The sequence below is a fragment of the Staurois parvus genome, unplaced genomic scaffold (genome assembly GCF_062004578.1).
Source record: "Staurois parvus isolate SC_StPar_1 unplaced genomic scaffold, SC_StPar_1.0 ptg000394l, whole genome shotgun sequence".
Classification (NCBI taxonomy): domain Eukaryota; kingdom Metazoa; phylum Chordata; class Amphibia; order Anura; family Ranidae; genus Staurois; species Staurois parvus.
The window spans coordinates 3,547,961-3,798,141 of record NW_028318190.1 but is presented as its reverse complement, the minus strand read 5'-3'; the positions used below and the strand labels follow the sequence as shown (position 1 = coordinate 3,798,141).

Here is a 250,181-nt window from a genome sequence, read left to right as displayed (position 1 = left end):
TTGTTTCTGTTATAAAAGTTGGTAAATAAATAATTGTTTTTCATAAATTTAGGCCAAGATGTATTCTACTACATGTTTTTGGTGAAAATAACCCAAATTAGGATGTATTATTTAGTTTGTAGGAAAGTTATAGAGTTCACAAACTATGGGATATATCTAAATTATTGATCAATCCTGAAGTACTGACAGCCAATCTAATTTCTTGAGGTCCAAAGTAGATAGTCCGACATATTTCATAAGAGGCATGGCGAGTTTTTTGACGTTGTAATCTTTTTGTCAAAATTTTTCGGAAAATGAAAAAATAAAAAAAATTATTTTCACTATTTTTTTTTTTACATACTGTAACCAGTGCAGTACAGAATCATCATATACCTGGTGTGTCAGTGATCAGGGACACTGACTGGTGACAGTACGAAAAAAAAAATATATAATTTTTTTTAATTTAGTTTAATTTTTTTATTACATTTTTTTCTCTTTTTTTAAGATTGTTTTTCATATTTCACTATGACCAAAGTAGTATAATGTTACCATTGTACTACTTTGGGGAAGTGATCAGTATTTTTTTTTTACACAATTTGCTTTTAGCAAACAATTATTTTGCTATAAGCAAGCATTTACCTGAATGAATTCGATTCATTCGGGACTTTTTTTTTTGGTGCTTAGCTGTGATTTGGCCACGGCTAATCACATGACACAGCTAGGTTGTGATTAGCCCAGCTTGTGCTTGTGATCACTGTGACCATTCACAGCTAGACACACTAGTATACAATGGATGGCATGAAAGGAAGCCATCCATTGTATACAACTGTCATCTGACCTGCTGTGATTGGTCACAGCAGGTCACATGGTACTGGAAACAGGGCCGGTACACAGATCTGTCATCGGCCGTGTCTGAGGTACACAGTCGATGACAGATCGCGCCGCAGAGCAGCCCTGCGGGCAGGCAAATTATTCATGCCTGAAAGGACGCCATATGGCGTCTACCCAGAGGGATGAGCTGCTCGCCTGGCCACCTTTGTGCTATTGGCTGGGCAGGAACTGGTTAAGTTTCTTTTCCTCCATATGTAAAGAGTGCCCCCTTGTCCTCTGTGATGACCTCAGGGTGAATAACTCTACACTGAGTTCACTATATGAACCACTGATGTATTTATACATGTTGATCATATCCCCCCTTAATCTCCTCTTCTCAAGAGAGAATACATTCAGTTCCTCTAATCTTTCCTCATAGCTGAGCTCCTCCATGCCTCATATCAGTTTAGTTGCCCCTCTCTGCACTTTCTCCAGTACCCCAATGTTCTTTTTGTGAATTGGTGCCCAAAACTGAACTGCATATTCCAGATGAGGTCTTACTAATGATTTGTACAGGGGTAATATGATATCTCTCTCTCTCTCTCGTCTATACCTCTTTTAATACAAGAGAGGATTTTGCTAGCTTTAGAAACCGCAGCTTGGCATTGCATGCCATTATTAAGCTTGTGATCTACCAGAACTCCCAGATCCTTCTCCACCATTGATTCCCCCAGTTGTACCCCCCCTAGTATGTATGATGCATGCATATTCTTAGCCCCCAAGTGCATAATCTTACATTTATCAACATTAAACCTCATTTGCCACATAGTTGCCCAATTAAACAGTGCATTGAGGTTGGCTTGTAAGTTGAAGACATCCTGTAAGGACGTTATTCCACTGCACAGCTTGGTGTCATCTGCAAAGACTGAAATGGGATTTTTAATCTCAGACCCTATATTGTTTATAAATATATTAAAAAGTAAGAGTCCCAACACTGAACATTGGAGTACACCTCTGATGACCCTAGACCATTCAGAGTATGAATCATTAACCACTACTCTTTGAATACGATCTTTTAGCCAGTTTTCTATCCATTTACATACAGATTTTTCCGAGCCCATAGACTTTACCTTACACATTAGCGGTGTGTGGGGAACTGTGTCAAACGCTTTTGCAAATCCAAGTATACCACGTCCACCGCCACCCCTCTGTCCAAGGTTTTGCTCACCCCCTCATAAAAAGAAATCAGATTTGTTTGACAACTTCTGTCTTTCATGAATCCATGCTGTTGCTTAAAATATTTTTTTCCAGCAAGAATTCATCTATGTGGTCTTTTATTAAACTCTCCAGTATCTTTCCAACTATAGATGTTAAACTAACAGGTCTGTAATTACCTGAAAGGAGTCACAAGGCTCACTAGCATTTGAACCATGCAACCAACTATTTCAAATAGACTGGTGAACTATATGATCCAGTGGAAGCACTGTAAATAAAGCTGATGACATCAAAACCTCAACAGAACATTCTGGTTTACATTTTTCTTTAATAATCAATAAATGGTTGGGGACAAAGAGATGGGTCATGTACAAATGGCTAGATTGTCTGTTTAATATGAGCTGTTCACACCTCACTCTGTAAACAAACTTTCAGTGATCCACCTTAGGTATTCTTTATACTGTTGCCATTGTCACATATTAGGGCCCTTTTACACTGCTCCACTGAAAGAAACGCAGTAAAATTTTATATTCTGGTGCGTTTTTGCTGCATTTTCTAGATGCTTGACTGAAATCATGCACCTGTGAGACATGTGACTCAAACAGCGCACCAAAACACAACCGCAGTGCATTTTTTATGCGTTTTACATTTATTGCAATGAGGAGGTGTGTTTTTGGTGCACTTTTTAAACACATGCCAAAAATGCAGCATGCAGGACTTTGCAGCACATTGGTGTAAAGAATTTAAGGATTTAAAGAAATACATTTTGAATGCATTTTTGTTCGCTTTTTAAACACTAAAAAAGCGTCAAAGACAGATATGTGTGAAAGGACCCCTAAGGGTGTACTTAACAAAACAACAGTAATGACTGTCATCACACATCACCTGACATCAGGTCACAGCAGACACTTCATGGATCCATGTGCCTTACTAAGCAGGTGTGATGCAAAGCAGAAACTACTGATTTTCAAACAATCAATATTTTGTGATGTGCCTGTTTTTTTTTATTTTATTTTTATGGTTGTAATTCTGAAATAATTAGTGGTAGAAATTATGAAATCTAGCAGTGTAGGAATGCAAGTGACAGAATTTGTACGCTTGAATGGTCTAAATGTGGGGGGTCCTGGGATGGGGGAGTGGATGACATATAACAGGTACAGTATATTGTACTATATATAATATTTGATATAGTTAAGAAAATGTACTCATTAAAAGTATATATAGTGCTACCCTTTTAAGGCTGCTGGATTCGGGTCATTTAGCGTTGCATGGGCAGGTAACACACATTTTGCCACATATTCACACACACAGTCAGTAATACAATCCTTGAGCTGTTTTTTAGTTGTTTTTATTAAAGGGTTAAAAACTTGGATGGGGTCTAGGGGTATATGGGATGCCCAAGGAATTGCAAACTTGAGGACAAACTTCTTAGCAACCTGTACACTGTACAAAATATGTGAATCCAAAGAACAATATAGCACTGTCTTTTTTAAGGAGCACTGCAGTCCCTTGGTGCACCTTCTCTGACCCCGGATGAATCCTTCCTTTGCACCCAGCTACACTGAGAGTATCCCTGGGAAAGTGATTCCAAAAGCTAAAATTTAGGTAGTCCCGGATGAGAACTAGTTGGGTCTTACACCTGACCGCCCTCTCCCTTTATCTGACCCAGGGGGTGTAGAAGTACTCAAACTGTCCTGTCCTGTTAGCTTGGTGGGTTGGTGGCTGCCTTCAGGCCTTTTGCAGGGCTGGTTCATTCCCTGCTGCACAGGATGTCTTCCCTAGGAGACTTCGGGCAGTGGAGATCCTCCTTTCCAGCGTCCTCCCTGTAGGTAGGTTCTCCTCCCTGGCATCCCCTCCCAGGTTCCACACTCCAACCTTCTCTCAGTCCATTTCCTTCTTGACTCCCCTGCTGCACAGGCTCTGTTACATTTAACCAACTGGCGCAAGGTGGTTCTCTCGTTCTGGGAGGACATCATATGACGTCATCCCACTCTAACCGCGCGTGCGCGCCCCCGGTAGTGCACAGCGCGGCGATCGGTGGTGCACTGTGTCCCTGGGCCACAGCGGATCACCGATCAACGGAAAGAGCCGATGACGTCGGCTCTGTCATGTGATCAGCTGTGCCCAATCACAGCTGATCGCATGTAGATAAGGAAATGCCGGTTATCAACATTGCTCTCCTCACAAACTGTCACCAATACCATTACTCAGAGGGGACATGTACACTGATCATCAGGGCACTGATGATCAGTGTGCCCTGATGATCAGTGTAGCCCCACCAGTGCCACCTGTCAGTGTCCATCCGTGCCACCTGTCAGTGCCCATCAATGCCACCTGCCAGTGCCCATCAGTGCCACATCACTGCCACATATCAGTGCCTACCAGTGCACATCAATGCCACATATCAGTGCCCATCTGAGCTGCCTTTCAGTGCAGTGGTGTAGCTAGGGGGGGCAGGGGGGTACATAAGTACCCGGGCGCAAGGTACAGTGGTGCCAAAATGAGGTCACAAGATCATTGCAGCGGCTGCAGCAGACGTGTCATCTGATACGTCTGTCATCCACAGTGAGTTATGAGAGGAGCCAGCCAGGAGAGGAGTGGAGAGGAGGGCAGTGAGCCGGGCATGTGCCGGAGGGGACAAGGGGAGAGCCGAGCCGGGTGAGTAGTGCCATGGATGAAAGGGGGGGGGCAATGTGATTGGGATGGGGGGGTGTCTACAGGGACCATATGAAGCGGGGGGGTGTCATGAGGTGGCCGTTCGTCCCCGGGTGCAAAATATCCTAGCTGCGCCTCTGTATCTGTGCCAGTCAGTCCCACCTATCAGTGCCAGTCAGTGCCGCCTATCAGTGCTGCCAATCAGTGCCAGTCAGTGGCACCTATCAGCGTGCATCAGTGCCGCCTATCAATGCCCGTCAGTGCCACCTAACAGTGCCAGTCAGTGCCACCTATCAGTGCCACCAATCAGTGCTGCCAATCAGTGTGCATCAGTGTCGCCTATCAGTGCCCATCAGTGCCAACTAACAGTGCCAGTCAGTGCCACCTATCAGTGCTGCCTATTAGTGCCGCTTATCAGTGTGCATCAGTGCCGCCTGTCAGTGCCACCTAACAGTGCCAGTCAGTGCCACCTATCAATGCCACCTATCAGTGTCGCCTATCAGTGCCATATATGAGTGCTGCCTTTCAGTGCCCATCACTGATGCCTGTCAATGGCCATCAGTACCACCTACCAGTGCCTCCTCATCAGTGCCCATCAGTGCCGCCTAGCAGTGCCCACCAGTGCAGCCTATCAGTGCCCATCAGTGCAGCCTCATTAGCACACATCAGGGAAGGAGAAAAATCACTTATTTACAAAATTTTATAACAGAAAATAAGAAAAAAATTTTTTTTTTTTTACTTTCAGTTGTACCCAAATTTCATATGGGTACAGTGTTGCATGACCGCACAATTGTCATTCAAAGTGCAACAGCGCTGAAAACTGAAAATTGGCCTGGGCAGGAAGGGGGTATAAGTGCCCTGTAGGCAAGTGGATAAGGGTTGTCCTTGGTAATCATACCTGGCCTGCTGCCTCGGGATTGGCCAAGTTCGCTTAAACATGCAAATCTTGGCCTCCACCCCTCTTCCAGAAAGATCTCTCTGTTTCTGGAAGGGTAGGAGGGATCCAGAAGCCCTGACCTGTAGAGCCTCCCAGCCTGTCCTGAAGTGTACTCACTACCTCACTCCAAGGCTGACTCACCCCAAGCTGCTACCCAGCCTCTGACTAACAAAACAACAAAATCTAGCTACCTAGAGGGCACTACATACATATATATTGGGTTTTTTCTTCAAAAAATAGTATAGATCAGACTGACTTTTCTGCCTGATGTTTTTTTTTCATCAGTGAATAAACATTAAAGTTCATGTCAACACATGTGGATATATGTAGTTGTCGACTTATTAATGTGCTTACTAAAATATATAAATACTTATAAACATATGTTGGTATGTGTCAACACACATTTAAACACTATACGTGTTGATGTGCTTTTTGATGTATTTCCACTGATTTGCATTCATAGAAAATGCATCAGGCAGAAACACAAAGGTATAATGGAAATGGGCACACATTACTTCTTTTCAGAACTGGTACTATATAGATGATTGGACCCTGGGAGTATGTAATTACATAATTTGTTCCCATTGAGTTAGCATCAGAACTTGTACAAACCATTTGTCTCCTTTCACACTAGCAGTAGTGTTTGTTGCCCACCTAAAAAGTGATACGCAGTGGATCGCTTTTTAGGAGGTGGTGAAAGGTGGTGCACAGGCGTTCAGGGGGCTATACTGCTGCCTCCTGATGCTTGGCTTTTTTTTGGCTTTTTGCATGCGGTTGCAGTGCATTTCAGTTCATTTATGTGAAAGAATTTGACAGGCGGTGCCACCTGTCAAACTCTGCATTTAGTGTTAAAATTGCCATGCCACTATGCAAAACATTGCAGCTGCAGCAATCTGTACACACCCTAGAGACACCATGCTAAATTAAAGGGGATCTGAAGCTGTACCCATAAAAGACAGACTAGTTACAAGTATTACCAGTGGTATGACTGCACCTGATCTTTCCCCCTTGCTCATTTAACCATTTGAATACCAGGCACTTTTACCCCCTTCCCTCCCAGGCCATTTTTCAGGTTTCAGCGCTCTCACATTTTGAATGACAATTGCGCGGTCATACAACATTGTACCCAAACTAAAATTTTATCATTTTCTTCACACAACTAGAGCTTTCTTTTGGTGATATTTAATCACCACCAGGGTTTTTATTTTTTGCTAAATTATCAAAAAAAGACCGAAAATTTTGAAAAAAAACACGTTTTTCTTTGTTTCTGTTATAAAAGTTTGCAAATAAATAATTGTTCTTCATAAATTTAGGCCGAGATGTATTCTGCTACATGTCTTTGGTGAATATAACCCAAATTAGGATGTATTATTTAGTTTGTAGGAAAGTTATAGAGTTCACAAACTATGGTATAGATCTGATTATTGATCAATCCTGAAGTACTGACAGCCAGTCTAATTTCTTGAGGTCCAAGAATGTCAGAACAGTACAGATATCCCCCAAATGTCAGGACAGATATCCCCCAAATGTAAGGATGGAACAGATATCCCCCAAATGACCCCTTTTTGCAGAGTAGACAGTCTGACGTACTTCATAAGAGGCATGGCGAGTTTTTTGAAGTTGTATTTTTTTTGTCATAATTTTTCGGAAAATGAAAAAATGCAAAAAAATATTTTCATTGTTTTTTTTTTACATACTGTCACCAATGCAGTACAGCGTCTTCATATAACTGGCATGGCGGTGATCAGGGACACTGACTGGTGACAGTATGAAAAATATATATATATATATATTTTTTTAAATTATTTTTAATTTTTTATTAAATTTTTTTTCTTTTTTTTAAGATTTTGTTTTCATATTTCACTATGTCCAAAGTAGTACAATATTACCATAGTAACATTGTACTACTTTGGGGAAGTGATCAGTATTTTTTTTTTTTACACAATTTGCTTATAGCAAAGAATTACTTTGCTATAAGCAAGCATTTACCTGAATGACATCGATTCATTCAGGGTTTTTTTTTTGTTTTTTTTGTGCTTAGCTGTGATTTGGCCACAGCTAATCACATGACATGTGCATGTGATTAGCTGTGACCATTCACAGCTAGACACTAGTATACAATGGATGTCATGAATGAAGCCATCCATTGTATACAACTCTCATGTGACCTGCTGTGATTGGTCACAGCAGGTCACATGGTACCGGCAGCGGGGCCGATACTCAGATCTGTCATCAGCCGTGTCCGAGGTACGCGGCCGGTGACAGTTCGCACCGCTGCGCGGCTCTGCAAGTGCAAAAAGTGCGCATGTGTGGGAGGACGCCATTTGGCGTCCAACCCGGAAATCCAATACATTTTTCCAGCCGCCTTTTGGCTATTGGCCGGGCGTGTATTGGTTAATATATGTTGTTCTGCACTATATCTCTGATGTGAGGTACCATCTTACCCTAGGTTCACACCTAAGCATTTTCTGCAGCGTTTTGCAGAAACACAGTAAAGTCCATTTAACATGACTTCCTATGGAACAGGTTCACATCTCCGCATATTCACCCGCTGCGTTTTTTGGAAAGGGTCTTTCTTGAACGCAAAACGTTGCATTTTTGGTTCTATAGACTTCAATGGAAATGCTGCAGAAAAGCATGTATTGCGTTTTTGATGCGTTTTTCATTTAAAATCTGCCTAGCAACAAGAAAAATTAAAAAATAAAACGCATTAAAAACACAGCAAAAACGAGTCAAAAACGCAAGTGCAAAAACACAACGCAAAACACAATTCAGAAACGCCTCAAACGCAACCTGCGTAGGTGTGAACCTAGATTTAGTGAAGGCAGAGTTTTGCTTCCTTAAAGTAGTATTAATCCCAAAAATAAACATTGATTATGCTGCAGCTTATCATTTCTAAGATGTGGTGACTGCATTTTCTTTTTTAAGCTTTCTTCTATTTTCATCTGGTGATTTGGCCAGTAAGTCGGTTGTTTTTCAAAAGAACTAGCTCTCCAGCAGAATGTATCAGTTATGGAGATGAGACAAATAATCTAACACTAACAGGGGTGCTTACAATGATCAGTTTTTGTTTATATATGTAAAACGTTATCCCTAAAGGAAAAAAAAGTTTGCTGTAATTGCTTATAAAATGTTAGCTGGAGTTTGGCTTCAGTTTGTTAGTGTATTTAAAACTGCTGGTACATTTAACATTCCCCTTCCCCCAGACTAACAATGCGGCTGTCCAGAGGTGCCCCCTGTGCTACTTCATCCAGATTGGGGGCACTGTAATACAACAAGTGTGTTGCTAACCAGATCATCAGATAAAAACATAGTGAAAATGCCTAAGAAAAGAAAACTGATGCAGCTACCACTTCTAGTGATTTGTAAGTTGCAATATATTACATTTTGGGTTTTGGGTTTTTTTTGCTTTAAGTCAGAGCCTCCAGAAAGGAGAATAGTGAGCAGCACATTAGCGACATTACCAAATCTCACTAATTCTTCTGAGACTGGCAGTCAGAGGCAGCAGTGGCTTAGATTTCACTCTTCAGGTATACAGCTATGAGACCACAAAAGTGCCTAGGTATATTTATATACAATTTTAGTTTTTTTCAGATATTTACCAAAACATATTCAAGCTATAGTTATATAATGGATATGGGCTGAAAGTGCACTCTCAGGTTTAATTTGAGGGTATGTACATCCAAATTAGAGGAAGGGTTTAGGAATTACAGCTAAGAGTAGCCATCCCCCCTGTTTCAAGGGACCAAAAGGTGATTGGACGGTGCTTCACACTACAGATGGACAATGATCCAAAATACACTGCAAAAGCAACCCAGGAGATTTTGAAGGAAAAGAAGTGGAATATTCTGCAATGGCCGAATCAATCACCTGATCTCAACCCAATTGAGCATGCATTTCAATTGCTGAAGGCAAAACTAAAGGCAGAAAGACCCACAAAGAACAACTGAAAACTGAAGACAGCTGCATGGGTTCCAGACTTCAGGCAGTCATTGCCAGTACAGGATTCTCAACAAAATATTAAAAATGAACGTTTTATTTATGATTATATTCATTTGTCCCATTACTTTTGGTCCCTTGAAAAAGGGGGGATAGCTATTCTTAAGAGCTGTAATTCCTAAACCCTTCCTCCAATTTGGATGTACATACCTTCAAATTACACCTGAGAGTGCACTTTCAGCCCATATCCATTATATAACTATAGCTTGAATATATTTTGGTAAATACCGGGAAAAAACTAAAATTGTGCCTGTGTCCAAATATATATGGACCTAACTGTACCAGGAATTGTACTGCTCTTTTTTTCAGAGGGAATATAAGACTCAATCATTTTTTCTTTCAGCTCTCTGCTTAGGCACAATTAATATTTTAAGATATCCACAATAATGTAACAAATATTCACTTATAAATTCCATCTTGTGTAATCTGGAGAGCCCAAGACCACCAGCCAGGCACTTTAACAGTATTATTGAAATAAGCAAACAAGAGTAGCTTTCTTCAGAAAAAATTAATCTATTATCCTGGAATAATCAAAATAACATAACCGCTCACCTCCAATATACCAGTTCCACATTTGGGTTTAGGGTTCATGTCCGCTCTGGGGTTTAGGGAAGGCTGCAGGAGATCAGCAAACAGTCTCAGTCTCAAGATAGTCCATGATTTTTCCCAGGAGAGAACCACTCTACACTACCTCGTAGACCTCTGCTGATTTCTTCCTGCTGCTTTTGGGACTGAAGTCCCTGTACACAGGGTTTGAATGTTCTTTCACACCCAAAGTTTCTCTGAGCCTCTGAATTCCAGGTCCCAAGTGAGGACATACTAATCATGAGAGAATTGCTAGCCTGTTCTCTCCTCTCCAAGCGGAGTACCCCAGAACCCCTTACCCTTCAAAGGTGAGAACCCTTGAGTACTCAACAATGTCTTCAAACCATCCCCCTTAAAGGGATCACAGCCCAAATAGTGGGAATATACAGTATACGTGCCATCCAGGACTCCTTACTGATATCCTGTACACTTGGTAAATAACACCAAATCTGCCCATACACTGATTTTTTTCTATTCATTCTGCAGGTTGAATGGAATGTAATCAATTATTCCAACTATGCTACACAGACATTGCAATATATATATAATTTCAAGAATAATTCAGTAAACGACTCTTTGTAGAAACTGCTTTCAGATGAATCCTACAGGGCATTCCAGAGGTAAAAACAAAAAATATGTGTTTTTACAAACGTTACACATAGCTAGAAAATGTACATGGATGAATAGATGAGTCTTTACAGATGCATCTAAATGCCCTAGGCAACCTGATGCTCTATAGATGCGTGTCCATATGCTCTTGTGCTGCTGCTCTGACGTATCCAGTGTGTTCATTACTGGCAGCGATTATTACAAAGGTAGATGTAGGCTGCATGTATGACTGATCGACACTTGACCATACCAGGCAATAAAAGCAGATCTAAACCTAAATCAAAAGAATACATATATGAATATTTATCTTTTATAAAGTAATGTTGCATACCAGAAATATTTACCTTTTTTAGTTATAATCTTTGCAATCCTATCAGGTGTCACTGGCATGGCACTGGTCACGTGGGCTCTGCCAAGGCACAGAATCCTTGGTGGCTAATATCAGGAATGTCAGTCAAAGCTGCTGACTAGCCATCACTGCTTGAATATCAGTTCCCCAAGATCCTCTAGAACTGTCCATATGACCAATGCCTGGGCATTTATCAGTGGCCAGGCATTGATGGGGGGGGGGGGGGTAGCATTAACATTTTTACAGAAAAAAGCATTAGGGACAGTACATATTTTTAAGGCACCCGTAGATGTGTGATGGCAGATGCCCAATCCATCTGCATTTAAGAATCTTATGTCATTGAGCAGGCACCAGAAACACGTCAGCATGGTTCCTGACAGCAAGTTACCAGACAGGTTGGAAAACCTAAGAAACATTGTCAGTACATCTAATCTTGGAACATTCTAGCTCTAAACATCAACATTAATTTAAAGGAGAAGTGGAATTTTAAAAAAACAAATATGCTTTGGCCATACTTTTCTTTTAACACCGGTATTTATTTAGCATTGTCAATTTATGCAGCACTTTACATATTGTACATTCACTTCAGTCTTTGCCCTCAAGGAGCTTAACTATCTAAAGCTGGCTAAACTGATTGTGAATTTCGGCCTGGTTCCTGATGAACCAAATGACATTCACTATGTGGGTGGCCCTGTCACCACCCTACTGCCTGATGTGCTTTGAATGAAAAATCAAATGGAAACTTCTCATCTGATCCTCTGTTCACGTATTTTGGTGCTGGCTGTCAGAATACTTAAACAAAGGCTGCATATCCTGGTGCCGGCTGTCAGAATGCAATAGCAGCAGTTGGAGATTTGTCCATCCACGCTGTAATTTAGGGCAGCCCATACAATCGGTGGGTTAAACGAAAAAAAAAGTGCTGTAATTCCCCCATTCACACATTTGATGTGGATGGAGGAAATCTCCTGCTGTGCTAATACACTATATTGCCAAAGGTACTGGGTTGCCTGCCTTTACACGCAGTCCCAGTCTTCATCCATAGGGTTCAATATTGCGTTGGCCCACCCTTTTCAGCTATAACAGTTTCAACTCTTTTGGAAGGGCTGTCCACAGAGTGTGTCTAATGGATTGTTTGACCACTCTTCCAGAAGCACATTTGTGAGGTCAGGCATTGATGTCAAATGAGAAGGCCTGGCTAGCAGTCTCCGCTCTAAACCATCCCAAAGGTGTTCTACTGGGATGAAGTCAGGAAATTTCACAGATGGACTTATTGCATAGGTGGCAACCTATCACGGTACCACACTTGAATTCACTGAGCTCCAGAGAGCGAACCATTCTTTCACAAATGTTTTTAGAAGCAGTCTGAATGCCTAGGTGCTTGATTTTATACACCTATGGCCATGGAGGTGATTGGAACACCTAAATCCAATGATTTGGAGGGGTGTCCCAATACTTTTGGCAATATAGTGTACTGTATGTTCTGATGGTGGGGAGCCTTTCCTGCCATAACAATACAATGATCAGTGCTGCCAGCTATAGGGAAAAATTTTGTTTGTGCTGAAGACTGCGCTGGACTGACTGGATCAGTCACTGGTCTTAGGTGGGTGGTTGAGTGGGTGGGTAGGGAGATGTACCTCCAGTCAATTGTGCCTAATGGTGGATATTGGTGGTAAACCCTCTTCTGGAATGGCCTTGAGGTTGTTTCCACACTTATACTTGAAATAGTAGAACAGAAGGAGCACCCGATGTCCAAATGAATGCACTTTTGTTGGTAGATTAGGAGGCATTTATTGAAAGTAACTAAAAGTACATCAAGCCAAAGCGTTTTGGGAGAAAAGGCTCTCCCTTCTTCAGGGTTGTTGCTGCGCGCTATTAAATGGGATACATTCCCATGTTCCCAGCAATTGCTGCCCCTGGAAGGATAGCGGTCACTCTGTCATTTTTTTCCTCCGAAACTAGGAAATTATATAACCAACGTGGGAATTTTTCCCATTTAATAGCATGCAGTAACAGCCCTGAAGAAGGGAGAAGTCTTTTCTCTCGAAGCGCGTTGGCTTGTACTTGTTGTTACTCTCAATAAATGACTCTAAATCTACCATCAAGAGTGCATTCTTTTGAACATCTGGAACTCCTTTTTTATTATTCATAGTATACAAAGGGAAAATCTTGCAGGCTGGTTGTAAAGAGGTCAATCGGTAGATTGACTTCTGTACAACCAGGGTGGCCATACATGGATTGAAATTCGGCCAGTAGCTGTTGAACATTGATCCATCTATGGCTGGATTAACTGTGTATGGCCAACCTTAGTTACCTACCTCACATGCATAAAGATACTAGGGTCAATTTAGACAGAAGCAAACCTAATAGCATGTCTTTAGAATGTGGGGAAACTCACTCTAGCACAGGGAGAACATGCAAACTCCACCCAGGTAGTGTCCTGGTTGGGATTCAAACTCAAACAAAGAAGACCCTGGTGCTGTTTTGCAGGATTGCTAGCCACAAAGACACCTTGCTGCCCTTCAAAGTGTATGTAACAAAGTTCTCTTACTTGCTCCTTTTTAGTCTGTTAAATATACTGTTGAAAGCATTTTATTATCTGTTCAACAACTGCAAAAAAAGCCAAACATTTTGAGAGCTGATATCTTCTTTTTACACTCTGTCTCTGGACTGATATCAGTTAGTGTTGTTTCCTGCTACCTCTGTGGACTACAAAACACCTCCCATATACCATGGAGATATGAGTATTTGTCCCTACTAGAAGATCGATACTTATATAAGCACCATGTCACACAATGTGTAACTGACAAAGGAAAATAAGTGACTGTCTGAATACAACTGAGTACTAAAATAATTAAACAGATATATGGATAATAAAGAGAGTACAGGAAGAAAGGGGTGGGGGGGAGAATGGAGGTAGTATAAGGGTACCTGACGAGAAGCCACCACTCTTCAGATGGTAGCTGTAGTTAAGACAGCCAAAGATTCCAAACTTTGTCAAACAGTGATTGCTTATCTCAGAGTGTGCTGACAAATTTTTCATTAACCATAATCCAAATAAGTTTGCATTTCAACAAAGAAAAATCAACCACAGTGTTCTTCCAAGCTGTTGTAATCGCTATCTTGGCCACCAGAAATATAAAACAAATTAATGTTTGAGTATGTCTGGAGATATTATTGACTGTCTCACTAATCCACACTTCTGGAAGCACAGGGGAAAGGATCCAGGGCACATTTTTGACAGTCTCTCTCTGAGACCAGGTACCATCTAGAGTACATTTTGTATTCAGCCTCAACCAAGGCTATATATAATACCATTATGAAAACAAATGTCCAGGCCCTCCAGGACTCCTTGTCTATCTACTCTCCTAAATTCCTTTCTCACATCAATTTGTGGGACAATTTGGTTGGTGTGCCAAGGAATACCGTATACAGCAGTGAGATGCCCCCTTGCTATACTGTATCTTGAAAGCATCTATGTTCAAACAGCATTCTTGATGTGATATCAGAGGTATGTGTCTGGAGGGATTGCAAGTAATGTCAAACTTGAGGAGGAGGGCATCTCAAGCTGTTGAACAAAATAAGAGGAATGACGTACACCTTTGTGATCCAAAAAGTGTCCTATGCGATATAACCTCTTATTCATGCACCAAGAGAAGTGGGAGGACTGAATGCCAGATGTGAACATTGGGTTATTAATCAACTATGCCACTGGCGTGTGGGAGGAACAGAGAGGCCATTTGTTATACTTTCTGTCTGCTGAGAGATGAGGCCTTTGTTGCTGGATGCACCATACCTTTATTGCTGCACTCTTACTTTTTAATCAGGTTTATAAGTATCATCACAGGAATACAGCAGTGAACATCCTTTTCTATTACTGTCCATACACACACTCACTCAATACCCAAGATGGCTGCCATGCTCTCTGACTTGTGTGTCATTGCGGGGCAGAGCCACTAGTTAAGGTGACAGAGCATGTAACCACATTCAGCTATAACGCCTTCCTTCCTACCCAAAAAAAAGAAAAAATAAACAAGAACAACAATTAGAAAAGCCAAGAACAATAACCATTTGAAACACAGTTCATCCACTGGAACTGGGACAGTATCTCTGAAAGGTGAAGACTAGTTTTCTGAAGAAAGTTGTGGGGAAAAATCAGTATCAGAATGTTTCCAAGGCCTATACGAGGGGCGACTGAAATCTTGTATACTTTCCTGAAGCTGTAAGCGGTCAGGAGGGTGGAGGTGTCGTTGTAGATGGTCACTATGAGGCAAGACGTTGGAGGTGACAGGACTGGAAGAAAGGGAGACCGGTTGGTTTGAAGAGGGTACAACGGATTCAGGAGAAGCCTCCGATCCACAGCCACAGGCCCCAACAGGCAGTGAATCCAAGTTTTCAGAGTCAACCCAAACACCATTCCAGATGTCTTCTGCTGTGCTGGGTGTGGACACCAGAGGCCTTGGGGTCAAAGGAGTTGTGAAGGAGTCAGGTAACCGGAAATGAGACCGGAGTTGGTCTGCATGCTGTCTGGTAATAGAACCATCTTCCAGGCGAACTCTGTACATCTTAGGTCCCAAAGATTCTATAATGGTAGCGAGCAGCCACCAAGTGTCAGAACAACCATAAGATCCAGACCTCTAGGCGGGCTGTAAAAATGGGAGACTCTTTGTTAGTACCCATCTTCTCTTGAGATTGCAGTACATGTTCATGGAATGTCTGAGGGCAAAGCATGTCAAAAGCAGTCCATGGTTGTCTTCCCAACATAAACTCAGCTGGTGTTTTACCAGTGGTAGCATGTGGTATAGTTCTGTAAGCAAAAATAAATTAGTCCAACTGCTAAAACGACAAGGACTTCTGGCTAGTTGCAGCCACTGTGGCCTTAAAATAGTTCTTGAAAGTCTGTACAAACCGCTCTGCTTGACCATTCGTTGCTGGGTGATAAGGCACGGTTAACTTGTGCTTGATCTTATAAACAGTAAGAAAACTATGAAACTCTTGGCTCGTGAATTGGGCACCATTACCTGTGACAATCTCCCTGGGATATCCAAATGTAGCCATCAGGTGCAATAGGATGGAAATCGTTGCCTTCGCAGTTGGCTAGGTAATTGGAATGACCTCAGGCCATTTTATATGGGCGTCAATTACAATCAAGAAGGTCTGACCCTTTATAGGACCTGCAAAATCCAAGTGAAGGTGAAACCAGGGAACCATGGGCCAAGACCAGGGCTGAATACATCTTTGTGGAGGGTCTCTGGCAGTTTGTGCACATCCTACACAAGAATTATTGACATATGCTGTGTTATCTGCATCTAAGTTTGGCCACCACACATAACCTCATGCTTTCTGTTTCATTCGTGTGGTTCCTGGGTGACCAGTATGTAGCAAGTCCAAGATATGCCTCTGGAGCGACTTTGGAATAATCACTCAGTCTACCCATAGGACACAATTATCATTCACAGCCAATTCCATACATTTCCGGTAGTAAGGTTCGTAATCCTGTGTTACAGTCACTGGCCAACCGTTTTGTATAAAGGAGAGTACTGTTTTCAAGAAAGTATCTTTGGCTGTATGGGCTGTTTTCTCTCCAGAAGTCAGGAAGCTTGTGGTGGTGTACCGACAACTCTTGACAGATGGAGAAGAGGCTGGAGACATTTCCGTTAGCCGGGACATTGCAACCACATTAGCATTGGAATCAAGGCTTCGATACTTTATTCGGTAGCTGTATGCGCCCAAAAATAGGGCATAGCATTGGAGACATGCTGCAGTTGTCTGAGAGATGCCTTTGTCAGGACTAGAAATCTGAAGAAGCGGTTTATGATCTGTTAAAATGGTAAACTCTCTACCATACAGGTAAAGGTGAAACATCCGAATTGCCCATATTGACGCAAGTGCTTCTTTATCAATTTGGGAGTAGTTGCTTTCTGTCTTTGTCAAGGATCTGGAGGCGAAGGCCACTGGTTTCTCATACCCGTCTGGTAGGAGGTGGGACAGTACCACATCCAGACCATAAGGAGAGGCATCATAAACCAAGGTGACAGGCTCGTGGAGGTCATAATGTACAAGCATACGTGATGCCAACAGTTTACATTTAGAGATCTCAAAAGCTTGTTTATATTCAGCTGACCACTCCCATCTGGAGTGTTTCTCCAGGAGTTTATGCAGTGGGAACAAAGCACGAGCTAGGTCTGGAAGAAATTTATTACAGTAGTTAAGCAGGCCAAGGTACGATTGTAGTTGCTGGACATTTTTTGGGGCTGGAGCCTTGACTAAACCATCAACCTTGGCTTCAGTGGTGTGTATACCTTTAGCATCTACTAGGTGGCCACAAAACTCCAAGTTAGGTGACATGAATTTACATTTTGCTAAGTTCACCTTGAGACCCTGGTCTTCGAGTCTTTGCAAAACAAGCTCTATGTTCCGCTTGTGTTCTTGGTAAGTCCGACCAGTAATAAGCATATCATCTAACAGACACTGCGTGAAGGGAATGTCTGCTAAAATTTCATCCATCTTTCTCTGCCAGATGGCTGGCGCAGATGCTATGCCAAACACCATCTGATTGTATTCGCACAACCCCTTGTGGGTGTTAATGGTGAGGTATGGTCGACATGAGGGGTGGACCTCAAACTGTAAGTAAGCTTGTCTGAGATCGATCTTGGTGAACTTTTGTCTTCCAGCAAGTGAGGCGAAGATGTCATCAACTCTGGGTAGAGGATGCTGGTCTTCCTCCAGTTGGGTATTTAGTACCATGTGAAAATCCCCACAAATGCTCAAGTCCCCATTTCATTTCTTCACTGGCACAATGGGCAAGGCCCATTCACTGTGCTCTACTTTGGAAATTACACCCGCTTCTTCTAGCCAGAATAGTTCAGCTTCCACTCCTGCTCGAAGTGCAAATGGTACTGTGCGAGCTTTGAAGAATCTCAGATGAGCATTTGGTTTCAGCTTCTGCCTCACACAGTCATTTTGGATTTTCCCCAAACGTTCATCGAATACCTCAGGGAACCACTGTTTCAAGGACTCCACCCATCCATCATTTTCTCCTGATGGGACTGTAAGGGTGTTGCAAGGGTTCTGTTAACGGTTTGTTTGCTGGTTTCTCAGGGAACAGGAGATCTCTAAGAGTGTCGTATGTTTTAGCCCCAACAGCTGTCAGAAATACGGCTACTTGCCTATCAGGAGGTATAGCGTTTGCACTGAAGTACTGTTCCAGTCCTTCAGCCCAGGAACTCCAGGAGTTCTGCTCTTCATCAAACTCACTTACTGTGCCTATCAGTGCCATCTTCTTGCTGGTATCTGTGGATGTACTTTCTCCAGGTGCCAGTATCTTTTCTTGTTTGGTTTCCCCCTCTCTCTCTAGATCAGGATGGACAAGGCCTTTGTAAATCCCATCCTCGTTGCCACTGTTATACTTTCTGTCTGCTGAGAGATGAGGCCTTTGTTGCTGGAGGCGCCATTGCTTTATTGCTGCACTCTTACTTTATAATCAGGTTTTTAAGTATCATAACAGGAATACAGCAGTGTACATTCTCTTATATTACTGTCTATACACACACTCACTCACTACCCAAGATGGCTGCCATGCCTTCTGACTTGTGTGTCATTGTGGGGCAGAGCCACGAGTTAAGGTGACAGAGAAAGTAACCACATTCAGCTATAACGCCATTTCCTACAGGAGGTATCCTATAGACTATCGAGTGGGACAATGTGAGGCAAAGAATCACTTTGTGGAATTTCGAGGGATCCTACATAATTAGATCAATTGGGACAAGGTTACAAGCTTGAGCCTCTAAGGAGACCCAGTTTGGAATATAGTGAGCCGAGTGAAGCTGGGTCAACTGGGACACTTGGGCCACAATATAGCACATCCTAAGGTTGGGAACACCCAGGCCTCCTGATTCTTCAGGTGCATATTGCATGAATTGGGCCAGTGTGCATCCCTTGAGACCCCAGATAAATTAAATTATCTTAGCTTGAAATTTACCAAGTGCTTTTACTGGTATGGGAATAGGTAATGTCTGAAAGTAGCATGAAAGTTTCAGCAAAACTGGCATTTTGACTGACACTATTATTTATTATAGGTATTTATATAGTGCTGTCAATTTATGCAGCGCTTTACATATATATTGTACATTTACATCAATCCCTAACCCTCAATTGGTGTACAATCTAAGGTCCCTAACTTACATACACATACGAGGGCCAATTTAGACAGGATCCAATCGGGCAGACTGACCATTTGGAAACTCAGACACTGCCCGAGGTCCCGGGGTCAGTGGGGGGCCCCATGAGATGCCCCTGGTACCTTTTTTATAAGCTTTTTTGAGTTCGGGCAAGGACACAGGGGCCCCATGATCCCCTATTGCCCGGGAGCCCCATGAGTTGTCAGTCCGCCCCTGGATCCAATTAACCTACCAGCATGTTTTTGGAGCTTAGGAGGAAACCAGAGCACTTAGAGGAAACCCACACAGGCACAGGGTGAACATGCAAACTCTAGGCAGGTGGTGCTGTGGTTGGGATTCAAACCAACAACCCTAGTACTGCCAGGCGGAAGTGCTAACCATTTAGCCACTGTGCTGCCCATTACTCTACCCATCCAGGATAGTAATGTAATAGACTACCCCTTCACCTCCTCCAGCAATTTGTCAAACAACCTAGGAAAATTCACCAAATAGAATGATGACATGCGGGAGTCAAGTGAATTGCCTTTTTTTTTTTTTATTGATACGGGGTATAGTTATAGAAAGATTTGGTTTCTATTATTTATAATGGTCATTCATAATGAGTGATTTGAGAAGCACACGTGCCATGCAGTTTTCTATATTCTTGCTTGCAGAAGCTTTCAAAGGTTTGCTAAGATATAAAATACCAGTACAGTACCGATGTGTAGTAAATCTTAGCAATTAACGAGATGTCACATGAAAGGTACTTGGTTGCTACTGGATACTGCACTTTGTCTTTTTATGCTTTCTTTAATACTGCAGCATAGGTTATACCTTATGATTGAAGATGTGCAAATCTTTTTAGGACCAAGAATCATACGCTCCTACTCCTACAGTCTATATGATTGTTGTGTATATGTCATGAAGAAGCTATGACACAGACAGACACGTTCCCAGCTCTGTATTTGTGTCCCTTTTCTGTTTTTCTTTTCTTTTGTATCCTCCCCATGTCTGCCTTTTTCCCAATGAATTGTTTTTCCCTCTCTTCCCTATCTTTCCTTAGTATCTCTTTCTGTCCTCTTCTCCCTCTCTCGGGGTTATATTACAGACACCTCTCAGCTGATTCAGATGTTTTCACACCTCCCTTCTTGTGTAAAGTCCTCTCTCCCCCTCCCGTTAACTCCCAGACTGGATTTTTCTGCTGTGTGTGCAGAGACAGATTGGCATTAAACCAGCCCTTTCCCTTAACACAGTGCCAGCCCCATGCCGCCTTCTCCACCTCTGGGAGCTGTAAAAGCATTAAGAAGAGAGGATGGAAGAGGTAGTGAAGATGCAGCTGGCATAATCTGCATAAACAAGAACACAGGACAAGAATTAAAGGGTGGGGGAGGGGAGGAATAGGACCAATAAAGGATTATTTAGGAAGCAGGTAAAAAGAAGAGGGGTGGTGACCATATGTGGCCCAATCTTTGCCAGTACTGTGACCAACGGGAACATTGCTTATAGTGAATTTTAAGGATTGGGTCATGCAGGTTTCCCTGGGGGCAATAATGAGTCTTGAGACAGTGCTAAACTCTCATCATCAAACAGAGATTTTCCAGCTTCTTGGAAAACTCTGTACAAGTGTTCACTGGCTGAGAACAAGTAATTCATTCCATGTGCACCACATTTACTCGTCACATTGGGAAAAAAAAACAAGGCGGCCTGGTGATGCATTTAAGGCTGGGCAAACATCTCATTTCCCAACCTTAAAGGGATTGTAAAGTTACAGTTTGTTGTGAATTAAAATAACAATCATGTTAAACTTACCTGCTCTGTACAATAAGCATTGCACAGAGTGGTCCTAAGCTTCATTTTCTGGGGTCCCAAACTGGTGCTCTAGGCTACACCTCTTCTCTGAGTGCTCCCAAAGAAAACTGCTTGCTTTGGGGGTACTTGTGCAGGAGTGAGCCTGAGCCGAGCTGTGTGTGTCTATTGACACACACAGCAAGGCCCCACCCCCGACTCCCCACTCCCTGCTCACTGAATTTGACTGGCAGTAGTAGGTGTGGCCTCGAACCTCCTTCTCTGGGGTTCCCCACTGGCACTCTAGGCTACTCCTCTTCTCAAAATGCTTCCATAGCAAACTGCTGGCTTTGGGGGCACTCGTGCGGAATTGTCCATTGACTCACATAGCATGGCTTGGCCCCGCCTCCCCATTCCTTCATCATTGGATTTGACTGGCAGTAGCAGGAGACAAAGGCTCCCGCTGCTCTCAGCCAAGCCCATAAATGCTGGAAGAGAGAGTAGTGCAGGGCTGCCGGTGGGGAGCGCGCTGGATCGAGAGTGGTGTCAGGTAAGTGATTATAGAGGGACAGACACTGGAAGGTTTTTAGCTTAATGCACTAAGGTAAAAAAAACTTCTATATTTACAACCACTTTAAGATACCCACAATTGCAAAGTCAATTCACTTGACTCCCGCATGTCATCACTATTTGGTGAATTATCCTAGGTTGTTTGACAAATTGCTGGAGGAGGTGAAGGGGTGGTCTATTACATCACTATCCTGGATGGAGAGTAATGGGCAGCACAGTGACTAAATGGTTAGCAATTCTGCCTGGCAGTACTAGGGTTGTTGGTTTGAACCCCAACCACAGTGTTTTGGACTAGGTCACCTACAGACCATTTACCGTGATCTACCAGTGAGCCAAATTAATATAGAATTACGTGCACGTGGAAGCAAGACACTGACACTGTTGCAGTTTGCCAACTTCCTAAAATTCTGTTTTATTGAGGAACGAACAGTATCATTTATAGGGCTTATGATGCAGGCAAAGCATATACATTGATTGGGTGAAAAGTCCACTGGGTTTCTGCGTGTTCTTCCATCCATGTTGATATCTTCCAATCATTGTCCCCAAAAAGTCTCATTCCCTTTTATGGGGGTTGTTTACATTAAAAAATACTTTTCTCCTAATGAGTCACCTAGGGTGAGACTCCGGATGAAGGCGCCATCTTAATTATCATCATTGTTCTGTCAACCTATATCTGATTGTTTACTTAAGAGAGTAAGGAATTTTAAAGAGCAAGAAGCAGAAAGTAGCAAGACTATAAAATTGTCATTTTACTGATCATCTAATAGAACGTGGACTGTCTATCACAATCCACTACAACAGCACCACCTGCCTGGAGTTTGCATGTTCTCCCTGTGCCTGCGTGGGTTTCCTCTAAGTACTCCAGTTTCCTCCCACACTCCAAAAACATGCTGGTAGCTTAATTGGATTGTGTCTACATTGACCCTAGTATGTGTATGTATGAATGTAAGTTAGGTTTCTTAGATTGTACACCCCTTGAGGGTTAGGGACTGATGTGAATGCACAATATATATGTAAAGCGCTGCATAAATTGATGGCACTATATGAGTACCTATAATAAATAATAGTGTTAGTCAAAATAATAGGTTTGCTGAAACTTTCATGTGCTTACTGTCCAATATCTGTGCCTTTGAAAGGCCTAGATGACAAATGGGTCCTGCAGGGGGTATTTACCAATGAGACAGAATCATAGGGCACCTTCATGGAAAGAAAATTAAATCTGAAGTTTAATCTGCTAATATTTTCTCTACCAGGGTTCCTCCCTCCTTTAAATAATGCATTTGGGTCAAGCTGGCAGAAACAAACAATTTCCTTTACTGATCGATACAGCAGCTGTCAGCGCTGTATAAAATGTATGTAATATCAGCTACATACAGTGCAAAGCGCCATGTTTCAGCAGCAGTAGGGGACTTCCTGTCCTATTCCTGAAACAAAATTGAGTTGGGCTGAGCACTGCTCAACTATTCACAGGAGGCCTTGTTTTCTTTATAACTGGATACATCGCTTTCTCTGATTGGTGAAGGTGGAGCTTGCAACATTATCCACCTGCAAGGAAATCCCCCGAATGAAGGGAAGCAATATAAGAATGGGGAATGCCAATCCTGGACTTTGAGGATACACAAGTTTTGCTCGGAGCAGGGGCGGACTGACAACTCATGGGGCCCCAGGGCAATAGGGGATCATGGGGCCCCTGTGTACTTGCCCACACTCAAAGCACACCAAAAAAAGCCTATAAAAGGTACCAGGGGCATTTCATGGGGCCCCTACTGACCCCTGGCCCTCAGGCAGTGCCTGAGTGCTCAAATGGTCAGTCCACCCCTGGCTCAGAGATAGGCTTTAAGTAACATTAACATTGCAGGACTCTTCATGCAATCTGGGTAAATCTGCAATGGTTAGCTAAGACTTTCCAGGATCAAAAAGGTCTGGTGTGAATTTGCCAGCAGCTGCTTGAAGGAATGCATACATCTCAAAACAACAGCAGTGGAGAAGGTAGAAGTTCATCCTCCTAAGGACACTAGACTAATCTGTGACATGTCTGGTGTGGGGGAAGTAATGTACCTTAGGGCTGGTCTACAGCCTCTCTTTACACTAGTGTCTATTCTCCTGTATGCAGCACTATAAATCCCATGGTGAAACACTGTTCCTTTGTCCTTCAATGGGTGAGAGTAAACTCTTTAACCACCTTACTACTGCTAAATTGGAAAAAGAATGGGGTAGGTGAACTCTTATTCCTGGAGACCCGTTTATAAATAGTGCTCTGTTAATAGCTTGCGTGCTTTCCAGTGCCTGTGATCATGCTGTCATTAGACAGTAGACATTGTAGGCAAATGAAAAGAGCCAATCAGAGCAGATCTGTACCCAGTGAACCAATCACACCGATCATATGCCTATTCACAATAGGAGAAAAGAGGATTGCAGGAAGGAAGGGATCAGCAGCAGCAGATTCAAGGTGCTTTTAAAATGCCACTGACCACAAATGAATGCCGTATCCTTTTTTAAAAGTGGGGATCTTTAAAGGTAGACATTACAGTTACAATACAATTTGGTACAAGAGGAAACAGAGGGCCCTGCTCATTAGAGCTTAAAATATAGGAAACACGTCTTGTCTCCGCCACCTACCAACATCTGAGCAGAGTCCTTTGGTTCCAAGCCTACCAACCTTCCAGTACTGCTCAGGGCCGGATCTAGCTGGTCTTATATGGGGGTGCAGTAAAAAATGTCAGGGGGCAAAGGATAGGAGGTCAGCAGGACAGCATGCAAAAACAGGAATCAGTAGCAGAGTGTACTGGGGGTCAGCAGGGCAGAGGACAGGAATTATCAGAGCAAAAGGCAGAGATCAGCAGTTGTAGGGTAGTGTACAGGGGTTCAGCAGGGTAGAGGACAGTCAGTCAGCAAAGCAGAGGACAAGGGTCAGCATGGTAGTATATTGCAGGAGTCAGCAGTTTGTAGGGCAATGTACAGGGGGTCAGCAGGGCAGAGGACAGTCAGTCAGCAAAGCAGAGGACAAGGGTCAGTATGGTAGTATATTGCAGGAGTCAGCAGTTTGTAGGGCACTGTACAGGGGTTCAGCAGGGCAGAGGACGGGCGGTCAGCAGAGCGGAGGACAGGGGTCAGTTTGGTAGTGTATTGCAGGGTTCAGCAGTTTGTAGGTCAGTGTACAGGGGGTCACCAGGGCAGAGGACGGTTAGTCAGAAGGGGAGTGGACAGGGGTCAGTATGACAGTTTACAGGGGTCAGCAGAGTGCAGGACATATATGTTTTTAAAGGCAAATTTAGCCTCTAAACTGTATAAACAATATGTAAATGTTGACAATATAATACTCATAACAAGTAATCTGACTAGCTTTACATTTAAAAGGCAAAGCAGGATGACAAAATGTGAGCAAGACTGGGATCATGAAAGACATGGGTCACTCTGGGAAAGAACAGAGAAATAAATTCTGTGGCTGGCCAGTGGGAGGGCCTTAAGGGGGGATTGAACAGAATCTGTGCCTGCTGTATACAATGCACACCTATACCACAGTACTCTTGCCCACAAAATACTAAATAATGTGCCACAACCAACAGTCTCAAAGACACAAACCTCAAGACAAAGGAACTTTTTCTAATTAAATGTTTCCATTTCATATGTTTTATGCACACAAAAAGGATATTTTTTTCTTTGGTGGCCATACATGGATCAAAATTTCAGTAGGGAGTCACTGGGGATTGGTTGAATTTCGATCCATGTATGGGCATCTTGGTTCTACAGAAGTTGATGTACCAATCGACTTCTGTACAATCAGCCTCTAGGAAACTGTCTGCACGATCAGCACCGCCAACTATAGCTGGCAGCACTGATCAGTGAATTCTGGCGGTATGGAAATCTTCACTTTCAGAACACATTACCTCAGCGGGAGTGATTCCCCCATCCACGTCGAATTTTTGGATGAGAGAATCAAGTAATTCTTTTCTTGTTCAACCCAATTTTGAACAAAAAAAATGACTAATGAATAGGCTCCTGTATAGGTTGCTTTACTGAGCCTTTCTGTAAAGAAGAACTTAATTAAATTAAAACCAGTGCAGAGTACAGGGGTCAGGAGTAAGTAAAAAACAAAACATATGGAGTGTAGCAGTTAGGATGAGCATCACGTTGCGGTGTACACATACTGCCACTGTGTGGGATTCTAGGGGTTAAAGCAGGTGGTAAGGAGGCCTTACAGCATCTCCTCACTGCCAGCCAACTGCTTTCTGAAGAGTGATCTGAATTCAGATCACTCTTCAGAGACCAAAGCTCATGTGAACAAGCTCCTAAGAGGATACTGGGGCTGGGCAGGAAGGGGTTAACATAAGCAACACAGAAACCTCCATTAGTTTATCCAGCCAGCAGACTGTCAGCCATCTCCAATATTACTACATTTGTCCCTGAGTGTTAACTGGACAAGAACCTAGAGGGGGAGAGGGAGAGAAGAGAGGGAGATGGAGAGGGTGAGAGAAGGGATGGAGATGGAGGGGGGAATATAAGGGAGGGAGATGGAGGGAGAGAAGGAGGGGTAGATGGAGTGGGAGGGAAGGGAGGCAATGGAGGGGGGAGATGAAGGGGGGAGAGAAGGAGGGTGGATTTGGAGGGGGGAGAGAAGGAGGGGGGAGAGAAGGAGGGAGATAGGGAGGGGGTAGAGAAGGAGGGAGATGAAAGGGGAGAGAAGGAGGGAGATAGAGGGGAGAGAGAAGGAGAATGGATAGAGGGTGGAGAGAAGAAGGAATGAGATGGAGGGGGGAGAGAAGAAGGAAGGAGATGGAGGGGGGAGAGAGGAAGGAAGGAGATGGAAGGGGGAGAGAGGAAGGAGGGAGATGGAGAGGGGAGAGAATAAGGAGGGAGATGGAGGGTGAGAAGAAGGAGGGAGATGGAGGGTGGAGAGAAGAAGGATGGAGATGGAGGGTGAAGAGAAGGACGGAGATGGAGGGAGGACAGAAGAAGGAGAGATGGAGAAGAGAAGAAGGAGGGAGCTGGAGGGGGGAGAGATGAAGGAGGGAAATGGAGAGGGGAGAGAAGAAGGAGGGAGAGGGGAGAGAAGAAGGAGGGAAATGGAGGGGGGAAAGAAGAAGGAGGAAGATGGACAGAGAAAAGAAGGAGGGAGTTGGAGGGGGGAGAGAAGAAGGGGGGAAATGGAGGGGAGAGAGAAGGAGGGAAATGGAGGGGGAAGAGAAGAAAGAGGGAGATGGAGGGGGTAGAGAAGAAAGAGGGCGATGGAGGAGAAGACGGAGGGAGATGGAGGGGGGTAGAAGAAGGAGGGAGATGGAGGAGGGAGAGAAGGAGGAAGATGGGGAGAGTTCAGCTGTAGTGCAGAGCTCAGCTCACTCACCCAGGTTGGTCTGCAGGCTCAGGCAGAGGAATCTATCTTGCAGCCACGATGTAGTTGTCAGCTACAGTGCTTGCAATTTCCCACCCACACATCTTCCCAGGCTTAGCACTGGTGTTAGGGCTCTGTCCTCGGCAGAGGTGTTAGGAGACCTGGCACCCCTGCCAGTACCGTGCATGGCCGCAGAAGTTCACATCGGCTCAAATTTGGCGGCAAACTGCCCTTATAAGGAAGCCCTGCACTATTCTCAAGTGCTGGTTGATCTCTGGCTTCCCAGTACCTTGTTCCTGTTTCCTGTGCTATTGTGATCTGTGATTTCCTGATACCGACTCGGCTTGGTCTTGGACCTGTCTGCTCTGCTTAACCCCTGATCTGACCTCGGCTTTGCTAACGGATATTCCCTCTTTGCTCCTCTATGTATGACCTCGGCTATCCCATCTGACTACGTCTGCTCTGATTCCCACCTGGTACCTGACCTCGGCTTTGAACTGGTTATCCTGTGATCCTCTGTTTCCCGGAAGGCTTGCATAGCTCGCACAGGCACCACCTGTCTGCAGATCCCATCTCAGTGCATCAGCTGTGCTCCTGGGTGGACCACCAACCAGCACTCCTACAGGCAACCTGTGCCACTTTGGGACTGACTCCTGCTGTCCCACTCTCAGGGGAGTCTGGAACTTAGCCGCAAGGGAAGCCCTCTCTCCATTGGCCTCACACACCAGGTACGTGACAACTGGTTAGGAGTTGGAGTGTGGGCGGGGCAGACAGGAGGAGAGGGGTGAGAGGAGGCAGTGTACATTGATCTCTGTCCTCTCCTGTTCATGCAGGGAAGAGAAGGGAGGAGTGTGCTGTCTGGGCTATGTGAGCCGCTGCAGACAGCTTCTCTTGGATAAAGTCTGCCTGGGGGGGGCGCAGCTGAAATTTGGGGGGGCATAGCCCACCCCAGCACCCGCCTAGATTCGGCCATTGTACCGCTCCTTATATAGAAAACACAGTCAAGTATCATTTTGTAGTGCTATGTAATTTAGCAGCAATATACCTCCCAAGCAGCAAAATACCACCCAACAGTAGACCCCCAGCAGCAACAACAGATCTCCCAGCAGCAACCAGCATCTATAGACTCTTCAGCAGCCAACAACAACAGACCCATCCCTCAACAGCAGATCCCTTCCAGCTACAATAGACCTCCCCAGCAACAATAGACCACCATGCAAAAACAGATCCACTCCAGTGACAATAAATCCCCCAGCAGCCAGATTCAACACACCTTCCAGCACATCCCAGCACCCCTTGCCATTACATACATTCAGTGCTGGAGGTGCGGGAACTGCATTTCCCCGCATTCCCGTTGAAAAAAGCCATGAGTATATAACAAAACCCTTGTTTTAATGCTAGGCAAGGCAAGATCATGGATGGGACTTTGTATGTGCCACTAAGTAATTAAAGGCAAGTACAGTTCGTCTTGCAGTACTAAGGCACGTGGGACCAACACTTTTCACCAAGGGTTCGCTTCTTCAGGATTCATTCCTTAATTGCACATTCTATATCGTGAATTGTACATTCTACAAACATAAACTAAACTATAAACAATATGTACCGGATTTTCCAGCGTATAAGACGACTTTTTAACCCATGAAAATCTTCTCAAAAGTCGGGGGTCGTCTTATACGCCGGTATACGGCGTGCTGACACTTCCGAGCCGGTGTCAGGGCGGCACTTATTAGGGGGGCGGCGCGGTGCCGCTGCCCCCCCCTTCCAATGGAAGGGACACTAAGTACAGGAGCTGGCAGGGGGCTGCTATTTCTTACCTGGCTCCGGTCCCAGTCCCACAACGATCCAGTCCAGGAAGTGCGGCTGCTCCTTCATTCAGTTTGGCCGCTCCCTTACTCGATGTTCGCGCGGCCGCTCAGCTCCGCCTCCTCACCGGTGATTGGGTGCCAGGAAAGGCACACAGGCGGCCAATCACCTGCGAGCAGCCCCGCGAACATCGAGTGAGGGAGCTGACGGTAAGTGTGCCGTGCAGATGATGCTGCTGCAACCACGTATGCTGGCTGCAGCAGCACCATGCTGGAACAGGGGTCAGTCAAGTGTCATTGGTGTCAGTGGGAGGAATAGTGCCCCATCATTGGTGTCACTGATACTAATGATGGGGCACTATTCCTCCCCCCCACTGACACCAACGATGGGGCACTATTCCTCCCCCCCACTGACACCAACGATGGGGCACTATTCCTCCCCCCCCACTGACACCAACGATGGGGCACTATTCCTCCCCCCACTAACACCAACGATGGGGCACTATTCCTCCCCCCACTGACACCAACGATGGAACACTATTCCTTCCCCCACTGACACCAACGATGGGGTACTATTCCTCCCACTGACACCAATGTTGGGACACTATTCCTCCCGCTGACACCAATGATGTGGCACTATTCCTCCCACTGACACCAATGACTGGGCACGATTCCTTCTACTGACACCAATGATGGGGCACTGTTCCTCCCACTGACACCAATGATGGGGCACTATTCCTCCCACGGACACCAAAGATGGGGCACGATTCCTCCCACTGACACCAAAGATGGGGCACTATTCCCCCCACTGATACCAATGATGGGGCACTATTCCTCCCACTGATACCAATGATGGGGCACTGTTCCTCCCACTGACACCAATGATGGGGCACTATTCCTCCCACTGACACCAATGATGGGGCACGATTCCTCGCTCTGACACCAATCATGGGGCACTATTCCTCCCACTGACACCAATGATGGGGTGCTATTCCTCCCACTGACACCAATGATGGGGTGCTATTCCTCCCACTGACACCAATGATGGGGCACAATTCCTCACTCTGACGCCAATGATGGGGCGCTATTCCTCCCACTGACAACAATGATGGGGCACGATTCCTCGCTCTGACACCAATGATGGGGCACTATTCCTCCCACTGACACCAATGATGGGGCACTATTCCTCCCACTGACACCAATGATGGGGCATAATTCTTCCCACTGACACCAATGATGGGGCACTATTCCACCCACTGACACCAATGATGGGGCATAATTCTTCCCACTGACACCAATGATGGGGCACTATTTCTCCCACTGACACTGATGGAGTACTATTCCTCCCACTGACACTAATGATGGTACACTATTCCTCACACACTGACACTAATGATGGGGCAATAGTGTCCCATCATTGGTGTCAGTGGGAGGAATAGTGCCCCATCATTGGTGTTAGAGCGAGGAATCGTGCCCCATCATTGGTGTCAGTGGGAGGAATAGCACCCCATCATTGGAATACCATACTGAAATACCATACCATATTGAAATCAAATCTGATGTTTTTTAATTTTTATTTGGTGTGCGTTGGAAGAGGGGTAGTCTTATAGCCTAAACCCTATATTTTAACAGGAAAAGTAGGGGTCGTCTTATACGACCAGTCGTCTTATACGCCAGAAAATACGGTACATAAAATAAATGTAAAAAAAAACTAAATAAATATATATATATATCTCAAACAATGCATAAGCAACATTCAATACAATATGAAAAAAAAGACAATCTACAGCAATACCCTCTCATAAATCCCACATGTCCCTTCAAAACTGGGCCACCTATGAGGGGGATCAACATGGGGACAGAGAGACCCTCTCACATATCAAAAATTATAAAATACTGATAGCAGTATATTTACCTTCAAGCACCAATTGTATAGTAGATCTTATTCCTCAGAACATCATATACAGAAATGAATGTTCTTTCAGCGATATATATTATATATAAAAGAAAATGATACATAGAAGAAATATTGGTATCAAGCCCAGAACATAGCAGAGATGTTATGAAGCACCAAAACTGTATCTTCACTTACCATCAACTCTATGGGGTCACCAACAGGACTCAATCCAAAAGACTACAACTATATTGCCATATGCTACTACTGTGGTTTATATAGACATATAATTTTTATAGGATAAGAACAAAACATCCATTTGGATAGCTAGGTTCAAGATGGCCATCTTACTCCATATTCTATATGGATGCTCTTCTGTCCTATGTCAACTATCTCAATGTAAAACCACTTTCATGTAAGTGACTAAGAGAAAAAAAAAGACACAAAAAATATATATGACAAAACAAGATAGTAACCATTACCCCAGCTTTCATAGCTCACAGGCTAAAGTGACTGTAAACCCTCACCTTGTAAAACAACCAATTTGGTTTAAAAAATAAATAAATGGCAAAACATTTGTGTATAGATATCAATGACATTATCAATACCTTTTTTTCCCCCTCGTTTATAAGAGATCACATTCCCTATGTTCTCAGCTGCATAAGAGCTGGGGAGTAGAAACAGCAGTATACGAATCTTCCCAGTGAATGGCTCTGCAGGGGAGGTGTGTCAGAACAAGTCTGATCATTGGAGGAGAGCAACTGAGTTCCCAGCATAGCTAGAGAACTGACCACAATGTGTTCTCCTGATTAGTGTGGTCAATTTTAATAGAAAAAGCAAAGGGTTTACATATTCTTTAAAGATCTCACATACCATCCATTTCACCAAGAAAAGCACGTTTGATTCCAATATAGCACGCAAGCAGCATCTCCTTGCCACAAACCTCCATCTTTATATAGACCAATATTCACCGCTCCCCATGGTCACCGCCCACGGCCCTCTCCAAAATGGCATTGTGGTTGACCATTCCCTCCTACAAAATGGCATCACTTCTGGTTTTGACGAACAGAAAGTGATGTCACATCCTGTCTTTGTGAAATGCGTTGGTCCTGTACACCTAATACTGAAAGACAAACTGCATTTGTGAATTTATTGTTTTTAATTGGGGTCTTGTATCTTACTGTTTTTATTGTTATGGAATACAAATTGATTTGTTTATTATTTTTGTCTGATTTCTCAGTGGTACATACAAAGTCCCATCCACAGTGTCCCTGCCTTGTCTGGCTTTCAAATATATATATCTATATATATATATATCTACAAAAACAGAACTTCTAAACATATTTTCTACATATATACTGTATGTAGCCAGGTGTTGGCTACTGCAAAATGGACTCAAGGGGACATCATCAGACTGAACCTTAAGCTATTTAGTTCCCTCCTAATGACCCAGGACGTTACATTACTTCCTGCTTATATTCTTCCTGTAAAAGAGCAGATCTTGGAACCTGTAGTCCTATTGCCATTTCTCCCTGTATCTTAATTCCTTTGCGCCGATGGCACGTAAATATGCAGCCTCTCGGCAGCGGCTATTACCCAATGTAAACAAACATGAACCCTGCTCGCTCACGGCACATTTACCGGCGCCTCATGGAAAGGTAGCAAGTAGCGATCAGGAGCTTTCCGAACATGTGACTACTGTGACAGCCAATCATGGCAATCACATGACCCTAAACCCCATAGTCATAACTCCCTTAAAGGGTTGGGAGGCACCGGCGCCAAGGAGTTAAAGCCCCTTTTGAACTACAAATCCCAGACGAGCTAAATCAATAAGGGATTATGGGGAAGCCTACAGTATATATTTGACTGTATCTGGCAGGCTCACTTTCTTGGCCCAGGAAGAGCATAGAAGATGGTTGGATGCCACCATTCTGCATTCAGCCGCATCAGGACTCAGCAGCCCAGCCTGTGACACACAGCCTATTCATCTGCACAGCTGCACCACAAATGGCCTCGCTGAGTGCTCACAGTCACTTCCTGCTATTCAGCAATCCTCTCAGCCTTCACAGTGTCATCTGCCATGGCTGACAGTGCACTGACATCTTGCTGTAGGCCAGTGTTTCTCAACTCCAGTCCTCATGGACCCCCAACAGGTCATGTTTTCAGGATTTCCCTCAGATGAAACAGCTGTGGTAATTACTAAGGCAGTGAAACTGATCAAATCACCTGTGCAAAATAATGGAAATCCTGAAAACATGACCTGTTGGGGGTCCATGAGGACTGGAATTGAGAAACACTGCTGTAGGCCCATTACTTTTTCAGTGGAGAGAAAAAGGCTTGTTCAGCTCATCCTGTAGTGTCCAAGACCACATCTGTGCCAGGATTGGTGAAAGGGACGATGCCCACTTTTTTGCTTTACCCAGTTGTACAAAGACACTGCTAGCCGACACCTGTGAAGCCAAGTCAATTGAGGAATCCTAGCTTTGTCATCTCCCCAGTTCTCTGTGCTGACTTGTCCTTCTCCATCACTCTTCACCTTTAAAGGGCCCGAATTACTAGCAAAAGATACACCAATTAAAAAGCCATTCATTGTGTCCCATTGAGTTGCACCAGTGGTTGCAAGGGAGCTGGTGGTTTTCCTAAGCCTCTCCCCCACAACCAGATCTGCACTCTCACTAGGCACCATTGGTGCACAGGGGTAAATTACAGTCTGCTGACAGTATTAAAGCATTGCTATTCACCTTGTGTTACCATTACTTAGTTATTCAAACTGTGTATATTGCTGTAAACCATTTAAAAGTGGTAACTCCTACGGGGTAACTTTACACACACATACACACACACACACACACACACACACACATATATACACACACATTATATTGCCAAAAGTACTGGGACACCCCTCCAAATCATTGGATTCAGGTGATTCAATCACCTCCATGGCCACAGGTGTATAAAATCAAGCACATAGGCATGCAGACTGCTTCTACAAACATTTGTGAAAGAATGGGTCGCTCTCAGGAGCTCAGTGAACTCAAGCGTGGTACCGTGATAGGTTGCCACCTGTGCAATAAGTCCATCCATGACATTTCTTTACTACTAAATATTCCACGGTCAACTGTTAGTGATATTATAACAAAGTGGAAGCAACTGGGAACAACAGCAACTCAGCCACCAAGTGGTAGGCCACGTAGAATGACAGAGCAGGGTCAGTGCATGCTGAAGTGCAGAAGATGCCAACTGTCTGCAGAGTCAATAGCTAAAGACCTCCAAAATTCATGTGGCCTTCAGGTTAGCACAACAACAGTGCGTAGAGAGCTTCATGGAATGGGTTTCCATGGCAGAGCAGCTGCATCCAAGCCTTACATCACCAAGTGCAATGCAAAGCCCCATTCAGCAGCATTATCACCAGAAAACTAACCTTGCCTCCACAGCACACCACAGTTAACAGTCAGGAGGCTGAGAAGGAGGACAGGCACGCTACCCACACAACAGAACGATCATCTGCATTTGCGCTGCACCTCGCTCTCACACAGCAAGTTGACTGGCGCCAAAATGAGCTTCTAGTTGGTCTACAGAGAGAGGCTCCCAATCGCCTCCCACACTGTCTGCGGCAGAGGTGCCAGAATGCTGTTCTGCTAGAAAAAAATATATATATATACAGTATATACAGTTGTGTTCAAAATAATAGCAGTGTGTTGAAAAAAGTGAATAAAGCTCAAAATGCTTCTAATAGCTTTTATTTCCATACACATAAATGCATTGGGAACACTACACATTCTATTCCAAATCAAAACATGAAGAAAAATATATCAAATTTGTGTTGTTCCTCTAAAAAAATTGCAGAAAAGTGAATATTAGACTTCAAAAAAATAGCAGTTTTTGTATTCTTCTTTACAAACTCAAACATTCACTATATAAACTGAAAAATGTTTGAAGATTTTGCTTTCCTTTGAATCACTTAATGAATATTTAGTTGTATAAGCACTGTTTCTGAGAACTGCTGTACATCTGTGTTGCATGGAGTCAACCAACTTCTGGCACCTGTGAACAGGTATTCCAGCCCAGGATGATTGGACTACATTCCACAGTTCTTCTCTATTTCTTGGTTTTGCCTCAGAAACTGCATTTTTGATGTCACCCCACAAGTTTTCTATTGGATTAAGATCCGGGGATTTGGCTGGCCACTCCATAACATCAATCTGGTCTGGAACCAACATGTTGCATGTTTACTGGTGTGTTTGGGGTCGTTCTCTTGTTGGAACACCCATTTCAAGGGCATTTCCTCTTCAGCATAAGGCAGCATGACCTCTTCAAGTGTTATGATGTATTCAAACTGATCCATGATCCCTGGTATGCGATAAATAGGCCCAACACCGTTGTATGAGAAACATCCCCATATCATGATGCTTGCACAACCATGCTTCACTGTCTTCACAGTGTACTGTGGCTTGAATTCAGTGTTTGGGGGTCGTCTGACAAACTGTCTCCGGCCACTAGACCCAAAAAGAACAATCTTACTTTCATCAATCCACAAAATGTTGCGCCATTTCTCTTTAGGCCAGTCAATGTGCTCTGATGCAAATTGTAACCTCTTCAGCACGTCTTTTTTTCAACAGTGGGACTTTGCGGGGGCTTCTTGCAGATAGCTTGGCTTCACATAGGAGTCTTCTAATTGTAACAGTACTCACAGGTAACTTTAGACCTTCTTTGATCTTCCTGGAGCTGATTGTTGGCTGAGTCCTTGCCATTTTGGCTATTCTTCTATCCATTCGAATGGTAGTTTTTTGCTTTCTTCCACGCCTTTCAGGTTTTGGTTGCCATTTTAAAGCATTTGCGATCATTTTAGCTGAGCAGCCTATCATTTTCTGCACTTCTTTATATGTTTTCCCCTCTCCAATCAACTTTTTAATCAAGGTACGCTGTTCTTCTGAACAATGTCTGAAACGACCCATTTTCCTCAGAATTTCAGAGAGAAATGCACTGTAACCAGCATGTACAACATTTGCTGCCTTCCTTCCTTAAATAAGGGCAATAATTGCCACCTGTTTTTCAAAGAATGAATGACCTCACTAATAGAACTCCACACTGCTATTATTTTGAACATGCCCCATTCAATCAGTGATTCAATTACACAGAATCAGCAGCATGCATGTCATGACTGTTGGGTCTGTTGGATTTCTATTACTAGTGCTAGTAAATTATTTGCCATGTAGAAATATCATTTCTACCAAAAACAGTGATTGATCAGGTTAGTGATGTCTGACTGCTATTATTTTGAACATAACTGTGTATATGTATATATATATATATATATATATATATATATATAAATATACACACACAGGTGAAACTTGAAAAATTAGAATATCGTGCAAAAGTTCATTTATTTCAGTAATGCAACTTAAAAGGTGAAACTAATATATGAGATAGACTCATTACATGCAAAGGATTGTGGATTTGGGGTTTTCATGAGCTGTAAGCCATAATCATCACAAGTATGAGAAATCACGGCTTGAACTATCTTGCTTTGCATGTAATGAGTCTATCTCATATATTAGTTTCCCTTTCTAAGTTGCATTACTGAAATAAATGAACTTTTGCACGATATTCTAATTTTTTGAGTTTCACCTGTGTATATATATATATATATATATATATATATATATATATATATATATATATATGTCTTAGATTGCAAGCTCCAAGGAGCAGGGCCCTCCTAACCCTCTTGTATTGAACTGTATTGCTGCTGTATTGTCTCCCTTTGTATTGTAAAGCGCTGAGCAAACTGTTGGTGCTATATATATCCTGTATTATAATAATAATTATATATATATATATTCATTTGTGTACACTCTGCTGTGTAATTGTAACACTGGAAAAAATGCCTGGTAATGAAGAGGTTTCACAAGCTAGGTAATCGGCTGAATTGTCAGACAGGGAGTCACTGTAAGTTGCATTTTAGTAAACAGGTGCCAAGTTAGAAGCCATAATGCAAAGCAGGCTCAGGTTGGCAGAAACACATGCATACATTGCAGAACAATGAAAACTGAACTTATCCAGATACCTCTGCCTCATCAGGTGTGGCCTTTCAGCGCTGCTGAGGGAGGTAAGCTGAGAAACGTATCTGCCCTAGATTTGTCTAGGGACCTAGGGAGTTGTGGGAAAGTGGAGCTGAAGAGTCCTGTGCCTGCATCTGAGCATGGCGAATAATAGACATTCTGTAACAGAGCTATAAAAAGGTTAGTACTTACAGTAAGTGGTTACATTTTGTAGAAGTGGACACAAAACAAGATGTAATAAGGCAGTAAGAGGTCACAGTAAGTTTAGTGCACAAAGCAGACAGAAATTCTTTCAAAATGGAACATATTCTCTTGTCTCTTGAGGGAACAGTCTACAGGTAAAAATTGTTATGCAGACAAAAGAAAGCTTCGTATTGTAATTATTTTACTGTGTTCCATATGGCTCATCCAGCTTTTGAAAGTTCTGCATTAAGTTTACATGGCATTAGTATTAAAACTCTGCTTTTGTTTGCTGAATTGCAGTGTGCATTGCCAACTCACACCAGAGATGAATGAGTGCCTATGGTGATATAAAACACCTTGGTGTTTGCCAGAAATCTTTAGCTGAAGGTGAACCACCCTGAAAAGCGCAGTATGAAGCTACTGTACATGAAAATTAAAGCTAAACACACAATAAATGAGGTGCTAGCTTTTATTTAGTAAACTACATTCTAAATACAATATAAATGTATCCTAACCACTTGCCCTCCAGAGGATTTACCCCCCTTCCTGGCCAGGCCATGTTTTGTGTTACGGCACTGCGTTACTTATTTTTTGCGCTATAAAAACAAAAAAAGAAGACCAACAAATTTGAAAAAAAAACAATATTTGTGATTTTTTGCTAATAAACATGTCCAGTAAAAAAATTATAAAAATGAAATTTCATCATAAATTTAGGCCAAATTGTATTCTGCTACATGTATTTGCTAAAAAAAATCCCAATAGGTGTAAATTAATAGGTTTACGTGAAAGTTATAGCGTTTACAAATGGCAGTATATATACAGGGATTTTTTTAAATTGTATTTTTACTAGTAATGGCAGTGATCAGCAAATTATAGCAAGACTGTGGCAGGCATTCTGACACTGGGGGAACTGACTTGGTGTCACTGACATCCCCAGTGACACCAATACAGTAGTCAGTGCTAATAAAAAGCACTGACACTGTACTAATAGCACGTCGGAGATGCCTGGTAATCACCGAGTAATCACTGGTGATTGACAGCCATGGCCACGAATGTCAGCGCGGGCAGGGTGCACGCCCCCTACCTAGAAATGCAAAATCACGTGTATATATATGTGATTTTGCACTCCGTGCTGCCCTGTAGCAGTATATTTGTTATAGGGCTGATGGAAAGCGGTTAAAGGGCCACTATAGTAAAAAAATATTCTATTATAGTAACTTTAGGGAGCTAATATTTGTGAATATACACTGCTCAAAAAAATTAAAGGAACACTTTTTAATCAGAGTATAGAATCAAGTCAATTAAACTCCTGGGATATTGATCTGGTCAGCTAAATAGCAGAGGGGTTTGTAAATCAGTTTCAGCTGCTTTGGTGTTAATTAAATTAACAGGTGCACTAGATGGGTAACAATGAGACGATCCCCAAAACAGGAATGGTTTTACAGGTGGAGACCACTGACATTTTTTTCCTTAGTCATCTTTTCTGACTGTTTTTCACTAGTTTTGCATTTGGCTAGGGTTAATGTTACTACTGGTAGCATGAGGCAATACCTGGACCCTACAGAGGTTGCACAAGCAGTCCAATTCCTCCAGGATGGCACATCAACACGTGCCATTGCCTGAAGGTTTGCTGTGTCTCCCAGCACAGTCTCAAGAGCATGGATTCCAGGAGACTGAAAGTTACTCTATGAGAGCTGGACAGGGCCGTAGAAGTTCCTTAACCAGTCAGAAGGACTGGTATCTGCTCCTTTGTGCAAGGAGAAACAAGATGAGCACTGCCAGAGCCCTACAAAATGACCTCCAGCAAGCCACTGGTGTGAATGTCTCTGACCAATCAGAAACAGACTTCATGAGTGTGGCCTGAGGGCCCAACGTCCTCTAATGGGCCCTGTGCTCACTGCCTGACACCATAGAGCTCGATTGGCATTTACCATTGCACACCAGCATTGGCAGGTCCACCACTGGTGCCCTGTGCTTTTCACAGATGAGAGCAGGTTCACCCTGAGCACATTTGACAGAGGTGAAAGGGTCTGGAGAAGCCACGGAGAACGTTATGCTGCCTGTAACATCGTTCAGCATGAACATTTTGGTGGTGGGTCAGTGATGGTCTGGGGAGGCATATCCATTGGGCGATGCACAGACCTCTACAAGCTAGACAATGGCACCCTGACTGCCATTAGGTATCGGGATGAAATTCATGGACCCATTGTTAGACCCTACACTGTTGCAGTATGTCCTGGGTTCCTCCTGGTGCATGACAATGTCCGGCCTCATGTGGCGAGAGTATGCAGGCAGTTCCTGGAGGATTAAGGAATTTATACCATTGAATGGCCCCCCATGCTCGCCTGACCTAAATCCATTAGAACACCTCTGGGATATCATGTTTCAGTCCATCCGACACCTCCAAGTTGCACCTCAGACTGTCCAGGAACTCAGTGATACCCCAGGACACCATCCGTCGTCTCATTAAGAACATGCCCCGATGTTGTCAGGCATGCATACAAGCATGTGGGGGCCATACAACTTACTGGGTACCATTCTGAGTTACTGCAATGAAAATTCAGCAAAATGGACCAGCCTGCTGTATAATTTTTTCATTTTGATTTTCAGGGGTGTCTTTCAATTCACTCCTCTGTAGGTTGATAATTTTTGTTTCCATCAAACGAAGGGGCATCCTTGCGTTCCTACCACATTACCCAGTCCATATCAGTATAGATATCCAGCATGATATTTTTCCCCATTGAAATCTGATGTGTTTTTAAAGTGTTCCTTTTATTTTTTTTCACATAATGTTATTTATATTGTTTTCCACACTGAGATGCACACCAAGCTGTCCAGCAAATGTGACAGTTGTGACAAACCATACAGTGCATCCAGAAAGTATTCACCGCACTTAACTTTTGCCTCATTTTGTTATGTTACAGCCTTATTCCAAAACGGATTAAATTAATTTTTTTCCTCAACATTCTACAAACAATACCCCATAATGACAATGAGAAAGAAGTTGGTTTTAAAATCTATGCAATTTATTAAAAATAAAAAACAAAAAAACACATGTGCATACTGTAAGTATTCACAGCCTTTGCTCAATACTTTGCTGAAGCACCTTTAGCACCAATTACAGCCTCAAGTCGTTTTGAGTATGATGCTAGAAGCTTAGCACACCTATTTTTGGGCAATTTCTCCCATTCTTCTTTCAAGTACCTTTCAAAGGTCAGTGCACAGCCATTTCCAGATCTCTCCAGAGATGTTCAATCAGTTTTAAGTCTGAGCTCTGGCTGGGCGACTCCAGAATATTCATAGAGTTGGCCCGTAGCCACTCCTTTGTTATATTTTCTTTTGCTCGTTGTCCTGTTGAAAGATGAACTGTCTAAAGTCCAGAGTGCTCTGAAACAGGTTTTCATCAAGGATGCCTCTGTACATGGCTGCATTCATCATTCCTTCAATCCTGACTAGTCTCCCAGTTTGTGCCTCTGAAAAACATCCCCACATGCTGCCACCACCATGCTTCACTGTAAGGATGGTATTGTCCAGGTGGTGAGTGGTGCCTAGTTTCCTGCAGACATGACGGTTGGCATTCAGGCCAAAGAGTTCAATCTTTGTTTCATCAGACCAGAGAGTTTTGTTTCTCATGGTCTGAGACTCCTTCAGGTGCCTTTTGGCAAACTCCAGGTGGGCTGCCATATGCCTTTTACTGGCCACTCTACCATACAGGCCTGATTGGTGGAGTGCTGCAGAGATAGTTGTTCTTCTGGGAGGTTCTCTTCTCTCCACAGAGAAACGCTAGAGCTCTTTCAGGGTGCTTGGTTACCTCTCTAGCTAAGTCCGTTCTCCCTCGATCACACACTTTGGACGGGCGGCCCGCTCTAGGAAGATTCCTTGTGGTTCCAAACCACTTCCATTTACGGATGATGGAGGCCACTGGGACCTTCAATGCTGCACAAATTTTTCTGTACCCTTCCTCAGATCTGTGCCTTGATACAGTCCTGTCTCGGAGGTCTACAGACAATTCCTTGGACTTCATGGTTTGGTTTGTACTCTGACATGCACTGTTAACTGTGGGACCTTATATAGACAGATTTATGCCTTTCTTAATCATGTCTAATCAACTGAATTTTCCACAGGTGGACTTCAATCAAGTTGAGGAAACAACTCAAGGATAATAAGTGGGAACAGGATGCACCAGAGCTCAATTTTCAGTGTCATGGCAAAGGTTATGAATACTTATATACATGTGTTTTATTTCATTTTTTATTTGTAATAAATTGCAAAGATTTTATAACGAACTTCTTTTACGTTGTCATTATGGGGTATTGTTTGTAGAATGTTGAGGGAAAAAATGAATGTAATCCATTTTGGAAATGACTGCAGCGCTGATCAGTGTATTCTGAGGGAATCCCCACTGGCAGAATACAATAGTACAGCGGGGAAGATTTCTGCATCCATATTGCTATTGTGTATCCAGAAACCTGTGAGGCTTTTTTCGTTCAGCTTGCCGGTTGAACAAAAAAAAAAACCTCACAATGCTTACCCATTTAACCGCTTGCTGACCGCATCACTTACATGTGTGGAGGCAAGGTGGTTCTCCCACGCTGGATCACATACCTAGTATGTGTTTCAGCTCTTTCGGGTAGGGGGCGTGTGCACATGCAGCCGCCGCCCCTGCTGTGCTGTGATTAGACACAGCATAAGCCAATCAGCGAATCCCGGTCAATTATTGCAATCTAGGATCCGCTGATCAGCGAAGAGGTTGACAGGACAGAGCTCTGTGTATGGAAACAATGCAGAGCTCTGCCCTGTCAGTGTGCTAATTATTATTTCCCTGCAAAGCAGGGAATAAAAACCAACTCATCCGCTAGTAAAAGTACACACACAAAGCACTCTTAGGCAAACACTTAACCCTTTGATCACCCCTAGATGTTAACGTCTTCTCAACCAGTGTCATTAGCACAGTGTTATTGTATATTATTAGCACTGATCACTGTATTAGTGTCACTGGTTCCCACAAAGTGTCAAATAGTGTCAGATTGATCGCCGTACTATTACAGTCCCACTTTAAGTCGCTGATCAATGCCATGCTACTTATAAAAAAAATGTCAAAAATAAATTTAAAAAATTCCACTATACTGTATATCCCATAGTTTGTAGACACTACAGCTTTCGTGCAAACAAATCAAAATACACTTATTGGGATTTTTTACCGAAAATATATAGCAGAATACATTTTGGCTTAAATTTTTGAAGAAATTAGATTTTTTTAAATTTTTTTATTGGATATGTTTTATAGCAGAAAGTGAAAAATATTGTTTTTCTTTTCAAAATTGTCAGTCTTTTTTCATTTATAGCACAAAAAATAAAAACCCAGTGGTGATCAAATACCACCAAAAGAAAGCTCTATTTTTGTGAAAAAAAATATAAATTTCACAATTGTCAGTTAAAGTAACACAATGCGGTAAAATGGCCTGGTAAGGAAAGGAGTCAAATTTTCCGGAGGGCAAGTGGTTAAGGCTATCCTGTCCACAGGTCACAGTGCTGCTTATGTTATTTCACTGCAGATTGAACACATTACCACCCTTTTAAAGTATGTGAGAAAATAATGGATGCACTGGTAATAATTAATAAAACTAAGTTACTCAAAGAAACAAAAACTGCAGTGTAAGACTCCATTCACACCTGTGCATTTTGTAGCTCGAAGCACCAAAACACTCAGCATGCAAAATCCCATGTATTTTAATGGTGGTTGTTCACATACAGTATGAGGGCTCAGGGACACGTAGCTCGACACCTGGTTTTCTAAGTCCTCATGCACACTGGACATTTTGATAACACTGGTAAAGTTAGCTGTGCAAAGTCACGTTAAAAACATGAGTTTTTTTAGCGATTTTGCATTAGCGTTTAGCGGCATTTTGCCACAATTAGCGGCGTTCTCCCGTGTTTGCGTTTTTACCGGGTTTTTTGTCAAAAATCGTCCCAAAACGCTGGTTTGCAGCATTTTACCGTGTTAGAGCGTTTTTACAGCTAAAAAACTCCTATAAAAACCCACTAGTCCTGGGTTTTTTTTCCAGGCAAAAAATGTCCCAGCCAAAAAATGTTGATTACACTCTATGTGTGGATGGACACATAGGATAACATGCTGGGGAGTTTACTAGCTGTAGAAAAAAATGTCAAAAGCCAAAAACAGCAGCTGTAAAAACGTCAAGTGTGCATGAGGACTAAATTTGACATAAGCTATTTTTAAGGCAGAATTTTTGGCCCCATAGACTTGAATGGGAACGCCCAAACACACAGGACCTGAGAGTTTCCATATGTTTTTTCATACCTTTTTTTTAGCCTGTAAGAACTGCTTTCCATTGGCTAAAACGAAAAATGCCTGAAAATGGAATACACATGCAAAACGCTTGAAATACTCTTCTAAAATGCTCGTATATGTGCAAAAACACTAAATAAAAAATACATCTAAAAATCACACTTCTCAGATGTGAATGCAGCCTCAAGGCAACTAACATGCTGTGACATCTATGTCATTTTTTGTTTTTGCATGGTTGTATTTAAAGTAAAAATACACCAACTCAACTCCTCTGCTCATTTTGAACTACACTATACTACAAATCTCCCACTTGCTTAACAAGCCCTCATAGACTTCAGTAGTTCATTCTCCAGTCTTGAACATCATCTTATATAAGTCTGTGCCTGCTCAGAGGTAAAGAGGATTTCAGCTGTAGGACAAAAACAAATCCGTGGCTCAAAGTAAGCCACGGCTGTTTTCCTGAGCAGGCTAAGCAGCTGGGGTGGGAGGTTTCTATGGTTTATCTAGGGAGGGTGTGTTAATGTTTTTATATTTTAATATTTTTATTGAAAATCTGTAGAAACACTAAACAGAAATATAGAAAACATAACCCACCCACATGATGAGTTGTAGCAAAACAATCAAAGTCATGGAATATATAGTTACAGAATAATATATTGACCAATAATATATTGAACAATTAACTGGAAACCCCAATAGGGTATATTCGAGTTTAAGCAACTATTCCATCCATCAAAAGGTGTGAGTATTATCACATAACTAATTAACAAAAGTAGAGAGACCGAAAATTAAAGAAAGAATTGAAAAAGAGGGTAAAGAATAGATTTGAAAAGAGGAAAAAGAGAGAAGAAAGAGAAAAAGAAAAAGTGAGGGCCAGCCATAAGTCCATTAAATAACAGAGATATACCTAATCCATGGTTCCCAGGTGTGCTCAAAATTAGAAGTATTATTGTTAATTATACTAGTAAGTTTATCATTAATCATAATCCAATTAAGTTTCTGTTTGACCAAGTCCAGCGGAATTGTTGACTGTTTCCAACGTCTAGCTATAGTAATTCTTGCCGCCAACAAAAGATAAAGAATTAATTTAACTGACTTCTTAGGAATATCAGTGGGCAATAGATGAAATAAGGCTACTTCAGGTGATCTGTGTATATTAATTCCCGCTACCGAGTAAATTAAGTTAAATAAATGGATCCAAAATCTATTCACCACAGGACATTTCCACCATATGTTGAGCATAGTACCCTCTTGTCCGCAGTGTTGAAAACAGCTGGGTGACAGAGATGGTTACATTTTAGCAAGATGTGTAGGAACTAAATACCATTGCAGAAGTGTTTTATAGTTAGATTCAATAAGTGTGGTGTTAATTGAGATTTTAGATCAGCATTAGCAGTAGTCCGCCAAGTGTCCAAATCTAGAGAACTATTCAAATCCCTATCCCACTGTATCATATAAGAAAGCTTAATATGTGGATCAACAAGGAAAGCATAAATATTAGATAAGCGACCTTTCATCATCCGAGTAGCCCCATAGGAGATTTCTAGAGGGGTAAGTATACAAGGTTCTATTAATAATTTGAGTTTACTAGTGCTAAAAGATATAATTTGATGATAGCAAAACATTTCAAGGAGGGCATCTGACATTTTGTCTGAAAATATTCAAGAGAATGAGGACGGAGTCCATCTAAATAGTCTCCAATACGCAAAAAACCCTTATTGATCCACCATTGAAACACAAATGGCGTTAGACTAAGTGTTATATAGTTACATAGTTAGTCTGGCTAAAAAAGGACAAAAATCCATCCAGTTCAACCATAGAAAAAAAAAAGTTATAATCCTATACCCACAGTTGATCCAGAGGAAGGCAAAAAACCCCCCAGCAAAGCACGAAGGGTGTCTATTCCACATTTTCACAGCTCTCACTGTGAAGAAACCTGTTTGGAGATTAAATTTCTTTTCCTCCAGACGTAAAGAGTGCCCCCTTGTCCTCTGTGTTGACCTCAGGGTGAATAGCTCTACACCGAGTTCACTTTATGAACCACTGATGTATTTATACATGTATTTATACATGTTGATCATATCCTCCTTTAATATCCTCTTTTCAAGAGAGAATAATCTAATCTTTCCTCATAGCTGAGCTCCTCCATGCCTCTTATCAGTTTGGTTGCCCTTCTCTGTACTTTTTCCAGTTCCCCAATGTTCTTTTTGTGAATTGGTGCCCAAAACTGAACTGCATATTCCAGATGAGGTCTTAGTAATGATCTGTACAGGGGTAATATATCTCTCTCTCTCGTCTATACCTCTTTTAATACAAGAGAGGATTTTGCTCGCTTTAGAAACCGCAGCTTGGCATTGGATGCCATTATTAAACTTGTGAGCTACCAGAACTCCCAGATCCTTCTCTACCATTGATTCCCCCAGTTGTACTCCCCCTAGTATGTATGATGCATGCATATTCTTAGCCCCAAAGTGCATAACCTTACATTTATCAACATTAAACCTCATTTGCCACATAGTTGCCCAATTAAACAGTGCATTGAGGTCGGCTTGTAAGTTGAAGACATCCTATAAGGACATTATTCCACTGCACAGTTTGGTGTCATTTGCAAAGACTGAAATGGGATTTTTAATCACAGACCCTATATCATTTATAAATATATTAAAAAGTAAGGGTCCCAACACTGAACTTTGGGGTACACCACTGATGACCCCAGACCATTCAGAGTATGAATCATTAACCACTACTCTCTGAATACGATCTTTTAGTCTATCCATTTACATACAGATTTTTCCAATCCCCTAGACTTTACCTTACACATTAGCCGTGTGTGGGGAACTGTGTCAAACACTTTTGCAAAATCCAAGTATACCACGTCCACCACCACCCCTCTGTCCAAGGTTTTGCTTGCCCCTTCATAAAATGAAATCAGATTTGTTTGACAACTGTCTTTCATGCATCCATGCTGTTTGTTGCTTAAAATATTTTTTTCCAGCAAGAACTCATCTATGTGGTCTTTTATTAAACTCTCCAGTATCTTCCCAACTATAGAAGAAGTTAAACTAACAGGTCTATAATAATTATTATTATAATACAGGATTTATATAGTGCCAACAGCTTGCTCAGCGCTTTACAATATAACGGGAGACAATACAGCAACAATACAGTTCAATACAAGAGGGATAGGAGGGCCCTGCTCCTTGGAGCTTACAATCTAGGAGGGAGGGGCTAGTAGTTTTAGCTGTTAGTAGATCATTAGTGAGTTTTAGTAGGGCAGTTTCAGTGGAGTGTAGTGAGCGAAAGCCAGACTGTAAAGGGTCAAGAAGGTTGTTGTCAGTGAGGTAGGAGCTCAGGCTATTGTAGACTAAGCGTTCTAGGAGTTTAGAGGTAAATGGCAGCAGGGAGATGGGTCTTAAGTTGTTCAGGTTGGTGGGGTCCAGGGAGGGCTTTTTAAGTATGGGAGTGATGTGTGCATGCTTTAGAGGGGAGGGGAAGGCACCAGTAGAGAGGGAAAGATTGAAGATGTGAGTGAGGGAGCATAGGATGGAAGAAGAGGGTGACCGTAGTAGTTGTGAGGGGACAGGATCCAGGGGGCAGGTAGTGAGACGGGCTTCTGAGAAAACTTTAGTGACCTCTTCGGTAGTAGCAAGGTCAAAAGAAGAAAGTGTTGAGGGAGGTTTAGTATAAGGTATGCTAAGTGGGATGGATGTCTGTGCAGTGGCAATGCCCCTACAAATTGCGTCAGTCTTGTTTTTTAAATGTTTTGCAATCTCATGAGCAGTGAGTGAGGTACTGGGTGGAGGTGGAGAAAGTAGAGAGTTAAAAGTAGAGAAGAGACGACGAGGACTGGATGGCAAGGTATTAATAAGAGTGACAAAGTAGGCTTGTTTAGCAGCATGAAGGGAGGAATGGTATGTTAAGAAAGCAGATTTATATAATGTGAATGCTTGTTGAGATTTGGTTTTACACTACACTCGCTCCAGCGCACGACTATGTCGTTTAAGATTTCTGGTGTCGTCAGTCTGCCAAGGTTTTAATGGTTGGGGCCTGATGCTTCGTGTTGTTAGAGGACCAAGTGAGTCTAATGTGGATGAAAGCGAACTGTTGTAGACAGTAGTGGCCAGGTCAGGGCATTACAGGGGAGAGATTCTGTCATAGAGTTGGTCAGTTGCAGAGTGGAAAGGAGCAGGGTTCAAGTTGTGAAGGTTTCTGCGGGTAATTGTTTGCTGCTTAGAGGGATAGGTGTTTGAAGATGAAGACACTGTGTAGGTGATGTGATTGTGATCAGAGAGAGGAAAGGGGGTGCTTGTGAGGTTGTAGGGAGTGCAAATACGGGAGAAAACAAGGTCTAATGTATTCCCATCAGAGTAAGTGGAGGACTGTATACATTGTGCTAATGCAAAAAATGAGGTTAAGTTGAAGAGTTGGGATGTAGCCGGGTTGTTGACATTAATAGGGATGTAAAAATCTCTGAGAATGATAGTGGGTAGTTCAGAGGAGAGAAAGTAGGGTAGCCAGGCGGGGAAATCATCAAGAAAGCGGGATACCGGTCCAGGAGGCCGATAGATCACTGCAATCCTCAGAAAAATGGGAGAAAATGGATGCAGTGAGTTTTGAAAGAAGAGAAGGATAGAGAGGGAGGGTTAGGGAGGATTTGAAAGGTGCTCAGAGGGGATAGAAGCAAACCAACTCCACCACCTTTCCGACCACTGGGTCTGGGTGAGTGGGTCCAGTCAAGGCCTCCATAGGAAAGTGCTGCGGGAGAAGAAGAATCTGCTGCTTGAAGCCAGGTTCTGTAATTGCTAGTAGGTTAAGGGAGCGGGAGACAAAAAGGTCATGGATGGAGGTGAGCTTATTACAGACAGAGCGGGCATTCCAGAGCGCACATGAAAAAGGGAGGGTGGTTTTTGGGAGCACGGGGACTGATATTCAATTGAGGGGAATGTGGCTATTCCCGGAAGAAAGAGGATGCCTGGTGTGGGGGTGAGATACTGGAGGACCAGGGTTTGGGGAGCTATCCCCAGAGGTTAGGAGAAGAAGAAGGGTGAGGAAAGTAAGATGGGAGCGGGATGTACATGAGTGTACATGCCTGCCAGGCCTGGTGTTTGGGTCAGCAGGAGAGTGAAGTATCAGCAGGAGGTGATGAGAGCAGTAGTAGGGAGATGGTAGCAGTGAGGGTGAGATGTACAAGTTTTGGGGTGGAGCAGAGGGGTAAAGAAGTGAGATTTTGGGAACGCAGGATAGTAATATGAAAAGGAGGAGTAGAGATACATATTAAAAAGTACACGGAGTGGGGCTCAGACTTGTAAGAGATGTTTCCCAGGGTGTTTGCTTGTAGTCTGTCCAGCGTGCAGTAGAGTTTATTGCTGTTGTTGTATCTTCCTGCTGCTTGAGTTATCCTGCTTTAGTTCAACTGCTGTGTTCAACTGCTTCTTAGCACTCATGAAAAACCAGCACCCCATCTGTGACTATGCCCCAGATCTGTGACCACCCCCCATAAGCTGATCTAAATTTATAGGGAGATGGTCAAATGAGCACTCTTCCCCGCCCTAATTAGGAACTGGTAAGGATCACATGAATAGGGGGGGATGTTTCTCAAACACAGACCAGACACAGGCCACAGTCATAAAAAGAGTGCAACAAGTGGTGAGAACTAATGAACATAGACAAAAATATATATATACACTATTTGTTCTGAAATTAACAGGAGTCCATGCGTTGTTGCAGTTTAGAGTGGAAAGAGCAGATAGCAGCAATTTACCCAGAGATAGCAGGAATCTATGCATTGTTGCAGTTTAGAGTGGAAAGAGCAGATGGCAGTAATTTACCCAGAGATAGCAGGAGTCTATGCGTTGTTGCAGTTTAGAGTGAAGAGAGCAGAATCTTCCCAGAAGTTATCTTCCCAACTATAGAAGTTAAACTAACAGGTCTATAATTACTTGGTAAATATTTTGATCCCTTTTTAAATATCGGCACCACATTGGCCTTACGCCAATCCAGTGGTACTATGCCAGTCATTAAAGAGTCCCTAAAAATTAGAAACAATGGCTTTGAAATGACAGAGCTCAATTCTTTAAAGACGCGTGGGTGTATGCCATCCGGTCCAGGTGCTTTATTCACCTTTATACTGTCTAAATATTTTTGGATCATATCAATTGTGAGCCATTGTGGAACATCTGAAGCTGTGTCAATACTATGCTCACTATGGACAAGAGCTCCTCCATACTCCTTTGTATACACAGAGCTGAAGAAGGTATTAAATAAATGTGCCTTCTCTTTGTCCCCAGTCACCCACTCTAGATTATTTTGTAAAGGGCCTACATGCTCGGACCAAACCTTTTTACTATTAATATATTTGAAGAATTTTTGGGGGTTGGTCCTGCTATCTTATGCAATCTGTAGTTCGTTTTCAATTTTTGCGGTCTTTATTTCCTTTTTGCATATTCTGTTATATTCTTTGTAATGTTTAAACGATGATAGTGTTCCTTCATTTTTATATTGAATAAAAGCTCTTTTCTTATTATCTGTAGCCTTTTTAACTTTGGCTGTAAGCCACATAGATTTGATTTTTAGCCTTTTAAAATTGTTGCCTGTGGGAATATATTTTGTTCACATACAGTCTTTTTGAAGAACTCCCATTTCTGTGTTGTGTTCATCAATGCCAATATTCCCTCCCAGTCTAAGTCTTGGAGAGCAGCTCTCAGCCCTGGAAAATTAGCTCTCTTGAAATTGAGCGTTTTTATTTTTCCCGTATGTGCTTGCTATTTACAGCTAACAATTAATGAAATCATGTTATGGTCACTGCTACCCAGATGTTCTTTTATATGGACATTCATAATAAGCTTTGCATGGTTTGAGATAAACAGGTCCTGTAGAGCATCATTCCTAGTAGGGGCCTCTCTAAACTGTACCATAAAATTGTCCTGTAGTAAGTTTAAAAAATGTTGCCCTTTAACTGTTCCTGCAGTACCATTACTCCAGTCAATTTCTGGGTAGTTAAAATCCCCCATTATTATCACTGTCCCAGCTGTTGCAGCTCTTTCGATCTGTGCAAGGAGCAGAGTTTCAACCTCCTCATTAACACTGGGAGGCCTATAACAAACTCCAATGATTACCTTTGTAGTATGCCCCCCATGTGCAGTTCCACCCATAATACTTCAGCCTCATCACACTCTCCATCAATTAGGTCCTCTTTCACACTCGCTCTGAGATCACTTCTCACATAGAGACAGACACCACCACCTTTCCTATTTACTCTGTCTCTTCAAAAGAGAACATAGCCAGGAATATTAATGGCCCAGTCATGCAAAGAATGAAGCTAAGATTTAGCAATACCAATTAAATCATAATTCTCTTCATGCAACAAAGCTTCCAACTTACCTGTTTTGCTTGGCAGACTTCTGGTATGGTGAACAAACACTTTAATTGATTTACCCCTTGTTCACACGTATTTTGCATATTTTTTATTTTCAAACAAATGGTACCAATTCCACTGGTTGTTTGTAACATGGAAACCTTCTTATCATCTGCCATAGCCTTTCCCCCATCTTTCCCCTTTCCACCCACCGATAGGTACTGACCCCTGTCTGATCTGTCTACCCCATTATAATCTAATTCTCCCTTCCCCCTCGATCCCAGGTGTAAATTCAGGGTTACAAAAAACTAGGGCTAGAGGGGTATGTAGGGAAAATAAAGGTTTGTGGGCCCGCCATCTATCCCAGACCGTTAAACAGTAGGACAACGTAAGGCAAAGAATAGGAGGACGCAACCGACTGGGAAGCCACATTAGGGAGCCAACAGTAAATGGGCGGCAAGATAGGGCCTCAGTGCCAACCCACTGTGGTACATAGCCTTTAGCGGCATTACAGGAAAGCTGTGCTATGTGAGCCGCCTGAAAATACGTCATAAGATTAGGAAGTCCCGTGTTAATGTTTTTAACCCAAATTTTTAGACAGGGTCAATTTGATTTTTTGCAGGCTACCTGGTAAGCGTGCTGGCAAATTTTTGTTTTGTAATGTCAATCGCTCTTCCTTACTGCAAAGGTTCATTATAAATTGGGGTGGTTGCTATCTTTTTGTTTAGCTTGTTTATTGGATTTGACATGGGGACACATTGGATGCCTCCAGCTGCCATTGTGCTCTTGCAGGGTATGGGCAGCACAGTGGCTAAATGGTTAGCACTTCCGCCTGGCAGCACTAGGGTTGTTGGTTCAAATCCCAGCCACTGCACCACCTGCCTGGAGTTTGCATGTTCTCCCTGTGCCTGCATGGGTTTCCTCCGGGTACTCCAGTTTCCTCCCACACTCCAAAGACATGCTGGTAGGTTAATTGGATCCTGTCTAAATTGGCCCTAGTATGTGTATGTATGAATGTGAATTAGGAACCTTAGATTGTACACCCCTTGAGGGTTAGGGACTGATGTGAATGTACAATATATATGTGTAAAGTGCTGCGTAAATTGACGGCGCTATATAAATACCTGAAATAAATAATAAATAAATGTCCAATGTGTCCCTGTGCCTGTAAGGAGGAGTGGGCTACCTTCAGGCAAACCTATCCTTAATTTTTCCACTGATATAAATGCTCCAGCTTGGAGATAATCAAATATAGAGTTAGGACTGCAGTATACAGAGGAGCCTTGGCAAGGCACTGCAGCTTCCACATATACAGTATTTGTAAATGTGGGCCTAAACCCTCTGTTTTTAATTGTGTTGATGCAGGAGAAAATTTGAACAAATTTGAGGACTGCAGGAAATGCAGGATTTTTGGTGCGCTTTCAGAAAACAGACCACCATTACCCAATCTAATAGAATTCTATGGCAAAGTGACGGTAACGTGCATAAAATCCATAGGTACACTGCACTGCACCTGCGCAGCGGGCAAACCGTAGCGGATCAGTGTGAAAGAGGCCTTTATCAGAGACCCCAGATTATTCCAGAATTCATAGAGCAACCTGAGAGTGTCTTGTGATATTACAATATTTGTTCAAATGTCATGAAAGCAGAAGTTCACTCTCAGTCAACATTGACTATTTTTAAAGCTTATTCTGATAGCATTAGTAAACAGGAATGTACTGTATATTATATCAAAGGAGTCATCAGGAGGGGAGGAGGCATAAAACTGCAGGTGAAGCACATGCTTCTGCCTGCATGCCTAAGCTAAGGGCAGATGTATTCCAGGAGCTACATGAATCATCTGCCCTTACTTAAGATGGCCATGGCCAGAAATGCTAGGGGGGTGTTTTTCAAAATGATTTTTCAGCAAAATAAAGAACAGAGACACAGATGGATTTTGGTTTTGCTTTGAATATTAAGCATTTTTGGTTTTTGGTGATCATGTGCAGTGTTGTTCCACTTTAAATAATACTACATGGTGTTCAGGTAGGGTGAATGTGTAAGGAATAATGTGTATGGCCATACTACAGTACTTTCAAGCAGACCTGACTGCCAAGGGTGAAGGTAAATCTTCCTAGTAGACTGGGAATTATCATCAGATAGTGTATCTAAATTTACTGTTTATTCCTGTTATTTTTGTATTGAATGCTAAGAAAGCATTTTATCATATTAACTGAGCATTTCTGAATTCAAACTGATTAATTAGAGGTTTTCTGGGCCATCAATGAATATCATAAAATTAATTTATCAATTTATAGTAAAATCTAACAGATTTTAGGGGTAATAGACATGTCTACACCTGACATGTCTTCTTTTTTTTTTTTTTTACTGAAATCCTTATAGGCAGAAGAGAATGATGATATGCTATTTATGTAAGTATACCTGTACAAAGATAAAAAAAGTTCGAATTTATAAAAATTGTTGGACAGTAGGCACCAAAATGTGCAAGATCACACCCTACTTATTTCAATAACTTGTCCAAAACCACTGTGGATGTTCAGGGTCCCTATTTGCGTAGATATAGACACACCTGTCGCATAGTAATGCTAAAGCCTGGGGAGATGTGGCTCAGGTACTAAGCACTGTGCTAGCTGAAGATGATAGTTACTTACTCTTTCCTCATCACCTCCTCATAGCTTCCTCTGGGTACTTGTGCAAGGATAAAGCAGCCATGGAAGGTTGGATCTATGTCCAGGCAGTGGTATTGATTGGCTGCCTGTGCCTGAGAAACTAATTAGTAGCACGATCCACACAGAAATCCTTCCTCGCGCTGTGGCTCTATGCCTGCATTGCAGAAGGAGACTGAACTTACCCAAAGATAATTATTATACAGGGCTTTTTATTAGCTTAAGCTACAGGCCAGCAGGGACTGTTGCATAGGAAAAATTTTATTGGCGTTTAGGTCCACTCCAGGCAGACAGTAAAAGACAACAATGAATGCATTCAAAAATTTTTTTTATCTATTTTTAAAAAGAAATAAGTGCCTGAATTAGACTTGTATGAGCCTCGTGTCATCCTTTAGAAGAAATCAGACTGGGATAAAAAGGGCAGCATTGGAGGCACATTCACATGTGCCTTTTGAACTGTCTTGGACGGAATATGCTGACAGAGGAGAGGAAAGGAAAGATGCTGCTCCTTTACTGTCTAATCACAGATGAGAGGCGGAAAGTGAGCTAGCCCTATTTATTATTTCAGATACTTGTATAGCGCCATCAATTTACGCAGCGCTTTACATATATATATATTGTACATTCACATCAGTCCCAAACCCTCAAGGGGCGTACAATCTAAGGTCCCTAACTTACATTCATACATACACATACTAGGCAGGAGCCAATTGCTTAACACACTTGTGTGGACGTTTACGCTTGTGCAGGGAACTGCATTTTTGCACAGAAAAAAACACAGATCCCCCACAAAGGCACACAGAAAACAATGGTTTTCTATGTGTTCAGTTCACACTTCAACACGGCTGTCCGCGGAGGGGCAGAATGGTGCAGGAAACTGCATCATGTCTGCATTTTTTTAATACATAAAAGTTGTTGAGCACAGCAAAAACGCACAGTAAACCAAATCAACAGGATGTAAAGAACAACAAAAAATTATGTCTGGCCTATACAGTGATTGGCCTATACAGTGGCTTCCTGAAACTCACATGAAAAAAATGCAGCTAAACGCGATATGCAAAAAACAAACGTGCATAAAACTGCAGGTGAATGCACATAAGACTAGGGTTGCCACCTCATCCCTTTAAAACCGAACACATATACAGCTTCTGAGGCAAATTTATTGCAGATAAGGCATCAAGTGAGTTTAATTACCACCTTAATCAACCACAGAACCTGTGTAGTCAATATGTGTTCGGTTTTAATGGGATGAGGTGGCAACCCTACATAACACAAGTTAAAGTAAGTGAATGCATATGAATTTTTACCATCCTTGTTTTATCCACACAAGTTTGAACCTGCTCCTAGGCTCCATGCACACTAGCTTAAATACCGCTCCTAGCAGCAGCTTTTCAGCATTTTTTTTCTGCCTCTAGAAGCAAATAGTGTTATTCTATGTGCAGGACTGCTGTTAGAAACCACAGGGCCCCATACAGCCATCCTGGCAGGGTCACCTTAAAAAAAACAAAAAACAAACCACAGTTTGCTATGCTTCAGTCATGAATGGACACAGTGAGTGATCAGTATCGATCAATCATTATGCTCATTCAGGAACTGAAGGGGCTGGTTAATGTGATACATTTTAGGACCCTTCCCCCAATCTCCATTCTGAAGGATCCTATTGTGAGCTTACAGCTGCCGATGGGAAGGAGAGGAGGGAAGCTGGCACTGTGGGGGCCCAGGCAGCTGGGTGACTCAGATGTGCATAGGCAGGGTGATCGGCATGGTGGGCGAGGGGGGGCAATTACTGGAACTGATCCCCTGTATTTGCTTTCTCTGCAGCAGCTGAAAACCAGCGGGTGGAAGAGGAGAAAAATCCAGCTTTCAAATGCTGCAGAGAGAGCCATACAGGGCATTGGTTCCAGTAATTGCCTCCCTACCATGCCGATCACCCTCCCTGCCCACATCTGATTCACCCAGCTGCCTGAGCCCCTCTGCTGGCCTAGGCCCTGTACAGAAGGACTGGTGGTACTCCCTTATCCACGGCCCTGCCTATGTGTACACTGTTTAAGTCTAGAAGCACTCTTGAACCTTCAGCTTCTAGAAGCAGAAAAACCCCCCTCTTTTTTTGCATTTTCTGGGAGTGATATGCTGGCAGAGAAAAACACTGAGGGTTCCCAAAGCACTGCAAACTGCTGCTAACCATAGGTTTCCAGCGTTTTTTTCCCCTTAGCAGATGGCCGCCAGTGTCCTTAACCAGTGAATAGCTGGTTGTTAGCAATAGCAAGTTGGCCACCACATCCTTGACCATTAATGACTCACCAGCTGTCAGCAGGGTTCCCGGCTGTCAGCTAAATATAAACAAAAGAATGGCCAGTAATTAAAAATTGAGAAAAAAAACAGCATGGGTTTTTTTTTTTAAATGGCATGGGGTCTCCTCCAAATCCATACCAGACCCTTATCTGAGCATGCAGCCTGGCAGGCCAGGAAAGGGGGGGCAAGTGAGCACCCCACCCTCTGAACCATACCAGGTCACATGCCCTCAACATGGGGGGGTGTTTTGGGGTAGGGGGGCTTCCCCCCAAAGCAAGCACCTTGTCCCCATGTTGTGCCCCTACTCATTCATCAAAAAAAGTATCAAAAATAAATAAAAACACAGAGACAGTTACTGACAAGTCCTTTATAAAGAAAATATGAACAATGTCCCCCAAAGTAAATCCAGTGGCAATCATGATGAATGCCACTGCCCCCCCCCCCCCAAAAAAAAGAGCTCCCGCCATCTGACAGTTCCCCTGCCTTCTGAAGCTAAATAAACTCTGGGTCACTGGGTGACCATGCCCCTTGTGATGTCATCGACCAGGACATGCTGTCACAAGGGGGTAGGGTCACCCATACAATACAAAAGGGTGCAGCGCTCCTGGAATCTATAATACATGAAACTAATAAATACTATGTTAAAGTGATCATGTGCAAATAAATATATACGCTACTAATTAATAGTGCTGGAAATCGTCAAATATAAAAGTTCATAGAAGAGGTGATGGTGGGATCCCAAGTGATGTAAGGATGTCCTATGACGGAGACCGTAGGTCAGGTGATATAGGATAATATGATTGCGCACTCATCAGATACGCAAATCAAATGCGCATAAACTGTAGAGATCACAGGTCATCCAATATCATCAGAAGGATCTGGTCAGATCTGGTCACTGTATACCACACTCCCTGACGACACTGCCACACCTGAGGATCACCTTGCAATGGATGTAGCTTGCTCTGTGTAGTCAGCTCCCAAAGGAGCTCAAAAGAACAAAGGCGCCCACATAGTGCAGTATTTTAGGATGTTTATTCCGTTCACAGGTAAGTGGTACAGATAGGAGTAAAATAAAGGATTACTGACCATAAACGTAACAAGATGGCCACCGGGGCCCCTTGTGGCGCCGGCAGCGTGGCGGCACACCTGCTGTAGCTCTGACTGACGCGTTTCGAGCTACTGCTCGTAGTCATAGGGGTTCAGCTTACCGCGGGTGGACGCTACTTCCTTATATATGTAGGGTCACCCGGGGACATCGGTGGCCTCTTAGTTTATTTAGTGGCGGGAGGCGGCGGAGCTGTCAAATGGCGGGAGCCAGCAGTTGGGTGCACAGCTCTTTTTCTGGGGGGGTCGTGAATGATGATGGATTTACTTCGGGGGACAATGGTTTTGTTTTCTTAATAAAGGACTTGTAAAAATTGTCTCTGTGCTTTTTATTATTTTTGACACTTTTTTGGGTGAATGAGTAGGGGTACAATATACCCCATACTCAATCACATCAAATTTGGCATAAACCAGCCATAGATGGTTCTAATGTTCTCCTAGCGGGGGGGGGGGGGGATTTTGAGTGATTATTGCCAGTGGATCACATGAAAATACGAAAGGCTGGTTGAACCCAAATTGTACAACAATCGAATTGGGTGCAATCAGCCTGTCCATCTTGGCAGGTCCCTGCTGAACCAGCAAATACGTTTCATGGACAGTACTCAGTAAAGTATTTGTGTTGCAAGTGCACTAATATAGCTACAATCATCTTAAAGCGGACCTCCGGTCGACCCACTCCCCGTTTTTTTCTTTTACCCTTACTCACCTTTAGGTGGCATCTGCACATTTCAGATACCCATCCAGCGGATCCAGCGTTGTCCCGGCCTCAGCTCTGCCTGGCTTCAGCTATGTCTCATGCCGCCATCTTCTTTCTGACTGCAGCCTGCTGGCTCTTCCTGATTCAGTGGGTGGGCCTCCCGATGACACAATGATAGGCCCAAGATAAATAAATATATGGTGCCGCGCCCTCTGTGTAAACAGGTGTCTAAATATTGGTAGCAGTATTGGTCAAACAATAAAAAGACATATATCAAATTGCAATAATAAATATGGGATATTCAAATATATCAGCAGATATTCAGCTAATAGGAGTAAGTCCAGCCAAGTTTAGAGTCTTTTCATGAAATTAACATACTTAAAGTGAAAGTACTCACACTTTTGCAATTAGCCTGTAAACACCAGTGTTAATTAAAAGAGCAAAGGGTTACCCTGATGTACCACTCTGCAAGGAGCTGAGTGGGTTATTCGCCTCTTCACTCTTAGATGTATCACTGTGAGTAAGTCTGAGGTGTGGATTCTTCCTTCTTTGGGGCTTTCCTTTCCTGGATGTACTGCTGTAAGCGAGCATGGGGTATGGATCCTCCCCTCCCTATGCCATACACTCCATCTCCGCATACATGCCGGGGATAAAGGAAAAGGAATAGTGCCTTATCCTCAATAAAACCATATATCTTTATTTGTGCCTTGATATGCACTCACATTGTATAAGACTTAGTAGCGCTTGTATAAAAATGCCAGTGAAATATCGGTGTGACCAGCCTGAGCGGCGTGTGGACACACACTGCCTATACTCGGTGTTCGAAGGAGTCAGGTATGTGATGACGTCGGTGCCCCTCCCCAACGCGTTGCGCCACAGGGTCCCCCGGGGGAAGTCACGTGACCCTGTGGTGCAACGCGTTGGGGAGGGGCACCGACGTCATCACGTACCTGACTCCTTCGAATGGCGAGTATAGGCAGTGTGTGTCCACACGCCGCTCAGGCTGGTCACACCGATATTTCACTGGCATTTTTATATAAGCGCTACTAAGTCTTATACAATGTAAGTGCATATCAAGGCACAAATAAAGATATATGGTTTTATTGAGGATAAGACACTATTCCTTTTTCTTTATCCCCGGCATGTATGCGGAGATGGAGTGTATGGCAAAGGGAGGGGAGGATCCATGCCCCATGCTCGCTTACAGCAGTACACTCAGGAAAGGAAAGCCCCAAAGAAGGAAGAATCCACACCTCAGACTTACTCACAGTGATACATCTAAGAGTGAAGAGGCGAATAACCCACCCAGCTCCTTACAGAGTGGTACCTCAGGGTAACCCTTTGCTCTTTTAATTAACACTGGCGTTTACAGGCTAATTGCAAAAGTGTGAGTACTTTCACTTTAAGTATGTTAATTTCATGAAGATACTCTAAACTTGGCTGGACTTACTCCTATTACCTGAATATCCGCTGATATATTTGAATATCCCATATTTATTATTGCAATTTGATATATGTCTTTTATTGTTTGACCAATACTGCTACCGATATTTAGACACCTGTTTACACAGAGGGCGCGGCACCATATATTTATCTTGTTCCAATATACTTATATGAGAATGTAAAGAGGAGCCAGCGAACTCACTTTCTAGTAATATATAGCCTTCACATTCTATACATATAATATATTTTTAGTGGCTCACAGGCAATTTCACTTTTTTTGTTTTATACAATGATAGGCCCACTCCCTCCTCCTTTCCTCTATGGAAAGCTATGCCTCCTGGGATATGTGACGTATATTTCATTGGAGGCACAGCAGGCTGTGCCCACGTCATTCACCTAAGGTGAATGAAGTGCCTTGGGAGGTGGGGACAGACATTTTTCTCAAAAAAAAGAAAAGAAAAAAAAACCCTCTCCAATCTGTGAGAGAGGGGTCAAATGGAGGGAAGTTGTGGAAGAGGCTGAAGGTCCACTTTAAAGTGTTACTAAACCCATAACAGTAAAATCAGTCTGTATAAGCAGTAAAGCATGCTTGTTATACTCACTGTGGAATCCTCTGCATTGTGTAAAAAGGCTGTTTGATCCTTTCTTCTCTGCCCCTCCTCTTGTTGAAATGACCACCTGATACAGACTGAATCAGTGGTCACATGCACATGCTCAGTTTGGTGTGTATTGTTAGAGGGGTTTTTTTTTTTCTTGGGAGGGTGCATGTGATCAGCACAGGGCCAATCAGCACTGTCCAGGCAGAGGGTCAGAGGTTTCACATCTTCCTAGAGCAGAAAGGAAACTCATCCTACAAGCTTTAACTAGTGCTCTACTGAAGTCACAAGACTGCTCTAACTGCTGATGAGAAAAGGTATTTAGCAGTTTATATTTACTAAAATAATTGCATTTCCATGTTCTGTGTAATGTGGGAGACCAGATATAGTGAATGCAGGGTCCTGGGTTTAGTATGACTTTAAGCATTTACAGCAACAGTTTTTTTTCCTTTTAGGGTAAAGATTTAATATAAATAAATAAAAGCTGACCATTTTAAGCACTCATGTCAAAATACTTATTGTCTCAACCATCTAACTGCTACAACTGCAGGACAGCTTGTTCTGTTGAAAAACAGACTTCCAGACTTCACCATGTGAAAATAAAAAAAGAAAGCCTAAAAGAGAACCATTGCAGTCATCACATCTAAAAACTGGTAAGCTGCAATATAATAAATGTTTGCTTTTGGGTTTAATAACTCTGTATTTCCACTTCTGCCGTCAATTTTGGATAAAACCTGCTTCATATTTGTTACATGTTATTATTCACATAGCATAACGTAAAAAATATATTTTAAAACTGCAGCTTTTTTAAAATGCTCTCTCCTGGAAACTGCAGCAAATCCCATCTTTGCTTATGAGATGGATGGGAGATTATTATTATTATATAGTATTTATATATAGCGCCAAAGGGTTTGCTCAGCGCTGTACAATAGCAGGGGGACAGAACATGAGACAGGACAGAAACAATACAATACACGAGGGGTTCGAGGGCCCTGCTCTTTCGAGCTTACAATCTAGGAGGTGTGTTTTTCCATAATTAAAGGACTTCTGTGATCACACTTAAATTTTTTTTAACATCAACATTGTAATAGAAATACAAACAATAGCTATAGTTGACAATCTGATAAAAGCTTACTTAAAAACTTCCCGTTGTGATAGCTGCCTGTCTGCTAGCCATCTCTTGTCACAACGTCCGGGATTCCCTACAAGCTTTGCAGCTTCTGCTCTGCTTTTTACTTTTGATCTCTAAGGACTACATAACCCATGGTACCTTACTACCTACAAGCAGTGTTTCCTTCTTTAACTCCACCTTCTGAAACTCCTCCTCTCAGCACCTCTAGATCAGAAGGTCAGCTATGTGAATTCTGTGACACAGGAGTGCCTACTCACAGGACATAGTGAAGTAAAAGTGGGCATTCTCCACAAAGTCAGTTTACAAACTTGAAATCATTCAGATTAACAGGAGTAAGCTTAATAGTGACACTGTACTGCTTGGCAGGGGTGCTCACTACTGACCCAATGCTGATCGCTGTGAGAGGAAATGGCTCAAAGGCTGCACCATACAGCCTTTGTTTACAGGTGTGATTGCTGTGATTGGTCACAGTGATCACATGGTACAGGGCCAGTGCTGCCAGCCCCTGATGACTTTTTTTTACCGAAAAAAACATGGACACGTTACTGTACAGAGAACATATTTACTGACAACCTGAAATATGACAGAAACTAATATAAGCTAAGACCAGCAATATTTCAAAGGTTGAATTCACCTTTAAGGAAAAAAATAATAAATGCACATATTTTTCCAGGAAAAAAATTATGCATTTATTGTTGTTTTCCCACAGAAACAGATCATAAAACTGCTGGGCCTGGACTCATAACTGGCAGCGGGGTGTGTGAATAGAAGCCACTCCCGATGTGCCACTATACGGGCATGCATCAGCCCACTGCCTGATATTAGGCCAAGCTGAGTAACTGACCCTTTGGCTGGCTCTGGAGCTGCTCATGCTCAAGAGGATTTTTTATGGACATTTTTCTCCTCTCTATGGACATTTACAAACAGGAGAAAAGTGCCTAATTTTTACACACTGTAATTTCACGGACAGTTAGATACACTGTGTCAGGGCTCCAGGGTATGACCAGAGGTATGTGAACTGACGCAGGGAAACGCAGGCTTCAGATAAGTTATAAACAATATAATTTATTAAAGACTAACAATACTAACATAAACGCAGTGCAATACTAAAACATAAGACAGTGCAAACGAACCAAACCAAACCACCCACAGATAACAGTACATACAATGCAAGCGTCGTCAGGCAGGCCGGGTCAATAACAATCGGACAGGTAGGTACAGGGGGTCAGGCAGAGAATGGTCGGGGTCACAAGCCAGGGATAAAACAGGAGAAGTCAGCAGAGGTCCGGATCAGGCAGGGTCAGCAACGAATCAGACAGAGACAGGGACAGGAACAGGAACAGGGATGCAGGAACAAGATACAGGGCCCAGGAAAAACACACACCAAGGCAGAGACTGCAGGTCTGGCCATCCCTTAAATACACCTGCATAATCAACTTCAGGTGTTTGGCTGGCTGCAGGGTTGAGTCTCTGATTGCTGGGAGCACCCGCTGGCCAGCCCTGGTACTGCAGCCCACAAGGCAGGTGAGTCCCACCATTACTGGCAAGTCCATTCCTGACAGTACCCCCCCCCTCAAGGAGCGGCCTCAGGACGCTCCAAACAGTCCTAGCTGGGCAAAATGTTCCACCGCCCGGGTCTGGTAACTGGCGGGATATCAAAGACTGGCACATCGGGCAGGACTCCGAGCAGCGGCACACCGGGCAGGACTCCGGGCAGCGGCACACCGGGCAGGACTCCGGGCAGAGGCACATCGAGCAGGACTCCGGGCAGAGGCACACCGGGCAGGACTCCGGGCAGAGGCACACCGGGCAGGACTCCGGGCAGCGGCACACCGGGCAGAGGCACATCGGGCTGGACTCCGGGCAGAGGCACATCGGGCTGGACACCGGGCAGAGGCACATCGGGCTGGACACCGGGCAGAGGCACATCGGGCTGGACTCCGGGCAGAGGCACATCGGGCTGGACTCCGGGCAGAGGCACATCGGACTGGACTCCGGGCAGAGGCACATCGGGCAGGACTCCGGGCAGAGGCACATCGGGCAGGACTCCGGGCAGAGGCACATCGGGCAGGACTCCGGGCAGAGGCACATCGGGCAGGACTCCGGGCAGAGGCACATCGGGCAGGACTCCGGGCAGCGGCACATCGGGCAGGACTCCGGGCAGAGGCACATCGAGCTGGACACCGGATCACCAGGCGGAGCAGCAGGCACCGGGCCACCAGGCGGAGCAGCAGGCACCGGGCCCCCAGGAGGGGCGATAGGCATCGGGCCCCCAGGAGGGGCGACAGGCATCGGGCCCCCAGGAGGGGCGACAGGCATCGGGCCCCCAGGCGGGGCAGCGGGCACCGGGCCCCCAGGCGGAGCGGCGGGCGCCGGGCCCCCAGGAGGGGCGACAGGCATCAGGCCCCCAGCAGGGGCGACAGGCATCGGGCCCCCAGGCGGAGCGACAGGCATCGGGCCCCCAGGCGGAGCGACAGGCATCGGGCCCCCAGGCGGGGCGACAGGCATCGGGCCCCCAGGCGGAGCGGCGGGCGCCGGGCCCTCCTGCGGAGCGGCAGGCACCGGGCCCCCAGGAGGGGCAGCAGGCACCGGGCCCCCAGGAGGAGCGACGGGCGCTGGGCCCCCAGGCGGAGCGGCGGGCGCCGGGCCCCCAGGCGGAGCGGCGGGCACCGGGTCATCAGGCACGACAACGGGCATCGGGTCACCAGGCATCAGGTCATTTGGCTCGCCAGCGGGCACCGCGTCATCTGGCAAGGCAGTGGGCACCGAGTCACCAGGCACGACAGTGGGTTCCGAGTCAACTGGCATGACCACGGGCACTGGGTCAGACATTGGATTGTCTGGCTTGACAGCGGGCATCGGGTCACCAGGCATCAGGTCATTTGGCTCGCCAGCGGGCACCGCGTCATCTGGCAAGGCAGTGGGCACCGAGTCACCAGGCACTACAGTGGGCTCTGAGTCAATTGGCACGACAGCGGGCACCGGGTCATCAGGTACCGGATCGTCTGGATCGACAGCGGGCACCGGGTCATCTGGCGTGGATCGTCTGGCTCGACAGCAGGCATCGGGTCACCAGGCATGACAGCGGGCACTGGGTCACCAGGCATCAGGTCATTTGGCTTGCCAGCGTGTACCGCGTCATCTGGCAAGGCAGTGGGCACTGAGTCACCAGGCACGACAGTGGGCTCCGAGTCAACTGGCATGACCGCGGGCACTGGGTCAGACATTGGATCGTCTGGCCCGACAGCGGGCATCGGGTCACCAGGCATGACAGCGGGCACTGGGTCATCAGGCATGGGATTGTCTGGCTCGACAGCGGGCATCAGGTCACCAGGTATGACAGCGGGCACTGGGTCACCAGGCATCAGGTCATTTGGCTCGCCAGCGGGCACCGCGTCATCTGGCAAGGCAGTGGGCACCGAGTCACCAGGCACGACAGTGGGCTCCGAGTCAACTGGCATGACCGTGGGCACTGGGTCAGACATTGGATCGTCTGGCCCGACAGCGGGCATCGGGTCACCAGGCATGACAGCGGGCACTGGGTCATCAGGCATTGGATCATCTGGCTCGACAGCGGGCATCGGGTCACCAGGCATGACAGTGGGTACTGGGTCATCAGGTACCGGATCGTCTGGATCGACAGCGGGCATCGAGTCAACTGGCCTAATGGAATCATCAGGCTGGATCAGTTCATCAGGCTAGGTAGAAACATCATGCTGGGTAGAGGCATCAGGCTGAATGGAGGCATCAGGCTGGGTAGAGGCATCAGGCTGGGTGGAGGCATCAGGCTGGGTGGAGGCATCAGGCTGGGTGGAGGCATCAGGCTGGGTAGAGGCATCAGGCTGGGTAGAGGCATCAGGCTGAATTGTGGGCGCCGAGGCACCAGGCTGCACCACGGAAGGCAGGTTCTCAGATGGGAGGCTGACCGGTTTGGATACTGGCAGGATGGTATTGGTTGGAAAGAACTTTCGCCTTTTCCTGGTTTTAGTTACCGGAGCACCGTAAGTAAGCGCAGGTTTGTAAACGGATGGAGCAGCTGGAGACAGAGAAGAGCTGGAGGATGGAACAGGGGAGGGAACAGTTGCTACAGAGGGCTTCTTTACAGGGTTAAAGGCAGGATAGGTGCAGCGAGTGGGAACAGGGTACTGACATGTGGTAGATAGCAGGGTATACTGGGCTGTAACTGCAGGTGCTGTTGGGAATGCAGGAATAGAGCTTTGAAGAAATAGATTAGAAGCAGGACTGGATATTTGCAAGCTGACTGAGGTTGGGTGCAACATGTCTGACCATGTCTGCAGTATGGGTTGAACAAAGCTCAGCTTAAACAAAGCCTGTCTGACCAAAGACTGCACTGCGTTTATACAATCTCTTAGTACCTGTTGTGAACATGCAGAATAACGCTCCAGAAAGTAATCCACATCATCCTCTAATAACCATACCAGGGACTCATTCATCCCTGCATTCGGGGGTACCAGATGAAACCAACTCAACACAAACCTGAATCAATGGCTGCACCTCAGAGAACTCTGTGCCCTGATCTACTAGGCAATAAGCGATCCGTATACATTCTAGCAGTTCATCCCTGGGATACTCCTTCAGAGTTTGATAAGCATACTCTCTGTCATCAAACACTAGCAGAGATAAATACACAACCTCATCAAGATCCATCCTTCCCAGCAACAAGCCAAGATGGCTTCCCTGTGCAGCCACTTCTGGTCAGGATTGGCCTTGGTGTAATGTCAGGGCTCCAGGGTATGACCAGAGGTGTGTGCACTGACGCAGGGAAACGCAGGCTTCAGATAAGTTATAAACAATATAATTTATTAAAGACTAACAATACTAACAGAAACGCAGTGCAATACTAAAACATAACACAGTGCAAACGAACCAAACCAAACCACCCACAGATAACAGTACATACAATGCAAGCGTCGTCAGGCAGGCCGGGTCAATAACAATCGGGCAGGTAGGTACAGGGGGTCAGGCAGAGAATGGTCGGGGTCACAAGCCAGGGATAAAACAGGAGAATTCAGCAGAGGTCCGGATCAGGCAGGGTCAGCAACGAATCAGACAGGAACAGGAACAGGGATGCAGGAACAAGATACAGGGCCCAGGAAAAACACACACCAAGGCAGAGACTGCAGGTCTGGCCATCCCTTAAATACACCTGCATAATCAACTTCAGGTGTTTGGCTGGCTGCAGGGTTGAGTCTCTGATTGCTGGGAGCACCCGCTGGCCAGCCCTGGTACTGCAGCCCACAAGGCAGGTGAGTCCCACCATTACTGGCAAGAACATTCCTGACACACTGTACAAGGGCAATTTTCATGGCGATCTAGAAGTCACACGCAAGTGGCCGATGCAGGAGGATATACCCACATTGATGAAGCTCCTGTTCAACCGTATATGTACAATGGCTGGACAGGAAACCGTTAAAATTTATGTATACTGTATGAGTGGGAACACAGAACAACATACACTCACCAGCCACTTTAGTAGGTACACCTGTTCAATTGCTTGGTAACACAAATTGCTAATCAACCAATCATATGGCAGCAACTCAATGCATTTAGGCACCTAGAAGTGGTGAAGATGACTTGCTGAAGTTCAAACTGTGCATCAGAATGGGAAAGAAGGGGGATTTAAGTGACTTTGAACGTGGCATGGTGGTTGGTGCCAGACGGGCTGGTTTCAGTATTTCAAAAACTGCTGATCTACTGGGATTTTCATGCACAACCATCTCTAGGGTTTACAGAGAATGGTCCATTACAACCAAGGTATGCAGAATACCATCTCTGAACACACAACACGTCGAACCTTAAAGCAGATGGGATGCAGCAGCAGACAACACTCCTGTCAGCTAAGAACAGGAAACAGGCTACAATTTGCATAGGATCACCAAAATTGTACAATAGAAGACTGGAAAAACTTTGCCTGGTCTGATTAGCCTCAGATGGCAGGGTCAGAATTTGGCGTAAACGTGAAAGCATGGATCCAATCAGCCTTGTATCAACGGTCCATGGATGTCCAGCAGACAAATCTGCAGCAACTGTGTAATGCTATTGTTAATATGGACCAAAATCTCTAAAGAATGTTGAATCTATGACATGAAGAATTAAGGCAGTTCTGAAGGTAAAAGGGGGTCCAACCCGGTAATAGTAAGGTGTACCTAATAAAGTGGCAGGTGGGTGTATACTGGTATCAAATTTGATTGCAAAAGTAGAAATATACTTTAAAGTGGCTGCAAAAACAAACTCTTTTGGTTTAAATAGAGTAGGGAATGGTTAAAACCCATCAGCTTTTTTTTTGTTTGCTTTTCTGACTGAATCCCATTGGAGATATTTTCCTTCACCTTTTGTCCCAGTGGGATGTGAGTGGCAATATTCCCTCTTAGGCACTGGTCCCCAGAACCAGAAGTATTCTGAAGTATTCATTTAAGGTACTGAACACAGCGGTCCCCAGGACTAATAGTGGGGTTGAATCTCCCAGAGGGTGATGTCACGATTGGGCTACTCAGCATTTCCCTTGATCTCCAACTCACATTACCCTCTGCAACAAAGAAGACCAGGGAAAGGTAAGGGTATTTATTAACTACCTTTTTTTCTTTATAGCAGCTTTTTTGCATGGGGATTGAAAAAGTAAATGAACACCCCTTGTTTGTAGTCCAAGGTCTGCTTTACATCACACCTATTTGGATTTCTAAAAAATTGAACCATTCTTGCTTTAATGTTTCTTTCAAGAACTCATCTTTTTAGTGTGATATAAATTCTCTTATTTTTGCATTTCAAAAACGTAACTGCTTATTTATTTTGTTCCCATAGCTAATTATTCTGGGTATCTCATTGAAAAAGAATTTGGAAATTCTTAAGATTGTCACAAAACAACATCCGATTGTTAATTATACATTGGCAGCTGCTATGAAATTAATATTGTAAAGTTGCATTGAGAACCCCCAAACATTGGACTGTAATTATGCCTTTACAATCCTATTGTGTATTTGAAACGCTAGATAATATATTTAGTAACTTTATAGAAAAACATGGTGTGGCAGTTGTGAAGAATGTGAGTTGATAAAAGGGACACATAAGTTAGGTACTTTTGTATTGATTTTATTTTTATTGTAAATTGTTGTTTATTGTGTCTTCATCAATGAAAGACTATGAGACCATATCATATTTGGTTTGATATTGATGTAATAAAACAAAAAAAAAAAATTATTTCATCTATAAACTAAGCTTTCTTTGAGTCTTCATTGGGGAAATATTGGTATTATTTTGGCACATGCTTAATGCTTACATTTATTTTGTTGCAGAAGTGTTTTGGAAATTGGTACTCTCCCATGAAGGCTGCAGCTGCCAATCATATATTGACTGTACTTTTACAGACTTGGATAGCATGTTCTTTGTTCAGCTGGCTCTGAATCTTGGATGCAGATGCTGCTCTGTTTCATACTTAAATTAGCTTGATATACAGATCTTTAGATGCTGTGGCTACTTTAGATCTGCTTGATCTCGCTCTGGATAAAACAGTCCCCTTAGAAACTTGCAGCTTATTTGTGGTATGTCCCTGGAATAGTTTGTAGCAATCGGCACAGTTTTACTTCAAACTGCTTCATTAGGCTTTTGACATTATTATTATAAATAGTGGGAAAATATCTTTCAATATTTTCAGGGCTCAATCACACCAGCCCCCACACTAAAACACATGTGGTGCAGTGATTTGCGCTGCATAAAAATGCAGCATGTCTACATTTTTAAACAATGAACCCCCACCCATCTCAACCCAGCTTTATGATGTGAACAGCATGTAAGGTCTGTTGGGGGTAGGCCAGTGACACTCTCTCCATGTTCCCCTCCTTGTTGGGCACCAAGTCTGGATCACATGAGAGGTCTACCCTGAGGTGAGTTCTTCTGGGCTACGCTAGGCACAGGGTCACTCACCTTGCACATGGGGTACCTTTACTTGTGCTGTACTCCGTGTACACTTAAACAATAAAACTGGACTCCAGTTAACTCTCTTGTCCCTGGGTCAACGTACACCTTCACTGTCACTTGTAGCATTTAGGAGGGACATGATGAGCCAATGCCCACTCTACCTATCCAGCGTATCTCCACGACCTCACTACCAGTAACGGAATGGGGCCCCACCAAGTATCTAGGGGGATCCATACCTGCTCTGTATTAACTCTTCCTCTTCTATACCTGTGCACAGGCAGGGGACCTACAGTGCTGATCTGCCCCCGTTGGTATGGGAGACAAGCCACTCATGGAGAGAGTGCCAACAACAACTCCCTCACTGCAAGATGCTATCCCACCTGTCACAGGCACATGCTTTACAACGGGCTACTTGGTAAACCTCTGTTACCCTTGGTAACCACAACCACTTGTTGTCTTTATACCCCAGTGTGATTTACTGACAGGCTGTAGACTATGTGTGGTGCCTTTTACTTGCGTTACACCTCTTTAGTAACTTCAGACCAGACAAATACAACGTTTAAAAAGCCTTACTGAAAAACTTGGTCAGTACAGATAACATTGGTAACAGTCTTCCCCCAACATCCCTAGTCTCTAACTCGCTACCTCAGCATACCTGCACAGGATAAGAGTCCCTTCATGGCAGAGTCCATAGGGGCAGAATCCAGATGTTGGTGTCTTCAGTGTGGTCTGCAAGTCCCAGAAATCCCCTTACATGGTGGATGTGACAGCAGTCAGGCTTGCTCTCCGAGGTGGAACTGCTCCCCCTTCTCTCTTCTCTGTAAGAAGCTGGAGATTACATGCTGTGGCTAGTCTGTGTTTTTCCTTCCCATGCAGAATGTGTGTCTGGGCAGAGCCCTCCCCCCTTTTATTAACAGCACAAGGAGAGAGGCAGAGTTCAGCAAAATGTGCAGGAAACAGGGTTAACTCTTTCCCTCCTGGCTGGGACAGCAGCTGTCTCAGTAACCAGAATTTAACCTTGCTTACACGCACACATAAGAAACAATTGTTTTCTATGTGCCCTTGCCTTGAGCCTACTTTGATCTATGCAGATCAGTGCAGCTCAATAGAGAGAAAGTTTGAAAAAGTCCTTACTTGCAACAATAAAGTTTAAAGGATCATATTCATTTAGTAATTTTACAGTATTGGTTGTTTAAAATGACACAATTCACATTGTTTATAAGGAGTACATACTGTATAATACCATTTGAATTAGTAAAGTCAACATAAATTTGTAAAAATGTACATATATATTGTGTAGTTTAATTTCATATAAAAAAATCCTAAAAGACATCCGTACTATAAGCAAAGTGTAGGCTGCCATTGCTAATCTTGCTAGTTGCCAGGTGATCGTCCTGATACAATGTGTTTGATTTATACAAGGAAATATTCTGTTTACTTTGCAAGAAAGTTTCCGCAAAGCTTAGTGAATATGGCAAAAATTTACTTTTCAAATTTTTTTTTTTGGTCAAAAAAGGTCCAGAAATGCCAGTTTGCAGTGTTTTACTGCGTTTTTCAGCATTAGAGCGTTTTTACAGCTAAAACAAACTCTAGAAACCCACTAGTTCTGTTTTTTTTCCAGCCAAAAAATGTCCCAGCCAAAAAACGTTGATTACAGTCTATGTGTGCATGGACACATAGGATAACATGCTGCAGGGTTTACTAGCTGTAGAAAAAAATGTCAAAAGCCAAAAACAGCAGCTGTAAAAATGTCAAGTGTGCATGAGGGCTTATTGTCTTTTAGTAAAACAACCTCAATGGCTTCAACACTTTCTGAATCTTTGACTCACAACAAACTCCGTACTTCAGTCTAACCTTACTTCCAGCATACTTGTCTGGGGTACAGAAAGGACTGAATGTAGGAACACCCGAACAATAAGAATTTTCAAAAAGAGATCAAATTTAACAGCTGCACATCTACATTCTTTCATGACAGATTTCCTTATAAAGTGTGAAAGCTATTGATGTCCATCATCTAGTCATAATGCGTTGATGGAGGAGGAGGAAGCAAGAATGTCTTTGCTAGATCTGATCATATACTACAGGGGTGTCCAACCAGTGGCCCATGGGCCGCATGTGGCTCAAGACAGCTGTGAATGGGGCCCAACACAAAATCGTAAACTTGCTTAATAATGTTGATTTTTAAGAAAAATATATTTTGTAAAAATGCGTTTATGCTTAGTGAACACATGCGACCAAAGAAAAAATTTACAGTGTCTTTTTACTGGACTTTTATAGGTTTTTTTTCTTCCCAAAGAAAAATATCCCACTCTTCACAATCACACCTTATTCATGTCATCTGTTTTGGCAGCAGTAGCATTAACAGAAGCTGTGGTACACAAAACTATGATTGGTTTGTAAGGAGATTCGCTCCAAGATCTTGAGGAAATAGCAACTCATGATTCAGTGCAAAGGACTCAGGTATATCTATAGAACCATGCTCCAGACCATGTTAGACCAGGTATGCTTCTATCAAGCCTATCTCCAACACATTCCCACAGTTTCCTGACTTGACATACCGACATCCCTCTCTAGATATAACTATACTGTCCCCCACTTTCCACATTAACTCTGGAGCTGTCTCAGCAGCAAAGGTACATATTCAAAAAAACAAAGACAATGTTAACCCCCAGCATCCATCACGTGACATGGGTTATCATGTATCCTGCTTCAGAAATGGCCCGTTAAGATCCTCAGGGACAACTGATCTAGCAAAGCACCTAATTCGATGAAAATTAGTGAGCACCAGGTTACTAACATTTGATGATGATTGCTCCGAGAACTATTGGGCATGGAAGACATCTATTAAAGGCAACTTCAGAGATCTCGGTCTTATGTTTAGAGAGGAGCTAGATCTGATAACAAAGTGGCTCAGACCAGTCATCTCCACAGGCCAAGAGAATCAGGTCTGTACACATTCATGATTCAGCTGCTGGGATTAAAATGGTATGGCAGAGATTAGAGGACTGTTATGGCAGCCCTGAAGAGAACTTGGTGACACGTTGTTGGAGGTCGATGCAGCCAAGACCGAAGGCCACTTACCAGGATTGGGATACCTAGACACAGCACGTGGGAATAAACCAATAATTGAAAAGCTCCCATACAGTCTACAAGATAAGTGGATTTCTCAAGGCTCTAAGTACAAGGAAGGTCATCATGGCTCCATCCCACCATCCAGTTTCTTCAGTTTATTGTCAACCAAGCAAATACTAGAAATGACAGAAGCTTCATATTCTCAACGTGCAGTAACCAGATGTCAGCAAACACAGAGACAATAGGCGTTAAGCATGGTAACAGAACATCAATGTCAGTCAGAAAGACAGAGGTGATAGCCACTGATACAGCTTTACATCTCATCAACTTTGAAAAGAAGTCCTTGGACCCAGACAGTTCATGCCTAATCCATGAAAAAACCACACCCACTGTCAAAGTGCTGTGTGTTCAGAAGCAAGCACATTGATGAATGTAAAGCTTCTCTGAAGGAAAAGCTAACTGCTTCAGGTATTGTGCATCCACCAAACACATTGCTAAAGACTGAAAGGACAATATAAGATGCAGAGAGTGCAGTAGTGACCAGCATACCTCGGCACTGCATCCAGGTCCAGCCCCTTGGGAAACAGAGACTCTGGTAAACAACAAAGAGCAAGAAGGGGAGAAGGAAGAACCTACCTCATAGACTGTTGTCTCCAAGTTAATGGAGGTATGTGCAAAAGGGATGAGGCCCAGATCATGTTCCAATATTTGTTAAGTGACTGTATACCCCTCTAACAAACCTGACTCTTCTGTGAAAATGTATGCAGTGTTCGGTGATCAAAGTAATTGCTCATTAGCCAAGTCAGAGTTCTTTAATGTGTTTAACATTAGTGGTGAAACATTTTCTTACTCACTAAAAACATGCTCAGGTACTATGGTAAAAACAGGGCATAGGGCATCTAACTTCACTGTTCATTCTGTAGATGAGAAAACACACATAAAACTTCCCACTCTCATTGAATGTGACATGATGCTAGATGACAGGTCAGAAATACCAACCCCTGAGATTACACAGCATTTCCCTCATTGGAAATCCTTAACAGATAAAATCCTCACAATTGACCCTAATGCCTAAATACTCAGCTGCTAGAGAGAGATATTCTCATGATGCACAAAGTTTAGATTTAGATTGGGTCATAGTTGGAGAAGTATGTTTCGGTGGAGTTCACACATCAGCAGACGTGAACTCATTTAAGACAAACATGCTGCCTAATGGGTGCCCTTTGCATCAGCCCAGCTATATGAGAGTAAAGTAGACCTTTAATGATTGCGAAATACAGCCATGCACTCCCTCAGTATGCCATTCAGGGACCACAGCTGGTATTAGGGACAGTTTAAGTGACAATGTGTTCACTAGAAGTCCAAATGATGAAAGACCTGCCATGTTCATCGAAGATCATATGTTTCTTGATGAAGTTGAAAAGGAGATACAAACCACTGGGTAACACCCCTATCATTTTGCTCACCACGCCCTAGACTACCAAAAAACGGGGAGCAAGTACAGATAAGATTCCTTGTTCTACAGCGCTCCTTTGCAAGAAAACCTGAAATGAAAGAACATTTTGTTAACTTTATGCAAAAGATCTTTGACCATGACCAAACAGAACCTGCCCCACTGCTTAAACTGGGTGAAGAGGGTTGGTACCTACCAATTTTTGGCGTCTATTACCCTAAAAAAACAGGGCAGATCAGAGTAGCTTTTGATTCTAGTGCTCAGAATGACAGCATCTTATTGAATGACGTACTTCTTAGTGGCCCTGATTTGAATAATGCGCTGCTAGGTGTGCTTATACATTTCCACAAAGAGCAAGTTGCAATTACTACTGATGTGCAGCAAATTTTTTACTGTTTCATGGTTAGAAAAGGTCACTGCAACTACTTGAGGCTCCTTTGGTTTCAAGACAATGACCTCAACAAAAAAATTACAGTTCAGGATGAAATGTCTTTGAAAATAGTCATTCGCCTTCCATAGCCATTTATGGACTATGACAAATAGCTTAGCAGGGTGAGTCTGGAGAAGATATAAAACAGTTAATCTTAGGAAAGTTCTGCGTAGATGATGGACTTACATGTGTGCCTACTGAAGCTGAAGCGGTCAGTCTCCTGTAGAGAGCTATGGAGATGCTTTCAGCATCTAATCTTAAGCTACACAAGGTGGCATCCACTAGAAGATCAGTAATGGAAGCATTTCCTGCAGCTGACAGAGCTAAAGAGTTAAAAGACCTAGTTCTACGTGTTGATCCTCTGCCCCTTCCACAGAGTTTAGGAGCAAGTTGGAATCTCCAGACAGACAGTTTTACCTTTCAGTTGTTCAGAGAGGTGAAGCCATACACACGGAGAGGTATCCTAGCCACAGTAAACAGTCTTTGTGACCCACTGGGGTTTGCAGCCCAGATCACTATGCAAAGCAAAGCCTTAACTAGAGAGCTCTCAATAGATCAGTGTGACTGGGACTCCCCACTCTTGCCAGAAAGAGAAACTCAGTGGAGAACATAGGCAGAAAACGTGATTCATCTTGAAGATCCCAGTATTCCCAGACCCTATGTGTTAATGTTGCTAACATCTACAGTGCGAAGAGAAGTATATGTCTTTTCTGATGCTTCTATTGTGGCGATAGCAGCTGTAGCTTATCTCAAAGTCATAGACAGTAATGGTCAATGTCATATAGGCTTTATTATGGGCAAATCTAAACTAACTCCGAAACCAGCCCACACAGTGCCACCTTTAGAATTATGTGCAGCCATTTTGTCAGTTGAGCTAGTAGAACTGATTCTTGAAGAAATATACTTTTGAGCCTGACACCGTTGAATACTACACTGACAGCAGAACTGTGTTAGGTTATATTCACAATACCTTCAGAAGATTTTATGTGTATGTCTCAAACAGGATAACACGCATTAGAAAATCCACTAATCCAGATCAGTGGCATTACGCTTCCAGTAGTCAGAACCCATCAGATCATGGTACCAGACTAATTCAAGCAGCTCACCTGAAACATACCAACTGGTTCTCAGGTCCATATTTTTGATGTCATGCAGATACAAGCAAGCCACCTGAAGGGAAGGTATTTGACCTTATTGAAACAACTTCTGACTGTAAGCTCAGACCAGAATTGACAACCTTGGCAAATAAAGTGCATGTTAGATTAGGCTCACATAGATTTTTGAGATTCTCAAGTTGGAAGTCTTTGGTGACTGGCATAGTTAGATGTTGATGCAAAACAAAAACACTCTATTGTTGCATGAGGTCCTTACTACATTTTTGGTCAAATTGCAGTCATAATGAATGCTAGGCCATTGATTTCCATTTACACACACCCCAAGAGACCAAACATTCTTACACGAGCAATGCTGTTGACTCAGAAGGCTTGTGCATATTGGCACCACCCGGTGAGTCCACCTTAAAAGATCTTTACAAGTGCCAGCAGAAGCAGGTTCAGAACCTTGCTGATACCTTTTAGAAACATTGGAGGCAAGAATATTTGTCATTCTCCAAACAAGGAGAAATTGGAAAGAGGAGAAACCAAATGTTCAAGTAAGAGACCTTGTTCTGTTGAAAGACCCTCTAGCAAAGCGCAACGTATGGCCAGTGGGTCTCATTATGAAAGCTATTCCCAGTGGTAATGGTAAAGTTTGCAAAGTAGAGGTTAAAATCATTAATCAGGGGACTGCTAAAGTATACCTCCGACCTGTCTCAGATTTAGTAGTCCTTTTCCAGGATAAAGTGTTACCAAGTTAAAAGTTATAGTCTCTTGTGCAATTTCACAACATGTTATGCGTCGATTATCCAGGAACAGCCGTTCCAGTTGCTGAATGTTCACAGGAATGACCGCTGTGGGCTGGGAACCACCACAGGCAGGATCATCACTGACGGATGCACAGCCATCTTTGAAACGTTTACACCATTCAATTGTCTTCCTGCGGCTGAGTGCCTCATCACAGTACTGAGAAAGAAACTTTATCACCACACGCTGTTCCATGCACACACTAACACTGTTGTCTGCCATCTTGATTAACGGTCTCTGGACTGGCCCATGACACGTGCACCACCTATCAGTAATAGGACACACTTGCCACTTACTACTGTGTGTAGTACCACCGTGTTAGCATCCCATTTTATACTTGTAAAATTAAAAGTCCTGGTTTGACTTGAACGCCCCTCATTTATCATATTTACTTGTTATACATTTTTTTTACATTTCTTCAGTTACTTCCTGGTTTCCATGCCTAGGCAAATGATGTCATACATCTCAAGAGTCTTTAGGAGGGAAGGAGGGGTTTGCTAAGCTAAGCACACCCTCCTGCATGTATGCCTGAGCTAAAGACAGATGGATTCCATGAAGTAAATGCTACATGAATCATCTGTACTTACTCAAGATGGCTGCAACCAGAAGTGCTAGGGGGGTGTTTTTCAAAGTGGTTTCTGAGCAAAATAAAGCATGGGAGCATGGATGGATTTGCTTTGAATAACAAAAATAAATTAAATAGCATTTTTTGTTTGTGATGCTAAGGTACAGTGCAGTTCTGCTTGAAGTCAAACCCTTGGTCTCCTTTTAGGATCCTACAGATTGCCTGTCCTTATACAATAACCCTATTTCAGAATAACTTTGTACAGTTCCTGATACTGCTCTATGGCAATCCCATGGCAATGTTTGTCAGGAGGGGGCTATGTACCCGTCTACATAATTACAAGAAAACATGAATTACCTCACAATTTTTTCTATAGATTTTTACAATTCTACCATGGTTTTGAAACACAATTTAGAGACCACAACAAGCCGATCTCTAACTACCCACTAATAGGAGTCTTAATTTACAAAGTCCCAAAGGGTTAATTTCCAGTCTTTACATCCATTTGGCACACACTAACCCCTGGTTCACATATATACGGCCGTGTGGGCCATGTTTTGCGAGGGCATGAGAGCTTATTCATTTGAATGGACTCCCATGCCCCGTGACACGCAGGGAAGAAGTCCCTGAACTTCTTCTGAAAAACGCAGCCCTCAGTTCCCAGTACGGTTGCGTTTTCCAGTGCGGGTGGCGTGCCATTAGAACTAATAGCACCCGCCCGCGGGTCCGCATTCCTCTGTGCGTGTGGTGTGGCTGCATGGATTTTCATGCGGATCCGCAGCTGCATCACCCACACATACAGTATGTGAACTTAGCATTTAGATAGATAAAATCCCACTTGCTTTTAATGCTAAATGGCAAACCCTTATCCCAACTATGGGTTTGATTTATTGATTTAAAGTCAAATAAACTGGTTACTTTCCAAGGAATTAACTACAGCGCTTAGTGAATGACATTTTTTTCCAATTCCATGTGAGTGTGTATCCTTTGTAAAGTAAAATTTCACCACATTTACTAAACTCTGGGGAAAATTCACTTGCAAAATGCAACTTCACTTGCAAAGTGAACAGACCACTTCTCTTTAGTAAATTAATCCCTATGTCTACAGAAGATTGCGGTATAGACTGCACACTAAGGCTAGGGTTACACTTGTAGCTGGCAGTGGAAAAACATGCCACAGAGCTGCAACGCTCCTCCTTAAGCTGCAAAGGTAGTGAACAAGGGACTACACATGCCACAACTGCAAACATTACTTTGCAGGACTATAACAATTTTCCCCTAAACTGAATGGGACCACACACCGGAACCACATGCAATACATACCGCCTGCTTACCATCAGCCATTCGCCATGTGAGAAGTGATTAACTGCAGATCACTCTTCAGAGGGCACGGCCAATGTAAACAGTTCCATATACTACAGTCCTGGGGCCCACAAAGTACTTCTTAATTACTATGACACATTTTGCAGGCATCAGTCCTGTATAAGCTTCCGAACTGGTGACATATATGTATGTAAGCCAGTCCAGAAGTATTTAAATAAGAACTTGAATAAAATGGTTGCTTACTACTTAGAAACCAACAACTATTGAGACAATAAACAGCAATGTCAAGAGTAATGTAATTTTTAGTGCATTTTACAAAGTGCAACAATTAGAACTATATAACACACAACACAGTGTACAAAGTGAAATGCTCAGCATTATGTAATGCACAGCACAGAGTAGAAAGTGCAGGAGTTAGGAGTGTGTAAAGATATACATAACGTATGGTGTGCAGGGGTCAATACTAAGTAATGTACAACATGCGGGGTGTGACAATTTAAATCATGGAAGGCCTGCAGCATAGCACTAAGGTGGTGAGTCACACAGCCATTCACACTCGAGCGTGTTCTGACATGTACTAACTTGCACTCGCCCGAGTCGAAGATTAGTTGACTCAGACTTTACAGAGTAGTAGAAGAAATAACACGTGTGTGCATTGCGCTGTTGCCAGAAAATGAATGACAGGAATCTGGAACATCGGATTAACATCACATTTTGCATGAAAATTGGCAAAAGTGCGAGTGAAACTTTAGCTCTGTTACAACAGGCTTATGGTGAACATTCCATGAAGAAATCAACTGCTTTTGAATGGCATAGGCGGTTTTAGGAGGGGCAGGAAGATGTCCATGAAAAAGTAGGCAGCCAAAAAGGCAAAAGATGGATGCAATTGTGGACAAAGTGTGAACCCTCGTACGCTCAGATCGAAGATTGCAGAAGAAATTAACAGGGAAATTGTGTGGCAGATTATGAGGATTTGGGAATGAGAAAGATTTCTTTAAAGATGGTGCTTCGAATCTTGACAGAAGATCAGAAAGAACATCGTCTTCAAATTTCATCTGATCTTTTGAAGAATGCAGAGGTGTTTGATATTTTTTAAGTGAATTCCGGGATGTAAATTGTCACATCTTATAGTGTATAGCACAGGTGTCAAACTGGCGGCCCTCCAGCTGTTGCCAAACTACAAGTCCCATGAGGCATTGCAAGATTGACAGTTACAAACATGACTCCCAAAGGTAGAGGCATGATGGGAGTTTGCAACAGCTGGAGGGCCACCAGTTTGACACCCCTGGTGTATAGGGTGCAAGGCTTAGAGAATGTAATATACAAACAATATATAGTGCAGGGATCTGGTGATGTGCAACATACACTCACCGACCACTTTGTTAGATACATCTTGTTAGTGCCAAGAAAATATCCCCCACACCATTACACCACCACCACCAGTTAATAAACCATTAATACAAGGCAGGATGGATCTATGCTTTCATGTTATTTTTGCCAAATTCTGACCCTACCATCTGAATGTCAAAGGAACCAATCTGTCCATTCTCCTCTGACCTCTGACATCAACAAGGTATTTCATCCACACAACAGTCGTTCACTGGATATTTTCTTTTTTTCGGATAATTCTTTGTAAACCCTAGAAATGGTTGTACTTGAAAATCCCAGTAGATCAGCAGTTTTTAAAATACTCAGACCAGCCCGTCTGACACCAATAACCATGCCATGTTCAAAGTCACTTAAAGCCCCTTTCTTCCCCATTCTGATGCTTGGCTTGAGCTTCAGCAAGTCGTCTTCAGCATGCCTAAATGCACTGAGCTTCCACGTGATTGGCTAATCAGCAATTAATGTTATCAAGCAATTGAACAGGTGTACCTAATAAAGTGGCTGGTGAGTGTAGTACTTAGAGTGTGGTGGTCAGAACTACATAATTTACAGTACAGAGTGCAAAGGTCAGGGATATGTGGCATACAACAAAGTGTACATGGGTGTGCAGGGATCAGGACTACATGAACTACAGCACAGTACAGCAGTCGAAAAGTATGTAACAAAGTGCCCCAGGCATTGCTGGTTATTGAGAGGAAAAAATGACCAGGCATAGGTAATCACTGAGAAAAAGAATGTCCCATCATTGGTGTCAGTGGGAGAAACAATGCCCCATTGCTGGAGTTACTGGGATGAACAATGCCCCATCACTGAAGTCAGTGGAAGTAATAGTGCATGATCCATGTGAATGGGCAGAGTGCCAGGCCAAAAGAACCCAGTTAGAATGGCGGAGGGGGCAAATTTCACCCTGGCCCAGTCCGTCTCTACAGTTAAGCAGTCCTAAGGATAGGACTTTGTAGCTGTCTTTCAGTGAACTTTCTCAACAACTAGAGCTTTGGTGAAAATTGGTCAGTCCTTGGATTTTGGGTCTAGATCTACCGATGACCAAGGATTTCCATATACTACAACATTTTACTGGATTTTTATATAAAGCAAACATTCCCTGACACAAAACGTTAGTTACAGGGTGGGGAACGTGTAAATCCTTTGACCTGGACTGCCAAAGATCTAGCTTGTGGTTTGTGAGTCTGACTTATTCCCTTAAATTATTTCTTTTACATCAAACGTTAGCCTTTTAGGAAAGCAGTTGCTGCCCTCTTTCAAATCACTCTAGCTTATTTTTTTTCTTTTCAATAGTGTTTATTCGTTTTTTCATAAGAAAGAAGTTACAAACCAATACAGAAAAATATACATCCATTCCCCCCCCCCCCATATAAACTGCAACCCTGATACAGGCAATGCGCAAAATACAATGTTTCAAACCAATTATCTGTTGATGGTGACCAAAGGAGTCCCTTAAGGACCTGTAGATGGAAGATCTGCAATAATAAGATAACATATAAACGAAATCTAATGTAAAACTGTTTGTCAGGTCTGGTGTCTCAGACCACCCTGACCTGGATAAAGTGGGTAATTGCCCTCAAATGTTAAACAGGCCATAAGGGGATATGCCCCTCATGGCCCTTGGTTAGTTAGTGTCCAAAACCAGAGGAGGGACTTAGGAAAAAAAAAGAAAAAAGAGAAAAAGAGAAGGTGAAATGAAATAGAGAGAGGAGTGAGAATAGAGATAGGGGAAGAAAAGGAAAGCAAAAAGGAAGAAGTACAGGACACTTGAAGAAGGATTCGGCTAGCAGTCAGGTGCAGGGAGTAAGACAATTAATGTTTATCGACATCCCATGTCGACCACCATCAATCCTAGGACAATTCTGAATGATAATGCATCTAAGGATCCCAGGTTTTTTCAAAATATGCCATCCTGTCCTGAAGAATAGCGGTCAAACATTTGTTGACCATTATCCAGGTCAGCTTAGCCTTCAGGAGATCAAGGCAGACCAAGGGGGACCTCCAAGAGCGTGCAATGGATATTCTGACCGCAGTAAATATAAATGCAATCAGGCATCTCACATATCCAGGTACCTCCTCTACCGGCTTCCCTAGGCGAGCCTGGAGGGGTGATTTGATAAGATTAACCTGAGTCAGTGAGTATATAAAATTATACGTGCGAATCCAAAATCACTTTACTTTGCTACAGGTCCACCATGTATGGAGAACTGTGCCCTCCTGTCCATAACAGCAGAAACAGCCAGAGGAGGCCCCCTAAACAAACGAAGCCAAGTGGGAGGGCCCCAAATACCACCGCATGAAGATATAATTAGTTTCAATCAATGAAGTATTGATGACATTTTTAGAGTTAAGCTGCGCCTGTTTATTCCACTCAGCCGCCTCCATAACTTCCCCCAGGTCTCATTCCCACCTCTCCATATAGGGCAACTTGGAAGAGTCTGTTTGCAGGATAGCGTAGATCATGGAAATATGACCTGTGTGTTTATCTAGAGTTCTACAAAAAACGTTCCATTGTGGTCAGAGAGGACAAGTCATTAGTCTGAGGGTTGAAAGAAAATTAGTAATTTAAGAAAAGCGATAGAATTCCCTAGTGGGGAGATGATGCTGCTCCTGAAATACTACCCTAGGTATGAGGTCTATATGATTAGTCCACCATGCAAAGGTAGAGGGGCTGAGGCCCGGGGGAAATGCCGGGTTACCCAGCAAAGGAGCCAAACGAGTATGGGGGTATTTAAAACCATGTTTGTTAGCCAATCTATCCCATAAGGACAGAGAGAACGATAATGTCGGACACAATATCTTTAGCTTTTAACCACAACATATGGCTGATCGGGGTATTAAGGATAAGGGATGACTCCAACTGCATCCACAGGGGGCGGATGCGTTTGGAGTGGAAGTGTAATAATGGGGCCAATTGAGCCGCATAAAAGTATTTAGATAGGTCCGGGGCCCCCAGTCCTCCAATAGATCTTGGAGCAAAAAGTGTACGTCTGTTCACCCTGGGTCTCTTGTTTTCCCCATATGAACCTTAACACCTACTGTTGGAAGATTCTTAAGTCCGACATGTTTAGCATTATCGGCAAGGTATGACACAAATACAGAATTTTAGGTAAAGTGTTCATTTTTACAGAGTACAACCTACTGAACCATGATGGGGAATGAACCGCCCATTTGGAAAGATCATCTCTCCATTTTTTATATAGGAGGGAGAATTTTGTTGACTCAAGGTGTCAACCGATGAAGTGAGATCAATACCTAGATAAGGTAATGTATCCACTTGCCATTTAAAAGGGAAACATTGTTGTAGAGAATGAACCGTAGAAGCATCCAGAGTTAAATTGAGGGCCAGGGACTTACAGTGATTGACCCTTAGGCCAGAGAGCGCTGTAAAATATGATAGGTCACTATACAGATTAGGTATAAACGTGATCGGAGATGTTAAGAGCATTAAGAGACCATCTGCAAAGAGAGCACACTTATGTGCCCAGTTACCACATGGAATGCCCAATACATCCGGATTATTCCTGATTTTAATGGCTAGAGGCTCCAACACCAGGAAAAATTAAATAGGGGAAAATGGGCAACCCTGCCAAGTGCCTCTGTGTATGGAAAGGTAATCCGACCCATATCCCTTGACCCTCAATCTGCCTATTGGTCCACTATACAACATATGGCGTATGGTAAGAAAATTCTTGCCGAATCCATAACGATCTAACGTATAGAATAAATATTCCCAAGATAGGGAGCCGAATACCTTATGGAGGTCAACAGACAGAACAACGGCCTTCCGCTCCCCTCGGCTGTCCCAGTTAGATTTGAGTGAAGATATTATATCTATCAGTCGCCTCGTTTGGTCAGGTGCTTGTCTATGGGGAATGAATCCCACTTATTCCAGATGGATATAGCCCACCAAAAAGGAATTCAGTCTACACGCCAGTATTTTTGATATAGTCTTAAGATCTACGTTAATGAGGGAAATTGGCCGATAATTCACACAGTCACCATGATCCTTACCCGGTTTAGTTATTACATGGATAAATGCATTATTTTCAAAATATGGAAGCGGCGTACCCCGGCAAATATCACTGAAAAAAGAACATAGGTGGGGGATTAAGACGTCGGAATATTTTTGTAATAATATCCCGAAAAGCCGTCCGGTCCCGGCGCTTTAGAGGAATTCAGGCATTTTATTATTATTATTAATATTATACAGAATTTATATATCGACAACAGTTTGCTCAGCGCTTTACAATATAACGGGAGACAATACAGCAACAATACAGTTCAATACAAGAGGGATAGGAGGGCCCTGTTTCTTGAAGCTTACAATCTAGGAGGGAGGGGCTAGTGGTACAAAAGGTAGTAACTGTGGGGGACGGACTGGTTGAAAGAGTAGAAGATTCCATTATTAGCTGAGGGCAGGATAGGCTTCCATGAAGAGATAGGTTTTCAGAGATCGCCTAAAAGTGAGCAGAGTAGGTGATAGTCTGATAAATTGGGGTAGAGAGTTCCAGAGGATGGGAGAAGCTCTGGAGAAGTCCTGGAGACGAGCATGGGAGGAGGAGGAGACAAGGGAGCTAGAGATTAGGAGGTCTTGCAAGGAGAGGAGAGTGCGGTTTGGGTGAAATTTAGAGACAAGATCGGTGATGTAATTTGGGGCAGAGTTATAAATGGCTTTATACGTTATTGTTAATGTTTTGAATTTTATCCGTTGGGCAATGGGAAGCCAGTGGAGGGACTGGCAGAGAGGGGTGGCAGATACAGAGCAGTTAGTAAGGTGGATAAGTATGGCAGCAGCATTCATGATAGACTGAAGAGGGGATAGCCTGCCATTAGGTAGGCCAATGAGGAGGGAGTTACAATAGTCAAGGCGAGATATAACAAGGGAGTGAATAAGTTGCTTAGTGGTTTCCGAGGTTAGGAATGGCGTATCTTGGAGATGTTACGGAGGTGAAGTCTACAAGATTTGGACAGTGAATGGATTTGGAACTGAAAGGACAGATGGGAGTCTAGGATTACACCTAGCACCCTGGCATGAGGGGAGGGACTGATGATTGTGTTATTGATCTTGATGGAGAAGTCAGGGGAGGGAGCACGGGCTGGGGGGAATACTAAGAGCTCAGTTTTGGAAAGATTGAGTTTGAGGAAGTGGAGTGACATCCATGCCGATATGTCAGTTAGTAGGTTAGTAATGCGAGAGGAGACTGAAGAAGTGAGGTGAGGGGTAGAAAGATAGATTTGTATGTCATCAGCATAGAGATGGTACTTAAAGCCATGGGAGTTTATCAAGTGGCCAAGGGAGGATGGTGTAGATGGAGAAGAAAAGGGGTCCAAGGACAGAACCTTGAGGGACCCCTACGAAAAGTGAAGAGGAAGAGGCAGCGTTATAGGTAACGCTGAAGGAGCACTGCGATAGGTAGGAGGAGAACCGGGAGAGAGTAGAGTCTCTGAGGCCAAGAGAGTGGAGTTTTTTGAGGAGGAGGGGATGGTCAACCATATCAAAAGCCACAGAGAGGTCAAGAAGTAAGAGTATGGAGCAGTGGCCATTGGTTTTAGCTGTTAGTAGATCATTAGTGAGTTTAAGTGGGCAGTTTCAGTGGAGTGGAGTGAGCGAAAGCCAGACTGTAGAGGGTCAAGAAGGTTGTTGTCAGTGAGGTAGGAGCTCAGGTGATTGTAGACTAAGCGTTCTAGGAGTTTAGAGGTAAATGGCAGCAGGGAGATGGGTCTTACGTTTTTCAGGTTGGTGGGGTCCAGGGAGGGCTTTTTAAGTATGTTTATTGCCTTCACGATCTCCTCAGCTTGAAATTCCCGTTCCATGAGTTCCATATGAGCTGGAATGATACCCGGTAAGGGGAAGGTTATTTTTTTTATATGAAATTTTAGACTCTTAGGAAAGCAGTTGTTGCCTTCTTTCAAATCACTCTAAGTAATTTTCTACATTGTACATTTTTACTTACCAAGCGGGTTAGTTATCCTAACAGAAAAAAACGATACGGTGTCAATTACATTGTTGCTGTGTGTTTCTGAATGCGCTTTATGTCATGCATTAACATGTGTCATGTTAGGGCAGCCTGTTCTTTTAAAATATAGCCAACACACTGAAATTTTGACCTGTATCACTGATTCCTACACAGCGCACCACAATGTAAGGTGGTGTGTCGCTGTGTGGTGCTTCAATGTAGTCATTCTTAACTAAGGTTCCATGGAACCCTAGGGTTTCTCCAGAAGTTGCTAGAGGTTTCTTGAGCTGTGACTGATTGACTTCTCATTTGATGGAGTCTGCGTAGTTCTGGGGCCATTGCCACTTGGCAAAGTCAGCTACATGACACCAATGATCTTTTTGCTGTCTGATAAGGGTGGTATTCTGACCACCACTGTAGGATGCATTCTTCCCACTGGCTACTTAATTTGTTTTAGCAGGATTCCTCAAGATCTGAAAATTACTACAAGGCTTCCTCTGGGACATAATATAAAGACTACTTTAGTACGTTGTGGTGCTGGGAACATATGTGTTTCAAGTCTGTAGTATGATACCTGTCAACATTGGAAGTCAACACAGAAAATTTAAAACATAAACTCTGACAGGACCAGGACAGCTTTGTTAGGAATTTGCAACTAAAAAAATAATTGGAATGATAGCTCTTGCAAGACTTTGTCCAAAGAGGGGGCATACACACCAACGATAGCTGCCACCAAACTTTTTTATTGGAAACCTCTACCACTAAGTCCAATCAGGGTGAAACGCATCAAAAGGGCATGGACAACAGTTGGGGACTGTGCCTGAAGTCGGCATTATCACTTTTTGACTTTGTTAACACACAGAAGTACAGCTTGAACTTGTTTATTTGTCTGGAGGATTGGAGTGGGAGGGGTATGGTGGAGAAGTTGACAAGACATCACACAGGAGGCTTATGAGTGACAAAATTCATGTATATGCAACAAAACAAAAAATATCTTAATTCTTCCACAACTGCATAATATCAGTATTATTAGTATGCTGTACCTGTTTTATCCTATATCAAAGTATTAGGTGACAATTATGTTATCTCAACTGTAACTTTGTTAACCACCTCAATACCAGGGCAATTCTGAAACTTCTTCCATTCCTCCTTTATCTCTTTGGTCAGCCGGCGGAACTGCTGGCTTCAGTCCCAGGCTCGGAACAGGAGAGCCTGGAAGGTGGCGGGATTGGGGGCTATTACACCACATGTAAAATCAATCCAGGGGCTCTACAGCTTCTCGGATCACTTTTACATGATTCAGCATTGCCATCTAAAAACAATGATACCGGGGTCATGACCGCAGCTGCAGCCATTGCTCTAGTATAACCACTTTAACACGAGGACGTATGGGTACATCCTACATTTTTTGATCCAAACAACTTTTATTGTCAAGATAATAGAGAAAATGGAACAGTACTTACAGAATCCACAATGACATTACTGCAACAGCAGGGTTACACATAAACAGAACAAAGTGGATAAGCAGATCCCGTAATAAACAGAATAACAGAAATGGTAATCAAACAAAACAGAGACCACAAAGATCCAAAACTTTCTTGACAATATCTTGCTTTTTCCTTTTACGTCTTATTCCTTCCCGACCAGATGTAAACAAAAATGGGGGAAAGGAACAAAGCCCAAAACATGTCTTCAAACAATTAAAAAAACCCACATCAACAATAACCTATGGTTGGTTACATCCTACATTTGGGAAGTGGTTAAACAGAATCAATATAGCAATATAGCCTAATACATGTATTAAATCAGGGGTCCTCAAACTTTTTAAACAGGGTGCCAGTTTACTGTCCCTCAGACTGTTGGAGGGCCGGACTATAGTTAAAAAAAAAAACTATGAACAAATGCGGACACAGTACAGGAGATGACCAGAGACTGCGGACATAGTACATGAGATGACCAGAGACTGCGGACATACAACGGCGGTGGGAATACTGGGCCGGCCGCTCCATAAGACACACAGACATTTCCCCCCAAGTGTGTCTTATGGAGCGAAATATACGGTAAATGCAGGACACCTTGTTGGGTCAGATCTGTGTACAATGTATATAGAGAGAGGGAGGGGAGAGATAAGGAGGGGAGAGACAGAGAGAAAGGAGGGGGAGAGAAAGAGAGGAGGGGGGAGAGAGAGAGAGGAGGGGGGGAGAGCAAGGGGGGAGGGGGAGAGCGAGAGGGGAGGGGGAGAGAGAGGGGGAGAGAAAGATGAGGGAGAGAAAGAGAGAGAGAGGGGGTGAGAGGTTAGAGAGAGGAGGGGGAGAGAGAGGGGAGAGAGAGAGAGAGGGGGGGGTAGAGAGAGAGGAGGGGAGAGAGAGGGGGAGAGAGAGGAGGGGGGAGGGAGAGGGAGAGAGGGGGGAAAGAGAGAGGGAGGAGATCGATCATCTATTGCACTTATCTAGGGTCCGTGGCCGTGATACCTGACATGCAGCGATGGAGTCTCCTCTCTTGCTCCCTCTCTTCATGGTCAGCTCTAGGCTCCGCCCTCCGGCCGTGACGGTTACATGCACTGATCAGAATAGATGGCCGGCTGGCTGCAGAGAGGCCAGGTGAGTGGTGCGGGTTCATAAGCTGAGCTCACCTTCCCCTGTTCCAGAATTGCTGATTTCGCCCTCCTGCCTCCCGCCCGAGCCCTGCCAAGCTCTCCCGTCCTGCCAAACCCTAGTCCCTTGCCTCGCGGCAGATACGCTCCTGCTTGGCGGGCCGGATTAATGTCCTCAGCAGGCCTCATGTGGCCCGCGGGCCGTAGTTTGAGGACCCCTGTATTAAATAATATAAACACAATACCTTTTTTCCACATAAAGCAAGATTTTGCCATGGTATGACTGAACTGATGCTGAAATTAACCAAAATGGTGGCTCACATCATTACTGAGCATCTGGGCTCCTGTGGAGGAAAGAGTACTATTTTGTGTTCTACAAGTTCCAGAAGCAGCATTACACCAAGGAAAAGAGCATTTTCAGACAGAGAGGTCAGCAATGGCAGCCTATATATTTCTCTTTTGACTAGTTGCCTTTCAGGAGGAGTGGTCTATCATGCAAAGCGCAAGGTTTAAGAATATGACTGGTTGATCTTACAAACTAAAGTGAAAAAGTGATTAGTATGGGCCACTGAACTTGGTGAAGGAATACTGGCAACTGACAAGGTGCACCTCATAAAGCAGCCTTTTATAGCTATTTGTTTTCACTTCAGAAGGCTTAAGACCACCACAGGGACACTTAATTGAGTGCAAGGTGTTTCTAAAGTCCAGCTTAATACTGTTTACACAGCAAATGTTGCAGGAGCATCAGAGGATAACATGTCTGTTTCAGGGAGTTCCTCACATGGAGAGCATCTCTATCTACGCTCTACTTTGGTCTGTCAATTCCATTCTATAGGGTGTTTTTTTCTCTGCACCCATTTACCCGTTGTGGACTAGATAGCTAGAAACATACAGATTCCTTATCTGGACTTCCACAGAACTATCAAGAGTTTTGTATTTAGTTATAAAGTCACTTTTTAATACAATCCTACAATTGTTAGCATTAAGCTGCTGCCTCCCTCAATACAGAAGAGGCATATCCTCTCTCTCTGCAGAAACCACAGACTTTTTAATTAACAATGAACCTAATAGAACCAAAATCTATTCTTAAATTCTCCATAAATCCTGATTTACATTAATAAAAAGCCATCTAAAAGAACTGGGGAGGTACTTTTAAACTTGCTCAGTGCAATTGAATATTGGAGTCTTGTTCCTGTAGCCTCTGTTCCAGTTTCTTATACCCATTAGTGCCTTTTTCCTGTGTTATCTACATGTCCTGACCTCTTTTGTCCCAGTTTGACCACAACTTTGCCTAATTATTCTGTTTCTGCCAACTATTGCCAGAGTGGGTGTATTGGGATGCGCCACCTCTTGTGGGGAGGGTCTGGTGAACACCATGTGGTTCTTTAGACTGTGCACCTTGGCCCTCTTAAGGGTCTACATTCGCCTGACAAGGCAGAAGGTCTGCTATTTTCATGACAATATGTCACACCCAGCGTAGTATACAGAGTGGAACTGTTCAGAGGTTGATACATAAACTATAGCTAGAATTAGGCACACTTTTGATAATATCATAGTAGACGTAAAGCTTCCTCTCTGCAGCACACGTGACAGTAAACTATGTAACTGGAGAGGGATTGGTACACATCTCTTGCTTTCTGGGCTTTTCCTGCATTATAACTGTAGGAATACATAGAGTTGAAGGATAAAGTGGCTGAATTATTATAAATATATTCCCATATTTCTATATTTTGTAAATAAGGAACTGCTACTTATTAGCTACTTTAGTAACTTGACTAATCTTGTAATTACTTTAGAGATACTCCTTAGGGCTAATGTACTATTGCTTCAAAATGTGGCATTTGACACACTTTTTTTAAAGCACTCTGAATACCAATTAAAACACCTGTCACTAAATATAATGTTTACCTTACAGTCCTGTTCACACTGTTGTGTTTTCTTTGCTTCAAAAATGTTACCCCATGTCGCTTTCTTGGTGCTTCAAAGCATCTCCGAAGCCTCCATAAAAGTTTATGACAAAGCTCGCTAACGGTACCTGCAGCTTTTGAGTTCAGAGTTATCTTTGCTTTTTTGGAGGATTTGCAGGTACGAGAAATCCCAGGATGCACTGGAAAATCAACAAATGAACCGTAAAGACATCATCAGCAGTCACTTTTGGCTCATGTGTATATATTCTGGAAGTGTCTGGTGCAGACGTCAAATCTGGTGTGTAGCACGGAGCAGCAGGAAGGTGAGCGGGGTCTGCACTGGAGCAGGGCAACAAGCAAACGGCACACATGGTGCCGGAGAGACAGGGTTGAGCAACAGAAGATCAGCAGAGCTGGGGGATCGGAGCAGGAGAAACTAGCAGATGTCACACATGGTACACAGGATGGAAGCAATATAGTGGGAGGTAAGCGGGGACTGGAGAGAGAGAACTGAATGTCCAAGAATCAGCAGAGCCAGGGGATCAGAGCTGGAGAAACTAGCAAATGTTACACACGGTGTGCAGCATGGGAGCTATATAGTGGGAGGTGAGTGGGGACTGGAGGGAGAGGAGAATCAGAAAGCCAGAGGATCACCAGAGCTAGGGGTTACTAAAGAGTGGGGGATCAGCAGAGCTGGGGGTTACTACTGAGTGGGGCATTAGCAGAGCCTCCCTAGGGATTGGCTGCAGCACAATAAATATTCATGCTTCCAATTTGACTTTCCCCACCCCCTATGTTCTATAAACCTCTAGAAGGCAGGGAAGAGCAATCAAACAAAACAATCAAACAACCAGAACAACACCACAACACATTCCATCCAACATATGCCATTGTGTTTTGTGTTCTACCATGTTATAATAACATGATGGGGTAAATGGTCCAGAGGGTTTAGTTATACTGGTCAGACTATGGAAACAACTCGTACACTCCCTCATCATCTCACGCCTGGACTATTGCAATTCCCTTCTCACTGGCCTACTCAAACAAACGCTATCCCCACTCCAGTCGATCCTAAACTCAGCGGCTAGACTCATCCACCTCACCAACCGCTCCACATCTGCCTCCCCCCTCTGCCAATCCCTTCACTGGCTCCCGATTGCCCAATGCATCAAATTCAAACTGCTAACCCTGACCTACAAAGCCACTCACAACGCCGCCCCAAACTACATAATTAACCTGATACCCAAATACTACCCTACCCGTGCCCTCCGCTCCTCACAGGACCTCCTACTCTCTAGCTCCCTGGTCTCCTCCTCCCACGCCCGATTGCAGGACTTCTCTAGGACCTCCCCCATCCTCTGGAACTCCCTACCCCAATCCATCAGACTGTCACCCATCCTCCTCACCTTCAGGCGCACCCTGAAAACCCTCCTCTTCAGGGAAGCCTACCCCAACCTCACCTAACACCTGACCTCACCTAACAACCTCCTCCATTCCTCCCACCACTCCATCCCCCACAGCCATCTCCTCCTGTATCACCTTCCCCTCCCTCCTAGATTGTAAGCTTGAAAGAGCAGGGCCCTTGAACCCCTCGTGTACTGTTTTGCTACTGTCTTGTCTCATGTTCTGTCCCCCTTGCTACTGTACAGCGCTGAGCATACCCTTTGGCGCTATATAAATACTGTATAATAATAATATCAACTTGTTTGCATATTCTTAACATGGAGTAAAAGAGCTTTAACCTCCCTAGCGGTATGATTATTTCAGATTTTTGGTGCTGCAAGCAGTACATTTTTTTGCATGGAAATATGTAATTTTTTTTATTGTAGGCCTGTAATTTAGGAATAACTCGCTGAAATCTGTCCGAACAAGAGTCTAGTAAACATCCCGGGTATGATAAAACTTGAAACACAAAATCATAAATTATAATTTAATAAATAATCATAAAAAATAATAATATAATAATAATAAATTTAATTAAATAATATAATCAAACCAAAAACACTGAAATTTGAAATATAGCACTAAGTTCGCACATCACTGAGCAAAGTCACAAAATCGTTTTCAGTGTCTGATGACGAATTTCCCCACAAATCATTATCACTCAATTCTGCAAGTGGTTCTGATTTACTATCGCTGTTCTCTAGCTGGTCTAAAACCGCTTTTGACATAAAGGGACGCTTTTTGGATGCCATGGACGTTTCTCAGTTTCCAGGCAGAAAGAAGTCAAAATGCAGGCAGGGGACAGGACAAAGCACTAGGGACAAAATGTATGTGAAATGTTTTCAAACAGCAATGTTTTACTATGTAATAATAATTTTTTAAAAAATGACTTTTAAAAAATTTTTAAATTTGCCACCGGTTCCGGCGCCCGTACGTCCTGACGTCACAGGGACCGTAACACGGAAGCCGGATGCCGGCATCGGCCAGAGGAGATGGCCGGGGACGCTGCAGGGGACGCATCGCGGGAGCGAAGGACAAGGTAAGCGCTGCAGGGACTCCCTATGCAACGCTGAATGGTAAGCCTGAGTGTAGCTCGGGGTTACCGCTTTTGGTACTGAAACTTTACCCCGAGCTACACTCGGGTATACTGCTAGGGAGGTTAAAACAAACCATCTCTGACTGATCTAGCTTCTTGAAATGTAAAGCAATTTATTCTCAGACATCATAACAAATACTGTAAAGTTGGGTTTAAGTTTATTTCTAACAGCCTATAGGCACCTGCTGCATGTTTACATTGGAGAACTGACAGAGCTTGGCAGCAACAGGAAGTAAACTGAAAGAAAACAAGATTTAAGTGCATCTATTGTGAACTTTAAAGATGCATTCATCCACAATGCCTATAGCTACAGAGGGGTTGTTTTAAATTTTGTTTACTGTTTGTTCAGGATATGTAAATATTTTAGTGTACATAGCCTGGGCACAGGTTCACTTTACCTGCATACCTGTTCCAGGCCAATGACTGAAAGTTCCACCGCTAGAATCAGCACTATGATGTTATCTGTTTAGTTGTGTCTGATTTACAGTGATTCTGTAGGTGTGCTCTCTTCACATTTTCCAATCCTTGTGCTGCTTCTTTTATTCGTTTCATTCTTTGACTCGTGTTGGCTTTGTAGGGTCTATGCACACAAGGTGGCTGAAAAAATGCCAGAATCTCTACCAGAAAAATCAGTATAAAAATTGCTTATCGTGGCCTGTATTGCACAAGCATTTATGGGCATTTGCTTTTAAAAGTGTGTAGCCAAGTGCCAGCTATGCCACTAGGCATTTCAAGGACACTTACAGATGGGATTATAATTACCTCTTTTCCCCCTAGTGCCCAGTACTGGGACAGCTACATCACTTCCTGTTAGCAGAGTGGATCCAATTCTTCTACAGCAGAAGATCTTGGGACCTGTTGTCCTATAGTTAATGCATACTGTATTCCTCAGTGCTGACTGAACTACGTATACCAGAGAGCTGGCGAACCAGAAGGATTCTGGGAGAGGAGATATATTCTTCTGCAAGGGGCAAGCTCCCTCTCTTGGTACAGGATTCAGAGCTGGAAGCAGGGAGACTGCCATTCTCCTCAAGAGAAAAATTGCAGGTCCGTGGTTGAGGGACTCTGGGCAGCAGTTCAGCATAGCTGTGACGCCGATCGCCACACTGGGATCGCATCAGCACCGGGACTCTCATTGTATGGCTCCCACACAGACATCACTGCTTGCCATGCTCACAGGCTGTCAGGTGGTAACTCTACACATTTCTGCAGATAGTCAAGAGCCTATTAAAGAACTCCTGTTCCTAGGAGGCCAAGCTATCTATAGGATTGGGGAGCAGGCAGATGCCCAAACCTCTGTTTATCATCACTCTAGAGACACTGCATGCAGATATCTTTACACCTCAGTCACCAGAGGACCTTTGCTTTCTGTTTAACCTAATCGAATTACCAGTATGAATTAATGTTTATGGGCCCCACCATTGCTAGCGGATACCACATTATTAGGATTTTTTTAACATCACAGGACTCAAGCTGCAATCTCTAGTTAAAGGGACCTCTTCCTTTCTAAGGTCATTGTTACTCAAACCAGGGTACCTACATATAGTATGTGGGAGTGTATATTTGTATAATTCTCTGCATACCCCTTGTATCGCCAGTGGCACACAGGGAGCTGATAAGCCAACAAGTCTTTTCTGCCCCCTCTTACTGCTGGTGTTGCATTTAAATAGTTGAACATTACTTCTCATAACTGTATAATCTGTTAAACGCTGCTATTTGATTTTTATAGAACCAGTGTTTCTGTTATGTGTTAACTGGGGTTGTGCACCCTAAACCCACTATTCCTTTGGTAGAGATGTTACTAAAGAATTGTGTCTCTTGAATTATTATTCTCTACTATTGACATATGTCTGAACCCAGAGTATCAGAGGTGTCGGGATGCTTGCAAGGTCAGGGCAACCACTGGTGACAAGCATCACTGAGTGGCCCCTAGGTGGGTAGCGCTACAAGTGTTTATCCAAAACGTTCCCCTTGGCTCATTTTTCACTATAATCGAGGAACACTTGAAAATGCTGCATACTCCTAAAACACAGAATGCTCCTAAAATGCAGGATGCTCCTAAATGCCACATTTTTTCTGCCTGAAAGATCCTTTCAAAAACGCACTTTTGGTGGTTTGGAATTGGCACTAGACCTGCAAGCACTGGTGTGAACTATGCCATTGAAAACCATGTAACCTACTTTCTATGCATTTTGGATGTAGAAAAAAAACCACTGGAACACATATGGTAGGAATGAGCCCTTAGGTGAAAAAGTACATTTTGAAGCTACCCAGAAAAAAAATAGGTTATATCAAAAAGTCTTGGAAACAAAGCTGTTGATTAAATAATACTGGAGAGTGCAATATCTGGTGCAGCTGTGCATGGTAGCCAATCAGCTTCTAAGGCTATGTTCACACTAGCCTTGTTTTCAAGCAGCAGCAAGGCGTTTGGGAAGTGTTTTTACCGCTTCCCAAATGCCTCGGACAATTCTGCCCATTGCAGCACATGGCGCTGTTCTAACGGGAGCGGTAGCGGCGGAAGCCTCTGGTCGAGTCAGGAGGCGTTGAAGCCTCCTATTCTAGTCTATGGTGATGCGTTTGCGGGGCGTTTGCGGAGCGGTAACACCATCCAAACTTCATTATAGGCATTTGTGGGGCGTTTTTAACGCTCGGCAAACGCTAGCAACCGCCGCTGAACCGTGCATGCAGCGTTTGCCGAGCGTTTGCCGAGCGTTAAAAACCGCTCTGCAAACGCCAGACCAACGCTTGCCAAATGCTATAGGGGTGTTTGGCAAGAGTTGGTAAAACAGCCAAGTGTGAACGAGCCCTTAGGCCTCTTTCACATGGACGTTCCGATTAGGTCCACCTGCCTGTTTTTCAGGTGGACCAAATCGGAACCTCCATTCTCCTCAATGGAGCAGCGGGTGTAAACAGACATGTGTCCGTTTACACCTGCCGACATCCAATCCAACCCGCAAAAAAGGGACGGATGGGGATCCAATTCCCCTTCCGTCCGTCGGATCAGATGGAAACGGACAGGAGGTCCGTTTTCATCCAACCGCCCATTGAGGAGAGTGAGCTGCTCTGTGTCTGCTCTGCAAGAGCATAGCAGACATAGACCTGACATCCACTTGCTCAGCGGGTGTCAGCAGAAAGATCCCCTGCTGAGCAAGCGGATCCACTAAACAGGTCTGTCCCTTGTGAAAGGACCCTAACTTCAGCTTGTTCAATTCAGCTTTTAAAAAAAAGCTATCTGTGCAGAGCTGCACCAGATTTTGCACTCTCCAGTTTTAGTAAATCAACCCCATAGCAGGATTGCCAACCTCCCACTGCATTTGTTACTGACACAACATGGAAAATGTACTGACAACCTCAAAAATGACAGAGCTCCTATTAAAAACTAAAGGAGGCCATAGACGATGTGAAAATCAAACAAAAATTTTGAATAGTTTGTTTTTTGCATCATTAGTATGCCAGCTGTGACATGTGATTTTTGTGCTGCAATTGAGAGTGGCTGATCCAATATTATGGATTTTTATTAGAAAAACGAAACAATTGATGGCACAATCGTATGAGCTATTTTCGCTTGCCAGAACTTTCAGAGTTCGACTTGTTTATGGCCTGCCTTAGACAATTGATGTTTAACCGCTTCCCGACCACCCTATAGCAGATCTTCTGCTACAGGGTGGCAGGGCTGCACAAAATCACGTATATATAGGTGATTTTGCATTTCTGGGTATGAGGCGTGCGTGCACCGTCCTACCCGCTCCACCAATGGCAGCTACAGCTGTCGATCACCAGATCCCAGGTACAGATTTCCAACCGGCACCTGGCGATCGCCAAGGAACACTGACGGGAGAAGTCTGTATGTAAACAACACAGATCTCTGCCCTGTCAGCACCAGCATGCTGCTTTGTATTGCTCTGCATAGCAGAGCAATATAAAGCACCATCCTTGCATAGTAAAACAAACAGTAAAACAGCACACAATTAACCCTTTGATCACCCCAGATGTTAACCTCTTCCTGCCCAGTGTCATTAGTACAGTGTCAGTGCTTTTTATTAGCACTGATCACTATATTAGTGTCACAGGGGATGCCAGTGGCAGTTAGTCAGTTCCTCCCCAGTGTCAGAATGCCTGCTGCAGTTCCGCTATAGGTTGCTGATCACCGCCATTACTAGTATTAAAAAAATAATAAAAAAAAAATTCCAGTACATATACCGCCATTTGTAAATGCTATAACTTTCATGTAAATCAATTAATTTGCATGTATTGGGATTTTTGTATTTTAGCAAAAACATGGAGCAGAATACATTTTGGCCTAAATTTATGAAAAAATTTCATTTTTTAAAATTTTTTTACTGGATATATTTTACAGCAAAAACTCAAAAATATTGTTTTTTTTTTATTATAGCGCAAAAAAATAAAAAAGGTGATCAAATACCAGTGCAAGAAATCTCCAAAAAGGACATAAATTTAATTTGGGTGCAGCATTGCATGACTGCACAATTGTCAGTTAAAGAAATGCAGCACCAAATCGCAACAAAAATGGCCTGGTCAGGAAGGAGGGTAAATCTTCTGGAGGGCAAGTGGTTAAACAGTATAAACATGATATTGAAATACTGACAATACCCATAACTAGTTATTTTACATGTAAAAAGTCAACACACCATGACAATTATTAGCCCCTGACATTTATGGACAGTTGTAAAAATCACTGGCTGTTACAAACTGTTTGTAAATTTACTGACGTTTGGCAACCCTGTGCCATAGTGTCAGCAGTTAAAGTGTTACTAAACCCACAACAGTAAAATCAGTCTGTATATGCAGTAAAGCGTGCTTGTTATACTCACTGTGGAACCTAAAGGCTTAGTCCTCTGCATTGTGTAAAAAAAAGCTGTTTGACCCTGTCCTCTCTGATCCTCCCCTTCTTCTACTGTCCCCAATCCATCTGCTGATAGCACAGAGCTCTAGGAGACACTCTGCACATGCTCAGTTTGGTGTGTATTGCTAGTTTTTTTTTTCTTTGGGAGAGTGCATGGCATCAGCACAGGGCCAATCAACACTGTCCTGACAGGGTCAGGGGTTATGCAACCTCATAGGGCAGTCAAAGGAGAATGAAAACTGATAGAAGTTACAAGACTGCTCCAACTGCTGATGAGAAAAGGTATTTAGCAGTTTATATTTACTAAAATAATTGCACTTCCATCTTGTGTGTACCGTGGGAGACCAGATATAGTGAGGTTTAGTAACACTTTAATCTCAAAGCTAGCATCCTTCCTGTTCTCTCTATACTGCACACACTACAACTTCCACCGTGCACCGCTTTCCAGTTACACAAACTACACAGACCAGCATGCACCGCGCCACCAAAAGACTACAACTCCCGTCATCCCTCAGACAAATTAAAATAAACGATTTCAAGTCAATGCGTTAAACTATATCGCTCTCCCGGCACGTCATTAGCTCACATTTTGGCATCAGCAGTTTCTTCTGTTTTTCTTACGCCGCATACGCCAACCCTCGCTAAGACTACATTTCCCAGCATCCTCCTAGCCACCCACAGGCTCCCTAGGGAAAAGAGACCGCCGCATGCTCAGTACGACGAGATGGCGAATACGAACTACGAATCCCGTCATGCAGCGCTCCCCCTGTGAGAGGCCCAGTGGGGAGGACTTCATGTCCCGGCATGCTCGACGGCTGAGAGCGGGGGGCGGTGCCAGCGGCGGGCGGAGGCGGCTCAGAGACTCTGAGCGCAGAGACACGGAGGAGGAGAAGGGGAGAGCGGCACTGAGACCGGGGAAATACCGGGGGGCTGACACGACGGTGGTCACACGTCCACGGGGTGGGGAGAGAGAGCGCGAACAACGCACACAGGCCGGGCCGCTGAGAGCGAGTCGCCCGGGACGTCTCTGGAGACGGAAGCGGCGCACCGGGGGCTGTCAGCAGCTCAGCCAGCCGCCTGTGGAGAGAAGCCTGAGGGGGAAGCGGAGAGTCTAAGCGCCTCTTTCCACACACCGCCCCCCGCGGGGAGTCAGCGCCGAGCCCCGGGCCCGGGAGATGATGTGACCATGCTGAGCGTGCCCGGACCTGGAGCAGCCATGAGCGGCCGAGAACAGCCGGAGCCGGCGGGGAACGGTCAGTGTGGGCACCCGAGGGGAGGGCTGGGGGGGGGGTTATCCCGGGGCATTGGCCATGACAGCACGGTGCTGGCGGTAGGGAAATCTCTCCTTCAGCCATGCATGGAGGATGAATTCTCAGGGGGGCCAATTTGAGACAGTCTCCTGTACTCCTCTATATACCCGGGGGGGTCTCCTCCGTACACACACATACACCAGCCGCCTCTGATTTCCGTCCACTCCTGTCTCATCGGTGTGATGGGGATTAGCTGCCTGTGCGCCTGTCCTCCGCACATCGATCTCCTCTTCCTGCTGCTGCTGACAATGGCTAAGAAAGTGTCTGCTGTTACTGCTAACTCTGGGGAGCTGTGATAGGGTGTGTGTGTATGACATGTGTCTGTCACTTTCCACATCTCCCTGCACCTCCATCATACAATCACCAGGCCTCTCTGGGACTGCTGCCCACTGCCCAGCCATTTTACAACGTTCTCTACATTATTTGGGGGAAATACAGTGCTGACAATCGTGGTGACATCATGGTGTGCCTCTTTCCCATACATATAATAGATATAAATCTATCTCCGCTGCTGTCATAAGTCATCTAAAGAAAACAGCTGGTGATCACCTTTCCAGCGTCTCATCATTGTTTTACTGTAGTTTTATCCCTGTACCATAAATAAGGTCTGATAGCATGTCATCTTCCCCTTCAGCTCCCCTCCCCCCCCCCTTTGGTTCTAATTAAAAGGTGCCATTATACCCTCACAGGGGTGGAGGAGGGGCAGAGGGTCAGGGGACATGTGTCTCAGCTCAGGTGACATTCATTGTCTGAGTGCCTTTCCTTTCTCCTTTTTTTTTTTTTTTTCCCTTTAACCCTTCTGGCTATAAAAAAAAAAAAAAAAATAGGGCAGGGGAAAAATGGTCAGTTTTGTAGGTGAGTGTTTTTCACATCGCTGTCAAAAAAAAAAAAAAAAGCACGTTGGCAAAATTTGTACTGATGGCTCGTCTTTGAAATTCCCCGGCGTTGTTAAAATCCTGCAGCTATGACTATGCTTTTTGTTAAGGGAATGTGTGGTCTGAAAGAAGCATGCAGATTCCCTTTTCCTGTGTTATACTGTTTATATTTTGTGTGTATTATATAAAATGTGTCTGTGTCCCAGGCAAAACAATGACACAGAGGGCTTTGCAGCCAATCATTGGGAAGGGGAGGTGCCTGGAAAAAATATCACACTCATATATATACATATTTACATTTACACAGTCTGCAGGAGCTGGAGGTGGCAGAAGGAAAAGGGGCAAGTCAGAAGTAAGTGTATGTTCAGATCATAGTTATTTATTGAAGGGAATCTCTCCTTGTTCCTTTTTTTGTACTGGTGGTTTTTTACGCAGTGTGGATTTTTGTGAACTTGTATCACTGTTTTGTTGTAGTGTATGGCAAGGGGTTTTTTTTTAGCTGGTAGTATAGATTACTGCTTTGTCTAGCCTGGCTTTATCTATCCTATCTGTATTGAACTATTCATATATATATTGCAGAGATTTTATCTAGGTGTCATTCCCTGGTTGCTGCATGTAGTAGGATGAGTGTATATTTGGTGGTGATATACTCAGAAGGGAACAAATAGCTGCTGGATGCAATGGTGGTCTCTCTGTGTTCTGCACTATAGCCACAGCAGTATACAGTAATAACTTGTATTGTGTTATATACATGATTTACTTATCTGACTTACAAGCCTCCTCCTTTTTTCCCTTTAAAATGTTTTGTAGCTCTATTGGCTTAATAAGGCAACAGCCTCACAAGCATTCTGAAACACAGGGTTTTTTTTTTTTATACATTGGTAGCCTCCTTTTTTCCTTTCACAGTGAGCCTTCGTATCTGTGTTGTAGTTTCACTGGCTGTGCAGAAGGGTGTCTGTGAATTCATTTTCATGATACTGTTAGAGAATTTGATTTTAGATTTATCATTGGAGGTAGTGCTTCTTAAAGCCATTGTTGAGATTAGGAATTGTGCTTTGACCACCATTCAGCTCTTACCCTCTATCTAGCCATATGTAATTCAGAGTTAAGGGTTTGTACATGCTAATGTGTGTAGTGTTCTGCTGATGGCTGTGCAGTCATCAGACCCTATATGTTAAGCAGTGATTGTGGTTGTCTTCACATTGTATTTGCATTTCAGCTGTTGGTGTCTCTTACTAGTTAAGGGTACCCACAGATATGACATAGCTGATTCTGAACTAATTCTTGTATCTGTAGGAAGCTTTAATTAACCCCAGCCAGTCATTGGGGGGGGGGGGGGGGGTAGTGAAGTAGTCATCTGCCACTTTGGATAAATAAGGTAAGTGGCGGTTCCCCTAAGATAACGCTGGTAAAAGGGGTCCCTGGTTTTACTCTTCCATATTACTCTGTATTGGGTAAGCCAATCATACATGTTTATGGGTAAAAAAAAAATCAATTATTATTTGGCTCATGAATGGCCATCCTCCATCTGAAGTAAGTCAGCTGTACTTCTGTTGTATTCTAATTGGTTGAGTTGTTGTGACTGAATTATTCATTTAGTGGTTTTGGGTAAATGGCTTAAAGAGTTTATTAACCTGGTCTGTAGACTTACCCATATTGGTCTAGCATGCTGTTTAATGAACCCCCATTTGAAGACAAACATGCTGACTTATGAACTGAAGCTGTTTCCTCTAGCAACCAACAACAAATCATTTTGCATTCTGCACTATTAACCATGAAGACCTGGAAATCTGGTATCCATTGACCGTTCCTCTTGTTTTGTTTTTTTTTTCTTTTGCTACAGCTTCTAAACATAGCTATTTGTCCACAAATATGGATAAGCACATGGTCATTTTGTCCCTAAAAGCTGTTTACACTCATTTCTTGAGTTGGTGATACATTTAAAACCATAGCAACCAATCAAGTCCTTTCTTTCCATTCACATAAGAACACTTGATACAATGTATTGTTTGGTTGCCATTGGTCAACTTGTACATTTATTTGTCTGCAGCGTTAATATTCAGTTTTTTCTTCTTTAGAGGAAAATGAATGACTCACACAACTGCAAGCTTTCTTTATAGTTTAGACCTTAAGTTATGCATATTTTACAGCATGTTGCAAAGTCTCTGCAAGTGACTTGTTGTATTCAGAGTGAATTGAAGTTCTCCCACAATATAGGATTTTCATTAAAGTAAGAGCTTAACATTTATTTAGCGTATATTGTAGAACACCAGAATATGGAATACTTGCATTTCCTAATAGAAAGTATCATCTAGTCAGCTTTGCTTTATTTTGAGAAAGGTAAATGGCCTTACATAATTGTAACCTCAACACATCTGATATTTTATTGTAATCATTTTTTTTTTTTTAAATAAAGAAAATTGTGAAAATGTTACGGCACTAGTTCAATAAATATTGAAATACATTACTATCTGTTTGTCCGTGCCAAATTGCCTGTTGTTCATATTATTTGTTTTATGCTTTATTGACAAATTCAGGTATGAACAGGTGTCTACCAGGATTTCCTAGCTACACGTTTTTGTGGCATGAATTGTGGAATGCAAAAAACAGTTCCAAATAAACAGATCCCAGATAAGCTTCAATCTATCTACAGAATGAACTTGTATTTTTCTCTGTAAAGAAACTTTAGTTTAGTGGACTCCAAACTGCGGCCCCTTGCTTGCCTTTATCTGGCCCAGGGGCGGACTGACAACTCATGGGGCCCCTGGGCAATAGGGGATCATGGGGCCCCTGTGTCCTTGCCCAAACTCAAGCCTATGAAAAAGGTACCAAGGGCATCTCGTGGGGCCCCCCACTGACCCCGGGCCCTCGGGCAGTGCCCGAGTTTCCAAATGGTCAGTCCACCCCTGATCTGGCCCTTGAGGCATTATTCCGGCCACTGACACCAGCAATGGGGCATAATTCCTACCACTGACACCAACATTGGGGCTACATTATTTTCACTCCCACCAATGATGGGGCATAATTCCTTCCATTGATAACTAAAATGAGACACTATTCCTCCCACTGACACAAACTATTTATCCCCATAATACCAAAGATTGAGCATTGCTTACTCCCACTGGGCACAGTCCGGCCCCCCTAAAGTCTGAAGGACAGTAAACTGGCCCTTTCTTTAGAAAGTTTGGAGACCCCTGCTCTAGATCATAGGTTTTGTGTAAAGGAAGGAGCAATAACTTTTTGAATGATTATATTTTCAGGCTTTCCAAAGGGTGAGTACACCTCTTAAGCTGGCCGTACATGGTTGGAAATTTGTCTGGTCCAGCAGGGACTGATTAAAATTCAATCCATATATGGGCAGGGAGGTCTGTACAACTGCCCTGTTAGTTTTTCTCCTCTTGATCAGCACCACTGGCTATAGCCATCAGCACTGATCATTGTGTTCTGACAGTGGGTCTCCTTGCTGTCATAATACAAAGACACAGTGGTGACGATTCCCCTGTCTACTTCCAATGTATTGATGAGGAAATTGCGTCAGGTTTTTTTTTTTGTTCAACCCATTGGTTGGAAAAAAAAAAACTTTGAAATGCTTTACCCTCTCAGTGGGTCAGGGTGTCACAACTGTAGGTACAAGTGTACAATCCCAATGCACATGTTCCTGAATTAAAAATGGCTGTGTGTATAAGTGGGTGCTGCATCGACCATCAGCTGGAACTGAATGGAATCGGCAAGGAAGAATGTCACCAGCAAACCAAGGATCACCAATATGGGTCCAAAAGTTTTAATGAATGATCACATAATTACAGCAAGGCAACATTTCAGAGTCTCACATGACCCCTTCATCAGGCACATCACATGCCGTTCATTAAAACTTTTGGACCCATATTGGTGATCCTCGGTGTGCTGGTGACATTCTCCCTTGCTACAACTGTAGGTACAACTGAAATTGGTTTAGGTGGATTGTCTTTATGCTTAAAGGCTGTCAGAACACAATAGCTCAACTGGAAGGATACTCCCAACCACATCTAGTGTGGTGATGGGGGTATCAAGTAATTTTTGTTTTTTTTTATTCAACTTGCTGTTTGAAGAAAAAAACTGACTCATCTTTGGGCTGCTTTACTGTATGTAAGCTGTTAAAGGATCAGTCCATTTGAACTATATCTGTGTTTCTCAGCTCCTGTATAGCTAAATTACCCAAGATCCTTTTGTCCTTCATGGGCTGTGGTTGAGGAAATTTTGCTTGGGATCCCAAGCGTGCACATCTAATGCAACCATTAAAAAGGGCCTCACACTCTGCCCGTTAAATTACAATATCATTTTGCCTTAAAATGCTAAGTTGGCCAAAAACTGTTTAAAATTAGCTCGTTGAGTGGCCCTGTTGGTGCCCTCTCACCTGACATGGCACCTCAAAGGAGCCAAGTAGAAAAATTGTTGGATATTCAGAGGTGGCATGCAGCCGCTGTTAAGGAATTATGATACCTGGGTGCGGCCTGCTGTCAAAATACAATAGCCATAGTGGGAGATCTGTCCATCTGTGTTGTATAGCATGGATGGTCGAATCTGTCAGATTTTTTGTTCAGCCCACAGTCTGGACAAAAAAAAAATTGCGTATTGCCAGCTTTACAGGAGGAGTTGTAATTTGGTTGCCAATGTACTTAAGAGGGCTGTTGATTGACTTCCTTAAAACCACCCTGCTGGGAAAGTTCCTCTTAGTCAGTGCTGCAGGCATTTTTTTTAGTTTTTTTTTCAGTCCAACCCACTGGCTGCAAAGAAAAGACCAATAAAATGCTAATAAAGGTAATCTTTTCCTTTAAAATTTTCTGCTGGTAGAATAAATGAAATGAAGAGTGGACTGCACAGTACAATTCAGTTTGTATTGAATTAATAGTGTAGATCCATATTACAAACTCATTTGTTACATGTTGAAATTTCTTTTCTTGGACATAAGTTGTTTTTATTTATCATATTGAAATGACAGAAAAAGAAATAATGTGTGTTATACCCCTACGTAGTAGGTTTGGGAATGCCATGCACATGTGAGTTATCTTGCTTTACTTTGACTTGTGCTTCAGCTACTTTCTATATATAGAAGCCACCTAGGGACAGCTGCATGGTTGACGAATAGTGCTCACCCGTTTCCATTCCACTATGCACACACCTAAAACCTGTCCTGGTAATCAGAAAATCAAAAAGATAGTACCCATAATTGTAACCCAGCTGCTGTAAGATAATCGCTTGGTTTTTTGTGTGTGTGTGTGTGTGTTTTTTTTTTTTTTTTTTTCCCGTATTCAGAAAATAAAAATTACCCATTTCCATGATTCCTAGTTATAATTAATTTAAAGCTATTTTTCACTTTTTGCCTTCAACATTTTCTGTTTCTAGGAGTATATTAAAGTGAATGTGCTTCGAGATCCTTCTTTGTTGGTGAGAAAGCATGATGTCTGTCATTCCTGACCTTTCTTTCTGCATTTACTTGTTCCCTGGCTGTCATGCTGATCAGTGGCTTCAGTACTTTCTAAGGGTTGATGAGCTTCAAAAACGCTACTTCTACAGGAGTTTTGCCTACAGAAGCAGCTCAATGTTATCCTGTGTGTCTATGCACATTAAGTCGTTTAGTGGCATATTTTAAGCTCCACATTTAGTGGCAGAACAAAAAACCCTTCTGGTTTGTGTTTTTGAGAGCAGTTTTCTGGTGGAAAAAAACACTAAACGCCTGTAGAAAAATTGTTCTATATCAGCAATTTTTTTTCCTGCCAAAAGAACTGGCATACCCGGTGTGCATGAACCCTTAATCACTGAACAAGTACGCAGGAGTTCTGACTCTTCTGATCGGCATGCTTATTTCCAGATAGCTATTGAAGTTAGAGGCAAGCAGGTATTTTCAGAAGTTCAGCAATGGCAGCCTGTGTATTATTCTCTACAGGTTTCATCTACAGGCTTATTTGTATAGAGCAGGGGTGGGCAACCTGCGGCTCTCCCGCTGTTGCTGGACTACAAGTTCCAGCATGCCTCTGCAAGTCATAGCTGTAACTCAGTTTTGCAATGTCTCATGGGACCTGTAGAGTCATGCTTGTAATTTCCGAAGAAGAGTCGCAGATTGCCCACCCCTGGTAAAGAGCATGAAAAACTGCTTTCTACAGTAGGCAAGCAACCCATAGCAATTTCCTTTAGGTTTTGAACAGTTACAATGAAATAAGGTTGCTGTTGATATCTGGTTGTCATATAGAATATGCATACACATCTAAAGTCTTGCAGAAAAAAAGAAAAATGAGGAAAAAGGAAAAAAAAGCATACACGCCACAAATCCATGGAAATCATGTTTATCTTTGCTTTAACTGGTCAAATGTCTGTTAAGCAAATACATCTAAGTAGGAAATCAGAGCTTGACAAATCCCAGGAGCCTGGTCGACATGGCGACTAGAATTTGCATTCTGGTGCCTGGGTTCACACACTGCATCCCATGGACTTCAATGCAGAATTGCTTCCCATTGACTTCAATGCTAAAACTCTTCCCATTGACTTCAATGCTAAAATTCCTGTCAATAGCAATCCTGTGTGTGCACTTATCTCCACAAGGCACTCTACTCAATCACTTGCGACTCTAGAATGCACTGCTACAAACTCGCACAGGCCCCTTTTGGTAATGGCACTCAAAACACAATGTATGTGGATTGCATCTGTGTGAACCTCCCCAATAGGAACACATAATATCTAGCCTGTCATGCGAATCTTTGGGTTTGAAAATGCATCCAGATTCGCATAGGTGTGAACCAGGGATGCTCCATTCACACCTAAGTGTTTTGGATTGGGGCAGATTCACTGTAATCACTAAATGACGGTTCACGTGCCAAACCACACAGTTGCGTGGCAAATCACACCGCGTGAAGCTTGTTCCCCAAAAGTTGCCTCAACCTGGGTGCTGACAACCCACGCTATGCTAAAAAAAAAACTGGCTCCTAACTTTTTTAGCTGGCTCCTAGATTCAAAGCAAATTTGTCAAGCCCTGCAGAAATACTACATGCTTTGGGGGCACATGAAAGTAGGTCATAGTGTTATTGAGAATGGACCATTGTCCAGGGAAATCATACCTCCAATATGGTGGGTCTATTCACATCAGTGTGCAAAATTGCTTTCATGTTTATATCGTAGGTGAGTTGCTGTGCCACTCGTTCTTAATGTCATACCAACACAAAGCCTATTTGATATATTAAACATAAAATTAGTATTAGTAATGTTCATTTTATTGTGCGTTGTGTCTGCGTATTTGTCATTCTTTTGGTCTATAGGAAAATCATTTGAAATGTGTTGGCTCTAGTACTTGCATGCCCAGTTATGTTTGCTTCACAACACTGAGGTTATTGTATTGGGTTTTTTATTTTCTATGGATAGAACACCCAGGGATGTCACGTGAACACAGAGGCTGGTGGCAGTGGTGCTTAAACACTTTCCTGCATCATTCAGGTGGTTTCCATGGCAACAAATGTATAAACAGAGTTGGAACAGGAACTAGAATATGCGCTATAGTTGTTGATGCAAACTGACCAATGAAACATTGCAGAATAAAAACAAGCCTTTTTGTTGAGTTGTATGTTTATACATATGCCCTTTGCAGCAGTACTGTGCGTTTTGCTAAATGAATTTGAGTACCTACATGAGAGAGTAATTTCTGCTGTGGAGTGCTGTAGTTGTTCGTTGAAGCTTCCTGTCAGAATACCTGCTTGCTCATACACCCATATGGCAAGCAGATATTCTGACAGGTCTGCAGGAGACCTGCATGGCATCAGCGATCTAGTGCAATGCTTTCCAGGCACCTTTGGACAAAAATAATAAATGCACATTTTTTTACCTGCACAAAATGTGCATTTATTATTATTGTCCAAAAGGTGATCTTATCCTTTTAACATATGTATCCTAACAAACAGATTTTTTTCTTTTTATTGTGAGAATGCAGTTGACAAGAATAATGGCTGCAACAGTTGACCAGCAAGTGAGATCGAGAGAGACAATATGCAGTATTAGTATAAGTTGAGAAAGACCTATTAGTGGTGTACATTGAGAAACATTTGAATGGATGGCGGTCGGACTAGTAAGTAGCATGCAAAGGGAAGAGGGGGATTCCTCAATTTTTAGATTAACACGTGCAATTGAATTTAGGAGAGGTGTGGGATGTCAATTGGAGGATCATTGGCTAGGAGTCTGAGTGGATACTACGGAGTATGTTGGAAACATTGCATTATAGATTGAGTTTCTATGGGCAAAGTTTGAATGAAAGATTCTCAAATCCATCATACATGCAAAGGACATCAACTTAACCACAATACAAGCTTGCTAACTGCACAAGCATTAGGTGTACATGTTATATTGGACATTGTAGACCTGAACAGATTTTTTTAAAATACATGTACTGTACAGGCCAGTAGCACCTTTGTTCAGTGGAATTGTGCACTCTGTTGTAGAGCTAGAATTGCCAGTTGAACCTTTAAAGCAGAACTAAACTCTCCTATTCTTTACAGCCAGGGAAGCTGCCATCATTGCCTCTGATCTGCAGTTGCCATGGTGCTGCATGTCATCAGCAATTTGATGGTTTGACAGTTTGCTTGAGAGCACAAGCAACTGTAACAATTCAACGGTAACATTCAGGGCATGCATTAAATAGAATTATTTTCAGAAACTGTTAAATTGATGTATTTAGTTCCACTTTACCATCTGTACACTGATTTCCTTCCACCAGCTTCTATCAATAGTGCGTTCCTACAGAGCTGCAGGCATCTAACTCATGCAGTGGTGTGGTGGAGAAATGCAGGCATCTGACACACACACCCAGAGTTGTCGGATGCTAAAGATTTCAGTGGCACATCTAACTGTGCAAGAGAGCTTAAGTTCATTCATTAGAGGCGGTACTGGTAAGTGTATAACATGTATTTTAATGAGAAATGGTCATGCAGACACCGTTGTCTTATAGCAGAAGTGAATTCTAAAGTGTTTGTAAATCCAAAATTTATCTTCGGTATATTTGCTATAAAATTTTACTGTGTACAGTTTTCTTAAGAAAACTATTTTGGTAATCCCTTACAGAGTTTCGTATCTGAAGATCCTTACAGTAGCAGCACTTCCTGTTGCAGGCTGACAATGCTTAGCCGCTGCCTTAGTGTTGTAAGCTTGCTATTTGCACTCCTTTCGTTGGCTATCGCATCTATCAGCCAGGGTGCCCTGCTGTGAACTGAATGAGCTTACACAGCTGGCTGATGGTGCTGCTGCCTAATTAAAAGGCAGTAGCTGTCAACCTGCAACAGGAAGTGCTGTTACTGCTGGCAGGATCTCCAAGAAGCAATTGTTGCAACTGATTAGTAAAAAAAACAATTTCCTACTGTGTACATTGAAACATGATCTCAAACATACTGAAATATAGATGTAGGCAGAATTCCAGGTTTAATTGCACTTTAAATAGTTTGGGCTCAAAGAGACTATTTTCATTGTAGAATGATGCAGTTGCTGTTTTTGCTGTATGAACTGTAGCAGCATTTGCCACATACAGTAAGTGGTGTGTTTTAGCAGCAGTATGGACCATTTCCAGTCAGCTGACAGAATAAAGATTTGGGCTGAATGCTTCTCTGTCTATTCTTGTCAATGATTTCAAGGTTTACTTTGATTGGCTGAGGTGGAAAGGCACGCAGATGACAGCGTGTCGGCATTTCCGCCTTGGCCTATCAGAGGTAGCCCCATATTTATTGGTAAAAATAAAGGCTTCTCCTGATTTTTGGAAAAGCATTCAACCCAACTCTTTAACTCCGGCAGCAGACCAGAAGTCACCCATACTGCTGCTGGAACACAATTTTTATTATTATTATTGCACAGGATTTATATAGCGCCAGCAGTTTGCTCAGTGCTTTACACAAAACCCCCTTATTTTATGTAGCTCATGTTCATTATAGCACAGGCAGTGACTGCATTCTTCTGTGATGGGAATAGTTTGTTTGGACCAACTTAGCCCAAACTAAATCTTTTAAAGTGTGATTTAAATCTTGAATTCTACTTTAACCGCTGAAAGCAATGGTAGGCAGCCGGCTCTCGCAGCTAACCGTGCCCACTTGAATGTAACTATTCATGCTACAATCACATGCAAGTGATCGGCCTTAGACACAGGTCGTTGCATGTGATTACAGCATGAATGAATAATGCAAGTGGGCACGATTATGTGCAGCAGCCTCCCATTGGTTTCAGTGGGGCTGCCTACTCGCAGCTAATTGCTGGAACCTTTGCATGTAATTGCCGGCAGGGTGCATTCGCAATTGTGAATGCACCCTTGAAATATTGAAGCCAGGCAAATAGGGTTGTCAAAACAAGACTTACAATGGCAGTCCCATACTTGTGTAGCAGAACGCCTATAACACATGACATTTGGAGCAATAATTGTATTCCTGTGGTGCAGCTATGTCTGGTAAGATAGTTTAACCACAAGCCTACAGAGCACTTATACCCCCTTCCTGCCCAGGCCAATTTCCAGCTTTCAGCGCTGTTGCACTTTGAACGACAATTGCGCGGTCATGCAAAACTGTACCCATATGAAATTTTTATCATTTTTTTGTGACAGAGCTTTATTTTGGTGGTATTTAATCACCTCTGGGTTTTTTTATTTTTTCTTAAACCAAAAAACCACTGAAAATTTTGAAGAAAAAAATGTTTTTTCTTAGTTTTTGTTATAAAATTTTGTAAATAAGTGATTTTTCTCCTTCACTGATGTGCACTAATGAGGCTGCAGTGATGGGCACTGGTAGGTGGCACTGATGGGCATTGACAGGCATCACTGATGGGCACTGAAAGGCAGCACTCATATATGGCACTGATAGATGGCACTGATTGGCAGCACTGACGGGCGGCACTGATTGGCAGCACTGACTGGCACTGGGTGACAGTGAAAGGCAGCTCAGATGGGCACTGATATGTGGCATTGATGGGCACTGAAATGTGGCACTGATGGGCACTGGCAGGTGGCATGGATGAGCACTGAGAGCTGGCACTGATGGACACTGACAGGTGGCGCTGCTGGGGCTACACAGATCATCAGGGCACACTGATCATCAAAGCAATGTCCTCTCCGAGAAATGCCGATTACCGGCTCTCCTCTCGAGCTGTCAGCATGACAGCTCGTGGGGAGAGAAATGCCGATAACCGGAATTTCCCTATTTACATGTGATGAGCTGTGATTGGACACAGCTGATCACATGACCGGGCTGACATCTTCTGCTCTTTCCGTGGATCGGTGATCCCCTGTGTCCGAGGGACACAGCACACCGGCGATCTGCACGTTTAGAATTGGAGGACGTCATATGACGTCCTCCCAAAACGAGAGAACCACCTTGCGTCCGTCATATTACTATAGGGTGGGCGGGAGGTGGTTAAAGACACAGCTTTATCAATTGTATCACTTATATTGCACATGAATCCTCTTTGATAGAGGTATGAGAACGTTGTGAAAAGTCATGCAAAAAGATGAAAGTATATTTGTTTACTAATACTTATGTTTGACTGTGCTGTGGAAACTAAAAATTTAACCAGTCAGTTGAGATCCCTTTGTTTTGGATATTACATGTCAAATCCTTTGAGGTTTACAACCACTTTAAGTAAATCAGCTGTTTTATTCACAGACATGAAATGTGAACAAAGCATATCCCTCTATAGTGTGTACTTGTCTCAATTAAGAGCACTAAGTTTAATTTCTTACTGCTGCTTCGTTCCTCCATCAGCTTGAGTCACTTCTGACAAGTTTTCCTGATAACAAGATAAAAATGGTGACATGGGAGGGACCTCCAGCAGAGTGACAGCCTCAGCTCTGTTCCTATGAAAGAGGGGCAGTTTCTTCCCTCCAATCAGCTCTCAGATCTTTCCTCATTAAGCTCTGCAGAGTGTAGTTTAATTTTCTTTTTTAAGGGAAAATTTCAAGATTTTTTTTTTTTTTGGCGTTTTTAGATGTATTGAATGGGTCTATTTGTTATTAAAGTGCCCTCAACCCATGTCTTTGACCATAAAACACACTTGATTTGTATTTCTCCAGTGGACTGTAAGGAATTGCATGCATTTTTTATTTCACACATTTTCATGCACTGAGGGTCAGGTGTGTTTTGAGCAGGAGTGTGTGTTGGGGTGTTATAGAAAATGGAAAATATACACCTCCATGACATATTGCCTCCTCACTGCCTTTCAGACACCTGAAAAGCAATCTGTTGCGAATTGTTTTACAAAGGGGTAGCTAGCACTGCTACTAGTGTAATCCTAGCCTCAGTGAGGTCTCCAGAACTGAGAACAGTATTCTACGTGAGGTTCATCTAAAGAATCATATAGGGAAATCAGGATTGCCTTTCTTCAGTTGGTGATCCTGTCTTCCATAAAGGCTTCAAGGTGAAGAGTGTTTTACTGCATTGTAAAACGCCTAACACTGCTAGGACACACAGAAAACTGTTTTCTGTGTGTCCCGTTTGCACTGCAACGCAGCCTGGAGCTATGCTAAAATGCAGACCTGCTGGATTTTATAGCAGTACACTGTACACCAGCGCAGCACATTGCTCTGCCACTGCAGTGCCTCCTACCTCAGTCGGAATTCAGCCTCAAAAACAGATAAATGGACAAAATTACTATTTTTCTTTGAAATGTATGAAAATCCTAACTGTAAACTTGTCGTATTTGCTCCTTTTTGGTCTGTGAAATATACCATCGAAAGCACTTTATTATATCAGTTCAAGAAACGCAAAAAGAAAACCTGTTGATCATGCCAGAAATTCAGATCTGTCTTGTGCACCCTTCTGTGTTATCCCAAGGAGCCATTGCTTTGGAGGTATTCTATAGTTAATTAAAATAACTGGGAGAGACTGATCTATTCCTTCAGTTTCATTTCAGTAAATGTGTTGTCAGGCTACAACAGGAAATTGGAAGCTGAGTGAACTTCTGCAAGGATTGAAAGGCCTTTTAATGCACTGGTAAAACACGGAAATGTACAGAGATGTACTGCATGTTTTTTTTTACTTCATTCTTTCTTTTTGTCACATACTGTGGTTAGCCGTAAGCTAAACTAGTAGGATCACCTAATAGCCATCCCTCTGTCGTGAATACTATATCTGTGGAACCTTGCTGCCCTGTTTGCCAGCTGGAAATATCCAGTACTTTGTACATGGGGAAATTTTTGACACTCACTCCTTCCTTTCATGAGACACTGCTTGGCGCCTGAGAAGCCATCATCAAGGGCTGAACAGTGTCACATGGTAAAGAAGGAAGGCCCTTAGGTTTGTGAATGCTGAAACAGGTTGCTGAGAGGAGGGGCTTGAATATTGTAAGTATAAGTGGAAGATATTTTTGTAAGAGACCTTGCTATTATCGCATTATTTGTCATGAGACATTTTTTATTGTGCTGGGCAACGGACAGTAATTCTTTTACAGTTATGCCAACTTGCATGCACATTTAACCCTCCATAGACTTAAGAAGGTGATTCATTGTGATCTTGCTGATCTCTGCTCTCTTGGGGGTGTTCAGAGCAGGTAGCAGGGAGGCCCTGTAAGGTCTTCTTAAGGGGGAGTCTTTGGAACAGATTTTAAAGTTTTACTAAACCCATAATCCTGCATTTACTATATCTGGTCTCCCACAGTACACAGAACATGGAAATGCAATTATTTTAGTAAATATAAATGGCTAAATACCTTTTCTCATTAGCAGTATATAGACCTCTGTCAGTGTCCAGCAGAGCACTGGTTAAAGCTTGTAGGAAGAGTTTTCATTTTCCCCTGATTGTCCTATGAGATGGCATAACCCCTGGTCCTCTGTCTAGACAGTGCTGATTAGCTCTGTGCTAATCACATGCACTCACCCAAGAACCAAAAAACTATTTTCTAGCAATACACACCAAACTGAGCATGTGTAGCTTGTCTCAAAGGCTCTGTTCTATCAGCAGATGGATTGGGGATAGTAGAAGGGGAGGATCAGAGAAGACAGGATCAAACATAATTTTTACATATGCGGAGGATTAACCCGTTAGATTCCACAGTGAGTAGAACAAACATGCTTTACTGCATATACAGACTAATTTTACTGTTGTGGGTTTAGTAATACTTTAACCACTTTCCCTCCAGAGGACTTATCACTTTTCCCGACAGATCATTTTTTGCAATATTGCACGAACATGAAATTTGTCCTTTTTTTTTCCCCCCACAAATAGAGCTTTCTTTCGGTGGTATTTAATCACCTTTGCGGTTTTTCTTTTTTGCGCCTATAAACAAAAAAAGACTGACAATTTTGAAAAAAAAAAACCTCTGTTTTTTTACTTTTTGCTATAAAACATATCCAGTAAAAAAATTTAAAAAATCTAATTTCTGCATAAATTTCGGCCAAAATGTATTCTGCTACATGTCCTTGCTAAAATAATCTCAATCCATGTAAATAATTGGTTTACCTGAAAGTTATAGCGTCTACAAATTTTCTTTTTTTTTAATACTAGTAATGACCGCTAACAGTGACTTGTAGCGGGATTGCGGCAGGCATTCTGACACGGGTGAAACTAACTGCCACTGACATCCCAATGACACTAATACAATGATCAGTGCTAATAAAAAGCACTGACACTGTTCTAATGGGTTAACTGTGTGTTTTGCTGTGTGTGTTTTACTATGCAGAGCAATACAAAGCAGCATGTCGTACTGACAGGGGAGAGATCTGTGTTGTTTACATGAAGACCTCTCCCCTTTCACTGTTCCTCAGCGATCGCTGGGTGCCGGCCGGGAATCTCCGGCCAGAACTCGGTGATCAAAAGCTGTAGCCGCCAACGGCGGCGCATGCGCCCGCTACCCGGAAATGCAAAGTCATGTGTATATATTGATGATTTTGCGCAGCCTTGTAGCAGTAGTTTTGCTATAGGGTGTCGGGGAACCGGTTAAGATATCTCAATTACTAGTTCCTCAAAGAGAGCATCTGTGCAGGCTCAGAGGACCATCCGCACATGAAAACTAGATTAGATGACCCTCATAACTTTGGGTACACCATTACATGCTCTTTATTTTATTCTCATATCAGTTTAATAAAAACATTCTAGTCCATAGGACTTGGGAATGGTTTGCAATGGTAATGCTTAAGGCTCCATGCACACTAGTTTTATTTTTAAGCACCTAGCAGCTAGTTATGAGCGTTTTTTTTTTTTTTTTTTTTTTTCTGCCCCTAGAAGCAAATAGTGTTATCCTATGTGTCTATGCAGATTATTGTAGGCTACAAATGTTTTTTCAGCTTCTAGGAGCAGAAGAAAAAACGCAAAACGCTCATAAAAGCTCCCCCCCCCCCCCCCATATGTACTGTAAAACGCTCCTAAAATGCTACTAAATGCTATTATGGGCGTTTTTCCCAGAATTTTTTTACCTTAAAATAAAGCCTCTAGTGTGCGTGGCGTGGCGCCTTATGGTGATTATGTATTTGTTAGCATGTGTAGTTAGATATGTGACATGTTATGTTATTATACAAAATGGAAATCTGTCCCTAGGTTTGAGATAGATAGATAGATATATATATATATATATATACATATATACACATATATACATATATATATATATATATATATATACAGAAGAAAGGAAAAAAAATATATATAAAAAATTTATTACTGCTGAAAGTGTTCCCTGGCGCTAACTATTCCACACACTGGGCCAAGCCAAGCTACTGAAGCTGGGCCAATAAAAGTATAATAAAATAGTGGGTAATATTTTCTTTGCTAAAATAATTTTTTCTTCTCTTTTTGGGCCTATATGTTTCCATAAAGGTAGAACTGCAGTTCAATTATTAATGGATTGGTAACATCTCTGCATCATATATGTACAGTGACTGTGCAGTTACAAATGTAACTTACTCCCTTTGTCACAAATGAAAACTTGAGCATACAGAAGTGCTGAAATTCTGTGTATAGGACCTGTATCTTTGTGCAGTTCACATCACAGGCTAGCATGGTCTTATGCAATGGATACTTATTACTACTTTTTGTGTGTTATCTGCACAGGAAGGGAGAGGTGCCAGCTTAAGCTCAGTTATCAGATCGATGGTAGAGCCCTGTTGGATTTCTCCCCCCTCCTCTTCTCTTGTGCCCTGGAGCCTGTGCTGGCGCTCTTTCCCCCCTCCCTCCCACTCTGCTGCAGCAAGGAGCGGTTGGGGGTCAGCGGAAAATATGTGGCAAGGACCTGACAGACAGCAGGCATCAGAGAGTAGGCCGCATCCCAGAGGAGAGGGGGAGGAGAGAGAGAGACAGGACTGATATTCCTGAATAAGGCAGAAAGCTTGAAAAGGAGGGGGGATGGGGGATAGCAGAAAGTAATATCACAAAAGTGGGGAGTTAGAGGTAGATGTTGGCATACATGGAGAGAATAGGCAGTAAAAATGATATCGTATTAAATGCAATTTCACAACCTTGGATTTGCGTTCTGTAAATAGTATTGTACTGACAGAAATGATGTATGTCCAATCAACCTTAAACAATCAGGGCCCATTCAGACTAGTGTTGTGGTAATGCATAGTAAAATGCATCTTTTAAACACTGTCAATGCACGTGACCTACTAAAGTGTGTTTTGGAGTCCTTTATTATGAATGGCACCCCAGCACACTATACAGTAGTGGCCAACGCATACTACATAGCAGTCCACTACAAAGCAAATACTGTATGTTGTGGTATGCTGCAAGTGGAGAGAGGCGCTCTGTTATGCGATGATTGCATCTGTATGTCCTCAGTATTAATCTCTTCTTGATAATATTGTATTTTGTTGGATCCAGTAGCTCAGCAGGTGCTTCTGCTGGCAAGATCTTACAGTTATGGACAAATCTATATATAAACATTTATGGATTTTTTTTTTTTTTTAAGGAAATCTATCAGACTAGTGTTTGGTAGGATGTTCAATCATAGTATATGGTTTACTTATATTTTTACACTTGATTTGCATGAACAGGCCAGGCCAAAGCAATTGTATCCTACAGGACATGCCTCACTCTTTTCTGGTCGGTGGGAAAAATTTTAATTTCATGCTGGCTATTTCTGCAGGTATAGCCATGCAAAAAATTAAAGATAATTGCCTATACTGTTTAAAATCCAGTAATACACTGTCTCTCCTTGGTCTGAACATTTGCTCTCTATTTTTTGGCACTGCCGAAAATGTAGATGCCTATCTGCTGACAGCCTAAAGATTTACTGCTGTTTAGGGGCTCTGGGCTTTTGCAAAATGGCAGCAAAACCGGAGCAATTGCGGAGGATATTTACAGCACACACTAATCGTTGTGTGTGACTATGGATGCACACAGCATAATCATGAACGCATGTGCATGGGTTCCTTTATAACTCACTACTTGCTAAGGAGGCATCTGAAGGAAGGAGGAGCAGAGGACAACCAAGTAACAGGTAAGGGACTGCTCTGTAAATATCATTGCACAAAGAAGATAAGTATAACATTTTTTATTTTAAAACAAAAAAAGGGTACCCAGTATCACTTTAATTGTAGAGTGTTTTAGTCTGTCTAATTATGCAGTTACCTTGAAGACTAAAAGTACCCAGAAATGTGAGATCCAACAAATTATTCTCATGTCGTAATGTGCCATCGGACAGAAGGAGACATCTCTGGCCATCCATGGTTCTTGAGAGCACACAAAAAAATTGTCGGGTTAAATGTTTTTAGATTGCCATTATTACTCCTGGAAAGCCTGTTTGTATACCGAACATTCTGTTAAAACCTTCCACACCATGGTACTTTTTTTTTTTTCCCTCTTCAGAAACCTGTTCTTCACAGTACTCCCATCACTTGGAGTTCTGTTGCAGTGACTGGGGTGAGTGTCTTTCAGATTGCCTGATGGTGAATTTTGGCTGCCCTGACAGAGACACCACTCTGTCCTCCATTGTAGAATATGCTTCTGCCTCATACCACTACAGCAGTGCTTCTTGATGTTAATACTGTTCTGGCCGCTTGCAGCCTTGGCAGTTGGGGAAGTGGTTTTTCCGAAATTGACAGTAACTGTCTATAGTTTTCTGGCTGTACATCAGCTGCTGTGTGGGGGAGGAAGGGTGACATTGTTGCTGAAACTGCAGGTTCCATTTAAAGGTATACTGTCATATATATGCGGTGAGTACACATTTTGAGTTATTGTAAAGTTTACCTAAAAGTAATTTTCATTGTGACCTGTGTATTTTTCTTTTTTGCCTGCTGTTCAATATTTTCATGATGGTATATTTTTCATAGGATTGTAAATTCTCCCTCTAGTGGCTATCTGTATGTTAGACAGTGCTAGCATTGTTGCTGAGTGACTGCTCATATAAGTGGTTTTCAGTAAGAAATTATTTGATTTCAATAATATGGCCAGACTGATAGACTTGCATTAACAAAAACATGTCATGAGAATATCCTGAAGTTTTTAATTGTTGTTTCCTCTTCCTTGTTTCTTGGGACCTAATGATTTTAATGTGACTTTCCTGATTTTCTTCTTCCAGGCCAATCATTCAAATTATTGAAGCTATTGGGTCAGCATGTCTGCCAGTCATCTAGCATTTTCAGAAGCAGGTCAGCAATGGCAGCTCCCATATCTATCTCAGGACAGTTTACTTTTAAGGCTGGCTTTACACTATGATATTGTGATAATGCAAGGTAGATGCTGGTTGGATGCTGGTTTTCCAGCATGACTGTTAGACCGAAGCCCATGTGCACCCAGCTTTAGGGTTTATCATTTTACTCTGTTGGCAATGGAAGGCCTTGTATGACTTAAAATATTCTGGTGCCTGGAAGATTAGGTGGTTCATCTCCTGAAGTCCAGATTAATTTAACAGTGTTTGGGTTGTTTGAAAGTTTGTGAATATGTTGGAACTAAAACAATCTCTGCTTTTTATTTATACTGAAAGTCACACATTGTTTGAATGAGAATATTCAAGCCACAGTAACAGTCCTCATTGTTAATCCATATTGAATCCAATAAAATGTCAAGGGTCCATTCACATCAGATCCATAGCTGCGCATTTAACAGTGCATATCATTTGAACAGGCTGCCTAGTACATCGCAATGAACCTACAATTTTTTTTTTCAGTTCTCCATGCTGCTTAGTAGTGTGTTGCTTTGCAACACAGGTGCATCATACTGCCATTTGCAGTGAATGGCACCACAGTTCACCAACACATATTATTATTATTATTATTTATTATTATTCAGTATTTATAAAGCGCCAATAGTTCGCTCAGCGCTGTACATTACAGAGGGGGACAGAACATGTGACAGAACAATACCAATACAATGCAAAACATGAGGGGATTGAGGGCCCTGCTCTTTCGAGCTTACAATCTAGGAGGGAGGGGATGGTGGCACAGGAGGAGATAGCTGTGGGGGATGGAGTGGTAAGAAGAGTGGAGGAGGTCGGCAAGTTAGCAGGGGGTGGGGTAGGCTTCCCTGAAGAGATGGGTTTTCAGGGTGCGCCTAAAGGAGAGGAGAGTAGGTGATCTGATGGGTTGGGGCAGGGAGTTTCAGAGGATGGGTGACACCCTGGAGAAGTCCTGGAGGCGGGCATGGGAGGAGGAGACCAGGGAACTAGAGAGAAGGAGGTCTTGTGAGGAGCGGAGTGTGCGTGCTGGGCGGTACTTGGATATTAGGTCAGTGATGTAGTTCGGGGCAGTATGGTGGACAGCTTTGTACGTCAGTGTTAGGATTTTGAATTTGATCCGTTGCGCAATCGGAAGCCAGTGGAGGGATTGGCAGAGGGGGGTGGCGGAAACGGAGCGGTTGGTAAGGTGAATGAGTCTGGCAGCCGTATTCAGGATCGACTGAAGCGGGGATAGCCAGCGGCGAGGCAGGCCAGTGAAGAGGGAGTTGCAGTAGTCTGTATTACCATAGCACACTGGTGTGAATGGCCCCTTAATGTAGTCATGTAATATGGTACAACCCCAATGCCAAAAAAAGTTGGGACATTGTGTTAAATCTTCATAAAAACAGAATGTGATCATTTGCAAATCTCATAAACCAATATTTTATTTACAATAGGAAACATATCAAATGTTCAGACTGAGAAATTGTACAATCTTAGAAAAAAAATAGGTAATTGATGGCAGCAACATGTCTCAAAGTTGAGACCGGGTAACAAGAAGCTGGAAAAGTAAGTGGTATTAACAAGGCAGAGCTGGAAGAATATTTTGTAACTAATTGGGTTAATGGGCAACAGGTTAGTAACATGATTGGTTGTAAAAAGAGCATCTTAGAGAGCCAGAGTGTCTGAGAAGTAAAGATGGGCAGAGGTTCACAAATCTGTATCAAACAAATTCAGAATAATGTTCCTCAACATAAAATTGGCAAAGACTTTAAATATATCCTCATCTACAGTACATATCAAGAATCTGGAGACATTTTTGCGCAAGGGACAACGATGAAATGCAATACTGGATGCCCATGATCTTCGGCCCTCAGACAGCTCTACGTTAAAACCAGGCATGGACATCACTGCATGGGCTCAGGGATGCTTCCAAAAACCACTCTCTGTTGATTCAGTTTGCCGTGCCATTCAAAAATGCAAGTTAAAGCTCTATCATGCAAAGAAGCTATACCTGAACATGATCTAGAAACAGAGCCTTTTTCTCTGGGCTCAAAGCTCATTTAAATTAATCTGTTGCAAAATCGAAAACTATTCTGTGGTATGACAAATCAAAACTTGACATTTTTTATGACAACTGTGGGCGCCGCGTCCTGCTGACTAAAGAGGAGAGGGACCTTCTGACCTATCTGCTCTCCATTCAAAAACCTGCATCTCTGATGGTATGGGAGTGCATTATTGTGTATGGAATGAGCATCATCAACACTGAAAGATATATCCATGTTTTAGAGCCACATATGCTCTCATTCAGATGACAACTTTTTCAGGGAAGGCTTTGCATATTTTAGCAGGACAATGCCAAACAGCATTACTTTATAGTAGAGGTGTCTGGGTGCTTAACTGGCCTGCCTGCAGTCCAGACCTTTCACCAATTGAGAATATTTGGCACACCTTTAATCAAAAACTACAGCAGAGATCCCTGGACTGTTGAGCAGTTAGAGCTCTATATCAAGCAAGAATGAGACAACATTCCTCTTCAAAACTCTAGCAGCTGGTCTCCTCATTTCCCACTGAGGAGTACTACACTGTGCTAAACATGGCCATGTCCCAACTTTTTTTTTGAGACGAATGGTACCTTTTCCTCAGTTTAATAATTTGACACACTTTCTATTTTCAGTTGTGAATAAAATATAGATATACAGTTAGGTCCATATATATTTAGACACAGGCACAATTTTAGTTTTTTTCAAGTATTTACCAAAACCTATTCAAGCTATAGTTATATAATGGATATGGGGATGAATTTCACTTGCTGAAGGCAAAACTAAAGGCAGAAAGACCCACAAACAAAGAACAACTGAAGACAGCTGCAGTTAGAGCCTGGCAAAGCATCAGAAAGGAGGAAACCCATGGGTTCCAGACTTCAGGCAGTCATTGCCAGTAAAGGATTCTCAACAAAATATTAAAAATGAACATTTTATTTTTGATTATATTCAATTGTCCAATTACTTTTGGTCCCTTGAAAATGGGGGATGGCTACTCTTAAGAGCTGTAATTCCTAAACCCTTCCTCCAATTTGGATGTACATACCCTCAAATTAAACCTGAGAGTGTGCACTTTCAGCCCATATCTGTTATATAACTATAGCTTGAATATGTTTTGGTCAATACCTGAAAAAATCTAAAATTTATGCATGTGTCCAAATATATATGGACCTAACTGTATAAGATTTGCATATTATTACATTATGTTTTTATGTAGATCTTACCCCATTTTCCAATTTTTTGGAATTTGGGTTGTACTATTTAGTGATCATTTTCAGAACATTGAGAAGCGGTTTGCTGTGCAGGTTGGTAGGGACTTAAAGTTTAAAAAGAAAAAAAAAAAAAAAAGACATTAGGTTTGCAGATTCTCTGTGCTGCTTAATTTTGCAAAATAGAATATAGTGACATGAACACCTCCTGGAGGTAGGGTCCTTTTGAGCAGTCAATCAGTGCCTCTACCCAAACACAATCATGGCAAAGGTATAGAAGTAAATATAGTGGCTGGACCCTGTGGGACCTTGCTGCAGAAGATAAATAGTAATTTGCATGGTCTAGCTGCTTTTTTGTTAATGTAACATAGGGAAGTTTCAAAGACACAAATGCTTTTTGTTAAAATGTTAATTTTTAAATATACCTTTTACCTCCCTGAGCGCTAAAACATGCTTTTGTGATGCTGTGCTGTAGTGCTTTTCATTTTGATTTGCACCCTAACATGCTTAGGCAGCACCAATGCACCTGCCTTGTAGCACACCAGAACGCACAGTAAAGCACTTTTGTGTGTTTGCCGTGTGCTGTATTGGATAACTTGCTGCATGCATGTTTTTTTTTTTTCTTGAGCCTTCCTAGTGTATTTGCAGCCCAATCAAAATGAATGCGCTGCTCTAATGCAGCACACACAAATGCGTGATGCAATAATGCAATGGGCAAGACAAGCAGAGTGGGATTGGGCCCTGGAACTTGACTGGGTGTTTGTAGCATCCAGTAACATATATACATAAATATTTTCTGCATTTATGACATTAAACAAAGTGTATCTATAGTCATAATATAATTATATACCTATATAACCTTCCATTATTACTGTAGATTAAGTGCCTTCTGTTGATTAAAAAAAAAAAGATATTTATCTCTAACATTATTTTTTCTTTTTATTTCTTTTATTTTTATCACAGGTATTTGTATAGCTCCATCAATTTACGCAGCGCTTTACATATATATTGTACATTCACATCAGACCCTAACCCTCAAGGGGTGTAAAATCTAAGGTCCCTAACTTACATTCATACACATACTAGGGACAATTTAGACAGGAGCCAGTTAATCTCCCAGCATGTCTTTGGAGTGTGGGAGGAAACCGGAGTACCTGGAGAAAACCCACGCAGGCACAGGGAGAACATGCAAACTCCAGACAGGCGGTACTTTGGTTGGGATTTGAACCAATGACCCTAGTACAGCCAGGCGGAAGTGCTAACCATTTAGCCACTGTGCTGCCCTGACTAAATATCATTTGTTCTTAACTTGAGAGATTAAGCTTGCTCAGTAACAGAAACACTCATTTTCTCTTGGAAGAAATGATTGAATGTTTTACTGCTATATGTTCCCAGCATACTGGCTGATTTACATGACTTACACTGCATTTATTCACACTTGTGCTTTCATTCATACATGTCATTGATCACTTGATAACTACTGTTCCACTTCGCTATGTGCAATTCTCAAGTATCTTATGTCTTGTAGAAATTGGGGAGTACGTGTTTCTTGGTGCTTTAAGTGTGTTCATCACAGGCCCAGACAGTGTATTGCTTTGTTTGCATTTATCCTGCCTACAGTCTGCATTATACAGTGTAGAGAGACACAAATGAACATAACTTAAAGGAAAGGTGAGGAAATAAACACATACGTGCTCCTCTATGGTTGCAGCATCTCTGCAGTGCCACAGCTGAACCTGCCAGCTCTAAGCCAGAGAACTGAGTGATCACATGGCTGCTGATTGCTCAGTTCTCAGTCCACTCAGAGCAGAGAGCAGTGACTGTCAGTCACTACATTCTTCTTTGCCCCTCCCAGTGCTCACTGGGACAGAAGCAGCTGGTTCGGGCTCTCAGTGGCGTGTTGAGAGGCTGAGCCAGCTGCCAATCCTTCCAGGGCCTGAAGCAGCTCTGTAATGGTTTCCTCCCACACTCCAATGACATACTGGTAGGTTAATTGGCTCCTGTCTAAATTGGCCCTGATATGTGTATGTATGAATATATATATAAATAAAATGTGTGTGTAACGCGCTGCATAAATTGGCGGCGTTAAATAATTACCTATAATAAGGAAATAAAAATACTATGTCTTAGGAACTGACCTAGGACAAGTATGCAAATTGGGAATTCTGACTTCACTCTAATTTTTTTTAATCTGTTTGTACCAGTCCAGAGATGGCCAGGAAGCTAGTACTCTTAAGCTGGCCAAAGACTGATTGAAATTCCTTCAGTTCAGCAAGGACCAGAAGAATGTTGATTCATCTATGGCCATTCCCGCTTGACAGAAGTCACTCTGATGATTGACTTCTGTTGAATGGAAATTTTGAATTTAATCAGTGGCTGCAGCTCTGATCAGTGTATTCTGACAACAGCGGATTCCTCCATCCACTGGCTGATGGGGGGGGGGGGGGGAAGATCCATCTATGGCCAATCTTAATACGCATGTATATGGGTAGCCTAGCGAGCGCACTTCAAAGCGGCTAAATGCACAAAAATTAACCACAAAACCTTTCTAATGAACAAATGAAAAATAAAGTGCAGCACTAAGATGAATAATGATAATAGAATCAAAATCTTATGCAGGAATAACTAAGAAATACATAGAAAGTCCAGTGTGGTGAGTTGAAATAGGTGAACAGTCCAAAGAAATGTGTGAAGACTTTGGTAAATATGAGTATTAATCCAGCATCCCGATGTAAGGTATGTAAAAATTGCTCACTCACCGGAAGTGCAATCTTAATGCGCATATAAAATCCTCAATAGGCCAAGGGTCCTATGTAGGTACTGCCTGGTACTAAGACGATCCTCAGGTGGTCCCTCAGTATGGGTGGTGGATAGCAGAAATAATGGTCTGGTCTTAGGATTTGCTTCCTAGGCCTGAACAGGTCACATGGAATCCTGGGCTGAGGTGTGGAAGCTCACTGCAAGGCAATAGAGATATAGGTGCTCATAGTGCAGTATTTCCAAAGGATATATTAATAATTCATCAAATGCAAGCATATATGGATAAAATGAATAAATAAACGCACAAGGTGACTGTGAGTAGTGGTAGCATGAATAGCTGAATACACTGACCAGTGTGAACCATAAGGTGGCCGCCGGACCTCCTGATCCGGCGGCGTGACGTCAAGGCGTGCAAGGGCTCCTCCTAGATGCGTTTCGTGTAAAGACACGTCTGCTGTAGGGGTGATGCCATTGGCATCAGCCCAGGATTCCATGTGACCTGTCCAGGCCTAGGAAGCAAGTCCTAAGACCAGACCAATATTTCCACTATCCACCACCCATACTGAGGGACCACCTGTGGATCATCTTAGTACCAGGCAGTATCTGCATAGGACCCTCGGCCTATTAAGGATTTTATATGCGCATTAAGATTGCGCTTCTGGTGAGTGGGCAGTCTTTACATACCTTACATCGGGATGCTAGATTAATACTCATATTTACCAAAGTCTTCACACATTTCTTTGGACTGTTCACCTATTTCAGCTCACCACACTGGACTTATTATGTATTTCTTAGTTATTCCTGCATAAGATTTTGATTCTATTATCATTATTCATCTTAGCGCTGCACTTTATTTTTCATATGGCCAGTCTTAGGTAACCAATTGCAGGCTCCATGTTTCTCGTGGATTTCCCCTAACTGGGACACCAGATGCCAGCAAAAACCCAACAAGGCTTCTAAACAGCGCTGAGCGAACTATTGGCGCTTTATAAATACTGTATAATAATAATAAACCTTTCTTGTTGTGTTTCTTGTTACATACTTTGCTGTAACCAGTCTCTATGGTAGCTATCATCAGTATGTTCTAAAAAAAAAAAAAACATTTTTGGCTTCATTCACATGGTATTACAGATTTGATCTTGAATCTCCAAGTGCATCCTGGAGTGTACATCCATGCCAATCCGGTGCACAGATAGCAGCGCAGACTGTACGCTCCAGGATGTGCTTGGAGATCCATGCAGCTGGCTGCCTGTCTTTTATTTGAGCAGACCGCCTGCACAGGGCTGCAAGGAACACCTATGCATCTCATGATGGTGAAAATACCCCTTCGCAGGGGTGTACAATTTGGTACTCATGTGAATGAGACCCTAAAGTGATTTTAATATGTCATTGTAGTAAACACTTGTTTGATCATCATTAGCAGCAGATTGATTTCCTTGTTCTGTAAATAAAATGAATACCAACAAGTGGCTACATTTTATCACCAAGAGATGAAAATCACCTGTTTGTTTATTTATTACAGGCATATTTATAGTGGTGACAGTCTATGCTGCGCTTTAGGTATTGTACATGCACTGCATTCCCTGTTCTCAAAGATCTTACAATCGAAAATTCTAATCTCGCTTACATGCATGCATACATACATACATACATTCACACACACACTTTGGGCCGATTTGGACTGGAGTCAGGTGACCTAACAGCATGTTTTTGGAGTGCGAAAGGAAACCCATGCCAACTCAATGCAGATAGTGTCCTGACTGAGATTGGAACAGGGAACCCCAGTGATGCAGAAGTACTAACCATTCTACAGGCTTGGAAAAATCCTTATGTAAATGGATAGAAAACTGGCTAAAAGATCGCATTCAGTGGATTTCTTCAAAAAAGGCCTGGATTCTTTCCTAGATACACAGAATATAACTGGATACTAACATTTATAGGTAAAGTTGATCCAGGGAATATCCGATTGCCTCTCGGGGGATCAGAAAGTAATTTCTTTCCCAGCAGGTGCAAATTGGATCATGCTTTGTTGGGTTTTTTGTTGCCTTCCTCTGGATCAACTGTGGGTATAGGATTATAATTTTTTTTTTTTTTCCCCTATGGGTGAACTGGATGGACTTTTGTCTTTTTTCAGCCAGACTAACTGTAACATTCAGCCATGGTGCTGCTCCTTCTATGGAATTGGTACTCTGCTGAAAACACTAAAGATGCTGCAAGCAGAATTATTTTTAAAGCACTACTCCAAAACAGCATGTACTTGAATGTATCCTTACACTGCAATATTAAATCCCTGCAGCTAAATAAGACTTTAGTTCATAAATAGGTATGTTTTGTATTTACTCTTTGCTTTACCTTTCCTCCTCCGTTTTGGTTTTATTTAGAATCTTGATAGTTCTATGAAATGAAATAATGTGCTGTCTACAGATGGAAATAATGGAGTCTCAGCCCCTATTTACACCGGGAGTGACTTGTATACACTACTTTGATCTGACAAGTTGCATGCCAAGTCACTCCCTGTTCTCCGCAATGGAACTGTTCAAATCGGTGCAGCACTGAAAAGGTTCTTGCACTATTTTTGTGCGATTTTCATGTGCGGCTTGAATTGACATCTCTGTATGAAGCTGCACAGATGTCGGCAAGTTGCACTGATTGGCAGCTTTGAGATTGCGCTGAAGTAGTGCGACTTCAAAGCCGCACCCGATGTGAACCAAGGCTTAAAGTGAGATATTGAGAGTGACCCTTGCTCCTCCCTGAGTACAGAGCTTTAAATTTGCATCGTACATGCTTTTGTAACAGTTCGTACTGACTTTTCAATGAATGCCATTGATTCCTGGGTAGTTGATTATGTAGCCAGAGAGTAGTCCTAAAAACATTTTTATTTTCAGACAGAGGAATTCCCCCCCCCCCCCCCCCCTTATTCAGTGTACCACGTTAGCAATTTGTGTACCAGAAACTAACAGGCATACTGTGATTAGCTTGAGCATGTGGACACCATAAGGCAGGACAGGACCAATCTCAGTCGCCATGGAGACTAAAATATGCTGTCTTGCGACCTGGTCATTGAAGTCTCTATTTGCAGTCCCATTGACTGCAATTTCATAAGCCACCCTTATGCGGCCTCTGGATGAAAATTGTCCGACAACACTTAGTGTCTGAGTTTTTTTTGTGTCTGGATATAGGTTTGTGCTAGGTGCTCCCACTATGTGTGTATATATAGGACTAGCGTGTCTGTAGTCCAGTGTGATTTTTGTAAATATGGATCAGGGATGTAGTTGGGGGGGGGGTGGTGAGTCCCTGCTGTCAGAATACAGTACCTCAGCGGGAGACATTCCTGCACCACACACGGTTTGTGGTGATGAACATGTACACCGAGCTTTACTCAGTATGTGTGTGCTTGCAAGGGACACTGCATCAGTTACGTGTTTGCACACAGAGGCACTATGCATGAGATGTGTGTGCACACGATACAGTATGTACTACATATCTAGGGGAGACGAGCGTATGGACCTGTAACATGCATGTACCACAGTATGCATTAGTAAGATATGTCTAGTGTGTTTGTTCTTTAATATGCATGTGAATGTTCAAAATCAAAGACGGTGGCGACAAGAATTCATCTGGGTCTGTTTTCCTAATATATTTACACACACGCTGTACGAAGTGGTTTCAAGTCTGTGTAAATATGTCAGCTAAGTAACAATACCGAAATATACTGATTGCTGTGGTGACTGACTGTATTTTGCAAGCTCCCAACTTTTTCAGCTGGTTCCTAAATCTTGGTGAGATATGTCCAGCCCTGCCATAAGGGAAGTGTAGTGTGAGACTGCAGAGACTTAAAGTGACACTAAAGCTTGTTTTTTTTTTTTTTTTTTTTTAAATGTCTATTCTTACCTGCTCTGTACAGTGGTTTTGCACAGAGCAGCTCTAATCCCCATCTTTCTGGGGTCCCCACCGGTGCTCATGGCTCCTCCCTCTGGAGCAGTGCCCCCAGTGTAAGCCACTTGCCCTGGGGGCACCGCTGCGTGCTTGTCCCAGAGCTGCTGCTCTATGTGTCCTCATTGGCTCATTAGCTGGGATTGACAGCAAATGAGGAAGATTCCCCAGATAGCAGAGGCTGTTGAACGTCACTGGATTGGAGGGGGGCTCAGGTAAAGATTGGGGGGGGCTGCTGCACACAAGTTTTTTTTTTTTTTTACCTTTTCAGCCTTTAGAACCACTTCAAGCTGGCCCTAGATGGATTGAAATTTGTCCGGTTCAGCAGGAAACTGTGACTGAATTTTGATCCATGTATGGACAGGCTGGTTGTATTGAAGTTGATCTATCAATCCGCTTCTGTTTTTTTTTTTTTTTTTTTTTTTTTTTTTGATCACTACCGGCGGCTATAGCTGCAAGCAGTGATCATTGTATTCTGTCAAAAAAGACAAAAGTCCATCCAGTTCAACCATTAAATAAAAAAAAGTTATCCTACACCCACAGTTGATCCAGAGGAAGGCAAAAATAAAACCCAGCAAAGCATGATCCAGTTTGCTCCTGCTGGGAAAAAAATTCCTTCCTGATCCCCCGAGAGGCAATCGGATATTCCTTGGATCAACTTTACCTATAAATGCTAGTATCCAGTTATATTCAGTTGGGAAACCTCCCAACAGAATAAAATAGCAACATGGGAAGGATGCCCCTATCAACACTGCATTGATGAGGGAATCGAGCAATTTTCTTCCCTTCAGCCCCTGGTTAAAAGAAAGAAAATTGGTTCATGTATGGCCTGCCTTAGTAAATGTACAGTTAAAACATAAATACAAGGCAATATCTTCCATCCAGCAACAATGCAACTGCTGTTTCTTAGCCTTTGTAGGTAGAAGGGGCCCGCCACTACATTTAGGCTGACAATGGCTGAGTGTAAACATTTGGTAGACATGAACCCACTTGTATAGACTGCTGATGGATGGTTGGGTGGTTGCTAGGAAGTGTAGCATAGAGATAGAAGACTTTGCTGGCCTATAATGGGCTTGTAATCAATATCTGTTGAAAGCATTTTACCTGTCAGGCTGCATGGCAGCTTTGCATTTGTAATTGGTTAGGTTTGCATAGCAAGCAGCAGGGGGGCCACCTAGTTCAACTTGGTATCCAGTGTGGATGTATGTTTTGTGGGGTTTACCAGGTAAATGTACTGTACAAAGGAACAGTATGTATGTTGGGTGGCTGCGCTGCTACCCAGAATCAGCAATTTAATTTCTAAAGCACATTCTCCCTATTCTCCTGGAGGGTCTTAATAGTGGTTTTAGATCTCTCGAATGCTGTCCCCTTGTCCTTGTTATGCAATTCGTAATGGTTTTCTTCTATAAACTCCACTTGTTACATTCAGCACTGTCCAGCTGAGAGAGAGAGCCTTTCTAACAGTTGCCCTCTTCTGAACAATGTCTGCCACCATGGAATGACTTGTTCCTGTCACTTTAAATATTGGATCCTAGTAATGGCTGGACAAGTCTTGGTTACAAGAAAGTCAAAGATGTGTTGCAGTCCAGTTGCATACCACTTTGATAGATGAGGCTCATTAATAATGGCCAGCAGAGTTTACAGATTACATGGCATGGTAACTTAGAAATGTGGCTGGAAAAAAGTTTTCTTTTGGGTTGTGATATTTTTCTGCTTCAGTATTTGCCGTACATGGGATACTGAACTATATTCTTTTGCAGTGGGCCCTATTGGCGAGTACTTTTCTTTTCTTTTTTTTTCACACCAGAGAGCAACCACTATCTTGGCCCACAAAATACTGCCTATATGCGTGTGTACAGTAAATGTGGAAACCACTTTTTCTTAGTTATTCGTTTGAATAGGTTGTTGCCAATGACGTGCTGAAAGAGGTTGAGAGGAATAGTATAAACACATTTTATGTATAATAGTAAACATAGGTTAATTTAATGAGCTTTGCCATTGAGTCGGTTCCAGCTCTTTGGTTCAGAAGGCTGAATGCCTTCTGAAAATGTAGATTGCCTGGATCTCTGGTTGCTGAATCACTGAACTTAACAAGTATGCACCGCAGATAGTTAAGTTAGTCAGGTCTGTGACTCAAAGTACTGAAGCCAGAGGGTCAGGTTGACAGCCAGATAGCATTTTTAGGTGTTCAGTAGCACCTTCCATGTTTGTTAGATTAGGCTAGCACATTTTGGTGGAAATGCATTGGACCACAGAAGCTGTTGTATGATGAGCAGAAAGCAAAATATGGCTGGGCTATGTCTGTCTACCACCCCTGTTCTATATCTGAGTTTATATATGTTGGCCCCCCAAGTCATTATTTGTTTTATAGATGTTGTTATCTGCAGGCTCTGCTTCCCAATAAATGAACCGTTTTTCTTTTCGGTTTCTGAAATGATATACTGTATATCAAGAGTCTCCAAACTTTCTAAGCAAAGGTCCAGTTTACTGTTCTTCAGGTTTTTAGGAGGCCAGACTGTGGCCAGAGGCAGTAGAAAATGCCCCATTATCAGTGTCCCATCATTGGTTTTAATTGGAGGATTATTGCCCCATTGGTTTCATTTGGGGGAATGGTACTCCATCATTGGTGTCAGTTGGTAGAATAGTGTCCCAAGGGCCACAGTTTAGAGACCACTGCTGTATATGATGAAATTTCTTGATCAAACATCGTGCTGTCTGCCATTTTGTAAACTGTTCATGAATGCTGATATTCCTCTGTACATCTGTAAGTAGGATTTTATTTGTGCAATAAAGGCACATTGATTTTACTGCACTATGAGAGGAATGTTTTATTTTCCATTATACTTTCCCAACAACGCTAAGGGAATGGCTTACTGATCGAAGTGGAATCTGGACCCTGATATGGTGTAGAAGTCTGGATGGTATTACATCGATACAAAGCTTATAATGACCGCCTATAGTTAAGGGGTCTCTTTACACCATGTTCCAAATTATTATGCAAATGATATTTTTCTCTTTTTACCTAAATAATTGATGTAAATAAGTCAGCATAATTCTCATGTTAACTATTGAGTACAATTCAAATTTTATTGAACAAACCTCCTAATGATAACAGTATTTTTGTTAAACATAAAACACTTACAATGCACTGTTCCAAATTATTATGCACAGTACGTTTCAAAACACTTTATAGGTTGTAAAGAACTGAAAATTGTCATTTGTTGTGTTTGCAGCATATTTACTGAAATCAAAAGCTATTTCAATCAAACTTTTAACAACATTTTAACTTTTTAAACATTTTAACATCGGACCCCTTATTTGATAGCAGCTTCACAAGTCTTGCATCCATTGAACTTGTGAGTTTTTGGACAGTTTCTGCTTGAATTGGTTTGCAAGATGTCAGAATAGCCTCCCAGAGCTGCTGTTTGGATGTAAACTTCCTCCCACCCTCATAGATCTTTTGCTTGAGGATGCTCCAAAGGTTCTCAATAGGATTGAGGTCAGGGGAGGATGGAGGCCACACCATGACTTTCTCTCCTTTTATCCCCATAACAGCCATTGATGCAGAGGTATTATTTGCAGCATGAGATGGTGCATTGTCATGCATGAAGATGATATTATTACGGAAAGCATAGTTCTTCCCTCTGTACCAGGGAAGAAAGTGGTCAGTCATAAACTCCACATACTTTGCAGGGGTCATCTTTACACCTTCGGGGCCCCTAAAGGGGCCGACCAGCTCTGTTCCCATGATTCCGGCCCAAAACACGACTCCACCACTGCCTTCCTGACGTCGCAGCCTTGTTGGAACAGGGTAGCCGTCCACCAACCATCCACTACTCTATCCATCTGGACCACCCAGGGTTGCACGGCACTCATCAGTGAACAGGACTGTTTGAAAATTAGTCTTTATGGATTTTTCTGCCCAATGCAGCCATTTCTGCTTGTGAGCATTGGTTAGTGGTGGCCGAATAGAAGGTTTATGCACAGTTGCAAGACTCTGGAGGACTCTACACCTTGATGTCTGTGGGACTCCAGAGGCACCAGCAGCTTCAAATATCTGTTTGCTGCTATGTAATGGTATTTTAGCAGCTGCTCTCTTGATCCGATCCATGGATCTGGCAGAAATCTTCCTCAATGTGCCTTTATCTGCACGAACCTGTCTGTGCTCTGAATCAAAAGAGCCCTGAAACACAATGCCATCCATGAGTTAAACTGAAAAAGAAAATATTTCATCTTTGTGACACTTAAATAGAATTTGCATAATAATTTGGAACACGGTGTATTTGGTAAGCCTCCATTTTATCCACATGGTGGTGGTTTGTTCACGTTGGTGATTAGTTGGATGGTAAGAAGATTTATATATATATATATATCATCGCACGTAAGGAACGCAAGTTCTTTTCATCAATCACTTTGTTGAAATATTATTCACGTGGACTTTAAATATTATATTGTCCTTTTTATATGGACCGTATATATAGCTTTTTACACTATTTTGTTTGTACTATGTTTACAGTTGTTTTCATGATTTATATGTATATTTTTCACACATGGTGCAACATTTAATTGCCATTTATTATATAAAAGCAGAGTTCCACCTGAAAAAAATAAATAAGTCAGCAGCTACAAAAACTGTAGCTGCTGACTTTTAAAATAGACACTTGCCTGTTCCTCGGTCCAACGGTGTCCTCAACACTGCTGGTTTCACCGGCCGTCTTCTCTCCCTGGCACCGGCATCTTCAGTGTGGGCACCCGGCTGTGACCGCTTTCGGCTTCACAGCTGGGTGCCCACTTCGCATGTGCAAGAAGCGCTGCAGTTTGTGAATGACCCTGTAGTCTTCTGGGACCTGTCGCGTATCCCAGAAGACTACGGGGAGGGAGGACAACTTCCGCTTCCGATCACTAGGCGATCCCAGCGGACGTGGGAGCAGGTACGTGTCAAATTCGAGTACCCGCTCCCCAAAGGTGCCAATCCTTAATGGGGAGCGGAGGACAAAGGCTTAAATCAGAACTTCCCTTTTGGGAGGTGCTCCGCTTTGAGAGGATGTCCTCTTATAGTGCTTGCAGCTTTGTACACTGTGAGGCTGGGTTCACATATATGCGGGACAGTATATCGTGTGCGGTGCAATTGGAGCCATACACGTTGCATGGCTCAACTCGTACCGCACCCGCACGAAAAAGGTGCAGGACCCTGTTTTTGGTCCGGACTACAATCGGATCGCATGGGTATTCACACCTATGCGATCCAATTCTGCACATAGCACCGTGTTTTGCGGACCGATTTCGGGGTGTTGTTAACATACACACCCGCTGCAGTTTGCATGAACAGAGTGCGATTATGATACAGTGCAGAATTCACACAGAAAACACTGCAAATTCTGCATCGCATCAGTGTGAACCCAGCCAGTGAGGAATTTGCGCAGTTAAATTCATTTTTTGATCAAACATCCCCTGTAACTTTTCACTACCAATGTTTTTGTCTAGTAAGGTATAAGTCACTTAGTTCTTTGTAAGTGTATGTAAACCCTAACAATGAACATCTCTTCTTTGCTCCCATTTGGTCTGTTTTAATATGCCATTGGATGCATTAAATGTCAGAAATTCGGAGCTGACCTATGTTCTCCTCATACGTCTGCTTGATTTCATGAGCCCTCCTAGTTCCTGGACTACAGAGAGTGGTAGCGGTTGAGACTTTTAGCAACTGGGCAGGTCTGACACCACTCGGTTCACAAAAAGCTGCGTGTTGTCAGCCCACAACAGGAAATTAGGAGATGAGTACATTTCTGACAGATTGTAATCAATTTTCCTGTACCTGTAGGGACTTTTAAAGGGATAAAATATGGGTTAATTTGTATGTATTCAAGAGATTTGATTATTTAGCCTTATACACTTTAAATGAGACCATTTTGACTTACCTCCCTAAAGAAACTCTACACAAGCTGCCTTTGAAAGCTAATGAATATTAGTTGATTTCTTCTGTATGGGACTGGTTTTTATTCACATGTACGTGGATTGTATTTCTATAGCAGCAATTAGACAAGTTTTCAGCTGAATATGTAAGGACTATAACAAAGTTAACACCGTTCTTAACAATTAGAACATACAGTATACCTTTAAAAAAAAAAGCAACATTATTTTTATGTATATATTAGAGATGTATAGGGGCATGGGGACACCCATATTTGCACTTTAGATACAATGTTTGCTCTCTATGGAACCGCCAGCTCACTGAAAACAAAGCCTCGTTCACAGAGTGTTGCTTTGTGCTTGTGCTGCCATTAATTATTGGCACCCAATTGTGGCTAGCAGATAAAATGTGCCAAGTTCTGCACTCAAAAAAAGCAGGAGCTTCTTTGGCGTGTTTGTCAGACATAGGGCAACTGACATGCAAAAAATAGTAAACTCAACAAAAATTGAACTGCAAATTATGAGTAAAATCAAATTAAACACTATATTGTCAAAAGTATTGAGACACCCCTCCAAATAATTGGATTCAGGTGCTCCAATCACTTCCATGGCCACAGGTGTATAAAATCAAGCACCTAGGCATGCAGACTGCTTCTACAAATATTTGTGAAAGAATGGGTCACTCTCAGGAGCTCAGGGGATTCAAGTGTGGTAACATGATAGGTTGCCACCTGTGCAATAAGTCCATCCGTGAAATTTCCTTGTTACTAAATATTACATGGTCAACTGTTAGTGGTGGTGTAACAAAGTGGAAGCAACTGGAAACAACAGCCAATCGGCCACGAAGTGATAGGCCAAGTAAAATGAAGTCAGCACATGCTGAAGTGCACTGTGCGCAGAAGTCGCCAACTGTCTGAAGAGTCAATAGCTAAATACTTCCAAATTTCGTGTTGCCCTCAGATTAGCACAACTGTGCGTGGAAAGCTTCATGGAATGGGTTTCCATGGCCGAGCAGCTGCATCCAAACCTTACTTAACCAAGTGCAATGCAAAGCGTTAGGTACAATGGTGTAAAGCACGCCACCACTTGACTAAAGCAGTGGAGACGTGTTCTTTGCAGTGGCGAATCACGCTTCTCTGGCAGTCTGATGGATATGTCTGGCTTTGGCGGTTGCCAGGAGACCAGTACTTGCCTAACTGCATTGTGCCCAGTGTAAGGTTTGGTGAAGGGGGGATTATGGTGTGGGGTTTTTCAGGGGTTGGGCTCGGCCCCTTCCAGTGAAGGTAACACTTAAGGTGTCAGTATACCAAACCATTTTGGACAATTTCATGCTCCCAACTTTGTGGGAACAGTGTAGGGACGGCCCGTTCTTGTTCCAAAATAACTGTGCATCAGTGCACAAAGCAAGGTCCATAAAGACATGGATGAGCGAGTTTGGGGTGGAGAAACTTGACTGGCCTGCACAGTGTCCTGACCTAAACACTATAGAGCACCTTTGGGATGAATTAAGAGCGTAGACTGCAAGCCAGGCCTTCTCATCCGACATCAGTGTCTGACCTCACAAATGCGCATCTGGAAGAATGGTCGCATTCCCATGGACACATTCCTAAACTTTGTGGACAAACTTACCAGAAGAGTTGGAGCTGTTATAGCTGCAAAGGGTGGGCCACCTCAAAATTAGACTGGGATGCCTTTAAAGTTCATGTGCGTGTAAAGGCAGGTGTCCCAGTACTTTTGGCAATATAGTGTATTTCAGTCTGTCAATAGCATTAGCACAGCAGAATTAGTTTCTGTAACAGTGCTATTCCCTTTGATCCTACCAGTAGATCCATTTTTTTCCAACTTCCTCTTGCAGGCTGAAAAGCCCAGTAAAAGCATCAGTTACAGAGCTTGGGAAAAAAATATAGCAGTGGCAGGATTGCTGATAACGGTTTTATTCATATTGCATAAACCTTTTTATCGAAAAGCAGAAAATACTGTTGCTACATTGTATATGTGTAGTTCCAGAGTGAGTTCACACTAAGGTGGGCTCCATAGAGATGCGGCTAGTGATGGAAGCTACTAGTGAAATGAATGTAGTGCTGTGCAAAAAAAAGAGTTCTGAGCTGAAAAAAAGATTCTGTCAAGAAAAAGAATGGACAAGGAGACATGTCAATCCGGCAATAGACTGTTTGAATCTCGGCCATTTCAGCAGGAGCTGGCTGAGATTCAAACCATCTATGGGCAGGCTGAATGTACTCCATTCGATTGTTGTACGACTTTTTTACAACCAGCCAGTTGGATTTTTCAGGCGATTATTGCCAGCCGCTCTAGCGGCTAACAATAGCCACTGTGTTCTTCTGGCAGGGATGGGGCTATGGTGAATAAGGTTTAATAACCGTTGTTTTGGACCTTTACCCTGAAAAATTGCACCCTTTTTTTTGTCTGGAATTCCTTTTGAAAAATAGAATTCCATTTCTTGGTATATGAGGGTGCCTAATCACTTTTGTGCTTACATCCTCATAGCTGTATACGGCACTGTTGCCTCTCTATGTATCAAGAGATTTGGTGATGTCACTACTGTGACTGTTGCTGGAAGCTCTGACGTGAGAAAACAAAAGCCCTGTCCCTACCAAGATTGCTAACTCTTCCAAGATGGACCCCCATCCGAGATCTGCCACTTAAAAATTCTGAGCAAGTTCCAGCTTTCTGGAAGTTGGTATTTCCATTGTGCTAAGTATTCCCCCAGGGGGCATGCTTGTATTTGTTGATTGGCTGCTCAGGGACTGCGTATCAGTGTGGAAGGTGGGGGGAGTTTCACATATGCCCCCATTGACCTGTACAGGGTTTTTAAAGGGGTGCAGACAACAGATTGGGTCCTGCTATATGGACTGCATTTTGATTGCACTTTAATGTGACTATCAACATAAAATTAAAGAGTCCACACTCTGTGACAGCTGATTCAGAGAAAATTGTAAGTACCTAATATATTATTAAAGGATGAGCAGAATATTCTGTGAATCAGGTCTTTTTTTTTTTTTCTTCTTGTGAATTGATACTCTGCTGAATATGGGAATGCTGATATCACCCTGTCCATAAAGTCATGCCATTTGGGGGTTCTGTGTGCCTGGATTCATAAATGACAACTTTCTCCGCTGATGGCAGGAATGGCATAGTTTGCATTATGGGTGCACTGAATTTTATCCTGGGGTTGTGTTTGAAAGGTGGTTGTCTGAGAGTATCAGTTATGTCTGCTCTTAGTGGCCCGCATATGAGGTCAGTGTGATCTGACGCATGCATAGTAGAGCTGATGTCTGACTCACAGCTTACACACAACAGACTTCATTGCTGAGATTTCAGTGGTGTTCTCTGCCACAGGTCCTAGCGCTAGTATGCTTTTCATTCTTATAGCATGATTCTATATGTTGAATACTTTGTCATGCAAGGATCTGTACGTAAGCCTACCTTACCAAGCATTATTTAGGATCAAGATTGTCAATCAGTGCATATACTTCAATACATTTGAGTAACACACTCAGTATCCTTTTTTTTTGGAGCCGTTGTGTTAAATAAAAATGCGTATCTGCTAAGGTTTCCAACTTGGTTGTGGCTTCAGGCTCTGAGGCTATTTATGGGGGCTGTTTAAGAAAAGCACATGTGTTAAGCAGTCAGAGCTTCCTTTCTAGGGGGCTGGCCAGCTGTGTCCTGCCACCTCCTCTCCTCCACCCCCTTACAGCCGCTGGTGTCCTGGCCTCCTCTCCCCTGGTTGTGCATGAAGGGAGAAGTAGCCAGCCGCATTCCTGGAGGCTGAGGGATGTGCAAAAAACCAGTGGAAAATTCCAGCCCTGCAGCCGGGGAGAGAGGGAGCGAGAGAGTGAGGAGAGAAGGAGGGGGGAGTAGGATTTGGACGCTGAAAGGAGATTGAACAACATGCTATTCCTCTCTCTCCTCTCTCTCTCCCCCCATCTGTGCTCTGTTACATGCTGAGGGCTGGCAATGCCAGGTCCCCTGCCTGCTGCTGACTGCTGCCTCTCTAACTCTTTTCTGTGTCTCCCTCCCTTGCTTTTTTTTTTCTAACTCATCTGTTTGCTTCATTATGTTTCTCTGTCCTTCTGCGTTCTGCTCCTACCTCTTTCACTTACCTCACCTCCCATGCTGTCTCTGCTTCCTTCACTCCTCTGATTTTCCACCCCTTCCTCTCCCCCTTCTGTCCATGTTTCCCACACCTTTCCCTGTCTCATTTTCACTGCCCCCCTCCCCCCTGTGCCTCTTTCTGCTTGGATCACCAAATCTGTGCTTCAGCATATCTCCTGTTCCATTTCTGCCGCTCGCTCTGCTTGAATTCTTTTCTTTTTTTTTTCCTTCTTTCCTTTTAGTCCCCTCTCTGGTGTCTGCACTTTTTTTTTTTTTTTTCCTCACTCCTAACCCTTTCCTTCATTTTTTTTTTTTTTTTTCCTCTGCTCTCCCCCTGTTCAATTTGCTTTTCTTGCTCTTTTCCTCTTTGTGCTCTCTCTGCACTTTTCTCATTTTGATTTCATCGCACTCAGCTTTTCTCTACTGTGCTTACTCTGATGGGTTTCTTCCCCTCACACTTTCGAAAATCTACCATCTGTGCTTCTTAATTCTTACATGCTCCTTTAATTCTATGAAGGGTTAACTCATTTCTTCAGTCAGGGGGGAAAGCTTGCTATTTTCTCTTTATCTTCCACTTAAATCCACTTGGTTTGTCTGAGTCACACCTATTGGCCCTGTCCTTGGTCTACCCTTTTTTTTTTTTTCTCTTCTCCCAAATCTAGTCCTTCCTGTTCCATAGCTTTCTATTTGACATCTTGTTTTTGACATACTATTGGTGCCCTGCATCATCTCAGTGATCATATTTGTACTACAGTTGAAACTTGTATGGGTTTCTTGTTACATTATGAGTGACTCCATGGGGTTATGCAGATGGTTACCATGTGGCTTTTGTACCCCCTTGAGGCAGAGTGTACTGGGGGGAAGTGTTTATTTGGAACTCCGACCCTGTAAATAGTACCAGGAAATGAAGGAATGGTTTATTTTTGTCATTAAGGTCTCCTTGTTTCAGATGTTGTTGTTTTTCCTATCAGAAGCCTACCTTTCTACCTGATTGATCTGTCCTTTGCCCAAAATTCTGAGCAAAGCTGTCTACTAAATCTTGCCTGTTAGCAGCAATAATTCATATTCTTTTGGTCCTTTTTTTTTTTTTTTTTAATAATTCTGTACATTTTAATGGGATGTGGGCACATTAGCCATTTACAAAGCATAACTTCTCTTTTTCTGTGAATCTGCTTAGTATTGTTCATGCACAGATGAGCCTACCATCGTGACAGTTTCATTCAGCACAATGTGGGCTTTTTGCAGTAACTTTGTACCTGGTGTGCATTTTCATATTGGATTGGACACAGGCCTTTCTGTGTCCCCTTATCCTCTCCCTCTTCCCATGTCCGGTCCCACACAATGCAGCTCCTGTGAGCTAAGAACTGCATTGTCAGACCAAGCACTCTTCTGCCAGGTGTGTGCTGATAGGAGTGTAGAGCAGCCATGTTTGCAGCTGGGAAGGTATTCAGTACCCCACCAATACACACCCGCCATTGTCACTTAACTCCTAGCTGTCTCAGTTTTATTTCAGTGAGTTGCTTATATTTGCAAGAATACTACAGTTTTTACTGGAGATTCTGTTTTAAGAATGCTGCGCTTTAAATATGTTTTTTTCCTAGAGATTGTATATAGAACAAAGTAATTGTTGAAGCAGTTATGAAGTATTTTCATTGAACAGATTTATGTAATTGGGTAACTCTAATGTGGACCAGCCACCATAATTTAGAAAATGCATACATGCCAGGATTACAGCAGTTTAATATAGATGCACGATATATGATTTTTGGCTAAGGCAAAGCTGATGTCACTTGTTGTGACCTTGCTGGAGCCTAGGGGTTATAGGAAGGTGAGCAGGTGGGGGTACACCGCATGCCCAGCACAGTAAACTATGCACACAGCATTGGTCACTAAATCCAGCACAGGGACTACAACAAGACTTCATTTAATGAACATGCCAAGGACAGCACAGGGAACATGGCAGCACCAGTAGCATGTACCTTGAGCATCACAGGTGACATGGCAGCAGAGAAATGCCATGGGTATCCCAGGCAACACAGCATGTCTTGTGACAAATAAAGGTAGCCGAGGGTTTTGCCACATGGTAGAACTATTATTTATGCCATTAGTGGAGATGTGACTTAATACTTCTAATTGAGTGAAGTGGGCATATGGGAGTTTGCTATATTCCATGTTTGTGGGGTGTCTGGATATGGACATTGCCATTTTTAGTTGGGCATCTGGATGAAAGGAATCCCAGTGTAATGCTCTCTATATATAGAAAAGTGAGCACACTATTATGTCATTTTGCATCTTGCACATAAAGATTCATATTTATGAATTTTACAATATTCATAATTATGAATTTTACAGTGTTGTAATATAGTCACTTGCTTACTTTGCTCTGTTATAATCTTATTCAGAATATGGAGATTTAGATGTTCTGAATATGGCCACCCTTACTTCAGATCAAACTATACATTAAAGTATATGTAAAAGCTAGTATGCATTGCATATTGGCACATTGTGGAAAATCTTGCCTTAAAACAGATCCTTCCAGCAGCACACTGTCACTGCTGACAGGGCTTCCATCTTCACCCAGACTTGCTTCCAAATTTACAGGCACCAGCCATTTGAATGGCTGAGCTGCGATTACATCACTCCTGCACATGGGAGCCATGATCACGGCACAGCTCTCCGAATGTAGGGCACCCATCCATTCAGATCGCAGTGCGCAGGCACTGTTAACGTCACGGCTGCTGCAAATGGGAATATCTCCTAAATATTCCTTGTTCCTACAGGTAAGTTTTATTATAAGCTTACCTGTAGGTACTAGTGATCAAGCGGTATTTGCTATCGATTTTTTTTTTCTTAATGTCACAGTATGGTTCTAAAAGGTTATGATCATAGATATTCAGAGTACTGATGGTGCTATAATTCTGTAGTATGCTGTCAATATTTAAACTTTGCAAATATGGCTGTACAATATGCAGTCTTGAACTGGTTATTCAGCCATATATGTTGAAAGGAGTTGTCTCACAATGCAGTGTAAGCTTTGTTTTAAAGGAGAAGTATTGCCAAAGCTCATTTTTTCATAAATCTTTTGTGGGAGAACTAATTGCACTCTTGTGACCCAGATTCTGTGACATCACAGAGCGGGTCCAGGCTCTGGAGGGATCCCAACAATAATGTCGGGATCTGACCAAATGCCTGACCTGCAGTTGGCTCAGCCTCTCGGGGTGCTGCGGAGTGTCTGAGCCAGCCTCTTCCACCCCCTCCACAGGCCGGCACTCCAGTGAGCCCTGGAGAGTCAGAACACAGTGATAATCGACAGTCACTGCTCTGTCCTCAGAACGGACCCGAAAACTGGAAGCTAGGGGGGACAGCTGCAGCATTCGATTGATGTTGCAGTCACATAGGCGCATTTGAATTAGTTTTTTTTTTTTTTTGTAACATGTACTTTTAGGCTAGGTTTACAATATTATGGATATGGGATTTGCAGTTGTTCCCCCACCTGCAGCAAAAGCGTGCTGCCAACGTGCTGCGACCCACAGTGGTGTGAACCTAGCTTAAATGCATATGTTTTTATAAGTGACATTTCACTTGGCATTGTGGTAATACAATAGCATGGTCCTTTTTGTATGTGCACAGTGGACACATTGCTATGGTCACCATTTCAGCAGGTTCCTGGTTTTTTTTTTTTTTTTGTAATGGTTTGCATTTATTGATCATAGGCTATCCTTACAGATCTAAACTGCAGCATTGGTGCTGTTATTCCACTATCCCCTGATTCGTGTGTGTGTGTCAGATTCCTCTGTCTTTGGCATTGTTCTCCACTACCTTTCCAAGTGCCTGACTTTTTACCTGCACCAATTGCTTCATGTATTTGAATTACAATTTACCTTTGTTTCATATAACTTTTTTTTTTCCATACTGTTAAATCGCACGTGCAATGAAACATCCTTTTTCTGAATTGGCCATTAAATAAACATTGCCTGCCTAATCTATTTTTCTGTGTGCTGTCTGGATTAATTAGAATGGAATCAACATAAAGCTCAGGCTGCAGTGGACAATGTGCATAAACACAGCAGCATGATAACCACACTTCTGCATTTGTCTTCATGAAGTTTATAGGTTTACCTGTATGATGCTTGTTGCCTGCAATTTTCTATTGTTTTGGATGCTTAGCAGGTTGTACAACTGATTACAACAAACTGTCTTCGTACTTCAGTAAGACTATGATGGAAATAGCTGTGGTGGCCAATTTTGTAAATTTAGAAGGCCTCAAGTGCAGGCCCCGACATGTCCTGGGGGGCCACAAAACAGTGTAGCTTTTAATAAATTTGTGTGGCATTAAAGTATTCTAAAACTTGGTCTTCGGGCTTGTTCACAATTGACTTTATTTCTTACTCTAGCCAAACGCCCCTATAGCGTTTGACGTTTGGGAAGCGTTTTTAACACTCCCCAAACGCCCTATGCGCGGTTTTCAGGCAGTTGATAGGCATTTACCAAGCGTTTAAAACCGCACCACAAACGCCTGTAATGGCGTTAAATGTTATTAACGCTCCGCAAACACCTTGCAACCGCGTCGCAAACGCCTGCCAGGCATTTGAGGAGCGGCACCATAAACTTGAATGGGAGGCTTCAGCTCCTGACTCAACAAGAGGCATCAGTTTTGCCGCGACACTAACACTCCAGTGCGAACAGCACTGTGTGCTGCCATGTGCAGAATTTTCATAGCCATTGAGAAGCGTAAAAACACTTCCCAAACACCTGTTTGACAAAGCTAGTGTGAACTAAGCCTTAGTCTTAAAACTCAGGGAGATGGTATGGGTAGGGCTTGTCCAGGGTTAAGAAATGTTCTGCACATTGCCTGCTGCCAGAGCTGCTATAGAGTGCTCAAAGCAGAAGCCTAGGGACTGATTGATTCAGCTTCTAGGCTAGTGCGGGACTTCGGCTGTCGTTGACAGCCAATGGCTCCAATGCTACAGCCCACTGGAGCAGCTGTCATTTGCACGCCAAAATGGAGCAAAATGAACCGCATACTGACAGCCAGTGGGATGCTCGATTGACGCCAAAGATGTAGACGTTATCAGTTCAATAACATGAGAGCAGTCATTTGAGCACGGGTATGTGTGCTGAATAACCTACAAAATTAATATCTTGCAGAATAGAATATTTCGCAAATACATACCACAATTTATTTTCCTGAAAGGATCATTATGAAAAGGCTATTTTGAGATAATATCAATTTACCTTTATCTTATGTCAAGTGATTAAGGTGGTATTAAACCCAAAAGCAAACCGTTATTATGTTTTAGCTTACCATTTCTTAGGTGTGATGGCTGCATTCAATTTCTTTTAGGCTTCTTTAGGATTTCTTATTTGCCAAATCACCAGATGAAAATGGAAGAAAGTCTGTGAGAGAGACTACTCTAAGGGCTTGTTCACACTTGACTGTTTTACCAACGCTTGCCAAACGCCCCTATAGCGTTTGGCAAGCATTGGTCCGGTGTTTGCGGAGCGTTTTTTAACGCTCGGAAAACGCTCTGCAAACTCCGCATGCGTGGTTTAGCGGCAGTTGCTAGGCGTTTGCCGAGCATTAAAAACGCCCCACAAACGCCTATGATTAAGTTTGAATGGTGTTACCGCTCCGCAAACGCCCCACAACCGCGCCACAACCGCACCGCAAAGGACGGCCGGGCGTTTGCAGAGCGGCACCATAGACTAGAATAGGAGGCTTCAATGCCTCCTGACTCGACCCGAGGCGTCCGTTTTGCCGCGACGCAATGCTAACACTCCCGTTATAACAACACCATGTGCTGCAATGTCCGAGGCGTTTCGGACGCGGTAAAAATGCCTCTCTGCCGCCTGCACACAACGCTAGCGTGAACGTAGCCTAATACAGGAGGTGTGGTACTGTCCAGATCACCAGGTGAAAGCTAGGGTGGCACAGTGGCTAAATGGTTAGCACTTCCACCTGACAGTACTAGGTTGTTGGTTCAAATCTCAACCACGGCACCACCTGCCTGGAGTTTGCATGTTCTCCTTGTGCCTGCATGGGTTTCCTCTGGGTACTCTGATTTCCTCCTACACTCCAAAGACATGCTGGTAGGTTATTAGTCTCCTGTCTAAATTGGCCCTAGTATGTGTATGTATGAATGAAAATTGGGAACCTTAGATTGTACACCCCTTGAGGGTTAGGGCCTGATGTGAATGTACTATATATATATATATATATATATATATATATATATATATATATATATATATATATATGTGTGTGTGTGTGTATAGCGCTGTGTAAATTGACAGCGCTATACAAGTACCTGAAGTAAATAAGCAAATGGAAAGAAACCCTAAAAAAAAAAAAAAATGAATGCAGCCACATCTGATTGAGAAGTTGCAATATACAGTATTACCTATTTAGTTTTGGGTTTAATACTACTTTAAGTTTACTGACAAATACAAGTGAATTTTATTCCCTGTACAACATTCACAATATCTTGTGATGATAACATATTTATCATTTTTTTTAGTTTAGATGTAATTGTTATTACAATTTCAACTGAAATTATGAATGTTTGCAAATAGTTTCCTTCAGTATTTTTTTTTTTTTGTATTCTTTAAACTATATCCTAAGAAAAAAAAAAAGAATTCTAGCACACATGTTGCAAAATCATCAAACTATTGGACACTTTCCAAGCTGTCCAATTGCTTTCTTTTTGATTCAGTCGCACTGAAGTTACAATCTGAGCTCTTCAGCTTTGTACTTGGTTTAAAGAAAGTGATATTTTAAGAATATCTGGAGTTCAGCTTTAAGATGTTCGTTGAATTTTGTTTTCCTTCCGCCTCCCCAGTTGTCTTTTTTTTCTTTTCTTCTGTTTCCGCTTCTGTCTTGATCCTAAACTAGCCATGCAATAGTTGATTTTCAACCAAATATTCGTATGAAAAGTCGTGGTACGTTCAGTGACTTGATACATGTCATTAGAAAGTACTTTGATTTTAACATTCAAATTTGGACTATATCCAGGTGTATGGACTTTCTAGAAGAAAAAGCACATTCACCGTTTTCTTTCCTGCTCCTTCAAATTTCCTCGTCACTGGTTGAAAACAGCCATCAGCTTGACTCCACTAACCATTAGAAAATCATGAGTGAAATCCTACTAGCAGATGGCCAGCTTAAAGAATATGTAAACCCAACGTTTCATATTCCTGATATATACCTGCTGCGCCATGTACTTGTTTGACAAAGGGGTCAATTCACTAAGCGTTAAATAACGACTGAATAAATATGGTAAAATAATGCATGCGGTAAATCTTTTACAAATGTGCAGTTCACTAAGAATTGTGCGCCGTTAACAGATTACTCATCAGCTGTCAGCGGGTTTCCTGATGACAGCTGAATGTAAAAAACAAGAATTGCTGGCAATTATAAATTAATAAAAAAGCACCAATTTATTTTATTTTTTTTTAAATGGTGTGGGGTTCCCCCCCCCCCAAATCCATACGAAACCAGGAAAGGGAGAGGGACAAGCGAATTGGACATTTTGTTACCACATACGATCATTTTTGTAAATTAATCATGTGACCGTGTATCGCAATCGGTAACCTTCAGTGAATTGACTCCAATGTATCCTGTTAAATTTGTATTGATTCCTTTGTGCGAAATACCTGGTGTTCCCTCTGCTTTTCTAATAAAAACTGACCACACTAAGCAGGAGAACACACTGTGATCAGTTCTCTAGCTGTGCTGGGAGCTTAGCCTGCATTCTTGCAATGATGAGACTTGTCCTGACAAAACACAGGTGCTCCTAGATATGCTCTCAGTGGGGTTTTTTCTATCTCTGCCTCTAAATGCCTGTCTGTGCGTGGGCACATAGGGTAACATGTATGGGTTGTTTAGAGGAAGAGGAAAAAAAAAATGCCAGCCGCCCCTAATATCAGTATTAAAAACGTTGTGTGCATGAGGCCTTAATACCACTTTAAAGGAGTTTCTAGTTTTAATGAAAGATGAATTTAAAGCAGGAGCTTGTCATTAAAGCATATCTAAATCCGAAAGAAAACATTTTGGATTTTGCAGCTTACAGTCCCTTAGATTTGATGGCTGTAATAGTTTTTGAGGATTTTCCTCCTTTGTTTTCTCCTGATAATCCTGCAGTTAAAATACTTATTTTTGGGTGTTTTGGGTCATTGTTAAGCTGGAAGACCCATCCACTACCCATCTTCAGTGCTCCGGCTGAGGGAAGAAGGTTCTCATCCAAGATTTTACAATACATGGTTCCGTCCATTGGCCCCTCTATGCAGCAAACTCAGCCTGTGCCTTTTAGCAGAGAAATGGCCCCAAAACATAATGTTTCCACTTCTGTGCTTGACTGTAGGGATGGTGGTGTTAATGTCATAGTCAACATTTTTCTTCCTCCAAACACTGCGAGCTGAGTTAATGCCAAAGAGCTCAATTTTGGTCTCATCTGACCACAGCACTTTCTCCTAATCCTTCTCTGAAGTTTGCAAATGAACATCTAAATGATTCAGATTGGCCTGTACATGTGCTTTTTTGAGGATGGGGATCTTGAGGGCGCTCCAGGATGCAGTCCATGGCGGCATATTGTGTTACCAATGGTTTGTTTGCCGACTGTGGTCCCAATTGCCTTGAGATCATTCACAAGCTCCTACAGTGTAGTTCTGGGCTGATCCCTCACTTTTCTCGTGACCATCCTTACCCCATCAGGCAAAATATTGCAGGAAGCTCCAGTCCGAGGGCGATTGATAGTTATTTTGTATTTCTTCCATTTGCAAATCGCTCCAACAGTTGTCTTTCTCACCAAGCATCTTACTGATGGTCTTGTAGCCCATTCCAGTCTTGTGCAGCTCTACAGTCTTGTCCCTGATGTCCTTTGACAGCTCTTTGGTCTTGCTCAAGAAAGAGATTCTGTGGACAGGTGTCTTTTATATACATAATGAGTTGTTATTAGGAGCACCTTCTCAAATTGTCAGGACTAATATGTACACCACATGAGCACATAGCCAGTCTGTGGGAGCCAGAATTATTGTTGCTTGGTGGGGATCAAATACTTATTTTACTCAGTGAACTGTAACTCAATTTATATTTGTATTGTGTTGGTTTCTGGATTTTTGTTTTATATTCTGTCTCTATCATTTAAAATACACCTATGATAACAATTATAGACCCTTCATTTCTTTGTAAGTGGGCAAACTTACAAAATCTGCAGGGGATCAAATAGTTATTTTCCCCACTGTATATTACATAGACAGAAGTGGTTGTGTGGATAGCTGGGAAAGCTGATAGCATTTTTTGAGATTTCACTTTGGTGCACAGGACGTAACAAAAACACATGATTAACGAGTGTTTTTCTGTACTGCAGAAAATAGTTTTGACCTAAAAAAGAAAACTAATGCAGCCATCACATTCAGAGATTGGTAAGTTACAATATATTTAAAGCAGAGCTCCAGTCATAGTATAAAAAAATAAAAGCAGCTACCAAAACTGTAGCTGCTAAATTTAAAAAACAAACACCTGTTCCTTGATCCCACGGTGTGCTCGCCGCAGTCGGTTTCATCGGCCGTCCTCTGTCCTTGGTGCCGGCATCTTCATTGTTGGCATACCCATGTAGCGCAGTGCTTTCTGGTCCCATAGTCTTCTTGGACTTGTAACGTGTCCCAGAAGACTACGGGAAGGCGCGGAGGGGAGCAACTTCCACTTCCAATCGCCTCGGTCAGGGGTAGGCAACCTGCGGCTCTCTAACTGTTGTGGAACTACATTTCCCATGAGGCATTGCAACATTACAAAATTGACAGTTACAGCTATGACTTGCAGAGGCATGATGGAACTTGTAGTCCTGCAACAGCAGGAGAGCCGCAGGTTGCCTACCCCTGGCCTAGGTGATCGCAGCAGTAGAGGGAGCAGGTACTTGTCAGGGTGGAGCTCCGCTTTAAGTTTTGTTCTTGGGTTTAGATTTACTTTAAAACTCCTTAAACAAAAAATGGTGTAAAAGCAACTATAAGAGAAAACTAAGCCTAAAACTTATTAGAGGACTATAGGGCAAAGTAATGGATGATAAAATGTGTCAGTATGTCTGGAACATAAGCTCAACAGTTTGGCCTTAAGGTGTATATATATATATATATGTATATAAGCCCAATCACAAAAATATCATCTCTTGAACATGAACAGTCATTTTCAATATTTGAATATATGGAGCTTTGAATAAAATACCTGGAAATGTTGCCACCAAGATCCTTGTTCAGACACTTTCTGTAATATTGACAATATTATTTCACTGTTTGTCACACACTGTCACTTGGGCATTTGATGAAGACCACATGCATACATTGGTCCACTGTTGTCACCATTAGAAACCCACCTTGAGAGATGGCATACAACTTTCACTGTTGTATATGTATGTAGGCAAGAAGTGGCTGCAGTTTAGGAGCGTTAGCATTTTTACAGTACATGTAGAGGGGAAAAACAGTTGTTAGGAGCGTTTTAGCGGTTTTTTTTCTTTTCTGCTGGAAAAAGTCGAAAAAAAAAACCTGTACAAAACCATTTTTTTTTCTTCTAGATGCTGAAGCTAATAGCCTAAAGTAGTGTGTGCATTGACACATATGATAGTAGTATGCATGGACTCATAGGATTACATTATTTAGCTTCTAGGAACAGAAAAAAATGCTAATAGCTTCCAGGAGCTTAAAAATAATGATAGTGTGCATGCAGCCTAAGGCTCCATGCACACTGGGCATTTAATAACGCTGGTAACGTTAGCGGTGTAAAGTCACTTTAAAAACATGAGGTTTTCAGTGTTTTTTTAGTGTTTTTGTATTAGCGTTTTGCCGTGTTTTTTCGTGTTTGCATTTCTTAGCGTTTTTAGAGGGGTTTTTTTTATCAAAAAAAGTTAGGTTTTTTTTTGTCAAAGTAAAAAAATGCTGGTTTGCCGCAATCTACCATATTTTTCAGCGTTAAAGTGTTTTTACAGCTAAAAAGCTCCTCTAGGAACACACTAGTTCTGGGTTTTTTTCCAGCCAAAAAACCGCCCCTGCCAAAAAACGATTAGTTTACTGGCTGTAGAAAAAAATCGTCAAAAGCAGCAGCTGTAAAAACGGCCAGTGTGCATGAGGACTTGAACACTGGTTCTCCAACAGGATTGACAATTTTTGTTTTTGTTTTTTTTTTATTAATAGTCTAGCAATGGAAATATGTCCATGTATTGGAAATTTTGCACCTTTTCATTCTGCCCTGCGCTATACTTTAAAATGTTTGTCAACTTACTAGATATAGAAGACCTCAAGAAATAACCTGAAATCACCAAAGGAACGCAAAATATATATTGGATGCAAGCACTATTTGGCTTACTATTTTCTGTTGGGCTCCTTCAACAAAAGTCGACTTGTTGAATTGAGTGGTGCCAGCAGGGGCCATACACTGCTCAAATTTTGAGCTAGGTAGTATTCAGCTAAAATTTGAGCAGTGTATGGCCTACTTTATCATGAGCATCTCAGGCTGCCGATAGAGTTCTGTGTATAATGCTGCTGAAACAAGTAAAAAGGTAAGACGCATTTTAAAAATATATTTTTTAGGCTTGCTACGTGGAAGGCGCTCAAATTTGGCTGCAAAGGTGGAAATACACTTTAAGGTGTGATTTCTGGTGAAAGAGATGTTTCTAGGGATGCTTCGAAATTTCGGTGGCTGAAACGTTTCGGCGAAAAATGCCCCTATCGGCCTTTGGCCGATATGAAAATAAGCACCAATACGGGTGCCGAAAATAACCCCGCCCCTCGCCGCCATCTGGTGGTTCTCAGCCTTACATGAGACCACATCCAATGATCCCAGCACTGGGCTGCGAGATCAGTGAAGAAAAGATGGCCTCCACTCATCTCTATGCTCTTGGAGGACCGGAGCGAAGTCATTACGTCACTTCCGATTCCAGCCTTTTTTTTTTTTTAATCTAATGCTTTACATTATAGAGGAGAGATGTGGGTTCTTATCCCCATATCTCTCCATATCTCTCCATAACAAGGACTTGTCACGAATATTTCTCTCACAAGGGATGCTTGCATTCCTTGTGATAGGAATAAAAGTGATTTACAAAAAAAAAAGACAGTAATAGAATGAAAAAAAAAAAAAAAAAAAGTTGTCATCCCACCCCCCTGTGCTTGCGTTTAGTGGTGAACCCATACGTAGGCCACACCCACATGTGTAAACGGTGTTTAAACCACACATGAGGTATCGCAATGAACGTCAGAACAGGAGCAATAATTCTACCACTAGTTTCATTTTCGGCACCAGAATTTCCTTTTCGGTGCACCACTAGATAGTTCATTTAGGGTCTATGTACACTGGGCTTAAAAAAACACTGGTGTTTAGGAGTGTTTTTAGTGGTTTTTGTTTTTTTTCTGCCAGAAAACTGCTCTCAAATGCAAACCAGAAGGGTTTTAACCTGCCTCTAAACACTGAGATTAAAATATGCATCTAAACGTCCTAATGTGCATTGACACATAGGATAACATTGAGCAGCTTCTACAGGCAAAACACAAAAGTCCTGTAGAAGCAGAGTTTTTTTTATCCCTGTGTGCATGGATCCTTATAGCTAGATTCTGTTTGAGCTTAGCAGGCCATAGATGGGCCGTTTATCGGCCGATTTGTCGGCCAATAAACGAAAAATCGGTTGGTGCCGATGCTGCCACCACTGTCCACAAAAAACGGGCGTTTTCCGTGGATATTCCAGCATGACCGATAAAAATAAATGAGAAGATCCTCGAAAAACGGCCAATGGGCTGGCCCCACTAACAGCGTGAATATCGGCCGATTTTTCGTGTGGACGAAAATTCAGCCGATAAACGACCTGTCTATGGCCTGCATTAAGCTGTAAGCTTTTTGTATCTCTTTAGTGGCATCAAATTAGGAGATTTTATTCCACGTTTTTCACTGCTTTGAAACCTGGGTGTCCTCACATCTAAATACCCCTTAATATGAAACAAATACTGAATTCATGAACTCGAACAGAATTCCCTCATAATAATCTTGGGACATATGCAGGCTGGGAATTCAAGCATGCACTTGTCACCAGAGTGTCTCAGATTTTTGAAACAAGTGGTTTAACTATTCAAGATATTTCCAAAACCAGTATTAATTTTTGTTGAATTGATCCTATAATAGTAATAAATGTTCTTTCAAGTAGGTCTGAAATGCAATTTGCCTTAAAGAAATAAAACCATTAATATCCTAGTAGTTTTGGATGTAAAGTTTCTGTATCAAGTTTTCTATGCAGCTGAATGACTCTTGTTACTTTTATTTAACCATTTCAGACTGACCTGGGCTAGAGAGACGTAAAGGAGAGCTCCATGAATTATGTCAGTGGGGAAAAGGATAATAACCAGTCATGTTGTTACTGCTTTCTGGGTCTATGTTAGAGATTTCCCCTTGAATCCTTTTCTGGTGAAAACAGTTCCATCTGGTCCAACAGCAAAACAGAACCAATTGTTTATTGTTTTTGTAGGATAGACTGGAACCGCTGTCAGCCTTTTATTGCTGTCCCTATTGCAGATTTTTACCTCACTTTTTATCTAGAAAATATTGTCCTCAGGACTGTAAGTGATGCAAAATCTCTCAAAGGGCTCCTGTCTGAGTTTTCCTGCACATTCATAGCCCAAGTTCACCTTTTACAGACAATAACCTATGCAGTATAGAGGCCCCCAGTAGGTATTAAAAAAACACTGCTTCTGTAAAATGGTCATTCTTTTGTATTGTCATATCTGTTGTCCATTTGTTGTGGCTGGACATATACTTCTGCAATGTTCCCTCAGAGACACTGCTGTCTTAGAACTGACGGGGTACAGCGGTACCTTTTGGCTAAACGGTCAACTTAAAGTGGAGTTCCACCCAAAAGGGGAAGTTCTGCTTTAAAGATAGCCACCTGTGGGGAGCGGGTACCCGAAATTGACAGGTACCTGCTCCCTCTTCCGCTGCGATCGCCTAGGCGATCGGAAGCGGAAGTTGTCCCCCTACCCTCCCCATAGTCTTGTGGGACACGTGACAGGTCCCAGAAGATGACGGGGGCCATTCAGAAGCTACTCATGCATGCGCAGTGGGCACCCGACTGTGAAGGCGCAAGCTGTCACAGCCTGGTACCCACACTGAAGATGCCGGCACCTGGAATACAGGATGGCCAGTGAAACAGGCTGGCGGCAGGGGCACCGTGGGATCGTGGGAAAGGTGAGTGGCTGTTTTTTAAAAGTCGGCAGCTAGTTTTTGTAGCTGCTGACTTTTATTTATTTTTTTGTTATAGAGTGATTGGAACTCCGCTTTAAAGCAGAACTACACTGCATCATAGCGCCACAAACTAAAAACACTAATCATTTTTAATATTCAAAACAAACTCCCCCATGCATCCATGCTTTTTGTTGAGAAATCACTTGAGAAAAACACCCCCTAGCATTTCCTTCCGTAACCATCTTGAGTAAGGGCAAATGATTCATGTAGCATTTACTTCCTGGAATTCATCTGCCCTTAGCTCAGGCATGCAGACAGGCGGCGGTATTTAGCTCAGAAAACCTTCTCTCCTCCTGAAGACTCCTGGGATGTATTACTTCATTTGCTTAGGCCTGGAAAGTAGAAAGTAAGTAAAGAAATGTAAAAAGTTTAAAATAAGTAAATATACCTTCCTATGTATCTGCTAATGCTAGCAGTGTAAGGATTAAAAGTAGTCAATGCTGAGAGAGTGAAGTTCCACTTTAAGGAATGCAGTACTCCTGTATTTAGGGTATAACATATTCCTACTCCTAACCCTCTTCTCCAGTGAGAGCCGGTGAGGATCCTCTTCCCACAGCTTTTGACACATTTAGGCCTCATGCACACAGGGCGTTTTTGCAGCCACTTTTAGGGGCGTCAGGTATTTTTTTTTTTTTCACTGCTTCCAAATGGCCCTTCATGTTATGCTATTTGTCCATGGAAACAGACTTTTAGAAGTGTTTTTTTTTTTTTTTTTTTTTTTTTTTTTTAATCAAATAATTTATTCAAAAACCAAGCAGTTTCCATTTTCGTAAAACTATTTTACAACATCTTGTGATCCACAAAAGGGAAAAAAAAAACAAACTGGTTGACAAAAACAGCTACCAACACAAACACTAACAGTATCCATACTCTGACGTGGTATGGTCTCATCAATGACTCTCGCAGGACAGGAACAATAATATGTAAATATAGCCAATCCTACAGGTACCTCAGTCAGCTGTACAATAAATGCAGTAAAGGAATTCATGGATACCTAGTAAAAAGTAGCCAACAAAAAAAACATGAAAAATACATAGCAAAAAAAGGAAAAAAGTAAACCAAACTATTTATGGTGTTGTCTCTGCGTGCAATAACCCTAGACATTTCCTAAAGTTACCAGATATTCGAATTAGCACTTAAGAAGTAGCGTGCGGTCAGAAGCAGTTAACAGGGCGTCATGTCAAGTTAGCATGGCAAATAAGATCATACAATTCCAGAAGGCACATCTCCGCTCAGTAATCTGTCTAACCAAGTGAAAGGGAGCCAAGCCAGGGGTACCCAACCTGGCCTCCCAAAGTTTCAGACATTTACAGGGACTACCTCTGTGTTGAAAAACTATTTTCTCCCTTGATAGTGTGTCATTAACTGCCTTAATCCAATGAGTTTTTAACCCCTTGGCGCCGGAGCCTCCCACCCCTTTAAGAGTTTCAGAAGCTGGGGGGCGGGGTTTAGGGTCATGTGACCACCGTCACAGCGGTCACATGATCGGAAAAGATCCCTATCGAAAGAGGAGATCGGGACCTTTCCGTGAGTACCGGACACGTGTGCTGGGAGCGCGCAGGATGCGTGCTCTCAGCACATTTTTTTAATAGGACGCAAATGTGCGGCTGCTCGACATCTAGGCCCAGGCGCTGGGAGGCTGCTCATTTGCGTTTGGCCGGTGCCAAGAGGTTAATGGGGGAGAGGGGGATAACCATTGTTGTGCTATAATTTTCTTAGCTATAAATAGAAAGCGGAGGATGGTGCATTTAGTAGCAGTAGCGTTTATCAGGAAATAAAACCCAAGGCCAATCTGTCCAAGAGCAGCATCGTTTTGGCAGAAAAACCGTTTGATATGTGTAAACGCATATAAACGCATGTTATCCCTAGGCGCGTTTAGCACTTGGGCATTAATTCATTTCAGTGACCAGATACATTATTATTCTGGCCAAATAAATGAATTGCCGCCCAAGCGCTTGATGCTTGTAAGCACGCCTGAACACGTGTAAAAGTGTAACAAGCATCAGGCATTTTTTTTTTCTGCCGAAACACTGTTGCCAAGTGGAGGAGCATTTTTAAAACCTCCTGTGTGCATGAGGCCTTAAAATCGATGTGGCTGTGTGGGGCTCCACCTGCACAGCCCCACCATTCAATCACAGTAATCTGTGAATTAATAAATTACATGATGGTGGCAGACGAGCTTGTAGTCCATTCACACTTCCTCCAGCTTTCTATACGAAAGCTTGTACGGTGGCACAGGCAGAAGGCTCAAGGGTGAGTGTGGCGTCTTACATTGCACCCACAATTCATTAGTCGTGGGTACAATGCTTCGCATGCTACTGTGGAATAAAATAAATGCACTTTTTTTTTTTTAACCCGCAAAAATGTTTTTATTTTTTTTTCAGCAAATGTGAGCTTAGGCTTTATTGCTTGTGATCTGTACGTTTTTTTTTTCCCCAGTCCTGTTAATTTCTTTATGCAAATAATCCTGGTGATAAAAGGCTACGGGGCCAATATTTGCAGCAGAAGTTCCATTCAAAAAATAGTCTCACTTGAAAGTAGAAAGCATGCCACCTGAAGCATTGCACTTATGGTACCACTGCACTCCTGTTAAAACGTTGGGATAGGACAGCACAAAGGTACTACATTTTACCATTGGATGTTATTATTATTATTATTATTATACAGGATTCATATAGCGCCAACAGTTTGCTCAGTGCCTTACACTATAAATTGTTGCTTCCAGAGATTTCTAAAAGTTCATCTTGAAGCAAATCTACATTCAGGGCTCATTCACACATGGCAACACATTCTATGCATTTATGTCCTGCAGTGCCTTTTGTTGTGAATATTGCCTATATAACTCCATAAAACGTGCACTGCAGCCTAGCACAATGAATGGTGTCCTATGCATTGCCCTATGCTGTGATTACATACAGCCTGCCCTAATTTTGCATGCATCCTTGTGTTTCTCAGCCTATGTATTTTGAATGGGCTCACCAACTGATCACTTACAGGAAAGAATAGTTGAATTGGATTTTAAAGCTTTTGTTTGCCATGAAATTAGCTGGCAGAATTCCCTCCTTCACTCCACAGACATAAACATGCACGCTCAGACAACTTACATGCTGTCAATTTTTACATTTTCTGTCTTATACATCACCTTATTGTTGGATCAATGCTTTCACATTCCTCCATCCTATGTGGTCTGTGCACCCCTTCATATTTTTTTTTTTTTTTTTAATGAAAGTAAATTAAGAATGTTTTACATTGTTCCAGAGAATTTCAGTGTAATTGAAACTTTCTGCGTTCTTTTTCAGTACAGGTATGAATGTGACTAATTGCTTTATTGCAAGAAGACCCTGATAAAGTCCACTAATATTTAGGGTGACCATATAGATCTGTTAGTATTTGACCATGCATGTTCAGTTGCCTTGGGGCAATAGTACTGCCTGGCGGGTGCTCAAGCAAAGACGTGTCGTGCTTGTTTCTATGGAGAAGCGAAGGGGGAGATGACGACCATGAATGCTGCTTGTGTCAGTGGCGATTGGGTCAGGTTTTCTAAGCTGACTTAATGATTCCCAACAAAATCTGTTGTGTGACTGTTAGGAGTGCAGAAATGAAGGGGGTGCTGGCAACATAGACTTGAGATCCTTCTCGAATCTGGCCACAATTTACTCATGACCATTTTAAGATTTTCAGTTACTCATGAAAATAGCCCGTCCCTGTCCCTAGGCTCAACAAGAGAGTGGACTGCCCTTTTTCACTCAGCTGGTCTTGGTAACAGTCTTATCACTTGTGCATGTTTACTTGACTTAACCCTCCCCAGCCCCCAGTAAGATCACCTAGGGCATATGGTGTGGAATGTAAATCTGTACTGGGAGCCCAGCAGTGTGACCCTTTCCTAGCCACCTCTAAAGGAAGCGCTACAGCATAACCCTTACTGTGTAGATGTGAATAGTGTGTCAGTGTGGCTTGTTTTCTCCTCCTCCCTGTTTCCCTCCTGTGTGCCTGTGTGGTTATTCCTGGTCTGTCTCAGATGTTGGAAAGAGGTGATAATGTCTTGGCGGATCTGTCTCCCTCCCTCTGCTCTTCCTCTCCCACACTCCCCCCTTCCCCAAACCCCCCTCCTTCTCGCTCTGTTTATTCTCTCCTGTCTGTCTTGAATTCCACCCCAAGCTCTCCCCGTTTTTTTTTTTATCTTCTCACTTATTTCTTACCCCTTTCTTCGGCTTTAATCTCTCCCAAGTTTGTTTCATTCAGTCCCTTTTTATCTCTTTGCTAACCTCTTTTATACTTTTTCTCCTTCACTTCTACAAAGTCTGGCGGTCTATTCATGTCTTCCAATTTATTTTGTCCTTTCTGTCAGTGTTTTCTGTGCCTGCACCTTTTTCTTGGTCCCCCCCTCCCTCTCCCTTCCTCTCTCTGGACATTGCTTCACATGTGCTGGAGAAGACAGTATTCTCTGTGCTCCCCCCTCTCCCCAGGGCTGGAGGCCTGGAATCCCTGCTCTGCCCTCTTCTGCTCCAGGCCGGATTAGAAGGGGGTGGAGTGATGGCCATGTGGTGTTAGGGCAGAACAAGCAGGGTGTGAGATTACAGAGGCTTGTTTATCCGTTACAGGTCTCTTTTACATGACCACAGCTTTTTTGTCCCAGCTCCCTACACACATACAAAACACTTTACAAATGGTATTAAATGCATAACTGCTGCTTATTTAGACCTGTACCCTGTATTTGTCATGCAGTAAACGAGCTTGTTATTTTATAATGAGCTGTTACTTGGGGTCTCTGTACTTTGTAACGGAGGTGTATAGTGCCATTAGTTCCCATAGCGCAGTACAAAAGAGTGCTTCAAACAAAGGTAAATATGGGTTAACTAAAAAAAAAAGTGGAATCAAAATAAATTCATAAAAAAAATAGTATGTGGCAAAAAAGAAAGCCGGTGCTAAACATGCCCATATAAGCTTGCAATCCAGAGGCATAAGGGGCAGAGGTGTGTGGTATGCATATTAAGCAGCAGCTCTATACTGTGTAACAGTAGGAGGTGAATAGACTGCAGGTGAGGTTGGAATTCTGCAGGGGCAATAATGGGATTTTTGTGTCATTCCAGCTGTAAAATGTGTGTGAGGTGTATCTGGTGTAGCAGAATTGCTGAGGGCACACTCTGTCTCTCCCTCTCTCCTCCTTCTCTCCTTGGCCTTATCTTCCTGCCTCCTAATCTCTCTTTCCCTCTGTCTCTCTCCCTCTTGGCTCTCCATAATTACAGGGTGGAACAGATGTCCCTGGATCAGTTTCAGATCCAACATCCATTAGAATAACCTTCAGCACCATGCCTGGAGGGGAGGACCTTATTCTCCGTGCATTACATACTGGTACCGAGCACAGTAATCTGCTTTACTCTACTGCCGTTTTTAGCCCATACATTGCATAGTATTCCCCTTTTTTTACTGGATTCCTCAGTATAATTTGACTCCGTGTACAGATGACCAGCATAGTATATAGCCATGTGCACACAAACAGCCTGCTGATTTTTTTTTTTTTTTACACTCCCAACATACTAGAAACCTACAGATCCTGCATACTGGAATTTTTTTTTTCAGAGAAGAGTGACATGCTTATTGAGTGTTACATTTAGTTCAACTTGTTTATGGAGTTAAGAAAATAGTTTTCTTTGCAGTACACAAGCTGCTTTTTACATTTTTCCTTTTGATAGTTACAGTAGAGCTGCTTGTTCCTGCACCTGCACATTTTTCATTTGGTCAGTCATCAAAGTATCAGTGCAGCTGTGAGTTTTACATGATCCACCTAGAACTAATTTCTAGATTTGATACATGCTGGAGAGAGAAACTGCCTAAGGTTACGTTCACACTAGTGTTGTGTGCTAGCAGCAGAGAGGCGCTTGGGAAGCGTTTTTACCGCTTCCCAAACGCCTCGGACAATTCTGCACATTGCAGCACATGGTGCTGTTCTAACGGGAGCGTTAGTGTCGCGGCAAAACAGGCACCACTGGTCGAGTCAGGAGGCGTTGAAGCCTCCTATTCTAGTCTATGGTGCCGCTCCGCAAACGGCCGGCGTTTGCAGCGCCGGTTCCGGGTGTTTGCGGAGTGGTGACACCATTTAAACGTCATATTATAGGCGTTTGTGGGGCGTTTTTAACGCTCGACAAACGCCTAGCAACCGCCGCTAAACTGCGCCTGTGGCCAACGCTTGCCAAACGCTATAGGGGTATTTGGCAAGCGTTGGTAAAACAGTCAAGTGTAAACGAGCCCTAATGGTTTCTTAAACCTCTTGGTAAGTTCTGTAGCCAGATCTAAGTGATAGAGTTCTCAGGGATGCATAACTGCTGCAGCAGTTAAAAGGGAGTTCTGCTCTCCCTCTCTATATAATGGTAAATGCACAAGGAGGAGGAACACCTCTTACTACTAAAGTTAAAGAAGAAAAAAAAAACCCAGCAAGGGACTCGGCCCACCATATTCCATCGAAAACATTTCACTTTTAGGTGCATTGACCCTTTACCTTTCAGGTTTGCTTTCATGCTTTGCAATTCTTCGGACTGCAACATTTTTGAAAGTGCAGATGTCACTTTGTGGACTGCTGTAATTTTAACATGAAGCATCTGGGTGCATTAAGTAAGATTCTGATGCTTTCTTGTTTAGCAAGAAAACATTACACCCCAGTTCACACTAGAATGCGGTGCCCTTGCGATCTGCAGCTGGTGTCAGTGCAATGATAACGACTCCCCAAATGCAGGTCGTAAACACAGGTCGTTTGCCTGCATTAGATCACATGTTACAAAATTAACGTGATCCGGTTGCAGTGTTTTTCCAAAAGTAGTGCATGTACTACTTTGGTGTAATGGGGTGCAATTTTGAGCCCATTCAAAATGTATGGGTTCAAATCACACTGCACTAAATTGCTTGTGAGTTGCACAGAAATGTGGTGCACTTCCTTTGTGATACATAGTGTAAACCTAGACTAAAGTAGTATTAAACTGTGTTTTTATTGTTTAACACATTGAGCACAGTAAAGTAAACATTCCCCAATAAACTATTTGTTAATTTTTAGCCCAGGACTTGCAATTTACAACTTTCAAAGCTGCTTTCTCCTGTTCTTAGTTCTGCTTCCCTGAACTTCCATTCGTCACAGGAAAGGCTTAAAAGAGAAGTGTGGGAATTTTAAATTTTTTTTCCCCTAGGTGGAAACAGCATTAGTCCCCCGCCAGCTAAGTGTTAGAACTCAGAGATCATATGACTACTGGTCACTGAATTCTCACTGCTGCTGTGAGCAGACAGCGGTGACTGTCAGTCGCCACTGTCTGCTCTACCCCCCTACAATGTTCTCTGGATCGCTGGTCCTTGCAGGGGAGGCAGCGGCTGGCTCAGGCTCTCAGCAAATTTTTGAGGCTGAGCCAAGTGCCGCTGCAGACTCTGGGGTGGATCACGACTTCAAAGTCGGGATCTTTCCCAGCCTGGACCAGCCGAGTGATGTCAGCCAACAGCAGGTTTCAGCCCGTTGTCAGCTGAAAATGGATCGCAGGAGTGCAGAACGAACTGCACTCCTGTGTTCCACAGAAGTACAGCCTAAAGAGCTTTGTCTGTACTCCTTTAACAGTGGATATTGCAGTCTCCGGTTAATCTATTTGGAGAAGGCAGTAGCAGAGGCGTGCCTTGCCATCCTAGGCCATGGGGCAGTGTGTTGATGCATGCAGTATAGGGAGACACAACTCTAGTTCCTACATGCAAAAGTGGCTCCATGGGACACTGTGAGAGAGAGGAGCCAACCAGAGAACCTGGGACAGCAGTCATGGCACCAACTTAATCTGTTTGTGAGGGGAGATTACAGTGCATGTGACCTTAAATATTTATATGTGTATTTTTTAAATCGTAATCTCTATCATTTTAATTTTCCATCTGAAGTACCTGGTTGATCCTGTCAATCACCTTTCTTTCTTGTTCTAAACTGACCACATAAAATACAGAAGCTGATTTGTGTTAGTGTGGTCAGTTTTCATCCTTTTTTCTTTGAGGTGCAGGACACTGTGCAGAGACTGTATTAGGTAGTTTGTAAAGCTACCACACCCCCCTCCCAATCACAACCTGCCTCTGGCACACACCCCTTCCCAATCGGTCTGCCTTTTGAACACAGCCCCTGCTTAAAGTGGTAGTAAAATCTCATTTTATTTTTACCTACAGGTAAGCTTATTATAAAGCTTACCTGAGCGTAAAATGAATATCTCCTAAATATGCACCGTTTAGGAGATAATCTAGTGAGCAGCAGTTGGTGACATCACTGGCGAATGCTTTTTGAAGGAACGGCATACCCATGTGCTGAAGTGACATCATCGCGGCTCAGCCAATCAAGCGGCCACAGTCTGGGAACCTGGAAGGAAGAGCGGGTGAGGATGGAAGCCTCTGCAGCAGTGACAGCGTACCACTGGAGGGCTTCGTTTTAAGGCAAGTCCTTCATAATATGCTAGTATGCGATGCATACTATGCCTTTGCCTTGCAGGGGGAAATTTTTTCTTCTAGCGTTTACTACTGCTTTAAGCACAGCCTGCATGTTGCCTCAGGCTGAATAGACTATGGAATACAGGCACATTGTGTGTCTGTACAGTGTCCTGTAACTCTTCCCCGCCCCCCCCCCCCCGTCGGGTAGAAGAGGTGCATGGTCACATGACACAACATTTTAACTGTAAAAATGGAAAGACAAATGTTTAGAAAGTGTTTACAATATTGTACATTCCCAACTATTAACCACAAGCCTACTTATACCCCCTTCCTGCCCAGGCCAATTTCCAGCTTTCAGCGCTGTCACACTTTGAATGACAATTGCGCGGTCATGCAATACTGTACCCATATGAAATTTTTATAATTTCTTTTGTGACAGAGCTTTATTTTGGTGGTATTTAATCACCTCTGTGTTTTAATTTTTTTCCTAAACAAACCAAAAACCACAGAAAATTTTGAGAAAAAAAATAGTTTTTTTCTTCGTTTTTGTTATAAAATTTTGTAAATAAGTGATTTTTCTCCTTCACTGATGTGCGCTAATGAGGCTGTAGTGATGGGCACTGATAGGTGGCACTGATGGGCATTGACAGGCATCACTGATGGGCACTAAAAGGCAGCACTGATACATGGCACTGTTGGTGGCACTGACTGGCACTGTTAGGTGGCACTGATGGGTGACACTGAAAGGCAGCTCAGATGGGCACTGATATGTGGCATTGATGTGCACTGGTAGGCACTGATATGTGGCACTGATGAGCAGGCGGGCGGGAGGTGGTTAAGTAACCTTCAGACCTAAATTTTTTTAAATGTGTGAGGGTTTTTTTTTTTTTGGCAAACAGGTAAAGCCCAATCTATGACAAAGTTAAATGTGATGTAGTAACCACATGCCCATGAAAGCGTTTATTGCAAAAATCCTTTGCTGTATTTCTCTTTACTGGATATATGGTATCCATTGAGCAGGAGGGAAACATGGTATCCACTAGACATGTTTCAGTTGTGGTGGATCTATGCCTTTCCTTGCTGCCTCTGTAAGTGTGCTGTTTGTACTTTATGATGCAGGTGAGACACAAGCTCTTCCTCTAGAGATGTAATCTGGGATCTGTATTTTTTATTTTTTTTTCTTTAACTATAACTGGGGAGAGAGTACTGGGGAGTGGTGCACAGTACGGTTATGGGCCACCTAATTTTTTTTAAAGTCTGTTTTTACAAGGTATCACTGATACCCAATATCAAATTGAGATAGTTACATTTTTTTTCAATTGCAAATCTGTGTTTTTTAACTTCTAGTTGGTTTGGGCAATGCTGGGCTTTAGGAACTTCAGTGTTTTGCCACACTTCAGCAATATTAACTAACAAAGTTTTCTCCACTTAACGCTAGTCCCAGGGCACTTCTGGCTCACTGTGAATTACATTACAATTTTGTTAAGTGCAATGCAAACTACCTCATCAAGTATATAAATTTGCTTACTTGATCAAGAGATTCTTTCTTTGTAGAAATGCATAAAGTGCTGAGAGCATCAGGGAACTGTGAATGTGCAGAACAGACTATTGTCTTGTGACTGTTGCTGAGGGATCCCGAAACACACAAAGCTTCTTTTTTGCACATTTGTTTTGTCAGTAATGCAGATCTTGCAGTTGTCTACCAAATCTGCTTACATATGACTAACCTTATTCGGGGATCTAATTGTGTAGTTGAATGGAGTAAGTAGGGGATAACCTTCCTTATAAAACTTCTAAAGCTACCCAGTTCAACTTGCCAGCCAGCTAACTAACAGTGGTCAGCTGCCCCAATCTAAAAATGGCTTTTATCAGAAAGGAACATGGATAGGTATCACTTATCAAAAAGGGGGATAAGATAGCCAGTTCAGCTTGCCAGCCAGCTAGCCAACAACCAAATTAACCTGCCTAACAATATGCGTTTTAAAACAATTAGCACACATTTGCAAATACATACGTGAGCCACATCACGGCACCCCGACATTCTGTGATCCTAGCTCTACAAATTTTGGGAGTCCTCATAGTAGAGGCACATGTATTTAATGGATAGACCAAGGGCAGGTGATCCTGAGGGAGCCCACCCCTCCTTAAAGGTACAGGAGCGCACTGGACACTCAGCATATAGCACAATGGCAGCCAGGGTATCCTGTGCACCCACTAACCTCCATTGCAGCATACAAAAGAGTGGCCAGCTAACCATCAACAGTGGTCAGCAGCCCCAATCTAAAAATGGCTTTTATCAGCAAGGAACATGGATAGGTATCACTTATCAAAAAGGGCTACTAACCACTGTTGTTGGTTAGCTGGCTGGCAAGTTGATCTGGGTAGCATTAGTAGTTTGATATGCGATGCCTGTCCATGTTCACTGCTGTAAAAGCCAGTTATAGACCGGGACGGTGACCACTCTTTAAATAACTGACACAGACTAAGGAAAGTTATAAAAAGTAGAAGTTTCAAATCTATTCTTTGCTGGAAGCCATCTTGAATCAAGGAGCTGTATGTCTATAGGAGTGCATGTATCTGAATCACTAATCAATAAGACTCAACTGTCAGGTGCATACTGCTGTAATCGCAAGCATTTGTGATCTAGATAATTTGGCCACACAAGCAACTGTGGAGAAGCATAGACAATCTCAATGTTACAAGTCCATCTCCAGAGATCTCAATGTTTTTGTGTCCACTGTGCACAACATTGTCAAGAAGTTTACAGCCCATGGCACTTTAGCTAATCTCCTTGGATGTGGAGGAAAAAGAAAACTTGATCAAAGATTGCAACGAAAGATTGTTTGAATGGTGGATAAAGAACCTCGATCAACTTTTAGACAAATATAAGCTGACCTTCAGGCACAGGATACAACTGTGTCAGCACACACTATACATCACCATCTGAATGAAAAGGGATGCTATGGTAGGAGACCCAGGAGGACCCCACTGCTGACACAGAAACATAAAAATGCCAGATTGGAGTTTGCCAAAACTTACGTGAGGAAGCCAAAATCCTATTGGAAGAATGTGTTGTGGGCAGAAGGAACAAAATTCCTACTTTTTGGCTAAGCTTATCATTCTACTGTTTTCAGAAAAATAAATGAGGCTTTTACAGAAAAGAAAACCATCCCCTTAGTCAAACATGGTGGCGGTTCACTGATGTTTTAGGGTTGCTTTGCTGCTTCAAGCACTGGATGTCTTGACCATGTGCATGGCTTTATGAAATCTGAAGACTACCATAGAATTCTGGCGTGCAATGTGTAGGGCCCAGTGTCAGAAAGATGAGCCTCCATCAGTGGTCATGGGTCTTAAAACAGGACAATGACCCAAAGCACACAGCACAAAGCACCCAGAAATGGTTTAAGATAAAGTGCTGGAGAGTACTGAACTGGCCAGCAATGAGTCCTGATCTCAAAACAGCAGTATCCTTCAAATCTGAGAGACCTGGAGCAGTTGGCTAAAGAAGAGTGGTCCAAAATTCCAGCAGCGAGGTGTAAGAAACTCATTGATGGTTACAGGAAGCCATTGGTTTGTTTTTTACAAGGGGTGTGCTACCAAATATTACATTGAGGGTGCCAATAATTTTGTGCAGTCCATTTTTGGGGTTTTGCGAGGAATATATCAGGGTTGTCTTTTTCTTTCTCCACTTTTTGTGTCATACCAATACAAACAGAAATAAACATTTGTAATTGCAACAATTTTCTGGGAAAAGTGGTGCATTATCTGACAGAAATGCCAATATTTTTAGCCATAACTATATATATATATATATATATATATATATATATATACACTGTGTGTGTGTATACACTAAGCCTGTGCATGTCAGTGAATACCCAGTTATCTATCTTCATCACGTCTTGGTTTAGAATTACCTAAAAACAGAACATTTCCTACCATTTAGATCAATTTTACTACTTCTTTTAGGTATTACATGGGAGGTTGTGGCATATGTACAGTCATGGCCGAAATTGTTGGCACCCTTGATATTTTTCCTGAAAATCAAGTATTTCACACAAAAAAGGTATTGCATTAACACATGTTTTGCTATACACATGTTTATTCCCTTTGTATGTATTGGAACAAATATAAAACAGAGGCAGAAAAGCAAATATGACATAATGTCACACAAAACCCCAAAAATGGGCTGGACAAAAGTATTGGCACCCTTAACTTAATATTTGGTTGCACACCCTTTGGAAAACATAACTGAAATCAGTCGCTTCCTATAACCATCAATAAGCTTCTGACACCTCTCACCCGGAATTTTGGACCACTCTTCCTTTGCAAACAGCTCCAGGTCTCTCTTATTGGAAGGACACCTTTTCCCAACAGCAATTTTAAGATCTCTCCACAGGTGTTCAATGGGATTTAGATCTGGGCTCATTGCTGGCCACTTCAGAACTCTCCAGCGCTTCTTTGCCATCCATTTCTGAGTGCTTTTTGACGTATGTTTGGGGTCATTGTCCTGCTGGAAGACCCAGGATCTTGGACGCAAACCCAGCTTTCTGACACTGGGCCCTACAGTGCGACCCAAAATCCTTTGGTAATCCTCAGATTTCATGATGCCTTGCACACAGTCAAGGCACCCAGTGCCAGAGGCAGCAAAACAACCCCAAAACATCATTGAACCTCCACCATATTTTACCGTAGGTACTGTGTTTTGTTCTTTGTAGGCCTCATTCCGTTTTCGGTAAACAGTAGAATGATGTGCTTTACCGAAAAGCTCTATCTTGGTCTCATCTGTCCACAAGACGTTTTCCCAGAAGGCTTTTGGCTTACTCAAGTACATTTTGGCAAACTGTAGTCTTGCTTTTTTATGTCTCTGTGTCAGCAGTGGGGTCCTCCTGGGTCTCCTGCCATAGCGTTTCATTTCATTTAAATGTCGACGGATAGTTCGCGCTGACACTGATGCTCCCTGAGCCTGCAGGACAGCTTGAATGTCTTTGGAACATGTTTGGGGCTGCTTATCCACCATCCGGACTATTCTGCGTTGCAATCTTTCATCAATTTTCCTCATCCGTCCACGACCAGGGAGATTAGCTACAGTGCCATGGGTTGCAAACTTCTTGATAATGTTGCGCACTGTGGACAAAGGCAAATCTAGTTCTCTGGAGATGGACTTGTAACCTTGAGATTGTTGATATTTTGCCACAATTTTGGTTCTCAGGTCCTCAGACAGTTCTCGTCTCCTCTTTCTGTTGTCCATGCTTAGTGTGGCACAGACAGACACACAATGCAAAGGTTAAGTGAACGTCTCTCCTTTTTATCTGCTTTCAGGTGTGATTTCTATATTGCCCACACCTGTTACTTGCCCCAGGTGAGTTTACAGGAGCATCACATGCTTGTAACATTCTTATTTATCCGCAGTTGTGAAAGGGTGCCAATACTTTTGTCCAGCCCATTTTTGGAGGTTTGTGTGACATTATGTCGAATTTGCTTTCTTTCCTCCCTTTTTTTGTTTTGTCCCAATACACACAAAGGGAATAAACATGTGTATAGCAAAACATGTGTTAATGCAATACGTTTCGTGAGAAATACATGATTTCCTGGAGAAATATCAAGGGTGCCAACAATTTCGGCCATGACTGTAGCTCCTAGTAGGAAAACTGTACAAAGATGGAAGTGTTTGCGTTCTTTTTTTGTTTTGTTTCAGACGTATCGTAGTAATAAAACTTTTTTTCTTTTGGTAGCACGTGCAAATTCTGTATGGTAGGATGTCAAAACCTGAAGTTGTTGCACCTCATGATTACAGTTGAGGTCTAGTTTTCATACTGCATGAAGGTGAGATTGCACTTCAAGTTATTGTGATAAATTTTATGCCATACTTCTCTTATCATTTTTGTCAAGATAGTTTGATTGGACAGGAATGTTGATACCACTTGATTAGTATTTAGTGACTCACAAAGACATGCAGGTGTATGTTGACAGTGGGTTGCATTATTAGCAGTAGTAAATTTCATCTCTGTGTTTGAAGTAGAATCTTGCTCTTAGTTGTACATAACATAGCAAGTGTGACAGTCAACGGCTAGCCATACACTTTAAAGCGGAGTTCCACTCAAAAGTGGAAGCTCCGTTTTTTTTGCCTCCCCCCTACTGCCATATTTTGCACCTTTTGGAGGGGAGGGGTGAGCGGGTACCTGGTTTTGACAGGTACCCTCTCCCACTTCCGACTCAGTTTGCCACGGCAAAACGAGCCCAAAGTTCGGCCCCCTCCTCCCGCCCGCCGTCTCCTGGGAAATTTCACCAAAATGGGGGACCAATAAGGAGGTGTAGTGCATGTGCAGTGGGCACCAGGCTGTGAAGCCACAAGCTGTCACAGCCTAGTGCCCACAGTAGAGATGCCGGTGCTGTGGAGGGGAGAAGCGGAGAAGGGACGGCGCATTTGAGAACATCGTTGGGCTCCGAGACAGGTAAGTGTGTGTTTATTAAAAGTCAGCTAGACTTTTGTTGTTTTTTTTTTTTTTTTAATTGTAAATTTTTTATTACGGGCCAAAACCCAATTTTTCAAACATTACACATTTTCAACAGAAACACACTGTGTATAAAGGTTACAGTGACAGAAATCTATCAATTCAAAAATAAGCAATGTCAAGAAAAGCATTAACATATTTGAACAGCATGTCAATCAGCACTATTTGAGATCATGAATCATTGTAAACCTGCATATCTTCAGACTACAGTGGTTTGCAATGTTTGTCAAAGGCATTTTTTTTTTATACTATAGAGTCCAGATTATATACAAGGGGATGTTAGAGAAGGGGAAGGAGAGAATCTACCAAAAGGAGAATAAATCCATGCCCCCCAAATAGAGTGAAAAATACCAGAATGCTCACCTATTAGGGCCATGAGATACTCCATTTCCCTTATTTCAGAGATTGCTCCTAAGAAATGGTTTTGCGATGGTGTGTCTACCGACTTCCAAAAACGTGGTATCGCCCTTCTAGCAGCTGTCAAAATGTGCAGTCCAACCGTTTAGATGGTTTGGGAATATCCCTAAAGGATAGGCTTAGAAGATAATGAAGTGGATCTAGGGGGAGAGCAACATTGAGTACTTGTTCCAAAACCCTTTGGAGCATAACCCAATATCCCACAATCTGCGGGCAGAACCAAAAGATGTGCGACAATGTACCCGCTCCATCCACGCATCTCCAACATTTATCAGAGCTAGATTTTTAATAAACACAAAAACAGCTGGAACTACCCTTTCAGATTTCTCTTGTTCAGCCCACAACAGATTCCTCTTTCCACATCAAACAGTGTGGATGCAAGAATTTTCCCCACCAGCTCAATGTTTGACTAAGATTTTTTTGACCAATTACAGATCAGGTCATCGAGCTGGGCACCACCCAGGGCCACGCATGGCTTGAATGATGGCTGATTCAGCAGAATTTGGAACACAGAGCAGAAATTCTCCAGTGGGGCAAAGGGGAATACAAATCTGTTTACTGAAGGCAAAAAAAAATGTTATTCTGATTCATTAAAGTGTTACTAAACTCATTCTATCTGGTCTCCCACAGTACACAGAACATGGAAGTGTAATTGTTTTAGTAAATATAAACTGCTAAATGCCTTTTCTCATCAGCAGTATATAGCAGTCTTGTGCCTTCTATCAGTGTCCAGCAGAGCACACGTTCAAGCTTGTAGGAGTTTTCATTCTGCTCTAGGAAGATGCAGGACCCCTGACCTATTTCTGAACAGTGCTGATTAGCCCTGTGCTAATCCCAAGAAGGGAAAAAAAAAAACCCTCTAGCAATACACACCAAACTGAGCATGTGCAGAGTGACTTCAAATGACATGTCTTATCAGGAGATAAGAGGGGGACACTGGAAGAAGGGGAAGATCAGGCTCAAACTGCGTTTTTAACACAACGCAGAGAATTAACCCCTTCGGTTCCACAGTGAGTATGACAAGCATGCTTTACTGCATATACAGACTGGTTTTACTGTTGTGGGTTTAGGAACACTTTTAAGTGAGCAGGCTGGAAGTGTAGATTTAAAAAAAGACCAGAAAGTGGGTAACTCATCTGTCTGGTTATGCATGTAGTGAGTTGAATGAATCACAAAAATGGTTGATCAGAATTTCAAATTCTTCTGCAAGTAAAGTCATATACAGCATATGTGTATCAGGTGCCTATTTAGCTGTATTACATTGAGGTTCATTTTAAAAGGAACCTGTCAGGATCGTGGCCCGCTCCCATACTGGAAGAGCAGTCCAGCATTTTTTTTTTAATGCATTCAGTCCAGTGTGAATGGAGCGTTGCAGCTGATAGTTGTGGATGTGTATGGGCTGGACAGATTTCTGTATACTTTTTTCCCTCTTAAATTAAACACCAGAAAATTAGATCTGCTTTTAGCTAAGGCAGTAAACAATTGGTAAAGTATGAGATATTGGAGCAAGCAGTCTTGTAAAGTTCAGAGTTGTAACTCTGTATATAATACTGATTTGCAAAGATCTATGCTTTATACCAAATATACATTGTTTATTGCAATAAATATTTAGGTGTTCATTCTTACCTGTGCTGTAAGCAAGCAGTGTTGACAAGGCATATGTGTATAAAGCTGGCCATACATGGATTGAAATTTGTCCGGTTCAGCAGTGACTGGCTGTATTTCGATCCATGTATGGGCACTGTGGGTAAACTGAAGGGTCTCTACTAGGGGTGTACCGATAACCTTTTTTTATCAGTGAGTACGAGTAACGATATGTTGCGATTTGCGTCCATACAAAATAAACAGACGCAAATCAAACTGCAAAAAATATCATTAAACTTGAACAGGAATGCGGTGCGATTCCTGTCCAAATCACATGCGGTTTCCCCACTGTTCCTGTGTGAACACAGGCTTGTCATAGCGTTCACACAGGAGCGGTGCGACAAACCTCCCTGCATCATCCCATGCTGTCACACAACCAAAAGCCACTTCACGGGTCTGGGAATTTGAAATCCCCGCAGCTTTCTCTCCTCTTCTTGCAGGGATGACCAATGCGGGCTAGACGGCTTCTAGTTAGTCAGCACTGTGAAGGTGCTGACCAATTGGAAGTTGTCTAGCCTGCTTTCTCACCTCTCCTTGCAGGGATGACAGTACAGACTAGACAGCTTCTGATTGGCCAACACCTTGACGGTACTGACCAATCAGAAGCCCTCTAGCACGGAGAGGAGAGAAAGCCACAGGGATATCAAATCCCCAGACCTGTGAAGTGGCTTTTTGTTGTGTGACAGCATGGGATCGGTGCAGGGAGGTTTCCTGTACCGCTCCTGTGTGAACTATGACAAGAACTGCATGCACATTGGACAGGAATTGCCCTGCAATCCTGTTCAAATCACATGCTGTTCTTTGGGGTGTGATTTGCGCCCATTCATTTTGTATGCACACAAATTGCATTGCAAAGTATCTGTTTCGGATATCGGGAGCATTTTCATGAGTACTTGTGAAAATACTCTGTATTGGTCCTTCTGTACTATCCACTGATCGACTTCTGTACAACCACGCTGTCTGCAGCACTGATCAGTGTATTCTGATGGCAGGGAAGTCTCCCTGCTGTCGAAATACAATAACACGGGGAGGATTCCTCTATCCACCTTAAATGTGTAGATGGGGGAATTGGGTCAGTTTTTCCTTCAGTCTGCTGGTTGAAGGGGGAAAACTGACTCATCTATGTCTAACCTAAAGGTCTTTGGTTACACATCTAGTATGGTCACTGAAGCCTCTTTCAAGTATTGTTTTTTGTAGATAGCAGTAGGTAAAATAGCTACAATATTGATTAAATCCCGGTGATGACAAATTACAAGTTTCTTTTCTCTATTTTATGAATAAAGTAGTTGTAAACTCTTACATATTCCCCAGTGAAATGACTGGCCTCAGGTAATATACAGAGATGAAACAAATCCTCCTACATAAGTTGTACCTGTTTATCTGCAGTGTTCTATACATCTGTTGAAAGTGCAGAATTTATAAAGCTCGTCTGAGCTGTCAGAAAAGAGAGCTGAAATTACACTTCAGAGGGCAATGGGGATAGCTCTGAGAGCTGATTGGAGGAAAGGGACACACCCCCCTCCTCACAGCACACAGGAACAGACTTGAGGCTGTCAATCTGCAGGATTATTTTTATATTGGTTTTTGTAAACAGAAGGTGTTTTAAACAATGTTCACCTTCTGTGCCAGTATCAAGAATACATTCAAGCATTAATGCAATAACATACTAGAAAACTCTCTGCCTGAGCCATTCTAGTCTATATTGAATTTCGACCACCACTTAATTTTCATCCTACAGGACTGGGTACAGCTATAGATAACAATGGTGGACTTTCCCCTGTATGAAGCACAATCTTCATCATAAGACTTGTTTTACAGAGGGAGAGGAGGTGTATCAGTACCGGTCTGTTATAGAGTGCTGATTTACGGATGGCACTGGGTCTAACTATGATGCCTATTGGTCTTATTTGTATACGCCTCACAGCTGCTCTAACAGGAAAGTGGAGGCAAGACAAATAAAATTGACTTTGCTACTACAATGCCTGCCTGTAACATTGCTTTCAATGGTACAGCATGCAATATTTTTTTAATCCTTCTTGCTGCAGTGTTGTCCTCAAATGCTTGATCTGCAGGAATGAGTGTTTCCACATGTAAAACACTGCTAATGCATTTTAATGCACACAGAAATTGGGTATCCCCAAGTTGCAGTCTGACGTTTGTGCTTTTTAAATGAACCTGAGACTAGTAGGCAGCCAATGAAATGGGAATTGCTAATCTGCATACAGCTGCATGGTAGGAAAGCAATATGCATTGTCCCTAGCACAGTATATCTCTATATGGGTTTTTTTTTTTTTAAGGTTCCTGCACGTGGGGCATTTACAGGCATTTTTTATGCATTGCTTTGTATGGCCATTTGAGATACAGCAAAGGAACAGACATTCTGTGAACTGTGGTCTGAACAGACCACACAGATCTTTTCTGGTAAACCCTGAGTAATGCCAAGTCTCAAAGCTAAGACATTTTTTTTCAAGTGGATTTAAAGGTATTTCTCCTTTAAATGACAGACTTGTTACACTTACCTTCCCTGTGCAATGATTTTACACAGATTGGCCCCTGAACGGGTACCATCATCGCCCTCCCCCACCCGACAGCACTTTTCATTGTGTGCGCACACCTGCTGGCTCGATCCCAAGCTGGGTTGTGTGCATATATTGATGCAGCGCAGCCCAACCCCCCACTCTCTGATCACAGGGTTTGATTGACAGCAGCAGGAGCTAATGGCTCCCTCTGCTGCCTATGTGAGCAGAGAGAGAGGGAAGAGTTGCTGCAGACTGGTGAAGTGCTGGTTCAAGATTGGGCTGCGTTAAGTATACAGGGGGCTGAGGGGTTAATACAAATACAGAGACATTGTTTTGCTTTAATGCAGAGAATGCATTAAGGTAACAATTGTTTAGCCTTAAGAACCAATTTAAGTTTGAATGTGGTGGTGAGTACCTGCAGTATTTCTTTCAGTCAGTTCCCAGTGCCTTTTATTGATTTTGCATTTAAAGATGAACTCCAGAAAAAGTAAATATTGCCTGATACAATAGGCATGTGTATTCTTACCTGAATCTTGGTATGCCTTGTGTGTTTCTTCCAGATCTGTGCAGTAATTCAGTGTCAATGCCTGTATAGAGAAGCTTTCCTGTAATAGACTAGTCACTGCTACTCTCTCTCCATGTACAGGGTGACTGGTCTTGTGTCTGCCCCCTCCTGCAATCTTCTGCATTAACCTGCTGGGTCACTCATCTGTTTGCATAGGCTAGGTACAACACAGTGATGGCGTAGCTTCTACTTTTACCATACTTTTATCTTGGTTTGAAGAGGCATTTGGTGCACACAGAGTTGATTAATATCCTTTGTGGCTATTGACAAATATTTTTGAATGAAAGTTTTTGTGCCCAGAGTTTAGCTTTAACAGCATGTTGGTGAATCCAGTTCAGTCTGTAATTGTTACTTCGGTCTGCAGTGCAGAAAAACCTTTGTTCTACTGGCAAGCCTTTGACTGTGTTGTAAGAATATCACATGGAAGGCTTCATTATTGTGTGTATGTGTCTTTACAGCCTATTATAACTTTTGTGCTTTGTCCAGGGTTTCTTTTTTATAGTGTGATCTTGTGGTGTTCAGAAAGAGAGATCCTATTCAGTTTAGATTTGGTTTGCACAGCTCAGTACAGGTGAGGTCTCGATGAAGCCTTTGCTTTGCCTTGTACTGCATAATGTTCGATTTGACCACGAGCTACTACACCTGTGGGCAATGACACTGCAGTCCTTATTCATTTATATTGCTCATCCCAGCAGGCCTACTTATGAAAGAGAGAGCAGAAATATCAGTAGACGCAGCATGCTTGCGACATGTGCATCTTCATCCATCTTTCATTCATATTTAGCCCTGCTATATTTTGTCCTTTCAATTTCTCATCCTTTGGATATTGGTAATGTGTTCTCTTTTGAAACTACTTGAAAAAAAAAAAAAAATTATACACTTCTCTTAGACTTGCAAATTCCAGTATTGGAGGTGTATTGTAGATACCAGTCACAGGATATAAAATATTGAGAGCAACAGACCACATTCACTAGTTGACTAGCTGCAACATTGAGCACATTTTAGGTAACTTGAATACGACTCCTAATAGTGAATTAGTGGTGTGCTTTTCTCAGTGAGCACTCTTAGCTGCTGAAAAAAAGCTCATACTTGGTGAGCCCAGCCATGGTGTGTACAGCTGTGTTCTTTTTCACACCTAAGAGAATATCGCACGTAGTTGGAAATGTTGTGAGATGCGCAAATGTGTATATCTGTGAGCCTCTAAATCACCTGCAAAGGGATAGAGATCTCCTAAAAATAGATTTGCATAACGTTATTGGTATGTTATGTGCAGTATAGAAAAGGATTTTTGATTTAAAAAAAAAAAAATCTAGTCTGGGTAGTAACCCTTACAGGACTTGATAGGATTTGATTGTGGTAGAGCATACTGGTTGAAGAAAAAAAGTGACTATAAGCAATGGTATATATTATTATAATACATGATTTATATAGCGCCAACAGTTTGCTCAGCGCTTTACAATATAAAGGGAGACAATATAGCAACAATACAGTTCAATACAAGAGGGTTAGGAGGGCCCTGCTCCTTGGAGCTTACAATCTAAGAGGAAGGGGGATATATGTCTTTACCTGCTTATAAAAGCATGGTCCTGCTCTGAGCAATCAAACCATATTCACTTTGTACAAATGTATCTATAAGTAATATATAGATTGGTAGTTCATGATATGCTAATACACTGAATGTGGTTTCACATGCACCTATACACGTGGAATATTGTGCCCCCTACTGTAATCTTTAAGAATAATAGAAGTCACCGAGGATTGTTGTGTATGTCATAGCTTGAAGCGCAGCGGCAAGCATCCAAGCTCTAGCATAACTCTTTGCAATTCACTGTTACACTGCACTCAGATTTTTAAGTACATTTTAAAATTTTGTATTAAGCTTGTATAGGATACATGTTTCATGTGTATGGCATTGACACATCTTGCATAACTGTGTTTATAAAACCATACTCTATGTAAAGTCAACCCAACAACATTAATTTAAAGAAGGATTTGCGAAAAGATATACTATGAGAGCCCTGCTTAAAATCTGAATTTTACATCATTACTTTAAAAATAGTGACAATTGACCCCTAGACAAGTCTCTTTGAAAGGGTATCCTTCACTACAGGCTTTGGATTGCACGGCAACTGTTTTCAGTGCTTAAAAAAAAACTATAAACTTCACCATTAACTGTATTGCACTCACAGGTTTTTGTGTATACATTGCACTGTAAGTGCACAATACATAACTGTAGCTTACTATGTATAGAGACTATATAAATATATACACTGCTAGATTAATCATTGTATGTAGGGTGAGATTCATTGATCATTAAATTGTAAAGCCAAAGCCTTTTATTTTTCAGTTTTGAGTAGCGTAAGGGAGGTTTGAAATCCCTGTCAGTCTATTTTTTTCCATCTGTGTGCCATTGAGTAGATTTCTATCCACTTGTCTTGGACATGCGACAGGAAGTGAGGAAATTTTGCACGTGTTCAAGGAGCAACTCTAATGTTTTGACTTTTGCATTACTTTCTGTCTAGTTGAAAGATGGTCACCAAGACAAACAGGAGGATGAATCTTCCCAGCAGGGACACAGACTGCATAAAAAAACTTAAAGGATAAGTTCACCTTTAGTAACATGTTACATCCATATTCAGGTTGTAACATGCTACTAAAGCAACTGCTGGAACCCTGACCCGATCCCCCATTGTAACAGTGTGGGATATTCTCTCCGCACCTGTTGTCACAATTCTATTACAGCGTGGTCATTTGGGGCTCCGCCCACACAGTTCATACAGCATTCATGTGAATGAATGGACTAGAAGTACCGTCTTCCATTGCATTTGGGTTGTAGTTCTCAATGAACTGCAAGGACGCTGGTGAGCGCTCTTATAGTTCATTGATCTTTCTGGACTTCAGTGGCCTGCCCCATATGAGAGGTATGGGCAAACAGTGTACTGAGAGTCTACAGGAGCCTGACATTGCACCCGCTATCTGCCGTTCACTGGTGCAATGCTTTACAGGCACCTAAGAAAAAAAAAAAATTGACCTAAAAAAAAAAAAGTTAAATTTATTATTTTAAAGTGAGCAGCTAACCCATGGTTTTCATGTTGCTTAACTGTGTTTTCTCATAGACTCTGATTATGTCCCATGGTTTTGGTGCACTTTTAGAAATCTGACCAACACCTCTCGACATAATTGAAGTAAAAGGGAAAGTGCAGCTAACCCGCAAAAAAACAGGGCTGTGTGAAGCATCCCTTGGGGCTTTGATCCTTTCCCCACTCTACTCACCACGTAAAAAATGGATATGGCTATACATAAAATTTTAATTTTCAAAATACAATTGTATATCAGTTCATCTTGGTGTACTGTCCCTTGTAGGATTGATATTAATATGCAAGTTAGTCGTTTTGATTCTTGACACTGATATAATAAGGCCCCATACACCTCTGTGCGTTTTAGGTACTTGACCTTAAAGTTATGTTAGCAGCATCTTTCATGTGCTTTAGTGAAAACCCATGTCATATAAAGTCCTATTCACGCCTGAGCATTTTGTGCATCTCTGTGGTGGTGGTTTACATCTCCTCTCCAAAACACCTGAAGCTTAAGAAGCTTTTGGAGTTATGATTTTGTAGCTTGATTTAGGCGTTTTGTCCCATAGAATTACATTGGTGCGTGCTAGAATGCCCAATACTCCTATTTTGTTCCATGTTTTTAAGCAAAAAGTGATGTCACTGTTTTTTATAAGCTAATACAAAAATGCCTGAAGCGCAAAGAAGCATGAAAAATGAACAAAAAATGCAACCTTAAGTTCAATGGTAACACACTTGTATAGAAAAAGTTTGTAAAACTAGTCTAAAACTCAACACACTTAAACGTACTGTACAGCTGTGAAATTAACCTAAATGTCTGTGCTGTTCTGTTCATTTGTTTGAATGGCATACAAAAGAGTGCAAGAAGGCCTAGGTGTCTAAAATTTGGTATCGCCAATTACGTGGAATGCATCTGCCATTATCTGAAATAAAGCTTACAACTGTAAAGCTGGACATACACTAGTAGATTTTCGAATGAACATTCCTGTAAACATTCGTACGAAAATTCACTTGTTCATTCGATCTGTCATTCAAAAAAATTCCACAAAATTTGACCCCACCAGGGAGTAGAAAATAGAAAGAATGTTCTTAAAGTTAAAATTCTCCAACAAAATTTTGCTAGTGTACTAAAGTGGCTGTAAAGGCTAAAGGTTTTTTTTTTTTTTTTACCTTAATGCATCCCCCCTCCCCTTCCCCATCCAGTGCTGGGCCTAAGAACAGCAGTGCTACTCTCTCTCCTTACAGGAATCTGGCAACAGCCGAAACGATTGGGAAGGAGCAGGGGGCGGAGCCGAGTTACGCTCTGTGTGTCAATAGTTGCACACATGCTGGCGTGGCATCGAGCCCGCACTAGTGCCCCATAGCAAGCCGCTTTTGAGGAGTGAGGATGAGCCGAGAGTGGCAGTGGGGGACCCCAGAAGAGGAGAATCAGGGCTGCTCTGTGCTAAACCATTGCACAGAGCAGGTAAGTATAACATGTTTTATATGTAAAAACAAATCTTTGAAAACGCTTTAAGGAAGTCGGTGAGTGCTGAGCATGCTGTATTTCCTAAAACTTCAGTGGTCTGATGCTGTTATCTTTTACAACACATCAACCTTGCACAGCCACAAAGAACTGTTGAGCTGAGTCAGAAATGCAAACTTTAATTGACACCAAACCCTCTTGAGAAAATGTTTTTACTCAAAATGACACAGTACTGTGTTTGTGTTTAGCAAAAGATTTTGTAATAAGGTGAAGCTATTCAGTCAGGTGGGATGAATATTTGTAATTTTGAAATTACTTTCTCCAGAAAAAATTGAACACATTAGTCATTAATGTCATTGTCCTGTCATGCTGAAAAAAATTCTGCAGCAAGGAGCCAAGCAGAGAAAGTTATTGAAATGTTGTGATTTTCAAGTGTACAAGGTGTGACCATTTAATTCCTGGAATCCATGTGGCTTAGCACTATGGTGGTAAGTCACAAAGTCATTGATGCTGGAGTGTGTTCATATATGTTCTAACTTGCACTAGCCAGATGACACAGTCTTTATGGAGTAGTAGAAGAAATAACCTCTATCTGTGCATTGCGCTGTTGGTGGAAAATGAGTGACCACAATCTGGAGCAACGGATTAACCTCAAATTTTGGATGGAAATTGGCAAAAGTGCAAATGAAATTTTAGCTCTATTACCACAGGCTTATGATGAACATTCCATGAAGAAATCAAGTGTCATTGGTGGTTTAAGGTGGGACAGAAAGATGTCCACGATGATGCAAGAAGTGGGCAGCCAAAAACGCAACAAACAGATACAAATGCAAAGTGCAAACCCCCCCTACGCTCAGATCAAAGATTGAGTGTGCAAACAATGGCAGAGGAATTGAACATGAACAGGGAAACAGTACGGCAGATTCTAAAAAGATTTGTAGATGAGAGATTTCCACAAAGATGGTGCCTCTAATCTTCACAGAAGAATGTAGAAGTGTTTAATAGGGTTATTACTGGTCCTTTCCGGGAATTGTCACACCTCGTATAGTATTTAAAATAATCAAAATGCATTTATCAACTGAAATCTTAAAATTAGGCACATGTACAAATATCCAGGTTTCTATCAAATGTGAAAAGCTAGTATGCTAACATACAATGGTAGCTGATGGCAAAGACCAACCACTGAAGTACATATCCTGGACCCAGAAAGGTATCAGATTTAGAGACTGCTATATTGTATATACAGTTGTACTCAAAAGTTTACATACCCTGGCAGAAATTGTGAAATTTTGGCATTGATCTTGAAAATATGACTGATCATGCCAAAAAATGCTCTTTTATTGAAGGATGATGATCATATGAAGCCATTTATTATCAAATAGTTGTTTGGCTCCTTTTTAAATCATAATGATAACAGAAATCACCCAAATGGCCATGATCAAAAGTTTACATACTCTGGAATGTTTGGCCTTGGTACAGACACACAAGGTGACACAGACGGGTTAAAATGCCAATTAGAGGTTAATGTCCCACATCTGTGGCTTTTTAAATTGCAATTAGTGTCAGTGTATAAATAGTCAATGAGTTTGTTAGCTCTTACGAGGAAGCACTGACTAGGCTAGATACTGAGTCATGGGGATCAAAAAAGAACTATCAAAGGTCCTGCGTAACAAGGTAATGGAACTTTATAAAGACGGAAAAGGACATATACAGATGTCCAAAGCCTTGAATATGCCAATCTTCCAGTACTGTTAAATCACCTATTAAGAAGTGGAAAGTTCAGGGATCTCTTGATAACAAGCTAAGGTCAGGTAGCCCAAGAAAGATTGCAGCCATAACTGACAGAAGAATTGTCCGGGATTCAAAGAGAAACCCACAGACAACCTCAAAAGAAATACAGGCTGCTCTGGAAAAAGATGGTGTGGTTGTTTTTAAGGAGTACAATTTGGTGATACTTGAACAAAAATGAGCTGTTTGGTCAGGGTGCCAGAAAGAAGCTTTTACTGCACCAATGCCACAATAAAGCCCAGTTACAATATGCCTGACATGCCTAACCAGGCCTTTTTGTGTCACAAGAAAAATACACAATTTCTGCCAGGGTATGTAAACGTTTGAGTACAACTGTAACACATCTATGCTTTGGTAGTAGGCATTTTTACAACTTTATAGCTTTGATATTTCGAGCCTTCTTGAATGGTGCCTCCCCACTAACTTTATGTGTAAATTGGGTAAAGATCAGGCCGTGTAATGCTTCCTTTTAGGGTAATTGTGTAATTTTAACTATTCAAAGTCTTAAACTTGTTGGAAAATTCCTTTGTGGTCCAAGCTAGATTGCCTCATGTTAAAAAGGGACGTTAATGGTTAGTTGTATGCACACTGGTAATGGTTATGGTTGTTTGAGAATGGTATTGCCTCCATTGTCAATACCGTGCATGAATGTACTTGGTGGCAAATGTGGAAATAGCCATCCATCCAGAGCTTCTGCCTCTGGTGAAGAGGATTTAGTGATGTCCCTGTTGCAGCAATGTGTAAGTGCCAGACCATGAATTTTCCAATTCCCATGCTTGGTATGTTTGTATTTGTGAATATTCAAAAGCTGTGTGCAATATTCCCACCATTCATTATTGCAAACTGCAGTTTGCACAAAAACACATGGGTACCAATGCCTGTTGCCCCCCCCCCCCTTTTTTTGGTCTTTTTAAAGAGGTAATATGCCTAATGCAAAAATAGAATGCCATCTCTAGTTTGAAAATGTTTGTCTATGCTGTATGTACACACATCATATGAACCCAGAGGCATTAGATTTGCAGTACACCTTTTGAGCACGGCATGGATAGGTGGAGTGCAAATGCCGATTTCTTTATACCCCAGCGTTGTGATTGGATACCAAAAAATGACTAAAAATCCTGTGCTTCACTCACAGCGCAATACCTTAAAGTACCTTGTTGTATGTTCATCTATGTGTTTTGCATACTTGCATAGCAGAGTTCAAAGATCATTTGTGTGGCCATTTTGGTGTGTCATGATTAAAATGAACATTTTAGCCATCGAAATGCTGTAAAAGTCTTTAGAAAAATCTGCTTCTGTGGCTTTGTTCTCTGTATCAGAGCTATGACTGGCCATTCCAGCTATGCTGGGGCCCATCTGCTCTCTATTTAGAAATCTCCAGCAAGCATAGCCATCTCTAGCTGACAAGAGTCCGAATCAGTGAACTGATTACACTGAGAGAGGTCAGACTGTGAGAGACCATTCACTGCAGTGTGGCAATGTGTAACCCTTTCCTGTCAGTTCTTTCCCTGCAATCAGTTTCCTGCCACAGAGAGCTCAGTAGAGCTTTGCATCATAAAGCACCCTGCAGAGCATAGCAACGTAACCCTTCCCTTGCCGAGCTCTGAACATTGCAGTTATGTACCTATGGTAACACAATACCTTGTCAGCAACACCCCTCCCCTGTCAAATGATGTCACTGTCAGCTCTGGGGAGAATGTGACCTTGTCACCTTCTAGCCAGAGACAGCTTGGAATAAAAGCTTCCTGCACACATAATGTGTCTATAGATGTACAGCATCTGAGAAAGAAAAAATCTAGAGCTGAGCAGATATTGGAAAGGAAAATCAATCCTCTTAAATTCTCCACACACCTGGTATATTCATGTCTTTGTGCGATGGTTCCTACAGTAAAACCAAGATGGATTACAGCAAGTGAGTCTTGTGTGCAGTACAAAGGCAAACTCCGAAATGTATGGAAGTGACCACTGTGCCTGCTCAGTGCATTTAAGCTCTTACTGCTCACGCAAAGCCTTGTACTGTAGAAAGGTAGCTGAAAAGCTTTCATTGAGGGGAACAGTTTTTAATGAGTTCTCTCTTAAATATAAGCAACCCTTAGTATTTCTGTGTTCTCTGTACACTGAAGATATTGATTAACCCGTGACTTTCTGGCATAGTTGTCATTCACTGGCACAGTTGACATACACTGCAAAGCAAGCATCAATAAACAGATGACACCTGGTCTTTGTTGGACTCTTTTTGGTAATGACCAATATGCAACCTTGTAAACCATATTCATATGTACTGCAATTGGGCACAGGATTGGTGGAAATTCAAGTTCATAGTTCAAGATATGTGAAGGAAATAGGAATTGGTCAGTGTCAGGTGGCATACTTCGGATCTCTACGAAGTGCCTGGGTTGGACTGGAGGAGGAGGCGGCAGCTGTGTTTTTCAATTATTTAGTTGAATAGGAATGTTTCACAAATAATTCCTGATGTCTGCTAAGAGTTGCCTTTACAGAAAGTCTTTGCCCATGTTGCTTTTTAGTGGTGCTCCGTGACATCTTGCCAAATATTCTGCTAATTGATTCTTCACTTTTCGACAAGAGTTTTACCTGAATATCTTAAACTTTGTTTTTCCCCAGTAAGAATCGACCATAGCAGTCTATGGGTTAATGGTGAGCACTCCCTGTTCGGATGTCACCGTGTCCCCACTGCTGCATGACCCACTTCCACATTCGGTATCCAGGCAACATGCTCCTGCTCCCTCTGCCCTACCTCATGTAACGCCCGGTACAGCGGCATCCTGTTAGAACAGAGAGTGGCACTGAGTATCTGTACAGAAAATGCACACGCTGAGCTGTATAATGATGCTGAGTATCTGCACACCCCCTCTCTGTTTGTAGCTGTGTATTTTATCTGCCTGTCTGACAGATCCCGGATCCAGCGGGGAGCAGCTAATCTGTGCACACAGGAGGAAGCAGATAAATAAAGGATGAGAGAGACAGAGGAGACAGGACAGACAGGAGAAAGGGAGGGAAGGAAGGAGTTAGTGTGCAGGCCTTTGTAGTGGGAAAAGAAGCAAAGAGAGACATCTGGTGGGAAGAATAGATTTTCCTCTGCACTTTTTCAACATGGAGGGATGTGATCTTTCATCACTAGCACAACGATTTTAATAAACATTAGTGTGCATGGTCACTCTCGATCTATAATATATGGGAACCTGCATCTCAACTTTCTCTCAGTGACTTATCTAAAGACTGCAGTGCACAAATCCCTAAGGAACGAAGAAGAATCTGCTACCTGCATCTGTCTTACTATTCCAATGTTGTTTTTAGAAAATTTTTGAAAGATTGAAATAGTCTAGCAACTTCAGAAGGTCAACATGCGCTCATATGCCAATAATCGGCAGGTACTTCTGTGCAAACTTTCCTATGCAGGTGAAGAAACATACCTAACTTTGTCTAGTGTGCATATTCGCAAAACCTCTCTGCCCTGCTTTGGAAGAGGTGTTCTGTATAGCTGGCCATGACAGCTAATCCAATTGTAACTGCCATCATTCTAGAGACATTTCCCAACTGAATTATATAGTGGCAGTATGTTCCTCAGGGCTTTACTATTTGGGGAATTTGCAACAAAAGAGCACTGAAACAAAAGGTGTACCTCATGAGCTTGCAGTCTAAGGGACATTTTGGGGAAAAAAAAACATGGAGAACAACCATATATTTTAAATGAAGGGAAATATAAGCATTTGTTTTATGCACAATGGCAATGTATGTTTTAATCTGATGGTACAGTCTGTATACCATGCCCCTTAGATTTACTAAAATTATGTAATATGAGGGCTTAACAAAACAACCCACTCAATTTATGTCAAATCATGTAGGCCCTTGCACTGCATATTTATTGGTAGATATCGAAAACATTGTACAATCAAATTGTAAGGTGTGCTCAGTTGTAGGCCTGTATATATTCTCCAGTTTATATACTCTTCTCCTTTGGTGTATACCCCATTACACTACTAGGTACACAGAGCTTACTCTGCTATCCTATTTGGTGGTCTAATTTTAGGTACAAGAACTATTATTAGTCAAGAGGTTAAGTATCACACTAGAAAATGATTTCCTTGTATTGACACACACACAGATTTCTGACATCTTTCCTTTTTCTGTACTTCTATGTGGGAGCTGGATTCGATGGCAGTGAACACAGTGTTACGGCCTTTGTAAATTGGAGGTTGTCTGTGCTCAGCACCTAAAGGGTTACACTGTCACATGCTGCTTTCAGGCAGGAAAGAGGATGGTCAGAATGCCAAGGTCTGCAGGGCTTTCTGGCTGGAAAGGGAATGCTTTGCCAGGATGTGGTTCCCTGGCTGAGTGCTTTCTGCCTCAAAGCATTCTGGGAGGAGGGCAGCTATAATTAGTCCTGTGCCTGGAATCCAATGCCTGCTCCCTCCTCTCATCACTGCACCATCTGTCTGCCCTCTACCCTCCCCCACACATACACTCAGCTGTGACACGAGCAAACTTCCTGATGTCTGACTATATAGGTATATGCTTCGGAACCAATTTCTACATATACACCCACAATGAACAAACGATTGGCCATATTAAATGTACCTGTGCTGCAGTGGCACTGAATAGCGTCTGTTTCACTGTGTGCTCACTGTACCTGTGAATGGTTGCTTACAGTCATTACTTCCCTTAATAATTCTTTGTTTGACACAATTTAAGCTTGCTTCCTATTATCTTGCCTCATTTGTACCAATCTGGAAGCAGTTGTTTCACTGGGAAATACTGTTTTTAACGTAATAAAGCTGTTGCTTACTGAGTTTCTTCATTTACATCATATCTTTCGTATTATCCTATCCCTAGCAGAATATTCTTCTCATTTATTTGTTCTTTACCAACTTGACTTCTCAGATCAATAGAACCTTGTTTCAGGTTTTAGAAAACATGGGAACCATAATTCTACAGCATGTCACTCTTAGGTTATCCATTTAATTCACTCGATTCTCCCTGAAGAAAATAGATCCTCTTTACAATGATCCATAGTGTCCAGTGTTTTTCTTGAGTGATATGTCTGTGGTTAATTGGTGATTGTGCTTTTATGAGCACCCATAAAATTGTATGATATTCTCGGTGTCATACTTGCATCAGTGTGTTCACTCTGCATATGCTGAAGGTCAGCGTTGACATATGAAATATTTTAATTATTTAGGAACACTTCACGGTAATCCATGTGATCACAATTGTGCAACTGATATATACACAAGCATACACATACTTGGATGCACTTTGGCTTCAAAACCTAAACTGATAAATCATTGTCAGCTTTAATACTTGTATATGCATGGGCAGGTGCAGAGAGGCCAGTACTGACTTATGTCCTTGGCTTCAGTGCGCTCATGCACAAACAAGTAACCCATGAGCACAGGCACACAAACTGCACAGGAAGAAGAGTAGTGCACCATGCCAGTAGTCAGGAGAAGTGCTAATCAGCAAAACAGTGTGAAATACATTTACTCTGGTGTTGGGGGATATTATGAAAAAAATGGTTTGGATGAATGACTGAGAAACCAAAAAGCATGTAGGTTGAGGTGAGTTAGAGAGATGTGAATGCAGAGAGAAGACATAAAGCCTTAAGGAAAGGCGTGAGGAGATCATGGGATTAAGTTCGAGAGGAGGGGGAGGGCATTACAGCCCCGAGGTGAGGACTTGTGTCAGTGTATGTAGGAGAGAGACACATTATACATACGCTGCTCCACTGGATACTGAGATATAGATAACAGGAAAGAGAGACAACAGGGGACACAGTAGTGGAAAAAGGGGGAGAAACTGAAAAAAAATGAAAAGCTACAAGGGAAGAATTGGGTCATAAGGGTACTAACAAGGCCAAGACATGAACGCATGGTAAAGACAAGTTCTTTGTGAAGTATAACTGTCATATTTGAAGATATTTAAGAAAATACCTATTTTGTGTAACAAAGTGATTTTTAAATTATGGACAAATTCAGATATCTGAATGTTTTTATTTATTTTGGCAGATGTCAATTCTACTGATGTTGCTCCGCCTAGCCTGGAAAATGGAGATACTCCTGCTGAGAAGCGTACTTCCCATTCAAAGGAGATAGAGAGAGGCCGCAGAGTGACCCAGGCATGCAGACACCCACGTTCAAGGTGAGACTATTAGAGCTGTAAAAATTATTAGAAATGTAGAGTCCACAAGCCAGCTAGTGCAATTCAAAAGCCAATATACTTTTTTTTTTTTTTTTAAGTGAACCTGTGGTTATCCCTGCAGAACAAATTGACAGGTTCACTTAAATGACTGATTCCCTCTCCACTCTTCCTTTTATATCATTATATAGTCCTCTTCCACCCCGCATCCATTTAGCCACCTGGAAGGAGATGAAGTACCAGGTACCCAAATGTAGGAAACCTGTTTCTCTCTCTCTCTTCTCAAAATGCAATGAGCACCTAAATGGCCAATTGCCAGGCCCCAGTGCTGTCACTCTGTAGTGGGGAGAGAGCCCCCTGTAAGTTCCAACTTGTGACTTTGAGAATACACAAGAGTTCTTTTCCTTTGCTCTTTGAAGAGAAAGCAAGTATAAGTACCTGTGAAGGGGAGGTGTAGGGAGCATTTAGGTGAACCTGTTGCTTAGCCCTTTGTAGACAAAGCACTGGTTCGCTATAAGGAACCAGGGTTATGTTTTTCCTGTAACATGAAAAGGCTTACAAGTGAAGCCCCAACTAAATTATTTTTTTATAGGACCTTTTGTCTGGAAAATACTCTTATGTACTCTGTACATAAGAGACGCTTTCCATGGTTATCTGTATATATTTGAAAAATTCACCTGCTCCTGTAAATAACTCTGTATTCTATTTTCTAAAGAGATACTTTTATCATTTTCCACATAGGCCTGAAATCTGTAAAGGGCACCTGCAAATTCTTCCTTTTATTCTCTGGACTTTAATAATGTAGGTCCTTTATAAATTACAGGTTTGGTTCTTATACCTGGACTTTAACTAGGTTAGCTCTGGTTTAAATGAATGTCTGTTGTATGATATTGCATTCATATCTAAGCTCCCGAAGAACAACCAGAGGCTGACGTGCAGTTCTGACATTTCACCTGCTATAGATGGCCTTTCCTAATTCTACCAATCATTACTTCTAAGCCCCATCCCTTTTTCAATAACTGAATTTAAAGGGAATATCATTAGATAAAAAACACTACTGCCACGTCAAGCCTTTTCCATCAATACGTTAGACCACTAGTCTGGAAAAAGTATGCCCTTTAGGAGTTCTGACTTCACTGGCTACATGCTTCCTTCCATGTACAGCACTAGCAGTCTACTGGGTATTTTCCTTGAATCTTTTGGTATCCTAAAATCTCAGTTTATTAACCAATAAAAGATAATAAGGGTCCATGCACACTGAGCATAAAAATGCTGTTTTATACAGGTGTTTGTGTGTGGTTATTTATTTTTTTTGTTTTTTAAAGCCTGTAGACGCAGCTCTGTTAGCCTGTGTGTCCATGCACATTTGGGAGTTTACAGGCATATTTTCATAGGAGCATCTAGAAGCAGAAAAGACAACCCTTGAGAGAGGTGCTTTTGGGCAGAAAAACCGCTTAGCAGTCATAAACCTGGGTTTAGGAGTGTTCGTCGTTTTCAAGTGTTCATTGAATAATGAGCAGAAGGGAATGTTTTGTAAAAAAACCTCTTATAAAAGCAAATGGTCATAAACTCTTGTGTATTCTTTCCTATGAACCCAATAAAAACTTTTAGCAAGTTCCTCTGGGGTAAAAAGGTTGAGAGGCTGGATAAAATTGTACCTTATTGTACAAAAATTTGTAAAACGTGTATAGGAGTGATCCATCTCATTGCTGCAGATGATAATGCACAAAAACTGATGCTTTGTCCATGTGAGACAAAGGAGCACACATGCTTTAATTCCTCACTTTCCTGCAGCACATACTTGTCTTTTCTTGCCTGTCTAATTTCAGCCTTTGGGAGCATAGAAATTTCCCTGAACTTTGGGTATGACAGAGCATGTGGATTCCTACCGTGTGACTGTACAAGTGCTTGATGATTGGCCCAGTGATGTCAAAGCAGGGAGGTAGTCCTCAATGCTATGGAAGCTCTCACCAGAGTGCATGCACAAGGCTTTTTCTCCTTGCTCCCCATAGGTAATCGGAGCAGAGGTGACGTAAACCAAAGACAATTATGTGGTTCAGGGGAGGGAGGACAACAAAGCGAGCCTCTAGATTTTGTCCTGCAAGGGCAAAGCACAGGTTTCAATTAAAATATCTCGGGTGTACCTTGGGAGCTAGTCCAGTGTGAGTAAGCTTTGCAGAAAGTCAAAACTTAACACAATATAAGCAGTACTCCATTATATCCCAAAATTCAGTGCATTCATCAGCAACTCAAAAGCAGCCTGTAAAATTTCAGACGCATGCAGCTGAGACTGGTCTGAAGGCTCTCTCTTTTGCCTGTTGACCCAAAATAATCTTATTTCAACAAGAGGGGGTACTTGTAGACACCTGTCCTGAGACCAGTTTAGAAACATGCATGCATTTAATGTGTGGTGTAAAAAAAAAAATACAACAAAATGTCAATCCAGTTACATTTTATAGTTGCATTTATGTAAAGTGCTGTGTGATCTAGTAAAGCATGAATTATTTTCATAGTGCTCTTGGCTCATAGGAAGATATAAAAACTTTTTAGCTTTATCCAAATGGCATACCCACTTGCAGACCAGCAACTTCCCGCTATGTCGCTGAACTTTGAGTGGTTATACTGGCAGCTGCAGGAATTATCCTGGTATTTTTTTTTTTTTAGCCAGTGTTTACATTCTTGTAAAAGCAATCCTAGTGGCTAATTAGCTGATGGATTGCTTTTACAAGTGGCGGGATGGGACATCTTCTCCCGCTGCCTTCTGTGGCTCTCCCGTCCCACCGGGAGACCCGAGTTTGCAGCTGCGGTTCTGCTGGCTGACCATAAAGCTAATCGGGGACCGGAATGGTCTAAGAAACCGGGTTCGGCAAGCATTTCGTCACGTTGGTTTCACCGGTTGTAAACAAACCCTTTTATTGGTTTGAAAAAAATGATCTGACACTTTTGAGGGCAGAAGAGAGATCTGGGGTTTAATAGACCCCAGATTTCTCAGTAAAGAGGACCTGTCACTGCCTATTGCTATCATAGGGATATTTACATTCCCTGTCATAGCAATAAAAATAAATTCATTTTTTTTTTAAGGAAGAGTGTAAAAAAAATATATTGTTAAAGTGCCCCCATGTGGTTACGCGCAAAGGCAAACTCGTATCGTTCCCCCCTCACATAAGTAAACCGTGATCGCATCACACGTGAATTATCACTGTGAATGTTAGATCGATAATAATTCTAGCACCAGGCCAATTATGTAAATCTGAAGTGGTAACCTGTAAAGGCTTTTAATGCGTCATCTATAAATAATAAAATGTGCGTAGTTTGTCGCTATTGTGTGGACGTGTGCAATTTTAAAGTTTGACATGTTTGGTATCTATTTACTCGGCGTAACATCATCTTTTATATTTTACCAAACAATTGGGCATTATATTATCCTTTTGTGCATTAAAATTAAAGTGTATTTAAAGAAAAAAAAGTTTGAAAAACTGTTGCACAAACACCATGTGACATTGCAAATAACTGCAGCACCCACCGTTTTATTCACTAGGGCCTCTGCTTTAAAAAAAGAAATGTTTTGGGGTTCTAAGTAATTTTCTACCAAAAAAATACTGGTTTTCACATGTATGCAAAGTGTCAGAAAAGGCCTGGTCTTAGAGTGGATACTGGTTATGCTAGTGACCAAGGTATTATGCAGAAATTGGTCAACTTCAGAACACGTGTAGGTTATCACTGCTATGTATACGGTTCAGTCTAACATTCTAGGAAGCATAGAAGGGGCTTTAATATCATTTCACAATAGGTAATAGGTTTAGTAGTAAAAATTTTATTAATACAAATGTCTTTAACACTCAACTCCAGGGACAATAAATATTCCAGGGTTCATTCAGGTGTACATTCTGTTAACTCAGACTCCACTCCCTATCATGCAGGGTTTTTTTTGTATGGTTTTTCATGCCAAGGGAAATTGTAGCATATTTCTGCTCCACTTTCAGGTCTCCATAGCCTGGGGCTGTGTGTTTTATGAATGGCCTACAGGAGAGGGGGGTGGAGACACTGGGGTCTGTGAGTCCTTGCAGCAGTTGCATCTGAGTGGGCTACCGCTGTACTTCCCTGGCATGTAAAGGATTTGTTTAATGTAGAAGAACGTTTAGTTTGAGCCAATGGAATATATAACTGATTGAACTTTGATAAGTTTATTGTGCTTGGTATTGGGCTTTAAACAGGAGTATTATAATGTTTGTTACATCATGGGCACTAAAGAAGTTCTCCTTATCTAACCATTTAGCGAGGTATAGTGTGTATACTTATTCCATCTTAAATAAATATTTTGTTTTATAATCTGGTTTTCAGCAGTTAAAATATAAAACCTAAAGCAAAAATACCCCCCAAAAACAGAATATTTAGTTAAGGTTTCAGTCTACAAAGTACAAAGGAGCATGAACTCGAATCAGTACATAATCAGGTCAGGCCAGTTGTGCCAGTAAATAATAAACAGTGCATTATTAAGCATTTTGATTAACCTCCCTAGCAGTATGATTATGTCCATATTTCTGTGCTGAAAGCAGTACATTTTTTGCATGGAAATATGTCTTTTTTTTTTTTATTGTAGGCTTGTAATTTTTAGGAATAATTCACTGAAATCTGTCCGAACAAGAGTCTAGTAAACATTCCGGGTAGGATAAAAGTTGAAACACAAAATCATAAATTATAATTTAATAAATAATCATAAAAAATAATATAATAATAAATTCAATAATATAATCAAACCAAAAACACTGAAATTTGAAATATAGCGCCAAGTTCGCACATCACTGAGCAAAGGCGCAAAATCGTTTTTAGTGTCTGATGACGAATTTCCCCACAAATCATCACTCAATTCTGCAAGTGGTTCTGATTTACTATCGCTGATCTCTAGCTGGTCTAAAACCGCTTTTGACCTAAAGGGGCGCTTTTTGTACGACAGGGACTGTTCTAAGTTTCCAGGCAGAAAGAACAGTCAAAATGCAGGCAGGGCACAGGACAAAGCATTAGGGACAAAATGTATATGAAATGGTTTGATACAGTAATGTTTTACTATATTATTTTAGTTTATTAGAAAATTACATTTTTTTAAATTTGCCGCCGGTTCCGGCCCCCATACGTCCCAACGCTCACAGGGGACAGAACACGGATGCCGGCATCGGCCGGAGGAGATGGCCGGGAACACTGCAGGGGACACATCGCGGGAGCAAAGGACAAGGTAAGCGCTGCAGGGACTCCCTGAGCAACGCCGCATGGTAAGCCCGAGTGTAGCTCGGGGTTACCGCTTTTGGTACTGAAACTTTACCCCGAGCTACACTCGGGAATACCGCTAGGGAGTTTAAAAAAAAAAAATAAGAAAATGTGTGACAATGTTTCATTCTCACACTATTTCTGAAATTTTTTTGGTTTTTCCTCCATAGGTCAATAAGCACAGAATTGCTGTCTCTTCCTAAAAGATACAGGGCTGGCATGTTAATTTACAGGGACCATCAATGCTTATGGCACTGCCTACTCTTATCTTCCATAATAGGAATCCTCTAGCATCTCCCTTAATAAACGTTCCATGGTCACTTGCCATACCACCTAAGGAAGTGAAAACCTATTAATTGCCGACCATATGAAATTCTTACTTGGGTATAGCATTTCTTCTAAGCACTCTCCCCTCATGGCAATATTTGGAAATCCAAGATATACTTTTAGCTTCGAAAATAAACTGTTCTGAACTTTTTCTGCTACATTATATCTAAGTGCAGCAGGTCATCTCAGATGTGTCTGACTTGATTGAATTAAAGATCCTTTCATTTCTGCCCCTTTCTCCACTCATTGCCCTACTGTACAGTTTCTTGGAGGCTTCATTCATTTTGGGTCCCATTGCACAGCAGAATGCCTCCTTTGTCATACTATGGCAAGTGTTTACTCCTAGACTGTCTAACCAGAGGATACCTTTAATCCTCGTTTCATACGAAGGTGGAAAATATACCTGAAGATCACTTTTTCAGCATAAGTTTTTTCCTAGTTTGCTCATAAATCCTCTAGGCTTAACTTACAAAGCTTTACACAAGCCTAAGGCACTCTGTTTTCACCCATGTGATGGCAATTTTCAAATCTCATTGGACTGAAAATAACTGGCACTTTCTTTGGAAAATAAGTATTTTTATGCTTGTGTTAGCTTTGCAAATTGAGCCTTCTGTATGCAATTAATGTCAGGAAGCGAAGGGCAAGTTACTCACTTAACTTTTGGTAGTGTATCTCTTTCCTACATAAAATATTTTGACCACTTGACCCCCAGGCCAATTCTGACATTCATCTCCTACATGTAAAAATTACCATTTTCTTGCTAGAAAATTACTTGGAACCCCAAACATATATATTTTTAAGCAGAGGCCCTAGAGAATAAAATGGGCGGTGCTGCAGTCACATAGCATCTGTGCAGCAGTTTTTCAAACATTTTTTTTTTTAAATTATACTTTAATTTTAATGCCAAAAAACACAATATAATGCCCAATTGTTTGGTAAAATATAAAAGATGTTATGTCGATTAAATAGATACCCACCATGTTACAGTCTAAAATTGTGCACACTCTTGAAATGGTGACAAATGACGACACCTAAAAATCTCTATGGACGACACTTTAAAGGCCTTTACTGCTTCCTGTTTTAAGTTGCACAGGAGGTCTCGTGCTAGAATTATTGTGCTAGCTATAACGTTCATGGCGATACCTCACTTGTGTGGTGCAAACGTCATTTACATGTGTGTGCGACCCACGTATGCATTTGCCTTTGCGCGTGAGCATGTGGGGGGGGGGGGGGGGGCGCTTTTAATTTTTTTTTTTTTTTTTTACACTATCTTTTAACATCCTATGTGATATCTGGAGCAGTGACAGGTCCTCTTTATGGAGAGATCCCTGATCTCTCCTCTGCCCTTTAAAGCATCAAATCAAACCGATTAGTTGGTAACCGTCTGCTTATATTAGACCAGCATGGTCTGTTTATGTTCGACCAAAGCCAGTAGTGACAAAATACTTGTTGCTACCGGTTTCTTAGACCATAAAGATGATCAGGGAAGTTCTGGTCCTTGGACATATCTATAGTCATCTGGCAGAGGGGGGGTGGACCCACCACATGTAAACGTGATCTAGCAGCTAATTAGCCACTCGTATTGCCAGCTGAAAAGACAAAAACACTGCCCCCTTTCAGTGCCCTTAAAAGCAAAAGACTGAGATATCACCCTTCCCATCCAAAGACAATACAGCAAGTGGTTAAACCCAAAACCAAAAATTAAATCTTTTGCAGCTTACCAATCTTTAGATGTGGTGGCTGCATTAGGTTTTTTCTTTTAGGCGTTTTCCCCCTTCTGTTTTCACCTGGTTATCTGGCCAGTAACAAACCTCCTGTATTAGAGTGCCACCACTCTGGATGAAGGAGCACAGGGGCACCTTTGGACAGCAGCATTGTCAGTCTGGGGGAGGGGAGTGCTAGACATACTAGCAGATATAGATACTCTAAAAAATTGAAGCAAAACTTCTGCTCACGCTTTTCAGTTACAGCAACAGTTTTTTTTTTAATGGCTTTACATAAAAGTTGATCATTGTAAGCACCCCTGTCAGTGGAAAATCTACACTAGGCATGTGTAGTTCTTTCTATCTTACTGCACACGTATGCTCTCCTCTAGCACTTGCTGGCAATTCCCAAATGTTCTTTGTATTGGACATGCATGATCTTAATTACAATGTTTATCTAATTTTAATTTCCCTCAACTTATTAGATAAAAGACCATACATAGAGAATTTCTGTGAAATCGGTAGCACCTTGGCTGTCCCTGGCTTCGGTACTTTAAGTCTTGAACCCAGAACCAGTAAACAACAAATACTGTGAGGTCAGAAAAACTGATGTGCTTACTTTTGAGTCACTAAATAAGTTTTGAAGCTACTGGATATGCCAACACAGGCTATATGTTTTACTTTATTTGTGGTGTATTTTCTTGTTTTTAAACCCTCAAAGGTGATACTACAGTCCTGTAGAGCTGCTCCAAGTAAATGGCTAAATACATAAAAGGAATACATATACTGTACATGAGCTATTTAACCTGCCAAAGTATTTGTATTTCTGTCCATCCAGTCCTGAGATTTACACAGCTCTGCCACCCAGCACAGCCTGGTCTAGCAGAGGAGGGGACCTGATGATTTCCTGCTGCAGTTTATCTTAAGTGGCAGGTCTTCTCAACACCCCTCCGTTATGTCTGGGTAGCAAAAGAAGAAGCAGCCTACTGTTGCATTCAAACCTGTCACTCAGTGCTCAACTTTAGGTACTTGCACTGATTGCATTAAAAATAATGTAATTTTTTTTCTGTAAAGGTGAACTAAACCTTTTATAGATTAGAGTTGCATTCATTTGCATTTTTTAGCTGCCTGTAGTTCACCTTTAACTCTCTTACTGCCATCAATGTTTATCTTATGTCATTGGCATTGGGGGGGGGGTGTCACACACTCATCGCTGTGCATAAATGATTACACAGACACTGACAACAGTTTAAGGAATTGCCTTGGATCAGCCACATTCAGCTGCACAGGCACACCGTTGTTAGTTCGGCTTGGGAGATGACCGATTATCTAGCTTAGACTGCTGTTTCTAATCTAAACAATCAGCAACTAAGATAATGCATAATATAACTAAAAGTTTTAGTTACTAACGCACAGCAGATTTTGATTTTTAACTGGAATTCCACTTTAATGCTAAGCCCAACAATATATCTTATATCTGTCAAATTCCAGTGCATTACAGAATATTACAGTTGAGTGACATTGGGTGTTGCATCAGTAGGGTCTCAATCTTAACTTGCAGCAAGTGAAGGTTCTGTGTACAGCCTTGTATTGGAGTCCATGAAGCTCCAAGGACTACTTATGTCACAATATTGAGGACCTGCCGTTCGTCTGTTATCACATATGGGGGGGGGGGGGGGGGTTATTGCTCACCTAAGTGATAGCAATAAAATTCAGTGTTTTAAAAAAAAAAAAAAAATTTATTAATGTGATTATAAAGGCTTTTTTTTTTTTTAAATGCCAAGCATGTCTATTCTTGCCTGCTGTGTGCAGTGGTTTTGCACAGAGCTGCCTGGATCCTCCTCTTCTCGGGTCCCCCACATGCTCTCCTGGCCCTTCCCTCCTGTCGGGTGCCCCCACAGCAAGCAGCTTGCTCTGGGGGCACCCTCTGCTCCTTGTGTTCATTCACACATGGAGCTACTTCTCGGCCCTGCCCCCTTCTCATTGGCTCACTGGATGTGATTGACAGCAGTGGGAGCCAATGACTCGCGCTTCTGTCTCAGCCAATGAGAAAAGGGAATCCTGGGATAGTCGAGACTCCAGTGCACATCGCTGGATCATGAGGGGGCTTAGGTGAGTATTGGGGGGGATGCTGCACAGAGAAGGTTTTTTACCTTCATGCATGAAGGTAAAAAACCTTGAGCCTTTAGAACCACTTTAAATACATCAAAATATAACATCATTTAAATTCCCTTGCTCCCACGTACACTATATACACTCAACCTAAATGCATGCAGTAGGTGCACCTTATGTCTGGGAAAAAAATTGCATCGCATGTGTGAGGTATCGTTGAGAATGTTGAAGTGAGAGCAGAAATTCTAGGGGCATCATTCATAGCTCTAAACTGTTCACTTTTTTAGATTTTTTTTTTCAAGTATTGCCTTTGGACAATTTTAGGTGCTGAAGTTTGTCGCCATTTCACAAAGTTTGTTGCAGTTATTAGTCTTGACATGTTGGTATATATTTACTTGCTGTAAACCCATCTGTTATATTTTGCAAAAAAATTGGGTGATTTATTGTGTGTGTGCACTAAAATTAACTGTATTGCATATTTTACTGAAAATTAGCATTTGATAACCGTGGGCAAAAATGTGACAAAACATTGCAGTTACCCCTATTTTATTCTTCAGGGTCTTTGCTTTCAGAAAATATTTAGCAGGTTTAAATCTTCAGGCCTAAAGCATATGTTTTTAACGTGTGCAAAAACTGGAAAAAAAAAAAAAAGTTTCTGGTGACAAAGTGACTAAAAACTAACTTGGTAGCCTGCACTTCAAAAGTTTCACTTTAGACACTTTAAATCAGGCCAGGTTAATTTTAAACTGTGTAAATCTAGCTTATATCTGTTCCAGAACATCAGATGTATATTCTGTCAGTGGCGAGTAAAAAACATTTTTGTTCTCAGTCACGCTGCCTTTTGACTTGAGAGGATGATAGTTACCCAAACCAGTTGTTTTTCCACTCTAATGTTAGCTGGATATACTATTACCCCATGTCTTTAGGTACCTGTAGTTTTATAAGGTAAAAAAAAAGAGTAGATACTGATTGGATATTGAGTAAAACTTTTGACTTCCTAAGATATTCCATCTGTTTTTCCTGTTATCTATTCTTTTGGTTATATGGTTGATAGTTTAATGATGATATTGTTCTTTCCTCAGAGATCACAAGTACAGTGGGCGAAGTGCAAAGCAGGAAAGGCAAGAAAGTAAGTGTATATTACATCAAAATGAAATAAGTTATTGCTAGGTTTTTGCATTACTACAGTCACCTCATGCATTTATATTTTGATGAATATACCTGTAATTTATCTTTAGGGAAAATTGACTTTTAAATTACTACTCCTTCCAATGGGCCCTCTGATTAAAAAAAAAAATGTTCATAGAAGTACACACCTCAATTTGTCTTTTTCACTGTTACATAGTACAAGGAGACCGGAATTAAATTTATTTCTTTGGTGTCTTCATGCTCATGCAGTAGTGTATAAATTGCTTGATTTTACAGTACAGGACACAGGTTTATTTAAAGTCTTACAGTTGGGTTATATGCAGCTGCATTCAGGTGATTGGACACTGGTTGCTGGAGCAAACTTCATATAGCCCCGCCCACTCCCAGTTTCACACCATGAAGGGTGAAGCCAGGAATGGGTTTATCCCCCTTATTTCCGCTAATAATGCGGTGAGTGCAGGGCGGTAGCCTTCTAAATATCTATCCCAGGGTGTTCACTTTCTGTGCTGCGACTGTTGTTTCTTTGCAGGAGTATGTTTTTGAGACTTGGATGGCTGGGGATGTTTTTTATTTTGAGCCATGTCTACATGTCCAAAATAAGAAAAAAAGAAATGGTTGTGGGATCCAACAATTTGGTGATCCTGGTGCTAACCTCAGTGGAGGTGAGTGTCACCACAAATGTCACACCAACAAAGAAAAGAAATCTTGTGAAAGACACTTAGCCAAGTAGGTGTCTTTTACCCTTTTTTTTTTTTTTTGCTGAATCTCCAGGGAGTGATAGCAAAATGCAGCTGTACCCTGTCTCCTGAGTTGCTCACGACTGCGCCAGCATAGGGGTGATGCTAACCTGCTCCAAGGCTGTCACTGCAATTATGAAACTTTTCCCTTTCTCTTCTGATCCTTGGAGACACAATGCTATTGTAGACCTACAGTTTGCACCACGGCACCCATCTTCTCCCACTATTGTGGACATTTTTTGCGGGACATTTTATTATCACTTATGGCTGATTACAAGTGCCTGGATAAGGGATCAGATTCTTCTGTCTACAGTCAACTGGACCTTTTACCTATGACCTTGCGTTTAAATTTGTGAATGTTTTGGCAGATGCATGTCACCAAATTTTCAGGATGTCTCTTCTTTCTATCGACATGCACAGGATTCTCTGCTTTCAATGCTGGACAGCTGTGCTCCCATGCAATAAATACTTTGAGTGGTTACCCTTTGAAGGCGAACACCTGTTTTGTCGCTGCTTGGATAAGTACATTAAGGAGATGATGGGATAAGAGAACACTCCTACTCCATAGGAAAAAGGCTCATGTCTATACCAGTAGGTTTTGTCGTTCTGAGGTTAAAAGTCCTTTCATCCCTCCTTTTTCCAATGCCAGGTTTAAGACCTGAACATGCTTTTGTAATAAGATATAGCCTTCCAAGTCAATGATGGCCTCTTCACAGTGATGATGCATCCCCACTTCTTGGAGTGGGGAAGGGGAGACATCTTTTGGCCCTCTCGGCTTTCTGGTCCCAACAAATCTTTGACAGATGGTTTCAGATTGTTTCCCAGGGCTACAATTTGAAGTTTCACACTCTGCCCCTTCCTGCTTCATGCTGTTAAACATACCCTGCCTCCAAATAGACGGGTCTCCTGACTACTGTGCAGCAGTTCTTGTCTTAGAGGGTCATCACCCCAGTACGAATGACTTCATGATTTCAAAGTTTCTACTTCCAAAGTTGAATGGAGAAGTCAGGCATATTGTGGATCCAAAGATTCTCAGTTTGTTCCTGCAGGTTCAAAAGTTTTGCATGGAAAGTATGAGGTAAGCCGTTGTCTTCCCCCTTCCGGGAAATTTTCTGGCTTTTGTAGACATCAGGGATGCTTATCTGCACATTCCCATCCTTCCAAAACACCAATGTTATCTACAGTTGGTAGTGGGAGCTCAACAGCACAGGTTTGTCACCCTTATATTTTGTCTGTGTATGGCCCCTTGAGTTTTCAACAAGGTTTTTGGTTTCTTACAAGCTCCTCCACACTAAGAAAATTCATGTTGTGGGGTTCATGGACAATCTGCTGAAGAACCAGTCTTCTCTGTCCCTGGTGGTCAAGAAGCATCAGATGGTACAATCTCCTAATTTGGGTGGATTCTCAATCTGAGAGTCACTGCTGGACCCATTTCAGATATTGGAGTATCTGGGTTTGACTCAGACATGGCCCTGTCCAGAATCTTCTTGGCGTGGGAAGAGTTTCTGTGCCTCTGCTTTCATGACTGGTGCCGCTGGGCTCAGAAGTGGCCATCTATTTATATCTGCATATGCGAGTCTTCAGGCTCATGGTTGCCTCCTTTGAGACTGTGTCATATACCCAATTTTACTCCAGACTGTTGCAACTCAACATTCTGGCAGCGTGGGCCAGACAGAACCGTCCCATGCACCTGACCCTCAGGGCCAGTCTTGTGGTGTGATCACTTTCTAACCTAGTGCAGGAGTTGGAGCAGCACATTTTCTCCTCGATCATATAGGATTCTTGAGACGAATGACAGCCTGTCAGGCTGTGGTTCAGTCCTGGACACCCTCTCAGGTCAGTACGATTGGCCTTTCAATGCTGAATGACTCTTCTAAAAGGACCCCAGATTGAGAATCCAGTTGGAAGATGGATTCTACCACGGCCCTAGCTTACATCAATCATCAAGGCGTTATCAGGCATCACACCACTCTAAAAGACTTGATGCTTCACATTCTGGCCCTGTCCTTTTGCATTCCAGGTGTGGAAGATTGGAAAGTGGACTATCTTTAGCATTCAATGTCTGGATCTGGAGGAAAGCACCATCCATTCATAGGTTTTTCAAGCCCTTTGCTGAATTTCGGCAACGACTGGCTGGACTTTCTGATGTTCAGATTCAACAACAAATTTGGACAGGTTTGTTCCCAGGTGCAGGGACCCTAGGGAGTTCTGAGTGGACATGTCCTTAAGATTTGCAGTTGCCTTCCTTGCAGGATCAAGATGGACGGCAGTCCAATGATTCTCGTCTGTCAGTCGGCACAGAGAATGTGGTACTCAAGCATAGTCCGACGCTCCTTGAGCCCCTATGGATTGTAGAGACCTGCTCTCCAAACAACTAATGTTCCATCTTGCTTCTTGGTTGCTACCTTTAATGGCATGGTCATTGAAGCCATGGTCCTGAATAACGGGCCTGTCAGATCATGCTTGATTAGCTGCTTGCCTGGCTACAGTAACCAGGAAATGACAGCTCTTAACCTGGATGTGACAAAATACCTGTCACTCCTGGGTTCATTAGTGGTAGAGGGGATGGGGGGTGTCGGAAACCTCAGTACAGTAAAAGTGATCAGGCATCTCTACAGTTGCTGGTATCTCTTTTGTACCAAGCACCTGGCAGCAACCATGAGCTTGTTTAAACCACTTGAAGTCCAGGATGTGCATATATCGCCTTTGGATGGCAAATGGTTAAAGAAGCCTTTGTTCTGTACTGTACAATCAGAAAAATAGGATTTTTTACTTGCCTGTTAAAAATTTTCCTGAAGTAGAGTATACCAGGCCCTTGCCTTAGTTCTTGTCATCTCTGCATTGCTTGCTAGAAAACTGAGGTTAACTGGATTGGAAGGGGTTATATGAGGGATGTCCCAGCAGCTTTTTTTACCAGTGTTCAGTCACCTGAAAGTAGCTACTTCTAACTCAGTTGTAAGCATTTAAAAAAAGCCTGCGTCCTGTACTCGCGGAAACTGATTTTACTCGCAAATCAGAAAGTGGTTTCACCTAGTTTTTGCTGTCATCAGTTACCCACTACCAGGTAACATTTACAGTCTCTGCTGAAAAACTATTTTTGAAGTCTTTAGTTCTCTTTTCTTTCTTGCTCAGAAGTACCTTTTAACATTGCGGGTACCTAGTAAGTAGTGATGAAATTCTTTATTCTTCTTTTTTTTTTTTTTTTTTTTTTTTTTGTAGTTGTTGCTGTAAAATGTATGCTGAGCACATTCATCACCTCTTCTAGACCCATATATTAAGCAGATCTAAATTGTAAATAAAACAGGTAGTGCAGTGCTAAAAAATAGAATGAAATAAAATGACATAAATATCTAAAGTTTAAATGCCCATTAAGATTAGCCGATAAACCATAGAAAATATGACATACAGTGAGGAACAGACGTATTTGAACACCCTGCGATTTTGTAAGTTCTCCCACTTAGAAATCATGGAGGGATCTGAAATTCACATTGTAGGTGCATTCCCATGCTGAGAGACAGAATTGAAAAAAAAAAATTCAGGAAATCACATTGTATGATTTTTAAAGAATTTATTTGTCTTGCACTGCTGAACATAAGTATTTGAACACCTAAGAAACAGCAAGAATTCTGGCTCTCAAAGACCTGTTACTGTGCCTAAAAAGTCCACCTCTACTCCACTCATTAATCTAACTTAGTAGTACCTGTCTGAGCTCTTTAAAGACACCTGTCCACCCCACAGTCAGATGCCAACTACTACCATGGGCAAGACCAAAGAGCTGTCAAAAGACACCAGAGACAAAATTGTGGACCTCCACAAGGCTGAAAAGGGCTATGGAGCAATTGCCAAGCAGCTTGGTGAAAATAGATCAACTGTTGGAGAAATTGTTAGAAAATGATAGAGGCTAAAGATGACTGTCAGTCTCCCTCGGACTTGGGCTCCATGCAAGATCTCACCTCGTGGGGTATCACTGATAAGAAAGGTGAGGAATCAGCCCAGAACTACAAGGGAGGAGCTGGTCAATGACATGAAGAGCTGGGACCACAGTTTCAAAGGGCACAAGGACACTACGCCGTCATGGTTTCAAATCATGCATTGCACGGAAGGTTCCCCTGCTCAAGTCATCACATGTCCAGACCCGTCTGAAGTCATGTGGTCAGATGAGACCAAAGTAGAACTTTTTGGTCTAAACTTCACTCGTTGTGTTTGGAGGAAAAAGGATGAGTTGCATCCCAATAACACCATCCCTACTGTGAAGCATGGGGGTGGTAACATCATGCTTTGGGGGTGCTTTTCTGCGAAGGGGACAGGGCAACTGCACTGTATTAAGGAGAGGATGAATGGGGCCATTTATTGTGATATTTTGAGCAACAACCTTCTTCCCTCCGTCAGAGCATTGAAGATGGGTCGTGGCTGGGTCTTCCATCATAACAACGACCCAAAGCACACAGCCAGGATAACCAAGGAGTGGCTCTGTAAGAAGCATATCAAGGTTCTGGAGTGGCCTAGCCAGTCTCCAGACCTAAATCCAATAGAACATCTTTGGAGGGAGCTGAAACTCCGTGTTGCTCAGCGACACCTGACAGATCTAGAGGAGATCTGTGTGGAGGAGTGGGCCAAAATCCCTATTGCAGTGTGTGCAAACCTGGTCAAAAACTACATTAAACGTTTGACCTCTGTAATTGCAAACAAAGGCTTCTGTACCAAATATTAACACTGATTTTCTCAGGTGTTCAAATACTTATGTTCAGCAGTGCAAGACAAATAAATTCTCTAAAAATCATACAATGTGATTTCCTGAGTTTTTTTTTTTTTAATTCTGTCTCTGAGTGGGAATGCACCTACCATGTGAATTTCAGACCCCTCCATGATTTCTAAGTGGGAGAACTAGCAAAATAGTGCAACCATGCACTATTTATAAGTAAACGCATACATCAATGTCCATATACTTCTCTAATCCCAGTGACACCTGTAGTCCGGTGACGTGCACGAAAATGGTAAAATTGCAAACTCACCAGAGGCACAATATGAATGCGTGTTTAAATCAAATAAGCCCGTGGTCCCCTCTGTCCTGGGAAGGATGCGCCTCTGGTGAGTGTGCAATTTTACCATTTTCGTGCACGTCACCGGACTACAGGTGTCACTGGGATTAGAGAAGTCACCTGTTTTGAATATTGATACCAACATCACTTTCTGCACTTATTTGGACATTGATGTATCCCTTTACTTATACATAGTGCATAGTTGTTGGGACATACATCACTCATTTGATACGGACTACATTTATATGTCATAATATTTTCTATGGTTTATTGGCTATCCTTAATGTGTACTTAAACTTTAGATATTTGCGTCATACTATTTTATTTAATTTTATTCTATTTTTTTAGCACTGCACTACCTGTTTAATGTTCATTTTTAGAAGGTTATAGGTTTTCCATTTTAGTGTTCTAGCTGCTTTCCACCCTTAAGCGCTCGCTGAACCCCTCTTTTTACATTAGATCTAAATTGTAAAGTTAAGCCTACTGTAATCTGGTTGGCTTTATGGAGGCAGGTTAGGGTTGTTAAACCATGGAAAAAATTCTTATGTCAGGTCATGTGACCTTAAGCCAGTTTGAATTGCTGAAAACTCTACAGATATACACTCCAGTGTACAACCACAGCAGCTTTTGACCTGGAGAGATTGCCACAGGACCTGCTATTTCCAAATAACCATTTTTGCAAGCTTTCCCACTACTAGCTTGCTTTAAAATAGATCTTTCTTACAGTTTAGTTCAGCTTTCAGTCTTCCAGTCATGTCAGGTGGGCATAAATGCTGAATGTAAAAAATTTAAAACCTCAGTAAGCAAAGTGGGGAACACAATATGTCACATAACAGGCTCACATTACTCCCCTCCATTACCATTTTCCACTTCCTGGTTGAGTGAGGCACTGATGATATAGCCAGGGCCTCACAGATGTACTCTGAGAAATCTCAGCTGTAGACTGAAGTCTCACAATACCTCGAGGAAAAGGCATTTTCCCTCTTAGGTGATGTGCGGTGTCACATGTTCCAGGAATCAGATCCAGAGCTCCAGGAAGTAAAGGGAAATGGAGTCCCCTGCCCTCAGTGAAAATAGCCTATAAGAAGAATGGGGAGGAAAAGAAAAATAAGGTGTGCAAAGCCTTCAATTATTTAAAAAGGATATTTGTAGATTGTTATTAAACAGGAAATTCACTCTTATTTTAAAAATTAGATCAAATGCACCTTTAGAAATGTTTAGTAATAAATAGTACTGGGAGGTTAATTGATTTTTACCTAAAAAGGCATCTGAGTTTAGTAGGACCTAAGATTTTGATCCCCGAAATAGACAAGAACTCAACCATGTTATTGCTTTGTATATACAAGAAAGAGATATACATTTGTAGATTAGCCACTACAATCATGGTGTCTCAATGCTTAAAGATGAATGATGAGATAAGATACAAACCACACAGGATAAACTGTTTTCTGGTAGTCTGCCAACTCAGGCTAAGACTGGTCATACATTATTCAATTTTCTTGTACTATTTTCCTTTAGATTTACCAAAATCATAGATTATGTGGTCAACCATAAACATTTTCCATTTGTATGCAGTCAGGCAGGCCCTTGCACTAAATACTTGAAGGTAAATCTAAAGGAAATCCAATAAGAAAATTGTATAATGTATGGCCAGCTTAAGGCTGGCCATACATTGATCCTTTTTTTTTATATTATTCAACCAGTGGGTTGAGCGAAAGAAGAAAAAAAAAAAAAAAACAATTTCCCCAATAACACATTAGAGGAGAATGAGGGAATCATTCCTGCTGTGCCATTGTGCTCTGACTGCAGGGAGCTTTCTCTGTCAGAACAGACTGACCAATGTTTCTGGCTATAGCCGTGGCACTGATCATTTGGGAAACACCAGACAGGCTGGTTGTATAGAAGTTGATTGGTAGATCAACTTATGTACAACCAGCCCACCCATACATGGGCTGAAATTCAGCCAGTCACTGCTGAGCGGGCCGGATCCATGTATGGCTGCCTTTTTATTCCATTTGGATTTGATAAAGCACAACTACTGTGCAGGAAGCAGTATATGTAATGTACTAATGTGGTTGACCTCTGGTACATATAGAATCACACATTTATAGATCAAGCTGATCATTTACATGTATATTTTGTAATAAAATCTATACACATTTTTAAAAACCATAACCCTTTTTCTTTTACTTCCAGGCACCACCATTGCCAGTCAAGAACACCAAGGTGAAGACGATCGATCCCAGCACTCCTGGGGTCGTTCAAGCAAATCTTTCTGCCGTTCATCAGCAGGAGCTCCCAAATTAGGTGTTGATGGAATAATCGCTCTATTAAAAAGCAAATGTGGCAATGGTCGTGTCAACCTTCAGCCAGTTGTACGTTTGATGGATATCATGAAGGACCTTAGCCAACTATCCAATGACCTGCGATCCAGTGGTGTCCGCCTTAATTACAGCCATGTCACTAGCCCTCAATCAGAGCCTGAAGATGCTGAGCCAGGATTACAGTACAGCTTTTTTTCTTCTCAAAGCCTTGCTTGTGGACTGAGAAGCCCTGAGGAAAAACCTTCAGAGACCGTGGATAAAGAAACAAACCCTGTATCTCCCAACCCAGACTCTTCTGAGTCTGCCAGTTCAAATGTTCTTCGAGAGCTTGCAGCTCTTGCCTGGATGGAACCAGAGCCTATAGAAAGTGTACAAGAAAGGGATGAAGAGGATATAAGTGGTAGGGATGTGGGAGAGAGTTCAAGCAAAATAAGGACTGTGAATCAAAATGAACACGATGAGTCATCCGGTGATGAGCAGAGCAAGCATGAAATTGTGGAGTCTGGGGAAGAACGTGAAGGTAAAAATGAAGAGGAATCCACTGAGCATGAAGTATTTAAACAGGAAACCTGTTTTGGGGAGGAACAAAAGAATACAGAGGGTGAGGAGTCATCAGGGGAGGAGCATGAAGAGCATAAACAAGATCAGTCTGGAGAGGAGCAGGAAGAAAGTAAGCAAGAAGAGTCATCAGATGAAGAGCAGGAGGGGGAATTGGCAGTTAAAACTGAAGACCAGGAAGATCTGAAAATTGAAGCAGGGCAAGGTAAAATAAATGAAAGTCAGGAACTAATTATAGATATTAAAAAGCAGGAAAGGACAGGGGGTGGCGATAAAGATAAATCTTCAGATGACGAAGATGACATTGAGGTAGACAAGTGTAGCCAAATAGAAGAACCTTACAAAGAAAAGGAAAGTACCGTAGAAGAACAGATTGACGAGATACCGTGGATGCTACCTCTCTTTTCTCAAACATCAGAAACCCTTAGACGAACTCCATTTTCTAACCGCGGACATCGGTTTGGTTTCAGAGGCCGCAGAAGTGACAGACCAGGCAGGGGGAGGAGGAGACGACCTGGAAGGCCAAGAACATCTGAGAGCAGTCTGTCCCGCGCATTTGTAATGCCTCCTTATCATCGAACACCAGAGGAGCCCAGGGCTTACCGGCTTAATGAACAAAATGCACTATTTCCAGTTCCTGCTGTCCATCACAAACCACCCACAGCAGAGGTTGATCTACAGCAGGGTCCTCCACCAAAGCCAAAACGTAGGGGCATACGCAAAATGGTAGTTCGGATTGCCAGAATTCCAATGCCAATGGGAAGGAGAAATAAAACAAGCTATAAAGTATCTTCATTCAGTAGCACTCTAAGTGTGGAGGGTGGAGAGTTGATTGGTGGTTCAGGCCCAGGTCCCACTTCCCTTCTAAAGATGAAAAACAATGGACGTAATGTAGTAATGGTGTTTCCACCTGGTGAACTTCCAATCATTCTTAAGAGACGACGAGGTCGGCCTCCCAAAAACTTGGTCTTGGCTAGAGATACACCACCAGTCCTTCCTCAACCACCTCCTGTTGAACCCACACTACTGCCACAGCCTACTCCTATGCCCACTCAACCAGTTTCAGAAGGAGAGTTTGTGAAGAAAAGGAGGCGAAGAAAGCAAAAACTACAATCACCCCAGCCTTCTTATGTTGCAGACACTAACGACAGCAAATCTGACTACAGTGATGTACTGGCAAAACTTGCTTTTCTCAACCGACAAAGTCAAGGAGCAGTGAGAACCTCACCTCCTCGTTGTTGGACACCAACATTACCAGAGTCCGTGCACCAAGCACCTGGAACACCTAATATATCCCAATACCTTCATAGAGTTCAGGGCTATCGAAGAAGAGGAGGTCGTGGGGGAGGACCAGGGCGAAGAGGAGCTTGCAATAGCCACAATGCAGAACTGTCCCGCTGTTCTTTTAGTGAATTTTTTGAAGGCATTGGGAAGAAGAAATCAAAACCAAGAACCGTTGATCCTTTGAAACCACGGAAACGGAGACAGCCAAAGCCTGAACCAGACCCTAATGCTAAACCCAAGCGCAAGAGAAGATCTCGAAAAAATGGTGCTCTGCTTGGTGACATGGGAGAAGAACCTAGCTACCAAGGTGTGTCAGATTGGGGTGGTGAGAGTAAAAGTGGTCCATGGGCATCACAGCTTTCCAGCAGTCAGTCAGGTAATCGACCTTGCAATTACCAAGGCCCTGAACGTGCAGGTTTTTCTGCCTTGCACGATGGCTCACCATCTCGTCCAGGTTATTATGGGGGAACAGGATCTGTTACCCATAGTGAAAGTGGAGGGCAGGATCGCCATGGACTTTTTACAGGCTATTTCCGATCGCTGTTGGATTCTGATGACTCTTCTGACCTTGTGGATTTCTCTTCTGTTGCACAGAGACAAGAAGCAAGAAAATCTGCATCTGCCTTCTCTGGGTCATCAGCCTCACCCAACCCAAGGGCACTTCAGTCTTACCCCAGTTCTCGGGGAGGGAAATCTAGCAATTCAGAATCACCATACCAAAGTTCAGCAGCCTCCAGGCAGCCGTTCCCTCCCAACCGGGGAAACACAAATTATGTGTCACTTACCCAACAAGAATGCCGTGGATCTGATGCCTTTCAAAAGCTGTTGTCACGTTCTCCCAATTCCCAACATTCTGGAAACTTTGGCCAGTTTGGAGCCTTTACAGGATCTACTGGTCAGAACATACCTGGTCATGGAATTTTTGCACCAAACAAGCAGTACCCTGCTCCACCTGACTGCTTAGGGAATAAGGACTGTAGTTTTTCCTTCACTGGTGGTGGTAATAGCCTACCGTCATCACCAGGCAGCGCCCACAGTAGCACTAGCTTCAGCCAGCAGCAACAGATGTCAGCAGCAGGTTCAGGGTCTAATGTAGCTAAAAGTCCTTTTTTCAGCACATCAGAGTTGCCACCATATCCACCACTTAGGAGTGAAAGCCGTTCAGGCACCTCTTCACCTGCAGGCTATATGTTGCCTAAGGTTTCTGGTCCTATGTTTCCAGGTGAAAACAGCCGCACCTTTCCAGCATCAGTAGGAACAGGACAATGGGGATTTCGACAAGGTTATGGACAGTCTGACTGGGGCCCTGATAATTTTGGGCAACTTTATGGGCCTGGGTTTGACTGCCACATGACTGAATCTAATGTAATCTTGGACATAAGCAACTATACACCACAGAAGGCTAAACAAAACACTGACAACATGTCAGAGTCGTCCTCCGACAGTACTCAGTACACTCAACCTGGTGCAGGCTATCGCAGAGCCAACAGTGAAGCCTCTTCTAGTGAAGGGCAGTCTAGTCTCTCCAGCCTTGAAAAATTGATGATGGACTGGAATGACACTTCATCTGCACCCGGTTACAGCTGGAACCAAACTGTCCTCTTCCACCACACAGCTAAACCTGGCAGAGGCCGAAGAAAGAAAACCGATATATTTGAGCCATCACCCCACCACCACCTGGGCTTTTCTTCATCCTCTCCATCTTCATCATCATCATCTGCTGCTGCCCCTCCATCTGGATTTCCCACCAAAAGAGGAGGTGGGCCCAGGGGTCCAAGAGGTGGGCGAGGTGGAAATTGTACAGCCAACAAGAAAGAGAGGGGTTCAGGCAAAGCTAAATTTTCCCCAAAGCCTCCTGCTCCACCACCATCCTCCTCAGTCAGCTCCCTCTTTCAGGACACCTCAGATTTAGGACTGGACTGCTATAGTGGAGATAGCAGCATGTCACCTCTGCCCTCCCACTCGCGGGCGTATGGGGTGGGTGAGAGGGAGCCTCCTTGTGATTTCTCTGGACCTTATTCCATGAATCCATCTACCCCTTCAGATGGCACATTTGGCTTCCAGAGTGACTCTCCTGGGCTGGGCCCTCCCTCCACAGAGCTTGAACCTAGTAAACACTTCTCCCATCTCCCTACAGTTGGCAACACCAACACTGGTGCCCCACATCCTCCACCACCCCCACCTGGACTGGGGTATGATCACCCGCTACAAGACTCGCCCTTTTCCCCTAACTGCTCCCCAACACTTGAGCTGCGGCCAGGGGAGGGAAGAAAACTTGTACCCCCTCCCCACTCATCCTGTGATCCCCTGAAACACAGCCTGCCTCCCCACTTACCCTCTTGTAGGGAGCAACTTCCTCCACAGCCCACATCGCACCATCGCTATGACCCTCCCAGCTGCAAAAATGCTGGCTACTGGTATCCACCCCGCAGTCCACCTTATGATGGTAAGGGTGGATTACTTTCAGACTTCATGGGCAGGCGAGCAGAGGGTGTGTCCTGCCTGAGCCCTCATATCCCAAGCCCTAAAAGAGACAAAGAGACGCTGGACATGGTAAGGGGGCATCACAGAGCCTCATATCCCTGCCCCTTGATCAGTGATATTACCCATTCCCCTGTGCAGAGAGACTCCATGGTGCAGCTCCAGGATACTTATCGTTACCCAGCCTTCCCCCCCCAGGGTCCCCCAGTTCTTTCACCCCCAAACCTGAAGGGTGGTTTCTTGGGACCCGAGAACATACCAGAGGACAACTTCACAGTCACCTCCCTCTAGGGGGAGTGGCATGTCCAGAGTCATCAGGAGCAGCGGAGTCAAAGGGGTGAGGTGAGAAATAGGCTACAAATATGCTTTAGTACACTTATACAAAAATGTTTTTTTCTGCCTTTTTAACTAAGATGTGTTCTCTCTAAGTTGACTTCCACAATTCATTCATTAATATCAGAAAATTTGTATGCATTGTGAAAATAGCCAATTGTAATTGTTTACCTGTCCTAGTTGGTGTCCAGTTCTTCCTCCCCCTTTTTTTTTCCCCAAAATTTTATCATAAGAAAAAAATAATGCAATAGGTAAAACTCCTATGACATTTGTGCTGCTTTCTGTGCCCTGTTGGGGAGATTTCCTGTCACTTTTTATTATGGAGGTACAACTGGAAATTAGAGGAAATTCCTGGTATTCCTTGTTAGAGGATTGGCCCTCACCTTCTGCTGTGGTGACAGCTGTAAAATTGTCATTTTTTTTTTGTACTAAATACAGTGAACCCCAGCCCAAACAATGGGTAAATCTCCCCAGTGGGGAAACAGACAAAAATAAAATGTTGATGGTGGTATAAATCTTTTTCTCTCTCCATTTTAAAGCTATAAAAATGTTCACGTTTGACATATTATATATGTCAAATAATTATAATTTTTTTTTACATGTTAGTGTGCATCAAATACCAGTATGTGCTTTTAACCTGGTCAAACATAGCTTTAAGGAGTACCTGTGTGTTTGCAATCTAAATATTTTTTTAAGAGGAGTTACATTTTTATCATGTGAGGGTACCTATTACAACCATAGCTTTTAGTGCAAGTTTGTCCAGAAAAAAGGCATGAAGAGGAATGACCAGTCACTAGTATTGCCTAAAGTTTTCATGCAGCTGATCTTTCCTCTACTAGTGACTGATAACGTATTCTGCACTATGTGTGGGGCTGGCCACCTTGGCAAAGGCAGCTTTTTGCAATCCCCCCCATGTCAGAGATTCTAGCAAGACGAACCGTGAACAGCACGATTAAAAACATCACCAGTACTTGCTCCAAATCTCTTGTGACAAGCAGTGAATAGACAGCAGAGCCTTAAGCTGACCACACACTGTAGAGATTCTGGCCAGTTCCTGATGGAAATTACATGCCTGTTACCCATCTTTCACTTATTTTGGACCAGTTCAGAAAATATTAAAGCAAAAAGAATCCGCATGACAGCCAGGCAGTTTGCATTTTTAGGGACATAGGGTGGCAGTGGCAGCCTGAGATTGTTTAGTATTTAAAATTTTTCTGCTCATGCTGGCAAAATGCAGTTAAGCCACTTGAGTACCAGCCTGAAATGCTTCATTATCCTGCCATTTTTCAATGTTCATTATTGGTTAGTTTGAGTGAAAATTATGCATGCAACACTGTACCCAAATTATTTTTACCAGAATGAGGAAAAATTGTGATATTGAAGTGTTTAAAACACAGAGATTGTGCATGATCTAAAAGTTATCTACTGCACCATTACCAAAGGGTGGAGGAGGTGAAGGAGTAAGCGCTGATTCACATATGTATGTTGCAGATTGAAGCTCAGTTTTCCTAGCTAATTGATACAATGTTAGTTCACTGGTTCATGTCAGGTTTACATCAGGTTCAGGACAGGATTAGCTCAGGATCTTATCCTGTTCACGTATATGGGGTTTAGAAACGGTTCCCATAGAAGTCAATAGCCTGTAATCCGCACCTGAACCTGAGGGCACTGCTCAAGTTCAAACCTCATCTAATCTGCATATATGTGAACTGGCACTTAATGTTCAGGTCATACAGTGTGTGTGTGTGGGAGGGGGGTCAAACAAAAAGATCCTATAGTCAGAAATTCATACACTATAAATATGAAGCGCTGTGTCTGTTAAATTAGCCATTTGACGGCTTATTTCACTGCTATTAATGGGCCAGTGCCCACCCAATAAAGTGTGTAAAGATATGAGTGCAGCGCTAAACAAGTGATATCAGAAAAATATCATGAATTAGTGAAAAAAACCTCTGTGCAAGTAAAAAAAAAATATATAAATTAAATTCACAAAAGAAACCATAAATGTAAAAAATAATCAACTATAAGGCCAATCAATAGTCCATATATCAATGTGTGTAATAAGTCCACCAGTTCCTGAGCATATAGTGCCTGAATTCCTCCTTTATTTCATTCAACATGTGTAACTTACAAAATCCACTGTGCCAAAACCACCATCAGCACTCCGCACTCACTGGAATATGTGGCTGCCAAAAGTTAAAAGCAGCAATAGTGTTCTGTGTAATCACTCTGACAACAGCGCTCTCATGGAAGCGGGCCCTTTAAATGGATCCATTGACCAAATCTTAAAGATCCAGGGTGCATGAATGTTGAGTGTGGCAGCATGAGATGGATGCTAACCAAAAGGGCGCGAGATCTAACTTCCATAGAGTGTAGTATTTATTTAAAACTCTCCGCATGCAGTACAAAACATAGGTTAAAAAACAACAAAAAGTCATTAACACTTACAAATGTGGCTGCCACACAGAATCCATGTGGCAGCAAGTTGTCAGCACTCTAAACTCTGCCCAACGTGTTTCACTCTCTAGTGCATCTTAAGGGTTCTACATTGTTTTCTCCAATGCTGTTTATAAATGGAACTGGGGAAACGCAGTCCTCCACTCCACTGTTCAAAAATGCACTGCAGTAGCGAAGTAATTAAAGTGTATGTAAACCCTTAACAATAAAATTCTATTAGTGTTCTGCCTCTCCAATCTAAGCCCTGCAAGTGTGATCTCTATAACTGATCCAGTTGTGACAAGACCGCTGTAGCTAGAATTAGCAGGCAGTGACTCGATCTAAATGACATCTTGTAGACCGTAGAAAGCTTTAACCAAAAGTTGTGCAGATCTTCACAGATAAACATCAGATAAGTCAAAAAATTATAGGATGTCTAGCTCTAGCAATTACCTGTGCTCAGAACAGTGGTGGGACTAGCTATACAAAGGGCGGAAGGAACAAAATTATTCAAAAGGCAAACAAACAATGCATGTGCAACATGTTAATTTGCCTTTGGTCTGTTGAATATACAATTAAAAAAAAGAAATGACCTGTTGCTCTTGTTAGAAATTCAGAGCTGTCAAAGCAGCAATTCCTAAAGCAAACCAATAAACCTTCCTAGCAGTGCAGACTTAAGAGAAGTATAGACTTAACAAAAACATTTGTACTCACCTAAGTGGATACAGCATCAAACCAATGTTGCATCTGTCCCCTGCCAGCTCTGCAGAGTGATCAGATGCTCACTTGAGGGCTGGGCTGTGGAGGATTGCTGGAGAGGCTGAGCCAGGTTCCGGTCCAGGCTTCTGGGTGGATCCCAACCATATGGTCGGGATCTTCAGCCAATACGATTCACAGGAGTGCAGAAGGAACTGTACTCCTGTGACCTACAATAAAGGTCAAAATAGCTTTGGCTATACTTCTTTAATTTTCCTTTACTGTGACTCAGTCACATGAATAGGTCAAGCACCAGCTAAAACATTATTATTAGAATGACCGAAGTTTATATTTTTTCTTTTTCATTTTTAAAATGTTTGTATAATCAAAATTTTAAATCCTGTAATTTTGCTAGTTGTATTTCAGTAATTTTTTGCCTACTCCTGGTAATCATAATAGCCACAAAAACTCCCTTTTTTAATTTTCCCACATTTACTCCCTTGAATTGGGTGAGACATATTCAATATGCCCTGTTAGTAGGCACTGCCATGTCATACATGGCAGACAGCAAGGCACCATGGAATTATGTAGTCCTTAGAAACTGAAAGTAAATTAAAGGAATCCGCAGAGGAGAAGCTACATAGGCATGCAGGAAATCCAGGAGGTTGTAGAAAAAAACATGGCCTGCAGACAGGCAGCAATCACAAGATGAAAGGAGATTTTTTTTTTCAAGTAATCTTTTATTGGATCAACAAAAAATAATTCTAGTATTGCAATTAACAATGCTGATGTTTTTAAATGAAAGTGTATGCTGTGACCATAGAACTTCTTTAACGGGTCAATGTACTGGGACAATCACAAAACTGGTGTTAGCCAGAAAGGAGCTAATAGCAGGGTCGTACTGATGGGAATAATGTAAAGGATTTTGAGTTGTATGTTCACGCTGGCTGGTATCCCCTTGTTTCCTTTCTGAATTGGTGTCCAGTGTTTAGGGAAGATCATGAGATACAGCAGATTTGCAGCTGAGACCAAGTATAGAGTTCCAACTTAACCTGTTGATGATCAGAAGATTGGTATCCCTTCATTTTGTTCTGGAATAGTTCATAATATCTTTCCTAGTCTGATTTATTTTTTTTGCAAGTAGCAACTGTAACAGGCTCTCTGCCACTGTTAAGTGGCCTGCAGATCTTCACAGAATTATGAAGCAACACTGCATGCCCCCAAGGCATGATACCCAGTATTTTAGTTTTGATCACTATATTCTGAGGTATCCAGAACAAGGGGAGGCTGACAATACATGTGTTTAACAGTTTTTGTTAACCGTAATAGAAACCGTATTGAGTGCTGTTTTTGTTTTTTTGTCTTTTTTCTCGGTAGCTCATACCTCTGCAGTTTTCATGGGAGGCAAGTTGTGCTTTAGACGCGTTCTCTCTATGGTACAAAAGTGCCCCATGCTAGAATGCATGGAAATGAACTATGCATATGACTATATTCACACCATGTGATTTTAGTGAGGTACTTTGTTCAAAGAAATCGATCATACTGTAATCTATCCTAGCGCATCTTCCATGCTATTACCACTGTGAGGTTTCCAATTTTGGATTTAAAATTGATAACACAAGAATGCAGACTGAGAAACAAGAGTAAAGAATAGAGGTTTAGGCTCTATACTAGTGAGATCATGGTAGTGGTGTGTCTAAAGCAGCTTTCTCAACCAGGGTGCCCAGGCACCCTGGGGTGCCTTGAGATTTCTTTAAAAAGGGGTGCCTTGTCAAAATGTCTAAAAGTTGCCCAAAACTTGTGTATACAAGCCAGAGAATTGAAGAAGACTGAGTTTTAGTTTCACAAAGCCACAGGTCTTCATTGTGTGCCATTACAACCTTCTAGCCGCTGGCATCCTGACAACCAATGACATCATCAGTTAAGGAGGATATCAGCTGCCTGCACAGCATCCCTGTTTTACCCTCCCCTGTCCCTCACTGTCAGTGTTAGGTTTACATTAGCTCAGTGATGGAGAAAAACGGAGAGAAACTGTAATACTAGTCAGGACCAATGTGCAACCGTGTTTTGCTTTAGAAGAATAAATCACCTTTAGCGTTGGGTGTCCATGTTTGGATGCTGCTGCGTTTATATAAATTAGAGAAGTTTTTTACATTTTAGAAAGGGGTGTCTCGGGACTTTCCATAATTTTAGAGGGTGCCTTGACTGAAAAAAGGTTGAGAAACACTGGTCTAAAGGATGAAATAAAGTGATGGTCAGTTTTGCATGTCAGCATCTTTTATTTTTATTTTTTTTTTGTATTTGGTGGACTGACAATCCTTTTCTTTTTTTTAATTTATATACACTTTTACACAAAACACCACATAGACTTATTAATATGTAACTTTTGAATCTTTTCCATGCTCACTTCAACCTAAAATGGTGGTGGCGGGGTGTTAAAAAAGATGGCCAACATTGTCACTGCGAATAGACAACTAAGCACAAATTTATAGCACAAAGTAGGGCATTTATTGAATTGATTAGGCCCTTTTGTGAGAAAAACATTTTATAGAGTTATCAGTTTCAAGGAATTGGTTGGTAAAACTACCTGTTTAAAGTATACATGGCTGTTTAAAGGATATGTCCTTAGAATAGAAAAGTGCAAGGTGTAAGGGTATTCTTCAGATGGTATAAATGTTATACTGTTAATTGATCAAAGGAGTGTCAGCTAACTTTGATAGTCTGTGAATGTGTTTTGTAGGATCATTAAAGTGGTATTAAACCCAGCAGCAAAAATGATTTATATTGTAGCTTAGAAATTCATAGATGCGATGATTGCATTATTTATTCTTTAGGCTTTTTTTTTCTTCTGGTGATCCAACTAAGTCTGTTCTTTTTAAAAGAACCAGTACTCTTGTTACAGGGGTGAGACAAAACATTTACCACTGACCAGGGGTACTTGCAATGATCAGTTTTTACTTATGTAAAACCTTTATACCAAAGGAAAAAAGTGCTTTAACTGCGTATAAAGTATTAGCTGCAGTTTGGCTTCAATTTGTTACTGTATTTAAATCTGCTACTAAATCGAATGCTCCCCGCAGACAAATTCTGCTGTACAAAGATGCCCCTGTGCTAATTTATCCACAGTGGTGGCACTCTAATACAGAAGGTGTGTTAATGGCCAGATCACCAGGTAAAAACAGAGGGGGAAAAAAAACTAATGCAGCCATCACATCTAAGGATTGGTAAGTTGCAATATACATTTTTAGTTTGGAGTTTAATATCATTGTAACCTCTATTTTAAAATCTGGGCTTTTTATGTTCCTTTTGAATTTTTTAACCTGCTATCAACTTTCCTGTATAGAGATTTGTAGTTTTGTATCTGGTGCTTATCTAGCAAACATTAATTGGTCAGTCCTTTTAATACTGATTATATTTAATTGATGGGCTGATTTGCATCTCGGTTGATATTTCATGGACCACAGCAGAACATCCCCCTCTGTAGCTCCCAGCACTGCCTGTCCACTGGGGCTTTAATGAAGGCAATTGAGACTGAAAAATAAAAAGATTTAATTGAGACTCTGGTAACACAGGTACGAGGAGCATGTAATAGCTGTAGTTAATGGGCATGGAATTCAGAACCTGAAATCTCACTCTGAGGTGCAAGAGAAAAGAAGCTGATAGAATGTGAACCCGGCAACTTTTTAAACCTGTGGGAACAAGTACATGTACAGTATCATTCTGTTAGTTTAAGATATGACTACAACTTTCAAATGGGAACAAAACGTTTTTTCATTCTTCAGCACCGCAAATGTGGCAACAGGTTCTGCCATGTTAACTGCTAGCATCAATGCATTTGACAGTAAATGTAGATATCTTTGAAGTCTGCTCACAGTACATAAATTTACATATGTAAAAATTAAGGTCAAGTGTGTTTATATATGCTAAGTAGTGCTGGGCACAATAGCTTGCAAATGGGCAGGGGTGGGTTGCTAGTGGAAGGATCATTAGTTTTGATGCCATGGTGTGACTGGGACTTGAGCAAAGTTAATCCACCACTGCCACCATCCACCACAGAAAGGTGAATGAGTCTTTTTTTTTTTTTGTTTTTTGTTTTTTGTTTTTTTGTTTCAGGTTTTTTAGGCTAAGGAAATCTTGTTGATCCTTCTAGAAATCTTGTCTTCGTAACTTCCAGTACACTGAACTGATCTCTTAAACAATTTACCTGCTGCAGCTATCTTCTGTAAGCTACTACCCTCTGTGTAATCGAGGTGAAGGATTTGTAGTTAGAATCAGGACAGCAACCAAGGTTGACAACAGTTTTTCACTATAGATTAAGCACAGTGAGTAAGCGTTGTCACCCTGGGACCCGAAGTTTACCAGGATACCAGATAACCCTAAAAAGGAAAGAAATGCTGCCACTGCATCTAAGGGCTGGTGAACAGCAATATATTTTTCTTTGCGTTTAGATTGGCTTTAAAACTGAATATTTCGAATGGTTTTCAGGGGATATTCTAAGATTCAAAATGGTTTTATCCAGTTTATACAAAGAAAGCAAAGCTGAAATATTTACCAAGATTAGTTGAAACCATATTGGCTGTCGTTTTATTTATATGCAGGCATTGAAAACATTTTTACTACCCTTACAGCTCATTGGAACAATGTTTGATTTATCTTGAAAAGTGATACTAAAAGCAATTGTCTCATGTATACCTGCATGCCTTTGGTATATGTGATAGGGTTCTTTAACCACTTGCCTACAGGGCACTTATACCCCCTTCCTGCCCAGGCCAATTTCAAGCTTTCAGCACTGTTGCACTTTGAATGACAATTGCGCGGTCATGCAACACTGTACCATATGAAATTTTTATCATTTTTTTGTGCCAGAGCTTTATTTTGGTGGTATTTAATTACCTCTGGGGTTTTTATTTTTTCTTAAACCAAAAACCACTGAAAATTTTTGGGAAAAAAAATTATTTTCTTAGTTTTTGTTATAAAATTTTGTAAATAAGTGATTTTTCTCCTTCACTGATGTGCGCTAATGAGGCTGCAGTGATGGGCACTGAAAGGCAGCACTCATACCTGGCACTGATAGGCACTGACTGGCACTGTTAGGCAGCACTGATGGGCATTGATAGATGGCACTGACTGGCATTGATAGATGGCACTGACTGGCATTGATAGGTGGCACTGACTGGCACTGATGGGTGACACTGAAAGGCAGCTCTGATGGGCACTGAAATGTGGCACTGATGGGCACTGGCAGGTGGCATGGATAAGCACTGACAGCTGGCACTGGACACTAACAGGTGGCGCTGCTGGGGCTACACAGATCATCAGGGCACACTGATCACCAGTGCTCTGATGATCTGTGTACATGTCCCCTCCGAGGAATGCCGATTATCGGCTCTCCTCTCCTCACAAGCTGTCAGCGTGACAGCTCGTGGAGAGAGAAATGCCGATAACTGGCATTTCCCTGTTTACATGTGATCAGCTGTGATTGGACACAGCTGATTGCATGACCGAGCCGACATCTTCGGCTCTTTCTGTGGATCGGTGATCCGCTGTGTCCAAGGGACACAGCGCACCGCTGTTAGCGGCGCGCCGGGAGCCACGCATGCGCAGTTAGAATGGGAGGATTGTCATATGACGTCCTCCCAGAATGGAGAGAATCACCTTGCGTCCGTCATATTACTATATGGCGGGCGGGAGGCAGTTAAATGGATGCACACTGAAGAAGCAGTAAGGCTTTTGCAACAGGTAATCTATCATGAGCTATCTATCATAGTGTGGCTTCCCTTATACATAGAAAAAAGTAAATTAAACATGAATTTCTAAAAGGATGCAACATGATATATATACACACTCTTACAATTCTAGAATAAATATCAGAATCTCAAGGAAATGCTGCATTTTAAATAATCCAGTCATGCCACGGCTTAACTAGCAAACACTTAAGCCACGTATTAACCATTCCAATGCTGGAGTCAGAAATCAAAACCAATTGGAATGTTAAGAGCCTAATTACTTTGTCATGTGAGGAAAAAGATGGAAAGGAGGAAGGAATTAAGATAAGTTTTGCCACCCAGCATAGAAACAGGAAGAAAATGGGGGCTGGTGGAGTACAAACAGCACGGGTATTAAAAACGTTAAACTGTGAATCATCACAGTATTGCTAGTGTAAAGCAACGATAACTTGTATGTTCTAAAATGGCAATGGACAGATTTGTTGCTACTCCTAGAAAGTATTATAAACCATTAGATCATAATGATGCTTTATACTGTTTTCTGTAATTAGGCTGACTAACCAATTGCAGACATGTGATACTTTTTAAATAGAGAAAAATATTCACTGTGGTTTGGTATCATGATGTGCACCTCACTGATCATTGACCAAAGACAGCAGAGAGTTGTCTGAAGAAATCCGAAAGAAATTTATAGAACAGCATGTCAAAGATAAAGGCTAGAAGACCATCTCCAAACACTTGATGTCCCTGCAAGTTGCAAAAATTAAGAAGATTAAGACCCCTTGCACACGGGCATCATAATTTACTGATGTTTACTCAGGAACTTCTGACGTCCATGTGCAAAGGGCCAAAAACTGTGTGTAAAGACTTTAGTAATGTTGAGTATAGGTAAGTAAAGGTGTGTAAGTGTACAGATGAATATAGATGAGGAAAATTCTTTTTCATTGCCAGTATTGTGTCCTCTTGCACACGGGTGTCACAAGTTCCTGAGTAAATATCAGTAAATTATGACGCTGGTGTGTAAGGGGTCTAAACGAGTAAACATACTGTACGCAAATGTGACATTTTATATTTTTGTTTTACTGCCCTGTAACCTTGTATTACTGATCTTTACTCAGCTGTATGCAATGTCCCATAGACAACAATGCATCTCATTTCAGATCGGTAAAAAAACTCAACATTTTTTTTTACTCCTGTGTGCAGCAGGCCTACAGAAGTATGGGTGTTGAAAATATAAAAGCATACATACATGCCTCCATGCTGCAGCTATCCCCTGCTGCCTCTAAGCCTGGGAGCTGAGTGATCAGATGACTGCTGATTGCTCAGTTCTCAGTCGACTTTGAGCAGGGAGCGTTGACTGTCATTCGCTGTTCTCTGCTCTGCCCATCTGCTTACTGAAGCACCGGGCTGGGGAGGTAGCCAAGTGCTGAGAGGCTGAGCCAGCTGCTAATCAGGCATCTAGGTGAATCTCAACAATATGGTTGGGATTCTTCCAGAGCCTGGAGCGGCTGTGATGTCAGGTAACATCAGACTTTAAGTACTGTCGGCTGGTCCTGGGTCACAGGAGCGCCAAAGTAAGTAAATGTAAGAGAAGTATGGCCAAAAAAAAAAAAGCTTTGCCCATGCTTTTAAGGGAGTGTAGTGAACCTCCATGGATATGGCCACAAGAGGAAAATTGACCCCAGCTTGAACAAGATAGTGAAAAAGTTAACTGAGAGCTAAGAACACTTCTAAAGATATCGAAGGTCAAAATACCTCACTACCTGTCAGAAAAGCTCTGTAGCACTTGCAGATTGTGAATCCTCCAACAGGATACCAACTCAAAACCCATGAGTGGCTGTGACAAAACATTGGACTATTCTGAAGTGGTCTTCTGTGAGCCATGATAGTGCTAAAATGCAGTCTGGAGAAGGGACTCTTTAAACCTGAGACAGCTGGAACAGTTTGCTCAAGAAGAATGGACAAAAAGTCACAAAGAACTACAGAAATTATTTTTTTGCGGCAATTGCCTCTAAAGTTTGAGGGTTCAGTCATTTTGTGCCATTTTAATTTTTTTTTTATTTAAAAAAAATGTTGAATCAAATTCTGATTAAATAAGTGAACAGCAAATGATGCCAATTACTTTTGTCAAGTTTCTTCTGAGAGGAAATTGTGATTTTATTTTTTTTTGTGTGGAAGCAAACAATTTGTCCATGGCTATAAAAGAAAAAATGTATAATTTAAAAAAAAATCCCAAGTAAAAATGTTCAGTACTTTGATGCTATGGGGGAACTTTACTAAAACTGGAGAGTGCAAAATCTGGTGCAGCTCTGCATAGAAACCAATCGGCTTCCAATTGGTCTTGTCAAAGCTTAATTGAACAAGCTGAAGATTGAAGCTGATTGGCTACCATGCACAGCTTCACCAGATTCTGAGTGGCCCAGTTTTAGTAAATCCCCTCTGGGTGTCCTGAACCAGGTGACTTTATGAATGATAAACCAGTATGTAGATTCAACTTGCATGAAGCTGTTGCAAGGTTGAAGTCTGTCTCTTGACAAATTCTAACAAGCATACAAAGCCTTTTTCCATCTCAATAAGCAATGTTCTATGAAACAGTCACTGTAGTATTTTCAAGCTTTAATTGATTTCATTAAAAAAAATGGTATAACCAACACCCGTTTCTATTGTCCTCCAACTCCTGTTGCAGAATGTGTACCCATAACAATACTCAAAAGCTGCTTCTACTGCTTGCTTATCTTAGCGGAATGTATGTTTAACTGATTGGTGTGTATGGAACATGGCTAGATAAGTCATCTTCCTTCCAACCAATGGAGAAATCAGTGTGATTAACAAAAAACAGCTCTAGGGTTGTCTGATGTTGCCTATAGGCATGTTACTCAGTCAAGCCTTATTGATCAACCGTTAATTTATATTGTTTGGGGGAGACCTATTATAGCTTTGGTGAAATCCGATGCGTCATCCAACTTTACACATTTCTATCTTTACTGGGAATTTGGATGATACCAAATTGTTAAGCAAAAATCCATATCTTTTGGATAAGGATACTGATTTCCCTTACGTGATACCTGCTAGTGAAATATGATGGCTTCTACTCGGGTACGTAAAACTGCTTTTCCTGGTCCCCTTGAACGAACAGCCCTTTCACACTGTCCGGTATGATTTAACTGCACCACTGAGTCAGCAAAGCTTGCCCGTGAGTTTGGTGCAGGCTAGCTGTGCTTTCTCATTGAGTTCCAATATGTCCTGCGGTTTTGGTGCACTTTCTGAAAGTGCACTATAAATCTTGCATCTTTGGTGTGCTTTCAGAAAGCGCACCAAAACTGTGGGACATAATGTAGCTCTATGGGAGAGTGCAGCTGACCTGCACTGGCACAGTGTAAAAGGCCTCTAAATGCGCAATTAATGTTAACAATATGTAAGGAAGCTCTTATATGGCCTCCTTTCTCTAAAATAAAAGTCCTTATAAGTTGTGGAATTGCACAAAATCCCAATAATTTAAAAGCGTCATCGGTGGCAGCCATCGGCAGAATGTGACTAGCTCTGTAGGGAAGGCAGCAAGGGAAGAACAGGAGGCATCAGCTAAGTGCAGTATGTGTATAAGATGGTTTATTAAAAGCGGTTAAAAACACTCTCAAAATGGCTAAAATATCAGACAGAAGTAGGTTCTTAGCTCGTGCCTTTAGCAGGGTCCACCACTGTCATTCAGGCTAGAAAATGGAAGAATGGAGCTGGTACGCCTTGTGTACATCCGAAAGTGAACCAGAACCAGTGTGGAACACACGGGCGGAAGAAACATCACTGGAAGCAGGAGAGGATCGGGACCAGTGCCAGGCTACGTGCTCGGAGCTGCTTGCTCCTTGTAGAGGCCTCTTTTAAGGAGCAAGCAGCTCCAAGCGCATAGACTAACAGCCTGACACTGGTCCTGATCCTCTCCTCCTCCTGGTGATGTCACTTCTGCCTGTGCAGTCCACACTGGTTCCGGTGCACTTCCTTATATGCACAGGGCGTCCCGGTTCCATTCTTCCATCTAGCCTGGATGATAGTGCTGCGGACCCTGCTACAGGGATGAGCTAAGGACCTGCTATCTGATGAGTCTGACATTTTAGCCATTTTGTGAGTGTTTACCTGCTTTCATTATCTTATCCCCATACTGTACTTAGCTGGCATACTCCTGTTCTTCCCTTGTATGTATGCTCAGAATCTTTGTGGAGGTTTACATGGTTTCTCCTTTCTCTCTTAAAATTAATTTAGGAAACACATCTACACGCAGTGATTCCATATAAGTGCTGCCCGTGGTTGCTTTTCAGTTACCAAGACTACACTGTGCTTAGTGGACCCAGCCTACATTTGAATACATTGGGTTTCCAAAGCCACACTTTGATGCGCAAGAAAGAAAAAAAGCAGTGCTGGTATATTCATAAGGGAAAAAAAAAATCCTTTTACAGTGACTGTCATGAGAAAAGTATCAGGACTACTGTTGCTGAACCTTTGTGCATTTACACAGCAGGAGCTCTGTTCAGGCAGCCCGTGTTAGTGAATAGAGATACAGTGGCTGTATAGACACACCTCCACACCCGAGTTTGACAAGAGCACAGGAATGGGTGCATGTCTCTGAATGCAGGCACTGTGGTTGTAGGGCTACACACTTGCCCTGCACGCCTTTAAAACTCGTGTGCCTGCACAGCTGATGCATCTCCATTCACTCATATTGTACATGGCTTCAAATGCATAAACAAATGCCTCATTCATGCTTTTTGGGCCTCAATGACCATGTGAACAAGGCCTTTAGAATGGGAGAGGAAGGTACATCGCTATAAGCTAATTAGGCTTCACTATGTTGTACAGTGCTGTGAGTTTGAACAAATTAATGTTGACTGGACCGCTTCAGTGACTTGCTGTTCCTTCACCATCCAGTCTTGACCGAAACTTTCTTTATTGTACAGTACATGGGCAAAGTGTTCATAGACCCTGGGTTATAGGTGTGTACCTTCAAGCAACTGCATGCTAACAAAGCACATGTTCGCTGACTGCCTTCCTTATAATCCTACCCCACTTCATGAGTCCTCAGTTTTTGCTAGTGTCCTAAGGTGATGGACCTTTTCTCCCTTGCACAGAAATCACTCTCAGCTTCACTAGTTTAATTTTTTTTTTATATTCTTCCAGTCTACTCTGACTGTCCCACTACAACAGCAGCACATCTGGTTCAGCGCCACATTAGTAAAATTTTGGGAGCTGTACCTGGACTTTGAGGTGTTGGGGATGGCCTGTACTGGATCCTGCATGGCTGCTTACCTTGGTGGTAAGTGCAGCAGTGTAGTCACCTGCAGGGTGCTATACAGGTCCAAGATCATGGTCCATTCCTATGAAACCCAGATCCTGAATACTTCTTTGGGGTATGCCCACCATGACAGGTGCATCCTGGACTCTATATACGATCTACTCTTATGGACGTGCAAGACAGGATCACCCTGTATCTCTGACCGGTATTGTAAAAACCAGGACTATGTTTGAAATGTATTCACCTTACACTATAAACTTTTCAAACTTGGCTCTAAAAATCAACTACTCAAAGCTATCAGATGGATGACTAGCTGTGACAACATAGTACAGCTCGCACACTTTACTGCCAATTCTGGCTAGAGTCCTTATAAGGTACTCGGGTGCTTCCTTCCACCCTTTCAAGATGAGGACTTCCCTACAGGGCCATGTACACCTAAGTTGCTGCATACGCCTCCCAGATACACTTACCCCATATTACGCACCATTCTCCCTGAGTACCACACAGGGTATTACCTTCACCTTTAGCTATAGTTCAAACTAGGCAAAAAGGAACCATAGCAAAACCTCAGGCAAACAGTGGCTCTGGCGAAGGTCTGCAAACACTCAACCTCAGAGTGACTTTGCTTCCCTTGCACCAGAGCAGGAACCAATTCTAAACTTGTTTCCTGCTTCTAGTTCTAATTCAAGCACACAGTGGCCTACTTGAGAAATGCAGAACTTTCTGCATCTGTCAGAATTCCTAATGGAGCCTGGAAAACATTGTGCCAGCAATCAGCAGCTTGCTGGTGCCATGCAGGACTCTTGCAAACTCAGCGTATCTGTGATCCCGTACAGCCCATACTTCTGACAGGAAAGAAGACTCAATGAACTGTCACAGCGTTAACAGCACCATGGTAGTTATTCACAGAACTCTGTGCCTACACAGCCTTGCTGTCTTCAAAAAGTGACAGCTAGTACAGGGTACTTCTCCCTATACTGCTGTCATGGGGGATTGGGCAGTAGTGGAAACATGTTACATGTTCAAAGGTGAACTTATCCTTTAATGCAGTCATTGTTGTCCAGGAATACAGAACGCTATACTTCTCCAGCTCATGTCTCTACCTGAATTGGACCCTGATATGCATACACTAAACGAGGCTGACACAGAAGGTAATGATGAAGAATAGAGGCAGTATTTGGGGAGGTCGTGGCAGATTTTTCTCCCCCACACTCTTTTACACTTGAAAAAGGAGCTTCACGCATGTATTCCAATATGGATAAGCTTATTGGTGCTGTGTGCAAAAGCCTTTGCATTGTAGAACTTATTTCTTCATCTTACCAAGCTCCTTTGTGTACAAAAAGACCTGCAAAATCTATAAAGACATTTCCTCCTCCATTAAGAAATAAAGTGGGCACTTTGACAATTGGATCATCTACCTCTTCAAAACAGAGAGCACCTAGTTACTCTACTCAGGCTTCAGCTTCAAAACCTAAGTTCAGCTCTTCCTTTTAGTGCAAGACATGGGCCACAAACCCACAAAGTCTTCCCTCAAGCCCTCTTCCCACTGAAGGGGTGCCCTAACTCCTACGTTTGTTATGGTTTGCTCCTCTCTCATGGCCTGTATACACAATAAGAAAATTGTACAAAATTTCTGTATGATGAACAATTAAATTATCTGTTCATTTGTATAGTGCTTTCAACAGCTGATTCCAACTGTTCAGATGACAGAAGCCGAGGATGCAAGCTAGAAAATTTTTATTGCGCGTAAACACAACGTCTGATTCTCATTCAATGTGTACAGTGTATCTACAGAAATAATTGAATAGGAAAAATTGTGCATGATCAGAAGCAATGAACAACCCTGCACTTCCTCTTCTATTACGTTAGTACATAGCTACATTTGCCTTTGTCGGTCGAGAATGTTCATACAAGTTAATACTAATAAAAAGAGCTGTTACTAAATAAGCTGTGCTTTGGTTATATGTATCATATGCAAGGATCATAATAACTAAATGTGATATATGTACCAACATCATAAATACAATTTTAAAAAAATTAAAATTCAGAAGGTGACACCACTATTCCAAAGTGACATAAAAAAAAAGCAATAAATCATATAATTATACAAGCAACAGATACCAGCCTTTATGTAAGCCTTAAAGTTTTATTAAACCCAGAACAGTAAAATCTGTCTGTATACATAATAAATCCTGCTGGTTATATGCACTGTGGAACCTAAGGGGTTAATCCTCCTTATTGTGTAAAAAGGATATTTGATCTCATGTTCTCTGATCCTCTCCTACTTTAATGGTCCCCTGTCCATCTGATAGAACAGCCTTGGGGGCAAGCTGCACATGCTCAGTTTGGTGTGTATGGCTGGAGAGGGTTTTTTTTTTCTCCCCTTAGGAGAGTGCATGTGATCAGCACAGGGCCAGTCTGCTGTTCAGACAGGGTTAGGGGTCCTGCAGCCTCATGGGACAATCGGGGGAGAATGAGAATTCCTCCTACAAGCTTTACCAGTGCTCAACTGGACACTGATAGAAGTCACAAGACTGATCTAACTGCTGATAAGAAGAGGTATTTAGCAGTGAATATTTACTAAAATAATTGCATTTCCATGTTCTGTGTACTGTGGGAGACCAGATACAAATGCTGGGTCATGGGTTTAAGTCTGCCCATATGCATATCTGCCAGTATGGACTGGTCCTTAAAGGATAAGTTCACCTTTCTACAAAAAAATAATAAATGCACATTTTTTTCAGGTAAAAAAGGCATGTATTATGTTTTGTAGTAGGAGCCTGTAAAGCATTGCATCAGCGATCAGCAGACTGCTGATGCCATACAGGTCTCCTGCAGTCTGTCAGTGCATGTGCTTGTTTGTTTCGGGCAAGCCGATACTTCTGACAGGAAGACTCAATGAACTACCACAGCACTTGCAGCGCCGTGGTAGTTAATTGAGAACTACAAGCTGACAGCCGCTAAGGCTGCTGGGACTTGTAGTCCATTTATTCACAAAACACGGAGCCATGCACAGCCGTGCTGTTTTTAAAAAGTGACCGCTTCTACTGTAGTACATCGCTCTGGCTGTACTAGCACAAGATGGCGTACCCCCCCCCCCCTTCCCATTCATAACATCTCTGCTGCTTTTTCTATTGAGCTGTGATTGGCCCACAGCTGTCACATGATACATGGGGCTAATCACAGCACCCTGTACCATGTGACCAGCTCCAGCCAATCACATATCACTATCCTAAACTGTCAAAACTTAACTCATTCATGACAGCAAGCTTTGCATTGCAGGAGAAATGATCTTTATTTCTCCTGCAAAGCAAAGCGTAAAATAAATATATAAATCCCTGTCACCCCACACACGCACACAGTAGTACAATGTTACTATGGTAACATTGTATTATTCTAATAAGTATTAAAAAAAATAATAAAAATGAAAAAAAAAAAATACCATATTGAGAATTGTTTTTTTTAGTTTTTTGTTTTTTTTTTTAACTACTTGCCAACCACTTACCGCATTTTGCGGGTGAGCAACAGCTGTTGGAAAAGCGACATAATCATGCGTCGCTTCCTATTTTGGGGTGTGAACGCACCTGCGCCCCCAACACTGACCCGTCGGTCCAGGGAGAGAAGAGAGAATATGGCACCAAGTAAAAGCACCACTACATTTTACACGCATGCATTAGATTAGCACATTTAACCCTTTGATCACCCCTGCCAGTGCCATTAGTACAGTGTCACTATATAGAATTTTTCACTGATCACTGCATTCCTGCCACTAGCGACATCAGATAGCTTCAGGGTCAGTAAGCATCCCTCCCAGCCAGGGTTAGCTAGCTTTAGATTGCTCGTACACTATAGCACTCACACTATAGGTTGCTGATCACCGCCATTACTAGTTTAGTGTTTGTATGGATCAATATATTGATCATGAACAGAACTATACTAGTGCCTCCTTTGTATAGTGTCCACAAAAAGGCAGAGCAAGCAGGATCGGCCCCGTTCGCTGCCAGCACTAGTGTTTAGACACTCTTCTGTTTTTCACAGAAGATTTGTATCAATTGATTGTGGGCCAAGGCAATTTATACGCATAACAATACATGGCCGCCTACCCAAATCTAGAAAATTTGCACCTATCACGGTTTCTGAATTTAAAACTCAACGTAGTATGCCTGTGTTCTCTGCTGTTACATATATGCCCAACATGGACCAGCAATGTACTGGACTTTGAATGGTTATACTGGGATGATGTCTGCAACTACAGGCATCATCCTGGTATCATTTTTTTTATTAGCTGTTGGTCAACTTTCATGTAAAAACAATCCTAGTGGCCAAATAGCTGCTGAATTGTTTTACGAGAAGCGTGAAGTGACATTCCCCCCAACCCCCTCTGCTGCCTTCCATATTTTTCTTGGGCTCTCCTGTCCTACAGGGGAATCCGAGAATGCAGCCGGAAGTTCCACTGGTTGACCATAGAGCTGGTCAGAGACCAGAATGGAGCCTATCATCTCTATAGTCTAAGAAATCGGAAGCTACGAGCATTTCATCACTTCATTTTCTCAGGATGTAAACAGCGCCATTTGTACATTGGGAAAGCATCTGATCACACCGATCTTGGTGAGATTAGATAATGTAAGGGCAGAAGAGATATCTAGAGTCTGATAGACCCCAGATTTCATAAAAAAGAATATATGACAATGCCCATTGAAGTTATAGGTGATATTTGCATTCCCTGTCATAGCATTAAAAGTGATAAAAAAAAAAGAAGAAAGAGACCGTGTAAAAATAGTTTTAAAAAAATCGACTAAAAAAAAAAAAAAGCAACCTTGCCCCCCACGCGTGCACATGCATCTGTGCAATTACCAGGTGAGATAGTGCAATGCCTAACAGCAAAAAATGGCCTGGTCAGGAAGGGGGGTAAATCCTCAGGAGGGCACGTGGTTAAGCTGTGATGACATATCACGGGAGTTCCTGCATACCAGGCTTCTCTCAGCATCCTGGAGCGACTCACCGGCTTTATTCTGTATCTTTCTACTCTAAGGAAAAAAGAGGAATTATATCTTTGTAGAGGCTCTCTAGAGGGGAAGATGATTTAGAAAACAGTTACAAATAATTACAATTAAAAATAAAAATAAAATAGATCAGTGCTTGTACTAGGTTAATGTTAAGGCAGTGTGTTTTAGGTATGATTACATAATCTATTTAGTGTAAGTGCTAACATCTGTGCGTTTTTTTAGGTAGGGTAATACACAGACAATTGTTACTGGGGTACAATTCACAAACACAGCATCCATGCACGTGAGAAGAATTTATTTTTGGTTATGTTTTGGCTGAAAGTCATGGTAATAAAGTAAAACAAAAAAAAAAAAAAGAAGGCTCAATTTGCCCTGAAAAGTACAAGGTACATCTTGCGTGAATACACAAAATAAAAAAATAGAAAGGATATGTACAGTTTTACTAACACATGCTAAAGTTGCAAACTTGTGTTTATCCATTAAGGTTTGTTTTATTGACAATAAGCGGTTAAATTTGTTCGTAGAGCAGAAGTACTTAAATATAGTTACCTACTTTTCATGTCACAATTCTAAAAGTTCACATTTATTTCTCAGTAATCTTGTTTAAACCATTTGTAACTACAAAGGTTACAATTTCTGGGAAAATTGTGTGAAGTGTTCTTGCCTCCACCAGTAGTCTACAACTGGAGTGGGCGGAGTAACTGGGTGGAGTGGCTTGTCAGTCTGCTGCCTGCTCACACACCTGGGTTCCTATGGCAACTCACTCTACAGCAAGGGCAGAGAAGAGCGGTTAAAAACAAACTGCTCCAACTTGCTCACTTCACTGGCGGTTGCCATCTTCAAACGGTTGTAGTTTAAAAATTATAAATCATACACCGAAGAGCTTTAAAATGTGAGACTCACAAGACCCAGACCTACATTTTGATGTATAGTATGTCTCCGAAATATTAAAAATGAAGGCACAGGCGCAGTTTAGAAATTGCCCTTCAAATTTGAGGTGGCTAGAGTGGAGTTTCAATGAATGTCAATGGGCGGCATGAGTTGCAAACAAATGGTCATATTGTGAAAATTATCAGGACTATGGCTTGGCCGTGGACATTTTTAGTAGCAGCAGGGATAGCTGAACGTTTTGATATAAGATTTGTGTAGGTGGGCTTGAAAATGAGGGAGTGATGGCAGTTTAGAAATCATGTCCTGATTTTTCAGCTCCCACTTTAGCTTTTGTCAGCTCCCACTCTAGTTTTGAACATTCCGCCATTCATTCCTATGGGACCAATTTCACCACAAAAACACTGATATTTCATGAACCATTTGGCGAAACATTCCACAAAGTAATAGCACACCAATCGGGAACAATCCGCACGTTTCGGTATATTACTGTCTATGTAGTGTAAAAACTGTGGGAGGAGTTGGGGTGGTAAATTTGGCTATAATAGAATATATATGTGAGATAACAGTAAGTGGCCTTGCCAAGCAAGAACACTTAAATATACACATACAATGTACATGTATTAGATGAAGATAAGGATGCATTTTAGGGAATCATTTGTCATAACTAAGGAACTAGCGCTGATTTTTTTTTAGACACACTGACCAGGTAGATTTAGTTCTATTCTGGTCAAGATGTATGGATGCTTTTATGCATGAAAAGGAAAGTTGGGTCCAAGGTTGAAGCTTAAAGCATTTTTAAACCCGAAACCAGAAAGTGTGTTATTTCCAATTACCAATCCTAAGGCCTCGTTCACACAGGGTGTACTATGTACCATATGTCCATGCAGGTCCCTGTATATCTGCACAGGGATGCACAGGTGTTCTGTGAACCCCGTGCATGATGTCTGTTGGGACACAGCGGCTACACGGAGGTGTGGGTGACTGTCCCTGAACTCGCACTGCCTGCATTTTGGGACATGCACTTGAATTCACATGTATGTCCTATTGGGATACAGCAGCCATGTCTTTGCAGCCACTGTGGCCCAACTGATATCGGGAGGACTGCCTGCACAGAGATGCACAGAGCACCTCTGCGGGTAAACAAGGTCCTGGCAGATGTGGCTGCACTTTTTATTTTTTCTCCTATTTCAACTGTTGATCCAGCCAGTAACATACTTCCTATATTAGGGTGGATCTTCTATGGAGGGGCAACAGAGGACACTCTTGGACAGCAGCACTATATGAAGAGGGTAGTGTTTAATGAAAAGTAGATTTAGACTTTACATATATGAATTAAAATTAAAACCAAATTTCAGTCAACTCATTTACGCCATTACAGAAATATTTTTTTTTTCCTCTTTGCAATAAAGGCTTTAATCAGATTAATAAAAGCTGACCATTGTAAGCAACCCCGTAAGTATTAAATGTTTTTTTCAGCCCCTAAAGGCAGTAAAAACCCGCAAATGAGTCAAGCCCCCAACTGCTCCACCTTGAGATGCAAAGACAGTGGACAGGGATGTATATACAGTATAGCAAGAATGAACCAGACCCCCCCCCCCCCCCGTTCTCATGCAATGAGCAGTATCGCTCACCAAATGCAACCCAGTCATCTGAATGCACATAATTGTGTGTCTTTTTGAGGGTTAAAATAGCAAGTGAAGAGGCAACATAGCAGCTCCTCATTACCTGTCAAACACCATCTCAAAAGTGATTTGCCACGGATGACTCTTCAGGGGACAAAGCTTGTGTAAATGATCCCTAATTTCCACTTTTGCTGCCCAGCTCGGTCTGTTGAAAAACAACTGCAGGTTGACAGGTACCAGATCTAAATTACAGGGGGACCCAGAAAAGCAATGTTTGTTTTGTTAATGCCAGTTAGACTGTATCATGTATGTCATTTTTAATTTTGCCTTTAGTACTTTAAATAAACCTGTCCAAGGAAAGTATATAGATTGCCATTGATGAAAGCCCTTTAAAAATAAAACGTGTCTTTCATACTAATCCAATAGCATAGATAGTTTGAGGTATGCACCTGAAAAGGGGTTTAGACTTCACCTGCTGCATATTTGCTCTGGGGCAGTAACTCAGTACTAAAGCCAGTGACAACTAGTCCACTAGCGCTGGATTGGTGCATGAGTCAGGTTTAGGGAGAGAGAGAGGAGGTCAAGGGCACAACAAATAGTTTTTGTGACCTGAAAGTATAACTAAAGGTATTTTTTTGGGGATAGAGTAGAGAAAAGTTAGAATAACTGTCAGGTGTTTAAAGCTGCCTGTGCCTCCATTATGAAGATTCATCCTCTATTTATCCAGTTTACCATTATCATTGAAAATGAAAGCAGCAGGACTTGGGGGTGGGGGGGTGACACCCCTTTAGCAGGGCGAATAATTCCTGCTCAGCACCCTGAAATGTATATCCTGGGCATCTGGCGACATAATTTGCACATCCCTGCGGTAAAAAAAAAACTTCAGGCTTTAGAATCCCTTTAAAACTCTCAATCTCTATACATGTTTAGCATTAGTGACTCGAAGTATTGAAACAAGACAGCTTTTTTTTGTACAGTGGCAAGTCAGTAGTGGCATCCTCCTTTTTCTAAGTGAAACATGTAATATACAGTGTTTCAGATTACCAGTTCTTGGATGTGGAAGCTGTATAAGTTTTTTCCGAATGCTTTTTTTTTTTTTTTTTTTTTTTTTTTTAAACTAGTGATCCTGTCAGTAATCATTTCTTGTTTTAGAGTAACAACGCTCTTCCACTGTACTTTATCGAGAAACAGCATAGGCTGCTCAACTGATTTGGACTAAAAACACTTCCCTCTCTCTTCCTCTCCCTTATGTCAGGAGATGTCCTGTAGTTCACAGAGGATAACTAGGATAGCAGCTATAAAGCCATCCAACCAATTTACATAGTAAGGATTTACATAGTTAGTCTGGCTGAAAAAAGACAAAAGTCCATCCAGTTCAACTATTAAAAAAAAAAAAATTGTAGTCATATGCCCACAGTTGATCCAGAGGAGGCAAAAAGAAACAGCAAAGCATGATCCAATTTGCTCCTGCAGGGGTAAAAATTCCTTCCTGATCCCCTAAGAGGCAATCAGATATTCCCTGGATCAGCTTTACCTATAAATGTTAGTATCCAGTTATATTCTGTGTATCTAAGAAAGAATCCAGGCCTTTTTTAAAGTAATCCACTGAGCTGGCCAGAACCAACTCTTGAGGGAGTCTATTCCACATTTTCACAGCTCTTTCTGTGAAGAAACCTTTCCGCATTTGGAGATTACATTTCTTTTCTTCCAGACGTAAAGAGTGTCCTCTGTGATGACCTCAGGGTGAATAACTCTACACTGAGTTCACTATATGAACCACTGATGTATTTATACATGTTGATCATATCCCCCCTTAATCTCCTCTTCTCGAGAGAATAAATTCAGTTCCTCTAATCTTTCCTCATAGCTGAGCTCCTCCATGCCTCTTATCAGTTTGGTTGCCCTTCTCTGTACTTTCTCCAGTTCCCCAATGTTCTTTTTGTGAATTGGTGCCCAAAACTGAACTGCATATTCCAAATGAGGTCTTAGTAATGATCTGTACAGGGGTAATATGATATCTTTCTCTGGAGTCTATACCTCTTTTAATACAAGAGAGGATTTTGCTCGCTTTAGAAACCGCAGCTTGGCATTGGATGCCATTATTAAGCTTGTGATCTACCAGAACTCCCAGATCCTTCTCCACCATTGATTCCCCCAGTTGTACTCCCCCTAGTATGTATGATGCATGCATATTCTTAGCCCCCAAGTGCATAACCTTACATTTATCAACATTAAACCTCATTTGCCACATAGTTGCCCAATTAAACAGTGCATTGAAGTCGGCTTGTAAGTTGTAGACATCCTGTAAGGACGTTATTCCACTGCACAGCTTGGTGTCATCTGCAAAGACTGAAATGGGATTTTTAATCCCAGACCCTATATCGTTTATAAATATATTAAAAAGTAAGGGTCCCAACACTGAACCTTGGGGTACACCACTGATGACCCCAGACCATTCAGAGTATGAAGCATTAACCACTACTCTCTGAATACGATCTTTTAGCCAGTTTTCTATCCATTTACATACGGATTTTTCCAAGCCCGTAGACTTTACCTTACACATTAGCCGTGTGTGGGGAACTGTGTCAAACGCTTTTGTAAAATCCAAATATACCACGTCCCCAGCCACCAAGGTTTTGCTCACTCCTCATAAAAAGAAATCAGATTTGTTTGACAACTTCTGTCTTTCATGAATCCATGCTGTCTGTTGCCTAAAATATTTTTTTCCAGCAAGAACTCATCTGTGGTCTTTTATTAAACTCTCCAGTATCTTCCCAACTATAGATGTTAAACTAACAGGTCTATAATTACTTGGTAAAGAATTTGATCCCTTTTTAAACATTGGCACCACATTGGCCTTACTCCAATCCAGTGGTACTATGCCAGTCATTAAAGAGTCCCTAAAAATGAGAAACGATGGCTTTGAGATGACAACTCAATTCTTTAAGGACCCGTGGGTGTATGCCATCTGGCCACAGCAATTCGAAAATTAAGTAGTTCAATTGGGCTAGCTTGGCCAAACAAACTATAGTGAAAGTAAACATGGAGTTCGGCTTTAAGTGGAATTTCTGTCTTACACTATATTTAAAATTGTCTCCTCGCCCTCCTGCTACACATGCTGACTAACCTGTGTTAGTTTGTTAGGCACGCCATACACGGGGCAAATTTCTTTCCTGTTATCACGGGTTGCAGGAAAGAAATTCGGTTGATTTTCAGATAGTGATGACAGGGAAATCCCTCTTGTGGAGCCATTGTGCTCCCCCTGCTGGGAGAATACAGTGATTATTACTAGTGGCTACAACAACCGCTAGCGATAATCACATGCAAAATCCATCAGGCTGGTTGTACCCAAGTTGCTTGATCGATTACAGGAAACAGGACAGACACTACTGAAAATTCTCCATTCTAGTGTACATAAGCGGGTGGGGTCATGTAGTCTTCAGAACAGCTTAAATGATAGCAGTGCCTAGGCAGAGAGAACAGAAAAAAAATCAGCTGACATCATTTCTGGCTGAATCCTCTGGTATTTTTTTGCACTTATTGAACTGCTGTAACAAGTCGCTTTCAGTGATATAGTCTACAGACCAAACCTGACACAAACCAGAGGGGCTGGAAAGATTAAATAGAGGAAACCTGACCACAAGAATCCCAGAAGGTGCATATGAAAAGCCTGGGCTGCCTAGGCACCTGGTACACCTATATTTTTCACACTGTAAGAATTTTCTGCTCTTTCTTATGTGTTTTTTTTTTTCTTCTCTATGATCTGGGACCACCCATGGGACTGCATGTTTACTTTTAGGCGGGAAACACACCTTTCCATTTTGGTGTTTTTTCCCTGGTGGGTTTATTTCATTGAAAACTGTAGAAATTCAGCAAAATACTGGTTGATGAGCTTAGCATTGTATGTTGACAATTTGATGCTTTTCAATTGATTTCAGTTAAAGGCATCAGGCAAAAATGCTGAACTTTTAGGTCCATTGTAAATAAAGATGATTGGACAGTAGTATGATATAGCTCCTATTATATATAATACTCTGATATATATTCAGCCGTTTAGGGCTCCTTTGTCTAGTGCAAAATAGAAGTCTCCAGTTTTCTCGGAATTTCTGAGACCTTGCTACAGCCCTTTTCCAACCTGTTTCAGATTGTGAGTTCTCCCCTTTTAGATCTCCTTCAGACAGATTCAACAGCTTTGTAATATTTATTACAAATAATCCTGTAACAGTGCTGCCCAAACAGAGTGAGGGAAGTGGCTTAGATGCAGATTCCCCCTTTCAGCTCTTTGATTCTGTTCATATGACATGACAGAGCCACAAGATAGAGCCTGTTACACACGTACCGCAGTTCGGAACCAGGTGACTTTTGGTACCGGCTACTTTTGAACCGTCTTGTTGGAAAACCAGCATTCAGTCAGTGCTTGCAGCCAATGGCTGCAAGAGCTGATCAGTGTATTCTGGCAGAAGGAGGGAATTCCCCCCTGTCTGCATACAATAGTGCAGCAAGGGAGATCACACATCGTTGTGTTGATGAGATTTGTCAGGGTATCCGCACGACTATACCCAGCTTAATTCAGGGTTGAGAGATTTTCCACACTCCACCCAAAACACTGATAGGTGTGGGTAACGCTGTATTTAACATTGTACCTGTACCTCTTTCAACCTAGCAACTGGGGACCTCCATAAAAGTTTGAAAATGAACCAACAACTGTTAAAGTAATATAAACAGTAACTTAATAATGGGTTAAAAAACAATATGAATGTAATCCATTAACAAATAACAATATATCATCCTCACAATGATAGCAGTCATTTAAAGTGCTATTATGTGACAATGCTATTTCTCTTGCATCATAGATGTGGTTATTGGTATATTTGTATTTAGTATCTATGTGCTGTTTCCAATTTCTGTATCTTTTTTTTTTTTTTCCTTCACATTATTAGTAGGCCTTGTCCCTGAACAACAAAAATTGCAATCACATGAGTATGCCTGGTGATTTTTCATTTAAACAGAAAAAAACAGGAGCAGGCGGTGTCAAAGAAATACAATGTAACCCGCTCTTCCTGACAGCCACTGTGAGGGCTAATTCACAGCAGCCACTGCATTACAAAAAGTAGCATGATCCTCTTCGACACTACCTCAGAGACTCACTGCTTCTCTGTCAGTGATCCTCCCTTCTGGGTGCTGGTAGAAATTAAAATACTGTACCCCCTGCACAGCCCAGAACCCCCCTGTGTCCTTCAACCCCCTCCTTTTCTCTCCACCATGTCTGTCCTGGTGAATGTACAGGAAGCGCTGCTCATTGAGTGCAACCAGGGGTACAGTAGAGAAGAGACTGAGGACTCTGTTTCCTCAAATCTCATCCTGTTTCAAATGTGAAATAACAGGAGTCTAGTCAGACTCCTCATATTTCGCTGCAAACCCCCCCCCCCCCGTAGTAGGGAAAAAAAATATATATGTAATTAAAATTCATATAAACTTAATTTAAAAAAAAAAAGAGCAATTCTCAGTGTGATGCGGGAACACGCACACCATTGCATTTGTTGCCATAGTGTACAAAAACAGGTGGTATTCTTGTTGATGTGCTGAGGTGCCATTCATTCTTGATAGCGTAGGCAACCCACCACGACACATGGTAACCGTGCATTGTGGTGCACTGCATTTTTTTTATTTTTAAAAAATGTACTGTATATGCACCCTTTTAGTCTAATTTGTGCACTTGGAAGCCCATTCGGGTGAATGGGCTTTCCTTATTGCAATGCATGATAATGCATACGAAAATGCAAATCAACGCTTTGCAAAACAGACAATTTAAAATTTACAAATATTTGTTTATTATCTAAATACAGTTTTAGATTCAGCTTAGTTTTAGTACCTTATTTTTATTCTATTGGTCCTATGCTTTCAATGTACTGTAAAGAAAATGTACGGTTTGGGGGGTCTTTTACAAACACTGAAAGCTATAAGTGAAAAATAAAAACAAAGGAAAAATTTAAAAAATTGTCTGTCCACCTGAGTTTAAAAATTGATAGCAGGGCCGGGCAGTGAAAGAGTTCACATCCACAAATGACCTCAGCAGGATAACATAAGCATTTTGGTCTACAAACCTACACTGAGAAGATGGCGCTGGTGGCTATGCTTATGATTAGGGATGCACCGAAACTTCGGCCACCAAAACATATCGGCTGAATATAGCCATGCTGATAGGAAAAAATTTAGCCAGTACAGGTGCAGATACAGGGGACTGTGTGTACTGCAAATGTGAGGGGGGTTGGGGGCAGCATTGAAAGGCAGGAGAAGAGCAGTGTATACAGTGACTGGTGTCACTATGGGGTTTATTTATTAAAGCTGGAGAGGGCAAAATCAGGCCCACTTCTGCATGGAAACCAATCAGCTTCTAACTTCAGCTCTTTCAATTAAGCTTTGGCAATAAAACCTGGAAGCTGATTGGTTTCTATGCAGAAGTGAGTCTGATTTTGCACTCTCCAGCTTTAGTAAATAAACCTCTATATGTCGGTGCCAGTTTTTGAATGTAGTTACTGGCGCTTTTTTTTTTTTTTCTTCACTATAGCTCACAGAATTAGCTGTCACTTTCCCCCCAGCTAAAAGAAACAAAGTTTCCTTTTAGTTTATTTCCCCGAGTTAAAAGAAACAAAGTTTCCTTTAGCTCCGGGGAAAGTGACAGCTAATTCTGTGAGCTATAGTGAAGAAAAAAAAAAATCTGGCAATTACATTTAAAAATCGGCAACGACTTATAGTGACAGCCAGTGAGGGAGCCTCTCTGTATACACTGCTACCTCACTGTATACACTACTCCTCTCCTGCCCCCTCCACTGCTCCTCTCCCCAGCCCCTTCCCCCTACAAAGAGGACCTGTCACTCATATGCTATCACATATGACAGCATAATTCTTCAGTTTTAACACACAGTAATGCTTAGAGGTGCCTTGAAACTGTCTGCCTGTTGTATTTTTTTGGGGCATTTAACAGCATGTTCCTACTCCAAGTAAATTGAAGATGCTCCATATGTAAAAGCACATCTGAAATACTTGTGTTAAGACATACAGCTTAAACGCTTGTATGGTATAAAGTATCTTGGGCTCAGTTCACATTAATGCAATTTTCTGATGTAACTTGAGTTGCACAGACTTGTATGACAATGGAAATCACATTATTTTCAGTGGTACATGTTCACATCAGTACAATGCAGAATGGCATATTTTTGGAAAGTGTTCCTACTACTTTGGTGCAGTTCCAGCAAGATTTTGGCCCCACATAATACGCAAACCACATCCAAGTTGTACTACATAATCGCACTGAAAATTGGATCAAAATCATATCGCAGCAGTGTGAACATAGCATAGTGTGTTTGACTGCAGGTCTGTTTTTTGCTATGGGATTGAGTGTCATCTGAAAGTAAAGACATGTCAATGTCTAATTCACTTGACACTTTGATTATTCATAGTTGTAAGACGTATGTTTGCAATGAATGTGAAGAGACTGTGCCAGAGATAAGGTACTGAAAATGTTTATGTATATTATAAATGGTCATTTGATTATAGTAGTAGGATGACAAAAACAACTAAAGTTGTTTTTTTATGGAAAAAGGACAAATTTCATCTCTTTAGAAAGATTTTTCTGGTGACCTTTCTACGGATCTTTTTCAAACTGGCCTCATGCATTAAGGTACTCTTTTTGAGCTGGCATGTACATTTCTTTTTTCCAGTGACTTCAAGCAGGTGTTAGGACAAGTACCACAGTCTAATGTAAAGTCTTTGACCAGTTCCCACCCAGCCAATAGGAATATGACAGCCGGGGGGAACTCTCGTCGATGTGGGTGGGCGTTATATGACGTCCTTCCTGGATCGCACCTTGTGCTTGCCGTAGGGCCATGCTGTGGTGAGATCTGATACTGGCAGTGTTCTTGGACACAGCCAATGATAGATCTGTGTACCGGCCCATTGCCAGTACCATGTGACCTGCTATGATCAATCACAGCAAGTCACATGACATGTAAATAATGGATGGCTTTCTTTCATGCCATCTATTGTATACAATTATTTCATTAGCTGTGATTGGTCACAGTAATCACATGCACAGACCGGGCCAATCACAGCCCATCTGTGTCATGTGATTAGCCGTGGCCAATCACAGATAAGCAAAAAAAAAAAAAACCCTAAATGAATTGATTTAATTCAGGTAAATACTTGCTTATAGCAAAGGAATTATTTTCTAGAAGCAATCATATTGTGTAAAATAAATACTGATCACTTCCACAAAGTAGTACAATGTTACTATAGTAACATTACACTACTTTGGGCATAGTGTAATATGAAAAGAGAATCTTAAAAAAATAAATCTTTAAAAAAAATGTTTTTTTCTGTACTGTCACCAGTCAGTGTCCCTGATCACCGCCACACCAGTTATATGATGATGCTGCACTGCACTGGTGACAGTGACATTTTCCAAAAAATGATGACAAAAAAATTACAACTTCAAAAATCTCACCATGCCTCTTATGAAATACCTTTGACTGTCTACTTTTCAAAAAGGGGTCATTTGGGCGATATCTGTACTGTTCTGACATTTTTGGGCCTCAAGAAAGTAGATTGGCCGTCAGTACTTCAGGATTGATCAATTTTCAGATATATCCCATAGTTTGTGAACTCTGTAACTTTCCTACAGACTAAATAATAAACACTGATTTGGATTATTTTTACCAAAGAAATGTAGCAGAATACATCTTGGCCTAAATTTATGACGAACAATTATTTGCACACTTTAACAGAAACAAATAAAAACGTGTTTTGTTTTGGTTTTTTTTCCAGATTGTTTGTTTTTTGTTAATTTAGCAAAAAATAAAAACCCCAGTGGTGATTAAATACCACCAAAAGAAAGCTCTAGTTGTGTGAACAAAATGATAAAAATATAGTTTGCATGACCACGCAATTATCATTCAAAGTGTGAGAGTGCTGAAAATTGGCCTAGGCAGGAAGGGGGTAAAACTGCCTGGTATTGAAGTGGTTAAGCTGCGCTGATCAGCCCCTGGGCATATGCTCTTCCCCGATTCTTAAAGTGTGTACAACACAATAGTTCACATTGGGGGAATAGTTGCAAATTCAGGTGCACCTTCTTCGGTATAGTCTCTGTGATAGGTGTACAGACCTGTGTGTCTATATTCCTGTGCAGTCAAGTACAACAATTTGCAAAGTTCAAAAAACAGATTTACTACCGAAGATTAGAGATATTTTCACTATAAATGGACTCATAATTAAGAAGTGGTCAGGGTAAGGTTTAACACAGTCACATGAGGATTTTAGCCAAAAGCAGAAATTTATGACTCGTGCTGTAACCTTGTAATAAATCTGTCTCATGATGCTTCTTTTTAGTGTTGCTTTTCCTTGTGACAGGATTCATAAATGTGCCCCAGTTGAGTTTAAAGTATAACTAAGGGCAAAACCTTTTTTTAGTTTTCGATAGAGTGGAGGTGGATTAGAACACCTGTCATGTCTGTGCCCCCATTATGGAGATTCATCCTCTCTATGTGTTCTGTTTACCGTTATCATTGAAAATGAAAGTAAAAGAAAAATCTAATTTTGAGTTGTCCCCAGAAAAGTATTAGAGGGGAAATCTTCCAATGGGAACGCTAGTTCCGTTGAGCTGGGGGTCCCCAAGAAATTCCATTGAAACATATTCCTGCTGCTGCAGAGGGTTGGCAACCCTGTGTGTTGCAACAGTATGGGGATATGTTCCCCGTACCAGCTGTCACTTTATGAAAAGATTGCGGTTGTGCGGGGCTCCGCCCACATGGCTGTGTCATTCCTTCACACATTCTGTAAATGAATCAACTACAAGTACCAACATCCCTTGTGGATTGTAGTTCTCAATGAACTACCACGGCGCTGTGGTAGATCATTGATTCTTTCTGTCAATGTGAAACTGCCTGCCCATATGACGTGTAGACAGACCGCTTACACTGACAGTCTGCAGGAGTCCTGCATGGCACCAGTGACCTGCTGATGGCTGGTGCAATGCTTTCCAGGCCTCTTAAAAAAAAAAAAAAAAAATGAACTTTTTTTTACCATTAAAGGTGAACATATCCTTTAAGGGCCAGTTCACACTACAAAAATGCACTCGTAATACTTTTTGGCTTACAGTCCACACCACACGAGGTTCTGGTGCAGTTTGCCATGCTTTAGTATGGTTCTGTGCAGCTTTCATTGTACCTTGTAGGTAGGACTTTATTTTTTTAAAAGTTTGAAGTCTGCTTTAACCGCTTCCTGTCAGCCCTATAGCAGGAATACTGCTACAGGGCATCACAGGTGCGTAAAATCACACACACACATATATATATATATATACAATGGGGATCGAAAGTTTGGGCACCCCAGCTAAAAATTTGTATTAATGTGCATAATGAAGCCAAGGAAAGATGGAAAAATCTCCAAAAGGCATCAAATTACAGATTAGACATTCTTATAATATGTCAACAAAAGTTAGATTTTATTTCCATCATTTACACTTTCAAAATAACAGAAAACAAAAAAATGGCGTCTGCAAAAGTTTGGGCACCCTGCAGAATTTATAGCATGCACTGCCCCCTTTGCCAAGCTGAGACCTGCCAGTGTCATGGATTGTTCTCAATCATCGTCTGGGAAGACCAGGTGATGTCCATCTCAAAGGTTTTAAATGCCCAGACTCATCTGACCTTGCCCCAACAATCAGCACCATGGGTTCTTCTAAGCAGTTGTCTAGAAAACTGAAACTGAAAATAGTTGACGCTCACAAAGCTGGAGAAGGCTATAAGAAGATAGCAAAGCGTTTTCAGATGTCAATATCCTCTGTTCGGAATGTACTTAAGAAATGGCAGTCATCAGGAACAATGGAAGTTAAAGCAAGATCTGGAAGACCAAGAAAAATATCAGACAGAACAGCTCGCAGGATTGTGAGAAAAACAATTCAAAACCCACGTTTGACTGCACGATCCCTCCAGAAAAATCTGGCAGACACTGGAGTTGTGGTACACTATTCCACTATAAAAAGATACTTGTACAAATATGGTCTTCATGGAAAAGTCATCAGAAGAAAACCTCTTCTACGTCCTCACCACAAAAATCATCGTTTGAACTTTGCAAATGAACATATAGACAAGCCTGATGCATTTTGGAAACAAGTTCTGTGGACCGATGAGGTTAAAATTGAACTTTTTGGCCGGAATGAGCAAAGGTGCGTTTGGAGAAGAAGGGGCACAGAATTTAATGAAAAGAACCTCTGTCCAACTGTTAAGCATGGGGTTGGATCAATCATGCATTGGGGTTGTGTTGCAGCCAGTGGCACAGGGAACATCTCACGAGTAGAAGGAAAATGGATTCAATAAAATTTCAGCAAATTTTGGATGGTAACTTGATGCCATCTGTGAAAAAGCTGAAGTTAAAGAGAGGATGGCTTCTACAAATGGATAATGATCCTAAACACACCTCAAATCCACGGGGGATTACATCAAGAGGCGTAAACTGAAGGTTTTGCCATGGCCTTCACAATCTCCTGACCTCAACATAATTGAAAATCTATGGATAGACCTTAAAAGAGCAGTGCGTGACAAACAGCCCAGAAATCTCAAAGAACTGGAAGACTTTTGTAAGGAAGAATGGGCAAAGATACCTCAAATAAGAATTGAAAGACTCTTGGCTGGCTACAAAAAGCGTTTATAAGCTGTGATACTTGCCAAAGGGGGCAGTACAAGATATTAACTCTGTAGGGTGCCCAAACTTTTGCAGACACCATTTTTTGTTTTCTGTTATTTTGAAAGTGTAAATGATGGAAATAAAATCTAACTTTTGTTGACATATTATAAGAATGTCTAATCTGTAATTTGATGCCTTTTGGAGATTTTTCCATCTTTCCTTGGCTTCTTTATGCACATTAATACAAATTTTTAGCTGGGGTGCCCAAACTTTCGATCCCCACTGTGTATATATATATATATATATATATATATATATATATATATATATATATATATATATTATTATACAGTATTTATATAGCGCCAAAGGGTTTGCTCAGCACTGTACAATAGCAAGGGGGACAGAACATGAGACAAGACAGAAACAATACAATACACGAGGGGTTATAGGGCCCTGCTCTTTCGAGGAGGGAGGGGAAAGTAGTACAGGAGGAAATGGCTGTGGGGAATGGAGTGGTGGGAGGAGTGGAGGAGGTCAGTTGTTAGGTGAGGGTGAGGTAGGCTTCCCTGAAGAGGTGGGTTTTCAGGGTGCGCCTGAAGGTGAGGAGGGTAGGTGACAGTCGGATGGATTGGGGTAGGGAGTTCCAGAGGATGGGGGAAGTCCTGGAGAAATCCTGCAATCGGGCATGGGAGGAGGAGACCAGGGAGCTAGAGAGTAGGAGGTCCTGTGAGGAGCGTAGGGCACGGGTAGGGAGGTATTTGGGTATCAGGTCGGTTAGGTAGTTTGGGGCGGCGTTGTGAATGGCTTTGTAGGTCAGAGTTAGCAGTTTGAATTTGATGCGCTGGGCAATCGGGAGCCAGTGAAGGGATTGGCAGAGGGGGGTGGCGGATGTGGAGCGGTTGGTGAGGTGGATGAGTCTAGCCGCTGAGTTCAGGATCGACTGGAGTGGGGATAGCATTTGTTTGGGTAGGCCAGTGAGAAGGGAGTTGCAATAGTCCAGGCGTGAGATGATGAGGGAGTGTACGAGTTGTTTAGTAGTGTCTGGGGTGAGGAATGTACGTATCTTGGAGATGTTGCGGAGGTGGAGCCTGCATGATCTTGATAGTAATTGGACGTGAGGTAGGAAGCAAAGGTTTGAGTCCAGGGTGACACCCAGGACTTTGGCATGGGGGGTGGGAGTGATGGTGGCGTTGTTAGTAGTGATGGAGAGGATGGGGGGGGCGCGGGGGGGGGGGGAGACCAGGAGCTCAGTTTTGGACAGGTTTATTTTGAGGAAATGGAGCGACATCCAGTCTGATATGTCGTTCAGGAGGTGGGCGATGCGGGCGGAGAGTGAGGGGGTGAGGTGGGGGGTGGAGAGGTAAATTTGTGTGTCGTCGGCATAGAGGTGGTAATTGAAGCCGTGGGAGTGTATTAGTTTGCCAAGGGAGGAGGTGTAGTTTGAGAAGAGGAGGGGTCCGAGGACAGAGCCTTGGGGGACTCCTACAGAGAGGGGGAGGTGGCAGTGTTATAGGTGACGCTGAAGGAGCGTTGGGATAGGTAGGAGGAGAACCAGGAGAGAGCAGCGTCCCTGATGCCAAGGGAGTGCAGTTTAGTAAGGAGGAGAGGGTGGTCGACAGTGTCGAAGGCCGCGAAGAGGTCAAGGAGCAGGAGGACAGGGTAATGGCCATTAGCTTTGGCGGTTAGCAGGTCGTTGGTATATATATATATATATATAATTTTGCAGTTCCAGGTAGAGGGTGCGCGCGAGTCCTACCTGCACTGCCATTTGCAGCCTCGGCTCTAAATCACCTGGTCCTGGCCAGTGATTACTCACCGTCACCCGAGTTTTACCTACGGGGGAGAGAACTGTATGTAAACAATACAGTTCTCTCCCCTGTCAGCTCCAGCACACTGCTTTGTGTATGGCTCTGCATAGCAGAGCCATACACAAAGCAGTGTGCTTACAGTTGAAATCACACACACAGCTTACTGTGAAACAGCACACAGTTAAACCTTTGACCGCCCCACATGTTAACCCCTTCCTGCCCAGTGCCATTAGTACAGTGTCAGTGCTTTTTATTAGCACTGATCACTGTATTGGTGTCACTGGGGATGTCGGTGACACCAAGTCAGTTCCCCCCAGTGTCAGAATGTCCGCCGCAGTCCTGGTATCAGTTTCTGATCACCGCTATTACTAGTACAAAAAAAAAATCCAGTATATATACTGGCCGTTTATAAATGCTACAATTTTCACATAAACCAATTAATTTACACGTATTGTCAGGCTTTTTTTTTTATCATGCAATAAATAAAAACCACAGAGGAGATCAAATACCACTGAAAGAAAGCTCAATTCATGGGGGAAAAAAAGATGTAAATTTCATTTTTGTGCAACATTGCATGACCGCGCAATTGTCAATTAAAGTAACGTAGTGCCGTATCGCAAAAAAATGGCCTGGTCATGAAGGGGGGTAAATCCTGTGGAGGGCAAGTGGTTAAGCCCAGAAAGCATTGATGAGAATTAAAATGTACATTGAGAAAAAGAATGAACTTTTGGTAGTTGGCAGCCAAAAGTCCTGAAAATCATCTGGGGTTGTCTATTAAAAGGAACGAACTTTTAACTTTTATTTAGGATTGTTCCTGCAAATCATTGGAAGTTTATTAGTACATACACTGCCTTGAAAAAGTATTCATACCCCTTGAAATTGAAATGTTACAACCAAAAATGTAAATGAATTTTATTTGGATTTTTCACATTATATTTGTAAAGCATTTTGAAAACCATTGATCATTTTCCTTCCACTTCACAATTATGCGCCAACTTTGTGGTGGTCTATCACATAAACTCCCAATAAAATACATTTACATTTTTGGTTGTAACATGACAAAATGTGAAAAATGTCAAGGGGTATGAATACTTTCAAGGCACTGTATTTAGAGATTAACCACTTGACTACCGGGCACTTATACCCCCTTCTTTACAAGGCCAATTTTCAGCTTTCAACGCTGTCGCAATTTGAATGACAATTGCGCGGCCATGCAAGATTGTACCCATATAAAATTTTTTATTATTTTTTTTTCTCATAAATAGAGCTTTCTTTTGGTGGTATTTAATCGCCACTGGGTGTTTTACTTTTTGCGCTATAAACAAAAGTGCAAAAAATGTGAAAAGGGTTTCTTTGTTTCTATTATAAAATTTTGCAAACAGGTAATTTTTCTCCTCCACTGATGTGCGTTGATGAGGCCGGACTGATGGGCACTGATAGGCAGCACTGAAGGGCACTCATAGGCAGCACTAATGAGGTGGCACGGATAGGCGGCATTGATGATGGGTACTGATAATCAGCTCTGATAGGCAGCACTGAATGGTGTCACTGCTGGGCATTGACTGGCGGCACTGCTAGGCATTGACTGGCGCAACTGGTGGGCATTTACTGGTGGGCACAGGTGGGTGGCACTGCTGGGTACAGGTAGGTTGTCACTGGTGGGTGGCACAGGTGGGTGGCACTGCTGGGCACAGGTGGGCGGAACTGGTGAGTGGCACTGGTGGGCACCGATCATCAGGGCACTGATCATCAGTGCCGATCCCTGCTCTGACAACTGCCGATTCTTGGCAGTACTTTCTTCACACTCTGACAGCGTGAGGAAAGTGCAGCCGAGAACCGGCAATTGCATTTCCCTTTGATCAGAGTGTCATTGGACACTGCTGATCACGTGGTAAAAGGCCGTTGTGATTGGCATTTTACCACATCACGTGATCAGCTGTGTCTGTAGGACACGGAGATCGCCGGGGGCGCGCAAGAGAGCGCGTTCTAGGAGAACGTCATATGACAACCTCCCAGAACTGGCCGGCCGCAGTGCAGCCGTCATTTGGCTATCTGCAGTCGGCAACTAGTTAATACAGAAAAACTGTTTGGTTACTTTTGTGCAGCCTTAAATAGTTATCAGTTGCAGGTCCCATATTTCTTTTCTCACATGCTCCATTAAATATATCTTGAGCAAAGAACTCGAAATAATGTAGCGAAAGCTTGGAACAAAACAAAAAAAAGTTCTAAATATTAGATCACTGCCCTGCACTGAGAAGTTGAGGCATTACAGCTATATATTATATGTTCGTTCTGTATTTTATTTTCACCGTAGTTCATTTGAGAACAGCATTGTTTCAGTGTATCAAAACGTTTCCTTTTAAATCAATTTGTTTAATTGGAATGTGTATATTTTTAATAAAATATGGAAACAAAAAAGATACCTACAGTAGGAATAAATACCCTGTAGGTGTCACTGTTTCTGCTGCAGCTTATTAGTTTGCCTGGTGTTTCTTATAGACACTGACTGAAGCAGTGACATCTTTTGGGTACATGTAGGTAAAGCAGTTCATGAGTTCAAAAAACATAAATTGCTCAACTTATTTTGCTAATGCCTACATTGTAAAAATGTATTCATTGGCAAAATGCTTGCACCCCCACTGGACATAGTCATATGGCGTAACTTGGAGATACCACCCAGGCTCTAGTTACAGCATGGAAGCTACTTGGCCACAGGACCACCAGACATACTATACTTGAAAAGAAAAGACTGGTGTTAGCGAGAGAATGGAAACTGTAAATATCCACTTGGGATCGATAGCGTTGATAGCACAAATATTTAGGATCCTGTGAATCCACTCAGTCGGTATCCGTACTCTTTGCTTGGGATTTTTATTACAATCCAAACTAAGAACAGGAACTGGCAGAGGGGATGAATTTTTGTTAGCTTCATCTCCTGATACTGTATGCTGACCAAATTAATTGCAGTCTTCTGTCTGCTAATCCCTTATCCTGCCTTCTTCACTGTACTGTGATGCACACACCCAGAACTATGAGTCATGTCTGTCTCTTCCTTTTAACACCAATCTATATACAGCCTTTTCTTCCTGCTTACTTACTGAGTTGACTCTGTAGGGTTGGTTGGCTAGGAAACAAATTACTGTGTTGCCCATGACAACCAGTCAGCTGGTTGCATGCGTTAAAAAAAAAAAGTATGGAATCTGGTTATTATGGACAATGCCACTTATTTCATTTTTTTTTTTTTGTTCTTAATGTATTTTTTTATTCTTAAATCTACAGCTCAGGCCCTTCCCTCCACTGAAGCCAGAAGAAATGCCGTGGGATACTCCTCTGAGCAAGCACCAGCTACAACCATGAGTGCGCTCCCTGTCTCTTCTACCTGAGCTCTGGAACCTCATCCCCTCCAGTTCCTCCCCTAAGAAGAAATTTGTGTTTGTTTTTTATCTTTTTTGTTTTATTTTGTTTTATCTTCACAAAACCAGCAAAAATTGTACATAAGAATTTTTTTTAAATGTATCAAAATGTAAAAACAACAACAAAAAAAAATTATGCGGAGATGGGGAGTATGTGAGGGGTGAGGTAGGGACTGTGGGAGGGTGGAAAGTTTGTTATTCCCATGTGAGCAGAGCAGCCTGAAAGAGAATGGCAGCTGCTATCAAGGAAAGGGTTAAAGGATCCATTCCCTTTCCCTCACATACCCCTAATCCTGCACAACCACCCTCCCTGCCCCCCCAAAATTACCGGCTGCACTGAACTTGCGTATGTTAAAGCCCTACCACCACCACCCTTGGCGGTTAAAACTATTTATTGTAAATAAGGATTTCTCATAAATTGTGTATTGTCCAAAACCGACTTTGTGTTTTCAATGAGTGAATTACTATATGGTTTGTTGTACATAATGGATTATGCGGTGTGTTTGAGCTTGGTTTCTGGAATTTTTAGTCTTTTTTTTTTTTTTTTTTTTTTTTTTGTACATTGGTAATCCAAGGTGACAGTGATCATGACATGTTTTTCACTGGTCTTTGTTGTATCTCTCTTCTTTTATCAACAGCCATATGTATTTCCTCTCATCTTCCCTTCCTGTCCTTCCCCTTTTCTGAAATGTGTATCCCTCCGCCCACCCCCCTCCCTCACCTTCGTCTTTTATCTCCCATCATTGCTTGTCCCTTATCTCCCCCTAACACGTTCTTGCTTCCTTTATGATATTGTTTATCATCTTTATTTCATCATTTATGTTGCCATAATGTTCATGCCGGTCTCTGGCATGTCTTCAGAATCCTTTATAAGCTTGCATGTACATCAACATTTCCACCTTCAAATTTGCCTCACTTTTCTCAGCCACCCTTTTTAGATATTTTTTAAGTTCTTGTTCACTTCCTGTCACATCACATATCATTATATTGGACAACACTCCAGTATAGTCGCATAGATATACACATGCTTTTGCAGAGCAACCGAGCCCTGCCTGTTAGAGCAGCCCATCCTCACATCACTTTAAGGCCTGGTTCACACCTGTGCAGTTTGTAGTGCATTTTGCACTAAATGCGCTACAGTCCATTTTACGTGGTTTCCTATGGGGCACGTTCATATCTGTGGTTTGCAGTCGATGCATTTTTTGAAAGGATCAAGGACTTTATGCAACACAGTGCATTTTTTATTTAATAGACTTCAGTGGACACATAGCAGAAACACATGTAGTGCGTTTTTGATGCATTTTGCCTTCTTAACCTTGTTAAAACATAACAACAAAAAAAGGAAAAACGTGGGAGAAATGTGTGTGCAGAAATGGATCAAAAGCAAACTGCCTCAAGGTTTTTTTAATCCTATGAGCAGTTCTTCCACAGTGTACACCCCCACACTTGAATGTTTAGGAACAGTGGAAAAAAAACAACTGATTTCAGTGTAGATGTCTTACATTGCAAGAGTCAAACTTGTACACTTTTCATAGGGTTCAAAAAAAATCTAAAGGCAGAGGGTGGGTGGGCGATCCGCTCCAGTTCCCATTCCAGCTGCTCTTAGTACTGGCAGAGGAAAGCAGGGATCATTGACTCAGAGGCTCATGAACATCTACCTTTAGCAATCTCTGTTCAGGAGACTAATCAGTGGTTTACTATGCTATTAGCTTAAAGCAGTATTAAACCCAAAAGCAAACATTTATCATATTGCAGCTTACCAGTTCTTAGATTATGTGATTGCTGCAATCATTTTCTTTTTTTAAGCTTTGTTTTATTTTCATCTGGTGATCCAGACTGCAAGTCTGTTTTTCAAACGCTCAAGCTCTCTTTTTCATGTCAAACCTTAATCCCAAAAGGTAAATACTGTTTGCTGTAACTGATTATAAAGTGCTCCGCTGGAGTTTGGCTTCAATTAGTGTATTTAAATTGAATACATTTAACACTCCTCTTTTGCTATCTGTGTCCCAATGGGAAGATTTCCTTTCACTTGTCCCTTAGCCTTTTCCTGTTCTGGTGACACCCCAAAATATTTGAATTTATTTAAAGTGGTTCTAAAGGCTGAATTTGTTTTTTTTTTTTACCTTTGTGCATTCTATGCATGAAGTTAAAAAACCTTCAGTGTGCTTCCCCCTCAGCCCCCCTGATACTTACCTGAGTCCGATATCAATCCAGCAATGTGCACAAGAGCAGCAGCTCTCCTGGGTCTCTCCCTCCTTATTGGCTGAAGCACAGCAGCAGGAGCCTTTGGCTTCCGTTTCTACCGATCACTGCCATTGAGGAGGGGGAGGGGTTGTGCCGTGCTCTGTGTGTCTTAGAATGCATGAGTGCCTACAGAGGAAGCAGCTTGCTCTGGGGGCACTCAGCAGAGTGAGGAGCCATGAGCACCAGCAGGAGACCCAGGAAGAGGAGGATCAGGGCTTCTCTGCAAAACCATTGAGTGCGTAAGCATGACATGTTGAGTATTTTTTTTTTTTAAGTGAAACTTAGAATCGCTTTAATTTTCACTTTTTTATAATGGAAAACAAGTCAAATGGAGTGAATGTCACTAACTGGGCACAGGCAGCAGTAAAAATCTGGCAGGTATTTTGATTCCTATCCCTCTATGTAAAAAAAAAAAAAGTTTGCCTATAATTATATATTAAAGCCAAACTCTGTTTATTTTAAATAGTTAGGGCTGTGAACTATTTCCTTTACTAATGAATTTTATTGTATTTATCAATGGATAGGGATTGTGACACCATCTGCCCACCTCAGCCAGTCAGAGAAAATACAATGTTTCCTGTGAATGGTTGAGTAGCACTCAGCCCGGCTTGATTTTTTTCTGGCAGCAGACAGGAAGGCCCCATACCGCTGCTGGAATACAGTGCTGCATACTGTATGTGGCTCATGCTACATGTAGTTTTGCAGTGCTGACAGCAGGGGCAGCAGTTGGTAAAGGAAATAGTTCCTTTGGACCAGATCGACCCAAGCAAACAATTTAAAGTGAATGTAAACACGGAGTTCAACTTTAAGCCAAGAAGAGAAATGCATATGCGAACCTGATTGCTTTGCATATAGCCTCCTCCTCTTGTTTACATTTATTATCTTCGAAATAACTCGATACAATCTCAAAACTTGCAAAATCTTAATAGTACCATTTCGCAATCAAAAGCTAGCGGTTTATCTTGGACCTACTGACAGCCATGTGTTTGACGATAATGGTAGCTTTCCATCAGCTTTTGATTGAAAATACAATTGCATGGAATTGTATGGACCACAGCAATTCTCAGATGGTTAGAATCATTTTCCTGTTTGGGATGGGGTGGAAACTGAAATTTTCAATGCATTTTCGATAGCTGAAAATTTGGAAAACTGAAAAAAGGGGGTGGCAGATTGCTGTGGATAGGCTTCCAAAACTGCATAGTATATGTTGGAATAATTCAAGACAAGCCATTTTTACTGTGCTGTTTTCTACTCTTTTTCTCTTTAGTCTACATTCTTGGCCTCTGCTTTTTTGTGTGTTTAAACCCCTCATTTCTGTCCTTGCCTATGATCACTGTCCCCTGCTCTTCCCCCTCCCAACCAGTTCACACCAGGCTCTTGATGTCCCTGTCGTCAGCATCTCTCTCCTAGCAGTGCCAGCAGTGTGACAATCTCCTGCTGCTCTATGACCCTTCCTGCTCAGAACAGACTTCCTCCCACAATTCCCCCAGGCCTACATTACTATCGCCCTCCAATACTAATTACCGCAGACACACCTCATTGCTTGTGTGTGGCTGTGCGGTTATAGGAGTGAATACGTGTATATATGGGCATGTTGGACATATGTACATATTCAGAAATTTGCTTTCTGTATCTTTGAATGAGTTATGTGTTTTGCCTCATAAGCCATCCTTGCCTTCTTTCAGAGCTTCTAGAAGGAGTTTTTCCTTTACTGCGCATTAGCAACGTTCAGTTTCCTGGCAGAGAAGAGGTTACACTGTCACGCTCGGTAGGGTTTTGTCTCTGGCAGAGAAGGCTATGCATTGCTATGCTTTGTATGTCTGTTATTGGCTGGGAAAGAGTTACATTGCTAAGCTCTGCAGTGTTCTCTGGCAGGGTGCTGGTTAATCCTCTGTTCTGGCCTTGCTGTAGATTAGTGGGGGGGTGGAGGTCACTGCTGCTCCTCCAGATTTGCCTGGGGGGGGGGCTGCCTTACTGCCAGGTAAGTGGTGAGTGGGGGGGCTGCGTTGCCCAGCAACAGCCCAGATGTCTGACCCTGTACAATGTGCATTGACACAGCTGTGTGCGGAGAGGTGTGCATG

At 42.2% G+C, this 250,181-nt stretch overlaps 1 protein-coding gene and 1 long non-coding RNA gene across 4 annotated transcripts; both read left to right on the top strand.

Moving 5' to 3' along the window:
* Nucleotides 1-26,929: 26,929 nt before the first annotated feature.
* LOC149455411 (uncharacterized) lies at nt 26,930-41,211 on the top strand. Its single transcript, XR_016314058.1, has 2 exons — nt 26,930-27,706; nt 41,050-41,211. It is a non-coding gene; the product is annotated as an uncharacterized LOC149455411 (long non-coding RNA).
* Nucleotides 41,212-97,309: 56,098 nt separating this feature from the next.
* On the top strand, nt 97,310-246,291 carry AHDC1 (AT-hook DNA binding motif containing 1). 3 transcript variants are annotated; one of them, XM_089686252.1, is made up of 5 exons: nt 97,310-97,697; nt 183,860-183,992; nt 194,476-194,522; nt 202,515-207,307; nt 245,723-246,291. In XM_089686252.1, the coding sequence occupies exons 1-4, from the start codon at nt 97,631-97,633 to the stop codon at nt 207,254-207,256; spliced, it is 4,989 nt and encodes a 1,662-aa protein (XP_089542378.1). In that variant the 5' UTR covers nt 97,310-97,630; the 3' UTR covers nt 207,257-207,307; nt 245,723-246,291. The 3 variants fall into 3 exon arrangements, with proteins under 3 accessions (XP_089542378.1, XP_089542377.1, XP_089542376.1); XM_089686251.1 differs by lacking the exon at nt 97,310-97,697 and adding an exon at nt 98,804-98,981 and having other exon boundaries at nt 202,515-207,302; XM_089686250.1 differs by lacking the exon at nt 97,310-97,697 and adding an exon at nt 98,804-98,981.
* The last annotated feature ends 3,890 nt before the right edge of the window (nt 246,292-250,181 follow it).

Bases quoted from the DNA above. Each gene is read 5' to 3' on its own strand.
- AHDC1 (XM_089686251.1), top strand. From the start codon at position 98,819: ATGTGTCTGTGTCCCAGGCAAAACAATGACACAGAGGGCTTTGCAGCC. The intron at 183,993-194,475 runs GTGAGACTATTA...TTCTTTCCTCAG, and splicing joins TGCAGACACCCACGTTCAAG to AGATCACAAGTACAGTGGGC. The intron at 194,523-202,514 runs GTAAGTGTATAT...TTTTACTTCCAG, and splicing joins AAAGCAGGAAAGGCAAGAAA to GCACCACCATTGCCAGTCAA.